Here is a 288,358-nt window from a genome sequence, read left to right as displayed (position 1 = left end):
AAGCCAGAGGGCCTGAGTTCAAACTCCAGGTCCCATTTGGCAAAAGGAGAGATCCAGCTCTTCCTACAGGTTATCCAATGGCTGCTTACTGTGGCACGCGCACACACACACACACACACACACACACCAAGGAGGGAGAATAATGCAATAAAATTTTAACATATAAATACTACAAAATTATAACAATGAAGTGGCAAATATTCCTTTAAAGTAATTATCAAATATTGATTGGGATAAGTTGGAGGCTGCCCAAATAATAATATTTCTTTTCTTTACCTCTTTTTGTTTTGTTTTGTTTTCAAAACAGGGTTTCTCTGTGTAGCCCTGCCTATCCTGGAACTTCTTCTGTAGACCAGGCTGGCCTTGAACTTAGAGATCCATCTGCCTCTGCCTCCTGAGTGTTTATAAATATTTATTTTTTAAAAAAAGATTTCATTTATTTAATATAGATGAGTACACTGTAGCTGTCTTCAGACATACCAGAAAAGGGCATCGGATCCCATTATAGATGGTTGTAAGCCACAGCCATGTGGTTGCTGGGAATTGAACTCAGGACCTCTGGAAGAGCAGTCAGTGCTTTTATATTTTTTTTTAGATTTATTTATTATTATACATAAGTACACTGTAGTTGACTTCAGATGTACCAGAAGAGGGCGTCAGATCTCATTACAGGTGGTTGTGAGCCACCATGTGGTTGCTGAGATTTGAACTCAGGGCCTTTGGAAGAGTAGTCAGTGCTCTTACCCGCTGAGCCATCTCGCCAGCCCCAGTCAGTGCTCTTAACCATTGAGCCATCTCCCCAGCCCCAACTTATAAATAATTCTAATTTACTTATTGACTCAGTCATCAGATAAGTGAGGTGTAGCCCAGTGATAAAGCATTCCCCTAAAATGAATAAAGTACCCAGGTACCAGACAAAGGGTATCCTAACTGCACTACATTATCATTAAATTATAGCAGTTCTGAATGTACTTCATCTTTGTAGAAGCTGCTACAGCCCTGATTGGATATTTCAGGAGAGTAAACTGAAGTATGGGAAAGCCAAATGGGTCATCTGAGACCCCATCACTGGGAAGTGCAAAATCCCTGATTTCCACTAGGCATGATGGCTAACATCTGTGATCCTCATACCTGAGAGCCTGGCTGGAGGGAGCAGGGCGGGGAGACAAGGGTCACAGAAATTTCCAAAGCCCATGCCAGGCTCAGTCTGACTCTCTATCTCATGCCTGTGGCTCAGATGTAAACACTCAGCTTCCTCCCCAGTGCCATGCTGCCTGCCCACCCGCCCGCCCGCCCGCCTGCCTGCCTGCCTGCCTGCCTGCCTGCCTGCCACCTCCCTCCCTCCAAAATTGTTAAATGAATTAAATGTTCTTTCCAATAGGTTGCCTTGGTCTTGGTTTCTCTTCACAGCAGTAGAAAACAAACCAAGACATAGTCCAAAGCCAGCATAGACTACAAGAGTAAGAACCTGTCTGGAAAGAGAGAGGGGGGAAGGGAGAGAGGAAGAAAGAAAGAGAAAAAGGAGGGGAAAGGAAGAGAGAGAGAAAGAGAGAGGGAGGGAGAGAGAAAAGGAGAGGGAGAGAGGGAGAGAGAGAGAAGGAGAGGGAGAGAGGGAGAGAGGGAGAGAAAGAGAGAAAGAGAGAGAAGAGAGGAAAACTCAGGACTTCTAACTCCCAAACCCATTCTTTTTTATTCTTTTTATTTTTCTGTCGCTGCACCATATTTCTGGAAATTGAAATGTGGCCCAGGCATCTGTGGCTTGCTTTTATAGAATTTGGTTTTCTTTTTAGTTTTTTTCATATATATATGTCTCTACACTTTTTTTTTTTTTTAAAGACAGGGTCTCCCTATGTAACCCTCGCAGATCTAGAGTTAGATGGGTAGTGAGACTGGCCTCCACCTTGTGGTGAGCCTCCTGCCTCTGTAGATTACCCAGTACCAGAACTCGGCCTTAGCTGTCCTGGACTCACTTTGTAGGCCAGGCTGGCCTTGAACTCATAGAGATCCACCTTACCTCTGACTCCCCAGTGCTGGAATTAAAGACATCTGCCACCTTGCCCGGCCTAGTTAAGTTATTTTTATTTTACTTTAAAACTTATTATTTAATAGCTGGGCATGGTGATACTTGTCTTTAATCTCAGACTTGGGAGATCTCTGAGTTCAAGGCCAGCCTGATCTACAGAACAAGTATTTTAATCTGTGTATGTATGTGTATGTGTGTGTGTGTATATGTGTGTGCATTTGTGTGTCTGTCTGTCTGTCTGTCTGTCTGTCTGTCTGAGTAGGTGCTTTTATCTGCTGAACAGTCTCACTGGCCCCACTGCTGGTTTTCTTAAACTATGGAAGTTGGTGTTTGTTTGTTTGTTTGTTTTGTTTTTTGTAGTTTGAAACAAACAAACAAACAAACACCCAGCTAGTCTCTAAATGGCTCAAAGCATTTCTGCAGCAAGAAAGCAAATACTAGGGCTGGCAAGATTGTTCAGCTGGTAAAAGCACTGACTGCTGAAGACAGCTACAGTGTACTTATGTATAATAGTAAATAAATCTTTGGGCCTGAGCGAGCAGGGCTGACCAGAGCGAGCGGGGTTGACCGGAGTGAGCAGAGGTCCTAAAATTTCAATTCCCAACAACCACATGAAGGCTCACACTGTACAGCTACAATGAACTCATATACATTAAATAAATAAATAAATAAATAAATAAATAAATAAATAAATCTTAAGAAAGAAAGGAAGAAAGAAAGAAAGAAAGAAAGAAAGAAAGAAGGAAGGAAGGAAGGAAGGAAGGAAGGAAGGAAGGAAAGGAAGGAAGGAAGGAAGCAAACACTATTACCCTTGATCAGTCCTTAGGTTGCACTTTCAGAAGACCCACATTTATTCCCAGCACCCACATGGTGACTTATAACCATCCGTAACTCTGCTTCAAGAGGATCCAGAGTCTCCTGATTTTGAGGTAAAAAAAAATAATGTGGTGGTGGCGCACGCCTTTAATCCCAGCACTTGGGAGGCAGAGGCAGGTGGATTTCTGAGTTCAAGGCCAGCCTGGTCCACAAAGTGAGTTCCAGGACAGCCAGGGCTACACAGAGAAACCCTGTCTCGGGAAAAAAAAAAAATGTGGTTTTCTATCTCAGAATCAGTCTCACTGTCTGTGTCTCCACCGTCTGTGTTGGTAAGCGGCCTGAATCACCATTATACTCCACTTTCGTCATTCCAAGCCTTTCTAGCCTGCTTCTCCAAACCTTGTCAGAATCCTCCCCACAAGCAGTTCTAAAAAACTTCTGAACTCCATGCTCAGATATAGTCACAGTAGACATCCTACTTTTTCTTCTTTTCTTTCTCTTTCTTCCTCTCTTTCTTTCTTTCTTTCTTTCTTTCTTTCTTTCTTTCTTTCTTTCTTTCTTTCTTTCTTTCTTTCCTTCTTTCCTTCTTTCCTTCTTTCTTTAATTTTAATTAAAGGTCTCACTGCATAGCCTCGACTGGCCTGGAACTGCTATGTAGACCAGACTGGTCTCAAACTCACAGAGCTCTGCCTGCTTTTGGTTTCCTCATACTGCAATTGAAGACATGTGCCACCACCCACAGCCATGACCTTCCTTCTTGGTGCAGATTTTCTATGTAGTTATTTTTTTTCTTTTTTTTTTCTTTTTCTTTTTTTTTTTTTTTTTGTGGTCACTGTAATGAAACATCTGAGCAAAGCAATTCAACAGAGGAAAGATTTATTTTCTTTTAATAGTATGGGATAGTGTAGGATGGGATTGGTGTTATTTACAGGCGATTCCACTAGGCTCCTCCCAGGGCTCTAGCAATAGCTATGTCACCACCAGCAGCGCCTCTACCTCATCTTCAGGTCCTCACCCTTCTCCCTTCCCCAAATACCAGATCTGTTGTATGGCTTAATTTCTCAGGAGACACCTTGGCATGGGCCTGCCAGGTACCCCCTCACCGCACTGTATTTCTTAACAGTTGGTATGTGCAGGTGCTAGTGGAAGTCAGAAGAGGGTGTTAAATCCCCTGAAGATGGAGTTACCGGCAGTTGTCAACCACCCAGCTTCGGTTCTAGAAACTCAAGCCCTCTGCGTGAGCAGTACACACTTAAGAAGTTATTTATTTTTATTTTATATTATGAGTGTTCACCTGCATGTATGCATGTGTACCACATGCATGCCCGGTACCCTAGGAGGCCAGAAAAGGGTGTGGATCTCCTGCAGCTGAAGTTAGAGATGGTTGTGAGCTCACTATGTACACATTGAAAATTAGACCTGGGCTGGTGAAATGGCTCAGTGGGTAAGAGCACCCGACTGCTCTTCCGAAGGTCTGGAGTTCAAATCCCAGCAACCACATGGTGGCTCACAACCATCCGTAACGAGATCTGACTCCCTCTTCTGGAGTGTCTGAAGACAGCTACAGTGTACTTACATATAATAAGTAAATAAATCTTAAAAAAAAAAATTTAAAAAAAAGTTTAAAAAAAAATTAGACCTGGGTCCACTGCAAGAACAGCAACTGCTCTTAACTACTGGGAAATTTCTCCAGCCCCAGAAAGACATATTTTGACTCATAGATATCAATCTATGGAGAGGTGCCTCCATTGCTTCTGAGCCTCTGGAGTGAGGAAGCAGAATTCCTGGATAAGCAACATGGCAGGGAGCAAGCTGACCCACTTTATGGTGGACAGGACTCAGAGAGAGAAGAAAACAGAGAGTAGACACACCCTCCAAACTGTGCATTCAGTGAGCCGCACCCTCCTAGTGACCCATTCAACTGTGAAGTCACAGACATGGTGGCACATTGACAAGCCCAGTGACCTTACAACTCCACCACACGATAGCTCCCACAAATGCCCAATCTAAACTCTAACACTGCTGTTTACTCCCTATCCCACAAAGAGTGACCTGGAAGCAGACTAGGGAAACAGAGATGAAGGAAAAGGTACTCATCAGGATGAACACTTATAAGATCATCAGCAAGTTCTGCTGATCATACCAAAAGACTCACCATACCAAATCCTGGCAAATGTAGAGTAACCAGGATGCTCCTGTGCTGCTGAGAGGAACACAAGATAAGACGACTACTTAGATAAACTGTTAAGTAGTTCTAATGAACTTAAATGTTTTCTTACCCAGTAACTTAGCAGCCACCCTCCCAGGAAATATGAACACACTCCTCTGTCTTAGTTAGGGTTTTATTGCTGTGAACAGACACCATGACCATGGCAACTCTTATAAAGGCAAACATTTAATTAGACTCAGCTTACAGTTTCAGAGCTTCAGTTCATTATCATCACGGTAGGAAGCATGGCAGCGTGCAGGCAGACATGGTGCTGGAGAAGCCAAGAGTTCTACATCTTGATCCAAAGGCAACCAGGAGAGACTCTGTTCTGCAGGCAGCTAGGAGGAGGCTCTCTTCTGAACTAGGTGGAGCTTGAACACTAAGAGCCCTCAAAGTCTGCCTACACAGTGACACACTTCCTCCAACAAGGCCACACCTCCTTATGGTGCCACTTCCCATGGGCCAAACATATTCAAACCACCACACCCTCACAATGTTGAATGATGTTCATATTTCTTTACCATACTTAGGACATGGATAAACATATTCACACAACGAAACACTACTCACCCTGAAAAGAAACTATGATCTCTTGCAAATGCACACTAGTCAAAAAGCCATGCTGGGTGAGGGCAGCATGAAGAAGACTGGCTCGGCAGGATTCCATTGTCATGACACTCAAAAGGGTACAACTGATCAGAAGTCAGAGCAGCTATTTTCTGGGAGGTAGAGAGGGTGGGTATATAAGTGGGGTAAAGCAGGAGGTCAAACTTAGGTGACATTCCTCAAGAGCAGTCTACCATGGGTTTTTTGTTTCTTATTTATTTATTTATTTATTTATTTAACATGTGTGTATTGCAAGAACACTGATGATCCTCCCAAGTTCTAGGTTTACTGGCGTATACCACCGGTGTATACCAGTGCAGCTGGAATTGAACCCAGGGCCTGATGCTAAGCAGGCCCCCCTCTCTTTGTCCCCAGCCCTCCACTATTCTGAGAACAGTTTAATGTAGAATACCAATTATATCAATTAGGGTTATGTATTAGCTAATTTATTGCTGTGGAAGAAATTGCTCCCCAATGTGAGGTGCATTAAAACAATCGCTGGTATTTATTTTACTTCATACCTCCTGTAGCTTGGGGTATTAGATGAGTCACACAGCTACAATGGCTTATCCCTGCTCCATGCTGCTTGGGAAGGCTGGGGCCTGGAACCACCTCAGGGTTCCTTCACTTATATCTCTTGACTTACTGCGGCTGTCAGCTGAGACCTTACCCAGGACTATTGGTGATACCCTCTGCACGTGTCCTTGTCAAACAGTTTCCTGACAATATGAGTTGAGTTTTGGTGGCAGTGGCCCCCAAGTGATAGGATAGTGAAGGAACCTAGGCCTTTTTACGCCTTAGCCTCTGAAGCCTCAGAGGGTCAAATACTACACTGGTTACAGCAACCTGGGGCCTGACTTACTTAAGAGGTGTGACCACACTCACCTATTGAGGAGGAGCGTATCAGTGGAACCACAAGAAGGTCATGTGGAACGGTAAATAAATTGGTAGCGCCATCTTTTGACAGGCGCAGTAAATCTATAGATCCTGTTGTTTCATGCTACAGAAAACCCAACCTAAATTAGCTTCATTAGAGGAAATGTATGAGCTCACACACATAGAAACCCAGTGGCAGTGCCAACTCCAGAGAAGGCTCAAATGACTCAAACTATGTCATTAGAACAATTTCCTTTCATCTGTGGCTTCCACTTTCTTTATGCTGCATCGGGCCTCAGGAGAGAACCTCAAGGAGCCAAGAGGTGCCATTGCTCTAGCCATATACCATGTATTGATCAACTTTCACAGGAAAAGAGACTTGTTCTTCTCTTTCCAGGGCACAGATGTTTTGCAGAGTGGATTTCTTGAGCTCTAGTTGTCCTGACTCACCTCTTGGGCTTAATACTGAAAAGATCACTGTCCTTAATGGAGTGTTCTAAGTGAACTAGCTTAGGCCCTCCTTAGTCACGTGCCCATCTCTAAAACCAGGAACAAGGTTAGCCAGTATCGCTGTAAACCACAAGTCTTCTGTAACAGAGATGACTGTGAGCTACAGGAACACCATACTTGTCAGGAGCTGCCAGCAGAAGGTTGTTTTTCCTCTTATGTCCAGATCCACACAGTTCCAAGTGTTAATCCGGCATCTGAAGAACTGACTCTCTTGATCTTTTCACCTCTCTCGTGGATGGATGCCCAGTCTACTGAGTCATGGTGTGTGCTTTGTGCTGTGTAACTCTTTGCCACTGCTTGTTTTAAGGTGGCTGGGATAGTGAGGGTGGGTGGGGCAGGCAAATGGGGAAGAGAGTCAGGAGCTGGGTGCTCAGCCCACATCAGTCACGCTTGTGGAAATGTGTCAGCTAAACCGTGCAATGCCAGTGTCTCTTCAATAGCAAAACGGGGTGGGGGCACTTACTGTATCTTTTCATTCTCAAGAGTTCTTTTTCTCCTGCAGGAAGTTAGTGATGAGAGGAAACCAAACCCCACTGTCTTCTTAGAAGTAATTGCCAGGTTCTGTAGAAATTTAATTCTTTTAGTTTTTTTCCCTTGAGATAGGGTATCATGTAGCCCAGGCTAGCCTTGAACTCCTGATCTTTCTGCCCCCACCTCCCAAGTGCTGGTGTCACAGGTATGCCCCACCACACCAGACTTTCAGCCATTTTCTTGTTGGGTTTGTACTTTGTCATCACAGTTTTGATTGTGGTCTTCCTTCGTTCCTTCATTGACTCTCTGGCTATTCAAACTCTGTTTAGCCCTTGTGACTCAGAGCCCTCTTTCAGGACTCTTCACATCTCATCTGAGATGCCATACGCCTCCCTCACCTTATGGCCCTTATCATGCTCCTGCTGGTCCCTAGTCTTCTGGTTTGATTTCTCCTACATGTGTATGCATGCCTTCAGTGTATGTGGAAGCCAGAGGACAGCTTTGTAGACTTGGTTTTTCTCCCTCCATTGTTTATGTGGGTTCTGGAGTTTGAACTCAGGTCACCACCTTTACCCTCTGACCTCTGAGCCATCTCTCTGGCCCAACACCCTTACGTTTCTCATGTTTCTTAAATTAGTCCCTCCTTCTTACATCTATTATTATTTTTAATTAATTTTTATTTTATGTACATTGATGTTTTGATTGCATGTATGTCTGTGTGACGATGTCGGATCCCCACTGGAACAGGAGTTGCAGACAGTTGTGAGCTGCCATGTGGGTACTGGGGGAGTCGGGGGGAATTGAGCCTGGGTCATCTGGAATTCAGCCAGTGCTCTTAATCCCTGAGTCATCTCTCCAGGCCCTCACATTTATAATTTTGTGGGGCACGGGGCATGCCGAAGCTATTGTGGAGATCAGAGACAACTTAACTTGCGGGGGATTGATCAGCTTTACCATCCCACCGTGTGGGTTCTGAGGTCAAAATCCAGGTTGTCAGACTTAGCAGCTAATGTTCTTACATGCTGAGCCATCTCACCAGCCTCCCCACTACCACCACTACCCATTTTTGGAAGCAAGGTGCATTGTGGTCTAAGATGGCCTCCAGATTGCTATAAAGCTGAGAATAACCTTAGACTTTTGCTCCTCTAGCTGCCTCTTTCTCAGTATTGAGCTTACAGGCTGTGCCACTGGCACACAGTTTATTCAGCAGCCAGTGATGGAGCCCAGGGCTTCATGCTTCCTGGGAAAGTACTTTGCCAAATGAACTATATCCCAGCCCCATTTTTGTTTATATTATAAGAGTCTGTGCATAGTTGAACATGCCTGTGACTCCAGCCCTTGGAAATGGTGGAGCAGAAAGAACAGGGATTCAAAAGCAGTCTGGGCTGTGTGACAATTTTGACCACCATAGGCTATATGAGCTCTCTGCAAAGAAGAGAAAGAGGAGGAGGAGGAGGAGGGGGGGAGGAGGAGGAGGAAGGAGAGGAGGAGGAGTGGGGAAGAGGAGGAAAAGATGAGAAGGAGAAAGAAAAAGAAGGGGGCTGGAGAGATGGCTCAGCAGTTAAGAGCACTGACTGCTCTTCCAAAGACCCTGAGTTCAAATCCCAGCAACCACATGGTAGCTCACAACTATCCTTAACGAGATCTGACTCCCTCTTCTGGAGTGTCTGAAGACAGCTACAGTGTACTTACATATAATAAATAAATAAATCTTTTTTTTTTAAGAGGAAGAGAAAAAGAAGGAAGGAAGGAAAAAGAAGAGCACAGATTGCCACTTTTCTTGTAAATTTGGCCCATCCCTGTGTTGTTCAGTAGTGGTTTTCTTTAGGTAAATAGCTAAATAGACATGTCTTGCCTCAGATTTGTTTTGCAGTATGAATAATGCATGTTCTGCGTTCCTGTGGCTCGCATTTGCCTGTTGTCTCTTCCTAAAGGTTATGTTTTCTGTTTCTGCTCACTCATATGTTGCATACACTCGACTCAAACACACACTTGACTTCCGTCTAGTGCATGCATGGACTCTCTTGATGCACCGTGCTTATTAGTTTAAATGCCACTGGTTGAGCACGCCAGGATTTCTAAGGTTGAGTTCCGTGACAGAAAGCCCTGTAGAGGTCCTTGATGTGCCTCATGAAGGAGACATGGAGAGGCACTGACGTAGCTAGCAACTGACTTCAGGCTCGAAGCCCCCATCGCCCACAGGGAGTACCCAGTTTATTAAGCACAGTGTCTCACATCCTGCACTCATTCTCCTTGGCTAGACACCGTTCCTTCTAAGTGCTGGAAGGTCAGTAGGTCAATAGGTCAGTAGGTCATGATGAACATGGCACTTGGTTTCAAGCTACACATGCTAGGATTGCCTAGAACTTCACATTTGGCTTACCATCTTCTTTTCCTGTCACTTTCTAACATGCACCCCAAATTCTGCTGCACATAGGCCTGGTTCACCAGACTCTAATGTCTGTATAACCTTTATTATGTTCATTTTCTCTTTCTTGAAGTCTGTGTTGTGCTTTGTGTATGTGTATGTGTAGTTGTTTGTTTTCTAGGACTACTGGTGGAACCCAGGGGCTCAGTTATTCTAGGTAAGCACTCTACCATAGAACTGTAATCACAATGCTAGTAAATTTTTTTTATCCAAAGTACAGGATAGCTCTTGGCAATACATCCCTGACCCTGACTTGGGTCCAGGCAATTCTTGATCTCACACAGCATTTACAGTTTAAAAAGACACACCAGAATATTCATTACATCCATGAGGGCTTATGTCAGAGGAAAAGAGAAAGAGGAGAGTGTCAAGCCCCATATGAGCCATGTCTCCTTCCAGACTCAACAGTTACCTAAGCCACTGTTCCATTAATACATGAACCAGGCATGGTGGCGCACACCTTTAATCCCAGCACTCAGAAGGCAGAGGCAGGCGAATTTCTGAGTTCGAGACCAGCCTGGTCAACAAAGTGAGTTCCAGGACAACCAGGGCTACACAGAGAAACCCTGTCTCGAGCCCCTCCCCCCCAAAAACCCAAACAAACAAACAAACAAACAAAAAAGAATACATGAAACCCTGGACAGTAAGGTTCTGTGCTTAGCAAGGTCTCTAAGATACTTTCCTCTGCCCTCATTACGGTCAGGAATTCCTCTGAACTAAAACGTGCACTCTAATGTTAAAAACACCTCTGTGCCTGGGGACAGCATCTTTTCAGAATCCTGTGGGACTGAGAAAGGATGAATTGAGACACACGCCCATGCCAGATGCGGCTGCCCCCAGAGTGAGTGAGAGGTCATCAGAAAGTGACAGAATGTCACGGATGAGTTTGGAGCCGGCTGAAACCAGCCTTTGGTTCAGCATCACCTGCCATCATTTCCTCTGAGAGTCCTTGTGGCTTTTTGTTGTTGTTGTTGTTGTTGTTGATGTTTTGGTTTTGGTGGTGGTGAGGGGCATGTTTATTTTATGTATGTGTTTATGTGTACCCATATCTATGGGTGGGTGGGGTGCATACAGATGTGGAAGTCAGAAGACAACTTCTGGAATTATTCTGCAGGCAACACCCATCTTATTCCTTTTGAGACAGTATTTCTCAGTGGGGTTGCTCTTACCAGCTCTGCTAGGCTGGCTAGCCAGCATGCCCTAGAGATCTGCCTGGCTACAGTTTCCCAGCATGGGGAATACAACTGAGCACCACACCACCCAACTTTTGGACTTGAGTATGGGGATAAAATCTCAGGCTGGCGAGATGGCTCAGCGGGTAAGAGCACTGATTGCTTTTCCGAAGGTCCCGAGTTCAAATCCCAGCAACCACATAGTGGCTCACAACCATCTGTACAGCTATGGTGTACTCACATACATTAAATAAATACATAAATAAATAATAAATCTTAAAAAAAACCCTCAGGTCCTTGTGCTTGCAATGCACACATTTACTCCTGTCTGTCTGTCTGTCTATGTATAAGCCACAGTACTCATGTGCAAGTCACAGGATAACTTATAGGAATTGGTCCTCTCCTTAGACCACATGAGCCTCAGGGATCAAACTCAGACCATTCAGCTTAGCAGCAAACACTTTTACCTGCTGTGCCATCTTGCTGGTCCCTGGGTGGGTGGGTGGGTGGGTGGGGCATGTTTTGTTTTGTCTGCCTATGTCATTCAATTCTGCCTCAAAAGTGAGATTCTCTTATCTCAGCCTCCTGAGTGTGGGATTATAAGAGTGCTACCACACCTGGTTTTATATTTTATGTGGTACTGGGAATTGAACCCAAGCCTTCATGCGTACCAGGTAAAAATACTTTACCAACTGAACTACATCCTCAGTCCATGGTTATACTCTTCTTTTTTTTTTTTTCCATTTTTTATTAGGTATTTAGCTCATTTACATTTCCAATGCTATACCAAAAGTCCCCCATACCCACCCACCCCCACTCCCCTACCCACCCACTCCCCCTTTTTGGCCCTGGCGTTATCCTGTACTGGGGCATACAAAGTTTGCAAGTCCAATGGGCCTCTCTTTGCAGTGATGGCCGACTAGGCCATCTTTTGATACATATGCAGCTAGAGTCAAGAGCTCCGGGGTACTGGTTAGTTCATAATGTTGTTCCACCTATAGGGTTGCAGATCCCTTTAGCTCCTTGGGTACTTTCTCTAGCTCCTCCATTGGGAGCCCTGTGATCCATCCATTAGCTGACTGTGAGCATCCACTTCTGTGTTTGCTAGGCCCCGGCATAGTCTCACAAGAGACAGCTACATTTGGGTCCTTTCGATAAAATCTTGCTAGTGTATGCAATGGTGTCAGCGTTTGGATGCTGATTATGGAGTGGATCCCTGGATATGGCAGTCTCTACATGGACCATCCTTTCATCTCAGCTCCAAACTTTGTCTCTGTAACTCCTTCCCAGGGTGTTTTGTTCCCACTTCTAAGGAGGGGCATAGTGTCCACACTTCAGTCTTCATTTTTCTTGAGTTTCATGTGTTTAGGAAATTTTATCTTATATCTTGGGTATCCTAGGTTTTGGGCTAATATCCACTTATCAGTGAGTACATATTGTGTGAGTTCCTTTGTGAATGTGTTACCTCACTCAGGATGATGCCCTCCAGGTCCATCCATTTGGCTAGGAATTTCATAAATTCATTCTTTTTAATAGCTGAGTAGTACTCCATTGTGTAGATGTACCACATTTTCTGTATCCATTCCTCTGTTGAGGGGCATCTGGGTTCTTTCCAGCTTCTGGCTATTATAAATAAGGCTGCTATGAATATAGTGGAGCATGGGTTATACTCTTCTTATTGTTATATAAAAACAAAAGGAAACAAACAAAAAACCTGATAAAGGCAGACTAAGAAAGGTAATGGGCTGTGGCGATATGGTTCAGTGGGTGCAGGTAACCAGCGCGAAGCCTGAGAACCGGAGTTCAATCCTCAGTACCCACGCGGTGGAAAAGGAGAACGGCCTCCTGAAAATTGTTCCCCAGCCTCCACAGGAGTGCTGCGGCTCATATCCTCTCCTGCACATACACACACAGATGCAAAATAAATAAACGATGTGAAAATAAATAAATACTAACAGAGGAAGGAGGAAGGGCTCATTTTGGCTCATAGTTTAAAGGGACAACGAGAAAGGCATGGCAACAGGAGACTGAGGTCACACTGCATCCACAGTCAGGAAGCAGACAGATGGAGACTGGCCCTCAGCTCCTTTCTCAGTAAGGGGGCCCAGTCCATGGTAATAAATCCAAATGTTATAAAATACGAGGCAGTGGGTGGGGTGGGGCAGGGGAGGGGAGGTTGTACTGACAGGCTCATGCCAATATAATCACGTTATGCAACAGATTAGGTAAAAGGAGGTTTATTGGGGATAGGAGGGGCATGAGGACCTGAGGAAGGGGGAGAGGCAGACAGATAGACACGTAGACAGACAGACAGACAGACAGACAGAGGGAAGCAAAGCCATAAGGGAAGAGGGTAGAGCATACAGAAGAACAGAAACGGGGGGAGAGAGAGAGAAAGAGAAAACATGGGAACAGAGAGAAAGAGAGAGCGCTGGAGTAGCAGGCAGCCCTTTTATACACAGCTCACACCTGGCACACTTGGTGCCAGCGGCAGGTGATGATATAACCAGTTGCTAGGTCCCTGGGAGGAACCCTAGTGGAATCGACTGTAAGCTAACACCAAGCACATCCAAGATGGGGCTTCCCTCCTTGGGAAATACCCTCACAGACAATTTGAACTCACTATGTATCTGAAAATAACCTTGAATTCCTGACCCTCCTCCCTCTCCCTCCAAATACTGAGATTACAAATCTGAGCCACCATGCCTGGCTGCCTGGCTCTAATGGACTTTGTAGACTTTGATCAACCCATCTCAAATGATATGAACTCTCTGCTGGAGTACTTGACAATGATCAAAGGATTCCCGTGTTTTCTCAGAATTCATTCCGCAAATATTAATGATTGAGATAAGGATAAAAGAAGAAAACATTGAATGCTAGCATTTCAGATTCGTCTTTCTGCTTCCTGCACCTGCTCTCTAACCAGGAAAATAAAATATTAAGGGTAGAAACTGGTGTGGTGCTGCCGACCTGGAGTCCTAGCCCTAGGAAGGTGAGGCAGGAGGATCAGAAATTCAAGGTCATTTTTGCTTACATAATGGTTAAATTCAAGACTAGCCTGGATCTCATTAGACCCTATCTCAATAAATAAATAAATAAATAAATAAATAAATAAATAAATAAATAAATAAATACACACCTTTTGTTTTGTTTTTCGAGACAGGGTTTCTTGTAGCCCTGGCTGTCCTGGAACTCACTCTGTAGACCAGGCTGGCCTCAAACTCAGAAATCCACCTGCCTCTGCCTCCCAAGTGCTGGGATTAAAGGCATGCACCACCACGCCTGGCATAAAAGTCAGGCATGCCCTGTGTGCATGTTCTCCATGTTCCCCAGCACAGGGGCACAAAGACATTCGGATCCTGGGGGCTTAGTGGCCAGCTATTCTAGCCAAAATGGCGATCTCCTGATTCAGTGAGAGACCCTATCTCAGAAATATAAGGTAGAGAAATGATTGAAGATATCCAAATGTCAATCTCTGGCCTCCACACATATGAACAAAGGTGAACTCCCTTACATACGCAAGCACAGGCATGTATCACACACACACACACACACACACACACACACACACACACGCTGAAGCTATAAGTAGGCCTGAAGTGTTTCATGAAGAGGGAGGAAAAGTAAAAGTATGGCAGAGTACATCGTAATCTTAGCACTGGGGAGACTGAGGCAGGAAGAGCGTGAGTTCAAGGCTAGCCTGAGCCACACAGGAGACCCTGTCGTAAAATATGGGAGCTGGGGTTAAGAAATAAAAGACTTCAACTAAGGGAGTTGGGGTGGGGGGAGGGAAAGAAACTCTAGAGAAATAGCTTTGCCCTGAAAACTCTTATAAAATGATTGCATGCTTAGTGGGAGGGGTGAGACAAGGTCTCTCTGTGTAGCCCTGGCTGTCCTGGAACTCACTATGTAGACCAAGCTGGCCTTGAGCTTGCAGAGATCTTCTGTCTCCTGTCTCTACGTCCCTAGTGTTGGGATTAAAAGCTTGTGCTACCACTCTCACTGTCTTAGTTAAGGTTTCTATTGCTATGAAGAGACACCATGTCCCCAGCAACTCTTATAAAGGAAACTCTTATGAAGGCAACTCTTATAATTGGGGCTGGCTTACAGCTTCAGAGGTTTAGTCCATTATCATCATGGAGAGAAACGTGGCAGTGTGCAGGCAGACGTGGTGGTGGAGCTAAGAGTTCTACATCTTGATTCACAGGCACCAGGAGAGGACTCTGAGCAACACTGGACTTAGCTTGAGAGTATGAGACTTCAAAGCCTTTCCCAACAGTGACACACTTCCCCCAAAAGGCCACATTTCCTAATAATGCCATTCCTCATGGGCCAAGCATTCAAACCCATGAGTCTATGGGGGGGGGGGGTCATTCTTGTTCAAACCACCACACATGCTTGGTTCTTTTTGATTCTCTTTTACTCCCAACCAGCATAGTTTAATTGTTTGACCCCCAGGCCAACGAGAGTTCCTTTCTCAAAAATCAAAACAAAGTGGATGAAACCTAAGAAACAACTCTTAGTTACTGTTCTATTGCAATGATAAGACAGCATGACCAAGGCAACTTATATGTGAAAACATTTAATTTGGGGCTCATAGTTTCAAGGGTCAGAGTCCTTAACTACTGTGGCAGGGAGCATGGAAGTAGGCAAACAGACATGGTGCTGGAGCAATAGCTGAGAACTTACAACTCCAAACAATCAGGAGGCAGATTGAGCTAACTAAGAATGGTGTGTAAGGTAGTTAGAAAGGAATGGCCCCTGTAGGTGCATATATTTGGAGACTTGGTCATTAGGGAATGGTGTTACTTAACAAGGATTAGGAGGTATATAGCCTTGTTGGTGTAGCTGTGGCCTGGTTGGAGGAAGTGTGTCACTGGGGGTGGGGGGGGGCTTACAGATGCTCAAGCCAGGCCCAGTGTGCCACCCCCACCCCCAGTGATGCCTGCCAGTCCAGAGATAGAACTCTCAGCTCCTTGTCCAGCACCATGTCTGCCTGCGTGCCACCATGTTTTCCACCATGATTATAATGAACTAAATCTCTGAACCTGTAAGCCAGCCCCAATTAAATGTTTCCTTTTATAATAGTTGCCACAGTCATGATGTCTCTTTACAGCAACAGAATATTGACTAAGACAGTGTGGGCTTTTGAAACCTCAAAGCTCACCCTCAGTGACACATCTCCTCCAGCAAGGACAAACCTCTTAATCATTTTCCTGCAGTTTCATCCACTGGGGACCAAGTATTCAAATACATGAGCCTGTGGAGGCCGTTCTCATTCAAACCACCACACACTCTAAAGGTTGACCTCTGGCCCTCACACAAATGCACATGCTTGTACACACAAACACCACACACACACACACACACACACACACACACACACATACACACACAAACACACACACACAAACACACACACACACACACACGCACATGCACACGCACACGCACGCGTGCCACAAAAAACCCTGGGGAAACAGAGACAGAAAGACCAGGAATAAGGAGCAAAGCAAGACTCTTATTTCAGAAAACTAGAAGAAAGAAGGGCTGGAGAGCTAGCATGGTGGCTCACAATGACCCATAGTGAGATCCGACAACCTCTTCTGGTGCGTCTGAAGACAGCTACAGTGTACTTATTACAGTACAGTGAATAAATCTTTGAGCCAGAGTGAGCAGGGACTGAGCAAGCAGAGTTGACCAGAGCAAGCAGGGTTGACGCGAGCAAGCAGAAGTCCTAAAATTCAATTCCCAACAACCACATGAAGGCTCACAGTATGTATATGTGTACTCATATACATAAAATAAATATTTAAAAAAGAAAGAAAGAAAAAACTAGGTTCTGGATATGATACTATCATAAAGAAAAGTTCTGAACTCTGAGCACATGGCTCAATTGATAGAGTGCTTGCCTAGTATGTGTGAGGTCCCGGGTTTGATGCCCAATACCACATAAAACAGATGTGTTGTTCATGCTTGTAATCTCAGCATTTGGGAGGCAGAGACAGGCAAATCAGTTCAGTTATTCTTAAGGCCACATTCTTAAGGCTACAAGAGACCCAATCTCCAAGTAAAACAAAACTCCCTAGTCCCAAATTCTTTCTCTCTCTCCTCTCTCTCCTCTCTCTCTCTCTCTCTCTCTCTCTGAGATAGGGTCTCACTGTTATGTAGCCCTGTGCCCTGTCTGTCCTGGAATTTGCTCTGTAGACCAGGCTAGCTGTGAACTCACAGAGATCTGCCTGCCTTGGTCTCCCAAGTATGTGCACCTGGCTCTTTTATTTCATAATATAAAATTATATTCTTCTCCTGCCTTCATCCGCAGATAGGAAAACAAGCACCTCAGACTGTAGTGCAAGCCTGCTCTGGGCGGTACTAATAGGAGGGGTGCCCTAGGGAAAGGCCCCACCTAGCTAAGCTCTGGACTAGTAGAATGGAGCCTAAGGGCTCTTCTACTTGAGAAAGCTATACCATACCAAAGTTTCTGCTCATGGTCAAAGGGGCGAGGTGCGATCCCAAGCCCACAGTTGAATTTGGCTGTGTCCTCTATGCATTAGTCACTTAGGGGCATGAAAGATGCAAGAGCAAGGGCTTGTGGGTTCTTCCTCTGTGGTTTCAGAGAGTTACTGAGGCCAACCAATGTGTACCAGTGCTAGGGTTGCTGTAAGCAGAAGGCCCTGAGCGAGCAGCCATTGTGTAAAGCTGTGAAAAGAAAGTCTGTACTGCAGGATGTGGGAGAAATCAGAACCCTAAGTCGTCTGCTACAGAGAGCTGTACACAGGAAGTGGAGGTGGCCCGAGGCAGAGATGTAGGCTGAAGGCAGCAGTGCTGGAGGGGCTGAGCTAAATTCACTGACATCAGACCTGGAGTTTGTCCTGATGAGTTTTGCTTTGGGCCAGTATTTCCCCCACTATACCCCAACACGTCCCTCTTGGAATGCTAATATATATTTCGTACCATTGAATGTTGGAAGTATGGAATTTATTGTTTTTGTTTTGTTTTGTTTTACAGGAAGTGACAGTCAAGAGATTACCTTATATCTCAGAAGAAACTTTGGACTTTTGAATCATGTTGAGTCTGTTAAAGACTGTGGAGATTTTAGAAGTTGAACTCGATGCATTTTTTTTTAATTGTGATTTGGTTATGACTAAGGAGGCCCAGGAGTGATGCAGAGGTTTGACTGAGAATGTCCCCTCATAGGCTCAGACATTTGAGTCCTTGGTCCCCGGGTGGTGCCTGGGGAGGTGTCAGTGTGTGTGTGTGTGTGTGTGTGTGTGTGTGTGTGTGTGTAGCCTTACTGGAAGAAATAGAGCATGGGGTGGGCTTTGAGGGTTCACAGCCTTCCCCCACTTCTACCTCACACACTCTCTCTGCTTTGTGCTTGGGGTTGAAGATGTGCTTCTTTCTGTTTCCCGTATCAGCCATCAGCGCCCATGCCTCCAGGGCTGTTAGGACTCATCCTCTGAATAAACTCTTCCCTCTATAAGGGGGGTCAGCCATGGTGTTTAGTCACAACAGCAGAGAAGTAACTAACACAGATGTCTGTATAACCTGGACTACACACTGAGGCGTTCTTGTAAATTGCTAATAATGAATTTAAGACAATACAATAAGGGATGGAGTGGGAGTTAGCTCAGTGAGTAGAGTGCTCTTTGGGCGTGCATGAAGATCAGAGTTTGGATCTCCTAGTTTAAAAATTGGGTGTGGTGGCACACACCTGTAATCTCAGCACTGGGAGGCAGAGACAGGAGGATTCCAAGGATTGTCAACTGGTGAAGATCAGATTCCATAAATGACCCTGCTTCAAAAAGGGGAAAGGGGAGGAAGACACCTGACTTCAACCTCTGGTTTCACCATGCACACACATGGTCAAGCACCTCCCGCCACACCTACACACAGATAAATAGCTAAATAGAAATGAACCATCTTGGCGATTTTCCAGGATACGAAGCATTGTTAACTTCAGGCCCCTATTATACAACACTTGTTAAGACTTGCATCCTTAGTCCCAGGGGGGACATTTGGACCACAGAATACATTTCAAATGTGGCCTCCAAATCATCTGTCAAATATATAAAAACAGGGAGTCTCGTCCCCCATTGTTATCCCTTTTCCAGGCTAACTGTCCCCTGGATTTCACTCTTCCCTCAAAGGTCATGGTTCCAAGTCCTAGATTTAGGCTCAGGCTTGTGTACCCCAGAGCTACCACGCATGCCCAACTCCAGAGCTACCACGCATGCCCCGCGGGTTGGTTCTGTGGGAGGAACTGGGAATAAAATGATTATAACACAGCGCTGAACTCCAGAGGGTTGTGAGCCGCTGGCAATGACACACCGAGAAGCTCATAACCTGTCACTCCAGTCCCGCAAGACGGTCATGGACATCACAGAAGTCCAACAAGGAGATGGTCAGCTCCATCCGGGAGCTTGGTGGGGACATGGGACTTGCCTCCCGGCGGCCACGCGGAAGTCCCTCTGTCACTGACTTCATTCAGGGATTTTACCTCCTTCTGCTTTCTTTTCTTGGCATTTCTCTGACACATCCTGTTAGAGTGTTATGTTTCAGGGAGAAAAATTTAAATATATTCATCTGCCACCTTAGACATGTTTTCATAAGAAGAGAAGCTAGCAGCTTGTAGCAAGAATGACTGTTTCGGCACACGAAGCCTGAAATCATTTCAGTAATCTCCTTCTTCCTATAGCCCCTCCCACCTGGCTTTCTCTTTTGTTCTCTCTCTCCCTCTCCCTCTTCCCTTTCCCTCTCCCTTCCCTCCCTCCTTTCTCCATCTTCCATTCCACTCGCCTTCCAAAACTTCTTGACAGTCAAAGTGATCGCTCACAGCCAAGTTTTTTCATACACTCAGAGGGGCACCGTGGAGCAGCAGAGGCCGGAAGCTTCCTGACAGGACCTCGTGATTGTCACCTGAGACTATAAAAGAGGTCACAGGGGCTGGGCGTGGTGGCGCACATCTTTAATCCCAGCACTTGGGAGGCAGAGGCAGGCGGATTTCTGAGTTGGAGGCCAGCCTGGTCTACAGAGTGAGTTCCAGGACAGCCAGGGCTATACAGAAAGAAAGAAAGAAAGAAAGAAAGAAAGAAAGAAAGAAAGAAAGAAAGAAAGAAAGAAAGAAAGAAAGGAAGGAAGGAAGGAAGGAAGGAAGGAAGGAAGGAAGAAAGAAAGAAAGAAAGAAAGGAAGAAAGAAAGAAAGAAAGAAAGAAAGAAAAAAAGAGGTCACAGGGTAGCTCTGTGACCCTTTGCTAATCGACGAGTATACATTTGAACGTGGGGTCGTTTCCATCACACTTCCAAATGCAGGCCTGACTTGTCTATCTAACAGCCTTTGGCTCCCACTCAATAAAGTATTCACCTCTGACTGCGTTTAGTGCGGGTCTGCTCAGTATGCCGAATGTCTGATCACACGTTCACATTACATGATGTCTTCTCATCAGGGCCTGAGCAGCTACACTGGTTAAAGTCCACTTTACCTTGGGAGGACAAAGCATAACTAACACAATTGTTTGGGACTCTTTGTACTAACTGTTAAATAATAGTTGTAATAATAGTCACCATCATCATCATTGGGGGGTGCGCACACACACACACACACACAAAAAAAAAAACTTGCAAGTTGGTTCTCGTCTCCCATTGTGTGGGTTCCTGTGGGCTGCAGAGGAACAGTCTTAGAATTCAGTCTCTGCACATCAGACTTGACAATCAACATCTTAACTTGGGACCCATCTCACCTGCACTCCTTTCTTCTCTTTTCTTTCTTTCACTTTCCTCTTTCCTTCTCTTTTTAAAAATAGGGTTTCGTGTATCTCAGACCATCCTTAAGCTTGTTGTGGCGGAGGATGACTAACTCCTGAGCCTTTGCATCATTTCCCAAGTAATGGGATTACAGGCTGCACCGGTACACTCCACTACAGGCTGCTCTGATACTCCACTTGGGATCAAACCCAGGCCTTTCTGCATGCTAACCAAGCACCCTACAATCTAAGCTACTTACATGGCCCTAAAGAAAACTTTACTAACTTAATTAATTTAATATGTAGGTGTATGTATGCTATATTTGTGCTCATGTGGGACTGTGCCAGTGTGTAAGTGCACGCACACTAGTGTGGCTATGAGTGTGGAGGCCAGAATTAACGTGGGGTATCCTCCTAATAATCGCCTATCCTTAGCGTTGAGATAGGATCACTTCACTGAACCTGGGTGTGTGGATTAGCTAGACTGGATAGCTAGTGAGCTCTGCAAGTTCTGCCCTGCCCCAGCTCTGGGATTAGATAGCTGTGCTGCTTCCCCATACCCTGGCTTTTACAAACCTACTGGGAATCAGAACTCACGTGTTCATACTGTAACAGCAAGCACTTTTCACACTGAGCCACCTCCTCAGCGCCAGGATGGGATCCCACATGATATCATTACATCAGTGGTACTGAGAGGTAACCTTTTTTTTTTTTTAAAGTGCTGCACTGGCCCGGCATGCTGGCGCATGCCTTTAATCCCAGCACTCTGGAGAGCACTCAGGAGAGCACTCGGGAGGCAGAGGCAGGCGGATTTCTGAGTTCAAGGCCAGCCTGGTCTACAGAGTGAGTTCCAGGATAGACAGGGCTACTCAGAGAAACCCTGTCTCAAAAAACAAAAATCAAACAAACAAACAAAAAACAAAACAAAAAAAAGAAAGAAGGAAAGAAAGAAAGAAGGGAAGAAAGAAAGAAAGAAAGAGAGAGAGAGAGAGAGAGAGAGAGAGAGAGAGAGAGGAAGGAAGGAAGGAAGGAAGGAAGGAAGGAAGGAAGGAAGGAAGGAAGGAAGGAAGGAAGGAAGAGAAAGAAACAAGAAAGTACTGTACTGCAAAGCCCTGGCTGGCCTGGAAATCATTGTGTAGACCAGGCAGGCTGGACTCTAACTCACAGATCACAGAGATCCTTCTGTCTCCTGAGCTCTGGGATTAAGGCTGTGTGCCTGGCCAAAACTCTTATTTTAAATATTTGTTTTATTTTATATGTATGTGCACTTAGGCATGCCTGGTGCCCAAGGAGGTCAGACCCTGTAAGACTGGAATTCTCGGCAGTTGTGAACTGTTGAATACTGGGACTTAAACCCAGGTCCTCTTCAAGACCTGCCAACTTAACCTCTGAGCAATCTCTCCAAATCCAAAGGATTAGTGATCACTTTTTGGTATCCTTCTCTACAAAACCAGTTTGGACTGGTAGGATGGTTCAGTGAGTAGGGGTACTCACCAGCAAGCTAGGTGACTGGAGTTTGATCCCCAGGATCCACACAGAGAGAAAGTTGTCCTCTTGCCTCCACACACATACAAGTATGCTCACATACCATACATATACACAAAGTAATTTAAAAAGGAAAAGAAAAAATCAATGCTTATTGTGTCTCTTATATATTTTTAAAATTTTGTTTTATGCATAGGGGTGTTTTGTCTGTGTGTGTGTGTGTGTGTGTGTGTGTGTGTGTGTGCGTGCACTATGTGTGTCTGATGCCTGAGGAAGCCAGAACAAATCACCAGATTCCTGGAATTGGAGTTACAGAAGGTTGTGAGTCACCATGTGGATGCTGGGAATTGAACACAGGTCCTCTGGAAGAACAGTAAGTGCTCTTCACTGCAGCCATTTCTCCAGCCCCTATGTTTCCTAAATATTTAGACAAATGGGAAGTTACTGTCATTCGGCTGGGAATGTAGCTCAGTTGGTAAAAGGATTACTTTGTCAACACAGAGGCTTGGGTTTCATCCCTAGCACCTAGGTATTGTAAGACACACTTGTAATCCTAGCACTTGAGAGGCAGAGGCAGAAGGATCTGGAGTTTAAGATCATCCTCCAAACTATACTGAAGCTGAGGTAGCCTGAGCTACGTGAAACCCTACCTTAAAAAAAAAAAAAAAAGCTGGGGGCTGGAGTTGCCAGCACTCATAGTAAAAGCTGTCCACATTCCATAACTCTAGACCCAGGCCATTCAACACACTCTTCTGGGCTCTGTGGGCACCTCCATGCCAAAAGCATGTAACACACACACACACACACACACACACACACACACACACACACACAAAGACAGGGAAAGCCTCAAAAACATGTTCACTACAATTAAAGCAACGACCTGGGAAAGGTCTCTAGGACCTACAACTCAGCTATGTTGTTGCTGTATGTGGACACCAGAGTCCAGCCAGGGACACACAGCAGTCAGTGCCAGCATTGAGGCACAGGCTTCCGACCTCCCCGTGTGCTTCCTATTCTCCAGTATTTCTTAGCTCCATTATCTCTTCCTGCTAACAGGCAAGATCTCAGGCTACAACCAAGCAGTGACTGCACACGTGACCTTGAGACAGAGGAAGCCTGCAGGCCTGGGCTTATCAGCTTATTCTAGACAGTGCAAGGAACTTTTTGTTTTGTTTACATGTTTATTTCAGGCAAAGTTTTTGTTTGTTTTGAGAAACAGCTCTCTGTAGTCCTAGATATCCTGGCACTCACTCTGTAGATCAGGCTGGCCTTAAACTCAGAGATTTGCCTGACTTTGCCTCCAGAGCTCAGACAAAGTTTTGCTTTGTAGCCCAGGCTGGCCTTGGATTCATGGGCATCTTTCTTGCTTCTGCCTCTTAAATGCTGGAATTATGGGCATGCATCTAAGTGCAGGACTAAGATAAGCTTTTAGGATACAGACACTTTTTTATTTTAATTTTTTTAAAAATATATATTCGAGTGTATGTGCAACTGAAAGAACCTAGTGGGGAAACCCCCACTCAATTTCTGTTCGGCGCGCACCCAAGAATCACGAACAGACGACCACCTTGATGTAAAAGCATGAGGTAGTTTAATGACGGAGCTCCGGGCCGACACATATCTCCCGCAGGAGACAGAGGTGTCGACCACATGGTGGAGCCATAATGGTGGAGCTCCGGTTCGAAATGTATCTCACGCAGGAGACAGTGGTTTCAACCCCGAGGCTTGGAAGCTAGGGGTTTTTATAGAAAAGGGGTGGGGCTGGGGGAGGAATTGGCGCGGTTTTACATGATTGGTCCATTTAAACATCAACAGACTGTCAGAAGGGCGGGAGATAGGGAGGTACTAGGCCAGTCAGGACATGTGACGATGGGCCTGCCCGGGCCTGCCCGGGCATGTCCCGGCCTGTTCTACTATTTTCTCAGCCCCAGGTTTTAAAGCTCACAAACAACTCTTTGGGCTATTTGACATAAATTACATGAATCACAGGTCTCAAGGTTTATTTCCTTTCACAACATGTGTGTATGTATGTGGGAGTGTGTGTGTGTGTTCAGAGGATGACAGCCGTAATATGGTTTGCCAGCTACTGCAAGTTCATGTGACAGACTGAGAAGGGAGGAGTTTCTTTGGTTTTGATTGTTTGTTTTTTGCTTCTGGGTATAGAAAACAAGATCAGGCAAGTCTTCTAAGATAAAGTGCATGAGGGCAAGAAGGCAAAGTCCTGCTTCAGATCACTGTAGAAAGTTGTTTCTTGAGACTGGCGAGATGACTCAGCGGGTCAGAGCGCTGATTGCTCTTCTGAAGGTCCTGAGTTCAAATCCCAGCAACCACACGGTGGCTCACAAACACCCATAATGAGATCTGATGCCCTCTTCTGGTGTGTCTGAAGACAGCGACAGTGTACTTGTACTTATTTATAATAATAAATAAATCTTTGGGCTGGAGCGAGTGAGCAGAGCTGACGGGAGTGAGCAGGGTTGGCTGGGGTGAGCAGAGGTCCTAAAAATTCAATTCCCAACAACCACATGAAGGCTCACAACCATCTGTACAGCTACAGTGTATTCATATACATAAAATGAATAAATAAATCTTGAAAGTAAGAAAGAAAGAAAGAAAGAAAGAAAGAAAGAAAGAAAGAAAGAAAGAAAGGAAGAAAGAAAGAAAGAGAGAAAGAGAGAAAGAAAGAAAGAAAGAAGGAAGTTCTTTGTTCCTTGTCTCAGTAGTTTTAGGGTCATGACCTCTCCCTTCTGACGAGATATGAAGGAAAGCGTCAGGAAAGCAGCCACCCCTACACAGAAATCGCTGCCTGGCTGAGTGTGGAGAGGTTGGAATGTCACAGATCCAGAGCCCTCTTACAGTTATTTGAGGCTACCTCTAAACTCTCCCCCTTTCTGAGAAAAGGTCCCTATGTAGCTCTGGCTGTTTTGGAAGTAACTATGTAAACCAGGCTGGTCTCAGACCTACAGACATCTATCTGCCTGTCCCTACCTCCCAGGGCTAGGACTAAAAGTGTGTTGTCACCACACCTGACTCTCTAACCCAGTTAACAGCCACTCCTTGCCCACCTCTGGCTCATCTAACATCTTTGTGACTAGCAGGTGAAACCTTTTGGAATGTACTGACTCAACAGACCAGGAGCTTCTAACAACCAAAATGCTAAAAATGTCTCAGATAGCATCTGAGGCCTTAGCAGAGACCGCCTGACTTTGCTGTAACCCCTTGCAGATGTCCCCAACAGTGTACTGAAAAGTGCCTTTGTGACTTTCTTTGTTCTGTTGCTACAGAACTTCATGGACCTGTTAGCATGTGGAAACATGGAACCTGGAGTAACCTGAATCGGTGTTCTCAGACTATGGTCGATACTGTCTCAAAATAAACTATTTTACATGAGGTGAGACTTGTGTTTTTTGTTTCCATAAGAATAAATTCTGTCGCCGGGCAGTGGTGGTGCACACCTTTAATCCCAGCACTTGGGAGGCAGAGGCAGGCGGATTTTTGAGTTCGAGGCCAGCCTGGTCTACAGAGTGAGTTCCAGGACAGCCAGGGCTATATAGAGAAACCCTGTCTCGAAAAACCAAAAAAAGGAAAAAAAAATTCTATGAAAGCCAAGTCTGAAACCTTCATAGTTCATCTACAGGGTCTGGGGACAGGAGAGAAAAGATAGGGACAGAAGGAGGAAGATAGGCTGAGGCCCCCCCACTTTGTTCCTCAACAGGTGACTTTTGGTTCATGTGAGGAGATTTATCTCACTGTTTCTGTTCCCTGTCTTACTTGAAAACTAATGCATTTTGAATGGCTGTGCAGCACCTTCCTGCAATCCCAGTCAGGAGGTAGGAGGATGGTCCCAAGCTGGAACCCAGTCTGGTCTATGCAGGGAATATTTTTTTCATTAGTAGACATTGTGTGCAGACCTTTTTCTAACCTTTTTACTACAGTTAAGACCATTTTACAATTTCTGTTAGGTAAGTTTGCTCTATTGTGTATAAATGTAGCTCTTTGAATTATTCAAATATGATGCTAATTATTGTACATTTTCATCAACTGACTCATTTGTTCAAAAATACTTCTGCACCCCTACTATGTGTTAGGAGCCATTCTAGGTAATGTTGAGAATTCACTGATGAGCAAGATAAGTCTTATGACTGCCAAATATTCAAAGGCTATTTTGGGAGACAGATGGGTGAATATGAATAGACCCTTGACATTTCTTAATCATTATTCATTGTCTCAGCTATTCACAAACAGCCTCAAAAAATCCATGTCATGAATTTAATTGCAATGAAAACAATGATATTGTGGGCTGCTTGGAGTATTAACTGGGATAATGCATTTTAAAGCACCTAGCATGAATTTGAAACAAGTTCTACATAAGAATCTTTTGAGGAGGGAACCACTGGCTTGGAGAAGCAAACGTAAGGGAGTTATGAGAAAAACACTCTGCCCTCCAGACTTCATAGGGAGGAGAGCACTTCTTGTACCCAGTACAGATGTGGAAATCATTTTGAAATATGTGAAATTACCTATGTGAACTCTAAAGCAGAAGTCACTGTACAAATCCTTCAATGGAACAACATTTTTTAAAGTATTTATTTATTGTATGCATATGAGTCCACTGTCGCTGTATTCAGGCACATCAGAAGAGGGCTTCTGATCCCATTACAGATGGTTGTGAGCCACCATGTGGTTCCTGGGAATTGAACTCCGGACCTCTGGAAGAGCAGTCGCTGCTCTTAACCTCTGAGCCATCTCTCCAGCCCATGTCAAGGCATTTTAAAAACACAACAGTGGAAGGCTGATGAGATGGCTCTGTGGGCAAGGTACTTGCTGCCAACCCTGACAACCTGAGTTTGATCTCCAGGTCCTCTGACCTCCACATATATGACCACATACACAAACACGTACGCAGACAAAATAAATAAGTACAGTATAATAAAAACACATTGGTGAAAAGATCAGGTTGTCAGGTTGCAGCAAAGTGGGGGAATCTCTTCAGGAGGACTTAGACGCTGTCTAGTGACATTCTTTGATCTTCGGTTGTGGAAGCTGGTGGTCTGCCCATGGTGGACACTCAGTGGCTTGGCCTCTTGCTCTCCGGGATTGCTCCTGACCTCTCACATCCCCTTCTCTTACTATCTCCTTTTCCCTTCATGGTCTCGTTCAGTCTGGATCCTTCCAGATGCTTCTGGTTGAATTCTCCCTCATAGCTACAAGAAACCTCCCCCTCAGTCATACTGAGGGCCGTGTTAACCACACTGAGAACACAGAGGACCACATCCTCCTTTTTTCACTAATTCAGCGTCACAAAATTCCAATCAGTCAACCTAGTAAAATCTTTACCCTAGTTGCTGCTTCCTTCTGAGGACTTGAGTTCACCTACTTACTCTTACCATTTAGTTTCTATTACCATAGACTCCTCAACATAATAATTTGCTTCATTATAAATATTTCATGTTTCTCCTTCTTCCTAAACAATAGTAACCATAGTCTCCTGTCTTTTTGATGCTCTCTCTCTCTCTCTCTCTCTCTGTTTATCTGTGTGGCGTTTGTGTGTCTGTGTGTGTGTGTGCCAATGAGATTACTTAGAGTCACCTACAGGAGCATGGGCAACTTGACAGTGGATATGTCACTGAAGAAAATGTCTTTCCCTCCCTTAAAACCATCATCTGCTTGTAGAACCTCAAGGAGGTGTGGGGCTTTGTAAACCAACTTCTCCTCCTCCCACTTTTCTCTTCTTCCCCTTCCCTCTCCTCCCCTTCCTCCTCTTCTTCCTTCTCTCCATTCTCTTTTCCTTCTTTCTTCTTCTTCTCTGCTTTCCCTTTCCTTCCTACCCTCCCCACCCCTCTTTTTAAAGATATTTCCCTATAGGCCAGTCTGGCCTCAATTTCACAGTGTATATAAAGATGCCTTTGATTGACAAACCCCTGCTTCCATCTCCAAAATGCTGGAATTAGATGTGGACCACCACACCTGGCTCGTGTCTGTCTTCCTTGATTCTGATGCCATTCTTTGGGGAAAATTTTCATTTGTTGTTTTTCTTCCCTGGCCTCCTCTCAATGGCTGTTCTCTGGCAGCCTCTGTCTCTCTGTCTCTGTGTCTCTCTCTGTCTCTCTGTCTCTCTCTCGCTGCCTTCATTCTTTATTCACATGCTTACCTTTCCCTTGCCTGCTCAGGATTCCTTAGTGAGGTTCGTAGAGTGTAATTGTTGCCTCTGTGATAAGAAAACATCTATGTCACAGAACCCATTGAAAGTTCAGGACCGCGGACAGCAACACACCCGCCCTCCTCTTTCAATGCTTTCTTGGCGTTAGCCACACCCATGCTGCAAACAGTGCACTGGAATTAAAAACGTGGGTGAGAGACCCGGCACAAACTCGGTGTGATACGCGTTATCCTGGCAGATAAGCAAACTGCTGCTGGAGAACCAAAGAACTCCAGAGAGACTGGGTCCTCCTAACATGTCTGGGGGAAGTTGCATGCAGATGACATCACCCAGGAGATAACCAGAACTCTCTAGGTATTCACAATAAAAATCCCAAGTCCCATTTTACATTATTAACTTTTCTCTTAATAACAAAAAACATTTCTCTTAGTGTGTCATATTTGAATTGGTTGCAAAAAAATTAAATAATTAACAAAAATAAAGTTGAATATTGTTTTTTAATGTTAAAAAAAAAGTCTAGAGGTGACTTCTAGTGTGGTCCAGTGATAGAGCACTTGCCCAGAACATAGAAAGCCTTGGTTTGAATCCCAGAATCACACAAAAAAGGGGAGAGTGGCTGAGAGGTGGTGACACAGGCCTTTAATCCCAGCACTCAGGAGGCAGAGGCAGGCGGATCTCTGTGAGTTAGAGGCCAGCCTGGTCTACAGAGTGAGTTCTAAGGCAGCCAGGGCTACAAAAACAAAAAACAAAATAACAAGCCGGGCGTTGTGGTGCACGCCTTTAAGCTCAGCACTCGGGAGGCAGAGGCAGAGGCAGGCAAATTTTCTGAGTTCAAGGCCAGCCTGGTCTACAGAGTGAGTTTCAGGATAGCCAGGGCTACACAGAGAAATCCTGTCTCAAAAAACAAAAACAAAAGCAAAAACAAAAAACAAACAAAACAAAACAAAAACAAACAAACAAACAAACAAAACAAACACCCAGTCTCAAAAAGAAAAGGGGAGGGGGGGAGATGGGGTCAGATATGGTAAACCAAGAGCTGATGTAATGGGGACACCAGAGTTAATAGAACCCCAAGGGCCTTGGGTCATTAGTGGCCTTCATTTTGAAAGGAATTTCATTGTTCAAGCTGTTAACTAAAACTTCAGCCATTGTGGCAAGGGAGATAGATCGCTCTGTAGGTCATAGAGCTCGCTATGTAAGCGTGAGAACCCGAGCTCTACCCCCTGCACCTGCATTTAAGAAGCCAGACATGGAGCTGGAGAAATGGCTCATGGCTAAGTGTCCACTTCTTTTTCAGAGGACCCAGGGTCAGTTCACAGAACCCACATTCAATGGCTCACAATTGCCTGTAACTCCAACTCCAGGGGATCTGATACCCCCTTGTAGCCTCTGAGAGCACCTGCACACAGATGTAGGTCAGTCTCTCTCTCTCTCTCTCTCTCTCACACACACACACACACAGAGAGAGAGAGAGAGAGAGAGAGAGAGAGGGAGAGAGAGAGAGAGAGAGAGAGAGAGAGAGAGAGAGAGAGAGAGAGAGGGAGAGGGAGAGAGGGAGAGGGAGAGGGAGAGGGAGAGAGGGAGAGGGAGAGAGGGAGAGACTGTTTGAATATTTAGCCATTGCTTTTCTGAGTACTGGTATTAGCACTGCTCTTTGAGAACTGGGATCTGTCTCTCTTTCCCAAAGTTCAGCCCAGGGAATTAGTAATAACTGGATGCACAGGTCCTGATGGCGGGAAAGCCATATGGTCTCTGATGCTTTGTGATTTTCTTCATGCGCTACTTCCCAGAATTTCCACTCAGCCACCATTGTCCCATCTGGAGTCATCTTGAGCAATTTAGGATTTTTTTTTTTCAGTACATGCCAGGCAAGTCCCCTACTACTAACCTCCAACCCAGGCCTGAATCTGCCTTTTCCTCAGAATTCCGACTGTGTATTGACTCCTCTCAAACTCTGTTCTTGGTCATGGATGCTTGCTTCTTCAGGAAAATGGCCTCTATCTTTTCAACCATTCCTTGTAAGAGATGACTCATGAGCTTCTCCATTTATTGATTTGCTTGCTTATTTATGAAGTCAAGGTCTGGCTATCATAGCCCAGGTTGGCCTCACACTCACAAACTCACAGCTATCCTCTTGCTTTTGTATCCAAAATTCTGGGATTACAGGTATATGCACCACAAGGCTTGGCGTTCTGATGTTCTTTCTTCCTTCCTTCCTTCCTTCCTTCCTTCCTTCCTTCCTTCCTTCTGAAACAGGGTCTTACATAGTCCAGATTGTCCTCAGGTTTACTATGTAACCAAGCATGAACTTGAACTTTTGGCTCTCCTGCCACCACCTCTAAGTGGTGTGAGTATGTGTTTGCTCTATTATTAAATGTTTGGTGCCAGGGGATCAAACCCAGGGCTGGGTACAAGTTAAATGAGCACTTTATCAACAGAGCTATATCCCAATCTGTTATGTGGTCTTAAGAAAGTTTTTTGGGGGTCTGGAGAAACAGTTCAGTGGTTAAGAATACTTGATGCTCTAACAGAAGACTCAAGTTCAGTTCCTGGCACTTACATCAGATGTTTGACAAACCAGCTCCTGGGCGTCTTCTGGACTCCAGGGACACTGTGTGCACAAATCCACACACAGACACACAGATAATTAAAAAATAAAACGTAAAAACAAATCTTTTAGAAAAGTTGTTTTTTGTCTAGTATGAACACTCTAATGAGAGCAAGACTTAATCCTAGATGCTCTTTCGGCTCTAAACTGCACGCTGTTTTATTCAGTTGCTTTGCTTATTTTTGAGATAGGATCTTGCTATGATGCACTGGCTGACCTAGAACTTCCTTCCTTCTTGCTTTGACTTCTTGAAAGTCCCATGCATCACTAGGGATGCTTTCTTGCATTTAAACTTTATACTGGGGCCAGGTGGAGGACTCGGTGGATAAAATGCTTATTGCACAAGGGTGAGGATGAGAGTTCAGATCCCCTAAATCCATATCAAACTGAGTAGACATGGGAGCTACCTCTAATGGCAACATTTAGGCAGTAGAGACAGGATTCCTAGCATGAGTTGGCTGTCTTGCTTACTTTACCATTGCTGCACTAAATCACCATAGCCAAGGCAATTTATAAAAGAAAGGATTTATTTGGCTTAGGGTTCCAAAAAGTATGAGAGCCCATGATAGTGGAGCAGAGGCAGCAAACTGGAGCTGCAGCTGAGAGTTCAAGTCTCCAAATGCAGGCAAGAAGCAGAGAAAGCCTCCTGGAAACAGGGCAAGGCTTTTGAAATTTCACAGCTAGTGAGCTGTGGCTTGCTTCCACTGGCAAGGCCAAGCCTCTTAAACTTACCCAAACAGCACCACCAACTGGAGACCAAGTATTCTGATGCATGAAAATATGGGGGCATCTCTGTTGGGAGCCGCCCTCACATTTGCCATTATAAGATGGCGCTGACAGCTGTGTTCTAAGTGGTAAACATAATCTGCACACGTGCAGGGGCAGTTTTCCCGCCATGTGTTCTGCCTTTCTCGTGATGACAACTGGGCCGATGGGCTGCAGCCAATCAGGGAGTAATACATCCTAGGCGGAGGATAATTCTCCTTAAAAGGGACGGGGTTTTGCCATGCTTTCTCTCTCTCTTGTTCTTGCTTTTTCTCTCTCTTCTCTTGCTTTATTGTTCTTGTTCTTTCTCTTGCTCTGGCTCTTGCTTCTCTCTCTTGCACTCTTGCTCTCTTGCTCTCTGGCTCCTGAAAATGTAAGCAATAAAGCTTTGCCGCAGAAGATTCCGGTTTGCTGTGTTCTTCCTGGCCGGTCGTGAGAACGCGGGTAAGACATCTCATCTAACCCACCATATTGGCTATACAGACTAGCAGGAATAGACTCTTACCCTCTACTCTGCAGGCCAGTATGAGCTTTTCATAAAAGTGTGGTCTGTAGTTCGAGACCTCAAATCTCAACTGAATACCTTACCCTATCTTCATTGTGTATAAACTGCCAGCATGAGGTTGCCTTTAAATATCTTTCAAAATATATATCCTTCTATGTACCCGATCAAGACATAGACTTTTTTTCGGGGGGAGACAGGGTCACTAGCTCAGGCTGGTTCAAACTTACTATATAGCCAAGGAGACTATTTGAACTTGAATTCTTTTCTTGCCTCCTCCTCCTCCTCCTCCTCCTCCTCCTCCTCCTCCTTCTTCTTCTCCTTCTCTTTCTCCTTCTCTTTCTCCTCCTTCTTCCTCTTCCTCTCCTTCTTCTTCCTCCTGCTCTTCCTCTTCTTCTTGTTTCTTTTTGTTTTTTTGAGTCAGGATCTCTATATATAGCCCTGTCTGTCCTGGAATTCACTATGTAAACCAGGCTGGCCTCAAATTCACAAAGATCCTTCTGCTTCTGGCTCTCAAGTGCTGAGATTAAGGGTGGGCACCACCATGCCAGGCTAACCTTCTGATCCTCCGGAGTCTACTTCCAGAGTGCTAGGAGATACTTCATGCCACCGTGCCCATTTTGTGTGGTGCAGAGGATCTTTAAATCCAGATCTTTATACATAGTAGCCAGGTGCTCTACCATCTAAGCTGTATCCTCAACCCAAAATTCGGAATATTTATAGCTTGCTAAAGAGATCTTTTCTGCCTCTAGCCAACACCCTCAGGATAGCCACTATTTGGGTCAGTTTTGACTGTGCTTGAACCTTGGATAAGTGGAATTATTCAGAGTAAATTCATTTGTGTCTGGCTTCTTTCCTTCATTACCATCTGAGAGACTCATCTATGTTGTGTGCACTAGTCATTCTTTTTCATTGCCCTGTCTCTAGTCCCAGTGATTGAATATCATTTCAATGTCAGATCAACATGGGGCCATTGCGGAGAACCATGGCCCCAGGGTTAGACACAAAAGGGCTGGATCCCATCTTCAGAACCACTTGACCAGGATCACCACTGAATGTCCACTATCAACTTGCCTTTAAATTCAACTAGGCATTCAACTCCACTCAAATATCCTCAGCCTCGGTTGGCATCATATTAATTCAGAAGGGTCTAAGATGAGAAGCACTTTACCAAGGAGCCATCACTTAAAGGGTTGGGCTTTGGGACACTCTTGTAGTGACCCAGTGACTAGACTTCTTGAAGCTCCCCATCCACCGTGAATGGGCAAGGAGGTATGATCAGAAGGTGTGTCATTAATCTTAATTTGGAGATTCCCTGTCCCAAACAGGAATTAAAATCTTGTGTCTTGTGGCCATACCTTTCAGGAGGCTCATAACCAATCAACCGTGTTCTGTGAATCACTTTAGAGCCAGGAACAGGGCTCACTGGCAGACCACTCTTCGTTAGTCAGGGTTCTCTAAAAGAGCAGAGCTGACAGAGTGAATATGTACTTAAAGGGGATCTGCTAGAGTGGCTCAAAGGCTGTTGTTCAAGCCACAAGGCCAAATGTCTCAGCCGGTCTTCAATCTACGTTGGAATCACAAAGAAGTTAAGTTCTAATTCCAGCTGCTGGACATATAAACACACCAGTGAGACTGAGAGCAACACCCCACCCCACCCCACCCAAAAAAAAAAAAAAAACCCAAGAAAGTGTTGTTTTATGTCCTTTCTTGAGCTGCCACCAGAAGCTGCAACCCAGGTATACAGTGGGTCTTCCCACCTCAGATGACCCAGTCAAGAACATCCCTCATCAGCCTGCCCAGATGCTTGGGTTTTAGATGACTCCAGACGACCAAGATTAGCCTTCATAGTTGCTTAGCAACCTCAAGGCCCTGGGTTCAACATTTAGTACCACAAACCAAAGAAGGAACAAATAAGAGTCGCTCCAGTTGGAAAAACTAAAGCCACACTTCCTCTGGACACTTATAGGCCCTGTCCCCGGGCACCTGAGCGGTCAGGAGTGATTTTCAGCATGAGTAACACTGATGTAGAAATCTGAAGTGAAACCCCACAGGCCCATGCTTTGAATACTCACTCTTCAGCGGATGGCACTGTTTTAGGAGGTGGGGCTTTGCTGGCAGAAGTAGGTCATTGGGGAAGACTTTTGAAAATGGTAGCCCAACCAGAGGCTCAAGCCTTTGGATCTATTTCCGGTCCTCTGTGATGTGAGCAGCATCAGCCACAGACACCTGGGCTGTTCCACCATGCTTTCCCGGTCTTGATGGACTGAAGCACTGTGAACTCGAGAGCCAAAATAAGTCTCTCTTCTCCTAATCGATTCTGTCCGGTATTGTGATTTCACTGAGACAGAGAGTTACCAAGCCTTGATCTGAGTCTGTACTTGGTATCGCTAGGCTGCTAGGAGAGAGCTAGGATGTTAACCCAGGTTTGTCCTAAGACAAGAAGAGAGGGCAGGACTGGCTAGATGGCTCAGCGGTTGGAGGTAACTGCTGCTGTGCCTGATGGCTTAGGTTTGATTGGGGTAGAAAGCGAGAACCAAACTCCTGAAACTCCACATGCATGTCTTACCACTCAAGTGCCCACCCCACCCCAGATAAATATAATTAAAAACAGGAAAAAAGAGAGAGAAAGGGGAAACCCATGCTCTCTTTAGTGGATGCATCAACATTTCTAGACTAGTTAAACATGATTACTGACTTCTTGAGCCAAAATTAGTATTCAGTATCTCAAGACAAAGACATAAAGATGCAAAACAAATGATAATATATATGCAAATCAGTGACAACCAACATGAAAAGGTTATATTCAAATTAAAACCAAACTAAACAAACTGTGGTGTGTCTTACCTTTGGTAAGTGGGTTTTTTGTTGTTGTTGTTTGTTTTTGTTTTTGTTTTTAAGACAGAGTCATGTTATGTAGCAATGACTAGTCTGATCTGAAACTTCCTATAGTCCAGGCTGGCCTCAAACTCACAGAGATCCACCTGCCTCTGCCTCAGTAGTACTGGAACTAAATGCATGCACACCACCATGCCTGGAACCTTTGACAAAGTCTAATCTCTCTAAATCCCTGCCAGCTGTTCTGGGAATTTTGAATAATAAAAGCTCCCGTCTCACTGGAATAAAGATTAAATAAGGCACTGTCTATAAAAGACCCAATCACAAAGTGCACTGTATTGCTGTCACTAGAGACCTGGAGGAGATCTAGAGATAGAAGGCGGGTGGGGGGTTGTAAAGGCTAGTGGTGGCAGAACTGTCCTGGTCTCCTGTCACAAACCCCAGTGTCCTTTCCATGGTCACGTGACTTCATCCTACATGTTGTTTCACCCGGTTAATGTTTAGGAATTTGGAAATCGCAATCTTACACTAACCAGGACTTTTGGTCCCAGGGTGGGGGGTGGGGGGAGGAGAGAGAGAGAGAGAGAGAGAGAGAGAGAGAATGCATCTCTATGATGTCCCCAGCTCCTCTAGCCTTCAGAGGACAGGGTACTTACCAGGTCACTCCTCCCGGTGTTAAAGAGGAAAAGCACGTTTTTTTTCTCAAGGACATGCAACCAAGTGAAGACGACATTCTCAGCTTGCAGCTGATTAGGCGACAGAGCAAACAACCCAAAGGGCTCTTCCTCTTAGAAGTCTCTGAATTCCTGTCCCGCAGCCACTGCAGGGGGAGGGGGTGGTGCTGCTGGTGAGGGTGGGGGTGGGGAAGGTGGGGGTGTAAACACACTACGATCAGAATTTAATGAGTCAAATACCATTGTTAAAAAAAAAAAAAAAAAAAAAAAAAGAAGCCATCATGGACAGAGGCTCCCCAATCAGAGGCTTCCCTCTGGGCTCTCTAAATCCATTTCTCAAACTGTTAGAAACATTGTTAAAATAAACCTGCCATCTTGTGAGCACGGGGAGGAAGGTTACTCTCCTTCTTCCACCATCTGCAGGACTAGCTTAGCTCCCGTCTTTCTTAGGATGCACACCCCCACTTCCACCCCCAGCCTGTTCCTTTATTACATATCAGAGTGGGGTTGATCCTAGTTTCTTTCTCTAACTTAGGAAGATTCAGTCCCAATGAGCGTCTGAAGTACATCAAGGAGACACTTTTGCGATGGATTCTTGGCACATTTTATTGCAATTTTACATTTCCTAATAATTTTGGACAGTGCGCTTGGCCCTTTTGTGTTTTCTGTAAGGAGTTCAGATTAGGTCAACTTAAATCACCATCTAAAAGAAGGGCGTTCAGTCTTGCGACTTGTGGAGGTCCGAGGCTGGAATTGGGGGCGGGGTCACGCTGTGATTAGGACTCAGTGTGTGGTGGGCTAAGAGGACAGCTAAGAGTCACATCAGGGCTTAGTCTCTGCTGGAAACAGGTCTCACCTGAGGCAGAGACTGGATTTGTTTGTGATGCATGCTGGGATTTGATCAGGGGTTGGGGTCAGGGAAGGATAGGGTTCTGTCCCAGGAAGGAAAATGCGGAAAGAGTGGTTAGGCATTCAGATGCACTGTGGTGTGTGTGTGTGTGTGTGTGTGTGTCTCGGGGGTGGGGTGTGCTTTCATAACAGAGGACTGAGCAGATGGGGACCATGGAACCAAGGGGTCACAGCAAAGTCAGTAAGCCCCACAGTGGCTGAAATGAAAGGGTCTGATGGTGTGGAGGGTTTGCAGCTGGGAAGCAAGGAGAACTTTCTTACGAGTGGACAGCTGCCTGACAGGATCCTTATAGCTAAATATGTGTATACCCTGTGACTCAGCACTTCCAGTCTGGTAAAGACCAAACAACTGCTATGCACCCCAACATGGGTAGGTTATGGCAACAGACAGTAGAGAGACACTGTGTGTCTCACTAGTATGTTACCCCAAAGAGGTGACCGTCCATCTCTGATGCTAGGAATCAGATAAGGGCTGCCTTCAAAGAGTAGCTAGGGCTGGAGAGGCGAGGGAAGAAGAACATCTCCAGAGAGATGGCACAGCTATATTTTGATCTGGGCGTCTGTTACACAAGTAGGACATACATAAAAATTCACCAGAGTGAGAGCTGGCAGTGGTGACTCACACCTATAATCTTAGCACTTGAAGGGCTGAGACAGGAGGATTGCTTTAAGTTTGAGGCCAGCCTGAGATGCATATGGGTTCCAGGCAAGTCTGGGCTGTACAGAGCGACACCTTGCCTCAAAACAACAACCAGGGATGCTGAGCTGCTTAGATGCCGAAGCTCACAACCTGAGTTCAGTCCCTGGGGCCCACATGGCAGAGAGATAACCAACTCCTGCAGGTTGTCCCCTGACCTCCATACAAGTGCTGAGGCACATGCTTGCGTGTAAACACACACACACACACACACCAAGCAAATAAATGTAAAAATAAAAACAATAATAACACAATTCATTGAGCCAAATTTAATTATTGTGCACTTTTGTTGTTGTTGTTTTTATATGTGTACACTGTCACTGTCTTCAGACACACCAGAAGAGGGCATCAGACCTCAGTACAGATGGTTGTGAGCCACCATGTGGTTGCTGGGAATTGAACTCAGGACCTTGGGAAGAGCAGTCAGTGCTCTTAACCGCTGAGCCATCTCTCCAGCCCATGCACTTTTTTTGAGAAAGGATTATGCTCTTTTTTTTTTAACAAGTAAATTATATTTTAAGGAAAAAAAAAAACAGCAGAGTATGGTAAAACTATACAGAATGTGTGCTAAATAGATACAGTGATAAAACATCATTAAAAGTCAATTTTTGACCTTTTTTTTTGTTTTGTTTTGTTTTGGTTTTTTTGGTTCAGTTAAAGATAGGTTGGTAAGTTCATTCCAGTCTTGTTGATCCTGAAGCTGGGTCTAGGGGGAGGCCCTCAACTTGAATGTAAGCACTCTGTGTTAGTAGCCAACCCAGTAGGAATAACTGGTATGCAATATCAGGCCGAAGGTGGGGTACAAATTATTCACTGGTAATTATAAACCACTGAAGCTTTTAATAATATTCTTTCAACTTATTTGAATTTATAATGCATGCACTTGGTTGAAAACAAATTAAACCTTATAAAAGGATACAGCGAGAAGTCCATTTTTTTTTCTGTCCTTCCCTGCAAACAACAGTCCCGCAGACTTCCTCTCTAGAGGCAAGCACTGCCTGCCGTCAGCTTCTTAAATATCTTTCCAGAGGTAATCTATACATATTCATGAATGATTTCCTTGAAGAAAATCAGAGCAGACTCAAGGTCTGCCTATAATGTTGCTTGAATACCAAATGCTTTCATGATAAAAATAATACACACGCTTTGAAAAAAATGGTATAAAAGCGCTTGTCGGCCATCATCCACCCTCAGTTTCTGAGTTTACCACTGTTAACAGTTTCATACGCAGCCTTTCCTGACAACCGCATGCACATGTAAATAGACGTGTGCTAAATAAACATAGTAATACAGGATTACTATGAATAGTAAATTTGCAATTGGATTTTTTCACCCACAATATATCAGAGCTATTTCCCCCCATCAATTATACATAACTCCTCTTACCCTCCTTAACAGCTACATAGCATTAACTGCTTTCCAGTAGGAGGAATCGGATAAAGATATGGCAGGGCTGCGCTTGGGAGCGTTCCACCCGAAAGCATCATCTGTCATGTGTCCCAGAAGAAAAGTTGGGAGCCACCAATGGAGTCCACCTGGGTCTCAGTTTCTTGTCTGCAAAATGGAGACAATGACAGCCCTCCCTGTCTCGTGAGATTGTCCTGAAGATGACATAAAGACAGGGGACTGGATGAGAAAGAGCCTGGAAACCTGGCAAGCGCTTTGCCACTGTGAGCAATGGCTGTTCCAGGCGGGGCAGGGCGGGGCGGGGCGGGGCGGGGCGGGGCAGGGAAGGGCGGGAGTCCCAGGGTTTGCAGTCTGACATGCTGCACTGGTGAGGGCTTCTCCTGCACTCCTTTGCCCAGTGAGCCATTTGCTTTTGCTTAATGATTGCAATCCTTTACTGAGTTATCTGTCAGGCATTTGTATTTTACTTCTGTTTTGTTTGTTTGGGTTGAACAAGATTTTACTACGTAGACAGCCAGGGTTAGCCTGGAACTCTAGATTCTCCTGCCTCTGCTTCCTGAGTGCTTACACTCTAATTTCTTCGTTTAACATCTCTCTGTCTGTCTCCTCTCCCTCCCTCTCCATGCACGTGCTCACATGTACACACACACACACAATTCTTCTGTCAACTCTACAAAAAGACACTCATGGTAACCTTATTCCGTTGATGAGGTTGAGACAGTCAGTAAGTGACAGTCTCACTTTTGGATCACCCCCAAATCTTTGCTAGGGTGTTTGTTTGTTTGTTTGTTTGTTTGCCATGATCCATTACGTGGCTGTGTTCTGACTTAGTGGGACAGCAGAGGCATACACGCTGGAGACAGAAGGCTCACTCCACCCTAAGCCCTACAAAGCATCTGATGACAAACTGAGTCGTGTCGCCTGACACACTGCTGGCTATGTGACAAACTGAGTCGTGTCGCCTGACACACTGCTGTCTGTGCTCTGCTGCACTAAATAAGGTCAAAGGTAGATGTGATGGTGCATGCCTGTAATCCCAGCTCTTGGGAGGAAGAGGCAGGAAAATTACAAGCTCAGGGCTAGCCTGAGTTATAGGAGACATGTATCAATAAGTAAGTAAGTAAATAAATAAATAATCATCAAAATCCTCATCCTAGGCTCACCCAGGAGTTTCTTTTCTGTGTAATTTATTGTTTTATTTTATGTTCATTGGTGTTCTGCCTGCATATATGCCTGTGTGAGGTTGTCAGAAGCTGTCGTGTGGGTGTTGGGAATTAAACTTCAGTCTTCTGGAAGAGCATCTCTCCATTTCCTCATGTAAAAGTTACTTACGGGTTATAGCATGTCCCACTTCAAAGTCCAGCATCTCAGGATGTGACCTTGTTTAAAACCACGGTCAGTGGAGCTGTAACTAGCTACTGTAAAATCAGAGGTGGGTATATAGCTCAGTTGGTGTAGTTGCTTGCTTGCTATAGCTTGGGACCTTGGATTCAATTCACAATACAAAAATAAGAAAAGAGAGAAAAAAGAAAGAGAGAAAAGAAGAGACAGAGGGAGGATGGGTGGAAAAAAAATGACACTAATAGGCTGAGCTTGGTAGGACTTGCCTATAATGCCAGCAATCAGGAGGTGGGGGCAGAAAGATCAGGAGTTCAAGGACATCATCTGCTGCAGAGTGAGTTTGAAGCCACCTGTCTCAAAAATGTATTCCCGGGCTGGAGAGATGGCTCAGAGCGTAAGAGCACTGACTGCTCTTCAAGAGGTTCTGAGTTCAATTCCCAGCAACAACATGGTGGCTCACAACCATCTGTAACAGGTTCTGATGCCCTCTTCTGGTGTGTCTGAAGGAAGCAATGGTGGTGTACTCATATGCCTAACATAAATAAATAAATCTTTTTTAAAAATGTACTCCCAAAAGAAAATAAACAAATAGGACCATCTTACTGGAGCAAGGTAGGTTGGACCCGAGTAGCGTCCTTAGCAGAAAGCCTTGTAGAATCAAATGGAGAATTCCACAGATTTCCAGAGTAGTAACTAGTTACTTAGCCATAAGCAAAGGAATGCGAAGGACTGCCAGCACACCATGGGAATTGGTAAAAGCAAAGATGAATCCCACTATAGGTTTCAGAGATTTTGGACTTCTGGACCTTAGGACTTAAGCAATCCATTTCAGTTGTTTTAAGCACCCAGTTTGTGGTATTTGTTATGACAGCCCTAGAAACAAACACCAAGGTTCAACCATTAAACCCAGGCCTACAGATCTTACCCCAAGATACACAAGAGGCCTTCTTTCTCTGTCCCATTTCTATTTCTTTAATAGGTTGCTGGTATCCTTGGCCATTTGCTTGCTCAACACACAGACAATCACACCCACGACATTCCCCCATCCCCCTCATGACAGGCAGCACACCCGACAGTCTGTTTATTTCCCAACATGCTCTGCTCAGGGCCAGTCAGGTCCCCTGCCCCCTGCCTCTTCCTGGCTCTGGGCCAGCCCATCTCCTCTGGGGAGACAGTAGATTGAAGCCCCCTTCTGGGTTGCCAAGGCGACAGTGCCGATTGAGTGCCCTCGAGCCAAGCAGCTGTGGCTGCAGGGAAGCAAGGGCCAGGGGAAGCTAAGTTCAGGGAGGAGGATGGGGAAGGACCCTAGAAGAACCCCCCAAAGTGGCACTGACAGAAGCCCAAAAGGAGCTGGCTCAGTCTCACTAGTGCTAAAAAACAATGAGCAGGGCCGACCAAATACCGCCTCGGGAGATGCTTTAAGGAGCGCAGCTCTCTAGGTCTTTGCATCCAAACCCTAATGGAGCCTATGCTTTGACGCACAAAAGATCAAAAGATGACAAGATTTAGGCAAATGAAGACTGATGTCCTGCGCTCGACGAAAGTCTTTCCCATAAAATTCAGTGAAGTGCACAGTGGCCGGAGAGGAAAATGCAAATTTCTCATTTATACTAAGTCCGAGCAATGCCTGCTCCGTACAGGAAAATACGCTGGGACTTGGTTACTGAGAGAAGGGGACAGAGAAGAACCTGCTAGAATTGCCCTCAGGCAGCAGATGGCTCTGCCTTCCCCAGCAACCATTACCTCAGAAGTGGACTTCTCTTGTAGGAGGCGGCAATGCTCCAAGGCACTGTTTTTTCTTCTCCTCCTCCTCCTCTTCTTCCTCTTCCTCCTCCTCTTCCTCTTTCTCCTCCTCTTCCTCCTCTCCTCCTCCTCCTCCTCTCCTCCTCCTCTTCTCCTCCTCTTCTTCCTCCTCCTCCTCTTCTCCTCCTCTTCCTCCTCCTCCTCTTCTTCTTCTTTTTTTTTTTAATATTTATTTATTTATTATATGTCAGTACACTGTAGCTGTCTTAGACACTCCAGAAGAGGCATCCAATCTTGTTACGGATGGTTGTGAGCCACCATGTGGTTGCTGGGATTTGAACTCAGGACCTTTGGAAGAACAGCCGGTGCTCTTAACCCCTGAGCCATCTCACTAGCCCCCCCACCCCCTTCTTCTTTTTGAGACAGGGTTTCTCTGTGTAGCCCTGGCTGTCCTGGAACTCACTCTTGTAGACCAGGCTGACCTCGAACTCAGAAATCCGATTGCCTCTGCCTCCCCAGTGCTGGGATTAAAGGCTTGTGCTAGCACTGTCTGGATAGGTACTTCTTTTCAGTCTGCTGGGTTAGGTAGGGCCTCGGGGAGGGAGGGAACTCATTCCTAAGTCAACCAGTTTGTTCCTGTTGTCCTGGCCACAGGTCAGCACAAGGGTGGTATATACTCAATGTTAGTCAACAGAGAGTAGTGCTAGACTTTGCTCGGGTCACTGAGAAGGACTCACATCCTCTCTTCTGTGTCAGCAGCTGCAGTGCCAATCTTGTCATCATATGAAGTCTAACAGCATGTCAACATACAATGGAGGAAGACTGGAAATGGACAACATTCAACCCTGGAGTAGCCAACTGTACTAGCCAACTGTACCAGCCAATACACTCTGTGTTTCAAGAAATGGCTATGCTACTTCCCACCAAGAGCTTCAAGAAAAGACACAGCAGACAGCAGGCAAGATAGCTCAGAGAGTAAAGGTCATTGCTGCCATGGCTTACCATTGAAGTTAGACCCTTGGAAATTACGTGGTGGAGAGAACAGATTCCAACAAGTTGCCCTTGTGTACACACACACACACACACACAGGCACACAGACACACACAGGTGCACACACAGAGGCACAGGCACAGGCACACATACAGGCACACAGACATACACAGGCACACAGACACACACAGGCACATAGACACACACAGGCACATAGGAACACAGACACACACACACAGACACACACACTCATTTAGAAGATGTTTTTAAGGGGCTGGAGAGATGGCTCAGTTGCTACTTCCTAGCAACCATGTTGGGCAGCTCTGAACTGTCTTAACTCTAGCTAGAGATATTCCACACTCTTTTCTAACCTTCTCTTATACAAGTGTCATCTACTCACACACACACACATACAACACGCACACACAACACATACACACACAGAGAATCAGTATTTTTAAGGTTACTAAGAAACCTAAAAGAAAAAAATAGAAAAAGATATTAGGATAATTTTAGCTTGGTATGGGGACACAAATCTGCAATCCACTGCTTAGAAAGCTAAGTTGAAAGAATTTCAAACTCAAGGCCAGCTTGGGCTGTAGAAGGAAATCCTGTCTCAAAATATCAAATGGGAAGACATAAACCCTTTTAATTCTATAACTCTCTACCGAGATTAACCAATTCTCTCGATGCTTACTTAAAATGTGCTAAGAACACCCATGTATACATTCACACACACTAGGCTGGTTAGTACTTACCGATCTATTGGTTGGGAGAAAATTTTATTCCCAATCTTGCTTATAATGATTGTATTTACTACTGAAATTCTGTGATTTAAATAAATAATAATTAAACTTCAAAATTACAAACACAAGAAGAGGGGCTGGCGAGATGGCTCAGTGGCTAAGAGCACTGACTGCTCTTCAGAACAAATCCCAGCAACCACATGGTGGTTCACAACTACTCGTAATGAGATCTGACACCCTCTTCTGGTACGTCTGAAATAAGCTACTATTATATTATGTATAGTAGCAAATCAATCTTAAAAAACAAAAACAAACATAAGAAGAGGCAATTTCTGGGCATGTGAAAACGAAACTGTTTTTTAAAAAGCTTGGTAAAAAATGTTCACGTTTTCTTTTGCATTAGATATGGTTAAATACACCATTGAAAAATGAAACAGGAATCATTGTTTAAACAGCACAAATGGAAACAAAAAGCTGGGCTTAGTGATGCTGGTGTGCAATCTCAACTTCTTGGCAGGCTGAAGTGGGATAATTAAAAGTTCAAGGACAGCCTGGGCTACAGAGTGAGTTCAAAGTCAGCCATTGGGAAGTTTAGTGAAAGCCATTTTCAAAGCAGAAAGAAGGATGGAAAAGCAGCTGTGAGGCAGAGTTCCTGAGTGTGTAAGGCCCTGGATTCGATCCCCAGGGCAAAGAAAGAGATAGACAGACAGATAGATGGATGGATGGATGGATGGATGGATGGATAGATAGATAGATAGATAGATAGATAGATAGATAGATAGATAAGAGATGGAGGGAGGGAAGAAGGAAGAAAAGGAAAGAGAAGGGAGAAAAAGAAAGAGAAGCAAAGTGAAAGAAAAAGGCCAAGTCACAGGCCTGTCTGGAGCCCCAGCCATTCTATACACTGAGGCAGGAGGATCAGTTGAGAGTAGGTATTGAAGACCGGGCTTGTTAACATAGTGAGATTCTACCTGAAAACATGAGTGGAATTTATATTCACTGTTGGGTTTTTAGAGTCCTTTATTTGGCCAGGAACAGTGGTATATGACTGTCATCCCAGCATTGAGGAAGTAGAGGTAGGGAGGTCAGGAGTTCAAGGGCAGCTTTGCCACTTGGTGAGTTTGGAATCTGCCTAGAATATATGAGAACCTGTCTCAAAACAAACAAACAAACAAACAAAACTAAAACAAGAAACAAACAAACAAAGCACAATGCTGGAACTAACTAGTAGGAGATGCACATTTATATACTGAATGGGAAATAAAATAAATAAAATAGTATAAATTGTCTCCTAAGAAGATAGAGTTTGCTCAATGGTTAAGATCACTTGTTGCTCTTTCAGAGGACCCAAGTTCAATCCCAGCGTTCACATGGCAGCTCATAACGATCTGTAATGCCAGTTCCAGGGAATCTGATGCCTTCTTCTGACCTCTGTGGTCACTAGGTATGCATGTGGTGCACACACATACATACAGATAAATATTTACACACATAAAATAAGAAGTCTACCTACCCTGGATTCACATTGCTGTAAGACAGCCAAACCCAGCTACGTGGGTGATGCACTGCTCATACCCAGCTGTTTTAGCCATTCTAGGGAAGGAGGTTCAGAAGAAAAAAAATTTTTTTTTTCTGAGACATGGTCTCAGAAGGTCTACTGTGTAGACCAGGCTGTCCCAGAACTCACAGTGAACTGCCTATCTCTGCCTCCTGAGTGCTAGGATGTGCCCAGGTTGACATGGCCATCGTGAGCCCACCCAAGCTTTCAGATGGATCCAGCCCCAGCTATTCTTCAGAGTTTGATCTACAGCAAGAGTCCTGAGACATGAAAATTTGTTTAAGCCCCTAAATGTAAGAGGAGTTTGCTGTGCAACTGATAACCCATCTTTTCAGGATGAAAGAAGACAGTTTCAAGAAAAGGAAGTGCCCGTTCCTGTCAAAGACTATGAAGAGATCTTGGAAGATGAGACCCGAGAAAAGGCCATTGTACTTAGCAATTGAGAAGTCACCACTGTCTTTCACGAGGGTAGAGAGGAAATTGGAAATGTTTGTAGGGAAAGTAAGCGGTGGGAAATTGATCATTTTTTCTTTCTTTTGAAACAGATTAACAATTCCAGATGATCCTTCCCCGAGTCAATTATCTTGCTGGAGACTGTAAAATGGTGATTTTTTTTCTAATTCTATCAATTCTACTACACAAGTTAGCTGATGTTTTTCTGGAAAGAATGGTTTCCCCTCATCGACAGGGAAGAATCTCATTTATTCCTCAATGGTAGGGTAAATGGTTTGTTCTTTCTCTTTAATGACTCAGTTGCTGACAAAGGAGTTGATAGCACAGTATTTTCTTAAAAAAAAAAAAGTCTTGAGATAGATACTCTCACTATGTAGCCTTCGTTATCCTAGAACTTCTCTTTAGACCAGGCTAGCCTCATTCTCGCAGATAGCTACTTCCCTCTGCCTCCTGAGCGCTGGCATTAAAGACTAGAATTTCACATTCAATGCTATATATTTTTGGTGCTGGCAAATGTCTTTTTTTCCCTCTCTAAGTCTCTGTCTCGTTCTCTCTGAATCTCGTTGTGACTCGTGTGGCACATCTATTCAACGTATTACAATCAATTACAGACCAAATTGTTCTTTAGAAGAAGCACTGAGACGAGCATCCATGGCTGGGTGTGGCTCACTGGGTAGAATGTTCATCTAGCATGTCTGCAGCCCTGGTTTAATCTCCAGCTCTTAGAAGGTAGAGGAAGAGGCATTTGAGGTTATCTTTGCCTACATATTGATGGTTTGAGTTCAGCTTGAACTATGTGTGACCTTTTCTCAAGACAGACAGACAGACAGACAGAAAGACAAAAAGACTAAATGAAAACACAAGCCTGCACCTACCAGTAAATGAAAAAATAAAAATTAAGCTGGTGTGGTGGCTCATACCTGCAATCCCAGGGGTGGGGGCTGGGGGGGGAGGATGACATAGTCTCCTACTGTATTTATGATACAACGAATTTACATCACAGCTCCTGTGATAGGGTGTAAAGACATCATGACATTACTTTTGTGATCTCTCTCTCTCTCTCTCTCTCTCGACAGGATTTTGCTATATATTCCTGGCCTATATGAGATTCACTATGCAGAGCAAGCTGGCCTTGAACTTGGGGCAATCTTCCTGCCTCTGAGTACTGGCATTAGAGGCCTGTGCTATCTCATTTGTTCTGCAGCCCTGTTTTGGGCTGTAGAGAGTTGGAGGCAGTTTGGGCCTGCTTTACGGAAAAATTCAGAGTATTCCACACAGTATTGCTAGCAGCACAATAGGGCTTACTTATTCATCTATTCTTTTGATAAAGTCTCATAGAGCCCTAGCTGACCTTGAAGTATCTTCTGCAGCTAAGGCTGTCCTTGAACTCCTGATCTTCCTGCCTCTACCTTTCATGCAGTAGAATTATATATGTGTGCCACCTTGACAGGCTAACAGAGCACAATTTAAAAAGACGTTACTGCTAGTGTGGTTCAGTAACTCTACCTCCCTTAACAAGTGGAGGGCTGGAGAGTTGGCTCAGCGGCTAAGAGCACTGGCTGCTTTCCCAGAGGTCCCGATCAGGTTCAATTTCCAGCAACCACATGGTGACTCACAAGTGTCTATCACTGTAGTCCTATAGGATCCATTGCCTGCTTCTGGGGTGCAGATGTCCCCGCAGATGAAACATTTATATACATAGGATAAGGTTTAAAAAAAAAAAAAGAAAGAAAGAAAAGAGAGGGAACATGTGGGGGCTATCCGGATGGCTCATTGTGCAACAGTGTTTGATACCGAGCCCAAAGACCTGAGTTCATTTTTTTGGGACTGATATGGTGGAAGGAGACAGCTGACTCCTACAAAGTGTCCTCTGAGCTTCAGACACATATTACAGCACATGCAGACAGGCACCCCCCCCCCCCCCCACACACACAGGATAGATAGATAGATAGATAGATAGCATACTTTAGTGAGGAAGAAGAAACAAGAAGGAAAATAGTATGATTCTGTTGAGGTTTGGTCTTTTGTTAGGTATTGTAATGCCTCCAAGGCCTGGTTGCCCCCCAGGAATGAAAGAATCCACACATACAATGTGACCTTGCTCCTTAATTTAAAACATTAAATAAAGATGCTAACAGGGGCTGGCAAGATGGCTCAGCAGGTAAGAGCACTAACAGCTCTTCCAAAGGTCCTGAGTTCAAATCCCAGCAACCATATGGTGGCTCACAACCACCTGTAATTAGATCTGACGCCTTCTGCACTCTTCTGGTATGTCTGAAGTCAGCTACAGTGTATTTATGTATAAAAATAAATAAACCTTTGGGCAAGAGCAACCAGGAACTGTGTGAGCGAAATTAACAGGAGCAAGCAGAGGTCCTAAAATTTCAATTCCCAACAACCACATGAAGGCTCACAACCAGCTACAGTGTATTTACATACATAAAATAATAAATAAACAAATCTTTAAAAAAAAAAAAAGGATGCGGGGCATGGTGGTACACGCCTTTAATCCCAGCACTTGGGAGGCAGAGGCAGGCAGATTTCTGAGTTCGAGGCCAGCCTGGTCTACAGAGTGAATTCCAGGACAGCCAGGGCTACACAGAGAAACCCTGTCTTGAAAAACCAAAACCAAAACCAAACAAAACAAAAAAGGATGCTAACAGCCAACAGTTGGCCAGAAAAGACATAGGTGGGGCTTGGGGTTCCTGGACTTGGGGGTCTGAGAAGAACCAGAGGGAGGGGAGAGAGAAAAGGTGGAGAGAACATTTGCTATGGGGTAAGAATTTTCAGAACATGGCCATAAGTACTGGCCAATTGGCGTTAAGAGCAGCCCAGATGGAACATAGCAAGCTATAACTTGGGGTTATTGGTACGGAAGTAGACATAATAGCACGGTGGGTAGGTAACCGCCCAGCTCTAGTGCTCTAGGGCTTATTTTAATAATCAAAGTTGTGTGTCTTTTATCCAGGATTGAATGACCAAAGGCAGGATAGAAACCCTGGATTGAGATTAAACAATTTCTACAACACAGTTACATTTATCTAAGTAGAAGATATAAGTATTTAAAACAATAATATATATTACACAAACATCTACAAGCCTGAAGTACACTGGAATGATGGCCTTCAGGGGAGAAAAGGAGTAAGATTGGAGAAAGCCTGTGTGTGTGTGTGTGTGTGTGTGTGTGTGTGTGTGTGTGTGGTGTGTATGACAGTAATCATAGCACTTGGGAGGTGGAGGAAGGAAGATCATGGTTATCTTTAGCTACATAATGAGTTTTGAGTTTGAGGCCAGTCTGGACTGCAGGAGACTGTCAAAAAAAAAAAAAAAAAAAAATAGTAGGGGGCCGTGGTGAGTGATGAGAAAAAGGGAACAATGATAAACAAACAAAACAAGAGTGGCTTTCAGGTGAGAAATAATAAAAGTCAATTTCCTGATTTTAAGTAAAAATAATCAAATGACTAGAGAAATAAATGAACTAAATAGCCACAGTCTTTCTGGAAAGTAAAACCATTAAAAAAAAAAATTGAGGCAAGCCAGGTGTGATAGTGCCCATCATTAATCCCATCACTTGGGAAGTGGAGGCAGGGGGACCAGAAGTTTGACAGCCAGCCTGGACTACAGGAGGCCTTATGGTTAAAAAAAAAAAGAAAAAAAAAAAAGACAGGGGTAGCAGTCATAGTGAAGAAGAGAGTCTCGTCTAAGGAAATCAGACTGGGGATATGGCTCAGTGGGAAAACACTTGTCTAGTACAAAAGATGCCAGGGTATAATCCCCAATACCATCCAGAAAGGAAAAGAATATAAAGCGAGAGACACACGCATCAGTTTCACAGTGGTAAGGAAAAATGGTCAGCATTCTCAAGTAAATCGGAGCGGTCTGTGTGGAGTCCCGCATGTGTCTGCACTGATGAGCAAGAGATACCGTGCAGCATGGATGGTCAAGCTCGGTCATCTCCTTGCTGGACGTGGTGGCACACTGTATCTGTAGTTCTCAAACTTAGAGGTAGAAAAGGCAGAAGCATCAAGCATTCAAGGTCAGCCTGGCATATGAGACCCAGCTTTAAAAAAAAAAAAAAAATCAGCCAACTAGCAAAACCCTAAGCCCCTAGATTAAAACCACCACCACTAACTACAACAATGACAGCAACAACAACAGACCTCATCTCCTGCTTCAGCCTCTCCATTCTATTCATTAGGCTTGGTTGTTCTACAGTGTTGCCAGGAACAGTGATAATTTTCATTGAGCTCAGTTTATCCTGAGTTCTTTCATTAGTAAGCAACAAAAAGCACTATTTGATAATACTTGTGTGACTATTTTACTCTTTTTTTTTTTCCTTAACTTTACATATGGTTACAGGTCTGTTGTTCTATAGTTTTACATGAAATAGCTCCTTCAGAGTTTGGGGTAAGCACACAGTGGAGCCTTCTCTTAGCATTCATTCTTCTCAGTGGTTAAAAGCACTAGCTGTTCTGCCCTTCCAGAGGACCTGAGGTTCAATTCCCAGCACCGACCTGGCAGCTCACAACTGTCTGTAACTCCTGTTCCAGGGCATCTGACACCTTTACACAGACACACATGCAGTCAAGACACCAATGAACATAAAAGAAAAATAAGTCAATTTTAAAAAGAAGAAAAATAACCCAGAAATTCTATATTCCCAAGTGATGTAATTCAAAATATTACTGAATTGCTGAAGCATATTCAAAATAATTGAAAGGAGGGATTCAAGCACAGTCCTCAAAAGGTGGAAGCAGCCTAAGCGTCCACGGACAGATGACAGGATGACCAAATGTGCTGAGTACATAAGAGAATATTATTCAGCCTTAAAAAAGATGATTTCAATGTGTGCTACCTCTCGGATGAATCTTGAAAACATGCAATTAAATAAAATGATTTAGACAGACCCCCCCCCCCCCCCGCCAAAGACAAATATTTGGGATTCAGCTTGCACGAGAATCCCAGAGTACCTAAATTCACAGAGACAGAAAGTATTGCTTAGCGCAAGCCAGATCCTTGGTTCTATTTCTTTGTTGTTTTTTTGTTTTTTGTTTTTTTGAGACAGGGTTTCTCTGTGTAGCCCTGGCTGTCCTGGAACTCATTTTGTAGACCAGGCTGGCCTTGAACTCAGAAATCTTCCTGCCTGTCAGTTTGAGGGCAACCTGGTCTGCACTTCTGGAACAGCAGGAACTTCATAGTGAGACCCTGTCTCAAATGCGAACAAACAAAAAATATTCATCATTCGTGACTTTCTTCTACTTCAACACTATGTCCTGTGTTTTTAAAAATATTTTTATTTTACTTTATCCATGTGGGTTTTTGCTTGCATGTATGTCTGTGTAACACACGTGTACCTGGTGCTTGTGCAGGTTGGCTGAGACTGAAGTTGAGGTTGGCTGTGAGCTGTCATGTAAGTGTTGCAAATTGAAACCAGGTCTTCTGAGAGAGCGGACAGTGCCAAGTGAGATGGCTTAGCAGATAAAGACCTGCCACCAACCATAACCACTTGGGTTAGATCCCTGAGAGTCCACATGGTAGGAAAGAATTGACCCCAGCGAGTCATCCCCTGGCTTATACACACACACACACACACACACACACACACACACACACACACACGTGAATGCATACACACATGTGAATGCATACACACACAGAAGAAAGAAAGAAAGAGGGAAAGAGAGAGAGAGAGAGAGAAAGGAAGGAAGGAAAAAAGAAAGAAAGAAGGAAAAAGAGAGAAAGAAAGAAAGAAAGAAAGAGAGAGAAAGAAAGAACAGACAGTGCTTGTAACCACCGAGCCACCTCTCTGGCCCCAGCTGCCTTTGACTCTACACCGTCATGGCTTCTATTCCTACCACTGTGCCTTAGTTTGGATCTTTCTCACCCTTTGCCTAAGAGCTTTGTAGCCCGTTTTCTGGTGTCATGCTTTCTTCTGACCCACCTCCTATGTAACACTCATCCAGAGTGTTTCCAAAGTGTGTCCTGATCATGGTGTTTCCTCAGTGACTCCAGCGAGCCCCTTCACTCACCACATAAGTAGCTCTGATGCCCCTCAACATGGCGTTCAAGACTGTATAATTTAGCCTTATCTTTTAGACACATATTACACATAGTAATAGGATTCGGTATGATACAGATACATATGTATACAATTTAGCACAAGTAAAATCCAACCACCTATTTCCCACCCTTCCCAATGTTCCGTAATCACTATCCTACTTGCCTGTTGATTTTTAACATAAATTTTCATTTATATATTTCCAAATTTTAATTTATTTATTTGTGCATGAAATACAGGTTCACATCTGCATTCCCCCTGCCTCTGCTTTCCAGTGTAGGATTATAGGCATGTGTGACCATGTGTATCTCTCTCTCTTTTTTTTTTTTTTTTTTTGGTTTTTCGAATCAGGGTTTCTCTGTATAGCCCTGGCTGTCCTGGAACTCACTTTGTAGATCAGGCTGGCCTCGAACTCAGAAATCTGCCTGCCTCTGCCTCTCAAGTGCTGAGATTAAAGGCCTGTCCCACCACCGCTGGGCTACATTTTTTATTACAAAATTATTACATTTAAGTGTTTGTGTGGGTGGGTAGGTTGGGGGGTGGCGTGAGTGCACGCTATGAAGGCTGTGTGGAAGTCAGAGGACAACTTGCTGGAGCCAATTCTGTCCTTTCACATGGGTCCTCGGAGAATGGTGCTTTGGGTGTGGGGTTTGTCATCTCCACAGCCTATGGGGTTTATGTTGTAAAACGTTTCGCACGTGAGAGGAGCATGTAGTACTTGTCTCAACATGATGTCTTCCAGATCCACTTCTTTAGCTGCACATGGTGAGCTTCTGTTGTTCTTTACAGATGAATAATGCTGCACTGTGTACATATCCAGCATTTCAACTCCCCAGTTTGGGGGTTGGGGGTTTAGCTAGGTGGTAGAGAGCTAGCATAGCAAACGCAAGGTCATGGGTTCAGTCCTCAGCGCTGAAAAATAAAACAAAAATAAACAAACAAACAAAAAACCCCAAAATAACCAAAAGATCAACTTCCCAGTTTGATCTCCTCACAATCTTTTCTTCCTTCTGACCTCTGCAGCACCTCCTTAGTGATCAACCCTATTGATCTCTTACACCTGCGGGTTTTCTACACCCATAGATTTAGTCTCTCTCACTAATCACCAATGGAGAATGGCCAGTGGGCCACAGCAGGCAGGAGGGCCCAGGCTTTCATGATGTCTTAGGGGGTGTGGCGATGACTCAGGGCTTTTGGGCCCTCTCTCATTTCTTCCTGGTCTCAAGGCATCCTTTGATGGGTTCTTTGGGCTGACTAGACTACACTGCTAGTCTGTTCTTTCTCTTTAGGGTGGTCACTTAAGACATTTGCTCTAGCTTGGAGCTGTAAGAGATGACTCTGGGGTGTTGACTGTGGGGATAAAAAGAGACTAACCTGGCTGGGTGGTGGTGGCTCACGCCTTTAAGTCACAGCACTCAGGATACAGAGGCAGACAGATGAGTTCAAGGCCAGCCTGGTCTACAGCCTGAGTTCCAGGTCAGCCAGGGCTACACAGAGGAAACCCTGTTTTGAAAAACAAACAAAACAACAATAACAACAAAAACAGGGTAAACAATGCTCAAGATGGCTGCGATTCATGAAAGGGACGATGCCTCTGGACAGTAGTTTACAGATGTTCTTCAGTGGCCTTATTAGGATGGAGGCCCTGGCCTGAAAATACATTATCTGACTCTCCTGTGACAAGAAACTCAGGGATGAAATGCAGGAAAATTTAGGTCCTTTGGTCAAAGATAATCTCACTGTGTTTCAGTACAGCTTCCCCGAGCTGTCCTTCTTGGTGAACTACTCATCCTTAAGATCTTTTTTATTTTATTTTATTTTATTTTGGTTTTTCGAGACAGGGTTTCTCTGTATAGCCCTGGCTGTCCTGGAGCTCATTTTGTAGACCAGGCTGGCCTCGAACTCAGAAATCCGCCTGCCTCTGCCTCCTGAGTGCTGGGATTAAAGGCGTGTGCCACCACGTCCGGCTCTTAAGATCTTTAAAAGGTTTGTTGTTGTTGTGTGTGTGTGTGTGTGGTTTTTTTTTGTTTTGTTTTGTTTTTGTTTTTTGAGATAGGTTCTGTGTAGCTCAGAAATTTGACTACAAATATCTCAAGTGACCAAGAATGATCTTCTCTGATGCAATTATCATCCATAACTTCTAAGACTCTCTGACCTCCAAGGAGATTGCAAGCTCTCTGAAGGCCTGGACAATATCGTTATTATCGTCGTAGCTTCATTTCTGAGCACCGCTAATGACCGGATAGATGAAAGACAATGCATCATCTAGTGTCAACTGCGGACTTGGAAATGTCTGTTGCCAAAGATCGTCTGCTTTGCCCTCCCAGTCTTTCTTTGCATGGTGCAGGGAAAAAGCTGAGGCTAATTTTTATTAAAACAATCTAGCCAGCAGCTTAGCTGCACCCTTACCCACATGCCTGTACTTAGAGACTCTACTCAGCACATGGTTGGGTTTATTTTGCTCTTCCATGGATAACGCCGAGAGCCAGAGAATGATGGGAAGATAATCGGTTCAGCCGCCAACATCGCATTTGAGAAAAGAGGGCAGACCGGGGGGAGGGGGAATGATGGTGTTTTGAATCCTCAGAAATCTTCCCCAAATAATAGGAAAGCCTTCAGTACAGCTCCGAATGTTTCCTCACTTCGAAGCCTCTTCCTCTTCTGAGATTAGGCCCAGTTGCCTGGACGGCTTCCTGTCAGGGCTTTCCCGACAAGGGTATTTAAAGTGAGAAAGAGGAAGAGAAAGTCGGAGACAGGGGCGAGGACCACCGCTGAGTCGGACTGGCTTCTGCTGGGAATTCAAGATGGGTCTCCAGGACTCAGGGAAGGGCGCTCGTTCATCTCCAACTCTTGCGTCTCCGCCTCTGCGGTTCTCTAGGGCTCCGCGGAGACTGATCTATCACCAATCAGCCTCAGAAGCGAAGAGAGAGTTTCTTTCCTAAGTGTCTCAAAAGCACAAACTTTGAGGAGACAACCGGGAGGGAGGACCGACGTGCAGGGGGCAGAGGCAGGAAGCAAGCAGGCAGGCAGGCGCAGGGAAGGCAGAGGAACGCCCGGCAGGCTGAGGCTAACCGGGGCGGACCGGGGTACACTCCCCAGCGCAGACACCGCCCGAGGCAGCAGAGCGGCAGGGCCTGCGCAGCGGTCGGCCTGGCCTCCGAGGCCCGCGGCCGCGCCCCGGAGGCGGGCCGGGGGCGGGGCAGCACCGGGCTGGGGCGCAGATGCCGAGAGCTTTGGCCCGGGCCTCCCCGCTTGGGCGGGCCGCGGCTGCTGAGGATCCCCCTAGACGCCGCCCGGGAGCCACGGCCCGGAGCCCAGCGCTCATTGGCGGCGCGGCGCGGTCTCCCCGCCCCCCGGCGTCCCCGCCCCCTCCGCCGCCGCCGCCGCCGCGGCTCGGCTCCGCCTCCTGGCCCGCCGGGAGCCGCCTCCGTCGCCGCCACAGCCTCCTTCGCCGCCGGTCCGGGCCCAGCCAGCGCCCGCCGCGCCGGAGTCGAGTCGCAGTCCGAGCCGCTGCCCGCGGCCCCGCCATGAGCGGAAGCGCCGCCGCCGCGGTCGCGGTCGCCGCCGCCGCCGCCGCCTCAGCCGCCGCCGCCGCGCACTTCCAGCCTCGGTCGTCGTCTCCCAGGCCGGGGCCCGCCGAGCTCGGGCCCCCCCGCCGCCCGCGCCCCCCGCCGCCCCCGCCGCCGCCCCGGCCCGAGCCCATCACCGCCGGCCGCCTTAGCCCTCCGGGCCACGGGCCTCTTCGGAGCGGGGCGCAGGGTGTCGGTGCCTGCGGCAGAGCGCCCGGAGCAGGTACGGGGTCTGCCGGCGAGGCGGGGCGGGGCGGGGCGGGCTGTGCGGGGAGGGGTGAGGGTCAGTCCGGGGCAAGGGGTCCCGCGGAGAGGGAGGAGCCTTGCCCGCCACAGCTTTGTCCAGCCCGGGAGACCCCGGGAGCCCTGCTCCTCCGCCGGGCAGAGCGCCTCACAAAGCGTTTTCGCACCCGCTGGGCAGCCCCTTCCTGCGGGGTGGGCAGGGCAGGACCTCGTGAGGAATCGGCTCTGCCGGGGAGGAAACTGAGGCTTACCGGGGGAAGTGACTTGCCCAAGGTCACAAAGCCAGCTAGAGTCGTGTCTTGGCTGAGAACCAGGGCCACCCTGGAGCTGGCGCGGGCCGTCAGCCGAGGGGGCTGGGAGGAGGAGGCAGAGTCCCCAGCCCCTGAGTCTGGAGTGGTAGGAAGAAGGGGGTTGGGGCCTGCGCCCTGGCACACCCACCAGGGTAGCTAACCTATGCTAAGCTGACCAGGACAGGTAGGAAGGAGAAACAGGAGCTGCCTCGGGAGCTTAGTGCCCTGGGGAGCCGATTTTGGGAGCTGGAGCGAGCAGGACTCCTGCCGGGGGCGGGGAGGGGGATGTGCTCCGAGAGGGTTTTATTGAGGTAGTGGAGTAGAGCTTTGGAAACTTGACTCGGGGACCGTTTGGCCCTCTCCAGGTCAGCCTTCTCACTACTGCATAGGCTAAGCCAGCCCAGCGGGAATGAAAGGGAAGGAGGCCTGTTTATACAGTGTCTTTTTCCAGGAAATTGCCCGAGTTTTGTTTATGCCCGGAACAGAAATACATAACTGGTCCTGGTAAAAGCATGCATGCGACAGAAGGCCATCCGAGCCTTTTCTAGATGGTCTGGACTTAACACACTTGGAGAATTCTCTGAGGAAGAGCAGCTGTCCTAGAAGGGGGAAGGAAGTTGGGAGGGTTAGGACAACTCACCCTCCTGCCTGCTTTACAATTCAGGAGGAATCCATTCTTACTTGGGGTGATTAGGCGAGTTGCTTTTACTCTGCGTGCATCTTAGAAAAGGCGAGGGGATAATAATTATTTCCAGAGGAGAAAGCAATGGAAGGATAGCAGGCAATGAGGAAAGATCAGTAGAAGCTGTGGAATGGGGAAAAAGAGAGGGTATGTAGTTATTGTGGGGGAAGGGAGATAAAGGGATTGCTGAAGGGGAGGGAGGAGAGCAGATAGCTTAGAGAAAAAGACTGGGATGCTTCCAAAAGGCAAGCAAAGCAAATAGGGTAAGTTTGAAGTGAGCCTCTTCAAGCTGAGCGCTGTCTACAATATAGAGTTTTCCTATGGGTCTGACATAATTTTGTGTGTGGTTTTTTTTTTTTTTTTTTTTTTTGGTTTTGTTTTGGTAAGGACAGTTGTAATATGTTATAGACTCATGCTGCCCTTAACTTCACCTACTTTCTTCATTCTCATCCCTAAGGATACAGACCCTAGAGTGCCTAAGGTATTGTCTTGAAAGTAAGGCTTGACAAAAGAAGGAAGAGAAAGACTAATTAGCAAGTGAATTAATTAAGGCCTTTTCTCCAGATTGATTCCTTAAAGTCAGCTGTTTCTTTACTGTCCTGCACTGTACCTGAGCTTTCTGTCTTGGGTGCTGTTGGAAGGCTGCTTTGGGGTTGTGGTCCCAGCACTAGGAAGACTGAGGGATTAAGAGTTTCAGGCCAGCTGGTCACCGCAGCAAGTGGGAAGCCTGGTCAATTTAGGAAAAATCCTAGGATTTTGTTACAGATTTGCATGTGTGTATGTGTGTGTGTGTGTGTGTGTGTGTGTGTATGTATGTATGTATGTATGTGTTTAAAGATTTATTTATTTATCTATTTATCTACTTATTTGTGTGTTTTCAAGATAGGGTTTTTCTAAGCCTTCCCTAGCTGTCCTGGACTTGCATTGTAGACTAGGCTGGCATCGAACTCACAGATCCACCTACCTCTGCCTCCTGAGTGGAAGGACTAAAAAGACTTGTGCTGCCACACCTGGTTAATAGGTTTATTTTGCATGTGTGAGCGTTTTGTCTGCAGGTGTTTATGTATGTGCATCACATGAAGGCCAGATTAGAGTGTCAGAAACTCTGGAAGTCCAGTTACAGGCTGTTGTGAGCCTTCATTTGGGTGCTAGGGTCTGAGCCTCGGCCCTTTTCAAGTGTAGCCAGTGATCATAACTGCTGAGCCTCAAAATCCTGTTTTGAAATGTAATAGAAGGGAGAGTGCTTGTCTAGTACCTTTCAGGCCCTGGGTTTTATTCCTAATAGTACAAACAAACTGTGACTATAAGAAACACATTTAGCATGTATTTCCACCTATATGTATATGTGTGTGTGTGTGTGTGTGTGTGTGTATGAACATTTATTTGTCAAAGACTTGTAATCAGACAAATGTAAATTGAACAGCAATATATGCTATTTCATTCCTGTCAGCCAGGCAGAACTTAAATGTTCTGGTGAGCATTAGTAAGATTGTAGAGAAATAATAAACTTCTGTTGCTTTGTTGTTGTGCTAAGGGTAGGACCCAGCCTCCTATATGCTAAGCAAGTCCTCTGTCACAGAACTATAGCTCTAGCCCTGTGGGAGATGGGAAATACTTTTAAAAACAGGGCCCCACTGTGTAGTCTTGGCTGTCCTGGAACTTGCTATGTAGACCAAGTTGGCCTTGAACTCACAGAGATGCACCTTCCCTAATTCCTGACTTGACTGCTAGGATTAATAAACTGTACTTTTATATACTGTTAATGGGAACGGAACTGTGTGCAACCACCTTGGAGAGTAGTAGTAGTGTAACAAATAGCTAGTTAAAAGCTGGTTGACGTACCTATCTATCTAAAATGGGTAAAGACAATAATAAATACAAGAGAAGTACAAGAATCTTATTCCAGGGGCTGGAGAAAAGGGTCAGTGAGTAAGAACACTGTTCTTCCAGAGGCCCTGGGTTCAAATCCCAGCACCCACATGGCAGCTCACAACTGTGTGTAACTTCAGGATCTGACACCCTCACACAGACATATATACAGACAAAACATCAATGCATATAAAATAAAATATATATATATATATATATATATATAATTCCAGCTCATATATGGCACCAGTAGGGCCATATAAACTTTTAGAAAGACCCTTGCACAGTCTGAAGAGATATCTTACTAGGTGAAGTGCTTTCTATGAAAGCATGAAGACCCAAAGCCAGCTGTGGCAGTGTTTGCCTTCAACCCTCGTCTTGCGAGGTAGTGTGGAGGCAGCTGCACCCTGTAGATTTAATAGCTACAGTCAGTGAGAGACTCAGCCTCAAGAAAATAAGGTGAATAGCGGTAGAGAAAGATGCCTAAACTGCCTCTCGCATCCACATGAGCAGGTGTGTGCAGGAGTACCTGTGAACACTGCAATCATTGAACAGTGAACGCACACGCCCAGGGCCCCCACACAGCTGAATATTACAGCTCTTCGAGGACATAAATAAAAGCATCAATGGTGTCACATACCTGTAATTCTAATAGTTTGGAGGTGGAACAAGTTCAAGGCCAGCATGGGCAACTAAAAAACTTATCTCAACCTGCCACCTCAGTAAATTATAGCTAATGTATCACAAATGGATGTATATTAAAAACCTGATATGTTTTGGGGGAGCAACTCCCAGAAGAATTTTTACAGAAATTTTCCACTTGTGTATTTTGAAAACTCAAAACTATTTGTGGTTATATACATACATAGTAATGTAAACACATGTGTCGGGACTGCAAAAATTCACAAGTAGTACTTATCTCTGGGTAGAGAAGGTGGAGCATGGGATAAGACTGGTATGCAAAGGGCTCTGATTGTACTTAATATTACTTAAATTCAGATCAGGAAATTGCAAATTAAGATTTGTTAGTGTTGGATGTGAGTTATAGAGATTAAATATATTATTCATATATTATTCTAAATATTTTTCAGATGTCTGAAATATTTCTCAGATGTCTGAAATATTTCTCAGATGTCTCTCATTTTCTTGTTTATAGAACATAAAGTTTTGTCCTATAGTGCTGGATCTGTAACTACAGCATCTACTCCAGCGTAGTCTGTTAGGCCCCGGGCCCTGGCCTCCAGGCCCCGGGCTTCTTTTTTTACTTTTTCTGACCTGTAACCTAGTTTTGCTGTGAGTAAAGAGAAAAAAGTTTGTTATTATTTTTAATTAAAAAAATATAAGTATGGGTGTTTTGTCTGCATGAATGACTGTATAGCATAGCATATCTGGTGTCTAGGGCTAGAAGAGGGCATTGCATCCCCTGGAACTGTAGTTTCATTGTAAGGAGCTACGTGAGTTCTGGAAAGCATGGATAAGTTCTCAACTGCTGAACCTTTTTTCTAGCCATGGGTAATTTCTATTTTGGAATTTATTTTATTCTGGAGAACATAGAGGATTCTCTAAATTTTCTAGAGGACCTAGATCAGCAGTTGGAGCTTTGTCAAAGATGACACTGCTCCGGCACGTTCTGACTTACCAGGTAGACAATAGGCCCAGCCACCCGAGTCACGGGCTCACTTGCTAGAGTTTGAGGCCCTGTTTCAGATTTGCCAGAGCCCAGCCTCTAGGCCCTTCCCCAGGCTGTGCTTTGTTCCTGCTCCATGACTGGGTATGATTTGAACCATGTGATATTTATCACTTTGAGACCGGGTCCTTTCAGTTCAGGCCAGCCTTCTTCTCCATGTCCATGCCGCCAGCTTCTGAGTACAGGCATAGGCCATCAAAATACTTCCTTCCTTTGTGGAGCATAAAGGAATGACATAGGAGCTGCTTGGGAAATGGCTTATGGGTAAAGTGCTTGCCGAGCAAGCCTGGAGACCACAGTTCAGATCCTTTGCACCAGGTAAATGACAGGCAGCTGCCTATAATCCCAGTGCTTGGGAGTTAGAGAGAGAGAGGATGCCCCAAATAAGCTGGCTAGCTAGACTAGCCAAATTGTCAAGCTTTAGGTTCAAGTGAGAGACCCAAAGTGGAGAGTGATGTAAGAAGACACACAGTGCCAACCTCTGTCTGCCATATGAATGTATTCACACTTGGACATACCTGCATTCCCGCCATTGGAACATGTATATGTGGGCATGCATACCACACACACACACAATACTCATTATAGTGGTGGCTCACACCTTTATTCCCAGCACTTGGGAGGCAGAGGCAGGTGGCTCTATGTGAGTTTGAAGCCAGCCTGGTCTACAGAATGAGTTCCAGGTCAGCCAGGGCAGAGGAAAAAAAAAAAAAGGAAATAAATAAAGAAAAGAAAACTGCTAAAGGTAGGATTGAATGTCATTAACCATAGCCTGTTCTTTAACTCACTTTCTTCTAGAGGTAGTCTCACGTGTTTCGGGCTAGCACTGAACTGGTTTTGCAGCTGAGGATGACCTTGAACTTCTAGTCTTTTTGCTTACACCTTAATGGTGGGAGTGCTGGGATTCTAGGCCTGCACCAAATCCATTTTATGCTGTGTTGGTGCTTGGTGCATGTAGGCGGATACTTAACCAAATAAGCTATGTCCCCAATATTCTTGCTATTTTTTTGTGTGTGACAGGGTCTCATGTAGCTCAGGTTGGCTTCCAGTTTTCTTTGTAGCCGAGGCTGGTCATGAACTACAGGTTTTCTTGCTTCAATTCCCTAGTGCTAGGATTTTAGGTATGCATACCTGATTGGCCATGCCCATCTTAATCCAGTTGGCCAGTTCCTCTTACTTCAGGGCAGGTGGATAAGGGGCTCACAAGAGGACTTTTTATCAAAATATACAGGCTTCTACCTCATTGTCAGCTCTGTCTTTTTATAGTTGGGAGAAGAATAACAAGAGGGCTAACAGAAAGCAAGCCTCAAATGGTAAATGTGTGTAGTTTAGGAGGGCCTGGGGGGTTGGTCTCAGCCCTGCCCATGCTAATAAGCATGCACTCTGTCACTGGCTGCACTCCAGCCCTCAGGCCCCCTTTTCTTTTCACATTTATTTATTTACTTTGTGTGTGAGGTGGATGTAGGTCCCAGGGGTTCCACGGGGGTTACCACAGTACCTTTACCTGATGAGCGGCTCTCAAGTCTCCCTCACGCCTTTCTTAAGAGCACATTGGTTTATCCTCTGCAGATAATGGAGGTTCCTGTAGTGTTTTGGCTTATTATCTGCATTTGAGCTTCAGTGTTTGAAACCATGAGAGAAGTTTTGGGTATTAGGAAATGATTGCTTACCCCTTGACTTAGAAGTTTCCTCTCTCAAATTTACTAATTTTCCTTAGATGGTAGACTTTTAGTCTTGATTCATTTAAGGATTTTATATTAAAGGTGAGAATTTCTGATGTTGAATTCTGTGAAATGCCTGTTTTTGTTGAGGTGCTTTCTGATGGGTTCGTTTTAGAAGTGCAGCATGGCTCCGGGAGGTTCTAATTTTTTTTTTTTTTTAGTTAATTTTAAGCAAGACTGCTATATAGGGCTACATACATGATCTCCAGAACAGACCAGCTATTTCAGGTAGAGCTGAGGGTGGAACCTTTTGTCAGGATGAGCAACTAAGGGCTGGCACAGTGGCTCAGTGGATGGCGTTGTTTGACATCACGTCCAGTGGCCTTAGTTTGATCCCTGAGACCCACATGGTAGAAGGAGAGAACCAACGCCTGCAGGTTCTTCTCTGGCTTCCACAGGCAAAACAACAAATTAAAAAAAAAAAAAAGACACTCTATACCCTCAGAAGGGGCCATGTTTCTCAGTCTCACACTAGAGTATTAACTAGCCTGGCCTGCCAGCTCTGGGCCCCTAGGTCCAGCAGTGACTGTCCTCCACACTGTGTCCTCCACACTTAACTCTGAGTCTGGATTGAAGGCCGGCTTGGTGTTGGGCTTGAGGCTCTAGAAGAATTTGCTGTGTGAGTTTTTCTTGTTTGCAGTTTTGAGCCAGGGTTTCACGTTTCTCAGGTTTGTCTCAGAGTTGCTGTTTGGTCTGGTCTGGCCTTGAGCTTCTGATCGCCCTGTGCCACCTGAGTGCTGGAATTATAGTTCTGCTTTCACTTGTGCTGGGCATCAGGTATAGGGCTTTGTGTATGCTTGGCAGGTGTTCTGCCAATTTAGTTATATCCCCAGTCCTCGGTTTGGTAGTTCCAAGAGTTGAACCTAAAGTCTCAATAAACTGTAAGTTTACCACTGACACACATTCCTAGCTCTCCACATGAACTTATCCTTAAAAGGATTTCAGTCCTGCCTTTTTAACACTACATTAATCCTAATCAAAGATTCCAGCTTTATGTGATAAACTTTATTATGAGACTGGAGAAATAATACAGAATAAGCAGGAAATGGTTTATGGAAAAACATAATGAGAGAAATCTGTAAGAAAGACAGCAGCATTGGTAAACAAAGGTGAGAACGTAGCCTCATCCCATGCTTGCTCTTAGGTTCTTGCAGCGGTCACTTTGGGACATAGAATGTTATTTTTCTATCTCAGTTTTTCATTCATACTAGCGTAGCATTCCTGAATTTCTGAGACCAGAGGCTTTTTAGCCAATTTAAAAAGTATTTACCCATTTATTTTCCATTAAGTTACTGTTCGTGCTTTCTGCTGTTTCATTTTTTTTCTTGGGGAGAGAAAGGAGTACTATGTACCAAGGATAGACTGACTGCCTTTGCAAATGATGGCAGAGTGCTTTCCAGGACAGTTGTCATGGTCAAGTGATACTCCTGCGGCTGGAGGGAGAGCTGCATGTGAAGTGGGCTCTGTTGTCCTTTTTATTATTTTGAAACATGAATGAGGTGGCGGAGAGAGAAGCCCATTGTGTATTTGTTGATGTCTGCAAGGAAAATTTGAAGAAATTATATGTAAATAGTAATGTTTAATGAACATAAAATGGCCTCATGCCCACACAAGGAGGATCTACAGATCTTACTGTAGACCTCATCCAAAGTGATGGGACTGTTTCCTTTCTTGTTTCCTTCACTGGATAGGAGTGCCATTTGGGGTAGAATGGAGACTGAGGTGATGAGGGGCAGGTGTAGGGTGATGGGGCTTCACTGTGTTCTGTTTAGGGCAAGCTAGAACGCAGAGGACTGTTTCTGCATTTTCTGCTTTTGTGGTAAAATATGTGTAGAAATAAAGGAGCGAAAATGCGTGTGTGTTGGATTTTGTTGAGACAAATGGGGAAAAGTGGTAAGAGGAAGATACGTATGTGTGTATGAAAGGAAGAGTAGCCAGGTGGCGGGGTGTGTTCTGCGTGGGCTTTGTGTGTTCCTAGAGTTGAAGAAGAGATGGTTCCTGTCTCATTCTGCTTTAGTGCCTTTTAGCGTCAAGGGTGGGTAGGCTGAAGTAAAACACGTTTCGTTTCAGAGTTGCCTTCACTAATTTGAGATGCTCGTGATTAACAAAAACCTATTTTTGTTTGTCTCTTTGTTTGGCTTTTGGGTTATCTTGATTAAAATAAAAACTAAGTTTGTGTCCTCCCTAAATTCTCACGCTGCTTCCATACATATGTGGGCATCTCTCAGTAGTGATGGTAAAGTCCAGGCTGAGCGAGCACCAATTCCCTGGAGTGAGGGCCTTGGCTGCCAGCTGTTGCTGAGGTTCCAGAGGGGCCAGGAGTGCATTACACGGCAGACTCGACTGCTGTCCCCCTTCTCTAGTCTCTCTGCTCCTGGCCACTCTGGGCTTAGTGCCTGTGTCAGGATTGACTCTGCCCTCCCTTATTCCCATGCAGGGAGTATAGAGGCCGAGCAGGGAGGCAAACCCCAAAGGCTGAGTGTGGCTGAGTAAGACAGGAGGATTGCTGGGAGCTACCTAGCAAGAGTTTCTCTCAAAAAGGAAAAGAGCCCGGCAGTGGTGGCACACACCTTTAATCCCAGTACTTGGGAGGCAGAGGCAGGCGGATTTCTGAGTTCAAGGCCAGCCTGGTCTACAGAGTGAGTTCCAGGACAGCCAGGGCTACACAGAGAAACCCTGTCTCGAAAAAACAAAACAAAACAAAAACCAACAACAACAATAACAAAACAAAACAAAACAAAACAAAACAAAAGAAAGAGAGAAAGGGCTGTGGGACACAGAAGAGAAAACCCCTAGGAGCAGGACCAGGCCAAACTGAGCCCACCACAGCAGCCGCAGTTCTCCTTCCTCACACTGCCACTCCTCCTCCTCCTCCTGAAAGCCGGGAGCACACCCTTCCCGAAACCCTACAAAGAGGCTTTGTGCTGTGCGGATGTTCTGAGAGGCGGGACCACTGTAATTATAGTTCCCTAAGCACAAGCAAGTAACGGGGCAGGCAGGGTAAAGATGGTATCCAAGCTCTTGTTGGTAAGGAAAAGTCAGGCGGGGATTAAAAATTATCTGGAGACAGCATCCAAAAGTGGATAATGGAGCGTTGTTGTAATGCTGACGAGAGTGTGTTTCAGACTTTTAAATTTACTACTTGCAAAGTACTTGAAGCTTTAAAAAGCACAAGACTGTGCCTGGGACATTTTTTTTTCCTAATCTGAAATTATAATCGAAAATTACTTTAGAAGGTGTGTAGGTAGTTGTTTGTTTACCTCCATGTTTGTATTGCTAGGATGACTGTTCTAGAAAGTCAAATACATATTCTGCCTGTTTTGTAGAGATGCTCCACTAATTTAGTTTTTTCAAAACTGTTTCTTTTTCTGTATGTGTGTATGAATGTATCACACCTGTGAGCTGTGCATGGATGCTGAGAGAGTGTTGGGTCTCTTGGACTTGGAGTTCTCTGGTGGTCAGTTGGCTGTGAGCTGCCTAGGAGCAGAGCCTGCGTCCTCTGCAAGAGCAAGAGCAGCACGTGCTCCTAACCACTGAGCCATCTGGAGCTCCTCTAGTGGAGGTGTGTTTGCTTTGTCGGGAATGGTCTCAAGGTGTCACTCAGACAGCCTTGGAACTTGTGGGCATTCTGCCTCAGCGCCTTGACTGTTAGGATTACAGACCTGTGTTAACCAGCCTGGCTTTCAGGACTTTTTTTTTTTTTTTTTTTTTTTGGAAGCAGTGAAGTTAATTTGTAACAGTAGGAAAAAAAAACAAAAACAAAAGCAAAAAACCAAAACCTCCTCTCAGATATGTGGTAATAAGTTGCTTTAAAGTAATCAATCAGGTATTTTCTTTAAAAAATTTTTTTGAAATAGAGACTTGTATAGCCTAGGCTTGCCTCAAACTTGCTATGTAGAATGACTTTAAACTTCTTTTTTTTAATGTATTTTTAAAAAGATTTTATTTATTTATTTTATATATATATGACGAGTACACTGTAGCTGTCTTCAGAGACACCAGAAGAAGGCATCAGATCCCATTACAGATGGTTGTGAGCCACCATGTGGTTGCTGGGAATTGAACTCAGGACCTCTGGAAGAGCAGTCAATGCTCTTACCGCTGAGCCATCTCTCCAGCCCCGACTTTGAACTTCTAATCATTCTGTCTCCACATTCTCAGTGCCGAGATCATGTGCTGAGATCGGTGGGTGTTACCATGCTCAATTTAGGGCCTCATATATACTAGGCAAGCACTTTACTAACAGAGCTAGCTACATCGCTTAGCCTGTTTTTTGTTTGTTTTAAACTTTTTTTTTTAAAATATTGTGTATGTGTGTGCACATAAATGTGGCTATCAGATGATAACTCAGAAGTTGGTTTTTTTTACCATATGGATGAGTCCTCAGGCTTGGTGACAAATGCCTTTTAACCCATAGAGCCATCTCACCTGTCCCCAGGTATAAACTCTTAATATCCACTACTCAATTTTATGATGTGCTTCTAAGCTTTGTTGTTAGACTTTTAGTGAAAATGATCTTTCTTTCTTTCTTTCTTTCTTTCTTTCTTTCTTTCTTTCTTTCTTTCTCTTCCTTCCTTCCTTCCTTCCTTTCTTTCTTTCTTTCTTTCTTTCTTTCTTTCTTTCTTTCTTTCTTTCTTTCTTTCTTTCTTTCTTGCCTATCTGCTTTTCCTTTTTGCTTGTTTGTTTGAGACAAGGTTTCTCTGTGTAGGCCTGGGTGTCCTGTGTGGGGCCGTGGGCGCCAGGGGAATAAAGGGGAGTGGGAGAAAACCCGTGTCCCACCAGAGTTCTGGTGCTCTGGGCGGGTGGACGTGGGAGACTGCCGTACGCTTTCCATGGGGTCCCGGGTGGGTGTCTGGCTGTGGGAAGCCATGGAATCCCAGCTCGGCAGGGGGAGGGGGTGGACAAGGGGCAGTCCTAGGCACCAGGTTTCCAGCCTCCAGCATCCCACGCTGGATACAGCTGCGGAAGAGCTGAGAACAGAATGGAGGCCCCTGGGCGGCACTGAGCCCCGGAGCTGAAGAGAGAAGAGGGCAGGGGGAAAGGGCGCTTGATGGTTCCCACGCTGGCGAGAGTCCCCTGGCTAGAGCACAAGAAGACCTTCCAGCGGGAAGTTAGAAGGGCTCTTTAGGTGAAAGTATCCCATCGTTCAAGCATGGTGGACTTTGATGATCAGAGACAGTCTGTGGTTTTAGAGCTTTATTGTAGAAAAGTGGGGGGAAAGAGAAAAGGTAGAAAGAGAGAGGGACACAGATGTACATGCAGACACACCACTCAAATGCATAAAATAAATCAATCCAAAAAACAAGAGAGAGAAACAGTGAGGGAAGGAGGGAGGGAGGAAGGGAAGGAGGAAGGGAGACAGAGACAGAGACAACATAAAATACACCAAACAATTGTTTGTAGAGGTGAACTCAGTTGGAATGCCTGCCTAACATGTATGAGACCTTAGGTTCTGTTCTCAGCACCCTGTAAACTTAAGAGGAGGAGTTCAAGGTCATCCTTGAATATAGAGTTGAGGGTAGCTCGGGCAACAAGGGGATTCCGCTGCTCAAAACAAAACAAACTTGCTTGGTTAAGCAACCTCAAAACAAACAGCAATAGTGGCCTGGAGTCTTTTTAGTGTGTGGATAAAGGACTGTCCATAATTCATATCGCTGTGTGTTCTGTATAAGTTGATAGCTATGAGCTGGCCCATCTTCCTGGGAGCCAAATTCACAGTTTGACTTTGATTCTTGCTTTTTGCATGATTCTATCCTTGTTTAAGGAAATCTGGACATAAACCTATTTCTGCACAAATACTGCTGGCAGCCTCATTATAAAGAGCATGTCCAGGTCGGGTGGTAGTAGTGCATGCCTTTAACCCAGCACTCTGACTGTTGGAGGCAGTGGAATTTCTGAGTTAAAGGCCAGCCTGGTCTACAGATTGAATTCCAGGACAGCCAGGGCTACACAGAGAAACCTTGTCCAGAAAAACCAAACCAAACCAAGCAAGCAAACAAACAAAAACACTCGAGCAACAACAACAGCAACAACCCGAGAGCCTATCTAGGGCCTAGGTCTGTAGCTCAGTTGGCAGAGTACTTCCTCAATGTGCCTGAGGCTATAGGTTCAATTCCCAGTAAGACTGTCCAAATAATCATGAGTGCACACCAGAAGAGGGCATGGGATCCCACTGCAGATGGTTGTGAGCCACCATGTGGTTGCTGGGACTGAACTCCAGACCTCTGAAAGAGAGTCCAGTGCTCTTAACTGCTTAGCCATCTCTCTACCCCTTTTAAGACTTTAAAATAAGGGTATTACTAATTTGAAAGCTAAATTTATGAGACTAAAAATTACATATTACATTAGGAGAGGCTAGAGAGATGGCATAGTAGTTAAGCACTTCTCTTGCAGAGGACCAGGCTTCAGTTCTAGAGGATCTAGTGTTTTCTTCTCACCTCCACAGGCACCAGGCACCCATGGCCCACATACGTATGTGCAGGTAAAACATTCACACATACATTTTAAAAAATTACACACGTATCTGTGCTTACTAGTTGTTTTTTTTTTTAAATAGAAACTCTGTGTGTGTGTGTGTGTGTGTGTGTGTGTGTGTGTGTATCTGTACACATACCTGTGCTGTAGCATGCAGTGGAAGTCAGAGGACAACTTATGGCAGTTGATTCTCTTTCTACCATGAGAATTTTGGGAATCAGACTCAGATTGCCAGGCTTGCTTGCAGGTTCCTTAATCAATAATCAATTTTACTGGCTCTATTTTTATCAGTTTTTAGTGGAAGATGTAAGTTTTTATTCTCCTCTCCTCTCCTCTCCTCTCCTCTCCTCTCCTCTCCTCTCCTCTCCTCTCCTCTCCTCTCCTCTCCTTTTCTTTCTTTTTCAAGACAGGGTTTCTCTGTGTAGCCCTGGCTGTCTTGGAACCCACTTTGTAGACCAGGTTGGACTGGAACTCACAAAACCTACCTGAGTTCCTCCCAAGTGAGCCATCACTGTCTGACCATAACATTTTCTAGAGTGGTAGTGCATGCTTGTAATTCTAATGTGACTGGTGAAGTAGAAGTAGCAGCTTTAGGCCAGCCTGGGCTACATACACCAGCTCCTAAAACCAAAATAATAGTTCCTCTTTTAATCTAGTGTGTTGATCAGGAGTTGTTTTATTTTAGCTTAAATTGTGTACTATCACCTGGACTGTTTCATTTATAAATATATGTTTCTTCTGGACAAATAGCTCTTGACTATTCCCTGCAGTCTGGTAGCCACTAAAATTAGTGACTGGGTAAACCTGTCTACAGTGTACTAGGCATAGTTAGGATTTGAGAGATGATGCAGACATGCAATAGCACCTCATTGAAGGGGTATGACAATGGGCTAGCATCAGAACAAAGGGATTAGGGAGTCTTTTTTTTTTAAGATTTACTTATTATTATATCTAAATAGACTGTAGCTGTCTTCAGACACACTAGAAGAGGGCATCAGATCTCATTACGGATGGTTGTGACCTACCATGTGGTTGCTGGGATTTGAACTCAGGACCTCTGGAAGAGCAGTCGGTTCTCTTAACTGCTGAGCCATCTCGCCAGCCCCCAGGGATTCTTGGCCCTTAACGAGTACAGAGAACAAAAATGAGACTAGCCGGGTGTGATGGCGCACGCCTTTAATCCCAGCACTTGGGAGGCAGAGGCAGGCGGATGTCTGAGTTCGAGGCCAGCCTGGTCTACAAAGTGAGTTCCAGGACAGCCAGGGCTACACAGAGAAACCCTGTCTCGGAAAAAAAAAAAAAAAAAAGAGACTAATGGTAGTGATATGACTAGCTATCATTCCTGTGGTCCCAACGCCTGAGGGGTGGAGGCAGGTGAAACAGGCTATCATTATATGTGGACTCTTAGGCCATTCTGAACTACAGGAGTCCCTGGTTAAAAAACAAACAAAAATGGGTACAATATGATGACCCTGATAATTAATCCTTTAAAGCACAGACTCAAGCCACCAGAGATGGTTCAGTGGTTAAAGAACTTCCCACACAGCACTGGGAGCTCTGACTTCTATACATGCAGTTAGGTACCCCACGCCCCCACGTAAAAATAGAAGTTTTTGAGACAGCTTACATTTTTTGTTTAATATTTAAGATCAGTATAATTAATTGGGTCTTCTTTGTTCTTCTTCTGTTTGTTTGTTTGTTTCGAGACAGGGTTTCTCTGTGTAGTCCTGGCTGTCCTGGAACTCACTTTGTAGACCAGGCTGGCCTCGAACTCAGAAATCTGCCTGCCTCTGCCTCCCGAGTGCTGGGATTAAAGGCGTGTGCCACCACTACTATTCATGCTTCAATTTGACATGTATCTTTTCTGTCAGCTGATTTCCCCAGTCATCCCTCCTTCCCAACCCTTCCAACACATGTAGACCAGAGGTGAGCCTTGGGTATCATTCCTTAGGCCCCGTCCATGTTGATATTTGAGGCAAGATGTCTCCTTGGTCTTGGTCTTACCGCTTGGCCAGGCTGGCTGTACCTGCCTTTCAAGCGCTTGGATTATAAAGCAGTCTTGCCTCTGCCTCCTGCGTGCTGGAATCACAGACAGGAGTCATCAAGCCCATCTAGAGCTCCACATAACATTGGCCCGTTAAAGTGTGCTTATTTTGTGAGGCTCTATTGTAAGTAACTTACGTGGATTAATTAATTAATCCTCACTGTAGTCCTCTAAGGTATATACTCCTGTCATACTTACTGTACAGATGAAGAAACTGGAGCATGGAGAGGTTAAATAGTTTATGTGTAGACACATACAGCTTCTAGTGATGCTACCTGTGGAACTGGGGATATAGCTGAGTGGTAGAGTGTTTGCCTAGTATGCACAAGGCCCTGGCTCGCATGCAGCACTGCCTCTATAAAAGGGTCACCTGGGATAGGACTGAGGTGGCCATACTTCTAGGATCTCCTATCTGGTGTGCTTCACTGCATCTCACTGATAGATGGAGAGGCCTTTCTTAACTCAGCAGTTAGTTACAAAATCCTGAAGATGAATGTGAGTCAGGGATCCTTCAGTTTCTGACCCCTAAGTGAAATTACAGCTTTGCACTACTAAACCTAGCAAGAATATGAAGTCTTTGTCCCTCCTGAAAAATACCTGTTTTTAAAGTTCTAAATTACTCATGTTGAGATTTATGATTTTTCATTTCTCTCCTCCCTTTTCTCCCTACCCCCTTCTCCTTCACTTCCTCCTCCTCCTTCCAGATAGGGTTTGTGTAACTTAGGGTCACAGGTTGTCTTGAACTCTTAGTCTTCTGGTGTACAGGTGTGAGCCCAACTTCATTATTTACTTCTTCATTTTAGAAGTGGGAACTGTGTATGTGTCCTTGAGTAAAGTCAACTTGAATTAGGCTTATTAAAATTGCTTTTTAAAAAAAGTCCTAGGAATTGAACTCAGAGTTTTGGACATGCCGTATCATAAGTCCTGGAATCTTTTTATAGAACCTCTCATATTCTGTAGTCCTAAAATCTTTTTGTTTTGTTATTTTGTTTTTTCGAGACAGGGTTTTTCTGTGTAGCCCTGGCTGTCCTTGAACTCACTGAGATCTGCCTACCTCTGCCTCCTAAGTGCTGGGATTAAAGGTGTGCACTGCCTACTACTGCCTGTTCTAGAATCTTAACCAAATGCTTGTTTGGCTGTGTATGCAAACTTGTTAAAGAAAAATGTGACTGTGCTTGTAGGACCTTCCGAATGTGTGTGTGTGTGTGTGTGTGTGTGTGTGTGTGTGTGTGTGTGTTTACTGTACCATACTCTAGTCCTCCCATCCCCAAATCAGTGTAAGAATAGATATTTTTGTGTGGGGATTTTAGCCTTAATTTCTTTCAGTCTTGTGAAGTGGCTCAATGGGTAAAAGTGTTTGGCATGCAAGATTCCTGGAACTCACATAAAAACCTGGACCCGGCCTCGTGTGCCTGTGACTTCTGTGGCAGGATAGAGGTGCGCAGGTCGCCTAGCCTGGAGTGTACTGAAGGGCGACAGGAAAGGGAAACAGGAAAAAAAGAGAGGCCTTGCCTCAGAACAGAGTGGTGGGTGAGACCTTTGCTCTCTCTGCCTTAGATGTGTACACACTGTTGATGGCTAAAGTTCTGTGACTCTAAAGAACCCTGACTCATTTATACACCACCTGAATTTCTGGTTAATTCTGTTTTGCTGTATGCTAAAGTACAAGCATATTTCCTAATTCAGCAGGATAAGACTCTGAACACCCCAAGCATTAGGGGGCCTGGAGTTAGTTGTGTTGATGTTTGAGACAGATAATCGGCATAGCGATCCCCAAGTGAACTGCCCCAGACTGCTCTCAGGGCTCGCTGTTCCTGTCAGTAGTCAGGTCATGAGTGGCCTCGAGTGGGAGCCTCAGGGAATAATCTCCCCCTAAGTAGTTACAGGTTGTGTTCTGAGTAAGTTCCTGGGCTGCGTTGTTCTAGGAAACTAGAAAATGTTCTGTGGAAAAGTAGATTTTAAGGTCCAGAGTTAAGTGTCATACTTATTGCCTTTAGAAAAATGGCCTGCTTTTGAGTTCTGAATTACCAACTCAATCTCTTTGCCCTAGTTAACTTGTGGATACTTAGAAAAAAAAAATGAATTCTGTCTTTCAAAATTACTGAACAACATAGAATTAATTCATAGAAGGAAGGTCTTTCTCTGGATAGGTGGAGTGAGGACCGGTTAACGCGGGCAGTTGAGAAGAGTTGTCTGAGAATGCAGACTCACACTGGCTTGAGTTTCTTAACAGATCTAGCTTCAGAATGGAACTATAGCAGTGGTTCTCAGCCTGTGGGTTGGGGGGGTGAGCCTGTGGGTTGGGGGGGTGAAGACCCTTTCACAGGAATCTCCTAGTAGAAAATGTAGGTATTTACATTAGAAGTCACAACAGTAGCAAATTACAGTTATGAAGTAACATATTGGGGTCATCACAATATGAGGGACTGTATTACAGGGCCGCAGCATTAGGGAGGTTGAGAGCCACTGAGTTGGGGTATGCTGTTCTCAGGTTCTTAGTGAAGATGCTGTTAACTGTGTTAATAGCAAGGACACGAGCTAAGAACTTCTCTGACCTCATGGCTTCTCTAAAACTGCATGTACTGTTGGGAGCAGTTAGGAATTGCTACTGTCGCTGGACGTGGTGGCGCATGCCTTTAGTCCCAGCACTCCGGAGGCAGAGGCAGGCGGATTTCTGAGTTCGAGGCCAGCCTGGTTTACAGAGTAAGTTCCAGGACAGCCAGGGCTATACAGAGAAACCCTGTCTCGGGGGAAAAAAAAAGGCATTGCTACTGTCAGTAATGATGTCTTTAAGACTTAGCTAAGGGGCTGGAGAGATAGCTCAGCAGTTAAGAGCACTGACTGCTCTTCCCGAGGTCCTGAGTTCAAATGTCAGCAACCACATGGTGGCTCACAACCATCTGTAATAGGATCCGATGCTCTCTTCTGGGGTGTCTGAAGACAGCAACAGTGTACACATATAAATAAAATGGTCTTTAAAAGATTAAAAAAAAAAGACTTAGCTAGAAGCTGCTGTTAACAAAGAAAGAGAAACCTATGTCTAAGACCAGCATAGAACAAATCAAGATAACAACTTCTTAAAACAATTTCTGTAACTCTGTTAAGTTGCGGTTGAGATAAAAACAGAGGTGAACTTGGACAATAGTGGTGGAGCTTTTGGCTAGCATGTGCAAGTCCTTACCCCAAACAGCAGCAACCTCTGAAGTCAGACTTGAACATTGATTGGCCTGGAATGCTCAGGGAATGCTGTATGCATTTTGAATGTAAGTTTTGATAAAACAGAAAATGTAGAAATGGATTCTGTACCAATGTGGTGGCACATTCTGTGATCCCAGCTCCTGGGAGGGAGGAAAGCAGGATGACTAGAAGTTCAAAGACTGCTTTGGTTACATATCAGGTGTGAGTGCAGACTAGACAACATGAGACTGTTTCCTTCTGATCACCCTCCTGGCTAACCCCCAGCAAAACCCCCCCCCAAAAAAACAAAAAACCAAAAAACCAGAATTTTGGTTTTAGCTTATTTGACAGAACTGGTCGTACACACACTCCAAACACTCATCTGTGTGGAGGCAGGGGGCTGACACTGGGTCTTCCTCTGTCACTCCTTGTTCTGAGACAGGCTTCTGCTCTCCCAGGGCTGATGTTGTTTGCAGCTGTCCTTGCATCTGCCTATTTATGTGGCTGCTAGGGATCTAACTTTGGGTCCTTATGCTCGCTCGCACAGGGAGCTCTTTACCCATTCCTCAACCCTGAGCCATTCCCTCAACCCCGATTTTGTTGTTTTTGAGATAAAGTTTTGCTAGGTAGTCCAGGCCTGCTTTACCTCCCTGTGGTGGGTTTATAGGTTATCTTACCACTTCTTCCTGCTAACAGTACTATCTTTAAATTTTATTTATTTATTTATTTATTTATTTATGTTATTTCTGTTTTTAGAGTAGGGCCAGCAGGATACTAGTAGGTAAAGGCACTGACTACTAGCCCTGATGACAAGAGTTTGATCTGGGAACCCACAGGGTAAAGAGACAGAATCAACTCCTGCAAGCTGTCCTCTGACCCTACATGAGAGCCTACACACATATAGAAATAAATAAAGAGGAGCAATAATAATTTTAGAATCTATTATTATTATTAATTTGTGTTTATATGTCTCTGTGTGTGTGTGTGTGTGTGTGTGTGTGTGACTCTATGAGCAAATGTGCCACAGTGAGTATGTGTTCAGAAGATAGCTGCGTGCATTCTGTTCTCGGCTGCCACCTCTACATGGGTCTGGGACTAGAGCTCTCAGGTTACCTGCTAAGCTATTTCATCCATCCCAGAAGTCATCTTAGCAGTTTTGGAGCTGTTGGAAAAGTTTAAAGGGGGAAGACATGGGTAGAAATGAACTACCATACCAGAATATTTTTATTTTTGTTTTCATCTGTCTGTCTGTCTGTCTGTCTATCTGGGTGTATGTGTGTGCATCTGAGTTAGAAGACAGCCTATATCATGTAGGTCCCAAAGATCAAACACTCAGGTTGCTAGGCTTGGTGGCAAGTGCCTTTATCTGGTGAGCCACCTCACCAGCCTCATACCAAAATCATTTAAAAGCACATTTGAGATATAAAGATGTTTCCTTTTGAGATAAAGTTAGTTGGTAGATTGCTATTATTTTTCTTAATATTATGTAATTAAAAACCCAAGGCCCAAATTGATTTTAAGACTATTAAACTCCCTTGTTTTATAGGAAAGAAAGATTTAGAGATTTTAATTTCTAAGAGTGTTTAAAAAAATCAAATTGGGCCTGGGCCCCACAAATTTACCACAGTACTGCCTGTGCTTGGGAAGCAGAGATTGGGGGGGGGGCTGTGCTGCATTGGGGTAGGGCAGGCCTGCGGGGGTGGGGTTAGACGTGAATGTCAAGCTTCAGACAGCAGCAGGTCAGGCTGTTGTGAGTGAAGCTGGACTGCATGCAGAGGTGGTACATTCAGTGCCCCCTCTCAATCACAGATGCGGATGCAGCTCACCCAGTCTCCTCAGGAAGTGCTCTGCATAGAGCGTACCTAAGATTCCCAGGAGGAAAATGTGGGAGGCAAAAGGAAAGATGGAGAGAGAGAGAGAGAGAGAGAGAGAGAGAGAGAGAGAATGAATATGAATGAATGAATATGAATGAATATGTAGGGGGGGGATGGCTAAGGATGCAGGTTTTGAGATGGCAAGAAATAAGAGGGGCTGGAGAGATGGCTCAGTGGTTAAGAGCACTGACTGTTCTTCTAGAGGTCCTGAGTTCAGTTCCCAGCAACCACGTGGTGGCTCACAGCCATCTGTAATGGGATCCGATGCTCTCTTCTGGTGTGTCTGAAGACAGCTACAGTGTACTTACATATAATAAATAAATCTTTAAAAAAAAAAAGAAGTTAAAGGTAGAATGTGGTAGATATTTTTCCCTGCCCCTAAAAGGGTGGACAGTGTTGGTATACTTTGGAAAAGTAAGCTTCCAGCAAAGAGGTTCTATCTTCATTGTTCATTTTAATAATTTGTTTTTATATTATAGGCATTGATGTTTTGCCTGCTTCACATATGTATGTCTGTGTGACGGTGTCAGACCTTGGAATTACAGACAGTTGTGAGCTGCCATGTGGGTGCTGAGAATTGAACTCAGGTCCCCTGGAAGAACATTCAGTGCTCTTAACTGCCAGGCCCTCTCTCCAGCTCTCTACCTCCATTGTTTAAGATGATGGATTCCCAGTACAAAATGAGCTCTTCTTGTTAGTTTTGTTATATTTGGAGTGAAAGTCAAATTCTTTTATTTTAAAAGAAAAATTACTTCTGATATAATGCTGACTACCAAGAGGAGTCTGTGCATTTCCAAGGAGGGGCTGCCTGGTACTGGGTGTTGTCTGTCATGGGCACCACTATCATGCTCTAACTAGGGCATGTAGGACTGCTGCCTTTCCCACAGGACTGCTCAGAGATCCGCTCACAGTTAGAGATTACAGACAGCTCTCGTTGCTGGCCTCACCTTTGCTCATCCAGAGAAGCCTCTCATGAGCACTGTGTGGAAGGTGGAGGTAATAGGGATGCTGTTAGAGGTTATGTCTGAGTTAGGCAGCACCTCTCAGCTTTACCTCCTCAGTGTGAAGAACTGGTGAACAGGACCCCAGGCTCAGTGGTTAAGAACACTTCCTGCTCTTTCAAAAGACAAAGTTTGATTTCCAGAGCTTACATGTCAGCTCACAACTGTCAGTAACTCCATTCCAGGGAATAGACATCCTTTTCTGGCCTCCTCAGGCACTGCACACAAGTGGTACAAAGACATACATGCATGCAAAACACCCATACACATATAAAAAAAGAAAAAGAAAATAAATGCAAAGACCCAGTTGATGCTGGAGTATGTTTGAGTATCCAGAGGTATAGCGGTGGTTTTTAACTTAGTGCTTCACATGGTCACAGGGCAGGGTGGGGCTCAGTGGGTGCTGCGCCTTAGCTTTGTATTTACCTTTTTTAGATGAGACCTGATAATTTGCCAATTGTTTTTTTTTTTAAGATTTATTTATTATTATATCTAAGTACACTGTAGCTATCTTCAGATGCACCAGAAGAGGGCGTCAGATCTCATTACAGATGGTTGTGAGCCACCATGTGGCTGCTGGGATTTGAACTCAGGACCTTCGGAAGAGCAGTCGGTGCTCTTAACTGCTGAGCCATCTCTCTAGCCCCCAATTGGTTTGTTTTTAACACCAGGCTCTTCTGTGTCCCAGGCTAGCTTCAAACTTACTGTTTAGGGGGTAACTTTAAACTTCGGATCCTCCTACCTCCAACTCTTAAGTGTGTCAATTTGTCTGGTTTTGTGCCACGCTGAGATGGAGCCTAGGGCTTTTGCATGCTAGGCAGTCATTCTTCTAGTTAAGCCGCACTTCCAGTCCTGATGATTTGCCTTTGAAGCCAATTCCTAGATGATGTTAAACTGAGGTGGGGGTGGGGGGCGAAATTTCTAGAGCCATTGAGGTTGGGAGCAAATGACCCTGAGCAGAATCACACTCTCCATCTTGGCCCCTCTCTCCCTTCCTCCCTGCCTGTCTTCCTCCCCCATTTCTTCTTTAATTACCTCTCCCTTCAATGTAGAGGATCTCTTGAACTGAGTCCCAGCTCCTTTTAAATTTGAGGTAGGATTTGAGTAAGTTACACAGTCTGGCTGTTATGGTTTGTGTATGCTCAGCTCAGGGAGTGGCACTATTAGAAGGTATGACCCTGTTGGAATAAGTTTGTCACTGTGGGTGTGGGCTTTAAGACCCTCATCCTAGCTGCCTGGAAGTCAGCATTTTGCTAGCAGCCCTCAGATGAAGATGTAGAACTCTCAGCTCCTCCTGCACCATGCCTGCTTGGATGTTGCCATGCTCCCACCTTGATGATAGTGGACTGAAACTCTGAACCTGTAAGCCAGCCCCAATTAAATGTTGTCCTTTATAAGACTTGCCTTGGTCATGGTGTCTGCTCACAGCAATGGAAACCCTAACTCAGACACTGGCATAGCCTTACTCTGCATCCCAGCCAAGCTGTTTTGAATTCAGTCTCCGCTTCAGCCTCTCAAGTACAGGCTTGTGCCACCAGGCCTAGATTGCCTTATTTTAAAATTGGAGCCTATACCCACACTTGAGTACTGTCTTACTTTCTGTGGCCCTTTCTTTGAGAAGCCTGCAGCCATATTTGCTAGTGTGCCTTACTTTCTTAAGGTATCTTTAATGAATCAACAAATTTGCTTCATTAGAAAGGAAGGAAGGAAGGGAGGAAGGGAGGGAGGGAGGGAGGGAGGGAGGAAGGAAAGAAGGAAGGAAGGAAGGAAGGAAGGAAGGAAGGAAGGAAGGAAGGAAGGAAAGAAGGAAGAAAAAGTTAAAACTGGGTAGGGTCTCAGACACCTAAAGTCGGGAGCTCAAGACTGGCTTAAGCGCTCTACCTTGAGAAGGGTCAGTAACTCTATCAAGTGGGTTCAGACCAGGTCTTATACTGTCGTCCAGCTGGACTGCTCTCACTGTGTAGCCTAGGCTAGACTTGAACTCATGTCAGTTTTTCTGCCTCAGACATTTCAGTGCTGGGATTACAGGTGTCAGCTATTGTCCCTGACTCAGAGCTAGGGTTATTTAGGGTGGGACTTTAGTCCATCCGTCTGTCCATCCATCCAGGACAGGGTCCTCCGCATCCCAGACTGTCCTGAACTCCACAAACAGCTGAAGATGACCTTGAGATTCTGACACGATTGCCTTCACCTGAGATCATGTCTTACACCACATTGGTTTTTGGTGCTGGGAATCAGACCCGGCTTTGTGCATGCTAGCAAGCTCTGTACTAGCACAGCCGCCTCCCTACCCCAGCCTCCTGTGTAACACTTTGCTTTTGCTTGCTTGCTTACTTGGTCTCACTTTTCATCCCCACCTTTCAGTCAGTCCAGAGCCAGTGTGCCAGGCAAGCTGTCCACTCCACCATGGAGACTCTCCCAGCCCTGGTACTGGTTTATTGTCTGTATTTACTGGTCTTTGTGGTGTGTCCATGTGCACAGACATGCCACACAACACGTGGCGCTCAGAGGGCAACGAGCAGGATTTTGTCTTCCTCCACATGGACCCTGCGGATTGAACTTGGGGTGTCATTGGCTTATGGCCAAACCTTTACCCACAGCTTGTCCTCTGCTTCCACATGCCTGCTGCAGCATGCACCTCCTCACCCCAGAGAAGAGTACTCAGACTCACTTAGCTGAATTAGTATGATGTGCCGATCCCCCTGCCTCCACTTCCCAAGCTCTGGGATTACGGATGTGTATCTACCATGCCTGCTTTATACAGCGCTGAGGATCCAGCCCAGGCCCTTCTCAATGCCAGGCAGGGATTTTGGTAACTAAGCTATATTCTCAGACCATTGTAAGAAATGGTTAACATTTCCATTTTCACCTTACTGAGCCTTTTGTTTAGTGCCTTGATTTCTTTCTACCTTTTTAATGTGCCATAGTGTATCAGTGAAGTTTTGCAGTTTTGATTCACATTTGCTAAATTTATAATAGGTTGTTTTTTCGAGACATGGTTTCTCTGTATAGGGCTCACTGTCATGGAACTCACTCTGTAGACCAGGTTAGCATCAAACTCAGAGACCTGCCTCTGCCTCCTGTGTGCTAGGATTAAAGGCAACTGCTACCACCACCTAGCTGCTGATCGTATAATACTTTTTATTTGGCTTTTGACAAGAACTTTTCATCATGTCTTTTGAATTATACTGTTAGAAAAAGATGTTGATTTTTGTAATTGAACTAATTAAAAAAAAAAATGAATGTGTGTAGTTCAGGCTGGCCTCAGGGTCCAGGGCTAGGTTATAGATGAGGACTGTACTCCTGGCTCTGAATTGACTTGATAACCTGAATTTCTTGGGATGTTTTGTTTAATTTTCTTTTTTTGATAGAGTTTTAAGTTTTCCAGTTAGACAACTTTCTTATAGACAGACACTGTGAATTTAGACTCCTTTTACTATTTTCCTCTGTTTCATATTTTTCTTTCCTATTGCAGTTAAACTATAACTTTAGGCTTTTGAGGTGTTGCTTGTTGGATTGCCTGTGGCTGAGGCCTGATGAGTGAAGGCAGTTTTAGTCACGCAGAGCTTTTCTCTCAGATCTGTGCCACGTGCTTTCCACTCCCCACCTCACTGCTCTGTCCTGGGTTTTATTCTCAGTATGGTATTGCCGCTAATTTTTGGAATAAGTCTTACCATTCTGGATTTACTTATTGGTATTTGGGGCTCTGATATGTATTCATGAGAGAGAATGCCTTTTATATTTTTTCCTATGCTAATTAGGATATTTGATAGGAAAATATTTGGTGGTAAGAGGTAATACCCATCTCTATTTTGTTTTCCTTTAAGTCAATTTCTTTCTTTTTGTTTTCTTTTTTCATTTTTAAGACAGATGTCTCAGGGTCTCACAATATAACCCTGGCTGGCCTAGAACTTGAACTCACAGAGATCTACCTGCCTCTACCTGTCTCTGCCTTCTGAGTTCTGGGATTAAATATGTATGCCTTGTAGAAGAGAGAGTCATACCCAGTGAAGCTAGATTTGCAAGTCTAAGTTAGCTGCCTGATGTGGGTGCTGGAAACAGAACTGGCACCCCTCTGCAAGAGGATCTCTCCAGTCCACTTTTGAGGCAAGTCTCAGGCAGGTGGAGTAGTGCAAAGCAGGCAGTTCTGAGTTCCAGGCCAGTCTGGTCTGCATATTTGAGTTCCAGCATAGCCAGGACCACTCAGAGAGACCCTACCTCAAAGAATAAAATGAAACAAAAGAGAAAACAAACAAGACTTAAGGCAGTCCTCCTGCCCCAGCCTCCAGGTACTGAGATTCCAGACCAGCCCTGAGACTGTCATTACTTCTCTCGATGTCTACCATAAGATACGCTGTGAGCATCTAGAGAGTCTCATGATGGGGAGGGTCTGACAGTGTAGAACAGCTCATATCTTACAGCTTGGCAGCAGTGCAGAATCCTATTATTTTTGTTTAAGTAATTACTTTTACTTATTTTTTTAAAGATTTATTTATGTATTTTATGTATCTGAGTCTACTGTATCTGTACAGATGGCTGTTAGCCTTCATGTGGTTGTTGGGAATTGAATTTTTAGGACCTCTGCTCCATCCAGTCCACCCTGTTTGCTCCGGTCAACTCCCCTCACTCAGTCCCTTCTTGTTCGGGCCCAAAGATTTATTTATTATTATACATAAGTACATTGTAGCTGACTTCAGATGCACCAGAAGAGGTCATCAGATTTCATTATGGGTGGTTGTGAGCCACCATATGGTTGCTGGGATTTGAACTCAGAACCTTTGGCCCAGCCGCTCTTACCCGCTGAGCCATCTTGCCAGCCCCAATTTTTTTTTTTTTAATTATTTTATGGGTCTGGAGAGATGGCTCAGCAGTTCAGCACTGAATGCTCTTCCAGAGGACATGGGTTCAGTTCCCAGCAACCATGTGGCAGCTCAGAATCATCTGTAACTCCAAGATCTGACACCCTCACACATTCATACATGCAGACAAAATACCAACGCACATTAGAAAACCCACTAACTAGGTGTGTTTTTGTATATCCTTGTGCCTATGATTGCCATGGTGTAGAGGTCAGAGTGGACTTGTAGGACTGGGTTCTCTTACTGTTTGTGTCCTAGAGATCAAACTCAGGTCACCAAGCTTGGTGGGAAGTCCCTGGATCCAGTGAGCTGTCTTGCCAGCCCCTATGACTGTCTTTAAAGCATTTATTCTTAACTGACTGGTGGTACACTCTTTTAATCCCAACACTGGGGAGGCAGAGGCAGGTGGATCTCTGAGTTTGAGGGTAGGCAGGTCTACAGAGTTAGTTTTAGGATAGCTAGGCCTATGCAGAGAAATCATATCTCAAAACAAACAAGCAAACAGGCAAAAGGTATACATTCATTGCCTCTGGTTACCAAAATAAATATTGTGAAAAATGTAGACATTTGTAACTGGGGAAACAAAAGGCTCTGTATCTGAGTTCTGTGGTGATGAGTGAAAGCAGTCATGTGAGTCCTGTAGTGCTGGTGTGTAAGCTGCTCAGCGGCTGCAGGTTCACTAACTGTACTGAGGATTTGCTCAGAGCTTTCTGTATACTAAATATGCACCATACCACTGAGCCTAGCCTCCTGTGTGTGTGTGTGTGTGTGTGTGTGTGTGTGTGTATACATATAAAACAAAACCTTTTTTCAAGTTAATCTAGTTATTTATCTGGTTCTTAAATGTTGCGTTTGGTTGCATGGATAATACACACTTAGAAACATTGACATTTTGCAAGTTTGCAGCCCAGTAAGTCACCACAATGAGTAGCCAAGCAAATAAACAAATGGAGGATTAAAAGTGCCTTAGAAGCTGCCATGGTGCCCACCGTCTCACTCCCTTAAAACATCTAACACTTTGGCTGAGTAAGGCCTGTCTCAAAAACACAAGACAGAACGCCAAATCTGCACACGGTACACTCAAGATTGCGCTCTAGATCCCCACATGACATGGTTCACTTACATAGAGTAAGCTCAGTTTCTGTATCTCTCACTCCTGTCTAAGGTAGAACACATTTTCACTGCTCAAAGACAGCCCTGACCCAGCAGCAGTCACTTATAGACAGCCTTAGGCTGTCCTTAGATTTGCCTGTTCTAGAGTATTTATGTAAATGGAATTAGAAAAATTTGCATTTTATGAACAATGTCCACGCTTTATTCCTTTTTTTTATGACCAAACAATATTCATTATATGTATAGATCACATTTTATCCAGCCAGCATTAAGTAATGGATGTAGCAGCTATCCTTCTTAATTTAGGAGGTTATGGAATAATTTGAATTTCCATTATTTTAGATCCATTAACAAAATATATAGCCTATCCTTCTCAGCCACTGGACTCTCATGAATGATGGAAGGTTTACATGAGTATATGTTTCATTTTCCACTGTGCCTATAAACCTGCCTTGGAGCAAAATTACTGGGTCACAGGTAATTGTATTTAACCCCAAGAAGGTCCCAAACTCTTCCAGTATATCTGTATCATTGTTACTTCCTGCAGTGACACTTGAATCTTCTATTTTCTCATCTCTGTCAATATTTGTTGCTGTATTTTAGTGGGTACAAAGTGGTGTGTCTTGCTTTCTTTTGTATTTGGTGACTAATGATGTTGAGGGTCTTACTTGCATTGTTGGTTCACTTAGATGAAGGCTTTCTCACTGTCAGGAACAGAGTTAAAAGTAGTATCTTTACTCCCATAACTTAAAGACAAGTGTTTTAGTGCCTCTATATTTCTCTATTGTCTTTATTTTTGTAAATATCATTTGGAATTTTTGTTTTCTTTCTTTCTTTTTTTTTATGTTACATGCTTTTTTGAAGATGATTTAAAAAAAAAAAAAAAAGCCTCGTGCCATTATGTAGCCAGACTTACATGTGCTTGGATTCAAATGTGTTTTAACTTGTTTTCATATTTCCTGTCTCTGTCTCTCTTCGTTTCCCCACCAACCCACTTCTTTTTGGAGACAGGGTTTCTCTGTGTAGCCCTGACTGTCCTAGAACTGGTTCTTTAGACCAGACTGGCCTTAGAGTCAGAGATCCACCTGCCTCTGCCTCCAGGGTGCTGGAATTAAAGGGGCATCCCCCCCCCCAAGATACAGTCAGTGCAAATTAGTCCATTTGGTAAGTGTTGCAGGCTCCCACAGAGTCTGCGTTGTAGATGACCTGAATGATGATCTGTATGGCACATAACCCAGTGCGAACAAGATCTCTAAGGCATGACTAAGATTTGTATTTCAGTCGGGTGTGATGGTGCCTGACTTTAATCCTAGCTCTCAGGAGTTAGAGGCAGGTGAATCTCTGAGTTTGAGGCCAGCCTGGCCTTCACATTGAGTTCCAGGACAGCTACGGGTGCATAGCAAGACCCTATCTAAACAAACAAAAAGGTTTTGTTTCAGTGACATAATCGAACGCATTCTTTTCTCATGACTTGTCTGGCATTCCATGCAAGATAACATCTTTTGTATGGTTACCTTTGGAAGAACTGACAGAGACGGGCCTTTTGTAGAGAATGAACGGCGTTTCTTGGTGATTCCAGGGGGAGCATGGTTATATGGTTTGGGAGAACATCAGCACATTTACCCTTGTTCCGATGTGATCTGAATAAACCAGGGCTAGGGATGGAGTGCTGCCAGAGCGAGTGTTTTGCCTAGCTATGCTCTGGATGGAGGGTGAGGATTGGCAGAGCAGGATCAAGGTGGAGTTGTCTACCTGCTTCCTGGCTGAAGCTGAGTCAGAAACAGGCTTCTGGTGAAGCTCTCACCACCTTCAGCCCCTTCAGCTCGATCCTTTCTCCCCATCTCGGAAGCTGCTCTTTGCTGTCATCAGTGAGTGACTTACCAACGGAGGGACCCCAGGCCACTTCTCGCTGGGTCTTTAACAGAGTTTTTACCTTCCCAGGTATTCCAGTCTCTTAGCTTCTGTAACTGACAGACTTTTCCTTCCTTCTTGCTCTGTAACCTAGGCTGTCATTGAACTCGAGGTCCTGTTGGCTCAGTCTCTCAAGTGCTAGAAATATGTTTGTTGTACCACTGATGTACAGTTTTGAGACAGGCTCTCATGAACCCCAACTGATCTTAAACTTACTGTGTACCCAAAGAGATGAGGGCACAGACCCAGGTCCTATGGATGAGGAAGAGGCTCATCTTTAAGTTCTTCTGTTTTTCTTTTTTATATTTATTTGTGAGTTTATTTATTAGTATATATATGTATGTATTTCTCTAATGCTATCATTTATCTGTTTTTGGTTTTGTTTTGTTGTTGAGACAGGATTTCTCTGTGCAGTCCTGACTTGTCACTCTGCATAGTCCTGGCTGGCCTTGAACTCACAGAGATCCCAAGTGCTTCCCAAGTGCTGGGACTAAAACTGTGTGCCACCACTGCCCAGCTTGTATAAACTTTTTGGTGGGTCTCTTTTCCCTATCACTTCCTTATCCTTAGGACTTGGGCCTGTGTCCTCATCTCTTTTCTTCTTTTCTATGTTCTTTTTCTAGATGACAGCATTTGTTGCCAGAGATATAAATACCACTAACATGATGAGAATTCTCAGATTTGTATTTTACAAGAAATTCATACTTTACATGTCCCAAACTATCATTATCCAGGCAGACTACCTCCTTCCTAGTAGCTTTCATCAGAAAATGGCACTCAGCTGCTTAAGCTGGGAAATCTGGGAATTGTTCAGCAACTGCAATTTTCTTGTATATCTCTCTCCACCACATCATTCTCCAAGTTCTTCTTTCTTTTCTCTTCCTCTCTTTTTCTCCCTCTATCTCTGTCTCTCTGTCTGTCTCTGTCTCTCTGCCTCTGTGTCTGTCTGTCTGTCTGTCTGTCTCTCTCTCTCTCTCTCTCTCTGTGTGTGTGTGTGTGTGTGTGTGTGTGTGTGTGTATAGCCCTGGCTGCCCTGGAACTAGCTCTGTAGACCAAGATAGCCTCAAACTCAGAGATCCTCCTGCTTTTGTCTCCAGAATGCTAGGAATAAAGGCACTCGCCACCAACCCTCTGGCTTCCAAGTCCTTTCCATTTTCATTCCACCTCCAAAATGTGCCTCATAAGTGGGTAATTGTTTTGTCCCTAAGCCTGATAGCTTGTTTGATATGTGGAACCCATATGGTAAAAGGAGAGGAGAGACCTGACTGCCAACAAGTTGTCTTCAGACCTCTACATGTGGCACACAAAGAATATAAACACACCGCTTTGGTGCCTTACACTGTAAGTGCAGCTCTGAGAATGCAGAGGGAGCCAGGACCCTAGAGACACAAAGCTGGCTTGCATTTTTCCATTTCTTCCTGTTGGAGCCACACCTGCCCTCCCATTACCACATTTGAACTTACCCGATGTCTTTTCAGTTTCTTACTTTCTCTGACTTGAGACTATAGCTCCTGCTCGGCTTTGAGAACTCACCCATCATCCCAAGCCTCCTTTCTTACTGCCCTCTTCCCTTCTCCATTTTCCCTTTTCCAACTTCTTGTGGTTCTGAGGGTTGATTCCATAGCTTTTGCTTGCTAGGCTAGGCCTACCACTGGTCTATGCTCCTAGCCCTCATTTTCCCCTTTCTCTTTTTGGAGTAGCAGTACCTGGGAAAGTAATATATACTCTTAAGTACAGAGCCGTTTCTCCAGTCCCTGGTTTTGTTCATATTTGTAGCTGTTGGATGACAATAACAGGTTTTGTTTATCAGCATAAATACAAATCTTAGTTTCCTTTCCTGTTTCTGTGATTTAAAAACAAACAGGGCTGGAGAGATGTCAGCTGTTAAGAGCAGTGACTGCTGTTTCAGAGGTCCTGAGTTCAATTCCCAACTCACTCTAATCACAGTGGCTAGTCTAAAGAATACAAATTCAAGCCAAACATGATGGCTCTGGCTGGAGCATAATAATTCCATGAGTTCAAGACTAGCCTGGGTTATAAAGAGTGTTAGGTGTGTTCACCTGTGCCTATAATCTTTGCAATTGGGAGACTAAAGACATTTTTTTTTTGTGAGTTTTTTTGTTTCATGAATCAGGGTCTAGTTATAGCCCAGGTTGGCTTTGAACTTTCAATCCTCCAGCTTTACCAGGGCTGTAATTCTATATTTGTGCCATCATGCCCCGTTCTCAATGAAGGTTTTGAGTCAGAATCTCATCTATCTCTGTCCTTGAATGCTGGCCCTCTTGCTTCTGCCTTCATAGTGCTGCTATGAAGTGCATGCATTTACTATTGTGCCCCAGTTTATATGCTGGGGTTCAAACACAGGGCATTGTACAACTAGTCAAGCACACTACCAATTTAGCTACATCTCCAACCTTCAGCATGCAAATTTCCCTATGACTAGAGATGTTGAACATTTTTTTTTGCTTTTATGAACTAATTGTCTGTCTGTCTGTCTGTCTATCTATCTATCTATCTATCTATCTATCTATCTATCTATCTAATCTACCTATCTGTATATCTATGTCAAGAGACAGGGTTTCTCTTTGTAGCTTTGGCTGTCCTGGAACTCACTTTGTAGATCAGTCTAGTCTAGAATGCCTGCCTCTACTTCCTGAGTGCTGGGATTAAAGCTATGCCCAGCTAAGGACTATTTGTGTTTCTTTTGAGAAATTTCTGTTTATTTATTACTTATATTATTTGTTCTTTTGTACCAGAGTTTTTTGAGTTTTTCATGTAGTTTGTATATTAATTCCCTGATGGATGAGCAGCTGGTAAATTTCTTCTCTCCGTCTGCAGTCTGTCTGTTCACTCTTGATTGTTGAGCAGTTTAATTTGTTGCAGTCCCCATTTCTCAATTCCTGTTATTATTTCCTGAGCCATTGGAGTTGTATTCAGAAAATCATTGTCTGTGCCTCCACTCTGAAACGTTTTCCTGACTTTGATAATTTCCATTGGTGTTTATGTAGAGTGAGAGATAGGAATCTAATTTCAGTTTTCTTCATATCTGGCTTTCTCAGCACTGTTTGTTGAAAAGGCTGCCTTTACTGCAGGGTATGTCTTGTCCCTTTTGTGGAGAATCCAGGTAGCTTTAGTTGCATGGTTCATTTCTGTTCCTTACTCTGTGGGTCACGCTCCATGCCTGTGCCTTGCCTGCTGTGTTTGTTCCTACAGTTCTGGGACAGACTTCTGAGTAAGACATTCTCTTTCCTCTAGCATTGCTGTTTCTGCTCATAGCTGTTTGGCTGTTTGGAACATGTGTGCTAATATATGAATTTAAAGCCAAAGATCTTTCCCATGAAATGGATCTAGATAAATAATTTTCTTGCTAAAAAATACTTTGGAATTGGACATTTTTTTATTCCAGCTTTTAGGAGGCTGAGTCAGGAGGATCTTGAATTTGAGGCCAGTGTGGGGCCTGTAGCAATAGCCTATCTCAATAGGAATGATGGTGTGCACCTATAATTTGGGGAAGAAAAAGCAGAACGGTCAAGTTCAGGGCCAGCCACCCAGTATCCTACCCCAAAGAAAACAAAGCAAAACAAACAAGCAAAAAGCAAAGATGGAAGGCCTCAGTGGTGGATGAGTGTTTGCTAATCGAACACACTGTTCACCGTGGAATCAGTCCCCAGTTAACTGTCCCCCTTCCTACTCCCCAAAAAATTGGGAATTATTTGGTATCGGATTAAAACTTTTAATTTTGAAACTTTGCAAGGTAAAGTGATGATTAAGTCAGTGACACAGTCACTAACTTAGAGTCCTTTTCTTTTCCTTGTTTTTGTTTTTGTTTGTTTTGTTTATTTTGACAGGATTTCTTTGTGTAGTCCTGGCTGTTCTAGAACTCTCTTTGTAGACTATACTCAGAGGTAAGCCTGCCTCTGTCTCCTGAGTGCTCTAACTAAAGGTGTATCCTTCCACCACCAGCCTTCCTTTTCTCCACTTTAAACATTCTCTTCTTCTTTTTAAAAACTATTTATTTGTTATATGTAAGTACACTGCAGCTGTCTTCAGACACACCAGAATAGGGCATCAGATCTCATTTCAAATGGTTGTGAACCACCATGTGGTTGCTGGGACTTGAACTCAGGACCTCTGGAAGAGCAGTCAGTGCTCTTAACTGCTGAGCCACCTCTCCAGCCTCATGTTAAACATTTTCCCTAACTTCATTTATTTAAAGTTTGTATGAGTTTAGTTACTAAAGGTCTATTTTCTATGGTACTTGTTGGTACTGAACCACATACTAAATAGTAACTCTACCACCAATCCATACTTTAGCTTCTCAGTATGTTCCCTTAATTTGAGGGAATAGAAGTTTCATTATTGGGGCTAGAAAAATGGTTACAAGCACTGGCTGCTCTTCCAGAGGACCTAGGTTCAATTCCCAGCACCTACTGGCAGCTCTCAACTCTCTGTAGCTCCAGGTATAGGAGATCTGACATTCTCACACCAACATACATGCAGGCGAAACATCAATGCATGTAAAAAATTATACAAGCAAGTATAAGAAATAGTGAATTTAAAGTTTCATTGTATAGATGGTATTACTATTCTAAGTTTTTGTGATGCTAAAAGTTAGTCTTTGCCTCCCTTCCATAGCCATAACATGCTCTTGCCACCTGGTGGCAGCATATTGTAACTTGAAAGTTAAGTCCTTTGAAGCTGTATGGTTTTTAAAAAGGACATGGTGAGAAGTTATTGACTGATACAGATTTTTTTTTCTTTTTTTTTTTGGTTTGAGATAATGAAAATGCTTTGAAAATAGCAGCTGTTCACACACATGAATATAATTAATACCCCTGTATTATGCATTTTCAGTAGTTAAATGATAAAGTTGATGTTATAGGATATTAGTTTAAAAGCAGGGACAGGACAGTGTATGATGGCATGTAAGTACATGAGCGGGCTGGATAGTGTAAATCGCTCTTAGCAATAATGAACCGTCCATCACTACATACTCTCTAGGGAAGAAAACAGACCAGGCTTTTTAAGTCAGTAACCTTCACAATTACATCAAACAGAAGAACTGTTTGACAGTATTAGAATTCCATGGACACAATGAGAAGTGGAGAACTTCATTAGCTGAGTGACCTGTGTCGTTGTAAACGTTCTCTAAAGTTTTAAGCCATTTGTAGTTGCAGCAGCAGCAGCAGGTACAGCCATTCCTCTGTTTTGCCTTTTCCTCCTCTTCCACATTACTTAAAAATATATACTATTTCATTATTTTATGTGTAGTGTTTTGCCTGCACATATGCCTATGCATACTAAATATTCATATTCTTGGCATATTAAAGCTAAATTCATCAAAGAAAATTTTTAGTAACGTAAAGTACTCATTCAAACTACCTACACACAGAGGGAATGTTCTTTGGACTGTTGAGTGTTTGCTGGTGTGCCTGACCAGAAGCGTGTAGTAGGACAACCACAAATGTTCCTAGGATGTAGCCCAGTGTATGCTAATGGGCTGGGTCATAAATCACATCTCTCTAAACAAATGCTTAAAAATAATTTTCAAGAGCTGGAAGCAGCTCATCAGGTAGGGCATCGGCCACTGAGCCTGAAGAGCGACTCTAACCCCAGGACCACGTGGGATGGAGAGAAGAGACTCCAGGTTATCTAACTCTGACCAACACTTGTGCAATATGGTGTGTGTGTACACGTGCGCAAATGCACATGCGCACATACACATAATTTCCAATGCTTCATTTATATTTCTATTTGAAAATTAATACAGAAATTATATAATATTTTTCTTCACTAAAAATTAATGGCACAAAAAGCCAGGTTACTGGGAGTTTTTTTGTACACTAATAAACTTTTTCTTTTTCTTTTTTTTTTTTTTTAAATAGTTTTTTTTTAAGATTTATTCATTTATTTATTTATTTATTTATTATATGTAAGTACACTGTAGCTGTCTTCAGATGCACCAGAAGAGGGCATCAGACCTCATTACAGATGGTTGTGAGCCACCATGTGGTTGCTGGGATTTGAACTTCGGACCTTCGGAAGAGCAGTCGGGTGCTCTTACCCACTGAGCCATCTCACCAGCCCCTAATAAACTTTTTCTTAATTTGCCTTACTCGTTAGTGGAATATCCTTGCTTGATAAGGCATTCCTAATTTGTACCAGTTTCTGCTTGGGATAAGTTTGCTTATTAATGGTGCTATGGGAAAAAAAATTGCCCCCAATATCCATTATTAACTAGTTACAAGTATCTATAGAATTAATCCAGTTATTGAGGTTTTTTTTGTTTGTTTGGTTTTTTTTTTTTTTTTTGACACTGGGTTTTTCCTGTGTAGCTTTGGCTATCGTGGAACTCTGTAGACCAGGCTGGCCTTGAACTTCCTGCCTCTGCTTGGATTAAAGGCTGTGCCATCACATTTAGCTCTGAGTTCAAAAATCACCCTGGTCGACAAGAGAGCTTCAGGACAGCCAAGGTTGAATAGAGAGATGTTGTCTCAAAACCAAACAAACCAACAAGCCCGCAAAAAGAGTTAACCAATAGGTTTGGGCTTGTTTTTTATTTGGATTTAGTTTTTTATTTATGATACCCATTGTCAAGATAAAACTTAATGGCCGGGCGTGGTGGCGCACGCCTTTAATCCCAGCACTCAGGAGGCAGAGGTAGGTAGATTTCTGAGTTCGAGGCTGGCCTGATCTACAGAGTGAGTTCCAGGACAACCAGGGCTATACTGAGAAACCCTGTCTCAAAAAAACAAAAACAAAAAAAACCTTAATGATTTTCTGAATTTTGTTGGTATCTTTGTAGAAGCACTCCTTTTATCTTTAATTTTACTAATCTTTGCCTTTTGATTAGACTGGTAAGGGTTTGTCAATCATACTTTTCAAAGTACCAACTTTTTGTTTCATTAATTCTTTCTGTTATTATCTTTGTTCCCATTTAATTAATTTATGCCCTGATCTTGATTTCTTTTTATCTACTGACTTGGGATTTGGCTTAATTTTCCATTTTGAGGGCTCTAAGATGTAACCATTATTTATTTGAGCTTTCTCTGCCTTTTTCTTTTTATTTATTTCTTTGTTTTTTTTTGTGTGTGTTTTTTTGTTTTTTTTTTTTTGTTTTTTTTTTTGCTTGTTTTTGTTGTTATTGTTTTGAGACCAGAAGGTTTTTCTGTGTGAGCCTGGCTGTCCTGGAACTCACTGAGCTCTGACTCTCTGTTGGAATTAAAGGCTTGTGCTACTTGTCTGGCTTCTTAAACTTCCCTCTTAGGACTCCTGTCATGATGTCCTGCTGTTCTGTGTTTTTATTTCTATTTGATTGAAGGTGGTTTTTTGTTTTGTTTTCCTTTCCTTTTTGATTTATTCCAGGACCATTTGCTATCCAGGAAGGTGTTGTTTAGCCTTCCTGAGGTTGTGTGTGTTCTAGGGGTTCTCTTGTTGATTTGCAGTCTTATTCCACTGTGGTGAGGTAGGCTGCAGGCAAGTGCTTCTTGTATTTGTCGAGGCTTGCTTTGTCTCAGAATATGTGGTCTCCTTGGATACTTTATCTAGCTCCTCCATTGGGGGCCCTGTGATCCATCCAATAGTTAACTGTGAGCATCCACTTCTGTGTTTGCTAGGCCCCGGCCTAGTCTCACAAGAGACAGCTATATCATGGTCCTTGCAACAAAGGCTTGCTAGTGTATGCAATGGTGTCATCGTTTGGAGGCTAACCCTATCTATCGGTGGAACAACATTATGAACTAACCAGTACCCCGGAGCTCTTGACTCTAGCTGCATATGTATCAAAAGATGGCATAGTCGACCATCACTGGAAAGATAGGCCCATTGGACACGCAAACTTTATATGCCCCAGTACAGGGGAATGCCAGGGCCAAAAAATGGAAATGGGTGGGTAGGGGAGCGGGGGTGGGGTGGGGGGGACTTTTGGGATAGCATTGGAAATGTAATTGAGGAAAATATGTAATAAAAAAAAAAGAGTATGTGGTCTCTTCTGAGGAAAGCTCTATGGGCTGCTGGGAATACTGTGTTTTCTGTGGAGTTTGGATGGAATGGTCTATAGTTGTCATTTGTTAGAGCGATGTGTGGATTAGTTGGATATTGAAGTCAGCCACTACTGCTATGCTGGAGTTACTCTGGCTTCACATCTAATCTTAGCTGTTGTGACATCAGGTGCACCTGTGCTGGCACGCATGCTAGAGTAGTGATGTCCGCTGTGTTCCCTTACTCAGTGTGACGGGACCGTCTGTATGTTTTCTCACTAGTTCTGCTGTTGTCAGATACTGGAACAGTAATTCCTCCTTGTTTCCTAGGTCCATTTACTTGGAATATTTTCCACTTTTGCACCCTAGGTGACATCTGCCTTTTGTAGTGACATCTGTTTCTTGGAGGCAGCAAATAAATGGTTCCTATTTTTTGATCCAATCTGCCAGTCTTTGCCCTTCTTTAATTTTAATTGTGTGTCTGCTCATGCCTATGTGTAGGTTTGTGCATGGGACTACAGATAGCAGAGTAGTGCAGTGGTGCGGGCTCCCTGTCCTTTGGTTGGGGAGTTGAGACCATTAATCCTCAGTTATTGTTGAGAAGTGAGCATTATTTCTGCCATTTGTTGATTTTGTAGTGGTTTCTTTCCCCTCTCTTGGTTAACTGTTATTTTAGTGTGGTTTGTTCTTTCCTGTGGGCTTGTGGATGGATTTGTTTTTCAGTCAAAAAGATTGCTATAAGTATATTCTGTGGAGCTGGCTTAGTGGCCATGCATTCCTTTAGCCTATTTTTATCATGGAAAGTTTTTATTTTTCTTTTAGTTACAACAGACAGCTTTGCTGGAGATAATGGTCTGGGTCGGCAGTCCAGTCAGAACTTGAAATACATCAGTCTGGGCCCCCATGACCTTTAATGTTTCAGTTGAATTATCTGCTGTTAACCTGCCAGGTCTGCCTTATAAGGTACCTGTGTTTCTTGCTGCTGTCCAGATGCTGTCTTTGTTCTGTGTGTTTAGTGTTGTAATTGTAATGAGGGGACAGTGCTTTTCTGTTTCTTGGTGTCCTAAAACACATCATAACTGAATTGGCACCTCTTTTTTCAATGTTGAGAAATTTTGTTATAATTTTTTAAAAGATTCATTTATTTATTTTATGTATGTGAATACATATATGCTACTTTCAGACACACCAGAAGAGGGCATTGGATCCCATTACAGATGGCTGTGAGCCACCATGTGGTTGCTGGGTATTGAACTCAGGACCTCTGGAAGAGCAGTCAGTGCTTTAAATCACTTTGTTTACAATAATGATAACATCTCTCCAGCCTTTGTTTTGTTTTCTTGAGACTTGGTTTCTCTGTAGCCCTGGCTAGCTTGCTTTGTAGACCAGGCTGGCCTCAGACTCAGGATCCACCTCCCTCTGCCTTCCATGTGCAGGGATTAAAGGAGTGAGCCACCATTGACTAGCTGTTAATGATTTTTTAAAAAAGTTTACATGTTTTAATACTTGATTCTTCACACCTTTAATCTCAGCATCCAGAGGCAAAGGTAAACAGGTTTCTGTGAGTTCAAGGCCAGCCAGGTCTATAAATGGAATTCCAGAATAGCAAGGGCTACACAGAGAAACCTTGGGCTCCCCCCAAGCCCCTCAGAACTTGATTCTTCTCCTTCTATGCTATGCACTGTAAGAGTGGACTGTGTCCTAGAGTCCCTCTGACACCTTGTCTTGTTTGATTGAATACAGTTAACTGTATTCAGTTTCTTAGCCATGTTTATATTTTCCCACAAAGCATTTTATGATTCACTTTATTCTGTATGTCTTTTCCTCCCTTTTCTTTGCTTCTGATTTGTACTATTTTATTGCTGACCTACGTTTTCATCTTCTGACATTTAGAATGGAAAATCATGATGTAACATACTTTTTACTAATAGTGGGCTGGTTCATTCTGGTACGAGGAGCCATGCCCAGGCCCTTGTACATGCTAGGCAAAGGCTCCACCACTAGACCCCAGCCTGTGGATTTCCAACCCTAGTGGGGTCCTGTGTGCTCTGCCTGAGATTATTCTCTTTTTTCTTCTGTATAGTGTTGGGAATTGAACCCAGGATTTCATGTATGATACATATGTACTTTATAACTGAGCTATATTCCCACCATAGCCTAGGAAATCTTAAGCATTTGTATTTATACAGGAGTTTTTGGGGTCCTGGGATGATAATGGCTGAACCAGTAACCTCCAGAAATGGCTATGAAGAGAAAGAAAAATAGTTTTTTTTTTTTTTTTAAAGATTTTAAAATTTTTATTTATATGAGTACACTGTCCCTGTCTTCAGATACACCAGAAGAGGGCATCCCATTCCATTACAAATGGTTATGAGCCACCATGTGGTTGTTGGGAATTGAACTTAGGACCTCTGGAAGAGCAGTCAGTGCTCTTAACTGCTGAGCCATTTCTCTGTAAAAATGGTTCTTTTAAAGGCATTTTTTTTTGTTTCTTTTGTTTTGTTTTGTTTTGTTTTGTTTTGTTTTGTTTTGAGACAGGGTTTCTCTGTGCAGTCCTGGCTGTCCTGGAACTCACTCTGTAGACCAGGTTGGCCTTGAACTCAGAAATCCACCTGCCTCTGCCTCCCAAGTGCTGGGATTAAAGGCATGCGCCACCACTGCCTGGCTTAAAGGCATTTTTATTTGTATTTATGAGTATATGTATGTCTGTATGAGTGTATGCCATGTGTGTGGAGGTACCCACAGAGACCAGAGAACATAAGATTCCCTGGAGCATAGGCAATTGTATGCTGGGAACTGAACTTGTATCCTTTGAAAGAGTAGCAAGTATTCTTAACTGCTCAGTCATCTCTCCAGTCTTCACTATTTAAAACTCATTTTCATTTTGCATTCATTGTTTTTGTTTGTTTGTTTGTTTTGGGTTTTTTTTTTGTTTTTGTTTTTCAAGACAGGGTTTCTCCCTGGCTGTCCTGGAACTCACTCTGTAGACCAGGCTGGCCTCGAACTCAGACATCCGCCTGCCTCTGCCTCCCGAGTGCTGGGATTAAAGGCGTGCGCCACCATGCCCGGCAGCATATCATTCTTATAATTCACTTAAATTACATTTCAAAAATATGGTATTTAAAGTTAGTGGTTAAACATCTATATCATCTATATGGTGGGTTTTTAGGTTTTTAGTCCCCTTTGGTGGTGGTGGTTGTTTTGTTTTGTTTCATTTCTTTTTTTTTTTTTTTTGATAGGATCTTGCCATGTAGCTAGCTGGTTAGAACTTGATGTGTAACCCAGGCCAGCCAGTAGTTAGGAATACTTGCTGCTGTTCCAGAGGGCCAGAGGGCCATTCCCAGCACCTGCATTAGGTCCCATATAGCTACTTGTATCTCCAGCTACAGGGAATCCAACACCTTCTGGACTTAGAGGGTGCCCAGACACGTTTACATACATACAGACAAACATGCGTACATGAATCTTTAAAAAGAAGTCTCCTACCTGTGCCTCCTGAGTGCTATGAGCACAGCCTGTGCTACCACATCTGAGCCTTTGGCCAAGTTTCTAGTACTAGGAGTATGTAGTTGTATGAGTAAGGAAGTATCTGGTGAAATAACATGAGATGAGACAGAGAGTTTGGCAGTTAATTTGAGGTGAGGTAATCAATACTGAAAAAATAATACTTGAACAGGTAAAATGCCTGTGAAATGAAGTGATTGACATCTTATGTATCAGCCGATTTTCACAGGAAGCTGGGCTGTGCTGCACTTAGAGAGTTGAGGTCACAGTAGATATCTTCGAGGTTGAGCAGGATCATTTTATAACCACAGCGGTGTCTGACATCACAGAGAAGGGCATGCTTTTCCCTTCCCCGTATCCCCGTGCAGCCAGGTCCCTGGGCACCTAGGCGAGTATCCGCCCGTCATAGCGCTGTGCCTGCCTTTACTCTTTTTTTCTACTTTAGCCCTCTGGGGGCTGTACTCCCTTATCTAGTTACTATGCCTTGGCTGCCAGATTCAAAAGGCAGTCAGACCATGAGGTATTTAAGGGGAAGGTTAAATCAGTATCTAAGGTTGCATAAGTGTAATTATGTAACTAGTTTTTGGTTTTTCCAGACAGGGTTTCTCTGCATAGCCCTGGCTGTCCTGGAGCTCACTTTGTAGACCAGGCTGGCCTTGAATTCAGAAATCTGCCTGCCTCTGCCTCCCGAGTGCTGGGATTAAAGGCGTGTACCACCACGCCCGGTTTTTTTAACTAGTATTTAAGGTTGAATAATATCTCTTTAATTATATAAGTAATAATATTTTGTTATCTCTCTCTGTCTCTCTCTGTTCCTCTGGCTTTGGTTGTGGTTGTGCCATGGCATGGGTGTGGAGGGCATCCTTAAGCACTTGCCCTCACCTTCCACCTTGTTTGAGGCAGCATCTTTCCGTTGTGTTACTGCCCTGCTGCCTACACTAGGCTGGTTGGCCTAAGCTTCCAGGTCAGTTCCCGTCATCAGATGTGCCCTTAAGTGCTTTTACCCACCGAGAGATCTCCTCCATCCTTCTTTGATAATTACAGGGGTCAAGCTTATCCTTACAGAAAAGGAAAATAATACAAAGACATGTCGCTGTCCCATTATCTTTTTCAAGAGTCTCTGAATAGTTTGTGTCTATTTTTAATTTTTATTATTTTTTTCCCCCAAGATGGGGTCTCTCTGTGTAGTCTTGGCTGTCTTGGACCTTACTGTTTAAACTAGGATGGTTTCAAACTCATAGAGATCCTTTTGCCTCTGCCTCTGTCCCTCTGCTCCTCTGCCCCTCTGCCTCTGCCTCCCAGTACTAAGATTAAAAGCATACCCAGTTTGATTGTTTTTATAGATAAGAACTTAGTATATTTATTGTTTTGAAGTTTGCATTTTTGTTTCTTTAAAATTTTGGTGGTTTTTCTACATCAGTAGTTTTCAGGAGAGCTCAAATAGTCCATAAGAAGGAATAGAATTCTATTCAACCATCTCTTCTATTGATGACACCAGATAGCTTTCCCTATAACAACTATGACAGTTTTGGAAGATGTAGAGAAAGGAAGTTGGCACTGTTAACTTTTTCTGTTGATACAGGAGTAACAACTTGGGGCAGGGAGATGGCTCAATGAGTAGGAATGCTTTGCTCTGTAAACATGAAGGTCTAATTTCAGATCCTCAGGGGAAAAAGAAATCCCCAATAAAAAGTCTGGTGTGTACCTGTAACCCCAGTGCTTGTGGGTGTAGACAGGGGGCTTGCTGGTCACCAGACAGAGCGTGATAAATAGGCCATGTGCATGGTTTGCATGGGTGCATGGGTATGAACACTGGCACCCCAGCCCCCAGAATTACAATTTGACCATTTCTGTGCTAAACAGTCCTAAATTCTCACCTGTAACAACCCATGTTCAGGTAACATACCTTTTGTAGGTATGTTGTATTGCTTATGCACATGCCCTGCATGTGTTACTAGCTTTTTCATTTGCTTAATCTTAACTCTCGGAAGCACTCTGTGACTTCCATATAAGCCCATCATATTACTCTAGTTTTCCAGTGAGAGAGGCATGGGATTTGTAGAGTGACAGTCAGCAAATCTCTAACCTGCAATTCGATAGGACTCCAAAGTGGGCTTTACTCCAAGAACAACTGAAAATATCCTCCTGTATTTTGCTGGGATTATAAAAGGATGCAGTGACTTTGAAAACAGTTTGATAGTTCCTCATAAGGTTGGATAGAGGTGCCACGTGACAATTTTAAGGAGGAGAGAGAACTGTATCAACTGGACACTACCAGTAGGTGAAGAAAGATGCACGCTCAGAATTGACCAGTAGGTTTTTTTTTTTTTTTTTTTTAAGATTTATTTATTTATTATATGTAAGTACACTGTAGCTGTCTTCAGACACTCCAGAAGAGGGAGTCAGATCTTGTTACGGATGGTTGTGAGCCACCATGTGGTTGCTGGGATTTGAACTCTGGACCTTCGGAAGAGCAGTCGGGTGCTCTAACCCACTGAGCCATCTCACCAGCCCGACCAGTAGGTTTTGTACTCAGCAGTCTCTATGAACATGATGGATAATGTCTTCTGATTGCGAATTGGGAGTTTGTATATTTGTTCCTTCGATAATTGTGTGAAATATAATTCTAAGAGAATATTCTTTTGTTTGTTTGTTTGGTTGGTTGGCTTTTGTGTTTTTTTTTGAGACAGAGTTTTTCTGTGTAGTCTTGGCTGTCTTGGAACTCACTTTTAGACCATGCTGGCCTTGAACTCAGAAATCCGCCTGCCCCTGCCTCTCACTCTCAAGTACTGGGATTAAAGGCGTGTGCCATCACCGCTCGGCTGAGATTATTCATTTTAAAATGAGTACTTAAGGGCTGGGAGAAATGCTCAGAGGGTTAAGAATGCTTGCCCTATATGTATGAGTGCCTATATTTGAATCCTTAGCATCTATATAAAGAGTCAGACATATAGCTTCATGGGTCTGTAACCCCAGCACTGTGAGGCAGAGGTAGGACATTTGTGGCAGTCAGAGTAGCAGAAACTGAGACTTCTAGTTCAGCAACAGTCTCAGATTTAAGGCGATAATGTTGGGGGGTGAGAGGGGAAGATGCTAGGAATCCTGCTGTGGCCTCCACATGGCGACGTATCTCTCTGAGAGAGATGAGAGAGAGACAGAGACAGAGAGAGAGAGAGAGAGAGAGAGAGAGAGAGAGAGAGAGAGAGAGAGACATTGCCCATACCGGTGTGTTTGGAGCCATGAGAGCAATGTTGGGTGTCTTCTTAATTGTTCTCTCTCTACCTCGTTTTTTGAGACAGAGTCTGATTTGATTGCCCTGGAGCTCAGCCTTCCTGCTGCAGACAGAGAGCATCCGTTTCTGTCCCTCAGTGCTAGGGTTACGGGTGTGTGGTACTTTGCATGGCTTTTATGTGGATGCTGGGGATCTGAACTGTGATCTTCATGTTTGTGAACCAAGATCTTTACCCACTGAGCCTTTTCCTGGCCTCATAGAACATTCATTCATCCACAGTGAATTAGTACTTCTGTGACACGTATAAGTAAGGTTTTTGTTCAGATTTGTTTTTACTTATTTTTGCATGTAAATGTCTGTTTGCATGCTTGCTTTTTTCAGTGCTGTGGAGCCAAACTATGGCCTCACACATGCTAAGCGAGTACTTTAGCACTTAGCTGTAGTCTCTACCCTAATTTCATTTCATTTTATAGGATAGGCTCTTACTAACTTGGCCAGGGTGGCCACAAACGTGTAGGTTCAAGTGATTCTCTTACTCAACATTTGGAGTAGTTAGGACCATATGCATGTATGTATTCCTACATCTGACTTGTTTGTCTGTTCATTCATGTTTGTTTTAATATTGTAAGCTGTGTAGCCCAGGCTAACCTTTAACTTTGTGTCAGTGTGTGGTTGTAGGCACAGATGTCTATGAAGTTCAGAGTGTAATCTCCGCTTCAGTCCTTGCCTTCCACCTTGAGATAGGCTCTCTCTCTTTTTCCTCTTGATACATCAGGCCAGCTGGCCTGTGAGCCTCTGGGAGTGCTGGGATTACAGAAGCCAGTGTTCCATAGCTGGTTTTATGTGGGTGCTGGGGATTTTAATTCAGCTCCTCATGCTTGAGTGACTTTTGCCTACTGTCTTAGTTAGGGTTTCACTGCTGTGAACAGACACCATGACCAAGGCAACTCTTATAAGGACAGCATTTAATTGGGGCTGGCTTTCAGATTTAGAGGCTCAGTCCATTATCATCAAGGTGGGAGCAAGACACCATCCAGGCAGGCATGGTGCAGGGAGAGCTGAGAGTTCTATATCTTCATCTTCAGGCTGCTAGGAGAATACTGACTTCTAGGCAGCTAGGGTGAGGGTCTTATAGCCCACATCCACAGTGACACACCTACTCCAGCAGGGCCACACCTTCTAACAGTGCTACTCCCTGGGCCGAACATATACAAACCATGACACCTACTAAACCATTTCCCTATCCCCGACCTTTAACTTTCAATACTCCTGTCTTACCCTCCTAACTACTACAACTCAGATGCTGCCTGTGGCCTAGTTAGGGGAGATTTTCTAAATCACTTGTGTGGGGTTTTTATTTTCTCCAGGACTGGTGGAGATGGGTTGCATTATGGACCCAACCACAGTCAATACACAGTGCTTCCTTGTGGGGCTTCCAGCCACATTTGATCTTTGTCAGGTGACTAATGGGAACAAATAGGTTAAGTACGTGAGTTTTATGTGAGAACGAATTATTGTCTGTTTGGTTTTCTTTTGAAATGACTTGGTGTGTACTCCTGTCCATTCTTATAGTTCTTTTTGCAAGTCCACCAGCCTCCAATATCTGTATTATATGAAACTAGTAATAGGAATATAACTTAATAGTATACTTTTATTTACACTTATTTATTTGGTGTGGGGATACGTGAGGCTGTTGGTGCATGTGGGGTCAGAGGATAGCTCTCAGGAGTCCTTTCTCTCCTTCCATTGTAGGGGTGCCTGACTCAAGATTGTCAGGCAGCAAGTAGCTTTACTATTTACTACCGAACTACCTCACTAACCCAATTTTACTTAATTTTATTCTTACAAGTGAGAGTGTTTTCTTATTTTACTTTTGACTCACTGCAGTCTGGCTGGCCTGGGGCTCAATGTATAGACTATGCTGGTCTTGAAATCACAGAGATCTGCCTGGTTCTATCTCAGAAGTGCTGGAATTAAAGTTGTAAGCCACCAACCACACCCGACTGTTTATTACGATACTGTTTTCTAAATCTATAATCAATACCATATAAAATAGATGGGGTGGTTATTGCACTGGGTAGATTAGGAAGCTCTTGCGTGTCTGAAAAGTTAATGGGTAAATCTGTTACAGTGATTTTGCTTTATCCTTTGTAGTTTAAAGTACTTTTAAAAATAATTTTGTCTCATGTTAATTTATGTGTGTGTGTGGGTGATGTTGGGTGTGTGTATGGAAGCAAGAGAATAACCTCTGGGTGTCTGTTGGCTCGTTGCCTGCGAATCTGAGTCTGTGTTTTTCTTGTGTGGAGAAGCTCCGAATAGGGCCCATAGAGTGCCTGACAGCCTGCTCTGTCCCTAGGTGCCACACATTAGAAGGAGAACCAGTTTCTGTAGCTTGTTGTCTGACCCCCACGCACTCATGTGCATACACATCTAACTTTTGAAAATCCACCAATAATCTTGCTGCTGCTTTACAAGCGTGTCTGAGGATTAGCTGGGATAATGGACATTACGCGCGTCTCTTTAATTGCGGAAGCGGTTTGCTGCAAGGGATTACTGCTGCTTAACTCTCCTTCCTTTTTCTCGTAGGTAGTGTTGGTGCTTCTTTTCAGTGCCAGTCCATCCATCACGACCACATTTGTCATGATGACAGTGACAAGGTGAGGTCCTTGTTGATGTCTGCCACCGTGGAAATGCATGCCACCCTTATTGTACTGCTGGAATCACCTGTGTAACTCGGGACCAAGCCACTGGGTGACTTGAGGGTATAATGTTGATATGCACAGTACAGGGCAGGGGGTCTTAACTAGTTTCTTTATCAGATTATTGGACTTCTCCAGAAAGCCTGCAGCCTAGGCCCCAGAAGAGGTGACCTAGGCTCCTACCTAGTCCTCCAATCCCCCGTTTGTGTCTCTGTCCTTCCTCTTTCTCTGCATAGTCTGGACATAAGGCTTATTTTAACATATGAACATGTGCTCTCTCAGCAGCAAAGCAGTTCATGTGTTTCTAGTTGGAATAACCCAGTTATTCCATATTTGTTTCACTCATAGTTTTGATTATTGTACTGTCATCATTTCCTTTTTATAAATGTGATGGTGTGTGTGTGTGTATGTGTGTGTGTGTGGGGGTATTGCATGCCACTGTGAGTGTGTGAAGGTTGTAGGAAACCTGGGGTCTTGGTCTTCACTATCCACTGTATTTGAAGCAGGATTTCTTGTTGCCACTGTCTGTGCTTCCATGACCATTTCAGCTTCCATCTTGCTGGAGGAAAGCTAAGATTGGAGATGAGTGTCTCTGTCGAGCCTTCGGTGGTTCTGCAGACCCAACCCTGGCCTTACTCTTAAGGCATAGCAAGTGCTTTAGCTACAGAGCCATCTCTTCAACCCTTGAGTTTGTTTCTCCAATTCAGGGTCAAACCTTTCCAGAAAGTGCAGCAGGCTCCTTGTCCTCTCAAGCTTTGACAGGGTTGTGTGCCCTGTCACCTGCTTTCTTCTTACACTTTTCCCTGATTTTACTTATTTTTATTATATGGTTTACTTTGTTCCCAGAGCCTAAAATAAACCTTGGTTATTGAGAATGTAACCTATCTGATTCTTTGGGATGGTGTGTGTGTGTGTGTGTGTTACTTTGGGCCCAAGTTGTTTCATTCTTAAATCATGCCCAAGCTAATAGTGGATTTGATTTGTGGTTGGTTGGTGTTTGTTTTTGCAGGCTGAGACTAGCCTTAACCTGGGACTTGCTGTGTAAGACCAGGGATGGCCTTGAATTTAAACATCTGCCTGTCCCCACTTCCCAAATTCTGGGATTAAAGGAGTGAGCCACCATGCCTGGCCATTGTGTTGTTTTTGCTTGTGTGTGGTTTTTGTTTTGTTTTGTTTTTGTTTTTGGTGTTTTTTTTTTTTTTTTTTTTTCCCTCTAACAAACCTGCTTTTAGCTTGGCATGGTTGGTGGTCCTCTGTAATCTTAGCACTTAGGAGGTAGCAACAGGAGGAGGAGTCAAGCGCTTCTCCACCTCATAGCAAGTTCCAACCAATCTGGGCTGTGGGAAGACCTTTTTAATATCAAAAATAAAGGGGGGGGGAACCTGAGAAACTTGCCTTGGGGGTCTTTCTAGTGCTCCCTTCCAGTAGACTCCTGAGGTCTGGATGTGTTGACTATGTGGCTCTGATCTGGATGAAATTAAATTTAGTTTTTCACTCCTTTCGTGAATGATAGCTGTGAGTACAGACCAACCCAAGCCATCTTTTCCCTTATTTTGATCAAGAATTTGCTCTTGCTGTTGGAGATGAGAAGTTAGTTAATTGCTGAGACTTTCCAAATGTTGAGCTGTAATTGTTCTCTTGTTGGCCTCACTGTCTTTGTCAGCTCTGTTCATAGCCTTCCAGAGTCTTTTCATGTTATAGTCACCCAGAGGCATGGGTTTCATTTTTAATTTTCATAGGGAGAACATGGAAAGTGACTTCCTAAAATTTAATATGCCACAGTTTAAAAATGAGCATGTGAGAATGAGATGAATAGATACAGAAGATGTGACATCATGCTGTCAGGAATTGCAGAGTGGGAAACTACTTGAGGTTCAGCTTCCATTTCTGCCCCTCTTTGTTTATGTATAGAAACCAAAATGAGTTGCCTGGCCGTACAGTCTGGAGATGAGATTCTGTCTCTCTCATTTTTCCATCTCCCTCAAAGCGGTTCTCATTTTTCAATTTTTAAAAAAGATTTATTTATATTATATACATAAATATGTATTTATGTATATAAATATATGAGTACACTGTAGCTGTTCAGAAGGTTGTGAGCCTTCATGTGGTTGTTGGGAATTGAATTTAGGACCTCTGCTCGCTCTGGTCAACCCTACTCTCTCTGGTCCGGCCCAAAGATTTACTTATTATTATAAATAAGTACACTGTAGCTGTCTTCAGACACACCAGAAGAGGCATCAGATCTCATTACAGATGGTTGTGAGCCACCATGTGGTTCCTGGGAATTGAACTCAGGATCTTTGGAAGAGGAGCCAGTGCTCTTACCCACTGAGCCATCTCGCCAGCCCCATTTTTCAACTTTTATATGACTAATTTTTGTGTGTGTTTTATGCAATTAGAATACCCCTACCATACAGGGAGAGGAGAAGAGACTTTTAAAGGGTTATGTTTTGTCAACGTACCAAAGGGCATCTGGACTGACCTCCCATGGTCCCTGCCTCCTGTGTGTGTACACCGTTTCTCAGAGTGGAATGAGAGAATTTTCTTGACTATGCACTTGTAACTTATTCTGTTGATTTGAGCCAGCAAGTAGTATTTGATTGGTAGCTATGTGGTGAGTCATTTAGAGAATATATCAGGATGCAAGATAGATAGAAATTTCTGTTTATTTTTTCTTCATGATTTTACAGTATAACTTGACGAAACAGTTAATAAAAAATAAATGTCAATTATATAATGTTACAATAAGATACAATAAGAACTAGTTAAAAGAAAAGGTGGGGCTGACTATTATGGCGCAGCCTTTATCCCAGCACTTATGAGGTATAGGCCAGCTGGTGGATCTCTGAGTTCCAGGCCAGCCTGACTGACATAGCAAGTTTCAGGCCAGCCAGGGATACATAGTGGGATCCTGTCTCAATTTTAAAAAAGTTGAAGCCGGGCGGTGGTGGCGCACGCCTTTAATCCCAGCACTCGGGAGGCTCGGGAGGCAGAGGTAGAAGCAGGCAGATTTCTGAGTTTGAGGCCAGCCTGGCCTATAAAGTGAGTTCCAGGACAGCTGGGCTATACAGAGAAACCCTGTCTCAAAAAACCAAAAAAAAAAAAAAAAAAAGTTGATCATGGTAGGTGGAATGGTGTCCATCAAGAGGTGGATGATACAGATGGCAACTTTTATTTTTTATTTTAGTATTGTATCATTCTTATCTTTCAATTCCTTTTTATTGGGGGAAGTGTATGTGGAATTGGGGCTTTCCAACCTTTCCATGAGTTGCAGGGATCAGGCTGGTGTGGCAAGTGTCCTTATCTGCTCTGCCATCTTGCTGATTTTGTCTGGCTTCATCTTATCTCTCTTACATGTTTGAGACTAGGACTCTGACCCCAGTGTTATGTGACAAAACTTTTCCTGGGGAGATGAAACACCTCAGACAGGGAACCGTGGCAGACAAAAGCAATAGCAATCATTTGTAATGTTTGGAGAGTCTCTTGGACACCCTTGCTCAAAACCCAGAGGGTGTCTCATGCCTGGTGTTGGGGTTTTGTTAAATTGTATGGCTGTGGGAGGGAACATTGTCAGCCCAGAAGAGAACATTTCATTTAAACTATATATGTATATTTATACAGACTGTATATTACAGTTTTAAGGGCAGATGGTTAATAGTATGAATCTTTATGATTTTTTAAAACATCCTTACTATTATTTTATTCTCCCCTCCCCCCGTTTGCCCTCCCTCATTAGTCCCCACCCCCATCCCTCCATTTTCCCCTCAGATCACTTGCACTGTGCTACTCTAATGCTCCACTAACCCCCTTCCCCGGCAGTGGCCCCTTCTTGCTTTCCTGGTTTCTGCAGTTGTTCCTGGATTTGTACTCACAGCTGATGTGGAGCTGGGAGTCTGAGATGAAAGAATGCTTGCTGTTCATCGTTCTGTGTCTGTGTGGCCTCGCTCAGTGTGAACTTTTCCAGTTCTGACCATTTATTTCCCTGCAGAGGTCAGGGTTTTGCTTTACAGCAGAGTAATGGCCCCTGGTGTATGTGTACACATTTTTATTACCTATTTGTTGGTTGAAGAACTCTGGGTTGTTTCCATTTCCTAGCTGTTGTGAACAGATCAACAATGAACATGGCTGAGTGATACCTGTGGAATTGAGTGGTGAGTCCTTTGGACATTGCCAAGGAGTGGTTTAGCTGTATAGTCATGTAGCAGATTTATTTTATGAGAGCTCTCCACCCTGGTTTCTAGAGTGACTGGCCAGTTTATGCATGAGGTCCCTCCGCACACTCCTCTCATTGTCACTTGTCCTGTTGTCTTTACCATTCAGATTCTGGTGAGATGAAATTTCAAGAGTTGTTTCCACTTGCATTTTCCTAATTGCATATTTGGGAATTTTGAGATATTTCTTAGCTATTTTTTCTTCTTTTGAGAACACCTTGTTCTCAAAAATACTTAGTATAATACTTAAATGTAGCTATTCTTGTGTTTATTCAAAACAGTATGATGTGTGAACTCATTAAATGAACTGGTTCATATATTCCATTTTAACTACCAATAGTATACATTTTTTCACTTTCTTCTTCTCTCCCTTTGTCACCCCCACATGCATCCTTCCCCCCACTCCCATCACCCATCCTCTGCCCCCCCCCCCCCAACTTTTGAAAAAGACAAGTGAACTCAGTGTGTGGTTGGACAGCTGTGAACCCGCCTCCCACACGGCTTGACTTCCCCATTGTTGTGTGTTTAGTTTCTTTACTGTGCTTGGTCAGCTTATGCCACTTGTATTTTTCAAAAAGCTGTTACTTGTCTAATACACTAGAAAACAGGACCTGTAGAACCAAGTATGACTTCCGGTGCCAGGCATGCAGTGGTTTGGCAGAAGTGTGTGTGTGTGTCTGTCTATGTGTGTGTGTGTCGGTATCTATGTGTGTGTATGTATGTATTTGTCTGTGTGTGTGTGTGTGTGTATAGGTAGGTAGGTAATAAGGGCTCTTGAGCTAGGACAGTAATAGATTTGTTGCCTGTAGGGTTTAGTATTTCCCTCTTAGTTATCAGGATCCATACTTACTGTCTCTTCTGAGAGTCAAGGGCTTGTGTCCTGCTGTGCTGTCACCCCTCCTCAGGGCTTCACAGTCTCCCCATGAGGCACCAACATAGAACTGCCTTAAAGATTCAGCTTACCCTATTTTTTACACCTGAAGCTTAGAATTGTGCCCCACTGCCCTTCACTCTTTACCTGCTTCTCCAGGGAAATCCCTTGGTCTGACCGGTGCAAATTCCACACACTCCAGAGTCCCAGTTTGAGTCACTCACAGACTCCTGACTGGAGTGACCAAAGAATGAAGGGATACTCACACAGACAGATGTGGTGGGCACTGTGTGAACATGTAAGACACCAATTGATTATGCAACAACCAGGCACTTTAGTTAGTACTTGTACTAAGTACAACTCAAGGGAGGGGTTATCTAATCTCAGTAGGTCCCTGCAGAGGAGCAGTCTTAGGTCGCAGTCCTCTAGGAGGAAGAAGCTGCAGCTGATTACACACACTGGTGGATCATCCTAAATGCACTTGGACCAGAGGAAGGCTTTGCCATCCCCTGAGCCTCAACCGGGGAGGACAGTCATTCCCATGGTTCCAAGGCTTTGGAGTCCTTGATGTGGCTGTGGCCATGCCAGGCACGCATATTAACTCACAGTTCCATCTGGATTCCCTCAGAGTGCCTCACCCCTCCTTACACTCTCACCCGGGCTTCCCAACGTGCTCTACATCATCTTGGCAGATAGCATTTTTTTCATTGCTAATTAATAAATACACCCTCAGGAATGTTTTTATTAACATGGCTTTTAAGGTACTCATAGGTTGATAGTGAGAAAACCTATTTGTGTTGATGGCATCTGGAGTTTTCTCTAGGTGTAGCCGTTCTAAATGGAAGGTGGGGGCTGATGGTGCCTAGACTGTCAGCCTACAAGTAGGCAGGAGAGGGCTAGTTAAGGAACCAATTTCAGCACCCCCAAAATTGTATTAAGGCAGCTTCTTAAGGACGTGTGCTGGTCATGTATCTTGAAGCCCCTTGATTATACCTTAATAGAGAAAGCTTGATTAGCTTAAAACATCAATTTGAAAAAATTTGAGCAGTATTGATCCATTAAAAAAAAATAGCAGTTAAAAGTAAGATGGATCCCTTGTCTGAAATGATTAGGACTGGAAATGACTCAGACTTTAGAATATTTCACAGATTTCCTTCTTGGACATAGTTAATCTGAAATTAGAACACTCTAAATGTTGTTTACCTTTTATTTTTAGTGTGTGTGTACATGTATGTGTGTGTGCATGCGCACCCAGATGTCTTTATCAAGTAAGCAATTTTGCTTTCAGCCCCTCTAAAAGTTTTGAGTACCTCAGAGCCCGGCCCTTGGGAAGCTAAGGCAGGAGGACTGGGAACTGGGCAGACAGCCTGTGCTAGTGAGCCTGTGCCTCAGGAAGCTAAGCAAAGAGGGTGTAACGTGGGCGTGAGCACAGAGAAAGGGAAGGGCCCCCCTCTATTGGACAGAGTCTCATGTGACCTAGGTTGGTGGTCAGTTCCTGAGCATTCTCAAGTCAGCCTCTCAAGTGCACGAATTAAAGAGTGTCTCCTGCTACCCAAATAGAGGCTACACTTTTAGTAGAATTAGTATCATAAATTATTAATCTGTTCTAAAGCGTCAAAGGGAATAATGTATAGTTAATATAGGACCATGAGCCAAAACATGTTTGCTATTATGGTACGTGCTTTGTGTTAATGGTTAGCGGCTCATAACTAACTCCCCAAGGCATGTCATAGGAAATTCTAATTTTGTCTCTGACTTCGAGCTGGCCATAAAGGAGAGTTTTGACCTACTTTATTGATACAAGTGGCAAGGGCCTTCATTCTCCAAATCTACGAGGAAGAGCATCCTTAAGAATTTGGAGAAAGTTTTCAACTAGCAGTAGTTCTCCAGATATACTTCACTGGCTACAGCATTGCTGCTGTGCAAATTAAGACGACTAGAGATCTGAGCAACCAGACGTAGACCTAATGATGTTAGGGTATGGTTGCCCATGCTTCAGTCATCCCACACAGTGATATCGATGAGAGAATCCAGTGGCCAGGCTTGGAGTACTTCCAAACAGAACATTTTTGTAGAGAGTTCACCCAGAGAGGGTAGGGAAGCTCTGTGTCCCTTGCCTCAGCCTATCATCTCTTTGTCCATATTCTTTGAAATATTCTTTATGATTCGAAGCTAAGCATGTTCTCTGAGTTCTGTAAGCCAATCAAGCAAAAGTGATCATACCTGGGAGTGGGTTGTGGGCAACACATTGTGTAGCTTGGTATTGAGAAGCACAGGTCTCAAGTTGAGGCTCGTGCCAGCCAGCATCTGACGTGGGAAGTTGTGCAAACCTAAGGCCAGCCTGCTTTACAGAGTGCAGTCTGTGCCAGCCAGGGCTGCATAATAAACTCTGTTTCAAAACAAGTCAGAGAGCTCTTCAAGTGCCAAACAAATAACAAGCTGTGTGAGGAAGGGTTCCAGGTTGGGGCTGAGCCCTAAGCCCGTGCGTGGGATCTGGCACTGTCCAGGGAGACAGAGAGAGCTGAGGTGAAGTACCGGTGGGCTGCCACAGCATGGCTTATTTGTTGGTAGGGAAAGAGCCTGAACTTTTCTGTGATTCTGAGATTGGAGAAAAACAAGTACCTTGCCCCCTTACTCAGCCGCAATATTTAAGCCAAAAACTGTTAAAACAGTAAAAAGGAAATGATAAAAGCCCAGGGAAAAAGTGTACTGATGCTGTAGGAGGGTTACCACTGCAGGCTAGTGTGCTGGCCAGCAGTATAGTCTGTTAAATACATTGCCTCAGAGGCTTTTTATAATAAGTTCTATTATTCCTTACAATGTTGCTACAATGGCTAAACAGTCTTCTCAGGTCACACTCAGTCTCTCACAAGGTCACACCCGCTGCTCCGTCCTCATTAGGAATCCTGATCAAGTAGGATGGGCTTTTTCCATGTCCATGCAAGGTGTTGGCGAAATTCATTCCCTCAGCTTGCGACTGAGGATCTGACTGACCTCTTACACTCATCCAGCCAGCAATGCTGTCATGTGATCACAGTGTGCCTCTCTGCTAACCAGAAGACCCTCTCTAGACAGCTCAGAGGAGTATTATATAATTTAACATAGTTGTAGGAATGAATGACATCACCTCATTTTTACCATGTTCTTCTAGCTAGAAGTTAGTCACAGGTTCCTAGTGTACTCCAGTAGGAGGGGATTCCACAAGAGCGGGGACTAGTTAGTGACCACCTCAGGGTATGCACGTAGTTGAAGGGGGAAAAATGAGATGGAGAATTTGAATAATACAGTTAGCAAGCTGATATTAATTAGTACCTATAATGTTTAACATGTTTTAAAATTTTAGCAACAACTTTATTGAGAGGTAATTCATGTGGCATAAAACATAACACTTTAAAATATATGTATGTGTGTGTTTAGTGTCTTTGTTTTGAATTACACTTATCATTTTTCCATGTGTGTGTGTACATGTACACATACCATGATGGAGGTCAGATGACAACTTTCAGGCATAAATTATCTCGTTTTATCACGTGGGTCCAAGAACCAAACTAAGATTGTCAGACTTGCTGGTAAGTCCTTTACCCACAGAGTCATCGAGCTGGCCTGCTTTTTAGGATTTTCAAAACAGTGTACAACTAGATCTTCACCATCTAATTTTAGAACATCCTCAAACTCTAACACATCCCCTCCCCGCCCTCCCCTCCATCCATTAACAAACAAACAAACTTAGGGTCTTAGTTAGGGTTTTACTGCTGTGAACAGACACCATGACTAAGGCAAGACAACATTTTCATTGGAGCTGGCTTACAGGTTCAGAGGTTCAGTTCATTATCATCAAGGTGGGAGCATGGCAGCATCCAGGCAGGCATGGTGCAGGAGGAGCTGAGAGTTCTACATCTTCATCTGAAGGCTGCTAGCAGAACACTGGCTTTCAGGCAGCTAGGATTCAAGTCTTAAAGCCAACACCCACGGTGACACACCTATTCCAACAGGGCCACACCTTCTAATTGTGCCACTTCCTGGGCTAAGCATATACAAACCATCACAAAACCCAAATCCATGATCTGTAGCAGTTACCTGTTATTCATTTCCTCAGTTCCTAGCAACTCTGCAGGGAAGTGTTTTGTTTTCTGGGGTCCTGTGGATAGAAGCCAGGCTTATGTGAATACTAGCCAAGCCTCTTTCAGTATTACATGGATTTTATATAGTATGTAACCTTTTATGTCTGGCTTTTCTCACTCGCATGATCCTTTCAAGATGCAGACTGCAGCATAAATGAGTACTGTATATTGTTTAATGGGCGAATAATATTTGCTTGCACAGATATAATGCATTTTATTTGCTCATCAGTTGGTAGACATTAGGATTGTTTCAATTTTGTAATTATTATGATAATGATGCTGTGAACATTTGCATGTATTTGTTTCTTGGTCACATGATAGATTTTGTTTAACCTTTTCAGGAACTAACATTTTTCCAAAGGGCTATATCCTTTATATTCCCACCAGCAGTGTATGAGGGTTCACATTTTCCTACTTTCACGACACATGTTTAGATTGTGGTTTTGTTTTTGTTTTTGTTTTTGTTTTGTTTTGTTTTGTTTTGTTTTTTTTTTGAGACAGGGTTTTTTAGGCTAGCCTGAAATTCACTATTAAGACCAGGCTAACCTGAACTAAGAGATTGCCTGCCACTGCAGTAAAGTGCTGGCATTAAAGGTACATGTTATCACCGCCCGACTTCGATTGTGTTTTAAGTTCTAGTCATTCTAGTGGTTAAGAAGCAGCATCATTAGTTTTATTGTATCGCCAGTGGTGAATGATGGTGAACGTTTTTCTGCTTTTTCTGTCACTGTGGTAGAATACCTTGACAGAAACAACTTAAGGGAGAAAGGATTTTTATTTTGTCCCACAGTTGGAGTATATCTGTTATGGTAGAGAGGTCACAGCTGCAGGAACATATGATACCTGGTCATATTGTATCCATAGTTAAGAACCAATGAGGTATGAATGACCTGCTCAACTAATCTTTTAACTTTGTATGCAGCCAAGGGAATAGTGCCACCCACAGTGGGCTGATCTTTCACCTGTTAATCTAATCAAGATAATTCCACACAGGTATGCCCAGAAACTCATCTCCCAAGTGATTCTAAATCTTATCAAGTTGTTATTTTTTTCTGATAGAGATGTGTGTGCTATAGTGCACATGTGCAGATCAGAGATCAGTTCTCAGGAGTTAGTTCTCTCCTTCCACCATATGAGTCCTTAGACTCAAACCCAGCTTGTCAGATTTGGCAACTTAACATTATATTAATTATACATAATCTTTCCTGGTCAACCTGGAATTTACATGAAATTTATTTGATATTTGACATCATGCACGTGGGTGTTTTGTTTAAACATAGATTATCACCTTGTTTTACTGTAAAATAGCTGAGGTAATTGGAAGTACGATATAGCAATAGATAGCTTAAGGTTATTGTTGGCATTTTTGTTGGCTTTTAAACTATTGTTTGTTACATGACATATTTATTATCTTATTTATAAGACTGTTGGGACAAGAAATCAGAAAGAAATAGCCCCTTAGGGTTTTTATTGTTGTGATATAACATCATAAACAAAAACAATTTGAGGAGGGAAGGATTTTATTGTTAAGTTATAGAGGATCTATTTGTGTATCTAACAAGTCTCAGGAACTGAGAATTGTTTCTCAGTCTGTTCTGTACATTTCTCTTTCAAAATTGATTCTTCTCTCATACAATACATCCCAATGGTATCCTTCTCCCCTCATAGAAACCTTATAGTTTGTAGTCCATCATCCAACTCAGTGCAGGAATTCAAGACAGAAAATTGGAGACAGGAACTGAAGCAGAAGCCAGAGAGTAAAGACCTACTGGCTTGCTCCTCATGGCTTGCCCAAGACCAACAGCCCAAGGGTGGTACAGTCTACAAAGGGCTGGGCCCTTCTCACATTATTCAAAAAGCAAGGAAAATGTACAACAGGCTTACCTAGAGGTCAGTTTGGTGGTACATTTTGTCAATTGAGGTTCCTTCTTCCAAAATGACTCTAGTTTGTGTCATAAAACTAGCTAGAACACATGTTTTTTTTCTATCAAAGTAAAACTCAATTGTTAGGAAAAACAGCAACACTAGCTAGAATAGGGGGACCGATTTTTAAAATACTTTTATTTACCCCATTAAAACACTGTACTATTTTAAGCATTTTTATTTAAGATTTTGATTTGTGGTAATTATAATTCTGCTTAGGCAACATTTCCTGAGGTGAAACCTGGAAAGGTCTGTGGAGTGTAGCATAGACAGGAAGCAGCAGGCTTGTGAATATGGACCGACTATCACAGATGTCCATATAGTCACTCAGGGTTGGCTGCATTATAAAACTGTATCAGTGGCAGGAGCTACTGTGGCTCACTGAGCAGGTTACATGTCCTGTGTGTGATACAGGACCCCCTGCAGTGTTGTGATGATGCTGACACATGAGGTGCACTAGGATCCCCAGGGAAAGAAAGCTTGTTTCTTCTCAGACACCATGCAGTAACAAGGTGTTCAAGTGGGCCAGTCCACCAAGAACATGCCCTATGCCTTGTATCTAAAACCCTTCCAGGACCTCATCCCCGTGTTTCGGTGATTACCCCTGAAATGAAGGAGCTGCCTGCCGTCCGTGCTGCTCTGCTCCTTAGTTTCTCCTTAGACACACTTTTTATTATTTTGAAGCATATTTGTAAGTAAATTCATTTCACTCCCTATTTTACTGACTTCGATTACATTTTTCCTTAATGTCTTGCTGCTTCTGGCTAGTTTTATCAATCTCTCCTCCTCAGGTATATCTGGAACTCTGCCCTGAGGATTGTCTTTCCAGCAGGTCCTGTAACTGGGCTCTTTTGCTCACTAGCTTTTACAGCAAGTTGCTATTCACATTGGCCCCCCTGAGTCCTTTTCGCTTAAGCATGGACCCAGCTCCTAGGTTACTACAGTTCATATAAACCATAGTAAAGCCACTGGGCTTTAACAGACGGGCATTGTGACAGAGAGAACTTATCATTTGTGTATGAAGTGTGGCTGTTGGAAAAGTAAGCCGGGCTGAGCTCAGCTTCGAGGCTCTTCTTTCCTTGCTGTCCGGCTTGGCTTGCTGTGGTCCCTGGCATTATCATGTCTTTCCATGAGAGGACCCTTGAATGAACACTGCCCTTTTCTACTACACGCCAAATGCTATGCATTTACTCATGGTCCCAGGGAAAAAATTGGCACAGTCTTTTAGGAGGCAATATAGATTATATCTAGGAAAAAAAAAACCGTGAAGACACATTCTTTGAACATGCAACTCCACTGCTACAAATTTGCTTTTACAGATATATTTTCTTTCTTCTTTTTTAAAAAATTTATCATTAGATATATCACACTCAAAGGGACACCCACTTACCCACCACTGTTGTGTGTTTTAAAAAATATTTATTTTATGTATATGAGTACACTGTAACTGTACAGTTGGATGTGAGCCATCATGTGGTTGCTGGGAATTGAATTTAAGACCTCTGCTCGCTCCAGTCAACTCCACTCACCCCTGTCAGCCCCGCTCGCTCTGGCCCAAAGATTTTATTTATTATTATAAATAAGTACACTGTAGCTGTCTTCAGACACACCAGAAGAGGCAGTCAGATCTCATTAAGGATGGCTGTGAGCCACCATGTGGTTGCTGGGAATTGAACTCAGGACCTTCGGAAGAGCAGTCAGTGCTCTTAACCGCTGAGCCATCCCTCTAGCACCAGTGGATATATTTTCAAATGAATGCCAAACTAAACACTTTACAAAACTTTTCATGTTATCTTTCTGTTGATGTACTTTTTTGGTGCTACTTCATTGGGTTCATATCTATCTATCTATCTATCTATCTATCTATCCCTTCCAACCCTTACTTCACCCTAATCCCCTCCAACACCACAACATTGGGTAGGAGAGAAAGAAGGTTAGAAGGGATGGGGGTGTAGACCTCTTTAGACTACTTCCTGATGATGAGGGGTATCCCAAGTTCCTTGGAGAAACCCAAAGTCTCTTTGCTCACAACCACGTGCAGGAGCCAGCAGCAGCTTCCTCAGAGTGTGCCAGGACCCTCTCAGCATTTATACCCTCTGAAAGTTCCCAGAATTCCAAGCGTAAACTGTCTGCAGCTGGGCAAAAGTCACACCCCTCCTAGTACAGGAGACAAATCATAGACACTGGGATTAAAGCAAAAACATACAGTGAGTTTTTAGAGAAATTGGACTTCTTACTGCATGCATAGTGGGACACTAAAATGAAAATGAGTACTTTTAGTGTTCTGCTATCATAAACATTAGAAAAGTTAAACAGAATAACAATCTGTCGTTAGTTTCTTCCTATGTATACATTGCATATCTGTAACCTCTATGCTCTAGTGGGGAAAATGGAAGGAGACAGGAGAGCCCCTAGAAGCTTTTGGACCAATCCTCCCCAGTCAGTACTCAACATGTGTGCTGTGCTCACATACAGTTGAATGCACACAGATATACATACACAGAAAGGTATTTTTAAAAGTACAGGCAACTCGTGCAGGGTCTGCTTCGGGGTCAGTTACTGCCTGCACATCCTGCCCTAGGAAAGAATGTGCTTCCCCATGCATGCACATGTCTCTCTGCTCTTCCATCTCAGATGCTGTCAGTCTTAATTTTCTGTCCTGTTGGTCCTGGGCATGCAGATTGAGTCTTTTTGGGGGTGGGGAGGGGGCTAATAGCTTTTCAGCCTGAGTTTTCTTTCACACACACACACACACACACACACACACACACACACACACACACCATCTTCACTGGCATAAATTTTTTCTTCATTATGCCAGTGTCTGGGGTCCTACTTCTGCAGTCTCTCACTTGCACAGTTGCAACAGCCACAGCCTGATAGGTCACTGGTTGCTAAGACTTTGAGTGGGTTTGGATTTGGATGGGCCTTTGCTGCCCCCTTCTGGTTTTTTTTAAGAAGCTCGAATGGAAAGTTGCTGCTTATTAGGTTTTCCTGTGGACAGGTGTTAACATTTCTGGGTCAAACTGTACATGTGAATTGTTTTGCAGTAGATCCAGTCTTGGCCTGCTTGTAGATCCTCTAGGCTGTTCTGTTCAGCCATTACAAGCTTTTATCTTACCAGTTTCTTTCATTTGATTTTAGTGGAAAAATACTTAAAGAAAGGAGAATGAGCAAAACAAGCTTTATTAAAAGTTTTGAAGTATTTTGTTGGTGTGTGTGTGTGGTGGGGGGTCTTGTTTTCCCCTTAGTTTTTTAGGAGCTTGCCTGTTGAGAAAATGGAATCACCTCTTCAGTGAGATATTTACTTATCAATTAGAATATTGACTACATGTGGCATGTAGTTCTTGTGATCTCTTGCCAGATTCCATTAAGACTGAGTTGGCTTTAGGAAGTTTACTGTGTGGGCGGATCCATGACTGCAAGGCAGAATGGTTAATTCATTAGAACACAGTGGGAAGGCCACCAGCTCAGGACCAGAGGCCGGGCCGGTTGGATAGGGCTTGCTATCAGGGCATCTGCCGCAGTGGGTGTGAAGATGACAGCTTAATTCCTGACAGTGTGACCATCAGAATTCAGAGGCTTCCAGTAACGATGCCTGATCTTGCATATCTACTTGGGTAGTTTTCTCCATATGAATTTCTTCAGTATTAGGACAAATGATTTTCTTGTTTTAAATTTTTGAGACAGGCTCTCAATATGCAACCCTGACTGGCCTGGAACTCACTGTGACTGTGTAATCAGACTCACCTTGATTTCGTGGAGCTTCCTAAGTGCTGGTATTAAAGATGTGTGGCATTGTGCCTGTTTAGACAAGTGGTCCTTCAAGGGCATTTTAAAATCGTGTTTTTAATGTCTTAAAATAGGAAGTGACCTTTTCCAGCTTTGAATTTTTTTTTTTTTGCCATCCAGCATACCTCCAACATGGGTACCTGTGACAACAAGTAGAAATAAGAATGTCCTTCAAGGGGCTTCCAGTTCAATGAAGGAAATGAGATGTTTAATAAAGTTGCATTATTTTTGTTATAGAAGTATTTAAACAGATAAGTACTATAGCCACAGTCTGCTTTTTTTAAAGAACAATTTTTCAGATAACCATTATTGTGATAACCTTTAGTATAAAGTAAAGCAAATTGATCTGAAAAACAAATTTTACATTTGCCATTTGATAGCACTAAGTAGCACTTCTACAAGCTTGTAATTATTGTTTATATACTGTGCTTAAAGATATATTTATAATGTTTTCCAAATTCACATAGTTGGAATGTAGTTTTTCCAAAAGCAAATTGTGAGATCTTCATGTCTTTGTGTCTGTGTGTCTATCTATCCTAATATTACAGTTGTTTTCTTCTTCATTAAAAATAAAGGCTAAGAGCCGGGCGTTGGTAGTGCACTCCTTTAATCCCAGCACTCAGGAGGCAGAGGCAGGTGATTTCTGAGTTCGAGGCCAGCCTGGTCTACAGAGTGAGTTCCAGGACAGCCAGGGCTACACAGAGAAACCCTGTTTCAAAAAACCTAAATAAATAAATAAAGGCTAAGAATCTAAAAAATTTTAATTCCATGAATAGGTTGCTAGTCAATGAATTTTTTCAAATGTTTGAAGAAAGTGTAACAGCGGTCCTACAGTCCTTCATTTGTTTCTAGAGCACAGGAGAGTGTGGGAGAGATTGATATTTTCTAAGACTAACAGAAATATTTGTAATAAAACCTGATGTAGGCATTAAATGGGAAATTATACAAGGACAAAAAATAAATGTACTAAAGAATATAAGTAGACCAAACCCATCAGTATTTAAAAAGAACAATCATAAGACCTGAATGGACTTAATGGTTCAATAGCCAAAATCTAACTAATACAGTTTATATGTTAACTAAAAAATATGATAGGAAAAGAAAATTTTGGTACAATTAAACCACCAAGTTATTTCTAACTTTCAGCAAGTTAGAAATAGAAGACTCTCCTTAAATTATTTCACTCCCTGGAAATACCCGAAAAATGCCCTGAACACTCCATACTCAAATGACCACAGTTGTCTAGTGGAGATTTGATAGGAAAAACAAGGTTGTCCCGTGGCTGTCTCCCTCTGACTGGGATGTACTTACCAGGTGGTGCAGAAGGACAGTTAAGTGGCAAGAATATGTTGGCAAGAAAAAAAAATAGTTTTGTTATTTTCAGCTGAATATAAAGAATTTAAACAGGACTTTTTATTTTTAAAAGCCTGAAGGGTTGAGATTAACTATTACAACTGAGTTAGAAAAGTCAATTGGAACAAACTTAAGAACTGAGATGTAAGATAATTACAGAACATTGTGAAGCATGATTTAAAAAAAAAAAAATTAGAGCAAATCAAAGGCTTTACCCTGCTCGGGTGCTGGAGGACTTGGCATTATCCGACTAACACTGCCTTCTCATCTCCAGGTTCAGCGAAGTCCCAATTTAAATCCCAGTTGTTCTTCTTTACAGTTACTAAAACTTTTTTATTGAAATTCAAAAGACAAGAGTGGACAAGATTTCTGAACCCAAAAATAAAATCTGTGAAGGTGATAAAGAGCGTTTTTCTTTTTGAAACTGTCTTGTACACAACCCAGGCTTGACCAGAATCCTTAATCTGCCTGCCCTTAGCATCTCAAATGCTGGGATCAGAGACGTGCTACTACACAGCTGCCAAGAAAGCCAGTTTGATGACTACCTCACCAAATCATATTCTAGCACAAGTGCTAGAAATATCTCTTAGACAAATTCCTTAATGATCTCTGTAAAGAAGTAGATAGGCAGGTATTGGAGATCCAGCTCAAGGCCTTAACATGTTAGACGTGTGTTCCAGCGCTGAGTTTCACGTAACTTAGATAACAACAGATGAACACCAAACCTGTAGCTATACTTAAAAACTTCAAGGTGGAGAAAATTAACGGTGTGTTTGTAATGTCCCAATAAAGATAGAAAAACTTGATGGCATAAGGAGGAGAATAGTTAGAGCCAAATCCTTGAGAAAATGAAACCGGATACAGAATTGGAGTGCTGTGAATTTTCATTGCGGTCAGATCTGAGCTTCTTTATGGTTCCTGTGAGGTGCTGGGTGTCTACTTTAGTGGAGGTTTGTGATGACTGCTCTTCCTCCTTTGTATTAGAAGGGTAGGGCCCCTGGGCTGAGCTCAGTTACAACTACCAGATACATTTGAAGTCCACTTCCACACGTCCCCATTTCATAGGCAGTGATCTGATAAAGGACTTCAAGAAGACAGTCACAGTTTTCACCTGACAAGAAAACCACTTCTAAAGGACAGCCTTGAAGTCCTCAAAAAGCTCTTGCCACAGCAACTTTTCTTTCAGGTGCTGGATATGCAGCTTTAAAAATGTTAGTTCACTAGTATGTACTAATTACATACATTTCCAGTGCTATACCACATGGATACTTTCTGGTATCCATGGTATAGCTCTGATACCTTCTGGGCTGTGCAGATGTAGAAAATTCTCATTACAGAAAGTGTGTGTGTGTGTGTGTGTGTGTGTGTGTGTGTGTGCGCGCGCGTGTGTGTGTGCGCGCGCTTAAAACTCTTCAACAGGGCTTTCTGCCATTGTGGAAAAAGACAGCAAGCAAAGCTTTAGCTGAAACTACTGTTGAACAACTAAGACATAATTTCTGCCCCACCACATTAGATTGTCAGTTGTCTTATGAAAAGCATGCCCCGTCACTGTGTTTTTATCTGTATCAGACTTGTGGGCTAAGAAAGCATTTAGAAGTTGGGTGTAATGGTACATGCCTTTAATCCCAGCACACTAGAGAAAGGGGCAAATGGATCTCTGTGAGTTCAAGGCCAGCCTGGTCTAAGAGTGAGTTGGGGTGGGGAGGCAAAGAAAAGAGAAGGAAACATAATGGGGGTGAAGAACTGGGGTGAGGGAATACTTCTCTTTCCAGCTTCCCTTTGTATTAGAATTATGCAAGAATTGCTAGAACTTTGCTTCAACAGTTGCTAAGCACCTGAAATAGTGAGCCTTGGAGTTAGTCACAATAGAGCAGTGGTGCTCTGGTACTGGTTGACAGATGTACATAATTATCATATGGTGTTGTTCCTAAACAATGTATATGATCCAAGAAGATCCTGAAACATTTTAGTGTTGATTTTCTTACCCGAGGCCACTGAGACTCAGAGAAGGAAGAAGGGAAGGGTTAAGCCCTCTAGAGGTTTGATTGCTTTCCCTTTTCTGCCCTTTTACCCCACCCCCTCCTGTTTATTCTTAGCCTCCTCCTACACCCACCTTCTTTCTTCGACTCTAGGTTTTAGACCGGATTTTGATACAGTAGACCAGGCGGACCTAAAGCTCCTATTCGTCCTCTTTCTCAGCTTTCCCAGGGTTTGAGCCCGCCATGCCCAGCTCAGTCTGAGTTTTCTGTTCACCGATCCTTTAACTTTTAATAAACTTTTAAAGAAACTTCTAATTTCTACTTAAAAAGCCTACTTTTCCATAATTTCCAATGGTATTGAACAATTCTTTTCCTTGTATTTACTGAGCCAATATAGGGTTTATGTTCTCTATTGGATCTTCACCCCAATAGTGAGCTGAGGCTTCATTTAGTATTCGAACTTAACTTCCTATCTCAGCAAAGTCACAGAATCTGTCACCGTCGTCCTGAGGGTTGGACAAGTTAGATACAAGCCTGCTTGTTTTGTTTTGAAACCACGTGTCTACATCAGTAAAAGTTCCTGCATCTTAGGTCATGTAAATACATACTATATTGTGAGGTTTACTGCTCTACTGCTGACTTTTAGAGTTGCTGGCGGGAGCGAGAGCTGCCGCCGGGCTAGGCACTCCCTGCGTTGGGAGACGCTGCCCCACCTCCCCACCTTCGCCGCCCGAGCAAGCCGAGCGAGTGAGCTTGGGCGGGGCTGCGCAGGGGCGCTGCGCACCGGCTCTGTTGCCGGAACTGGCCCGAGCGGCCTGGACGTGCGCGGCCCCGCCCCCGCGGGTGGAAACAAAGGGGGCTCGGCGCGGGGGAAGAGGCGGAGCTACCCGGCGATCCTGCGCTTGGCTGGCTAGGTTTGTGCGGGCAAGGGGAGGGGAGGGGAGGGGAGGGGAGGGGAGGGGAGGGGAGGGGAGGGGAGGGGAGGGGAGGGGAGGGGAGGGGAGGGGAGGGGAGGGGAGGGGAGGGGAGGGGAGGGGAGGGGCGGGCGTCCGGAACTCCGAGGTGGGAGGCTGTCGAGTTCTGCGGTTCGAAGCGTAGCGCTTGGGGTATCGCCTGCGCGCGCAGCGCAATTCACTGCGCCGGCGCGGCCCGCGCGGGTCCGCGAGCGCTGACAAGGGGTGCAGTGGGGTGGGCTGGGGCGGGGCCCCTCGTGCGGCTGGCGGGCGTGCCTCCGGAGGCCGGGGCGGTTGGGACGGCGGGCAGAAAAGATGGGGCTTCCCAGGCGCTAGTCGGCTCCTTCGGCGCAGGGCGTGGAGCCGTGGGTTTCTGGAGAGGCGCGTGTGATGGTGCCAAGAGGAAGGAAGCGCCGTGACAGCGCCTCAGTCGGAACCCGGGTTCCGAGGGCAAGGACGATCGGGGACGGCGGCCCTGGCGAGCTGGCCGCCGGCGGGGCGAGCAGTCACAATAGGAGGCGGCGGCCCGGCCGGGAGCGGTGGGAGCAGCCCCGCAGGGCGGAGCCTCCCCTCGCAGGTACTGGCGGCGACGGCCGTTGGCTCCCGCGCGAGGGCGGTACTGGCCGCGGGAGGTTGGGAGCCGGCGGGCCGCGCTCGGCGGACGTTTCCCGGCAGCCTGGCGCTCTTTGTTCCCGCGGCGGCGGGGAGCCGGCCCGCCCCTGCCTGGACGAGACGCAGGTGAAGTGATGATGTCACTTGGGAGAACTCAGAACCCGGTTGGAGGGGTCCTCTCTCGCGGCCTTCTACCTCCGCGGGTTTCTGGACGGGCTCCGTTTTGTTCTCAGTGGATGGAAGTTCTTCCTTTCAGGGCTGAAGAATGAGAGAGGTTGGTTTTTGAAACAGGAGTTTTTCGGGTTACCGAAAGCCAACGAGAACTAAGTTGTTGGTTTTTTTTCCCCTATATATGATCCAACGAGGACAACGCTTTTGTGTTAGAGGCCATTCAGTAAAAGTTGAACGTGCTAATTCTTTTACCATAGAGTTGAATACTTAAATATAATCGTTGGATAGCGATTTCTTTCCTTATACGAGGTGGATATTGAAATGTATTCAGCGCTCATACATGACTCTTGGAATTCTTAAGTCTGCCGAATACTGCCTGTTTTGCAGATACTATTGTAGTAACATTTACTTAACGAAGTTTCTTTAACTAGCATGCAACTTTGTAACCAGGATTTAAGGAATTCCAATTACATTTGAATCATAGTCGAAAAATAAACTTGTGGTTCATTTTGGGGAACACACTGTCTAATGGCGAAATCCAACTTACTTGAAAAATGACAAGATCAAACGTGTTGGGTTTCTTGCGGAAATAAGTAACACTCAAAGATGACAATTTTGAGTGGGAATTGTCCTCTTGAGATAGTTCCTTTTACTTTAGAAACATACTAGTATATATGTATTTTGCCTTTAGAAAACCTGCTTATCCTAAGCCTGTTGATTATAAGGTTCTACTTTAAAGTCAATTCTTTAGTTTTATGTAGGAGTAAGTACTACTTTTTCTACAAGCTCTGGAGGACTCAAAGGATAGTATTAGGTTCTGCTCTAAGAGATCTTGGCCTCACATTCTCTGTAAGTTAAGAAAGAATTGTATTTAAACCCTCTGATCCTTCCACCAGTGGTGTATTACATTCCAAAAGGTAGTTGGCTGTGTTTCTACGCTTGTTAAAGTTTATGCCCATCTTGATTCTTTTAAAAATGTTTTTAACAATAAATATGTTTGGACAACTTGCCCTATTTGGTTGGGTGCCTCTGCCTCATGTGTTCTGGAGGTTGATAAGTCTCCAGCTTTGCTGCAAGCACCTTCACCTGCTGAGCCATTTCATCGGGCCTTATCCTTAACTAAGTTGGTAAATATTAATCTACGTATGTATAAATTCTTTTCTTTACTAGAGCAGTCTGATTTTTGACAAAGATTGGAACAAATCTACTAAGGGAGTCTGTAAGCATTAGATAGATCTATTGTCTCTCTTTGCCCCAGCATTGGATAAGTCTTAGTTAACACTGCCAGGCACTGTGATTATATTTTTATTTAGCTTAATGTGGGTGAGAAGCCTTTAAAATAAAAATCTCCAAAATGGTTAGATCCTTGAGCAGTGTAGAAAGACTGTTAGTCAAGATGTTTATCTTTAGTTCTATCTGTTTTGTATTTTGTGCTGCCATTAGTTTGGAGCACTGTTTTGTAATCTCTCTTACTGGAAAGGTAGGTAGTTCTTGATTAGTCTTGATTGTTGCATGGTGTCTCTGGTGCTGTTTACAAATTTTCTGCTTGTTTTTCAGTTAGGTGCATATATGAATATAACTGCTTCATTTCATAGATTGCTTTCAGTTTTCTCTGCAGGGAACATAAGCATTGCAGTATTAATTTGTACATACAGTTCTGGTTCTATCCCATCTATCAGAAGATATTAAATACCTATTATGACATTGGCTAAAGGAACAAAATGATTGAATTCTTTGTAGTAAATGAAAGAGAAATTTAAACAAATGAAGTACAGGGGTGATGTACACATTCTCATTTCCTCCCAGTTTGTCTGTCTATACTATACTACTTAGTTGTGTCTTAGTTGTGTCTTACCATTGTGCTATGGAACTCTGGACTGGGAAAAGGAGAGGGAGCAAGTAGTCTTTAGTTGTTTTTTACCAACCTTGGTTTTGAGTGATTCCCAAAAGACATAGATCTACTTAGTTTGTCTTAAATCAAGAATGGGAATAAGTTTTACTTAGCACCCCCATGTTTACCCCAATTAGTGTCTAGTGGCTTCTCAAAAATGGCACACACAGATAGTGCTGAGAGGTCAGAGGACAGCCTTAGGTATTCATTCATACCTACTGTCTTGAGACAGGCGCTCTTGCCCACTGCTGTATACACCAGGCTAACTGGCTGGTGAATTTCATGGAGTCTCCTGTCTGTTGCTCAGTTTACCACAGGAGCACTGGGATGCATTACTATTCTTCCTGACTTTATATGGATTCTGGGGATTGGACCTCAAGTCCTCATGCTTGTGAGCCAAGCAAATTATCCTGAGCCATCTCTCCAGCACTCCAAGTTTTATTAGCCTGTTTAATTGTGAGCAGATTTATAATAAACTTGTGACATAATCCAGCAAAGCTGACTGTTGTATCATTCGATTAGTTTGGGAGATTTATTCTCTCAATGAGTAGAGTATATTACACTTCTAGGTAATCGCAACAGCACTAAACACAGATTATGGTTTTTGAACTAAAATTTATCTCAGCTTTATGGCACATGTTTAGTCATACTTTTGTTCTAAACTTGTTTATTGAGACAAGATCTCTTACAGACCAGATTGGCCTCATTTCCGGTGTAGCTGAGGTTGACTTTGAATTTCTGGCTCTCCAGAGTTCTAGAATTACAGTTTTGTGCTGCCATACTACAACTGTGTTGGAACATTTACGGGTTTACAGGATTTTGACCTCTTTTGCTGCAGAGCACATATTTTAGATTCAATGGCTTTGTGATTTTGCTTTTTATCGACCAATTTATTACATTTATTTCCAATTTGGTGGGACTGGGGAACCACTGTGTTAAATTAAGTCAGACAAATATCACATGCTTTCTCTGATGAGAGACAAGGAACAAAGAGTGGGGGACATGTAAGACAGGAAGGCGGGCATAAAGGATAACATACATGTATAGAAGAAATGTCACAATTGATTATATCAATTTATAATAAAGAAATTTGTTGACAGGATTTCAGAAAAATCCACCAAGGAATAAAAAGTGATTAAGCAAAGAAATTACTGATAAAAATTGTAAATTTAAACATTTACATTTATCTTATGTGTTTGCCTCACCTGTGCCAGGGGTACATGTGGATCCTAGGGATTGAAGTCAGGTTTCAGGCAACATAATTTGTAAAAAGTACATTATTGAGTACTATCCTGGAAGTTGTGGTGTACATCCTTAATACCTAGGAGTCTGAGGCAGGATGCTTGGGAGTTTAAGGTCATCCTCTGTCTTAAAAACAGACAAAAAAGCTGGCACAGAAGACTGTTAAATCTCTCCATTTTTATGAAAAAAAAAAAAACAAAAACTGAATATAGTAGAAAGCTGCCATTAGAAACCATTTTAGAAGGAACAGTGTTTCCTTAAATCCTATTAGCACAATAGTGCAACTGTGCTAATCTCTAAGACAAGGATTAAATTGTTATTGATGTTATTAGCTGCCCAAAGTATCATAAACTACTAATGCCCTGATGCTTGAAAGGCATATGTAAACGTTAGTCTTACTTTCCAGCTACACCGGGTGAGTTTGCCATCTAGTTACCTGTAAACAAACACTAAAAAAGAAGTTAAGAGGTTGCAGATTTCCTCTCGGCTGTGCTGCTGTGGCAGTTAGAAGCTGCATCCTGAGCTAGGCTGCAGTTACCAAGTATCCCTAGTGCTCAACATTTGCAGGCTAGAGACTCACACAGTGTATCAGCTTAGGAGTGTGGTAAAACCTTAGCCTAATCAAGGAAGAATCAGTGAAATTATGCCTAACAGTTTTTTACAAGGTAACAAGTTTATTTTTAATTAACTGGAAGCATGCTTACATTTTGAATTACAGACTAATGGTGGTCAAACTAAGTGGTAAAGAACAGTGTTACTTTTAAAACTGTTTAAACTCCAAGGTGAACTAAGATTTAAGGTCCTCCTTGGTCTTTCTGAAGTGCATGCCTTTTTAATCAGTTCAATTAAACCTGTACAGTGTGTGCAGATCAGAGAGACTGTCCTGGTTTGCTTCCTGTTGGTGTGACAAACAGTTACCAAAAGCAACCTCGGGAAAAAGAGTTTATGTCACTTATATATAGCTCAGAATCCATCCTAAAGGGAAGTTAGGCCAGGAGCAGAAGTAGAGACTGTGGTACTTACACTGCTTAGACTGTCTTGCCCAACCTGCTTTCTAATGCAGTCCAGGACCACTTGCCCAGGGATGGCCTGCTTGCTCCATGGGCCTGGCCCTTCCACATCAGTCATTAATCAAGAAAATGCCTTATAGGTAGGTGTAGGTGTAGGTGTGTGTGCATGTGTGTGTTTATATAATTTGTTTTATTTATTTGAAATGGGGTCTCGCTGTGTAGCTCTGACTAGGCCTGGAACTCACTATGTAGATGGAGCATGCTAGTCTTGAACACTAAGAGATCTTCCTACTGGGAATAAAAGTGTGTGCCACCATGCCCTGCCTATATGCCAGTTTGAGGGTACATTTTAAATTTTCTCTACTGAGATTCCCTCCCTAGATGAGACCAGGAGCTTGTATCAGGTTGACAGAACTAATCAACACAGGGTTCAGTTCATCTCCTGACATGAAATTAGCCATTATCAGTTGAGATTTTGTTTCAATTTTTAAAAAAATTGTGGGGAGGGGGTTCTGAGAATTCAAATGCAAGGGCTTGTGCATGCTAGATAAGTGCCCTACCATTGAGTGATATCCAAGCCCTATAAAAATATCTTAGTTTATGCTTCCGTAAGGAAAGTTTGAGTCCCGAACATTTCATTTTAGTTGTGTAAATTTAGATGTAGTATGTTACATTAGCTTTCTGTTGTATTTATCTGATTACCTGGAATTTAAACAACCACCTATTATCTTAAAATTTATGTGTGGTGCAGGACTTAAATCCCAGCTTCTGCGAGGCAGAGACAAACAGATCTCTTGAGTTCCAAGGCCAGCCTAAGTTATATATATAGTAAGACCCTCGTCAAGAAAACCAACCAGCCAAAAACCTTGTATGAGAAGCTCTGGTATAAGCTATTGGGTCTTCTGCTCATATCTTTCTTACCTGGCCGGAGTTCACACTCTTTCCTTGGTTGTTTTCTTTTAAAATCATTGGTTGACAGATTATGGTAACTGCTCTGGCCTGGTGCCTAGGGCCGCTGTCCCCAGTTCCCTGCTCTGTGGCTCCCTTTTCTCACCTGACAGCGCTGTACCTTAGTTTGGAAGGCTGATAGCTTCTCAAGAAAGGCTCAGTTGTGTTTTTTAGGACTGCCTCTGATTAAGTCAGGTTCTCCTAGGGTGCTCTCTCCTGATTAACTTAGATCAGCTGTTGGAATCTTGATCCCCCTGAGATGCATTCCTACTTTGCTCCCCCTCCCCCACATCAGTGGGATCTGCTCCAAGTATAATAAGGGAGGATTATACACAAATGATGAGAGTTTATGGTGACATGTTATATAGGAAGTCAGCTTATCATATATTCCACACAAATAAATCTATGAACTTACCGTGAGGGTCAGTGCTAGCTTCAGTCAAGCCCAGTGGTGATGCATTATAGATACGGTAGGACTTGAATATAATTTCTTCCACCATATTATTTGTCTTTAGAGATAAATGGAGTTTCTGACAGAAGAAAACTATTGTGGATAGAAAAGATATACTTAAAAGCTCCTAGTGTGACAAGAGCCAAGGGTGCCAGGGGTTTGTTGTTTGTTTTTACTTGTGATGATGGAACATTTTCCAAAGGATCAAAGAGTGAAGAATAAAGCGGACTCTGATTTCTGTTCTGCTAGCCAGGTGCTTGTACTTGAGATTTGTAAAACCGACCACGATTGTTGATGGTAAATGACTTGCTTAAAACACAGACGGGGCCAGAGAGAGCGCTCAGCAGTTAAGAACACTGGCTGCATCTAATCAGTTCAGGGTAGACCACGCCCTCTCTGGCCTCCAGGGGCACCTGGCGCACATGTGGTGCACGATACAAAGAATCCATTTACTTTAAAAAGTGAAAATCACTACAGGTTTCACTTATGTGAACATAAAAAACCGCCCAAGAGAATTGCAGGTAGAGTACTAATTAGAAGAAGGAACAGCTCATTTGGAGAGAGGTTTTTGTGACATTCCTTGCTGAATGAAGATCAAGAATGGCAAATATACGTCTTATCTCTTTTGGGTTGGTTTTATTGTTTTGAGAAAGGACTTACTATGTGAGGCTGGCCTAGAGTTCTTAGCAGTCCTCTGCTTAGGAGGGCTCTGGTCAGAGGCACAAGCCACTTGCACGGCTGTGCTGTGCTGGGAATCAAATCTACCTTTTATTTTCTTATTAATTCAGTTATGTTCCAGTATTTCCTGCTTTATAGTGCGTGAATATCATACTGTTGGTTGCTTGCATCCATTCTGTCCTCCCCTTTTCACGCTTATTTAATAGGGTGGCACACATTTAAACCATGACATGTGGAGGTCATAAGACAAACTTTGGGGAGTAAATTCTCTTTCTCTACCCACTATGTGGGTTTCAGGAATCTAATCCAGGCCATCAGAGTTGGTGGCAAGCCCTTTTACCTACTGAGCCATCTTGTTGACCGTCGCTTTTTAATTAAAATAAGGTCTTTGGGATTTTTATTTTTTAATCCTTATAGCTTAGTTCCTTAACATGTATATATCTCTTAGCTTTTAGAAAACAGTAAATATTCTTCACTGTTCTTCACATACTCATAAGTGTAAAGAGTGCACATTATGTTTGCAATACAGAGATAAACTATAGTTTATATCCAAAATATACTGTGTAGTAAACTAACAAATATTCCTCTTTATTAACCTCTGAGGGGTGGTAGTAGGTCTTTGGCAGTATTTTTGTTCTTACCATGTTTATGAGGTTTATGCCACATTGACAACAAAGTTACAGATGGGTCAGAGATGATCAAAGCATGGCAGTACTACAGCATTCACTTTATGATGTCCTTAAATTCCTCTCTAGCATCTCTTTTACTATCTGCCATTCTGAGAGCTGTGTTTTCTTTTTTTTTTTTTAAGATTTATTTATTATTATATGTAAGTACACCGTAGCTGTCTTCAGACACACCAGAAGAGGGAGTCAGATCTTGTTATGGATGGTTGTGAGCCACCACGTGGTTGCTGAGATTTGAACTCTGGACCTTCGGAAGAGCAGTCGGGTGCTCTTACCCACTGAGCCATCTCACCAGCCCCGAGCTGTGTTTTCTTACTCTCCTGCTCCCGTCCGGCTCTCAGAGCAGAGCACTCCGTGTCAGTGTCATCAGAAACTTACTTAACAGCGATTGATTTGGTTCTTTTTCTTTCCTTTCCACCTTCCCCTCCTTTTTTTGCTAGCATATGCCTGTTAGAAGGTAGGAAACCACGCCCTTTTTTTGTTTAGTGCCTGTTACCAAGGAGACCCTTAGATCTAAGACTGAGGGAAAAAACTGTAAAAGCACACGGTGTTAAGCACGTTTTATTTTATCTTATTTTTTTTGTATGTGTGAGCATAAACAAGTCTTTAAACTTGGAGTCCCCAAGGAAAATTTCACTGTCACAACATAGTGAAGAGTGTTGTTCATGGTTTTAAATTGCTACAGACTTACACAAATGTAAGGAGATTTAAACTACAGTCCAGATTTTTACGTTACAGTTGTTTACTTTCAGACTTAGGAGTTTGTCTTCATTTCCTTAGCAGAGCCTTTAGTTTTGTGTTGTTTCCTTTATTTGGCCTTTTGTTACTGTTTGAGGATTTTCATTTGCTTTTCTTTTTTTTTTTTTTTTTTTTAAATCTTGAGACAAGATCATGATTTCTAGCCCAGGTTAGCTTAGAACTTGGGATGTTCTTGCCTCAGCCTCCCTAGTACTGAATAGATGTAGCTAAAGTTTATTGGATAGACTGGACAGGCCATCCTCAGTTAAACGTAACATTTGTACATGAAGTACACACAGTCTTTCAGCTGATAGTATAGAACTTTTACCATAAGTATTGTCAAGTCTTTTTTCACCAAGGTCACTAAAAGTACATTGAGAAAAAAATACAGTGTAGGTAAACATTCATCACTCCACTTAAGTGTTTTACCTCAGGTCTTAGCCTGAAGTCTGGTCTTTAGAGGTTACTATTCCTAGGTATTTGGGGAACAGGGACTTGAGCTCCCCAAGCTGTGATATTTTTTATCTCAAACCTTTTTGTATGAGAAGCTCCATTGCTAGAGACCGTTCGTGCAGCCTGTATTTTGTGTTTAAAGTTCCTCTTGCCCTGCCCCGTCTGCTGACAGAACTATCACACTCGAAACCTCAGCTCTCCTTCATAGGCTTGTTCTCCATGTCAGTATGGCCAGCATGAACTATCCTTTTCTTCTCCCTCTTTTTCCCAGATATCTCCCGGGGCCAATTCAGCACCTCTACCTGGCCATCCTAACAAGGTGATTTGTGAAAGGGTGAGACTTCAGAGCCTGTTCCCTCTTCTCCCAAGTGATCAGAACACTACCATTCAAGAGGATGCTCACTTCAAAGCTTTCTTCCAGGTTCTTATATGTTTACCCTTTCCCTACACAGGGCTGAAAGTCACAGATACATTCTAGCTTGTTTCTAGGAAGGCTTAAACAAGCTTGTGAGTATCCTCTTACTTTCTGTTGTATGTGGAAATTAGTACTCTTCTCAGAGACTTCTTGAAGGTAACTCTGAGCTTTTCTGAAGAATCTTCTCTTGAGCTACTGTTCATTATTTTGCCACTTAATACTCTGTTTTTTAAAAAAAAAAATCTTTTATGTCTTAATCATTTGTTCTAACCATTCAGTTTCTGTAGGAAGATAAAAGTAAAATATGTAGGGTGTAGGAAAGGATAAATGAAAGCGTCTGTTTTAAGCCATCACTGCTTGCGTAGTGCCCAGAACATATGGTGTTTCCTTTCTGTACCTCCTAGCACCTATACATAAAAACTTGATTTAAAGAAATTATATATAAGATGAAAATGAGTACTGATACACTAAAACCATCTTTGGGTTATTAAAAGATTGCTCAGATTTGCTCATACAAATCGCTGGCTGTTGAACTTTGACTATTTAAAGAGAAATGCTTAAGGTTGGCATGTGCTGTGCATACCTGCAGGTGATCCAGGACTCTTTAGTCTGGTATTCCTTTTAGAATTTGCGCTGGATTCTCTGTTATGTGTGTATTGTGTTACTGTTTTTAAATCTCAGAGTAAGCTAGGCATCTTGTTTTAAGTAAGGAAATAGGCTTTAAAAAGTTCAAAGTACACACATCCATCCAATTATTTGTAGAGCAAGGGCCTCATCTGATTTTAGCTGTGTTGTGTTTACTATATCACACTACCTTTAGATATTCATATTTCTGTAAATATATTTGTAAGTATTTAGCACAACATAACTTTTAGGAGGCATAGTTGTTTGTAAATTGTGTGGCACATTGACTACTGGATTGTTGTTTGTTTGTTTGTTTTTTGTTTTTTTGTTTTTTGTTTTTTTTTTTCCTGAGACAGGGTTTCTCTGTGTAGCCCTGGCTGTCCTGGAACTCACTCTGTAGACCAGGCTGGCCACAAACTCAGAAATCCACCTGCCTCTGCCTCCCGAATGCTGGGATAAAAGGCTTGCGCCACCACTGTCCAGCTGACTACTGGTTTTGATTACAGCATTGAGTGCACATAGAAGCTCAATATAGTTAGGTGACTGATGCTTAAGAAATTTAAAGCCAGGGTTAGCAAGTGCCTCTAATTCCAGCACTCCTGCGCCTGAAGGAGGCAGATCTCTGCAAGTTCAAGATCAACCTGTTCTACATATTGTTCTGGAACTGCCAAGGCTGTGTGTGTGTGTGTGTGTGTGTGTGTGTGTGTGTATGTGTATATGTGTATATATATATATATGTATATATATATATACACGTATGTATGTATGTATGTATGTATGTATGTATATAGCTTTATCCCAAAAACAAAACAAAACAAAACAAAGAAACAAAACTGGAAGGAAAGAAAGGAAGGACAAGAAAGAAACTTTAAGGCTGGATATGATGTCATGCACCTTTAACCCCAGTTTGGGAGGCAGAGACAGGCAGATCTATTGAGTTTAAGGCCAGCCTGGTCTACATAGTGAGTTTCAGGCCAGCCAGAGCTATCCTGTATCTAAAAAATAAATAAAATAATTTTTTAAATTGCTAAACAATACATTTAACGACAGACACTAATAAATACTTCTCATTTTCCGTGTTCTCCATATTCTTTTGAAGGTTTCAGGAATGAATATTAACTTTTAACTTAGTAATTACAAGTGCAATAGATTGAAACCCTTGTTTTAAAAATAAAGTTAAAAGTTAGATCTAACTGTACTTGGCGTTTTCCTATTTTGCTTTTTTTTTTTCCAAAGCTGTTGGCAGTTGAATTGAGATTTTTGCCCATGTTAGTCATGTGCTACACCCTCTAACTAGTCATGTTATACCCTCTAACTAGTCATATCGTATACTCTAATCCCTGGGGTTTATTGAAAAGTAAGAAGTATTTTAATTTTGTTTATAGTGTTAGTCTTACTCTACTTTAGAACAAGGCGTTCTACTGTATTCTTTAGGGGAGAACCAGAGAGTTTTCTCTACTCATTTACTGCCCGGGATAAGAAGCAGGTGGATCTTAAGAAGTCCTGAGAAATACTGATACACCGGCTCATTCTCTGTCAGAAAGAGCATCATTTGTTAGCTTCAGCTGTGCCTCTCCTCTTAGAAACCCTGCTGTGATGTAGACATTACTCAGCATCGCTCAGTGGTAAACAGCACTTCCTGTTCTTACCACGAAGAGTGGAGTTTGCATCCCAGTTCCCACTAAGACAGCTCACAAATGTTTGTAATTCCAGCTGTAAGGAATCTGAAATCCACAGACACATGTAATGAATAAAAATAAAACCTTATTACTACACGAGAAGGAGATTTCCAGAAAGCCATCCCCTTAGTCTAGTCTCCTGACTGGCTTTCCATAGATACCTTTTACTTTGCCTTCTTTCTAAATATTTTTAAATGATTGTGTGCATGTGTGTGGGCATGTATATGTGTGTGGGCATGTATATGTGTGTGCCCACCCCTGGAGCTAGAACATGGGCAATAGACCCTGAGAGCCACCTATATGAATAATGGGCTCCAAGAGCAGTATGTGCTCTTAAATGCCAAGCCATCTCTCCAGCCATTTATTCATTTAATTTGCTTACAAATTAACTTACTGATTTGTTGGGTTTTTTTTTTTAATAATAATTTGTTAAAATTTTGAGCCAAGGACTTGCTATGTTCAGCTGGTATAACAGGTCTCTGCTGCCAGGCTCAACCTTTTTGTTTTTTTCTCCTTTCTCAAAACACCCTCTGTTTCCTAGGTGAGGTTTCCATTTTCCAAGAACTCCGCTCCCCGTAGCTTTCCTTTAGGCATAAAGTAACTATTTATATTGTTAACGTTTACATATGGAGTTTGACATATGGCTCATTGTTAGGACAGTCGTAGCAGAGAAAGTATTGTTCTTTATCCTTACTCTTGTTTCTGATAGTTTTCACTAGCGTGGAGACAAGGCAGCTAGGTTGGCAGGGCCCCCCAAAGATCCACCTGCCTTTGCCCTCCTAACACAACCATACCTCCCTGCCTAAAGTGATTCTGGGGCTCAGACCCAGCTCCTAAGCTTGTAAGGCAAACACTTTACTATATATATTGGGCTATATCTAATTAGTAAATAGATTCTTCCCAATGTTGTGACCCTTAATTTCACTGCTACTTCTTAACTGTAATTTTGCTATTGTTAGGAATCATAATGTAAATATCTGGTAGCCAACCCTGTGAATGGTTGATAGACCCCCACAGGTTGAGAACCTCTGCCCTAGCCTATCACCAGTGTTAGTGAACAAAAGCTTTTGTCATTTATGAACTTTGGTGACCAGTTGTGTCACTCTGTTAAGTATCTGTGCTTTGTTCTTGTTTTCCTTGTGTTGGTGCAGAGGTCAACCTTCTTGTACCTTGTCTTTTGAGATAGGGTCTTACTGGCCTAGATCTTCTCATAGTAGATTACACTGGCTGGCCAGACACCCTGCTGTCTGTCTGTCCCCCAATGCTGGGATTAGCTTTGCTTTTTTTATGTGCTTTTTGTGGAGAGAGCTCTGTAGACTCCCATTTTGAGTTATGGTTCATCATGGCAGTGGGGATGGGAGGCAATGGGGTCTCACCATGCCATCTCCTCCCTACCCCTCCCATTTAAAAAAGCAGAGTTGCTCAGCTTCTTTCTTTGGTTCAGTCCAAAACCCCAGGCATTGTATTAAGACTTGATCTTCTTGCCTCAGTTAACCTTATCTAGAAACTTCTCAGACATGCTCATGGGCGTGGCTCTATCCCATCGTGTTAGTTTAGATGAACCTTTACACCTCTCAACATAAGCCAGTTCCTTCCTTCTTTGGGAATGTAGTCCTCAAAACGTTCAGTGGTTTCTAAAGCCAGGCACGTTTTAGTCATCAGATAGAAGCTGGAACCTGCTACACACCTTCCTGCCTCCTTTCCACCCTTGATTCCCAGGCTGCACCACTCTGGATAGTAGAGGTAGTAGCTGTAGGTTTTAACATTTTACACACTTAAATTGTCAACATCTGGTAGGTTGAAAACTTAGCCCAACGTTATAGAAAAGAATTACCCCCTGAGAATTCAAAACAAATTTTTTCGAAAAGACAGGCCCATCTAATAATTCAGTCGTTTTCTGAGTTTGGTTCTAGTAGCACCAAGTGTCACTGGGAATCTTACATCAGAAGTAGCAATTCATATTAGGTAGGTGGGGCACACCTTTTTAATTCCAGTGTTTAGAAGGTAGAAGTGGGTAGATCTCTGAATTCAAGGCCGGCCTGGGCTACTGTCTTCAAAAACAAAAAAGTATGTAATAGAATACAACATAAACATGCCTGTAATCCCACACTCAGAACAAGGAAGGAGGAGGATTAGAAGTTCAAAGTTATTCTTCCCTATAGAACAAGTTGAAGGCTTGTCTGGGCTACTTGGAAGTAATTTTCTTGCTTTTCTGCATGTACATGATATATGTACATACGTGTGCATGCGTGCATGTGTGCTGGTGCTCTTAAAGTTTGGGGAATCTCATTATAAAGCCGGGCTTTCTTATTAAAGGAGTTAAAAACAAGTATATTTAAATAATACCATTAAGAGAATATAGGTTAGGTCATATTTTGCTAAATCATTTTGAAATATCAAATGTAACCATTTAGGTTTTTGTTTTTTTGTTTTTTGTTTGTTTGTTGGTTTGGTTTGGTTTGGTTTGGTTTGTTTTCTCTGTATAGCCCTGGCTGTCCTGGAACTCACTCTGTAGACCAGGCTGGCCTCTGAACTCAGAAATCCGCCTGCCTCTGCCTCCCGAGTGCTGGGATTAAGCCACTGCCCGGCTTTTTTTTTTTTTTTTTTTTTTTTTTAAATTTAAGAGACCGGGTCTCATGTAGCATAAGCTGGCCTTGAACTCACTATGTTAACCAAGGATGACCTCAGATTACCAATCTTCTGGCCTTTCTCTCCCAAGTTCTGGAATTACACTCTAGGTTCAGCTCCATTTATCGGTTTGCTTTGTTCCTAAAATCAGTTGTTTTCTGTGCTTGTCTTCTTAAAAATAGGACATTGTTGGTGCTAGTACGGCGGCTTACCTGGTCAAAGTACTTGGTGGGTTTGCATTGGACTGAGGTTCGGGTTCTAGCCCGCTGTATGGCTGATAACCATTTGTAACTCTAGTTCCAGAGGATCTGATATCCTCCTAGTCTTCAGAGGCGTTGGAGACACATGGTGCACAGACATGCAAGCATAACACCAAGCATAAAATAAAAATAAATGTAAACTTATTGTGTGTGTTCACAACAAATATCAATTATTTTGTAAATCAATTAAAAGTATTCTAATGACTAATAATTAAAACTTGGGGGTGTAGATTAGATAGTGTAGAAATAGGAACAGTCTTTCCAACAAAGTGTAACCTGTCAGATTTTCAGTTAATTTGGGATTTTTGCAGTTTTGATGAGATTTAATTGGAAATGAAATTGGTTGGGGAAATCCTGGAGTTAATAGCAGTTACATGGTTGCATAAATTTTCTAGCTATGAAGCTTATGTCGTGACCTTTGGAGATTGGGTGATACTCCCGAAGTGCTGTGACACTCAGAAAAGAATTGTCGGCTTCACTTTATATAAGATTTATTCTGTCAGTGTAACCATCACTGAAGAAATAACTGCCCAGACGACAAGAATGGTAGAGTTGTGTGGTTAGCATCCAAGGTCAGGGCCTACTCAGGAAAAGGAGGGCCTCTTCCTAACCAAACTATCTAAAGGATGAGCGGATAGCTTATAGCATAGTGGCAGTTGTCAGGTGGGTTAGGATTTCTAGAAGGTCAGGTACTATATATGAGTTAGCTGTTTGGTGGTTTTTTTTTTTTTTTAAAGATAAATTTTATGTATATGAGTACACTGTAGCTGTCTTCAGACAGACCAGAAGAGGGCCTCAGGTCCCTTTACAGATGGTTGTGAGTCACCATGTGGTTGCTGGGAATTGAACTCAGGACCTCTGGAAGAACAGTCAGTGCTCTTCACCGCTGAGCCATCTCTCCAGCCGCCCCATTTGTTTCTTATATGTTGTCATCTAATGTGGTTTTTCCAAACAGTTCAATTTTAATATATATATTTACTGTCCAACCCCCTTTTCTCTACCCCTGCCCCTACATTTCTCAATTTAGGATTTTAAGTTTGGATTGTTAGTACAATGTATATCCTTTGTTTTTTTAATGAGAAATGCATTTTTTACCTATTGCATATGAAGTAATGTAAAATCCTTACGGGTTTATTCAGTTGATCCTTTTTGTTGCATTGGCAGAGTGAAGATAGTCCAAGTCCTAAGAGACAGCGCCTCTCTCATTCAGTCTTTGATTATACATCAGCATCACCAGCTCCCTCACCACCAATGCGACCATGGGAGATGACATCAAATAGGCAGCCCCCTTCAGTTCGACCAAATCAACATCACTTCTCAGGGGAACGCTGTAACACACCTGCACGCAACAGAAGAAGGTTAGTTGGTCACTGTTTATTTCTTTTCTTCCACTGGTGGGTTTGTGAATAGTTTTTAGTGTCAGAAAGCATATTTCTGTGGATATTTGATAAATATGTCAGTACCTGCACATTATGTATATTCATGCATAAAAATTACAAGTTATTTAGGTTTCTATCTTAGGTTATAAGGAATTGATTAAGCTCCTTATTAATAAGTGAAGAAACTGAAAGAGACTAAGTGAATCTTGGCCATTATATATAAATTCAGCTGCCTTATGATTTAGAATGGATTATGAAGCTGGGATATATCTTAAAGGTAGATTATTTGCCTCATATCCATAAAGTCCTGTGTGGGCATAATGTTACTGTACACTGTTGTAATTATCCTTGCATTATTAAGTGCTGACTTTTCTGCCCCCAACTTTGGTTGCAGTCAGGACGAGTCATCGAAATGCTTATTCTAAGACTCCCTGGCTCACTGTTGTGTGAACACTGCTCCCTACTTAGTCTCTGATTTGTCAATAAAAGCTGATCAACCAGTGTCTGAGCAGGGGAGAGAACAGAGCTGGACTTCTGATGGGGGGGGGGGGGGGCATTTCATGTCAAGGAAGGTTGGGGAGACACATCTGAGGCAGTACTAAAATGCAAGGATCGTGGAGGTTTTGGCTGGGAGGTAGCAAGGTTGGCTAGAGCATTAGAATAGATTAATAACTGCTCAGATATTATGCTGTAAAGCTTGGTTAAATAGATCTTACAGTCTCTGTCTCATTTATTTGGGAGCTAGCTGAGATAAAGAAAAATAGTTCAGTTTTCAAATTTTTATAACAGTCCTGTGTTCAGTATCCCCAACATGCCCCTCTTCTTATGGGCTAGTCTACAGTCCTGACAATTGAAAAATGTGTTCTATACCTTATAACTATCAGAACGTATTAAAGCTTAGAGATGACCTCCATCTGCCCTTCCAGCCTTTTCATCCGTTAAGAGCTGCATTTCTGACAAAGCTGGTGTAAAGTTCATCTTGTGGAAGGAGTGTGGTACTTGCCTTTCCTTCCTAGAGTTCATCTCTTCCTCCGTTCATTGTCCAGAGATCACTTTATTTCAAGAAAATCAGTATGAGTTGAGGTACCTATTTCCATGTACACAATAATAGTAATCAGAAGAAAGAATAAATAAGTTAGGGAATTTTTGGACTAAATGGTTTTGCGCCTCTACACAAAGAACTCATGTAGTGAAGCTTTAACTTCCATCATGATTATCATTGGAGGTGGGACTTCTAAGGAAGTTGTTGAGTTTGAGTAAGGGTGTAAGGACGGGGCCCTTGTCTAATAGAATTTGTGTTTCTGTAAGTAGGGACATCAGAGAGCCCACTCTGCCATATACAGATGTGATGGTAATGCAGAGTATCTGCAAACCAGGAACAGAGCTCTCATCAGAACTCTTAGGTCAGTTACACCTTGATCAGAGACTGGTAGCCCTAGACCTTGGAGAGAATAAGGTCCTATTTAAGACATTCCGGCTATAATGTTTTGTTACAGCATTCTGAGAAGATTGGATATGGTCTTAAAAACCACCATTGATATCCCAAGTTAGCCAAAAAAAATCTCTTTAGACACTTAATGCCTAGTACTATATATAAATATATTAGGCAACTATATGGAAATGTTTGAGTAATTTGTGACTGCTAGTATGTGGACATAGGATTTTTAAAATAAAAGTTGTATCTTAAATATCTGGTTGTTAATAGTCTTTTCCTGTTGTATGGTGAACTGGTGTGCATTCAGAACATGTGAGACAAATGGATAATCAGAAGGATAACATGGTACCACCTCCTAGGTTAAATCTGGCCTCATACAACAAAGATGAGCGCGCATGCACCAGCCCATCCCTTCTTCCTTCCAAGGGAGCAGACTTGGGGTTTATGGATCCCCTGTTCATTGTGGTTTTGAATGCCTATATATATATTCGTAAACAGAACAGTTTGGGATTTTGTTTTCATTTAAATGTTTTCTTTGTTTTTTAAGCAGTCTGTTTACTGTTGATGGAAATAGATCATTTATTTATTTTTGAAATTTATTTACTTTTCTTTTATGTGCATTGGTGTTTTGCCTCCATGTATGTTGGTATGAAGTGTCAGGTCCCATGGAACTGGAGTTACAGACAGTTGTGAGTCCCCATGTGGGTGCTGGGAATTGAACCCTGGTCTTCTAGAAGAATAGTGTTCTTAATCACTGTGCCATCTATCCAGCCCAGCAATTATTTTTACTGTGATCTTACATTAAAGTATGACAATTTATTCACCTGCTTTTGGTTAATAGTCATGTCCAGGTTGTTAGTACTACTAGGAACCTTTGCACACACACCTTATTTAAATGTACAGAAGTTGCACTAGGTATAAGCCTAAAATAGGAAATGGATGGCAGGTTGTGTTTACAGATGAGATAGAAACTAACTTTTGTTTCTAAATCTGCAAAAAGAATCATACTCTTCACTCATGGCAGAACAAAGAAGGAGCAGGGGATACTTAGCACTCACAAAACAGTAGTGGGAATCACAAAGCAACAGATATCTACCCATGATTCCATACAAGTGGTCAACAACTAAGTGACTAGAGGAGAAGAAAGCGCTCACTTGGGCTGGCGAGGTAGCTCAACGTGTAAGAGTGTTTGGATCCCCAGGACTCACGCAGTAAAAGGAAAGAGGGAACTCTGCACGTTGGCCTCGGATCTGCACAGATACACGCATGTTGTGCATCGCACACACACACACACCTCTTCCCCCCACCCCCAGTTTTTTTTTATAAAAGGAGTGGTAAATTTTCCTTATGAAACAATTCTATTAATTAGTGTAGAAATGAGGATAGTAGAAAATCCCTATCAGAGTAACATAGTATCCTTGCAAATCCAAGCTTGTTAAAACTTACTGGTAAGTCACATATTTAAATGAGTTGCTTTTTTTTTTTTTACAGTTAATTTGGAACCATAGCAATTATTTATTATTTGTACTTACCTTAGCATGTGTGCGTGTGCTTGCATGTGTGCTCTTTCATACACACACAATAGATAATAAGAATCCTGATGAATCATACTAGTTAGTAAGCATTATAGTAATGACCTTCTTTTTGGCATTTACCCTATTATAGTCCTCCTGTTAGGCGTCAGCGAGGAAGAAGGGAACGTCTGTCTCGACATAATTCCATTAGTCAAGATGAAAACTATCACCATCTCCCTTATGCACAGCAGCAAGCAATAGAGGAACCTCGAGCCTTCCACCCTCCGAATGTATCTCCCCGTCTGTTACATCCAGCTGCCCATCCCCCCCAGCAGAATGCAGTCATGGTTGACATACATGATCAGGTACAGTAGCAGAGTGTCCTGGAAATACAAGTGGTAAAAGTTAACGGTGGCTTATTAGGATCTATTGATTTGTTGTTCTTGTTGCAGGTTTCTCTAATTCCTGAAATGTAACTTGCTTGAGTTCTCCATTCCTTTTAGTAATGGAAATTTAGCCAGGTCTGTGGCACATAACTTGGACATTGTCTCAATGAATGAATGAGAGAAAATAAAGGAACATGAAACGAGTTAGTGTTATTTTGAAGAGTACTTCAAAGAATTGTATAAGGAAAATTATAAAGTATTGTTGAGGAAATTTAAGAAAACCTGTGTAAAAGATGAGCAGTTGGCTTGAAAGATCCAGTTTTGTAAAACCTGACAGTTCTTAAGTAAATAACTAGTGTAGAATTAATACACTATGCAGAATTAATGTAGTCCCAAATAAAGTTAGAGTGGATTTGAAAAGTCGATCCTGATTTCTATGGCAATATGTTTTTTGAACCTATAATTGAAAGCAAGCTGTTGCTAGTTGTTTTTGTAAAGTTTTATTCTTACTCATCCATCTGCAGCAACTTTATTCAGCACTCAGGGTCTAGCTTACAAACCTAAAGGACTACCTTGCCTTTTAAGAAAAAAATCATGGACTTAATCCTTGGTGTAAAGCCTCAAGCAAATGCTTCTCTCATGATTTTTTCCCTTTTTAATGTGTGGTGTTTTACCTTCATGTCCTTCTGTATACTATGTACATGTCTGGTGCCCAGTGGAGGGCAGGAAAAGGTGTCCAGTCTCCTGAACCTGAAGTCACAGCTGGACAGCTGTGAGCCACCATGTGGGTGCCAGAATCAAACCGGGGTCCTCTTCAGTAGCTCCTAACCACTGAACCATCTCTCTACCCTCTGCAAATCATTTTTATTGGCTGAGTAGAAACAGCAGCATCATTTTAAGAATGCCAGTTCAGAGTCCCTGAGATGGATCAGTAGTGAAAAGTCTTTGCTGAGTTCAGTCACCAGGACTTACACAGCGGTAGGAAAGAATCAACCCCAACAGGTTGTCTTTTTATCCACACACAGACATGCAAGCTGCTACTTTTAAATGCCAATTCAGAGTGTATAGTAGACTTACTGAATCAGACCCAGCAATATAGGTTAATAGGCTTTCTAGGTAGTTGAAGTATGTACTTCAGTTAGCCACTGTTGTATAGTCCTGAGGAAAAAGAACACGAGCAGAAGTAGCAATTCAACTTTCCCTCAGGACTGGAGAGTGAAGGCCCAAGTCTTGAATAAAACCAAGGGTTTTTGTACTTAAGACAAACATCTAACCACTGAGCTAAGCAACATTTCCAGTTTTACTTTCAATTTTTAGGACTATGCCATAGTCAGGCTAATGAAACAGATTATAAAGCTTAGAAATAAGAAGACACATGTGAATATTTTGTATTTGATATATGGCGATAGTTGAATTTGGAAGACAACCGAGTCTTTAATAAATGATGATAAAACAATTAGGTAGTTTATGAATAGTTTCATTCCCTTCAGGAAGAAGGGCTTTCTTAAATAAGAGCACGTAAAAAGTAAGCAAAACTAGTGGTACATGTATATAATTAAAACTTTTTAATTTTATTGCTCTTTGTCAGACATATAATTGCTTGGTTTGCCAAAATAATTGGTAAGAGAGGAAGGAAGGTGTTGAGCGCTGATGCAGTAATGACCCAGTATCCATGTGAATGAGTTTGAACTCTGGCTCCATCTCATCCACAGAAGTTAGATCAAGTTCAGTTGGGATGTACCTCAGCTGTGTTGCCTAGCTACAAGGTGTGATCTCCAGTACTCAACCAGATGTGTGGTGCACCTGCAGTTTTATTACCCAGGACGTGGTGACTGGTGTATCAACAGTTCAAGGTTGTCCTACTTCATAGAGTTCAGGGCTATCCTGAACTAGAGACTCAAAGCAAAAAGTTCAAGTTAGAGTTTAGATACGTCTGAGAAAGGTAATATTATTAGTGAAAGTGATTATTTTTTTAAGTAGGAAATACTTTTTAGTTTTAATTTTTAAAAATTTTAGATTTTTTTTGAGTGGTTTTGCCTATGCATATGTACAGCACATGTATACCTAGTGCCTGCCGAGGTCAGAAGAGGGTGAAGGATCTTCTGGAACTAGAGTTACAGATGGTTGTGAACCAGGTGGGTGGTGGGAAGTGAACCCGGGTCTTCTGCTAAAGCAGCAAGTGCTTTAAACTATTCAGCTTTCTCTCAGTCCCAGCAAAGATTTCTCAATCTATGTGTATAAGAAGTAGCCACATTGACAAAAGTGGACTTCATTAAGATAAAAATTAAATGGCTTTCAAGGTGACTCAGCAGGTAAAGACACATGGCCACCTAAGGTCAGTCCCTAGAGCCCACATAGTGCGAGGAAGAAAACCAGGTCCTGCAAGTTGTCCTCTTGGTTTCTGAGTGCACCCTGCACATGTATGCTTACAAATATAGACGATGGTGACGGTGGTGGAGGGAGGAGGAGGAGGAGAAGGAGATGGCTCAGTAGACTCTGGGCCTGCCTCACAACTCTGAGGAGTGGGTTCAGATGCTCATCAGTTATGTAGGATGTCCATAAGAATCAGTTGAGCAGAGTGGACTGCCTTTTTAGCCCTTGAGGTGGAGATAGCAGATAGCTGGGACAAGCTAAATCAAGCTGAAACAGAGGGCCCCTGCTCAGCAAACATGGTTTTGACAGAGTAGAAGATGGGCCATGAGCAAACAGTAGAGGCTATGGAAAGAAAGGCTACCCAAATTCTCTAGGTAGAGAAATGCAAATGTAAATCACACATGCTGTATATACCATTTCTCACTGATTGATTGGCAAGCATGTTAGTAACACGGATCTTTGAGGAGAGATGCTAGAAATTGGGTCCTTTTACATCACTTTTGGAGTTTGATCTACTTCAGGTGATTAGATGATACCCCTAAAAATGTGAACATGAGGATGAAGAGATGGCAGAGGCATTCTTGCAGAGGCTTGAGTTTTGTTCTTAAGCACCTGCTTTGGAAGGTTCAAAACTGACATGAGCCCCAGTTGCAGGGCCGTCACATAAACTCACACAGACACACACATTACACGTTCATTCAAATGATAAATAAATCTCTTTTGTTTTGTTTTTAAGATCTATTTAATTTATATGAGGACACTGTTGCTGTCTTCAGACACAACAGAAGAGGACATTGGATCCCGTTACAGATGGCTATGAGCCACCATGTGGTTGCTGGGAATTGAACTCAGACCTCTGGAAGAACAGTCAGTGCTCTTAAAGATGCTGAGCCGTCTCTCCAGCCTCAATTTCTCTGTTTTTAAAATCTGTTTACCCAGTATGCTTTGAGATAAATAGCTACTATTAATATAAAACAGCAAGGTGTGTTTGTAGTTGCAAAAGAGTAGTGACAGTTGTTGTTGTGTACCTAGTACAAGTATGCTTGAAATATCCAGTTAACCTCAAAGAAAGGAGGGGAAGGCATAGCTACAGTGTTAGGTGGAAAAAGGAGGTTTGGTCTTCCTTACATTTTTATGCTGGGTGCTGGTAATGGAACCCAGGGCTTTGAGCAAGCACACTTACACTGGGTTCTGGATCCCTAACCCAGATTAATATTAAATGCCACTTCCATTGTCTTCACCTGCTGCAACTGAACAAACACATGCTTTGGGCTAGAGAAAGGGCTTAGCAGCCGAGAGGATTCAGATTCAGTTCCCAGCATCCAAATGACAGCTAACAATCATCTGTAACCACTTGTAGGGGTAACTGTTGCCCTTTCGTGGCTTCCATGGGCACTCTGATTACATGATCTACAGGCAGGGGGAAAAAAACACCGTACACATAAAAATCAGAATACGTGTTTTAAAAAACCACGAGTTTAATTTTTACAAGAGATGTTTTAGGAGTATTGCTCTACAAAGCAGGCTGAAAGAGTTAACATAGCACTAAGTTTTTCTAAAAGATTAATTCATTGTGAGTTTCACATTGTACTCCAGTTCCACTCCTTTCTCCGGCTCTCCATATCCACTTCTGCACGTGCACTCTCCCCCTCACCCCACAGAGTACAAAAACAAAAAAATCATCTCATGGAAGCTGCAGTGTGCCACTGTCACACGGTACGTCCTTTTGCCCGAATAGCTTCATTTGCTAATGTTCATTGCAGTGAATTATTGGTCGGGTTAGAAGCCTCTGACTTCTGCCACACTTTCAAAACTGCATCTTCTCTGGGACTCCTCTTAGATATGCTGTTACTGCCCAGTCATGAAGGTGCAGCAGCTTTGGTTCTGTAGGACTGGCCCCTTTCAGAAGTTTATAGATGGGGTAGATGTTGGTGGGCCTGAGTAATGGATAGGTTGGTCTGCCGCCAGCTCTTCTGCACCAGCACCCCCAGGGTGAGCTCTCCCACTCTGCGCAGGTGAGGGGCAGGACTCATACCATCTGGGCTAGCTATAAAACCTTTCTATTGACACTACTAGAGAAAGCAAGGAAAGGTGTCACAGGCCTAATTGTAGCACTTGGGAGGAAGCAGAGGGTCAGGAACTCAAGGCCATTCTTGGCTACGTGATGAGTTAGAGGCTAACCTGAACTAGGTAAGACTGTTTTAAAACAGAAAAAGAAATATGGCGAAAGTGCAATGTGAGTGTGAATAGCAAATAAGGGAATCAATAAATTTGTTTGATAAGAGTCTCATTTATACAAAGTGAGTTCCAGGATAGCCAGGGCTATATAGAGAAGCCCTGTCTCGAAAAACCAAAAAAAGAGTCTCATTTAGCTCAGGCGTTTAATACACTATATAAATAAAATAAAATTTCTGATGCTTTTGGTTCCACCTCCCAGTGCCAAGGTTACATTTTTGCACCACTATGCCTGGTTTATATGGTGCTGGGGTCACACCCAGGACCTCGTAAAGATAAAGTACCCCGTCTTAGTCAGGGTTTCTATTCCTGCACAAACATCATGACCAAGAAGCAAGCTGGGGAGGAAAGGGTTTATTCAGCTTACACTTCCACATTGCTGTTCATCACCAAAGGAAGTCAGGACTGGAACTCAAGCAGGTCAGGAAGCAGGAGCTGATGCAGAAGCTATGGAGGGATGTTCTTTACTGGCTTGCTTCCCCTGGCTTCCTCAGCCTACTCTCTTATAGAACCCAAGACTGCCAGCCCAGAGATGGCACCACCCACAAGGGGGCCTTTCCCCCTTGATCACTAATTGAGAAAATGCCTTACAGCTGGATCTCAAAGAGGTACTTCCCCAACTTAAGCTCCTTTCTCTGTGATCACTCCAGCCTGTGTCGAGCTGACACAAAACTAGGCAGTACATACCCTACTACTTGAGCTACCTCCCCCGGCCCTCAAATGTTAACTTTAAAAAATAGGTAACATTTTCTCAAAAGTTGTACTTTTCTTCCCTAAAAGCTCCATCAAGGAACAGTTCCTGTCTCCTACACGGTAACTACGGTGGCACCCCATGGGCTTCCACTCTGCACTGGCCAGCACATCCCTGCTTGCAGTACACAGCAGGTCCCAGGATGCTCGGTGGTTTTCAGTGGACAACACCTCCCCGTCTGTAGTGTGCCTCCTCCAGTAAGTCCATGTCTTTATTCTCATTTGATTTTAACTAGTTAAAAGTGTGCCAACCTGGTTTTGTTTATGACATAAGGCTCTTCAGTCCTCACTTAGGATAGCTAACAAAGTTTAAGAACTGTCTTTGTAGCTTCACTTCCAACTGAAAGATTAAGTTTACTATAAGAAAAAGCTCAGCATAAGTATTGTGACTACTAGGTAAAGTTAGCTTTAAAATAGGATACATTTTATTTAGAATGATTAAAATATATACATTTAAGTGTCTTAAATCATATTTCTTCCTATTAAACAGTTTGTAATTAAACTTTAATAAAGGTTTGCATCATACTTAGTAATGTAGCATTCAATAGATAACGATCTTAGCCCTTACTGGGGCTTCATTTGGGTCTCTTGAGTGACAGTCTAGAAACTTGATCTGGAAGGTAAAATTACTTGCTTAATGCTGTAGAGACATTGAGACTCATACAACATATTTTTCCCTCTAGAGCTTATGTTTTAGCTTGTAATATTCTGACCCATAGTTTTTCTTAACAACGAAGTGGTTGAGGTCCAGAGGGTCTCAGTAACTTATCTTATTCAAGGGGAAAGCACTTGGAAAAAATCTTAAGTTCAACCAAACCCTGGTCTACCTGTGAGGTTAAAATAAACATCTATGTATCAATGTATTCATTAAATGACCCAGGCAGGTCTCCGAGGAGGAGAGTAAAGCATTGTGTGGTGTTCCCAGCTGTGGCAGTGAGAGGGCAGTGAGGAGGAGGAGGAGATGCTTCCACACAGCTCCCTCTCCTCAGAGGACAGACGAAAGCCATTTCTTACTCGTGGGTAGGAAAATATTATACTACTTAAATGTTAGCTACTTTATATGATATGTTAGCTATTTTACATGAATTAGGGGAGATGTGGCAATTTGATTCATAACTTTTTCAAGAAAATTTTATATTCTGGCATTTTTTACTTAAAAGTAATGAATTTTTTCTTACAGATGCTTCAGGCATGTTCAGTTCAGCACTTACCAGTACCATATGCTGCGTTCCCGCCCCTCATTTCTAGCGATCCGTTTCTTATACATCCTCCTCATCTTTCTCCCCATCATCCTCCCCACTTGCCACCACCAGGCCAATTTGTCCCTTTCCAAACACAGCAGTCACGATCGGTAGGTATTTCTCTTCGTGCTTCTAGTTTTTCCAGAATGCTTAGGTTAGGCTAATTAGTTTAGTAAATGTAAATAATTTCCATGTAAGCATATAACATTGGTATTCTTATGGCTCTTGAAGGAATTAAAGGAACTTACAGATAGATAACTTAGTTTAAACACACTTTAGAGCTAACTTATTTTAAAATTTTCCTTGTTATTTTAGTATTACTTACCTTAAGTGTATTTTTATTATTTCATATCTGCAGTCTTTCAGGCAGGTAGAAGCAAAGGGAACGTCTTCTCTAATTGGTACTAGGGTTTTTTCTATTCTATGTATTCTAATGATTTTTAAGTCTGTTCTTCCGTGTGTGCATTCTGTAGTTGGGAGGGGGAGGGGTGCATGGTATATGGAAGTCAGAGCACAATTTGGTGGGGTTGGTCTTCTTCTACCTTCTGTGTACTTCAAGAGCTGGAACTCGGATTGCCAGGACCACTCAGCAGGCACCGTCTGAGCCATTTCAGTGCCTCATTCATGCATTTCTAAATTGAAAAGTTGGAAACCTTTTACTTGTCTGTCCTTAATCTTTTAAAGATGGGAAGGGGGAGAGAGAGTGAGTGTATACACATGTGTCGCCATATGTGCAGGTGTCTATGGAGATGAGATGAGGGCTGGAATTTCAGTCTGTTGTGAGCCACCTTAGACGGGTGCTGGGAACTGAATTCTGCCTGGCAGAGCAACAACCTCCTAGTTATCTCTGCAGCTAGGCCTGTTCTTCCTCCTCTTCCTCTCCCTCCCTCCTCCTTTTCTCATTTCTTTTCTCCTCTTCCTCCTTTTATTGGTTAGTAAAGTTTTTTGAAACAGTCTCCTTTAACCCAGGTTCATGAGACATTATTGTACAAAAGAAGCTTAGAGTGAGTCTACCTATTATATCATTTATTATATATTATTTATGTTATTTATACTATATATGTTATTTATTAACACACTGCATGCTACGAAGTGCAATGTGCTTTATAAATTGGTGCTCACAGTACATGAGGTTGGATTCTCCTTGTGTGTTGTATTGGCTAGTTTTTGTGTCAACTTGACACAGCTGGAGTTATCACAGAGAAAGGAGCTTCAGTTGAGGAAATGCCTCCATGAGATCCAACTGTAAGGCATTTTCTCAATTAGTGATCAAGGGGGCAAGGCCCCTTGTGGGTGGGACCATCTCTGGGCTGGTTGTCTTGGGTTCTATAAGAGAGCAGGCTAAGCAAGCCAGAAAAGAACATCCCTCCATGGCCTCTGCATCAGCTCCTGCTCCCTGACCTGCTTGAGTTCCAGTCCTGACTTCCTTTGGTGATGAACAGCAGCATGGAAGTGTAAGCCGAATAAACCCTTTCCTCCCCAACTTGCTTCTTGGTCATGATGTTTGTGCAGGAATAGAAACCCTGACTAAGACAAATTGGTACCAGCAGAGTGGGGTATTCCTGTGACAACCTGACCATGTTTTGGGGAGGTCTGTGGAAGGACTTTGGAACTTTGGTCTTGAAGATCCATTCGTTGTTAAGAGCTCTGTGGGATGTTGTGTAGGAGCTTGGAAGATAATGTTGAGAACAGTGTAGAAGATGGAGGCCTGGCTTGTGAAATTTCAGAGGGAAAATTAAAGACTCTTTTCAGGGCCATTGCTGTTTTGATTGTGAAGATTCTGTAGTTCTGGTTAGCTGGGGCTGAAGAATCAGCTGTGATTAACAAGATACCAGAACTACCAAAGCAAAAACTTTGCATTACTGGGACTATTGATGCTGGTTAGCTGGAGCTAAGAAATTAGCGGTGATTAAGAAGAGACCAGCATCATTGAGGTGACATCTTCTGGGAAGTGTTTTCTGAGAGCACAGTGGCTGTGTTCCAGATATAGCCAAAGTTGTACCTTGTGCTGTGGCTGGACTTGGTAATGTGTAAGGGTCACCCAGGTGGTACTGGTTTGAAGGCATGAAGGAGTTGAGTAGAGCAGCTGAGGCTTGGCACTGTGAGAGGCCATGGAAGGCCATTGGTGAAAGTCCAGCCTCAGTTGCAATTAATGGCCCAGGACTGAAGGGGTCATGCAGTGTTTTGGAGATGCCAGTACCATGAGATGACCACCAAGAGCAGCAGCAGCAGTGGAGTAGAGGCATCTGGAGCCTAGAGGATGATGCGTGTGCTACAAAGGGCATGGCTGGAGAAGTGACCCAAGCCCTTGGAGGAGCCCAGAAGATTGTGAGTTGGATCCCAGACATTGGACGGTTGGAGATTGACTTTTACTTTTGATTGTGACTGTGCCCTGATATTTTCCCTCTTGAAGGAAGAAACTGTTTCAGTGATGCCCACAGTTAAGAGACTTTTAATTTAAAAAGACTTTGGATTTTTAAAAGAGATGGATATTTTAAAGAGATTGAAATTTTAAGAATATGTAAAGACTGTGGGACATTTAAAGTTATTTAGACCTTGGGGATGAATAAGAATGTAAGGGTTGAGGCTTACTAGTGATGTGTTTGTGTGTCAAGTTGACAAGGGGTCAGTTGTATTGGCTAGTTTTTGTGTCAACTTGACACAGCTGGAGTTATCACAGAGAAAGGAGCTTCAGTTGAGGAAATGCCTCCATGAGATCCAACTGTAAGGCATTTTCTCAATTAGTGATCAAGGGGGCAAGGCCCCTTGTGGGTGGGACCATCTCTGGGCTGGTTGTCTTGGGTTCTATAAGAGAGCAGGCTAAGCAAGCCAGAAAAGAACATCCCTCCATAGCCTCTGCATCAGCTCCTGCTCCCTGACCTGCTTGAGTTCCAGTCCTGACTTCCTTTGGTGATGAACAGCAGCATGGAAGTGTAAGCCGAATAAACCCTTTCCTCCCCAACTTGCTTCTTGGTCATGATGTTTGTGCAGGAATAGAAACCCTGACTAAGACATGTGTCTCAGGCTGTCCTCAAACAGTCTTCCTGCCTTCACCTCAAGTGTTAAAATTATAAGTATATTATAGGTATATGCTAGCATGCCCAGACATAGTACACTTTTGAAGTAAGCTAAAAATATGTCAGTTTTGTAAGTAAGAATACTGAGAATTTGTCTAAAAGTCACATACTGATCGACACTACAGCCTGTGATTTTGTACTAGAGTGAAACTTGTACTGTACTGTGCCCCCTGGTTCTACTTCTGACTTACACACATACTATATGTTAGTTCTTCAGGGAGGCTCAGTGTCTGGAAATCTCTGTTGATCAGGGTATTATGACAACTCACACTTTTAATTTCCTATTTTGAGAGTTTGGGTATTAAAGGACATGTATACTGTACTAGATGATGCAAATGTTTAATGTGTAAATAAGACAAAATATAATTAAAGACAGGAAATCTTGGGTCCATTTATATATTTTTTCAGTTTGATATATCAACAATGACCTGGTAATATTAAGAGAAATAATTTTTTAAAGCATTAGGAGTATGCTGATTTCTTTTCCCCTCCACAGCCTCTGCAGAGGATAGAAAATGAAGTGGAGCTCTTAGGAGAACATCTTCAAGTAGGCAGTTTTACTTATCCCCCTTCAGCCCATCCCCCAACATTACCTCCGTCAGCTCCTTTGCAGTTCCTGACACATGACCCTTTGCATCAGGAGGTGTCCTTTGGAGTAGTAAGTCTTCATTCATTGTTAATACTCATTTAATTGTTTGACAACTTATTTTGAGTTTTCAGTATAATTCTGGAAATGTTCAGAATTCATGTATTCTTAAAGTCCACTTGCATGTGTGTTTAATCCTGATTGTTGTATCAACATTAAAGAACTAGTTAATGCCACTTGAACAGTAAGTTTTTTAAAAACCAGGTGTCAGCTGAGCATGGTAGCACAGGCCTGTAATCCCAGCACTGGGAAGGTAGAAGCACAGAGAATTACTTAACTTAGAAAGGCCTGGTTGGTCTAAAAAGCAAGGTTCTGGCTGATCTAGGCTAGATAGGAAGACCTTGTCTTAAAAAGAAAGCAGGTTGGCTAGGCTGGAGAGATGGCTCAACAGTTAAGAGCACTGACTGCTCTTCTAGAGGTTTGAGTTCAAATTCCCACATGGTGACTCACAACCAGCTGTAAATGGGATCTGATGCCCTCTTCTGGTGTGTCTGAAGATATATATGTATGTGTATGTATGTATATACATGCTCATATATAAGTAAATAAATCTTTAAAGGGTGGGGGAAGCAAGTTGTATTTTATTCTAGCATTGAGGCAGAAGCAGAGGCAGATGGAGCTCTGAGTTGGACACTAGCCTGGTCTACAGAGTGACATCCAGCACAGCTAAGGCTATATACTATATAGAAAGACATAACAAACAACCAACAAAAACTAAGTTGGGGCCAGCAAGGGAGACTCAGAGGGTAAGGTGCTCGCCATGGAAGCCTGGTAACTTGAGTTCCATCCCAGAGCTCGCTCACAGGGTACTAGGAGAGAGGAGCAGCTCCCTAGCCTTGCCCTCTGACCCTCACGTGCATGCCGTAACAGGTGCACCTGCCTAAACCCATGCACACACACACAACGGTTTGGTTTCTTTTTGTTTTTCTTTTTCTTTTTTTTTTTTAGTTTAAAAAAAGTATATTATTTGACACTGATTTTAAACATAGAATGTTCATTTTCAACCTTTCCTTCCTACAGCCTTACCCACCATTTATGCCTCGGAGACTCACAGGACGTAGTAGATACCGATCCCAGCAGCCAATGCCCCCTCCTCCTTACCATCCCAGCTTACTACCATACGTGCTGTAAGTTCCTTCTTTTACTGACCTCTCTGGAGAGGCTTTGCTTTATGAGTGCCCTCGCTGTGGCCTGTGACTTACTATGTGTTACGATACTGCTTTTGCTTGATGTTAAGTTGGACTTGAGAGCCAGTCATTAAGGAAGAAGATGAGAAGGTAAAAACTCTAATTTTCTATCAAAATGCAAAATGGAAAAATTTAAAGTATTGCCACTTAACACAGTTGAATTAGTTTTTTTTGTTTTGGTTTGTTTGGGTTTTTTTAGATTTAATTTTGTGTGAGTCTTGCCTGCAAGTATATATATGTATATCGTGTGCATACAGTACCTATGGAGGCCAGATGAGAACATTGGATCTCTGGACCTGGAGTTACAGATGGTTGTGAGCCACTATTGATGATGGGAACTGAACCCAAGTCCCCTGCAAGAACGCAAGTGCTCTTAACTGCTGAACCATTTTTTCAGCTCCTAGAGTCCTAAATCAACAACTGTTTTTACACTTCTGTGGCTGGGGAGCACATACATGCCACAGTTTGTATGTGAAGGTCAGAGGACACCTTGGGGATGTCTGTTCTCTTTACTCTGAATTTCGGGGATCAGACTCAGATCTAAGGCTTGCAGGGAGCAACCTTACTGAGCATTTCTTAGGCCCTAGAAGAATCAAACACAAGAAGTCATTTTTACATCTTAGAACTAACCAGTCTGTTAGGATTAAGTTTATCTGTAATGAACATCATCGGTTAAACATGGTAGTTTTTTATTTCTTACATAATGAAGGCCACATCCGGGGTAGTTTGTTCCCCTTGTGTCTGTGGGAGTGGATTCTTCTGCCCTCAAACTTGGGCCGTGATAGTACAGTAGTTATAGAAGTGGGTGGGAAGCTGGGTGTGCTAGCATAGTTAGAGTCCCAGCAGTCAAGAGGGCGTACCAAGCCAGGTGTGGTTAAATAGCAAGACCCAGCCTCATAGAAAAGAAAGAAACTAAAGTAGGTGTGTCTGCTTACCTCTTCTCCTGACATTTCCCAGGATGGAGCATACTGCCGCTGTTGATCCTTCGTTGACTGGGACTCAGTCACATGTCTATAATTACTTTCTAAGACAAGTATGAAATGTCATCTTTAAACTACAGGTTATTTTTCCTGATAATCTTAGCTCCCCCTCTTTTCCCTTACCGCACACCGTTCTCTCCTATTTTGTCTTAAAATAAGGTAACATAACAGTCCAACTTAGAGCTCAAAAATGTTTCTATTTAATCTTCTATATCTCCATGTAAACTTTAAAATTAGCATTCATTTGTACTACAAGCTATAAAAGTAACTTTATTCTCCTCCTTTTAAGTAATTAATTAGCACCTTGGAGGCTTTGCTGCCTCTGTCTGTAAACCTAGGCCTAGTCCTGGAAGCTTCCAGCCTCCGTACAATCTTCTCTAGGCCTAGACAGTTTCCAGCCTCCGAAACTCGCTGCTGAAGAAGGTCATCCTTTCTAGCTCTCTCGGAGTCTGGCTGGCTGCTCAGCTCAGCTGTCCTGGCTCAGACTCCTCTCCAAGCTGGCTGAGTCAAACTGGCTTCTCTCTCAGCCTCTTAATTGCTCTGCTTGGCCTCATACTAACTTTGGCAGTCTGTTCCAATCCTCCTGGCTCCTTCTCATTCTCTGGCTCATTTCTATTATCACCTGTGTCTAGCTTGTTCTTTCTCTGTAATTTGTCTCTATACAACTGTCCCAGTAAAACTTTCTCTTCCTTTGTCTGCACTGCCCATCAGGTAGCGTCCCTCCTCTCTGTTCTCCTGAGAGTTTCTCTCTGAGTCATCACTTTGTCTGCCACTCAGTTAGACTTAATCCCTTTCAAACATGGGTGCTTTCTCTACAAAGTAGCTTTAGACTTTCATTGTTTGGAATTAAAGATGTGTACTAAGAGTGAGTCTGTATTCCAGCCAGAGAGATTAAGTGTATACTAAGGGCTGAGTCACACTACAACTAGAAAGCAGATTTTTCTAGTAAACAACACAGTCTTACGGTTCATAATGTGATCACATATCCCGCAACAAAAAGACATAAAACTCAGTAGAATTTTATGTTAAATCCATAGATCAATATGGAGGAATAGTGATAACTAGTCATTTTTCTAGTCTTACTTATATATTAACTGTTTAGCAGTTTTTATTGTATAGTTCTTGCGTATACCTTATTAAGTCTATTCCTACATTTAAATTCTTCATTACCTTCATTATTCAGCATGAGTACATGCACACACACAGTGGCTGTGTGCATGTGCGTACTTTGGCCCACTTGTGGAAATTAAGACAACTTGTGAGAGTTGGGTTCTCTCATCATCACACAGGTTCTAGGCATGGAGTTGAGCCCATCATCAGGCTTGACGGCTCTCCCCTGCCTGCTGAGCTGTGTCTGCCTTCATGGTTAGCTTGTTATGCTATTGCAGGTGGCATGCATGCTTAGTAAAGTCAATGCCTTTAATTAATGCCTCTGAAGCACTGGCCACTCTTCGTCCATGTGATCTGTCCTTTGTCCTTCTGCCGTTACCTGTGTTGTTGTACATCCATACTAATGCTTCCTTGCTGGTTTTCTCTGTAGATCAATGCTTCCAGTACCACCTGCAGTGGGCCCAACCTTCAGCTTTGAATTAGATGTAGAAGACGGAGAAGTTGAAAATTATGAGGTTAGTAGATGAGCTATGAATTAATTTGGGGAGTGTTATATGTATTGTCCTGTACTTTCACATAAATATTTATGAGGTTAACTTTGCATTTTAAGATTCAAATAATTCATAAAAATATTAAGCCTCCCGAGGATTTTTGGATATTTGCTACATGCATACCTATTTCAGTAGGTAGACTTGTTATACAAACTGAGAAAGTGGTAAGTTTTGATTAGGTGTTTAAAAAAGAATTGTGGAAGCAAAGATGTTTAAGCTGAATCTTGAAAGGGGGCTATTACTATTGATTTTTGCATATGGTTGAGAGAGGAAAGTGTTAGCACACTGTGGAGTATAGCATATGACCTGTGACCTGTGTGGTGATACATGCCTGTGGTGCCAACACTTAAGAGCTGAAGCAGAGGATAACACATTTAAAGTAAGTTTGAACTACATAGTAAGACCTTGTCTTAAAAATGGGAGAAAATGGAGATTTGAGGCATTATATTGGGATTGATGCAGGAGGGTGTTGAGTTTATCAGCTTGAGCTAGCAAGATACTTAATCTTTATTTAAAAAGGCAGCCTAATTATAGGTTGAAGCACATAAATAATGAACCATTAAAAATTAAGGAAGAATGAGGTACTAGTGTAAAATCGATAAACACAATAAGATACATCAAGTGTTTTAAAATATGAGTTCATGGTAAACACTTTAAAAACCCAATATATTGGTCTTTTTTACAATTTGGTGTAGATAAGTTACCCATTATAAGAATATTTCTTTAATAATGATGAAATTAGAGTACAGCATAGTTACAGCCTAAGTACATAGTTTTTCTATGTAAAATAAAGAGTTGTAAGTCCTAGCACTTGAGAGACTGAAGCAACAGCCTAGTCTACAAAATGATACTTGTCCCCTCCCCAAACAAAAGTAGAAGTTACTCCAGTGGCTGGCCAAAGGGCTCTTGTTCAATCTCTGGAATTCGTTTGGTGTAAAGATTACCACTTCCTCACATAGATTGTCTTCTGACCTCTGCATGTGCACCATGGTGCCACATGTGTGTATTCAGGTGCACACACAAGAAATTAAACTATTGTGATAGCACTCCAATAGAAAAGGTAAAGATGAAAATCTGTCTCCTTGTCTTTAGGCCCTGTTAAACTTGGCGGAGAGACTGGGAGAGGCGAAACCTCGGGGACTGACTAAAGCAGATATTGAACAGCTTCCTTCGTACAGGTTCAATCCTAGCAACCACCAGTCAGAGCAGACTTTGTAAGTATGTTTCTGTGACACTTCTACCTTTAGGAGGTAAAAGTTTGAGTGCCTGAGAGAATATGAAGGTGGGTGGTTAGCATAGACCCTGACCAGGTCCTTGCTACCAGTGAGGGAGTCGTTAGTCAAATGGACAAACTTTTTTTTAGTTCATTTTTGTTTGTTTGTTTGTTTGTTTTTATTATGTATACAGTGTTATGTCTACATATATGCCTGCAGGCCAGAAGAGGTCACAGGATCTCATTACAGATGGTTATGAGCCACTGTGTGGTTTGCTGGGAATTGAACTCTGTTCTTACCTCTGAGCCACCTCTCCAGCCCCCGTATAGACTATTTCCCAATGTTACAATAGCAAGTGACTGATACAAAGTTTAAGAACAGGTTTGAATACAGAATGAGCTGAAATTCATATCATAAAGTTCACTGCATTTAAGAGTTTGGGTTTTGTGGGGGGGGGGCAGGTTAGGGTATTTGTAAAGTTGTGCAGCTATCACCACAGGTTTAGACCATTTCATCACTCAAAAAAATGGTTTTCTCTTAACCTATTAGCAGCCACTCCCCCAGTCTTCTCAGCCTTGTTTTCTCTCTCTCTCTCTCTCTCTCTCTCTCTCTCTCTCTCTCTCTCTCTCTCTCTCTCTCTCTTTCTCTTTCTTTCCTTCCTTCCTTCCTTTCTTTCTTCCTTTCTTCCTTTCTTTCCTGAGACAGAATTTGTCTGTGTAGCCCCACCTGTAATAGAACTTGCTTTGTAGAACTCAGCAGAGATCTGCTTGCATTTGCCCCCTGAATGCTGAGATTAAAGGCGTGAGCCACCACTGCCTGCCTGCCTGCCTATCAGCCTCTTAATGCCTTATCTCCTCTGTCTGTATTGCACATATCTGGAACCCTGTAACATAGTGCTCCTCATACTTATGTGTTTGTGGTATATATGCAGGTGTATATGTTTGTGTGCACATAGACATCAGAAGTTGATATCAGGTGTCTTTCCAACCATTCTCCAGTTCTCAAAGTCAGGGTCTCACTGAACCTCACTGGTTGTCTAGCCAGATTGTCCCAGGAATGCCAGCTTTTTTTATGTGAACTCTGGTCCTTACATTTATACAACAGACTTTATCCACCAAGCCACCTCCCCATTCGTAATTAATTTCGTATATGGTGTAAGATTATGGCGTCTTCTACATTTGCTCTTTTTCATGATAATATCCTACTATTATTCCAGTACTCTTTTGGGGGGAGGGGTACAGGGAGAAGAACAGGACCTCACTATGTAGCTGTGGCTCTCCTGTAACTCAATAGACTAGGCAGGCCTCAGACTCACAGAGATCCTCCTGCCTCTGTTTCAAGCACTAAGAGTAAAGGTGTACACCACCATGCTCAACCTTATTCCAGTACTTGTAAGGGTAATACAGTGGTCTAGTATCTCTAGTTTTCAGACCGACTGGGATGTTAATTAGAAGAAATGTCCCTTTTTGTCACTTGTTTTTATTCTTTCTGGTGAATGTGTAGCAAGTTGGAGTGTAGTTGTGTGGTGCCTGCATGTGAATGGCACATGAGCCTGTGCATGCACAGAACACTGGGTGTCTTCCTCTGTTGCTTTCCACCTTTGTCTTGAAATAGGATGCCTTACTAAGCTAGTTTGCTTTTTCCTCCTAGATAGGCCAGCCAGGAACCCTCAGACTTCCCCTACCTCCTAGTGCTGGGGTTACAAGCACACACAGCCATGCCCAGCTTTGTACGCGGATGCTGGGGCTTTAGACTTGGGTCTTAATACTTCCTAGCACTGTTAACCCCTTAGCCACCTCTCCTGCTCCTTAACCAGAAACTTTTGATAATGTGTCGTCAGTAAATCAGAGAACCTTCAGAAAGTCCCTTAGCATCATCATGTTTAGGAAAGTGGTAATTTTTTTAAAGTGATATTTTGATAACTGAGAATAGCCTTGCAAACATAATAGTCATAACAAAATAGAAAACCGAAAATGATTTCTTTGCTCTTTTCCAGGTGTGTAGTATGCATGTGTGATTTTGAGTCAAGGCAGCTTCTTAGAGTCTTACCTTGTAACCACGAGTTCCATGCCAAGTGTGTTGATAAATGGCTTAAGGTAAAGTGATCACAAGCGTACAGAGAATAACCATGTTCTGTATTTCTGTTGATTATAAGTTCACCTGCGTAAGCCCATGGTTTGGAGGCTGAGGGTACAGGAGATGAACTGGAAGCATAGTGTTTAGAGGAAGCCCTCTGTGAGAAGTCCAGATAAGATCAGCTGTAGAGACTGGGCTGCAGATAGACCAACCTGCCCTGCGTGGGCTTAGCATGGGTGACTTCTGTATACAGTTGTTGCAGCATTGTTTTTTTGGGTTTTTTGGTTTTTTGGGTTTTTTTAAAATAGAAGGTAATTGTTGCCATCAACAGGGTGGCAGTTTCACACGGGCAGGGAGCAAGCACTCATTTGTCCCTATTATCTGTGTGTTTGGGCTCCAGACCTGGGCTCCTGAGAAATCTTTTTTAATTAAATCAGAGTCAGGATGGGAATTTGCTAGGGCTTTTTTGCCAGAGATTTTTCTGGAGAATAAGCTTTTTTACTAAACTCTGATCAGTTCTTCTCCTATGCATATAGAAACCCCCAAAGATTCAGAATAGCAGTGGTCTGTCAGGATGGCTGCTGAGGCTTCTTGTCTTCCTTTTTAAGCATTTCTCTGCATCGGTTTAATTATGTGAATAAAATATAAATAAAATGACAAAGTCATTTAAATAGTCAGTTTTGAGTTTTTTTTAGTAGAATGTGCTCATTAGGCAACTTTGTAGTCTAATAGGGAAATCAGTTAAGGTAGAGTTGCTGTGCTGGTACATACCTGTGATCCTCTCACTCCAGGGGAGGCTAAGCCAGGAAAGTCTTGCCCTGAAGGCCATGCTAGACTATGTAGTAAGACCTGTCTACTAAGTTCTGAAAATGAAGAGTCTGAACTTTGTAGAAAAAAAACAAAGCAAAGCATGGCTTGTGTGTGAGGGGTGGTGCACAAGGGAGGGCCTGGTTATTGAGAAGTCATTCTGAAGCATGGAGGAGCTCATGCTTGATTCTGAAAAGGGCGCTACCTACCGCAGCTGTTTTACAAACCTCCCTGGCCACAGTGTAGCGAATGAGACAGGAAATACGTTCCTCAGAAAGGAATGGAATAGGATGAGGGTGAGCCAGGCATACTGAGTAGTAACAAGGAGCCAAGAAGACTAACTTCTCTGATAGCCATCCATCGTAATGTGGGAATTAGAGTGTTTGCTGAATAGTGGCCGTAGCAGCTAAGAGAGTAAGTGATGCCTTTGATAGGAGTCAGGTAAGAAGTAAGTGGGAACCATGGATGGTATGACCTCACTCTGTTCATATCAGCACTCGGGAAGCAGGGCGGGTTTGAGGTCAGCCTGATCTACACAACAGAGACCTTGCAAAAACTAACAGTAGTGAAGGCTGGAGCCAGGCTCTTGGCATGCACTTATCGTCCTAGCACTGTGAAGAGGCAGGGACAGGAGAAGGAAGAGTGTTCAGTGCTCCATCCTAAACACTAGAGTGTGTGACATCCTGGATTTAATTCCCGCCCCAGCCCTGTTATCCCCCCTCCAAACCCCCCCCCCAAAAAAAAACAAACAAAAAAAGCCAAGATCTTGATTTTCAGTTGTTTTTTGCCAAACTAGTGATAGCAAGTCATGTTTATGAATTTAAACAAAGAACAAAGTTTATTAAAAGTTACTAGTGGGTTGTCTTGCTTTGTTTTGTTTTTGCATTTTTGTTTTGAAGCAAGTTCTCACGTACCTGAGGCTTGCTTGACTCAGGACTCTCCTGCCTCTGAGAGTTGGATTACGGCATACACCACCATTCTGGTTTAGGATGTGTTCGTAAAGAACTAGAATGCAAAGACCATCTGGGAGGAACAGGAGAACTGGGCGCTTCACTGCATGAGACATGGCTTCAGTGAGCGTCTTCCCTCTTGTCTTTCAGGGAAACCGTACCTGCCCAATTTGCCGAGCTGATGCTTCAGAAGTGCATCGCGATTCAGAGTGACCAGCCTAAGAGCACAAATTTAGTTTGGGTGTTCCTCATCACATGTATATATGGACTATCCATCGAACTTAACCTGTGTGGCTTCCAGCCCTCCCTTTACCAAAAGGGTCAATGGACCTTTCTTTGCACTGTGTGACTTAATCAACTATAAAAGCTTACAATTAGTCTTCACAATTATGGGATTGTTATACTAACTGTGTGATTGGAACTCCAAAGACCTTTTCTTTAGCTTAATTTTGTGTGTGCACTAACATTCCCTGGTTTTTGTGTGATCATTCCGAGTGTTGCTGCAAGATTACAGTGGACGTGATCTTTTAGCATGTGCTTTTATAAAAAGTGGTAGCTCCAGATGATATAGCAATCTACCTTATATAGAGCCTTCAGAAACTGTGAGTGGAAGTGAGTGAAGCGTATGACTGCTGGTGATCAGTGAATCTGTGAGAGAATGTGTGCAACTACATGTGTGGGGGCATGGTAGCTACTGTGTGTGTGAGATCCTATATACCAGCATGTACCAAGAATGTGTGTGTAGTTTTAATTATGCTGCAATGTATAATCTGGTGTGTTATTTAAACAGCACTAGTACTGTACACTGGTTTTCCCTTGTGTTTGCTGTTGCACACTGATTGCTAAGGGTGCATCCATTCTAAGCATTGAATACTCCATCCCCTTCCCGCCCAGTGAATGGAATGAGAAAAGCCTTCTTCCTTTGCTTCAGGCAGCTGTCCCCTTCTCTTCCTTGGTGATCCTGAGTGGGTCACTTAAGGAAAAAGTATCAGATTCTCACTCCATGACCTGATTTTTTTTGTTGTTGTTTTTTTGTTTTGTAATTTTCAATTCTATTGTAAAAGAAACTTAAGTCTCCAACTTGCTGTTTCCAAAAAGAAGGTGCAATATCATATACATCATTAGCAATATTAGCATTTCAATCAGCGATCTGAGTGTTAGTTGTTTTTCCTTTACATTTCTAGTAGTTTCCTTACAGAAAGGACCTGCATTTTTATTAATGTGTAGATTTATGGTCTGATCTGAAGATGTTTGAGTAATATATTTTTAAGAACACCACTGGTCCTGTAAGTCTTGCCTCCTTGGCTTCTACTAGAGCAAAATCTGCTGCCAAGTCAGCCTGGTTTCTGGTTGTGTTCTTCACTCAGGCCTCCATGGGCAACAATGGTTTCAGGAGAACTGTTTGTTTCTGTGTGAATTGAGTTGACACACTCCAGTCCTGAGCTGCTCTGCTGCCGCTTCCCTCAGTTAACCTTCTCACCGAAACCTTAGTTCAGGATGGATCAAGTGCTGTGACAGTGACAGCTCATTTCTCAGGCCTGGTTTGCTTTGATGTATTACTCTTCTTCTTTTAATTTATGTTAGAACGAGAAAAGCTTAATACAACAGGTGCCCAGAATACTTGCAGTGTAAATGAAGATTGGATTTTTGTATAAAAAGATAATGCTGTCAAACGGGAACTGACCTTTATTGAATCTGAAATGATACATAGCTGTGTGTGTATATATATTTTTTAAAAATAGGTTCATTGAACATAAATCAGATTGTTTGAGGTCATTTTTCAGCAACATTGGATTCCTTTCTCCTCGGTGTGCTCAGCCTTCTCTGCAGCCTCTGTGAGTTTTCAGCACGTGTGCAGCCACACAGGCTGCAACCTTCCACTCGCAGCCGCTGCTGACACCTGGCTGCCGACCTCACTCAGCTCACAGTGGGCTCCAGGCCCGTTTTTACTCAGACAGGGACAGTGTTCACCTACTTGATACTGCCGTGTTTCTTACCCTCCCTTGAAGTTTCTCTAAGCTCATCACAGCCTAGAGTTCAGGAAAGTTAATCCACACAGAAGCACAATTTTGTCCTCTTCCAGACACTGTTGCCTCTACCTAGTTAGACAAATAGGATTTGACCTACATTCTGTTGCCCCTAGGTTTGTGTTAGTGTCAGAAATACTTAAACAGTGGTAAATGCACATGTTACTTTTAAATCATTAGGATAACTCCTGTCTGGTTCCTAATGAATAAAAGGTGTGTTAAATACCAAGATTATTGACGTATATACTAATCAGCTCCAAATCACATACAGTTTAATCTTTATTTTTTTAATTTAAAGAAATCATGTTTAAAATGATAAAACTCCATCTTATATATAGACTTTTGTATAGCTTCAAGAACTTTATACCTGTACAGCTCTAACATGACACTGCTCCACTCAGTATTCATCCTGTTGACGCACACAGGTGAGCACTTTCCTAACTACTGCAGACAGACTGACTGCCAAGGCACACTGTGCTCACGACTGGAAAGTAGCCTTTTTCTTCTATCAATGTTTACCATAAAGTTCCTTTCTCAGTAGATTTTTCTTTCTTTTTTAAAAGAGGTGGTTGGCAATTTAGGATTCATCTGGGTCTGTCCTGGTAAAGTCCTGCTGTGCAGATGACTGCTGTCTCCTGGGAAGGTCTCGGCACGGAGCTCTCGAGGCTGTGCAGACCTGCTCGTGGAGGGCTTAGGCTGTCTTAGGTGCACACTTGCACGGTCTCCATGGCCTCCGTGAGCATCTTTGTAGCTAGCAATGAGGAAGTGCAGGTGTCTACAGGCCATCACGTGGGGAGGCGCACCAGGCGACAGAGGATGTGGTGGCCTTCCTCCTAGGACTGATTGGCGTCGCCGTCCTAACCCAGCTGTGGAGTTTTTGTATGATTTGATTTGGGGTTTTGCTGTATTTTTGTTTGGTTTGGTTTGGTTTGGTTTGGTATGGTTTGTTTGGGGTTTTTTTGTTGTTGTTGGTTTTTGTTTTTGTTTTCGTTTTTGCATGAATCGCGATATTTTGTACTTTTAAAAACTCCAACTTCCACAAAACAACTCAAGGCCTCCAAGTATCAAGATGTCCTGAAATTTTTTTTTTTTTAGCAGAATCTGAAATTAGATTTTGTACACTCCCTGGAATGTAATTGTTAACATTCTTACATTTGGGCCTCTTCACACACCGTCTGCCTGCCTGCTTCCTTCTGAGAATATTTTCCCAGTATCTCCAGGCCTTCCTTAGTCTGTCCCACCGTGCATCTGCTTACCTCATGGCGCTGTTTGTTTCAGATTTTGAAAGCTCACAGGTGTTTGTTGGAATCATTTGCCGAGTCATTTCCTCAAATCATATTCCATTGTGTCAGTTAACATAGAGTTTTAAATGTATGTATTATAAATACCTGTAACCAAAATCATTTGAAGGCTTGATAAATTTTTAACAAAGTTTGTACATTTTTTATGAAAGTTACTAGTAATGCTTTACTAAGTAGTGCAATGAATTTTTATTTTTAATCCCTGTGCCCAATTTTGGAGTTTGAGAGGGTTGTTGGTAATAAATGTATGATGTACACTTCAAACCTAAGTCGTGTTTCATGTAAGGCGTGTTTTTGGAATCTGTTTGCAGAGGGGAGGGGTGAGGGACACAGCACAGAGACAGGCTGCAGTGAGATGTTGACCACCAGGCTTAACCTCTGACGGTAAACAACCCAGACTCACAGAAGGAGCACTGGGACATGGAGTACTTGAGCATTCGGCAGAAAATGTAGCCACGCATGGGTATGTGCATATCTAATGGAGCTACAAGTGTAGGAAACTAAATGTACCATCATTTCCCACCTCCTCCCATGAACCGTGAAATACAGGAAACATCCCAGGTAACCGGAAAAGGAAGTATGCATTAAGGTCAGTTTATATCCAAGTTACTGTCAACAAGGCAAAAGGACCCTCTCCTTATTGTCATACTTGATTGCATCATGGGTCTCCTTTAACTCCAGATGTAAGCAATATGCTGACCTGGTAACTTGAGCAAATTCATCCAGAAACCCTAATTATGAACCATTACCTGGAAAAGAGCTGTTGTGAAAAGTCATCGCACCCTCAGCAAGTGTTCTTCCCGGGAACGCTCACACCCCCCCCACCCCCTTAAGATTTGTTTATTGTATGTATGTATGTGAGGACACTGTCACTGTCTTCAGACACCACAAGAGGGCATCAGACCCCATTACAGATGGTTGTGAGCCACCATGTGGTTGCTGGGACTTGAACTCAGGACCTTCAGAAGAGCAGTCAGCGCAGAATTGATCGTGTAGAGTGCTTCAGGTGGAAAAGCAGTCCAGTCCATCTCCCCTCAGTGTAAGATGAGCTCTCCTCGGGGAAGTGGCCGTCATGGTAGCTGATGGCTCAGGTCTGGACTGCTGTGCTGCATAATCCGCTCCCTAAGAAGCTGCGCTGTAACTGTGGTAATTATATTAATTATGTCTATAATCCTGACACATGATAGTTGAAAGCTTAAAGTCACTGTGCTATATTGAGGGAGATCCTCTTTAAATGGAACTTACTCTCCAACACTCAAGTTTTGCGTGTGCAGAGGGTGACAACTGTGTTACTCAGGAGTTTTAAGATTTATTATTATACACAGGTACACTGTAACTGACTTCAGACGTACCAGAAGAGGGCATTAGATCTCATTATGGGTGGTTGTGAGCCACCATGTGGTTGCTGGGATTTGAACTGGGGACCTTTGGAAGAGCAGTCAGTGCTCTTACCTGCTGAACCATCTTGCCAGCCCTACTCAGGAGTTTCTTTTGTTCTTTGAGACAGGGCCTCTCTCTGTCCTGGAGCTCACCAAGCAGGCTAGCTGACCATTGAGCCCCAGAGATTGTGTCGTCTCCACCACCCCAGCACTAGCACCACAATACTTCCATCCTCAGCTCTTGGTTGCTTTGCTTTAATGTGGGTTCTGGGAATCACAGTTGGGTCCTTTTCACCATAACAAGTTGTATTAGTTATTCAGAGTAAAGTGATTTTTAACCTGACTACAGTTTAAGGCATAGAATGATAAAAAGTTGGAGTCTGCACAATTTCCCAGGAGCTCAGGACCATGTGAAAGAGAACGAATGTAGCAAGAGTACTGTGAACTGCTGTCTTCCCGACAGCACATGCCAACTCTCACTGCAGCTGCAGTTATTTGTACCAAAAAAAAAAAAAAAAAGCTAAGACATCGCAGCAAGTAATTGGACTCCGTGAGTGCACCAGTCACGGTTCTCCAGAGGAAAAGAACTTGTGGAATATGTAAGAAAAAAAATACATAATGGCTGTCTACTAATGGCAGACAAGGAGTCCAGTGGTTTGTTCATGACACAAGGTTGGATGTCTTCAGTATAAGCTGGAATCTCGAAATAGGCTTTAATGCCAATGAAGGAATGGATTTGCCATAGAGTGAGAGCAAGCTTCCTCCTTCTGTTTCCTTTATAGACCACCAGCAAAAGGTGTGGTCTGGATTACAGGTTTATCTTCCCACCTCAAGAGATACAGATTAAAAGTTGTTCAAATTATTTTTTTTTTTTGTTGTTGTTGTTAGAACAACTCAGCAAAATAAAATTCCGGTTTATTGTTGGACATTTGTTTCACACATCAAACAGGCCAAAAAAATAAATAAACAACTTCATAGAAAGAAAAAGAAAAAAAAATCTTTTTATCTTTGGCCTTTTTAATCATCTCATACAAACCAACTACTTATAGTACAGCTAGGTACATATACAAAAGTTACTGGAGTGCTCGGAATAAGATTGTTTTGTTGTTGTTGTTTTTGCTTTTTTTACAAGGTTTTTTTTTTTCTCCTTTGAGATTATAATGAACATGATCACACCACAAGTAAAGTCTGAAGTAGGACAGAAAACGCTCTGAAGGCTGGTTTGGTCACCCGTTATTATTAAAAATGGCTGACCCCTAACAATATGTACAAAAATATAAAATGTAAAAAATACAAACAAATTTTCCTTTTAAAGTATTTTTAAGAAAAAAAGCAGGGCCTGGGAAGTTCTGGTTCTTTTTTCCTCCCATGTTGCCAATTCATGTTGTAGTTTTGGTGGGGTGGTGGAGAGCACATGTCATATCTGTGGGTGGCATTGCCCGCTGTGGGTGGGCGGGGTCTGCTTCTCTACTCTAAGGTGACCACGTTTAAATTCTGAGACGGGAAGTGGAGGGTGAATAGGTCACGGTGCTTAAGGGTACTTTTCCTTTTGCTGTCTAGTCGTCCTCCTCGGTCTTCTGCTTCTTGGTGTCGACGTCGTCATCCTCATCATCCTCAGCTACCCGCTTGCCCGTAGGAGCCTCAGCTTCCTCATCTTCATCTCCATCCTCTTCCTCACCATCACCTTCTTCCTCTTCTTCATCTACCTCATTGCCAGCCTCCTGCTCCCCATTTTCCTCATTTTGAGCGTTCCCATTGGCAGGTGCATCTCTTCCACTCTCTGCCTCCTCCACAACTTCCTCCTTCTCGTTCAAGTCCTTGGTGGTGATCTCAGAGCTGGTGTCCACTGCCTCGTCTGACATGGTGGGTGGGGCACGACGGTGGTCCGATGCCGCGAGTGAGGGAATTAAAGTCGAGTTCGAGGACTCTGGCCTAGCACAACCGACTCCATGATGGAACTACTATTCGGGCCATAAAACTCAGCACATAGCACCACATGATAAAATGAAAACAAAAATAATTCATTAAAAGTCCAGACTTCTGGGGATGTCTCCAAATGTATCCACCATGCTTTTTGGTTTCTGTAGTTTTGCCTCTGGCTAACTGTTCTTGTTAAATGAAGTATGTCAACCCAGAACATGTTGTTTATGCTTAGAAACTCACCCTGAGAAAGGCTCGGGGTACACTGGGATCCTGACCACCCAGTGTAGTAACCAGGCCACTGATCAAGACTGTCTATTGCTTAAATCCATGTCTGAGCAGTTTTCTCTGGTTGATACCCCACAACACAAACCACCTACTGCAGCCATGCCTCCTCTCCTGCCCCCCCCCCACCCGATCACATAGATCTTCTCTTTCAGCCTTTCTTCTCCCCCATTTATTGCTTTATCCCATTGCAAGCTTTCTCTGGAACCCTCAAGCCAAGCCTGCCAGTGAAGTAGGTCAGTGAAGTGGGTAGGCAAGCTTTAGATCATCACACTTGCTCCTCTTCTACAAATTGACTCCCTGGTCTCATCCCCGATTCTGTAATAGGCTACCTATTGCATCCTCTCCTCGTGCTCTGCCTCCATTCCCAGGGCACTAAGCAGACCCCGGTGAACACCCTGCTTCCCTCCCACCTGTGGACTCCTCACCCTGCCCCAGCCCATCCCCACTCCCAAGTGTCAGCTCCTGATACCCAGAAACACATTTTACCCGGAGCCCCCAGTGCCCACACCCATTGGGACCCCAGAAGAATTTTCTATCAGGCAACACACAGCAACTGCACTCTCCTGAGAGCCAAGGGGATGACAGAAACCAAGGAACAACACATGGACCCAACAAAGACCCGACCAGATACCAGCACCTAAAATTACAACTTTCCCAATCCCAGATGCCTAGATGTCAGTGTAAAAATACAATGATATGTTTACACTAGAGCCCAGCATCCCTGCTATAGTAGGCTCCAAGGAAAACATAGCTAAAACACAGGACAAAACCTTGAAGTAGCCTTTATGAAAATGATGGAGGTCTTCCTTAATGAGGAAACAGAGAAATCCCTTGAAGAATCTGTGACAACACAAACCGTGGAAGTGACTAAAACAGTTTCAGACCTGAAAGTAGAAAAAGAATAAAGAAAACCCAAATGGAGGGAAATCTGCAAGTGAGAAATTTAGGGACTAGAATAGGGATGCCTGTCGAGGAACAGGAAGCATACAGAACACCAACTAGATTAGACCAGAAAAGAAAATCCCCTTGGCACATAATAATCAAAACACTGCATATACAGAAAAGAAAGGGAATGTTCAAGGCTGCAAGGGGAAAAGTCAGGTTTATCATATTAACACCTGACTTCCCAGGAGAGACTAAAAGCCAGAAGAGTCTGAATAGATGCTCTACAGACTATGAGACCACAGATGCCAGCCCAGACTGCTACACCCAACAAAACTTAGAATCACAATAGATGGAGGGGGGAAAAAAGAGACATTCCATGATAAAAACCAAATTTCAGCAGTGTCCATCTACAAATCCAGCCTCACAGAAGGTGCTGGAAGGAAAACTCCAACCTAAAGAGGGTAACCACACCCAAGGAAACACAAGGAATTATCAGAGACCACCAAATCAGGGGTGGGGGACATCACCACAACAAAATAATGGGAATCAACAAATACTGCTCTCTGATGGTTCTCAGCATCAATGGCCTCGACACCCCAATAACAAGACACAGACTAAGAGAATGGGCACAGAAAGACGGTCCGTCCTTCTGCATCCAGGACACACACCTTCACATCAAAGGCAGACAGCACCTCAAAATAAAAGGATAGAAGAGTTATCCCAGACATTTTAATATCTGACAAAATCGACTTTAAGCCAAAGCTAATCAGAAGATATCGGGAAGAACTTATCAAAGCAAAGACTTACCAAGGACATTTCAGTTCTTAATCTCTATGCACCGAATACAAGGTCATCCAAGTTCGTTAAAGAAACATTAGTACAGCTTAAATCACACCTTGACCCTCACACACTGATAGTGGGAGACTTCAGCGCCCCACTCTCACCAATAGACAGGTCATCCAGACAAAAACTGAACAGAGAAATGCTGGAGCTGACAGACATTATAAACCGAATGGACCTACCAGGCTTCTAGAGAACAGTCCACCCAGACACAGAAGAACGCACCTCCTTCTCGGCAGATCATAGAACAACCTTTAAAATTGACCACATATTTGGACACAAAGCAAGTTTCAACAGACACAAGATAATTGAAATACCACCCTCCATCCTATCTGACCACCACACACTAAAGCTGGATCTCACCAACAACAGGAAGCTTGCAAACCCACAGAAATGGAGCAGCTCACTGTTCGGTGGAAAGACGGGTCAAAAGAAAGAAATCAAGGACGTTCTAGAATTAAATTATAATAAAATAAAAAAACCAAACTCATGGGACTCAATGAAGGTGATTCTAAGAGGCAACTAATGTCTACACAGAACAACAAACCCTGGAGATCTTGTTCTAGTAAATTAGCAGCACAGAAAGCTCTAGAACAAAAAGAAGAAATCACAGCCAAAGGAGTAGATGGCAAACAAAAGTCTAAACAGGGCTGGAATCCAGGTGAGTGTTTTATGGGATTCCTGAATGGGGGGCGAGCGTCTCTGCTTCTTGTGCCTTCCCTTGGGCTCTTTTCCTTATTCTCGTTTGTTTGTTTGTTTTGCCAACTTCCGTTGTGTTCGATTTTGTTTTATCTCATTACATTTTGTTTTATTAACTCTTGCATGCCTGTTTTCTAATGAGAGGCAGAAGAGGGGGGTTTATCTGGATGGGAGAGGGGCAGGGGGGAAACTGGGAGGAGTAGAGGGAGCTGTAATAGTGATCGGGATATGTTATGTGAGAAAAAAATCTATTTTCAATAGGAGAAAAATATTACTATTAGCCCCTCACCCTAGTCCAGTTAGTGCTGACTGTGTGTGAACGGATGGGGGCCATCCCCGGGCATGAACAGCTTACCTGTGGCCACATCCACAGGGCATAGTGACCCTCCCTCCCTCAGCAGCCATCAGTTAGCTGTCAGGACCTCCTCAGTCAGAGGCCGGGCCTTGGATGAGTGTTTCTCAACCCATGTTAAATTCTGACTGGCTAGCTCCATGCCATGCAGCCCTGCTGCAGAAGCCAAGGCTCGTAAGCATCTGCTACATCATCGTGGTTGGAAGACAGGACTTGACAGCTCTCATCCCCAGCCTATGGGAGAGCTCAGGGACAACCCATCTGAAGTTGAGCACTAGCGGTCACCTATTGTCACAATGGATTGGTGTGATACACCTGATGTCCTTTAATGTTCACCAATTTAAAATATCTATATTTTATTTTAAAGGGTTTCTTTTAAATTCTATAAATAACAACAAAGATCTGAATAAACTAATGTGAAAATGGAGAAGGAAAAGAAAAGAAAAAAAGAGAACAGATGACCAGGCTAATGAAAAAATACTAATTCATAAATTTTCCACCAGGGGGCGCTATCACACACTTCCAAGTACTGAGAATAAGCTGTTCACAGGTCAGATTGGTGTGATTTTAAAAGTCTAAGTGTCCACACGTTAGTCTTTGTTCTTGAGTTTCATGCGTTTAGCAAATTGTATCTTATATCTTGGGTATCCTAAGTTTCTGGGCTAATATCCACTTATCAGTGAGTACATATTGTGTGAGTTCCTTTGTGATTGGGTTACCTCACTCAGGATGATGCCCTCCAGGTCCATCCATTTGCCTAGGAATTTCATAAATTCATTATTTTTAATAGCTAAGTAGTACTTCATTGTGTAAATGTACCACATTTTCTGTATCCATTCCTCTGTTGAGGGGCATCTGGGTTCTTTCCAGCTTCTGGCTATTATAAATAAAGCTGCTATGAACATAGTGGAGCATGTGTCCTTCTTACCGGTTGGAACATCTTCTGGATATATGCCCAGGAGAGGTATTTCCGGATCCTCCAGTAGTACTATATCCAATTTTCTGAGGAACCGCCAGACTGATTTCCAGAGTGGTTGTACAAGCTTGCAATCCCACCAACAATGGAGGAGTGTTCCTCTTTCTCCACATCCTCGCCAACATCTGCTGTCACCTGAATTTTTGATCTTAGCCATTCTGACTGGTGTGAGGTGGAATCTCAGGGTTGTTTTGATTTGCATTTCCCTGATGATTAAGGATGTTGAACATTTTTTCAGGTGCTTCTCTGCCATTCGGTATTCCTCAGGTGAGAATTCTTTGTTCAGCTCTGAGCCCCATTTTTTTTTAAAGATTTATTTATTTATTTATTTATTATATGTAAGTACACTGTAGCTGTCTTCAGAGGGCATCAGATCTCATTACGGGTGGTTGTGAGCCACCATGTGGTTGCTGGGATTTGAACTTCGGACCTTCGGAAGAGCAGTCGGGTGCTCTTACCCACTGAGCCATCTCACCAGCCCTGAGCCCCATTTTTTAATGGGGTTATTTGATTTTCTGGAGTCCACCTTCTTGAGTTCTTTATATATATTGGATATTAGTCCCCTATCTGATTTAGGATAGGTAAAGATCCTTTCCCAATCTGTTGGTGGTCTTTTTGTCTTATTGACGGTGTCTTTTGCCTTGCAGAAGCTTTGCAACTTTATGAGGTCCCATTTATCGATTCTCGATCTTACAGCACAAGCCATTGCTGTTCTATTCAGGAACATTTCCTCTGTACCCATATCTTCAAGGCTTTTCCCCACTTTCTCCTCTATAAGTTTCAGTGTCTCTGATTTTATGTGGAGTTCCTTAATCCACTTAGATTTGACCTTAGTACAAGGAGACCCCGGAGCTCTTGACTCTAGCTGCATATGTATCAAAAGATGGCCTAGTCGGCCATCACTGGAAAGAAAGGCCCATTGGACTTGCAAACTTTATATGCCCCAGTACAGGGGAATGCCAGGGCCAAAAAGTGGGAGTGGGTAGGTAGGGGAGTCGGGGGGAGGGTATGGGGGACTTTTGGGATAGCATTGGAAATGTAAATGAGGAAAATACCTAATAAAAATATTTTAAAAAGAAATAGTTTGAACTTGAAAAAAAAGAAAATGTAAAAGTGAAAATATTAATTAAAAGTAGAAATGGATTTTAAAAAAAAGTCTAAGTGGAATGGTACGTTGTGGGGTACACCTGTAATACTGACATTTGGGAGGCAGAGGCAGGAAGATCACAGGTTTGAAGCCGGCTTGGGTTACATGGTGTGACCTGATGTTCCCAGAAAAAAAGCCACACCTATGTTAAAGTTGTTGATTGTTGGTTGGTTGCTCTTGGTTGCGGTTTGTTAAGGAGTCATGCGTAAAGAAGAGACAACACGAAGAAATTAGATATCCTGACAGTGAAAATCAAACTCGTCCTGTGGAACTTGATTCCCCTAATCAGCAGAAAGTAGTCTAAGGATAATGTCACCCTCTTTCTGACCCGACTTTATTCAGGAATCTCTTTCCTTTCCCCTCTCTTCTTTTTATCTCCTGTCTCACGCTACGAGGTTGAAAGGGTAGGAAAAGGATTGAAGTAGAAACTCACTCTGTGTGAATATGAATGCTTCCATTGCCAGCCTACCTCACACTCCACTCCCCAGGCAGATGAACATCTTCCTAGGCCTGCTCATTTTTTTTTTTAAACCTTTGTTTACTCTGCATATGTATGTGTGCGCGTGTGTGTGTGTGTGTACTCGCGCACGCGCGCGCGCACTTGAGGTAGGTAAAAGAGGGCACTGACAGGAGCTGGGCCCTAAGGAGCAAACTCAGGCCATCTGTCTGCTGAGCCATCTCACTAGCCTTCCACCTTGTTTGTTTGTGTGTTTGTTTGTTTGTTTGTTTGTTTGTTTTTGAGACAGGGTCTTACCTAGCCCAGGCTAGCCTGGAACTTACTATGTAGCCCAGGTTGGCCTCAATGATCCGGCAAAGTGCTGGGGTTGCAGGCATGTGTCATCACCCCGGGTGATGGGCCTTTGAGTACCCTTCTTCCACAGACTTCCACTGACTTCTAGGCTGTCAAGATTCCACTTCCCTACTTTTCTCTTGAGACAGGGTTCACTGTGTAGCCTGGGCTAGCCTAGAAAACTTCAAGTAGAGCAGGCTGACCTAAAATAAAGATAACTCCTGCTGCCTCCCAAGTGCTTGGATTAAAAATGTGTGCCACCATACCTGAGTGTCTCTGTACTCTCACAGCCAAGCCCTTCACAGCCTCCAAGAGAAGCCGTTCTGACTAGGGTTGCCTTCAACCCAAACACAAGTCCTTACCGTCTCCCTACCTCCTACAGGACAAAGTCCCATCACCTCAGATGACCTCTCCCTGTCCAAGTGTCTAACCTCTATCACTGCCGCAGCTTCAGTTCTGCTGAGCCTCACAGCACCTGTGGCCTGGATGTGACTCAGCAGCCTTGGCCTGCTGGGGGCACTTTATCGATTTCTTCTCAGAACCCAACCTCTCTGGTCACCTCTTCCCAAAAGCCTTTCCTGACCTCTGCCAGTCAGCCACGCCAGCCACGCCAGCCCTTCTGACTGAAAAGCCCTTCCTGATCTCGGCTTCTCTCTGGGAGTCCCCTTGAGCCTGCTCACACCTCTACCTTTAGGGCTTGGCAGTAGGGCCCAACAAGGTGCGACTTGAGTAGATGATTCTTGGATGAAGAGGTGAGGAGTAACCCCTAGGTTGGAGCGGCTAAGCTTGCAGCACCTGAGGAGTGCACATGAGAGGTGGAGCGGGCTTTGACTCACAAGGAAAGGGAAGGGGGCTAAGAATGAATTCTGGCCTGCACTCCGGTATGTGTGGGGCTGCTCCACCTATTGTACAGCCCATCCTTGGCTTGGCCTACAATTGTGATCCTCCTGCCTCAGTCTTCCAAGTGCTGGGATGATAGACACTGCCACGCTCATCTTCTGCAGACAGTTTGAATGACTGGTGAAGCTTGAGAGAGGAATGGGCACTGCGCACCGGGAACAGCCTCACTGTGGCAGCCAGGCCGACACAGAGGGTCTCCTTTATATCCCAGCTCCCCTACTCCTTTCCTGCAGAAAGAAATTCCTTCTGCAAGTTGGAGCCCAGGTCAAGGGTTCTTCAGAGAGGCCCTCGGGGCTGCAGATGCGTTCCTGGGAGAAAGATGGCTGGCTTAAGGCCTGGGGCGGCCATGCTTTCTGTAGGAACTGGAGTGCGCTGTTCTTAATGAGACTTCCTGGCTCTGGATGGGCCTGTGCCTGAGAGAAAGTCAGCAAACACGGCTCAGGTCCATGGGAGAGAGGATGCGGCTACAACAGTGCTCCAGGATCTGTGGGGCCAGCAGTTAGGTCTGGGTTAGTGTTCATCCAGGTAGGGCAGTGTGAGGGCCACACCCATACGCTCAGACCAATCACAGAGGCACTAAACTAAGGCAGGGGCCAGTGTCGCCTATGCACAGAGCAGCAATGCCATCTAAGCTGGCCCACAGCCTGGGCTCTAACAGAGGCCATTACCCCCAGAGGCCTTGTCTGTCCCACCCCACCCCCAACACCATCACTGGCTTCTTGTGGCTCTTCCTAGGAATATGTCACCCAGGTCGCAGCCAGAATCAGATCCCATAGCCACGCCGGAGAAAACACCCAAAATTGTCTTACGAAGATGGAGGGGAAGCGCGGGCCTCAAATAGCTACTTCATCTCCTTCCTGGGAGCCAAATTGCTGGAAGTAGGCAAACGAGCTCACGCAGCGTTGTTCCCTGCAGCCGGCCGTGGGAGCCAGTGCTCTCAAGAGTGACCACTCAATCCATGATACCCGTTGAGAATGGGGCCAGGGCAGCATCCACACACTCAGGCACTCGTGGCTAACAGGTGTCTTCTACAGAATGTGGAAGTCAGGAAGGAGACGACCATGGCTTCCGTGACTGTTTTCTTACACAACGCAGAAAAGCCTGCCTGTGAGAGAAAGAGGCAGAAACAAGAAGAGTAAGTAGGTAGACTCGCCTGCCTTGCAGGAATGTCTGGTTTCAACCCCAGCGTCAAAAACCATTTGGAAAGGCCTTTTCTGGCTGTTTAGTGGTGCTTGGTGGCTCGGAGTGTCATCCTAGGACTGGGGAGGTAAATCTAGGAGGATCGGGAGTTCAAGGCTCACTTCAGTACAGAGAGAGGTCAAGGCCAGGTGGGGCTGCATGGAAGCCTCTGGGACAGGCAAAGTGGGGATGGGGAGCAAGAGGAGGTAAAGGCTTGGCCTCAGCCCAGTTCCTGTCCAATCCGCATCTCTATCCTGGAGCTTCCTGGATTCCCAGCACATTTAGCTACAGCTCAAGGATCCTAATTAATCCTGTTGCTTAGCAATTGCCTGTATGAATTCACTGAACTTCTCTAGGTGGGATGTCCTCAAGGTTCTGTACAGCATGGTAGGACCCAAATTAAATTGTCTGGTGCAAATGACAGCACCCCTATAGCAAGTGCTGACACACATCTGCCATTAGATAGTCCCTAAGAGGACAGAGGTAATCCCTGGAGGTCTGGGGAGAAGATGCTGGAATCACAGATCGACGGTTGAAGTGAATGAAAAAAATCACTTTCCCTGTCCCTACATATGACTAGAGCATTTGGCTTCTTCTGAAGCTAAGATGACATGGGTCTGAAGACATAGCTCGGTTGGTAATATGTTTGCCTAGATGTGCGAAGCCCTGGGTTTGATCCCTAGCGCCTCCTGACACCAGGTGTGGTGGAGCACACCTGTAAATCTAGAACTCAAAAGGTGGCGGCAGGAGGGCCAGGGCAGCTTCAACAGTACAAGGAATTTGAGGTCAACCTTGGTTACATGAGACCCTGTCTCTAAGATAATTAATAAAGAAGCAACATTTTCTTAGGCTTGTGGCTCTAGAGTTTACCTGGTGAACTCTTCATTGCCTATCAGGTATCCACTCCCTGCTCCCCTCTTCCTAAGAGTCCTCGGGCACTTCGCCCGCGTACCAAATGACAGGAACGCACCCAAAGCCTGGCACAGTCAGGCGTGTTAACCTAAGACAAGGAGGAACATCCATTGCCTCGGGCACAGCCAGGACTTGGAGGCAGCCCTACGCAGGGCAAATGAATCTTTTGAGATTCACTTAGAATGTTGACACACCTGTGCGCCATCTGACCCCGTGGTGGGAGGCAGCAGAGCACCTGCACCGCTCTTCCTGTCCCGCCTGGTTTGCTTTAACAAGCAGAACGAAACATCATGTAATCATATAAACGTCTCTGGAGGGCGGTGCTTTCAAAAGCAGAAGCTATTTGGTTAAATACTGCCCAGTAGGACGGCAAAAAAAAAGCCTATCCTATTATGCATTTAGACCAGCCTAGGCTGCACAGTAAGATCCTGTCTTAAAACAACGACAGAAGCGACAGAAGCGTGTGTTGAACAGAGCAGCTGCTCTGGTAGGAAGGAACACTGGCTCAGGGCTGGAATGAAACCCTGTTGCAGAGTGCTTGCCTGGCATACTGGTGACCTGGGTTAAGTCCCAGCACAGCTTAAACCAAGGGTGGTAGTGCGTGCCTAATTCTAGAGCCTGGGAGGTAAAGGCAGGAGGAACCTCAGTTCAGCAGGGCATCCTTGGCTAATAGTGAGTTTGTGGTCTGTCTGAGAGCTACATGAGACACTGCCTCAGGAGGGTGAGAGGGAGGAAGGAAAGAAGGAATGAAAAGGGGTGGGTAAGACGGCTTAGTGAGTAGCTAAGGCATGGGACATGCAGTAACAGGGCAGCTGTTGTTCTTTTAGAAAGCACAGGCAGACAGACAGACAGCTTACAATCCAGGTCTGATCCCCTGGATCCACACAGTGAATGAAGAGAACCAACTTCTTCATGCTGTTCCCCCCCCCCCCCGTCCCATCCCCCCCCCCCTCTACTGCACCCTGCAGCACACACAGATACACACTGGATTAACTAACAAGCAAGCAAGCAAGCAAACAAACAAATAAATAGAATCAAGTCCTTTCCTAAGCAGGGGTTTCTCAGCCAGAGTCCTCTCTGCAAGGTGACTCCCCTAAACATTTGACTTTAGCTCTTGCTGATAGGTCAACAATACGGAGTCTCCCTGTGTCTGAGCCTCTGGGCAGAGGTGAGTGCCTCCTGGCTGGGCATGCTGGGACCTGCACTCTCACTTGTCTTCCTGCTCTCAGTAGCTCAGTGCTCAATCCCCACCCACAGCCCTTGCTGAACCGCTCAAGTCTCCTGACACTTCTTTTCTTCCGTTGGCCTTGTGTTAAACCTCCCCAGAATGAAATCCTGTTGGCAACTGTTGTTCTTTTTTAAAAATAGTTGGATGTCATGGAGGCTGTGGCTCCTGGATTTGCTCCAAGATAATGTTTTTTTAAGAGAAGACAACCAGGGAGGGAGTCCAAGAGAAAGGCTACGAGTGTCCTGGTTACACGTCCTAAGCAAGAGCCCTGTGATAAGACAGAGATTCATGATCTTGGTGCAGAACAAATTACCACAAACTTACAATCAACAGCCCATCACACAGTGTCTGAGGGTCAGAGCTCTGGGGGTGGCTGGAGTGGGTCGTTCTGTACAGGGTCTCTCGGGAGCATCTGCTCAGGCCATCATCAGCTGGGCTTCGTGTTTCCAAGATCGGTTCCTCTTGTAGGGTTTCCTGCCTCGCCTGTCCATTCATTCCCCTAAAGCAAGTTATCAAAAACGAAAGAAACACACACATACAACACATAACACACACACACACACACACACACACACACACACACCCCAGGTTTGGCCAGGCTCAAATCTTTTATCTACTAACTCTTGACCTAATCTGGGAAATGGTGTGCTGCAGTTCAAAACTATTGTTTGAATACTTGTCTCTCCTGGTTTATGTGCTGAAATTTTAGTCTCCAAAGTCATATGTTAATGGCATTTGCAGATGGGGGCAGGGTCCAGGGAGAAAATGGGGTTCAGAAAACGTCATGGGAGTGGGACCCCACAAAGGTATTAGTAGCTTTATGAAAGAGGAAGAAAGGCCCAAGATGGCACACTTGATGTGCTTGCCCTCTGCCATGTTATGATGTAGTGAAAAACTCTCCCCAGAGCCTGGCAAGGCCATGCCATGCCTTCAGAACCCTGCACTAAGTATCCCCCCTCCCCCTCCCCCCCTCCCACCCCCTCCCCCATTTACCAAGCACCCTCTTTCTGCTATTTGCCGAAGCAGCAGTGGAACAGCAGAAATACATCTTTTTGGCAAATTTTGTTGGTCACACAGACTATCCCTGGAACAAGCCAGGGTATGGACACCAGAGGACCAGGACCACGGGGCCATCTTGGAGGCTGGCTGCCACATCTTAAGATGGCCTATCAAAGCATCCCTGAGAGCACTGGAGAATGGCATGACATCAATAGGGACCAAAGAGGGACATGTGTGACCAGCGTGGCAGCCAGAAATGAAGAAAAAGCAGACAAACCCAAGGGCGAGTGCATCCAGGAACAGACTTTTCGACAGCTTCCAACCACTGTAAGAGATCGGAGGCTCAGTGAAGATCCTATTTGAACAGGCAGTGACAAGCAGGAGGCTAGCTCCAGCCTAGTGTGGTGAGACGATCAGAACATTGTTGCTGCAGCAGCCGGAAAGGGCAGACTGTGGTACCCTTCAATGGCTCAGCACTGGCTTCTCTTCCATCCACAGAGGCAAAAAAGGTAACAGAGTATTTGACCTGAACGAATGAGACCCTTCCCTTCCAGGTTTGAAAGCTGCTTCCTGATTGGTTCCATCTACACCTCGACTGTATGTACACACAGCCAATCAGGGCCTGCCTCTATATATATATAACAGGTTGCCCGAGGGCTTTTACCCTTCAGGTGGCTAAGGGTTGGGGCAAGGTTGCTAAAGGTACTCTCTGGAAGGAAGAACGCAGGAGATTTGTTAGAGGGGCTTAGCAGTTAAGACTGCTGAGTTAAGGCTGCTTTCCAGCGGACCTGGGCTCAGTTTCCAGCGCACCTGTGTCAGCTCACAACCATTTGTAATTCTAGTCCTAGAGGCTCTGGCATCTGAGGGCACCAGGCATGCATTTGGTGCACAGACATACATGCAGTCACATAAAACAAGTAAATGAACGATGTGCTGGAGACTCTCCAGAGAAGGGTCTCATGGAGACGTGAAGATGTGCAGCTTCCACGGCAAGATGGAAGGATTGCCCCAGCCTTTGAGACCTGTCAGCGATTGGGAGACTTACAACCCTGCCTGCCGTCTGCAGATCTGTACACCTGCTCCTGGGGGCTGTCCTCAGTGGGAGCCATAACCTTTGTCGCCTCTTGGCTGGGCATCTTGAAGCCTGCTGAGGTCACTACCAACCTCTCTTGATTGGTTGACACCTACTTTCCTGTTTAAATTGCTCCCGTGTGGCAACAATTTAAAGGTTCTTTTGTTTGTCTTCTCTTTACTGCCAGCCCACTCCCTTTATTGGAGTGAAGGCCAGGACAAGAACCTGACTGGAGAACCAGCTGTCTCAACGTGGCAGTTAAGATGGTGTAGGAGGGGCCCCTAACAACAGCCCCAGAAGAAAGCAAGAAAACCTGTGGCTGGTTAGGAACAGGTGCAAGAACCCCGTAGGTACACTGTTTTCTCCCGTGCTTCTAACAGCCAAGTGCCCACATCCACAAAACCATTGATGTGTCTGAGGGCCCACCCCAGTTATGAAGGGCTTTCACTCTCCCTTCTGGGGCCAATAGGCTCTCTCCTGAGTGGTCCTTATTCTTCACCTCACTTGCAAACGCACACCTAACCATCCAGAGCCCCCAGAACTTATATAAACCTGTAGGCAGAGCAAGTACGTTGTTATTCTGACTCTTGGCCAGGCTCAGGCTTCAGCCTGAGAGGAGACAGTGTCTCTTGCTTTTCAGAGTCAGACTCTGTTGGCCTTCTCAGTGGATGGGGAAGAGGGGAAAGATGGCTGCTTTTGAGACTGTCTGGAAACAGATCTTTCTGAGACCTGGCACTCCTGCTGCAGATAGGGGACTCCCTCCTGCTTTGGGAATGGCCCCTTCAGCTCCTGCCTTCCCTCTGATTCTGAGCCTCACTGACAGCCTGCTCCCCACAGACTTGCTCTTCAAGGTGTTCCCAGTAGCACGCCCAGGTCAACACAACAGAGAGCTCAGAACCATTGCACTGCCCCATCCTCAGCATCCCAAGGCTTCCGAGAGCTTGAACCTTCTTCTCTTCCACTCGACTTGTTCGTCCCACATGGTGACCTGCTTTCCCATTTGAATTGTTCTCTCCTCCTGTGAATGAAGCCCTCCACGTTTTCTCACCCTTTACTCTTAACCTACTTTAATTCTTTAAAAATTTTTTAAATTTATTTTATGTTTATGTGTACACTGTAGCTGTATTGATGGTTGTGTGCAAGTTGGCCCCACTTGCACCAGTCCAAAGATTTATTTATTATATGTAAGTACACTGTAGCTGTCTTCAGACACACCAGAAGAGGGCATCAGGGGCTGGTGAGATGGCTCAGTGGGTTAGAGCACCCGACTGCTCTTCCGATGGTCCAGAGTTCAAATCCCAGCAACCACATGGTGGCTCACAACCATCCGTAACAAGATCTGACTCCCTCTTCTGGAGTGTCTGAAGACAGCTACAGTGTACTTACATATAATAAATAAATAAATCTTTAAAAAAAAAAAAAAAAAAAAAGAGGGCATCAGATCTCATTATGGATGGTTGTGAGCCACCATGTGGTTGCTGGGATTTGAACTCAGGACCTTCAGAAGAGCAGTCAGGGCTCTTAATCACTGAGCCATCTCTCCAGCCCCAAACCTGCTTTATTCTTTTTATTTTATATCATTTATTCAGGAAATCAAGTCTGTAAAACTTTTTTTTTAATTGCATTTGAAGACGTTTCCAGTAAATGTTTGAAGCCTTGGCCTAGTAACCCATCGAGGGCAAGACAAGAACCCAACCAGAAACATGATATTCAAGAGCCTATAGCCTGGGGGTCTGGCATCAAAGATCCTGAGTTTGTTGGCTCCTGGTCTATCCTCTTGAACTCAGTGATTAACAATAGCTACATTATCCCTTTCTCCAAAACCATAAAGCAAATGTGACACTCTCATAGCGTGACTGTCATACATACATTGAGCTGTCCAGGGGCAAGCTTCTCCCAGTTTGATAAATGGGGCTAGGGACTCAGTTCAGGGATAAGTCAGATGATCCTGGGAGGTCAAAGTGATGGCTGTTTTGAAGAGTCAGCAGCTGAAGTAGTGACTTTCCAAGACAAGGAATGGCTTGTTTGTATGCGGCTGGACTTTCTTGTAGGAGTCCATTTTAGCCGAGACCTCAGGTGTGAGATGATACTAAGCTCCCAAAGAAGGGGCTGGGCTACATTTGCAGGATATGCTAAGGTGTATGAAGTCAGACCTGCTGTCATTAATGTTCATCCCCGCCCCCTATGAAACAGCAGGCTGATAGAGAGCGGAGGCTGACTGGCTGGAAGTGCCGCCGCCGCTGACCCAGTGCTCTGAAGCTGTTACCTGGGGCGTGGAAACATTGTATCCTTGGATAAACTCATAAGGCAGGCAGCTACAGAAATCTCCAGGACTTGGATGCTGTAGGAGCTTACTAAGTTCAAGAGATTTCAAATGCTGCAAGATCCTCAGGGCCTCTCCCAAGGAGAGCAGCAGGGCAGTGGGGACTGCCTCTAAACCCTGCAGGGAGGAGACTATAGACCAGGCTAGCCTCCAACTTGGCAATCCACTTGTCTCTGCCTCCCAAGTGCTGGGAAGTTGGATGTAAGCACATGCCACCCCTTTCAGCTTTCAGATCTCTTACATTTTCCATTTTACTTTCAGAAGCAGAGAAGTCGATGCGACAGCACTTTAGTAATGGGCTAACACTATCATAGAACCAGCTTCCCACTCCCCTCTTCCTAAGACTTCATCCCCACATAGACCTCTGACTAGGCCCACAGCCTCCAAGTCCTCTCCCCTGCTATGGACACTTCTCTATACAGGAGAAAGTCTTGTTACCCTTGGCTCCCCCCACCCACCTGCCAAATGTGTGACACACTCAAGTGAAAAAACAAAGGAATTTAAACTCACAAAATCTAGTGAGAAGGCAGGGAATGTGAAGAAATCTATTCCTTAACCTGAGTGAGCTTGTCTTACCTCTGGTGGAAAGTGAGTTTAGGAGTCCTGCCCACGGGTGTGTGTGTGTGATTGTGTGTGCGAGTGCGCGCGTGCGTGCATGTGTGTGTGTGTGTGTGTGTGTGTGTGTGGTTTAACGGGATGAATGCCTGTTCACCTGTCATCATCACGTGACTATTCTGCTATGGTGGCCGCTTTGAAATGCCACTGGGTAATGGGGTAATGTAGAGAGCGGGTGTAACATTTTGAACTCCTCCATCGGCAACATGCTTGCTCTTCAGCAAGTAAATGGCTTTTTTTGTTCTTTTACAACACTAGATCTAGGGAAACATGAAGCCCATACGTCCTCCCCACCATGCCCCTGTGTAAACGTCAGCTTGAGGCCCCTTCACACTGCAGCTATCTCCCTACAGCTCCTCCTTCAGGTCATCTTGGGGTTACTTGGCAAAAGTACCCGGTGCAGGAAATCTGGCAACAGAGCCCTTGAGCTTAAGTCTTACATTCTAAATACTCAGGGCTAAGCCAAGCAAGCCAGCTCGAAGCCTCTGCTCTGCCCCAGCCACACCCCTTCCTGTTGGCTCACTCAGGACCCACTGGAAAATTTGGGGTTGTCCTAAGAGTCAACGTGGCAAGACTCCACAATAGCCCTTTTGTTATTGAGTACAGAATCCCATGGACAACCGACCAGGCTAGCCTCGAGCTTGCTATGCAGCTGAGGATGACCCAGAACCACTGCTCTTCCTCTGCCTCTCGAAATCCTGGTATTATATGCAAGGGTCACCATACCAAGTTCATAAAAGCCTTCTTTTCTGCTGTGTGTGTTTGTGGCATGTGTATGGTGGATGCACATGTGTCTATGGGGTTGCTTTTGTCCTTTGAAGCTAGAGGAGGATAGGAGTGTTCTCTTCTGACACTCTTGGCTTTATTTCCTTGAGGGAGGGTTTCTCCCTGACTCTGGAGCTAGGTCAGAGGCCAGCAAGTCCCAACAACACTCCAGGCTTCACTCATCCCAGTACTAGCCAACAGGATGCAGGAACACTTAGCTTTTTTACATAGGTGCTGGGGATTTGAACTCAGGACCTAATCCCGGTGCAGCAAGCACTCTTACCCACACAGGCATCTTGTCGCTCACCACAAGATCCTTCTTAACGAAGCAGGGAAACTGTGATGTTCAAGTGGGCGTGGGATGCTAAAACTTGGCTTACACAGAGATGAAATCCTGGTGCGGTCATATCATCAGATGAAGACTGGCAAAACTCATCTTTACCATTTGAAGGGTAGCTCTCTGCAGGAGATGGAAGGGTCTGAGGTTGGAAAATACCACAGGGACCAGCGCTCCCTTACCCTCGCGGGTCCAGGCGGCAGAGGATGGCGCACATGCGTTGTATGTTGGGGGCTGGGGCAGCAACAGCACCGCTCTTAGGCATTCCTCTCTCCTCAGCTTCAGCCTACTCTCTGTTGGCTCTTGATCAAATCTTGAGGGCAATAGAGATGAGAAACAAAAGGCTTTGTGTCCTCTAAGAAGGATGTGGAACCGGAACTTCAGATCTCCTGTTTTCAGACCCTCCCCTTAAGCAGCTGCTGGCTCGGCTCTTAACCCTCCGCCTGCCGCGAACTCCGTCCTTCCACGGGCTTTTGAGGCATCGAGTAAGCAGGAGGGAGAAGGCCAACGATGTTGAAACACTGTTATCCAAATATAAATATCTGTGGTGTGGAGAAGAAATAGCGATTCACTAGTGCATTCAAAGGCAAGAGCTAGCAATAGGTCTAACAGCAGGTTCTAAAGAAATGAGTGTCGGAGATATTTTGAGGTTATGGAACACACAGAGAGGATGCGAAAGACTGAGCTGTGGCAAAGTTGCAGGTGCCTCTAACAGGCACTTGCCTATACCTGCTTTTGTTCCTTTGGCTTTTTTGTCTTTGTTTGGGTCCTGGCTGTGCTGGAATTCATTATGTATTCCAGGCTGGCCTCCAACTCATAGAGGCAGAGATATGCCTGTCTCTGCTTCCTAAGCGCTGGGATTAAGGCATGGGTCCCTATGCTCAGCAGTTGGTTGATTTTTTTGAGACAAGCTCTCACTATGTGGCTCCCACTGGCCTGACCATGTTAACCTTCAACTCACAGAGATCCACCTGCCTTTGCCTCCTGAGTGCTGGGATTAAGGAGACTCCCATGCCCAGCCTGTTTTCTGTTTTTTGGTTTTTTGGTTTTTTTGGTTTGTTTTTGAGACACCAGTCTCACTTGACATAGGCTAGCCTTTCTGTGTAGGTTAGGATGACCTTGATCTTGCTCTTCTGGTTTCCATAGAATGCTGCACCAGCTGCCCACAGCTTTTTCCTTTAACACATGTATGTGTGTGTGTGTGTGTGTGTGTGTGTGTGTGTGTAAGTACATATGTGTGCATGTGTGTTGTATAGGCCTGGGGCAGATATAAAGAGTCTTCCTTGAATACTCCTTACCTTATTCATTGAGTCAGGGTGAACCCAGGGCTCAATAAAGCCAGCCAGTTTGCTTTGAGAATCCTATCTTTACCTATGGAATGGAATTAAAGGTGAGCTATCAATCCCAGCCAGAGTTTACATGGACTCAGGGACTCCATAAGGCCTCAGTTTGTAAGCTGTGAGCCCTGGGTGGATAACACTGGGCTGGGGGAGGGACTACAGGCCTAAGAGAGGTGACAAACACTTTACCAACTAAGTCTTCTCCCCAGCCCCAGATGCCCACATTCTCAACGGAAGGAAAAAGCTGTCTGTCACCTTGTGTGTGCGCCGTGACAGAGGGATTTCACAGAGGCATTTGGCGATGATTTAATGCTGCTGTTGGGGCTCAGAAGAGAATCTCCTCAACTATGAAAATGTCTCTCTGGGTACTTAATCTCCTTCGAGAGCTTCCCTGTGCATTCACAACGTGGCTGTTCAGACGAAGAGGGCAAGCTTCTGCCACATCTCAGCCTTTGGCCCGCCTTCCTCACTGAGATTAATCAAGTCTGGATTTTGAAAATGTAGGAAACACAACTACTCACCTAAGTACTCAGAGGTTGTTGTTGGGCTGTTATCCAGCTACTTTCAATATTCTATGGGTATTTTAATTTTCTTGTCACTGTGACCAGATACCTGGCAAGTACCACTCTGAGGAGGGAGACTGAGTCCGGCTCATGCTACGGATCACATGGGAGGGAGGCATGGAGCCTGGGGGTGGGGGTGGGGCTCTCCTGGTTGTGACAGCAGGGACAGGAGGCTATTTGACACCTAGCTGGAACAGGAAGCAGAGAATAGACAGGAAATGAGACTGAGCTAAAAGCCTAAAGGCTTTCCTCCCTCTCCCCAGCACAGGAGTGCTGCTTCCCAAAGTTTCCACTACTTCCTGCTGGCTGGGGACCAAATGTTCAAACACACGAGCCTCTGGGGGAGATTTAACTCTTTACACATCCTAGGGAATAGGGACCCTGGGGAGAGGGTAGCCGAGCTGGATGTGGGACAATCAGAATAGACAACCCCCAGGGCGGTTATGGTAGCAACACTAATTAATCCACCACAGCCTACCTGATGACAAAGTTTGAAATACTATGCAGGTTCCCAGAAGGTGACACAGGGACATAAAGTTGGCAAATAGCACCGATCAAAGCAGGATTGCCACAAACCTTTGATGTGCAGAATGCACTACAGGTCAGTGAACCACAGCTCTATGCAGTGGGTGGGCAATGTGCAGGAAAGACAGATCCACGCAGATAGAAAGTGCCTGGTGGTTCTAGGCAGAAGGGAGCAGGGAGGGCAGTCAGCGTTGGGGGAAGAAGGAATGAGGGCACTGGATAGGTTTCTTTCTAAACAAAACTGTCCTGTCTTGTATTCCAAGGCTCTGCTTTCTTAGAATCAATTGGAAGGAGACAAAACTGGGGCTAGTGTTCAGGAGCACGAGATGTGCAGGCACTTGGGATGTCCTCAGCTGCCTGTAGGACTCAGGAGGCAGATCTTCATCAGGACCCCCAGGGGGCAGGTAATAAATTCGCTTCTGCAGTTGAAGTCCACACCGGCTCACCACATTGAAGTCCACACTGGCGCATCAACCGCATCCACTCGTTCTTCCCATCAAGCTTCACTACACTGTCTATAGGCAAGATCTAACCTGGAGCCCCAGACAGCTTTTGCCACACCAAAGGACCCAGAATGGCACTGAGAAGCCAAGCAGCCAATCCAGCTCACAGTGGAACAGCTCACAGCTGTGGGCCCGCCTTGTTTAAGGTCACACAGTCTGCAGGTGATGACTGCCAGGCACACAGAACCATCTTTGTGAATTCTAGGAGCTTGCGCAAACCGGCTCACGGGTTATTTATTTGACTTCCACCCAGTACACAAACACACCCAAGATGATGTATGAGGTAAAGATCCTGGAGCACAGGATTGGTGCCAAATATCACTCTTCAGACCAAGCAGACACCTGGGAGTGCAAGAGTCAGAGAGTTGGTGGTTTTTAAAGATTCCGTATACCATGAGCAAAATGCCTGACGCTGGGTTTTTTGAGACAGTGTCTCATTCTGTAGCCTCAGCTGGCCTCCAATTCGCAGAACCTTCCCGCTTCAGTCTGCTAAGTGCCGGGATTACAGACATGAGGCACCATGTCTGGTTATGTCATCTATATCTATATCTACATCTGTATCTATATCTCAGAATATAAAATGTCAACAAAATGTACACAGTTTTGTTGACTGTATTGAACACTCTTCTCAGGCTGTGTATGTATCAGCTTTTTAATCCTTGTAAACACTTTATGGTGTGAATAATACCCACCCCCATTTGATATTAGAAAATCAGGCACGGATGATTTAGCAGCACAGAGCAATAGAAAGAATTTTCTCTCTGCCTTGCTTTGTTCTTGGCCACAAGGGATCTCCAATGACAAAAGACAGTCAGTCAACCAGAGAAAAAGAACCGTGATTAATAACACAAACGGCTCATGTACAAGTGGACGATACCCAGATGTGGGTAAATCTTAAAGGTGGCCTTGGAGTTAGATTTAAGTACCATCTTTGAATACACGGAGAAGGAAGGTGGAACAGGCTGGTAAGAGGGAGGTGACTGGGAGTGCACAGTGAGGTCTGTGGTGTCGACCTGCGACTGCCACTTTATAGATGGGAGTTCTCTTTCTCTTCACTGCACAGACAGGAAAATGCCTTACAAATGTAGATCTCTTCTGCAGATTAAACTTCCCTTTTACCTCCTCTGCAGAGCCTCTCTCCTGAGTGTTTTTAAAAAACAATCATCTAGAAGGAAGGACCATCCAGGACCACCCAGGGATCCATCCCATAAACAACCACCAAACTCAGACACTATTGCATATGCCAGCAAGATTTTGCTGACAGGACCCTGATATAGTTATCTCTTGTGAGGCTATGCCAGTGCCTGGCAAACACAGAAGTGGATGCTCACAGTCATCTATTGGATGGAACCCAGGGCCTCAATGGAGGAGCTAGAGAAAGTACCCAAGGAGCTGAAGGGGACTGCAACCCTATAGGAGGAACAACAATATGAACTAACCAGTACCCCCAGAGCTCGTGTCTCTAGCTGCATATGTAGCAGAAGATGGCCTAGTCGGCCATCATTGGGAAGAGAGGTCCTTGGTCTTTCGAAGATTATATGCCCCAGTACAGGGGAATGCCAGGGCCAGGAAGCAGGAGTGGGTGGGTTGGGGAGCAGGGCAGGGGGAGGGGAGGGTATAGGGGACTTTTGGGATAGCATTTGAAATGTAAATGAAGAACATATCTAATAAAAAAGTGAAAACAAACAAACAAACAAACAAACAAGCATCTCAAAGTAGTCCTTGTGCCAAACAGGCAGATTTGGGGTGACATATTCTGATCTTCAAAAGTGACTTGCTGAAGATCACAGAATAAGTACGTGAATTCAAGAAGCACACATCAGTAACAGCTCACTGGAACTGTCCAAATGGCCAATCCTGTGGTAGTATCTTAGGACATTTGTGTGTGTGTGTACGCGCATGTGCACGTGTGTGCATACATGTTTGTCTGTCTGTCTCCGTGTCTGTGTCTATGCTATGGAGCTCCTGCAGCTAGATAGGAGTCTCTTTTCTCCTTCCTCCATGTGGGACCTGGGAATTGAACTTAGGTCATTAAGTTCAGCAGCCTGTAACTTTAATTTTTTTCAAACTTTATTTTTAATGATGGTTCTTAAAGACTTTAACCTTCCTTGTAGCTTAGCTGGTAGAGAACCTGCCTCATATGTGTGAACAGAACAAACGGTTGGCATGGAGAAATGGCTCAGCAGTTAAGAGCACTGACTGCTCTTCTGAAGGTCGTGAGTTCAAATCCCAGCAACCACATGATGGCTCACAACCATCTGCAATGAGACCTGATGCCCTCTTCTGGGGTGCCTGAAGACAGCTACAGTGTACTTACATATAATAAATAAATAAATCTTTAAAAAAAAAAGAGCCGGGCATGGTGGCGCACGCCTTTAATCCCAGCACTCAGGAGGCAGAGGCAGGTGGATTTCTGAGTTCGAGGCCAGCCTGGTCTACAGAGTGAGTTCCAGGACAGCCAGGGCTATACAGAGAACGAAAAACCAAGAAAAAAAAAAAGAAAAAGAAAAAGAAACAGCACTAGAGCAGGTGAAGCAAACGGCCAGTGCTGGTTAGAAGAGTGGATATCGATATCGTTCTGCACGTCTGTATTGGGTCTGGTAGAAGGTAGAGGACAGCAAGGGGAACCTGAGCTCTCACTGGTAAATTATATTCCTCTAAAGGCAGGCAGAAAGAAAGTACTCTATCCCAACACCCTCTAGGTAATCAGCTTTTTTTTTTTTTTCTTTGAGACTCTATCTCATGTAGCCCAGGTTGGCCTTGAAATCACCATTCTCTTGTCCCCCACTTTCTAAGTGCTGGGTGGGACTGCAGGCCTATGACACCATACCCACTTTAAAGGTGCTGAGGATTAAACCCAGGGTTTCATGCATATGAGGCAGGCACTCTACCAGCCAAGCTGCATGCCCAATGGGCTCTTACGTCCCCCACCCCACAGAGTCTACGTCATCCTGAGCAGCCTTCAAACTCGGTACAGAGCCAAGGATCACCTTGGATTTCTTTCATTTTTAAAATTGTGTGTCTCTGGGTAGGTTTGTGTATGTGAATGAAAGCCTCCGCAGAGTCCAGACAGAGGCACTGGATCCCCCTAGAGCTGGAGTTCTAAGCAGAGTTCTAAGCTGCCTGATGTGGATGTTGGGAACCGAACTCAGGTCTTCCGCTCTTAACGACCAAGCTATCTCTCCGTGAATTTCTGATCCTCCTGCTCTGCTTCACAAGCGCTGGGATCACAGATTTCTGTCATCAAGCCTGCTTTTATTAAATGTCTTTTACCAGCCATGTCAGTTGTTGGAAGAGGGAAACGGTTCCTGCTACCAAAGAAGTCCATCTTAATCAAAGGCATAAGGCATGAGGAAACATTGTAACTGTTTCAGATGAGCTGAAAGCTATGATACAAGAGACAGCCTGAGGCAGGGCATTATTACAATAACCCCAGTGGTTTGCAAATTGAAGGTTACTATGACTTTCTTTTTCTGGTTCCTGCTGAGGGCTGGCAAGGGTGAAAGGTTAAGAGTTTGCAAGGGAGACAGATGTCAGCATAGCCAGTTGTGGCAATTTCTGGTGGAAGGCTTTAAATCATGGACAGCTCGCCCCTGGGCTGCCTCAATACAAGAATGAAACAGCTAATGCCCAGATGGCTACCTAAGTACTTTCTTTAATCCCCACAATGTGCCAATGAGGGAAGGACCCCTATAATCAGTGAGTGTCAGTAATAAAGAAACCAGGACCGAAGCCAGGCTGTCTGGATCCAGGTAGCCACCAGACTAGCTTTATGGTCCACAAGCAGTACTTCACTATCAGGAGAAATTGTCCAAAACATGGAAATGGGCAGAAGAGGTGATAAGAGTTCCCAGTATCCATAGGAAACACAGTCTAAGACTCCTGGTGGCGGCCAGAAACCACAGATAGTAGTGAATTCAATGTATTCACTCCACACACCTATGACCAAGTTTAACGTGCAAGCTATGCACCATTAGAACTAACTGAAGTCTTGCTTCGAAAGGTGTAGTGGTTTGAGCAGGTATGGCCTCCATAGACTCCTGTGGCCCTGTTGGCGAAAGTGTGTCACTGTGGAGGCAGGCTTTGAGGTCTCCTAGACTCAAGCTACACTCAGTGGGATGGTCTCCTTCTACTGCCTGTGGATCAAGATGTAGAACTCTCAGCTCTTTCTTATGCACTGTGTTTCCTGCCATGATGCTAATAGACTAAACCACTGAAACTGTAAGCCAGCCCCAATCAAATGTTTTTCATTGTAAGAGTTGCTGTGGCCATGGTGTCTGCTCACAGCAATACAATCCTAACTAAGACAAAAGGCATCCTTCTTAATCAAGTTGGTCAACTTAGAAATGTGGAAGGAACAGCAGCAGCAGACTCGGGATCTCCACCATCAGCAGATCCATCCTCTCCATCAGCAGACCCAACCTCTCCATCAGCAGATCCAATCTGTCCAGTGGTGTTCAGTCTCCACTAATTTCAAAATATGTCCCACTTTTCCTTACTTATATTAAATGTTTGGCTTTGCACCCAAGGGATTCCTTGTAGAGTTTGTCTTTGTCTAGGCTCAATGCTTTTGGGTGTAAGTTTTAAAATAATTATTTGTTCTGGCTTGGTTTGAGGAAAGGATCTGTGCAGGTCATGTTTGGTCTCAAATTCACTATTTTCTTGTCTCAGCCTCCCCAAATGCTAAGATTACAGGTATGAGCCAAAATAACTTATTATAAAATCCTGCTATAACTATGAATTACTGTTGTTAATCTTCTATTGTGAGACTGGGAGGATGGTTCAGTGGTTAAGAGTTCTTATTGCTAGTTCCTAGTGCCCACACTGGGTAACTGACAATCACCTATAACTCCAGCTCCAGGGGATCTGGCCTACTCTCTGGCCTCTGTAGGCATCTATACTCCTGTGCACATACCCACATGGAGACACACATACACATAATTAAAAATAGATAGGATGTGGTGTGCTGGTACACATGTTTAATCCCAATACTTGGGAGGTAGAGGCAGGAGGATCTCTATGAGTTCAAGGCCAGGTTGGTTTACATAGTAAATTCCAGGCTTGCCAGCACTACACAGTGACACCCTGTATGTGCGTGTGTGTGTAAGTATGAAGGAGTGTGCACATCCATGTGTGTGGATTCAGACACATTCCTGTGGAGGTGAGAAGATAACCTTTCACCTTGTCTGAGTCAGAGTCTCTTAGCTGGTCTTCTGCTGCATGTTCCAGGCTTGCTGGTCTGAGAGGTTTGGGGGATTTTCCTGTCCACACCTTCCACCTCCGGATAGGAGAGGTGGGATTACAGGTGCCCACACTACTGCGTCTGGCGTTTATGTCAGTTATGCAGATCCGAATACACCTCCCATTTGTACTGCAAGTGTTTTTAACCCATAAATAATCTCCCAGTCATTTTTTAAGGGTTTTAGTATCCCTGGCTGGCCTGAAGCTCTTGCTTCAGTGATTCCTACCATCCCAGCTTCCCCAGGCTGGGACACAGACAGCAGACACCTACCATGCTTAGTTTCTCAGGAAAAAGCTTGAATCAGATACTGCCCTAATCTTACTAATGGATAGGGAGGCACGGATCATCTTGTGAGTGGAAACCTCGAGTGCTCGACAGCGGTTTAAGAGAGTCCTGGAGACAGAGTATAAACGAGATGTGAGTGAAGGGACAGTCAGCTGATTAACATCATAAACAAGAAAAACCAGAGCTGAAGTCTGGGCGGTGCTCTTGATTGCTTTCTTTAGAGATCCTGTTTCCAGAGCCCTCCGTTCCTAGTAGAGAGCTTCCCCCCACCACACACACCGCTGTCCACCCCCTTTCCTAACCAAAAGAGCAAGCTTAGAGTCCACGTCAGCAGCGCCTCTCCTCCTCAAGACCAGCAGCAGTGTGCTCTGAGGTCAGAATGCAGCTCCAGGGCCAAAGCCAACTGAAGCAAAGAGCCCCCCTTTGAAACAAGAGATCTGTGCCCTCAGATGTCTTCTTTCTAAACCACAAGAGCTAGTGCAAGATCCCATGAGGTTTAACTTCAAAAGCTGGCCTGTCTTCCTTTCAATGCCTGTCTCTGTATGTAACAGATTTCACCAACAGTAAGTGTATTGATTGTGCCAGGCACAATGGCACATGCCTGCGTACCAGACTACCTGGGAGGAGCTGAAGGTCAAGAGTTCAAGGTCAGAGCCTGTGGGATATCTCAGTGGATCAGAGCACTTGTTGCTCTTACAGAGGACCTGGGTTCAGTTCCCAGCACTCACATGCCACAAATGCTCTGTAGCTCCAGTTTCGAGAGATCCACTAGGCTCACACATACCAGGCACAGGAAAAATATTCATACACAAAAGGTCAAGTAAATACATATAAAAAGTCTTTTGAAGAATAAGTTTAGTCTATGCAAGGCAGCAAGACTGTAAATTCAAAATAAATTTAAAATAAATGGGTAAGTAGGGAGAAAAGGAAGGAGGGAGGGTGGGGAAGAGGGAGGGAGTAAAAGAGGGAAGAAAAAAGGGAAGAGAAGGAATAAGAAAGGGAGGGAGGGGGAAAGGAAGGGAAAGAAAAGGAAAGAGAAAAAGAAAAAACGTTTATTAAGATGAAGAAAATGGGACATGTAGGGAATGCTAACTCTCTTGCTTTGGCATTGACCTTCTCTATAGCAGAAGAGAGAGGAGAGCAGGCAGGACATGGGTAGGATTTCCAGTGGCTTCTGCTCCTCCCAGACCCCAAGTGCTAGGACGCATTTTGGCGCAGCTAAGGAAGGGACCCCTTACCGGGTCTCCATGCCCTTTGCCCTAGTTTGCTGCATGATAGAACAAGGAACTGTGCACTAGTAGCAGCCAGGACCCATCAGGGCTGAAAACAAGCCATGCAGATCCAAAGGGACATGCAAGGCCTTCAGGTCTCCACAGACATGGGTGAGCAAGGTCCTCAGGTCTCCACAGACATGGGTGAGCAAGGCTACTTCCTTTCCCTGAGGAGTCTGGGCCAGTCTGACCATCACAGTGCCCTGGAGACCTTCCTTTCCAGAAGTCCCACCCATGATGCTTCAGGAAAGAGATGTATTCCCTCCTCCTGCCACGGGTGTCTTTGTCTAGAGGGCTACTATGCTAGCTTTTGGTTGACACAGCTCTCAACCCCAGGGGCCTCCGGTCAGGGGCCTCCTGACCAGCTGACTACACCAGCAGGAGGCAATGTGGTGGCTCCGAAATGTCCGTCTCTCCAACATCTCTTTGTTCTTCTGAGACACTGGCTCCACAATCACACTTCTTGCTGAAGACCTAAAGTGCTCTCCCTGACTTACCCAGAAGCCTCATCATGAGGATTGCCATATATCTATCTAGTCTGAGCTCTGGACTCCGAGAGGGGATGGAGATGAATCATGTCACTGTGCCTCTACCGAGAAGACAGGTGACAGTCACACTGCTGAGACACAGGACAGCACACGTGGGCTTCTCTGAGACTCGATGATAGGAAAGAAGGCCAGAGGACACGGCCTCATGACCTCACAAGGGCAGAGAGAGAAGACACGTCCGGAACAGCCTTGGAGAGAGTAGGATAAACTATCTGGGGCCACAGCTAAAGGAGGGTCAGAGGGTAACAAGCTACAGAGGTAGACGAGGCCATAGTCTGGACAGCTCAGACTGGAAAACTTCAGGACTGAGGAGCTAGCTGGCAAGTGCTGAGCCTGAGGGAGCTGCTCGCCATATGGGCACTGGGAGGGGAGGGAAAGAGATGGTGCCCACAAGGGGGAAGAAGGGTAGTTGGCATGGTGGAGAGAACTGGTTTGGGTTGGTGGACTTGTTTTTTGCCACAGGAGGCCATGCTAGCACACAGAAGGAAGGCCTTGAGAGAAAAGCCTTGACTATGTAAAGAACAAAGAAAGGGACAGCTGGACAGTGGTGGCCTTTAGTCCCAGCACCTGGGAGGGAGAGGCAGGTGGATTTCTGAGTTCGAGGCCAGCCTTCTCTACAGAGTGAGTTCCAGGACAGCCAGGGCTATACAGAGAAACCCTGTCTCAACCCCCTCCCACACCTATCCCCCAAGAAAGGGACAGACAGAGGTAAGTCCCAGCTAGGAGGAGGCTTGGGAACTCATACCAAATGCGGAGCGGAGCCGTTCTGTTAGTTAAAGTAGAGCGTGGGGTTACGGGATTTGATAGTGCTGCAGGCCCATCAAAGTGTAATCCAAAGGTGGTGTAGTAGTGACTTTTCCTGTCCCTGAGAGGAAACCCCTAGCTAACGCAACTGGTTCGCAGTTTGAGAGCGTGGTCCATTACAGTTAAAGCGTCAGGCAGCTGGGCACACTGTGTCTGCAGACAGGTGGGAGGGAGAGGCGAATGGTAGGGCCCAGCTTGCTTTCTCCTTTGTTTCAGTTCGAGACCCCGGCCCTCAGAATGGCACCACCAGCAGCCAGTGGGGATCTTCCGACCTGGACTGAGCTAACCTAGAAACGCCCTCGCAGACATGCTCAGAGGGCTGCCTCCATAGTGACTCTGAATCCCATCAACTTGACAACTGAAATAAACCATTGTAGTTGTCCTTGCGGTCGCTGCTACCTCCAAGTGCTTTGAAGACTCGTACATGAGCCTAGACGCCCGTGACAGTGTTAAGAGGGGCAAGGTGTGAGGAATAAAACAGTGGTCAAGGTGACTAGCTTGCCAGCCCTTCCAAGAACTGAATCAGTGAGCTGCATGGAAAAAGGACCTGAAGGGACAGAAAGAACATACACACACACACACACACACACACACACACACACACACACGGAGGGGGAGATGTATGTGCATTCACATGCACACACGCATCCATGCAGGGGGTGGGGGTTATTCAGAGGGCTCAAATGTATTTCATCTTAGATGAAGAAGCAAGAAGAGATGATTGATTTAATATTAGTTATGCTACTGCATAGGCCCCACTTGGCCTAGCCCCTCTAACTTCATTGCTCCCTTCTATATGGAGGCAAAGAGGAAAGCAGAGTTCCAGCCCAAAATGGAGGAACCCTCTCATGGCTCCCTCAGCTGCCAGTCTTCTTTTCTGTAGGAATACAGGGGCTTGGAGCTTAGCCTGGGTGCTAAGGGGCTTCTAACAAGCTAAGCATGGTGGTATGTACTTGCAAGGTAGGGGCATCATGAATCAATGCCAGCCCAGGCTATATAGCAAGTTTCTCACCTGTCTGGGCTACACAGAGAACCTGACTCACACTGGACTACACAGAGAGAACCTGACTCACAAAACAAAACAAGTAAAACAAACAGAACTTAAAGCCAGTCTGCTGACTAACACAAGGGGCATGCTGGGGCTGCAGATGGCCCAGCAGTGAAGGCACTTGCCACACAAGTCTGACAACTTGAGCTCAGTATCTGCACCTCACAATGGAAGGAGAGAAGTGGCCCTTCAGGGTCATCCTCTGGCCTCCACGTGTGTGTCACGGCCTATGTGTGTCTGCAAGCGAGCATGCAGATCTCTCTCACACGTAAAATACAATTATAAAAAACAATCATTGGCTGGAGAGATGGCTCAGCGGTTAAGAGCACTGGCTGCTCTTCCAGAGGTCCTGAGTTCAATTCCCAGCAACCACGTGGTGGCTCACAACCATCTGCTCTCTTCTGGGGTGTCTGAAGACAGCTACAGTGTACTCATATACATAAAATAAATCTTAAAAAAAAACCCAAACAATCATGCCGCATATACGCTGGATGGCTATCAATATATTTGTTATAATTTTTCTAGGAAAAACGTGCATAACTAACCTTTTGATCTCTCTAAGCACAGACATTTTCTGTCTTGAATGAGTAGCCAAATGAATCTACTCTTGACTGGAAAATTATCATATTAAACATGATTTCATAAACGTTATTGGGTAGAACTAAGTTTTTAAAAAAAGATGTATTTATTTATTTATTTATTTATTTATTTATTTATTTATTTATTTATTATATGTAAGTACACGGTAGCTGTCTTCAGATACACCAGAACAGGGCGTCAGATCTCATTATGGGTGGTTGTGAGCCACCATGTGGTTCCTGGGATTTGAATTCAGGACCACTGACTGCTTTTAACCACTGAGCCATCTCTCCAGCCCTAGAACTAAGTTTTAAAATGTTTAATTACAGTTTTATGTGTGTGTGTGTGTATGTGTGTGTGTGTCTGTGGGCACACACATGCCGTGGTACATACGTGGGGGTCAGAGGACAATATTTTCTTTGTCAGTCATTTTTCTTTCAGAAAGAGTTAGATGAATAAGAACAGAGGATTAGGGGGCTGGTGAGATGGCTCAGTGGGTAAGAGCACCCGACTGCTCTTCCGAAGGTCCGAAGTTCAAATCCCAGCAACCACATGGTGGCTCACAACCACCGGAGATCCTGATGCCCTCCTCTGGTGTGTCTGAAGACAGCTACAGTGTACTTACATATAATAAATAAATAAATTAATTAAAAAAAAAAGAACAGAGGATTATTTTAATATTAGTTATAATACTGCACGGGTCCCGCTTGGCTCCTCTAATGCCTCTGCTCCTTCCACATGGAGGCAAACAAGCCGCAGAGCAGAGTTCCAGCCTCGAGTGGGGGATTGGCTGTACCTTCTGACATGGGGGGTCCCAGGAGCTGAATTCAGGTCATCAGGTTTGGCAGCAACGTCTTTACTTAATGAGCCATTTTGCTAGGCCAGTTTGTTTGTTTGTTTTTGATATAAGGGCTGGAGACACAGCTCAATTGGTAGGGTGTTTTCATGCATGGAGAGTCGGGTTTCAACTACATAAAACTGGGCTGGTGGCATGTTCACCTCTGAAGGAGGCAGAACCTGGGAGCAGGAAGCCTGAAAACCTTCATGCAACAGCCAACTTTATTCAGAGCCCTTGTCCTGTTTCCTTGGTGTTTTCTCATGAGCACTCACAATTCTCTTCACACCACTCCATTCTTGGACTGTGTTCTGCCAGTGGCAACCCTCTACAGTATCACAGCACAGGGGAGGGAACATGAAGAGAGCCAGAAAGTCAAGGCCAGCCTTGGCTACATAGTGAGTTCCAAGTCAGCCTAGGCTACCTGAGAAGGCATCTCAATAGAAAAGAAATAAATAGATAAATAAACAAATAAACAAATAAATAAAATACAGATAGAAGAACTGATCTGAGATGGATTTCAAGAGAGAGATAAGAAACATTAAAACTCACAGATAATGTTTAGTACAGGCAGATAGGAAGGCCCGGATCACCATCATCCGTCTGTCTGTGTGGAAAGGAAGGGAACTCAAGCGCCGAGCCTGGGAATACACTCTGCATAGGTTCAGTCTGTGGACCCGGGGTGTGTGTGTGTGTGTGTGTGTGTGTGTGTGTGTGTGTGTGTGCCGACATGAGGATGCTGTGCTCCCCGAAGGGAAGGAGGGAGGTGGGGCTTCCGTGCAAGCTTCTTAGCTCAGTGATGTCAGCCGTGAGTCTGTCTGATAAGCCACTGTGGGGCTTTGATAAAGGAGTCTTCCCATGGAAGCTTTCCCTCTGATAGACAACACGAAGAATTAAAGCTCTGGCAACAAACAAACAAACAAACAAACAAAAAACAACAGAGGCCCCCGGAGATGGCCACAGCCTTGGTTGTTCAGGACACACAAAAAGGCTTATCCTAAGGAGTTGATCATAGTGACTGTTGAACCTGAAGCCTGACGGGTGAAGGTGGCAGGCCATTTAGATTCCAGAAAAACTTGTAGTTCAAATTCAAAGGCAATTAGGTCAGAGATTCAGGAAGTGTTCACATTGTAGATGAATATGAAATGTTCTGACAGATTCCTTCCTGCGTGGGAAAGGTCAGAATTTCCTTGTATTCAGGCCTGGACTGACTGCGCAATCTACTGTAAGTGCCCATCCCTTTAAATGTAAATGTCATCCCCAAACACTCTCAGGAAACCACCTAGAATAACATCTGAGCAAATATTATGAGTTAGGGTTTGTCTCAATAATACAATAGATGTCTAGAAAGTCTACAACCCTGAGTTCGGTCCCTAGTAGCCCCCAGATTACAACATTTTGGGTATGGTAGTCCAGTCAAACTAACATATTAAATTTCCACACTTACCAACAGACATGTCTATAAATACTCAGAGGAGTATTGTATAATCTGTAAAAAAAAATGTTCACGGACTAGACAGAGCATGGGATTAGCCCCCATTTATTGCAGTGGTGAATACCAACTGTCAACCTATCAGGACCTAGCATCACCTAGGAGATAAGTTTTGAGCTTACCCATGAAGGTTTCTAGACTGGGTTGGGATGGGAAGATCCATTCTAACTACAGACAGTGTTATTCCATGGGTTGGAGACTCAGACTCAATAACTCAGGCAAGAATGAGCAGAGGACCAGCATTTACCTCGCTTCCCATTGCAGATGCAACATGACCAGCTACCTCAAACTCCTGCTGCCATGGCTCCCCCACCACGATGAACTGTGAACCAGGGCAAACGCTTCTTCGCTTCTTCGCTTCTTCGCATTGCTCTAAGTGGTCAGGTGTTTGTCACCGCAGTGAGAAAAGGGACAAATCTAACTACCTACATGGTTCCTAAATCCAGTACTAGTGCCCTCATAAGAGCCACACAGAGGCCCATATCAAAGAGAAGAAAGCTTTTAGGGTGCCCAGGTGAGGCTGGAGAGACATGGGCATGTCACATAAGCCAAAGAAGGTCTACGGCGGCCACCAGAAGCTAGAAGAGCCAAACAGAAGGTGTCCCCTAGACTCTGCAAAGGGAGCACAGATCTGTTGACATTTTAGTTTGGGGCTTTGGAGATCAGGAGTGTGAGAATAAGCTTTTGTTCTACTTTTTGGTTGAATAATGTTACAGAGGAAGCTGACACACCTGGGAGACACCAGTGGCTCATCTTCTTCACCACCCTACCCTGGCTAGTCACACCCTGGGCTTGTGTGGGCGTATGACACATGCATATATGTCAAGGGCAGGAGGGGTCACTTCTGAACACCTCACCTCTAGTCTGTCACCTCCTGCCCAAATCCTGCTCTGCCAAAGGAGCCCGGGTCCTGCCCGCCAGCGTTGGCCAGCATTTCTCACTTGTTAGCACCCCAGTTCTGGCTTCTCTATTATTCTAGCTGCAGGTCTTCAAAGATGAGCCCCAATTCTGTCTTCTGGGCCCGTGAAGCCATAAGCTGGCTCAGACACACTCATAAGCCGGACACACTGTGGTGGTTTAAATATGCTTGGTCTATTAGGAGGTGTTGCCTTTTTGGAAGAAGTGTGTCACTGTGAGGGTGGGCAATGAGACCCTTCTCCTAACCATGTGGGAGCCAGTCTTCTCCTAGCTGCCTTCAGAACAAGGGAGAACTCTCAGCAATTCCAGCGCCATGCCTGCCTGGATGCTGCCATGCTTCCTGCTGTAATGATAATTAACTGAACCTCTGAACCTGTAAGCAAGCTGCAATTAAATGCTGTCCTTTGTAAAAGAGTTGCTATGGTCATGGTGTCTCTTCACAGCAATGAAAACCTAATTAAGACACTCACTGTCACTGTCTTCCAAGTCAGAGAGCATTTGTTGAGCATTTACCCAAGTCAGCACTCTGCAGTATGGAAGCACCTAGAAATCCAAGCTCACTGTCAGCTCAGAGATTTCCTGTCCTCTTGCCTCTTTGAAAGCATGATGTGCCCCAGGGCTCTAGAAGTCTGCTTAGTATCTGTTTCTTCTTGCAGAGTACAAGATGCACACTCCCTTAGGCTATTAGAATCAGAGCCAATTGCAAAGCCCCTTTCCAAAGTGCAATTTCAGTTGCTGAATTTTACTGTGGAAAACACAAGTCACTGAGAGCAAGGCCAGGGCTAACCCTGCCCGTGGAAGTACAAATGTTATTTTATTTGTATTATGTTATTTTATTGACAGAAGAAGCTTAGGCCTATTCTTTGTGTTTTGTTTTAAGACAGTCACAGCCGGGCGTGATGGCGTACATCTTTAATCCCAGCACTTGGGAGGCAGAGGCAGGCGGATTTCTGAGTTCGAGGCCAGCCTGGTCTACAAAGTGAGTTCCAGGACAGCCAGGGGGACACAGAGAAACCCTGTCTCGAAAAACAAAAACAAAAACAACAAAAAAGACAGTCACACTACATATGCCTTGTATCATGCCTCGTATCCCTTGCTTGTCTGGAACTCACTATATAGACCAGATTGGCCCTGGATGAGCCTCTGATCAGGCATGTGCTACCATGCCTGGCTGAGGTATACCTTTGTTTGTATAAGAAAAGATACAGAACGATGAAGTTGGGTTTCCTAATCTAGAGTAAAGTTTACCTAAACATTGATTTCAACAGAAAAGTCTGATTTAAAATGCTTCTTTCTTCCTTTCTTCCTTTCTTTCTTTCTTCCTTTCTTTCTTTCTTTCTTTCTTTCTTTCTTTCTTTCTTTCTTTCTTTATATTAGATATTTTCTTCATTTACATTTCAAATGCTATCCCAAAAGTCCCCTATACCCTCCCCTGGCCCTGCTCCCCAACTCACCCACTCCTGTTTCCTGGCCCTGGCATTCCCCTGTACTGGGGCATATGATCTTCGAAAGACCAAGAGCCTCTCCTCCCAATGATGGCCAACTAGCCATCCTCTGCTACATATGCAACTAGAGACACAGCTCTGGGGGGTACTGGTTAGTTCATATTGTTGTTTCTCCTATAGGATTACAGACCCCTTTAGCTCCTTGGGTACTTTCTCTAACTCCTTTATTAGGGGCCCTTTGTTCCATCTAATAGATGACTGTGAGCATCCACTTCTATATTTGCCAGGCAGTTGTTCATTCTTTAAAGCTGGGCAGGGCCTTTGAGAATCACCTATGTTGTTATGTTTCCACAAATGTGATGTAGATTCCAATAGTTTTTCTTATTGAATTAAGATTGGGATTTTTGTTCGTTGTATGCTTTTAAAATCAGATATACATTTTCAAAAGTTAACTAACTTAGTTTTTGTTGTTGTTGTTGTTGTTGATACAATAGATAGTATAAAGAGGTTTTCTAAAATGGACATCCTGATGGTTGAGCAATAGAGATCACTTGACCATCGGGGATTATTCTTAAGATACATTGCTGGGACTCCAGAGAACCTGCTGGCTAGGGAAGCAGGTAGGCTGTCTTCAGACCCCCATTCTCCTTTCTCTGCTCCAAATCCAATCCCACAGCCTCCCCTCAGCTCTGTAGAAGGCCACCTGCTCTGGCTTCCCTTTCTTCTCTACCCCCAGCTCCTGAGAGGACCATGGCATCTTCCTCCAGCCTCCTCAACACCCCATCCCTTTGCCTTCAACTCCCACAAGCATCCCAGGGGAACCTGTGGGCCACAGTAGCCTGGGAAGCAGGTGAGCCAGTTTTCAGACCCTTAACTCTACTCCCTCTCCATCAGATCCAATCTCCTAGCATCTTCCCGGCTTAATAGCAGACTTCAGACTGTAGTCTTCCTCCCTCTCTGCCCCCATTCCCAAGGAAATTAGTAGATCCTGGAGGTATACTCTGTTCAACTCCCCCCCATGAACCCTGTGCACTCCCTTCTAGACCATTACCCCAAAGTGTCAGCTCCCAGTACCAAGAATCATCTTTTAAAAAAAGCTCCAGTGGCAATACCTGACAGATCTGAGCATCACTCCCTACCAGGCAACCCACATCAGCCACACACCTAAAAACCAGAGAGGGCAACAGAAGCCAAAGAATGAACACTGATCCTAGAAGGACAAGACCAGATATCAGCACTCAGAATTACAATCATCCCAAACCCAGATGCCTAAATGCCAGCATAAAAACACCACCAATAACAGCCAGGGCAATATGTCTACACCAGAGCCCAGCAACGCTACTACAGTAGACCCTGAGAAATATCACACAGCTGAAGCACAGCACAAAGCCTTGAAATCAGCCTTTAAGAAAATGATGGAGGCCCTTAAAGAGGAAATGAATACATTCCTTAAAGAAATCTGTGAAGACACAAACCGTGGAAGGAAATGAATAAAACAGTTCTGGACTTGAAAGTAGAAATAGAATAAAAACAAAAACAAAAATAAACTGAGGGAAATCTGGAAATAAAAAAATGTAAATGTCAGAAGCAAGCCTCATCATCAGAATACAAGAGATGCAAGAGAGAATCTCAGGCATAGAAGACACGATAGAAGAAATGGATACCTTGGTCAAAGAATATGTTAACTTTATCTAAAGGAATCCAGGCAGGGCCATGCGGTGGTGGTGCAACCCTTTAATCCCAGGGCTCTCGGGAGGCAGAGGCAGGGGGATCTTTGTGAGCTGGAGGCCAGCCTGGTCTATAGAGTAAGTTCCAGGTCAGCCAGGGCTACACAGAGAAACCCTGACTCAAAAACAAACAAAGGAGTTACAGAGACAAAGTGTAGAGTGGAGATTGAAGAAATGACCATCTAGAGACTGACTCACCTGGGGATCCATCCCATTTATAATCACCAAACCCAGACACTTGTGGATGCCAACAAGCGCTTGCTGACAGAAGCCTGATATAGCTGCCTCCTGAGAGGCTCTGCCTGTGCCTCACACATACAGAAGTAGATGCTCACAGTCATCCATTGGACTGAGCACGGGGTCCCCAACAAAGGAACTCGAGAAATGACCTAAGGAGCTGAAAGTGTTTGCAGCTCCATAGGAGGAACAACAATATGAACTAACCAGTACCCCCAGAGCTCCCAGGGACTAAACTACCAACCAAAGAGTACACATGGTGGTACTCATGGCTCCAGCTGCATATGCAGCAGAGGATGGCCTAGTCGGGCATCAATGGGAGGAGAGGCCCTTTGTCCTGTGAAGGCTCTGTGCCCCAGTGTGGGAGAATGCCAGGGCCAGGAAGCAGGAGTGGGTGGGTTGGTGAGCGAGGGGTGGGGGGAGAGGATAGGTGGAGGGTGTTTTTCAGAGGGGAAACCAGGAAAGGGGATAACATTTGAAATGTAAATAAAGAAAATATCTAATAAAAACAAAAACAAACAAAAATTTCTGGCACAAAACACCCAGGAAATCTATAAAAAGGCCAATTATACAAATAACAGGAATAGAAGGAAAAAAAAAATCCAGGTCAAAGGCACAGAAACTATTTTCAACAGAATCACAGACAAGCATTTCTTAGCCTTCTAAGGACATGCCTGTCAAGGTACAGGAAGCACACAGAACACCAAATTAAATGGACCAGAAAAGAAACTCCTCTCAGCACATAATAATCAAAACACTAGACATTTAGAGCAAAGGAGGAATAGTAAAGGATTCAAGGAAAAGACCAAACACATAAAGGGCAGAGCCATTCTGCTAACACCTGACTTTGCAATGGAGAGCCTAAAAGCCAGAAGGGCCTGGACAGATGTTCTACAGACTCTAAGAGACCACACGGATTGCTATACCCAACAAAACTTGCAGTCACAATAAATGGAGAAAATAAGACACTTCATGATAAAACCAAATTTAAGTAGTATCTAATTACAAATTCAGCCCCACGGAAGGAAAACTCCAACCCCCTCAAAACCACAAGGAATAATCACAGACCACCAAATTGGGGGTAGGGGACATCACCACAACAAAATAATGGAAATCAACTAACACTGTTCATTGAGAATTCTCAACATCAATGGTCTCGATTCCCCAATAAAAAAAACACAGACTAACAAAAGGATCCATCCTTCTGCTGCATCCAAGAAATACCTTAACATCAAGGAGAGACATAACCCTGGGGGTGAAAGGATTTAAAAAAAACAATATTCAAATCAGAAAGACATACTAAACAGCTGGTGTAGCCACTTTAATGTCTGACAAAATAGGCTTCAAACCAAAACTAATCAGAAGAGACAGGGAAGGAGACGACATACTCAGCAAAGGAAAAAGCCACCAAGATGACACTTCCATTCTTAACATCTATGCTGTATCAAATACAAGGGCAACTGATTTCTAAAAAGAAACATTAATACAGCTTAAATCACAAATTGAACTTCACACACTGATAGTGGGAGACTTTACCCCACTCTCACCAATAGACAGGTCATCCAGACAAAAACTAAGAAGAAAAATGCTGTTGCTAACAGACGTTATAAACCAAATGGGCCTAACAGGTGTCTACAAAACATCCCACCCAAACACAGAATATACCTTCTCAGAACCTTTCTCCAAAACTGACCACGTACTTGGTTACAGAACAAGTCTCAACAGATAACAAGAAAATTGGAATAACACCCAGCATCCCATCTGACCACCACAAACTGAAGCTGGATCTCACCAACAACAGAAAGCTTACAATCTCATGGAAATGGAACAATTCACTAATGGATAAAAAAGGGGGTTAAGACAAATTAGGAAAGAAATGAAAGACTTTGGGGAAGCGAGTGAAAATGAATACACATCATACAGAAACTTATGGGACAAGGGTGAGTCAGAGGCAAGCTGAGAGCACAAAGGCTTGCACTTAAGTGTGTGTGTGTGGGGGGGGGGGGACCCTCATACTAGCAACTTAATAGCATACCTGAAAGTTCCAGAACAAAAAGAAGAAATAACACTCAAAAGGAGTAAAAGGCAAGAAACAATCAAACTCAGGGCTGAACAGTAAAACCAACCAACCAACCAAAGAAACAAACAAACAAAACCCAAACAAATTTACGAAAAAAAAACAAAACAAAACAAAACAAATCATTAAGTTGACAAATCCTTAGCCAGATTAACTAAAAGGTGGAGTGAGAAAACTCCAAATTTAAGTTGGAGATGAAAAAGGGAGCATAAGGGCTGGGGAGATGGCTCAGAGGTTAAGAGCATCCGCGTTCGATTCCCAGCAACCACATGGTGGCTCACAACCATCTGTAATGAGATCTGGCGCCCTCTTCTGGTGTGTCTGAGGACAGCTGCAGTGTACTCACATAAATAAATAAATCTGAAGGAGGAGGAGAAAAAGAAAAGAAAAATAGAAAGGAAAAAAAAAAAGAGGGGGGCATAAAACAACAGGCACTGAGGAAGTCCAGAGAATCACAAGGGAAACCATTTTCTCCACTGGGGTTTCCTCCTATCAGAAGACTCTCGCCTAGGTAAGGTTGACATAAAATTAGCCGGCTCAGACTGATTCCAGGATAACCTGGAGCTCAAGGTCCACTTCCCACCGTGGAATGCTGAGAGACTACTGGGTGCTACTGCACCCAGCAAGGCACTTACATTTAGTTATAAATCGCCTCCAGTGGGGCATAAGGCTGAGCATGCGCAGTAGGAGACCGTGGAGATGATCCCTCACCACTGAAACAGAGGGTTGTATTTATAACAAGCAGATCGTTAGCTGGGATCCCTTTGGGGGTCCCCGGACACTGAAAACATAAAAGTGCATTCTTTGTCAGCGGAAGCATATTTTCTGTCCTAACAGCTTAGATGAGTGTGATTTGATTTTCCTGCAGTCTAATGAAGCTGAGGTTTCTAAACACGGAGAAGTTTGTGGTTGCTAAGGACTCCCACTAAGTCTTCCCGTCTTCGTTGCTTTGTTCAGAGGACTGTATCAGCAGACGTTCTGAAATTACCTGTGTGAAAACAGAAAGGCAGTGGAGACTCTCGTTGTAGAATCTGTCCGGTGAGCATTCAGAGACTCAGAAACTTTTTTTTATTGAAAAGAAAATCACCCAGTTCAGTCATCTATCGAGAACAGGGAAGTGGCCCTCAGGTGCCAGCTGTCCTCCTACTTAAAAACTAATGTCCAGGCACACAGGAAGAATTCGGAGCCACTCTCCCTCCCTTTCAAAGAGGCGGGGCTTGAGAGTTAGTCTGGACCGCAGGTGCTTGCTAATGACCACTTCGTGGCAGCTAAACCAGAGGCCAGACGGCAGCTCGGGGAGTCCGACCACACCTCAGGAAACAGCTGTGCCACAGGATGGAAACACACGCGCATCTCCACAGGGAGCAGAGCTACGCAGGACCTCATGTGAGTAACCCCTAGGTCCCCTAGAGCACTGTGCCTTTGCTGTCAGAAACAAAGGTCATCAAAAGCAGGAAGGGAGCTTAGTTTTAAATCTGTCCCATCTACTATTTCTTAAAAGTCTTTCCTCTTGCTCACTCTGGCTCATCGTTGTATGGTTAGTCACTGTACAGCTTTGGGTAGCCTCGATGTCATCATCCTGAGTTCTTCTGAGTTTCCAAACGGAGAGGTAAAAACTAACTCTTTCCTCTCCTATTCTTTGGCTCTCGTCAGATGAGAAGGGGGTTTGGTTTTGCTTTTTGAATTCTTCACTTCATAAATACCATTTCTTTCTAAAAGGTACAGTGTCTATCTGCTGTAACTTCATTTTGCTTTTGGAACATGACACATGTTCCAAAACCTGCCTTAATTGATACCCGCCTCAGCTGAGTTAGTGAATGATCATATTGGTGGAGGGGGGCTATTTCTCTGTGTTAATTAGTATCTAAGTCAAAATTGCCATGTTTATCAATATTTAGATCAACACACCATATAGTATGTTAATATGTGGTATACTTAAACTAAACTTTGATTGAAGTATACCAGCAGCTCTATGCTCCAGGGCACACTTAAATCGGATGTTTCAGTGTGACTGCCGATCACCCATAGTTAAGGAACACTTCCAAGAATTTGTCAGGGGAAGGCAAGAGACAGGCAGGAACAGGGGGAAGAGGAAGGAAGAGGGTGTGGGAGGGGTAGGCCAGCTGGAAAGAGTGGTCTTTATGAAGCTTGTTACTCTGCCTAAGAATAGGTGCCAGTTCTGTTTTGTTTTGTTTAAGTAAAGAAATCAGAAAAAAAGTTTTTCAAAAGAACTTCTTTAGTTAGGTGGTGCGGTTTATTCCAGTACTGTTTAGGTCAGTGGTGAGCGCAGCTGCCTCCCCTCCCAGTCTACAGCTGGCTGTATCACCGAGGCCCAATTTCTATTTGCCTTCAGTGAAAATGTATTTTTTGGTTATTTTTTTTGTTTTGTTTTGTTTTTTGTTTTTTGTTTTTTGAGACAAGGTTTCTCTGTATAGCCCTGGCTGTCCTGGAACTCACTCTGTAGACCAGGCTGGCCTCGAACTCAGAAATCCGTCTGCCTCTGCCTCCCAAGTGCTGGGATTAAAGGCGTGTGCCACCACCGCCCAGCGGTGAAAATGTATTATTTTTACTGTTTAGCAGTTAAATTCAAGTTTAGACTTTTTGAGCTTCTGGCTAAAACTAAGCTATTGGATTTTTCCCCCCTCGGGGCGTCTGTGAGATCTAGCGTGTGGAAGTTATTGTACTTACGAGGACAAAGTCACTCTGAGCAATTGCGCTGCATATTTTTAAGTCCCCTAAAGTTTTATGGCTTACAGAATATGAGGGATAAAGGGCAGAGAGGAACCGAATGTGTCCCTCAGGTTACTGGATAGACTATAATGCTGTCCACCGGGAGCTGTGGTTGAGGTGAACACCCAGGTTTATGAGGTCAAAGAGATCTTTATTTGGGCCCGTCTGACTTGAGGTGTCTGGGACAAAGGGAGCTGTCGTGTAAACATCTGGTTAGCGAGTGAACCTGGAGGAGCCTGGAGAAGCCTGGAGGAGGAAGCCCCAGATCAACTTTCAGATTTGGAATCATTTTAAATGATGGCTAAGCCACTGGCGCAGATGAGATCAAGCCTGAATAGGAAATTGACATGTCTAGGGAACTGGATGCGTAATCCTGGGAGCCGACTTTTGCCCAGGATTTGAGGCAGTGTAGTGGCCAGAGATTGGAGAGAGAGATGGGAAGGCAAGGGTCCTGGAAGTCCAGGAAGTGGAATGTTTCCAGAGTGAGGCAGAGGCTTGGGTGCTGTGGTCGCAGTCCCCAGCTCTTAGGAGGTAGAGGCAGGAGGACTGGCGTTTAAGTCATCCTTGACTCCGTAGTGAGTTTCAGGCCTGTATGGCACTCTGTCTCAAAAAGGAAAAAAAAAAAAAGTTCCATAAACTGCAATGTAAAGAAAATGTCAAATGAAGAGACACTAGAGGGAAGAGAAAGCAGGTGTTTGGGCTGGCGGAAGGAGCCAGCTAGAGTTAGAAAGAGGCTCGCCTAACGCGGAAGGAGCGAATGTGGGTTAGAAAGAGGCTCACATCCAGAAAAGCTTCACAGAGTGAGGCACTAATTTCCACAGAACTTTCCACCTTATTTAATTCAATTTCGTAATGTTTGAGTCTAGTTGTCTGAGGCCCAGGCAGTAAAATATATAACAAACAGCAACAGTCAACCTTTGGTATCCACAGGGGGATTGGTTCCAGAAAGCCTCAAAGGTATCAAAAACCTGTGGATATTCAAGTCCCTTTCAGAAAACGAGGGTGTTTTTACATAGCGATAACCTTCACACATTTCCTGTATAATTGAATCTCCTCTAAGTCACTCGCAAAACTCAACGGAAACACCATGTAATTGTTATGTTATCTAACAAATAACAACAAGGAAAGAAGCCATGCGATTTAGTACAAACACATCTGCTCTGAATATTCCTACTGATAACTCTTTACATCCATGGATGTGGAACTTACAAGTATAGAAACCTATTTTATAAAAAGAGTTGGCCACAAGTAACACTAACTAGGAGTCAGGAGAAAGAACAGGGATAGGATAAAGTATAGTGGGACATTTACCCCGCAGGGGAGATGCCGTGGTGGTGAAGACGGCTTTCCCAGACCGAGGTTTGCTCATTGCACCCCAAGATTTCCCCAAATGTGGGAAACTCCACAGACTTATCAAATCCAAAGTTAGAGCACCCACCATGTTCCCATCTACAGTTCCTCCTGTCCGTCTCTCCTCCGGTTCGGGTATTGAAGCAGGAACTTTGGTCCCTCACTTTGGTTTCTACCATTTGCTTCTATCTGTTCTGTCTCCACATTCTCTTGATTCCATTGTCAGGATTCACCTTTTCCTCTCTCTTCTCTTTTCTTCCCACTTCCTCTCTCCTCTCCTGAGTCAGGATCTCACCCTATACTGGAACTCATCACAGTCTTCCAGTTTCTCAAGGGCTGGCATCACGTCTAGCAGGATTCTCTTTCTTAATTCCTGATACCATCACTTGGAAGTATTATTTTGCTCTAGTCCCTCCTGTTCCCAACCCACCACCCATAACTCCAAATGCCATCTCAAATACAGAGAGGAGCATGTCCAACTTTCTTAGTGTGATACCATGCATGGCCCTTGCTGACCTGGCCTTTTATGCATACACCAAAGTTACCTATCTTATAGCAACACTGCATTCCTCCTTGTTCTTCCAGCTTATTACTATTTTTCATACTTGATCATTATAAAAGCTCAGTAATGAAGAGCATTGTGGGGTCAGCTAGATGGCTTAGTGGGCAAAAGTACTTGCTGTATAAGCCTAACAACCTGAGTTTGATTCTCCAGATCTCTCAAATTCTCAAATCAATTTGATCAATTAAATCGATTCCCAAAACTGTCCTCTGACTTCCACATGTGTGTCATAGCATGTGTGAGTGCACACATACAGATGCACACACCATGACAATAATTTTTATTTTTTAGGACAGGATATGTAAACCTAGGTGATGGCGGATGACCAACGAGAAGGGTTGATTACAGAGTGATGTGGACCGTGAGGGAAACCAGGGATGGCCAGGACCACCCATAACTGACACAGTCTTTACTGCCCATATTTCTTACATAAGTACTGGTTCAGGGAACTATCAGAGAGAAGCACACAGAGCTAACGTAAAGGAATTTAAAATCTGATTAAAGAACTATGTCATAGGTTCACAGAATGTTAACCGTAATGTTTGCCATTATAAACGTATCCATTGGGTCCCCAATGAAGGAGCTAGAGAAAGAACCCAAGGAGCTGAAGGGGTCTGCAGCCCTATAGGAGGAACAACAATATGAACCAACCAGTACCCCCAGAGCTCCCTGGGACTAAACCACCAGACAAAGAAATCACATGGTGGGTGTCTCTAGCTGCATATGTACCAGAGAATGGTCTAGTCTTGCAAATGTTCAACACAAACATGGGAAGCAATGAAGAAAGTGTTCAGGGCAGAGAAACTGAGGCTGGGCATGGAGCTCAGTTGGTAGAGTGCTTGTCTAGCATTCACAAAGGCCCGCTCAGTCCCCAGCACCACATTAACCTGAGCATGGGGAAGCACCCCTATAATTCCCAGTGCTGGGGAGGTGAGGCAGGGGGGTTACATTTTCAGTTGTCCTCTGTTATCAGGTGAGCATGAGGCTAGCCTGGGATCCATGGAATGCTAGAGAGAGGAAGAGGCAGGGGAGAGAAGAGGAGGGGAGGGGAGGGGAGGGGAGAGGAGAGGAGAGGAAAGGAAGGAAGGGGAGGGGAGGGGAGGGGAAAGAAGGGGAGGGGAGGGGAGGGGAAAGAAGGGGAGGGGAAAGAAGGGGAGGGGAGGGGAGAGGAGAGGAGGGGAGAAGAGCAGAGGAAAGAAGGGGGAGAGAAGGGAAGAGAAGAGAAAAGGAGAGGAGAGGGGAGGGGAGGGGAGGGGAGGGGAGGGGAGGGGAGAGGATGCTGTATACAGGCGTTATCTACATGGAACTGAAAATGGAAAGCTTAAGAATAAAAGCAGTTCTGAAGACATAGCTTAGAGAAGACCATGAAGAGTGGAGGCACAATCACCACAGTGCTCACAATCACTCAGGCCCAGGACTAGAGGCAAAGAGGAAGAAGAAAAGAGATGAAAGAATGATTGGAAGTACAGAATTGATGCTATGGGGGGGGCATGGAAGACACAGAAGAGTGAGGTTGAGGCCTATGTTCATGCCAAGGCTTTAGGGATGTTAGCTGTGCATATTGGATATGACTTAAGCTTTCACGCAGCGTTGTTTCATTTGAGATGGAGTCTTAACGATATGGCCCGGGTGAGTCTCCTGGACTCAGGGGTTCCTCCAGGAACGAGCCACTATATCCAGTTTCGTGCAGATATTAAACAGCCCACTTGAACCACTAGGCACGGTATCACATTCTTGTGATCACAGCATCCAGGAACAGAGGTGAAAGGGCTGCAAGTTCGATGGCGATTTGGGTAACAGAGTTGAGGTCAACCAGGACTATACAGCAAGACCCATAGAGCCGCTCCTTCATCCTTAGCTGTATGCTTACTAACAAATATGGCTTGGATGCTCTAGACGCACAATGGATTAACACGTGGCATTTATACAACAAACACAGCGACTCCTCGACCAGGAGTTGTGGACCAACAGCAGATTATTTCCACAGGCTCTGTCAGGAACTCATGAAGTTTCTCTGAAGGTTCGTTGCTGGTTGAGTGTTGACTGTAGCTAAGTACCAGGAAGTTCAATGGAGCAAACTTGTAGAACTTTCAGTGAGACATTATTTTAGAGAACAATTATGTTGACCCAAGTTTTTTATTGCAGAGTCAAAGTTAAAGGCAAACTAGTGCCCCCCCACTCCACCCCCAACACACACACACTTTTCCAGAAATTGTGCCAGTTCCTGAACTTTTATTAGCCAGGGGTGGCTGAGTACTTCCTGGCTTACATTATTTCTCTAACTTCTAGATGATAAAACAGTTTGTGTTCCTAGTCCACGGTGAAAGCAACATTGTAAAACCCCAGTAAAGGAGACTACTCTACAGAAAGGACACAGCAGCATTGCCCTGTGCGTGTCTTCTGTGTTATGGGTGTCTCTCCTGTAGTTGGCAGTACTAGCATACAGCCACCTTGTCATCACAGACCACTGAAGAGCATGCTGACTAGTAACTGCAGCTATGAGGGATCATTCAATGGCTCTGAAACATGGATTTTAAAAAGGCTCCCCTTGCATTTAGTACCTTAACCAGTCTTTTGTCAACCTAGCTTTTAACCTTAAACTGAAGTTCACTCGAACACTTTTGGATGGTTCTGAATTCTTTCAGCCAATCTTGTGTGTGTGTGTGTGTGTGTGTGTGTGTGTGTGTGTGTGTGTGTGTGTGTGCGCGTGTGTATAACTGTGTCTAGAGGTCAGAGGCCACTCTCAACTGCTGTTCACGTTGTTCCACTTTGTTTTAGGCAACCTCTGACTAATCTGGAACTCTCCAGAGAAGGCTACATGGTCAGACAATGCAATCTCAATCCTTATGGTTTTCCTAGGGCAAAAAAAAACTTGCTTCCCTGTGTAAGGCAGCCACATAAGGCAGACATAGTGCGGTAGGAGCCATTCTGTGTTCGGAGCGCTGCAGGAACCTTTCTAGAACAAGCACTCTGACAGCAGTGAGAGCAGAAGAGAGGAGGTGTCATGGTGGACTGAAGCCAGGGCAGCTCCTGAAAGGGCCAGGACTGGCTTCTGCTTGTGTTCTCAGTTTCTACTTGAACACCACAAGCTGAGGTGAGCGAGCAAGACTGGTCAGGTGAAGAGCAACTGACCCATTGTTCCAGGTCACAAGTGTCGCCATGCTTGGTGATAGGCTGTACAAGCAGTGCTGTAAGTGCTTCTCTAAATACATCACAAATCAGCGTCTACTCTTTGGTCTTTTTTTATCTTAGTCTACTTCATGAGGAGGTTAGAAGCAACAGAGTGTAGAACATGCTTTTCCCTACACACTCTAGACTCCCTGTCAATCAACAGCATTATGAGTGAGAACAACTCAATAAAGAATGCTTACTGTGTGTGAGCATCCAGATGGATATAGTAATTGGTTGCTCTCTGTAGCCCAGGCTGGCCCCAAACCCATGTTGATTCTTCCTGAGGGCTGGGATTCCAGATAGGCCTAAGCCACTATGTCCAGCTGATTTGATTCATATTCCCTCTCCCTCTCCCTCTCCCTCTCCCTCTCCCTCTCCCTCTCCCTCTCCCTCTCCCTCTCCCTCTCCCTCTCCCTCTCCCTCTCCCTCTCCCTCCCCTCCCCCTCCCCCCTCCCCCCTCCCCCTCTCTCCTTGATTGTCTTTTTGTCTTTTTCATGACTCTAAGCAGAGACAGAGAATATATATGCTGCCATCTCTGGCTCTCTTTGGGCCCCTTCTGTCAACACACAAATGTTCTTTCCAATCTCATTTGTATTCAGTCCTGGGTCACGGTCAACATAGTTTTCCAGGCAGCCATCCGCAGTGATTTGGAGTTGGGGACCAACATGATGAATTTGGGGGTTCTTCCTGACTTTCAGCTTTGTTGTATGTTCTGGTTGCACGGTAGCAAGGGAAAGGCATCTGAAGAAAAAGAGGATTTATTGTAATGATAAAAATGGATTGACAGCAGAGCCAAGACAATGGTATAGTGGCAGAGGACTAGCATTGCAAAAAAACACCCAGAAAAGGGGGGAAATAAATCCAACTTCTAAGTAGACTAAAGCCAGAAAGCTGTTCAGGATCCTAGAGAAGCCAGACACTGGATTCTCTCCTCATGCCCCACCTGCCCCGTCTCTGATGTAATGTCTGTGTCTGTGGGTATTTTATTTGTGGCTATTGTGAAGGGTGGTGTTTCCCTGATTTCCTACTCAGCCCATTTATCATTTTTATGAAGGAGGGCTACTGATTTTTTAAAGCTAATTTTGTATCCAGCCACTTTGCTGAGGGTGCTTATCAGCTGTAGGAGTTCGGTAGAATCTTGGGGGTCACTTATACCATCATACCACCTGCAAGTAGTGATGCCTTGATTTCTTCTTTTCTAATTTGTATCCCCTAGATCTCCTTCATTTTTCCTGTTGTTGCTCTGGCTAGAACTTCAAGTACTGTATTGTGTAGACATGGAGAAAGTAGACAGCCTTATCTTATTCCTGATTTTAGTGGAGTTGCTTTTAATTTCTCTTCATTTAATGTGATCTTGCCTATTTGCTTGCTGTAAATTGCCTTTATTATGTTTAGGTACGTCCCTTTTATCCCTAATCTCTTTAAGCCTTTTTTTCATTAAGTTGTGTTGGATTTTGTAGAAGGCGTCTTCAGTATCTAATGAGAGGATCATGAGGTTTGGTTTTTTTTCTTTCAGTTTGTTTGTGTGATGGATTGCATGGACAGATTTTTGCATGAAACAGTCCTTGCATCTCTAGGATAAAATCTACTTGATCATGGTGGATAATCTTTTCTATGTGTTCTTGGATTCTATTTGCAAGTAGTTTATTGAGTACTTGTGTATCAATGTTCATGAGAAAAATTTGTCTCTAATTCTCTTTGTTGAATTTTTGTGTGGTTTTGATATCAGGTGATTGTGGCCTCATACAATGAATGTGGCAATGTTTCTTCTGTTTCTATTTTGTGGAGTAATTTGAGGAGTATTGGTGTTAGCTCTTTTTGGAAAAATCTAGTAGAATTCTGCACTAAAACCATCTGGCCCTGGTCATTTTTTTGGTTGGAAGATTTTGAATGACTACTTCTACTTTACTAGTTGTTATAGGTCTATTTAAATTGTTTGTGTGATCTTGATTTAACTTTGAGAAGTGGTATCTATAGAGAAAATTATCCATTTCTTTCAGATTTTTCAATTTTGTGGAGTAAAGTAATTTTTTAAAGTATGACCTAATGATTCTTTGGATGCCCTTAGTGTCTGTTGTTTTGCCCCCCTTTTTATTTTTGATTTTTATTTTTAGATTTTGTGATAAATAAAAATAAAAATTAAATATTTTATCCTAAACAATTTTAGTATATTTTATTTATGTGTGTTCACATGTGAACATGTGTCACAGTGTTCAGAGAACGACCTTGGGAATCAGTCTTTTCACAACCATGTGGGGCCTAGGGATCAGATCAGGTTTGGTTGCAAGTGCCTTTACTTACCTGCTTAGCCACCTTGCCTGTCAAATACTGGGTGTGTGTGTGTGTGTGTGTGTGTGTGTGTGTGGTCTGTGTGCATGTGAGGTGTGTGTGGCTTGTGTGTATATGTGTGCTACTTCGTTTTGTCTTTTTCATGAGACAAGGTCTCTCTATATAAACCCAGACTAACTTCAAACATGACACTCAGCCTGCCTCAGCCTCTCAAGGCTCAGCTAAACATTGTTCTTGAAGTTAGTTTGTCTTAACTTTCTTTCCACACTGCCTATGTAATGATGTAGCATGTAACTTTAAAAGCCAGATACCTTTCTTGACCATCTTCCATGACTCTATACCCCTCATGGCAGGCTGAATAAATGGCTTTTTGAAATATCCATACCCCTTCTTTTGGAGACAGATTGTGCAGATGTGATCAAGTATTTTGTGCCCGGAAGATTATCCTGTGCTACTAGTTAGGCACAAATTTAATATTCTAAGGGTCTCTGTAGGTAAAAGGAAGGCAGGAGAGGCACAGCCAGGAAGTCTTGCTGTGAGAATATTCACAAGCCAAGGAGTGTCGTCAGTCTCCACGAGGAAAGGGTGAGGAAATGACTTCTCTCCTTCAGCCTCCAAAGAGCAGATACCCTGCTACTGCCTGTATGTTGGTTCCCCCAAATTCTGGGCTCACCCCAACCTCTGGAAGCGTAAGATATGGAAGATAAAAGAGTACTAGCACTTTGTTATCAGTGCTAGGAAGCTATAAATATAGCCATTCTTTATTTCTAACTCATAACCCGTCAATAATAAGTCTCATGAGTTTTACATCCAGATGAATTGCATATCTATTTCAGTGGAATTTTCACTGGAACCAACTCTTGACTCTCAACAAATCCATTCAAATCCATTCTCTACCCAACAGCTCAGATGGTATTTAGAAAAAAAAAGTATGATGTGAAATGTGTTGGAAATTGACGTGTTATCAGAGCATTCATGAATGGTGACCTGGTCAACTTACAAATCGATGGTTGCTGATCTCAGACAGAAAGGTAGACAATGTCACCTCAGTGTACAAAACCACTCATTGTCTGTCCTTTCATGATGGGATGACCCTTGCAGGATCCAACATGGCTACACTAATACCATGCAAACCAGAGCTTCATCCTTGACTGAGATAGACCACAAGCTGTAAAAGTCTGATGGGGTCCACATTTAGCTTATAGCAAGAACCCCCAATGGAAGCTGAGGCAGGAGGACTGACGTGGCTTGAGACCAGTCTGGGCTACACAGTCAATCCCGTGCCAGTTTCAGCTAGGTACAGTGTAAGATCCTGTCTCAAAAAAAAAAAAAAAAAAACAACCTAAAAAAGTAGATCTGAAAGTTTCACTTGTGACTTTTTGTTGTTGTTTGAGACACAGGTGCAGCTGTGCTGTTCAGAATACTGTCTAGCTTCTCATTCTCTTGCACCTAGCTGTGGGAAATGTCACCCATGTCAGGAGGTTCACCACGATCTCTAACTTCAGCTCCAGGGTATCTGTTACCCTCTTCTGGACTTTGACATGTGCACTCTAATGTGTACACATCCTCTGCCCCACCCCCCTACCCCATATACATGATAAAAATAAGCTAAAATAAAATCTTAAAAACAAAACAAAACCAACCTTCATCAGGAGCTAGCAGCACAGGCCGCTCCCCACCTTCCTGGGTCTTGGATCTGCAATTAGTCTAGCAGATATTCTTGAGATGTCTGTGTACCTCAATCTATCAGACTATTGAAACTATGGCCTCAAAAAACCCTGAAATTTTCCCCAAGAATCTCATACTCAGAGAAGGAAAAGACCGAATGCTGGTGCTGAAAAGAGACTTCACACGGGACTGACAATTTGTGACTGCCACTTTGCTGGGGAAGTTAGAGTCCAGACAGTGACAGGTGGGCTACAGCTTGCCCTGGACCTCTTAGATGTGCACATCTCGAACTCTATATATTTTAACCTAAAATCTGAGGTCCCAAAATGGATCCAGGGGATATGTCTTTGGATATCTTTGTCCCTCTTCCCAACATGGCCACATTGAATTAACCTCCGTTTTTTTGCTTTTTTTTTTTTTTTTTACTAGTAACTCTGTTCTCATTAACTTATGGAGAACAGGTGACAGAATTTGGCTTCAAGGGGAAAAACTGTGAGGCCCAAATTTGGTAATAGAATTGCCTAGATCCCTGGAGTGACAGATAACTCAGAGCTGACTAGCATGTGTATTGTCACGCTGCACTCAGCCAGAGCCTCGTGGCAGGGGTGGCAAAGCTTAAATTCCAGGGTGCACTCTAGGACTACCGACACTGAGTTGCCTTGGAGTTTGGTCCACGAGATGGCACTCAGCTTGGGTGCAAAGCTAAAACAACCATCTCGTGGGAGAACTCGGGCTTAACTGTGGGCTCTGCCAGAGGAGAGAACACCCTCAGGCGAGAATAAGGGTCAGCAAACCGAGTGGATGCCACTACCAGAGGCGACACGACAGCGGAAGGTGCGCCACACGACTGACCAACAGAAATACGCCAAGGAGGGGCTGGGACCCGGTGCAGGCGGAGCCGGAGCGATCGACCGTTCGGCGCTCCGCGGGAGCCGGGGTGTGCGTTGCGAATGCAGGAGCAATGGCTGGGGCTGGGTCGAGCGCCGAGTCGTCGAGCGGCGCCGGGTAGCGGAAGCCACCGGGTGCGCTTGCCGGGGCCTGCCCTGTGGACCCGCTGGACGCGAGCCTGCCAAGTGCCGAGGTGGCGCCGGAGGGAACTAACCCGGCGGAGGCCACGAGTCAGTCGGTGACTCACGAGCATCGTGCCAGGCTCCGGCACCTCTGCTGCAGCTGTGGGCCTCGCGCTGGGCGTCCGGGTTCTACGCAGCAGGGCGCCTCTCCCGCCCGGTGCGTTGCTCCGGCGTGGGATCCCGGAGCTGTCAGACTCAGCGTGCGGGTGAATGGGGACCGGGGCTTGCAGAGGTAGGCCTGGCCAGGGTCCAGCCCATCCGTGCACGCAGCAGGCGGCACGGCCCTGGGTCCCTGGGCAGAGACGTGAGATAGCTGCGGGGGCCCAGCACTGCCTAGGTGGGGAGAGGGTTTGCACCGAGGGACTTCTTGGAGGCTTGCCCAACTCTGACTGTCTGGACACTCGGTGTCCTTGGAAATTTGATAGACGTTTATATCCGTCCTTGAACAGGCTTGTAAAATTGTTAGAGGAAAGAATAGATCGGCTTTGCACCTCGATAGGAGGGGTGTGGCGGCGGGGAATGGTTTCACAGTAAAGATAATGGTTTAGCCCGACTGTAGGGGCTCTGGAAGGAACATCAAACTGAATTATTATAGCTGGGCAGCAGGGTTCTGAGAACTCTGTACAGCCCTTCCCTTTTTATTGCGGTGAGTTCCATCCGCTCTGAGTGAAAGAAAGGAGTGTCTCAAGTTCTCCGGAAAGGTTTGCACCCGTGGATGTTTGTGGAATATACACACAAGGTAGAGGGTGTGTGCGGCAGTGACCTGCGTGTAGGAAGGTCATCTAGACTTGGCTTTGAATTGAAGTTCTATCAGTCATTAACTAACTGTGATTTAGATCAAGTGGATTTTTTTTTCTACACCTCAGTGTCCCTGTCTGTATAGTAGAGAAAATGAGGATGGAATAACGTGTCTAACGCCGTGTTAGCCCACTGCTGGAGGAAGCACTTAGCAAACGTTTACTTTACTGTTGTTTCTCTGCTGGTGACTGCTTGCACAAGTGTGCTTATACTTTCTCGTGGTTGGGACATTCACTTATCCTTTTGCAGCATTTATAAAAGCACAATTGAGTTGAATGTAGTTTGTGAGCATTGCCATTTCTCGGAGCCAGGGAGATTGCTGCTGCTGCTGCTGCTGCTGCTGCTGGTGTAACGCTTCAAACTTGACTTGAGTTTGGGTGCTCCAAACCCAGTAAAACCGGTCCTATAATTCGAGCAGCTGTAATAACAGCAATCCGGAAGCCTTGGGTTTTTTTGTTTTTTGTTTTTGTTTTGTTTTGTTTGTTTTTGTTTTTGTTTTTAGAGAGCCTGTCTCCAACAAGGTGAAAGAAACGTAGGGGAGAGCTGGTGAGGTTGTTCTGTGTGTGAGACAGGCATAGAATTGATAGATGACTCAAAGGCAGAGAAAGTGAAGTAAAAAGCTCTATTGAAGCAAGCTGACAGCTCCTGGTGGGATGGGATGGGCCCCCGGACTTGGAAGTTCTGGCAGGTGGACTCTGGGTTGGGCATTTTATAAGACCCCATTTCCCTAATTGTCTGGTCCTCCGGCCCAAGGGTGGCCTTTCCTTTCTGCTTGTTTTTGTTTGTTTGGGTGTTTGCTGTTGTGTTCCTGTCACTCATACCAGATCTTACAGAAGCGTGCCCCTGTGCTCCTTGTCTGTCTGAACCCCATTCCTGACTCTCCAGTGGCCTGATGCTGGAACTTGCCCTCTGGCCTCCGCTTTTACCCATGCAGCCAGCCATTTCACTGGCTCCCGTGTTATTCGTTTGCATTTTGCAATGTTTGGGACCTCAGACTTTTGTATGGGGATACACAGTATCCACTGGCAAATATAGATACAGTTGATCAATTTTCATTTTTGGTTAACATTCCACTAGGTAAAGAAGCAAGTTTTATCTTGCTTTGCCTTGTGCTTTATGAAACCTAAATTTCCTTCAAATGGTTTAAGTCCACTTTGTCACATTCCGCATCTGATAGTGACCGTGAAGATGCTGCTCACTATCTGCACCATAAAATGTGTCTTTAGTTGTTCAAGTCTTTAATCCCTGCACTCAGGAAGCAGAGGCAGGCAGATCACAGTGAGTTTGAGGCCAGCATGGTCTGTGGGAAAAAAAAAAATCCCAGGACAGCTAAGACTATGTAGAGAGACCCTGTCTCAAAAAATACAAAACAAAACAAAAGTCCCTTTAGGACTATTTCACGCAGAACAGATAACAATTTGGTCAAGTTTCTGATTTTTGTTGCTCCTGTTTGTGAAAGCACAATGGTTGGGGTCTGTGTGTCTTAGGCCCTCTTCCCCAGTGTCAGTTCCTAAGTCAAGAGTCTCCGTGCCTGTCTCCGTTTTCTGTGCAGAGCCCCACGCAGCCGAAGACTCAGGAAGTACTGTTCACTCAGGATTTCGCTTCCATGGCTCTCATAGCCCTTCACTTATCATAAAACTGATATTGTACCTTTGGTTTGATATTTCCATTGCCTTTAAATTTTTCAATGTTCCTATTTAATTCAGAAACATAATATTTAAAAAATAAAGAATGTAGCAACAGTTTGTAAAATGTTTTCAATTGCATAATATACATTACACACACATATATATTTATAAATAAATATGTATATATAGGAAGATGGTGCATTCCTGTAATTCCTGCATTCTGGAGGCTTAGACGAGAGGATTGTCGAGTTGGGTTGTTATGTAATGAGTGTCAGGCTAGGCCAGCCAGGGAGGGCTACAAAGAACTCAAAAAGCAAAACAAAACAGAAGAACAAAACCAAAAACCCATAAATAAGCCCAAATAACAAATGGTGAGGATAAGGAGAGGAGAGAAAATGGAAAAGAAAAGAAAGTAAAGGGAACCAAACTGGTGCTGCGAGCCACTAGGAAGAGCCGCGTGGCTGACAGGAGCTACTAGGAAGAGCCACGTGGCTGAGAGCTCAGCTGGCACACTCTGTTCTTAGGTGTGTGGTGACTTCTTCATCTGCTTATTTATTTACTGGAACATGGTCTTTCTACAGGACTCTGGCTGGCCTGGAACTTGCATGTAGACCAGGCTGGTCTGGAACTCCTAGAGATCTGCCTGCCTCTGCCTCCTAAGTGCTGGGATTAAAGGTGTGCCACACCATATCTAGTTTGAAATAATTAGTTGTGTGTGTATATTTTTATTTTGTAAATGTTTTTATTCTCTCAGACATTACATTCCAGGGGCAGTTTTCCCTTCCTCTTCCCCCAGATCCACCCTCTTCTCCCTCTGAAATAACTAGTTTTTAAAATTCAAGAAATACTCCTCTTAGCGGGGAGGAGGTATGGGATGTGGAGTGGTCTGGGAGGGGTATAAAGTCTGAACTGTAAAAAAAGGATTAAATAATAAAAATAAATATTTTTTAAAAAGAGAAGTACTTCTCCTTAAAAGGTTCTAAGATTTATTTATTTTCCTAAAAAGCTTTGACTTAAAAAAATTAAAAAGGACACTTGTGTTTTTATAGTTTATACCGCTGACTTACTTGGGTTAGTTAGAACAGTTCAGCATAACCCGGCAAACACAAACCACCAGCAGAGAGAAAGTTCATTGTTGTGTAAAATAAATAGAAACCGACCAGCTGCCAATCATTTGCTTTGCCTCACCCAGTGAATTAAACGTCACCAACAGTTCAGTCAGCCCACAGTTGGTCAGCGGAGGGAGGATTCTGTGCAAGAGCACTTAAGACAGCTGATATGGAAGAATAGTTTTGTTTTTAAAGCGAGAGGAGTGCTTTGGCCTCTTTGCAGGATACTCATTTGGCAATGGAGCCTTTCATTGGGCAGAATCGGCCTTTACTGGTATTGCGCTTCATGCTGGGAGTTTGCATGGTCGGGGAGCTCCACACTGAAGGACAGGAGCAGTTGCTTTAGATGAGGCACTCACTGCAGAAGTCTCCCGAAGGGCTTCTCTAGTGAGCCTCAGAAGACAGGACGACTCCTATCACAGTCTCACCAAGGCTGTCTGGATTCTTAATTCAAGTTCCAAATATTGATGGACTCCCTCAAACCTAAGCACTAAGCTCAGAGTCCATGAGAAAAAACTTAGCATCACTAATGGGAAGTTTAAAGTGTTCCATAGAACAAGTCTCTCCCCTCCCCTCCCCTCCCCTCCCCTCCCCTCCCCTCCCCTCCCCTCCCCTCCCCTCCCCTCCCCTCCCCTCTCCTCTCCTCTCTGCCCCTTCCTCATGTCATGCCTCACTAGACTGGCTGTCAACTCAAGAGCTTCAGAGCCTTCTGCCCAGCCTTCTGAGTCCTGGGATTACATGACATGTGACAAGTAGAGACAAATTCCATAAAGCAAGCATCTCTCGTTCTAATTTTTGACTTTGCGGATGAAGGGTGTGGCACGAGGGTGGACAGGAAGATAGGTGAGCAGAGGAGTTACACTAAAGGGTTTTTGTGTATGTGGTAGGGCCTCAGTGCCAAGAGGAAGGTGGCATCTGTAAGGGATGGGGTGAGAAGGACCTGGGGTTTCTGTGAATCCTTTCCAGAAGAGGTGACACTTGGCTGATTTTTGGAGCCTGAGTAGGAGTCTGGGCAAGAGGGGAAGGAAGTTTTCGGCAGAGGTGCTTAGATCTATGGATGGCATAGAGCCACTAGTGAGTCCACAGGCTTTCTCATATGCCGAAGCTTTGACAGTTGGTAAAGGTAGGAGAGAGAGAGAGAGAGGTGGTTTAAAAGACTGGGTGAGGTCCAGGTTAGCAGTTTGGATTCTATCCCATTAGTGAGGCATGCTGGTTGGTGTGACAATCAGATCTGTGAAGTTGGGAGCGTTCCTTTAAAAGTCTGTGGGAGAAGGCAGCACTAGAGGCAGACCCACCACTGACCACGGTCTCAGACTCAAGACGAGAGACTGCTCTAAGGGAAAGGCTGGTGGGGGTCAGAGGAGGAGACAGACTGAGCGCTCAAGGGTGATTAACAGGGCTTAGGGGGACTGGTGAGGGATGGAAGCAGCAAGGTATCAGGGCGTTTGGATGAGTGGTCCCTAACTGAGTTAGAGAACAAATGGAAAAACAGGTTTGCAGCAGAAAATCAGATCAGGTTGGGAAGTTGGCTTTCAGGTGGCTTGGGGATGCCTAGCAGAGCCATATGTGGGCATTTGGAGTCGACCTCGAGGCCCAGCATGCTGGTACAGGTGGGGTCTTAGAGGTCGACTTTCCTCCTAAGCATCCTTATCTTCCCAAGGGACTGGGAAGTGTGAGGGCAAAGACATGTTCTTTAAAGATGTGAACTTGGGGGTTGGGCGGGAGGCAGTGGTGGGGCACGCCTTTAATCCCAGCACTTGGGAGGCATCTACCCAGGCTTTCTAACAGTCAACTTTGTTGGGCTCACTTGTGAGTATACTAAGTATTTTTTTTAAATTTCTAGCACACAGTTTTAAGCTAATAATCAAAGAGCTGATATTTATTTATCCTTTGAAAGAACATTGTGTTTTGGTGTGCCAGTGAGAGAAAGGGGTGGAGCTAGGTCAGCCTGCTGGAATTTCATCATCACACACCAACAAGAGTGTTATGCCGAGCGGCACAGGGGAGCAAAGGTTACAAGCCAAGCAACTGAAAACGCCGCTTTCCTACCTAGTGGTAATTCCAGTTACAAACAAGAACTTACTTTTTGTATCATTAGGAACTCTATTTTAAGAAACTCTCAAGTAAAAAGAAGCAAGTCATGGAGAAGAACGGGAACAACCGAAAGCTCCGGGTTTGCGTTGCCACCTGCAACCGAGCTGACTACTCCAAACTGGCCCCGATCATGTTCGGCATCAAGACAGAGCCCGCGTTCTTTGAGTTGGACGTGGTGGTGCTCGGCTCCCACCTGATTGACGACTATGGGTGAGCTGAGTGCTTCCTTGCTTCCCCCCCCACTCCCACCCCCGACGGTGTGCCCTGGGGAGCTTGGGTCTGGTAGGCTTGTGGACCTCCTGTCAGGTAGTTCCTCCCTAGTCTCTGTGTACCTCGGAGAACTTGGGAAGCATCCCAGAGTTGGCGTCTTCAGTTACAAAATTGGGTGAAACCAACATGGCAGTGAAGCCTGTCACAGTGATGCTGTTTAGTAGATACTTGATAACCAACAGCTGGAAACATTACTGCACTCAGAAGAAATACCATAAATATGTGTGTGTGTGTGTGTGTGTGTGTGTGTGTGTATATAAAAGTTGGACTATAATAACATGGCTTCAAGGCATAATTTTGGGGTTGGGGTTTGAGCCCAGAGCCTCAAGCATGCTAAACACATGCTTTACCGCTGGCATGCTTTCCTTCACCCCAATGTGTCCTGTGAGTTTTGAGGGCAATGAGCGTAGTGGTGCATGTCTACTTGAGAAGCAGAGGCAGGAGGATTGCTTTGAGTTTGAGGCCTGCCCAAACTACTTAGTGAGTTTTAGTCTAGTAAAGAGCTGCACAGTAAGACCCTGTCTCCAAACAAACAAACAAACAACAACAGAAACCAACACTGGTTTACAGGTTAATTGCATGTAAAGTAGTATAAATGAAACAAGATATACAAAAATCTAACCTATTTTGAGGCAAATTAAAATGTCCTGTTACCAAGATCATTGGTATTATGTGTGTGACATTAAGGTTTGCACCATATGCAGGGTATATTTGAAAACTGAAAGGTATTCTGAGAGAGCCCTGCATGGAGAAACCAGAAAGGAGCCTTGGCTCTGCCCTCGGTGTGCATCTAGCGCACCCTTGTGGTGTGAAATGGCCTTGCAGCCTCCAAAGACTGCTGGAGCCGCATGGCCGCACATGGAGAACAGTAAGCAGACCTCCGCCTGTCTCCAGTCTCCACGTGTCAGCCTGCTGTGAGAGGACAGTGAGGAGCAGGGAGCAAGCTTATGGGACCTCCCGTGGATAGTCTTCTTTTTCACTTGAAATGAATTCTGGCTTCCTAAGACAGTGCACTTGATTGGTAGGACGTAGTGCGAGCTGGAGGTGAAAGTCTCAGTAGGTTTTGTGTGACAAAGCTTGGGCAGGAAGGCTGGCAGGAAGGAGGCGCTCCAGGAAGTGGAAGCAGCCACAGCCCCTGAGGTCGAAAGGTAATATTTGCTGGTGAGACTGTTGAGTAGGAAACCCAGCTAGTACTAAGGGGAAGTGCGTGCGTGCGTGCTTGGGTACCTTCTAACGTGAGGAGCTGAGTAACGTGCAGACAAGACTGTGAGGGACTTCACATAACCTTCTTGTACCTTCTCAGGTTTAAACTATGAGAATACATTTTACAGATTTTATTTTATTTTTTATAGTTTTTGTTTTAGGGAGATTTTTGTTTCAATTTGTGAGACGGTTTCTTTTAGCCCAGACAGGCATCAAACTCTGTATGTAGCCAAGAATAACCTTGTTCTGAAATTACAGACATGTGTCACCATGCCTAGCTCATTTTTGTCTAATAAATAAATTAATTAATTTATACACAGTGTACTGGGCTAGTTTTGTGTCAACTTGACACAGCTGGGGTTATCACAGAGAAAGGAGCTTCAGTTGAGGAAATGCCTCCTTGAGATCCAACTCTAAGGCATTTTCTCAATTAGTGATCAAGGGGGAAAGGCCCCTTGTGGGTGGGACGATCTCTGGGCTGGTAGTCTTGGTTCTATAAGAGAGCAGGCTGAGCAAGCCAGGGGAAGCAAGCCAGTAAAGAACATCCCTCCATGGCCTCTGCATCAGCTCCTGCTCCCTGACCTGCTTGAGTTCCAGTCCTGACTTCCTTTGGTGATGAACAGCAGCATGGAAGTGTAAGCCGAATAAACCCTTTCCTCCCCAACTTGCTTCTTGGTCATGATGTTTGTGCAGGAATAGAAACCCTGACTAAGACAAATTGGTACCAGCAGAGTGGGGTATTCCTGTGACAACCTGACCATGTTTTGGGGAGGTCTGTGGAAGGACTTTGGAACTTTGGTCTTGAAGATCCATTCGTTGTTAAGAGCTCTGTGGGATGTTGTGTAGGAGCTTGGAAGATAATGTTGAGAACAGTGTAGAAGATGGAGGCCTGGCTTGTGAAATTTCAGAGGGAAAATTAAAGACTCTTTTCAGGGCCATTGCTGTTTTGATTGTGAAGATTCTGTAGTTCTGGTTAGCTGGGGCTGAAGAATCAGCTGTGATTAACAAGATACCAGAACTACCAAAGCAAAAACTTTGCATTACTGGGACTATTGATGCTGGTTAGCTGGAGCTAAGAAATTAGCGGTGATTAAGAAGAGACCAGCATCATTGAGGTGACATCTTCTGGGAAGTGTTTTCTGAGAGCACAGTGGCTGTGTTCCAGATATAGCCAAAGTTGTACCTTGTGCTGTGGCTGGACTTGGTAATGTGTAAGGGTCACCCAGGTGGTACTGGTTTGAAGGCATGAAGGAGTTGAGTAGAGCAGCTGAGGCTTGGCACTGTGAGAGGCCATGGAAGGCCATTGGTGAAAGTCCAGCCTCAGTTGCAATTAATGGCCCAGGACTGAAGGGGTCATGCAGTGTTTTGGAGATGCCAGTACCATGAGATGACCACCAAGAGCAGCAGCAGCAGTGGAGTACAGGCATCTGGAGCCTAGAGGATGACTCGTGTGCTACAAAGGGCATGGCTGGAGAAGTGACCCAAGCCCTTGGAGGAGCCCAGAAGATCGTAAGTTGGATCCCAGACATTGGACGGTTGGAGATTGACTTTTGCTTTTGATTGTGGCTGTGCCCTGATATTTTCCCTCTTGAAGGAAGAAACTGTTTTAGTGGAGCCCACAGTTAAGAGACTTTTAATTGTAAAAAGACTTTGGATTTTAAAAGAGATGGATATTTTAAAGAGATTGAAAATTTAAGAATATGTAAAGACTGTGGGACTTTTAAAGTTGTTTAGATCTTGGGGATGAATAAGAATGTAAGGGTTGAGGCTTACTAGTGATGTGTTTGTGTGTCAAGTTGACAAGGGGTCAATTGTACTGGCTAGTTTTGTGTCAACTTGACACAGCTGGGGTTATCACAGAGAAAGGAGCTTCAGTTGAGGAAATGCCTCCATGAGATCCAACTCTAAGGCATTTTCTCAATTAGTGATCAAGGGGGAAAGGCCCCTTGTGGGTGGGACGATCTCTGGGCTGGTAGTCTTGGTTCTATAAGAGCAGGCTGAGCAAGCCAGGGGAGGCAAGCCAGTAAAGAACATCCCTCCATGGCCTCTGCATCAGCTCCTGCTCCCTGACCTACTTGAGTTCCAGTCCTGACTTCCTTTGGTGATGAACAGCAGCATGGAAGTGTAAGCCGAATAAACCCTTTCCTCCCCAACTTGCTTCTTGGTCATGATGTTTGTGCAGGAATAGAAACCCTGACTAAGACACACAGAATCTATCTATGTAGCCTAGGCTAACCTGGAAATTAATAGGTAGCCCAGGCTAAACTTGAACTTGTGGTGATCCTCTTGCCTCTGCCTCCCAAGTAGGGGGATGCATCACCATGCTGGCCTTTTGTTTTCCTCAGGTTTTGTTGCTGACTGATTCCCAAGTCTAGGACTTAACTGCCGTCTGCCTCCGTTCCCAAGTAGGTGGGACTTAGGTACACATTCCTATGCCTGCTTTGTATAACTTACTTTCACAAGACACTGGAAAGTGTGGGCTGGCTGGGGAGACGGCTCCTCAAAAGCCTGATTGATGTCCTGAGTTTGACTCCTGGGGCCTACACAGAGTGGGAGGGGGCAGTTCCTGAAAGCTGTCCTCAGTGCAACACAGCATGTGCGCCCACGTGCGCGCGCACACACACACACACACACACACACGTGCGCGCGCGGTGCCTGTACCACTCACGGGATAACATCTTTAAAAGGACAAAAAATCAGCCACAAAAATAAGCTGCTTTCTATTTCAACTTGCACAGTCCCAGATTTATGTTGGTTCAGTTTAAGGATATTTTAGCTTTATTATAAGTAAGCTGAAGGGATAGGAATTCAGTAGACACTGTGCGTTAGAGATTGAATTTGGATTTTTCCTGGGCTAGAAGTATGCAGTAAGAACTCAGGGTGCTGAGGCACACCCAGCTCACCTGACCATTCTGCCATTCTGACCATTCTACCGCGGTGTCTGGTAGAATAGGCGTATAGACTGCAGTTTCTTTTTGCTGTGTCTGTTTGTCTTGAGATGCTCATTATGTAGCAAGCCTGGCTTAAAGCTGGTGTGGACCAGGCCTGTCCGAGCTCACAGCAGGCCTCCTGCCTCTGCTTTCCAAACGCTGTGATAGCAGGCAGGTGTGGACTTCTAAAAGTGCCTGAATGCAGTTTCAGTTTGTGACATTTTTGATTTACAGTGGAATTATAAGGACTTCCTCTCAGGGTTGTTTTCAGTTGGCGTTCTTACACTCTCTAGGACTTGAATGGGGGGCTGGCGCCATGACTCAGCAGTTAGGAGCGCTTGTCGCCCTTGGAGAGAACCCAGACTCAGGCAGAAGACTCACACACGTGAAAGAAAATTAGCAAATCTAAAAACATTTTCCAGAGTTGAATGTGAGAGTAAATGAAGCGAATGAAGCCCCTGCCAGCACGGAACCTAGTGCTAGTGTGGAAACTGACCTATGGATAAGTCATAACACACATAACAGACTACAGAGCTGAGGGGATGCTCTGTGGGTCACTTTCTCCCTTCATAAGAAGTAAGTTTACGGCCTGTAGTGCTGTCATCACTAGGAGATATTAGGAGTAAATATTCAACTCAAACTAGAAAAACAAGTGCAGTTTGTAGGAGTGTCAGAAGAGCTCGTATGAGCGTATTTCTCCCAGTTACCCCTTAAAAGCTCTATAAAAGTAATTTTAAATACTGGATGAGTGGAGTGCTGCAGGCCTATAACCCCGCCGACTCTCAAGGTTTACGTAGGAGGATGTTAAGTTCAGGCTTGCTTAGACATCTTAGTGAGACCTTATCTCAAAATGAAAAATAAAACTAGAGCTCACGATATAGTGTGGTACTTACTTAGCATTGGTACTTACTTAGCATTGGTACTTACTTAGCATGCAGGAGGCCCTGGGCGCTCTCTCTCTCTCTCTCTCTCTCTCTCTCTCTCTCTCTCTCTCACACACACACACACACACACACACACGGGTGGGGGGGACATGGGAAACTAGCCCTCACTCAATCACAGAAAGGCAAGTAGAAATGTTTGCCGCTGTACTTCTCAAAGGAATCTGGTCAGCACATTACAGGCTCGTGCATACCCACCCCTGCTTATCATAGCACACATGTACACACGGTACACAACAGCCAAGGTGTGGAGCCAGCCTGGGTGCTGACCAGCAGAGGGATAGCTGAAGGAAATGCGGCTCAGATACACAGTGTCATTTTATCCAGCCATAAAAAATGAAGTTATGGGCTGGTGAGATGGCTCAGTGGGTAAGAGCACCCGACTGCTCTTCCGAAGGTCCGAAGTTCAAATCCCAGCAACCACATGGGGGCTCACAACCATCCGTAATGAGATCTGACTCCCTCTTCTGGAGGGTCTGAAGACAGCTACAGTGTACTTACATGTAATAAATAAATAAATAAATAAATCTTTAAAAAAAAATGAAGTTATGACTCAGTAAAATGGAGGGAACTGTCGAGAATTACATAGAGTAAAATAAGCCAGGTTTGGAAAGACAGGTGGCCTGTTTGCTTTCTCATATAGAACATAGATTTGAATTAATATATAAGTATGTATTTGTTATATGCACAGATATGAGAGTAGACAGTAGGCCGAAGAGAGGGGACAGGAGAGGGCCGTAGACTCCGTGTGATGTGAAAGCAGAAGGGACTACGAAGGAGTGGGGGCGGGGGGAGCGAGCGTAAGAACACAGTATAATGATGTTGTGTGTAAAGTGTCATGATGACCCCATTGTTTTCTTGCATACTAACTAAAGAAATCATTTTAAAAGTTAAAAGAAATGTATAGTATACTGCCATGCCAGGCATCCTGGTACCCTGCTTCTTGTTTTATTAATTAATTAATTGTTAAAAAACAAAACAAAACAAAAACCCTGTGTTTTGGAAACTTTCCCCCCTATTAAAATGCCAATTGATTCTTGGAAAAAAAAAGCAGATGAGTAATAAAAAAGTAAAAGGCCTGACCATTATTAAAAGTCAAACTTTGTTCTGCCCTCAAAGAAAATTCCCCCCTCCTGGTGCTGCCCCGGAGCCACACAGCTGAGCGTTCCAGGGAAGGCTTTCTCTTGATCCGAGCGACAGCCACTGGCTTTTTATGTGACAATGTGAATCCTGAATAAATGCAGTTATGGTCTTTGCTCACTATTTACAGCTTATACTTCAAAGTAATTACTTGTTTTAGCAAGAAAAAAGTAAGCAAGTATCTCACTTCAGGGCTAGCATTGTTGCCTTCTTATATAAGAACACGGTGTCCCGTCTTGTTGCTCCTGTTTAGAAACACATACCGCATGATTGAGCAAGATGACTTTGACATTAACACCAGGCTCCACACGATTGTTAGAGGGGAAGATGAAGCGGCCATGGTAGAGTCGGTAGGCCTAGCGCTCGTGAAGCTACCGGACGTCCTCAATCGCCTGAAGCCCGACATCATGATTGTTCACGGAGACCGATTTGACGCCCTTGCTCTGGCTACGTCTGCTGCCTTGATGAACATCCGCATCCTTCACATTGAAGGAGGCGAGGTCAGCGGGACCATTGATGACTCTATCAGACACGCCATAACAAAACTGGCTCACTACCATGTGTGCTGCACTAGAAGTGCAGAGCAGCACCTGATCTCTATGTGCGAGGACCACGACCGCATCCTGTTGGCAGGCTGCCCTTCCTATGACAAACTGCTCTCCGCCAAGAACAAAGACTATATGAGCATCATTCGGATGTGGCTAGGTATGTATTCAAACTTTATTCAGGTTAATGGTTGTTTTGCCACAAAGTATTGGGCATATTTCAATCTCTCTGGAAACACATGGACACAGTATTCTATTAGCAGCCAGAGAGCTAAGACTTTTGCGGCATAGTTCTTGCCTTGCATTGTATATTTACCTCCAAGTTTATCTATAAAGTAGACATGCTGGATTGAATTTTAAAATGTTGTACATGGAGTGCTTTTACTCCTTAGGTATTTTAAATACTTTAGTATTTTAGTAAATGATATTCATACGGGTAGTTCTTAAAAATTAATTTTATTATTGTGTGTGCATTTGCACATGTGTATGTGTTTAAATCATGATGTGCATATATAGAGTCTAAGGACAGCCCTAAGTCAGTGTGTTCTTCCACAGTGTGACCTAGGGGTTGAACTCGGGTCAGCAGACATGAACACTTAACCCGATGGCCTTCTGCTGGTTTTGTCTGTTTGTTTTTCTTTTCTTTCCTTAATTAATTAATTATTTTAATATATATGACTACACTGTCATTATCTTCAGACACACCAGAAATGGGCATCAGATCCCATTACAGATGGTTGTGAGCCACTGTGTGGTTGCTGGGAATTGAACTCAGGACATCTGGAAGAGCTGTCAGAGCTCTTAACTGCTGTGCCATCTCTCCAGCCCTCCCCCACCATCAACATCTTTTTTTCCCTCCTGCATCTACTTCCTTAGTGCTAGGATTGCACACACATGATAGATACCATACCTGTCCGTGGGCACAGCTCTTACTTTGTCAACAAATGGGAAAAAGGACAAGGAGATGGCTCACTGGGTCAGAGGTTTGGCTTACAAGCATGAAGACCTGAGTCGGATCCCTAAGAACGCACATAAAAAAGCCAGCTGTGGTGCTGCACCCTTGTCCTGGCCATCCTGCTTAATTGGTAAGCTTCTGATTTGGTAGGAGAGACTGTCTCAGGAGGAAGGTGGAGTACAGTTGAAGAAGACAGCCAGTGTTGCCCCCTGACCTCCACATGTACACAGGCGTGCACATGTGTACACAGGCGTATAGGTTGGGAGTAAGCTATAACATTGTATAATATGATGTCATTTCTGTACCAGCTAGAAAGTATGTAAACCTAGTTCCTTATATATTCTTTTCCAATGTGAGGTTAGGGTACCTTGACGTTTTCTGCCTTTGATTTTTTATTATAATGGACACTTGTTGTTCTCCCTGTGTGTGTGTGCATGTGATATATGTTCACACAAGTGTGCACGTGTGTGTGGAGGCCAGAGGTTATACTCAGTGTTTTTCTCTATTGCTTATGATTTGAAACATGGACTCTCTCACTGAAACTGCAGCTGCTGATTTGGCCAAACTGGCTGGGCAACCGGCCCCTGAGAGTTTCTTGTCTTCCCACATGCTGCAGCTGCGATAATGGGCAAACACTACCTGCTTTTTTAGTTTTGGGTTTTTCAGGCTTTGGTTGTTTTTGTTTTTGTTTTGTTTTTGAGGCAGGGTTTCCTGTGTAGCCCTACCTGGCCTGGAATTTGCTATATAAACTAGGCCAGCCTTGAACTCACAGACATCCTCCTTCCCCTGCTTCCTTTCCAAGTCCTAGGATGAAAGGTGTGTGCCACCATGCCTGATTCAAACCTGCGGGGTTTTGTTTGTTTTTTGTTGTTTTCGTTTTTGTTTTAAATATGGGTCCATGCTTATACCAAGCAGTTTAAGGGGTGTTGGTTATTAAACAGTGGCAGGTGTGGTACTGTTTTCTGTGGTCTTCATAAATAAGCCTTCAAGTCTGAAAAGTTACTTAATAGTAAGAATGCTAACCCTGCCGGACAGTGGTGGCTCACACCTTTAATATCAGCACACGGTCTCTGAGTCCGAGGCCAGGCCTGGTCTACAGAGTGAGTTCCAGGACAGCAAGTGCTATACAGTGAAAACAAAACAAAGCAGAAAACCAAATCTACAGTGAAAGTACTGTGTTGGGAGGTAAGGAATAATGGTCTATTTAGAACTTTTTATGGGAAACAGACCCGTTGAATAATGAAGTTAAAGAATGGAAATTGGTAATTGCATAATCAAAGAAATAAAGTGTTACTTTTATCTATTTTTAAGCTTATTTTGTGTGTGTCTATGTGCGTGTGTGCCACAGTATACTGAGAGGTCAGAGGACACTGTGGGAGTCAGCCCCCTCACCTTGTGGGCCCGGAGCTCAGGCTCCAGTCGTCAGGGCCAGCAGAGGCACTTTCTCCACTGAGCCTCTTGACAGGCCCAAATTAGCTCTGTTCTTAATGTAGGCATACTAAAGCAGGAAAGGGTTGGGCTGTCTCATGGTTAAGCTAATCCCTTCTTACACGCCTCTCCTTGGGTAGGTGATAGTGCTGGTGGGCCACATGTGTCTCTCCTCTCCGTCTCACGGGGTTTGAGGACATATTCCTCACTCCACCCTGGTGACGCCATCAGCTTTTGCGCTATTATAAAAATACACCACTGAAAAACAGCAAAGTGTAAAAGAGTAAAAAGTGACCGTTAGAAAGTGAGAGTTGCTGGCCAGCAAGAGAGCAAGCTCAGTGGTAAAGGCTGTGGCCTCCTGACAGAGCCGTCCTGACAGCCCATATAAAGCTGGGAAGAGAACGGAGTCCACACAATTGACCTCTGACCCCCATGTGTATGCAGTACATGCACACCACCCCACATCATGCCCACAAAAGAATGCTAATTTTTTAAATGAAGAAACAGTGCATTAAGATTGTAATTCAGACTTTGAGCCCTATTTGACCATTATAGAAAGAGCAAAACCTGGATTTCTAGTTTTTATATTTATTTATTTTTAGACAGAGCTTTGCTCTATAGCTCTGGCTATCCTTGCGTTCACTGCACGGCCTAGGCTAGTCTTGAACTTGCGGCATTTCTGCCCCATCTTCACACGTGTGGGGCTTACAAGTGTGCACACGACACCCAGCCCCTTGATTTGTTTTTTAAACCAGGGAAGAAGAAAACACAAGACAGTGAACAGAATTGTCAATCTGGTAACAATGCATTTTGTACAAATACCACGTTTGGCTTCTCCGCTAACGGCTTCTCTTGTTTTCACTGTGCTTATAGGAAAATAAGTTGAACGGGTCACTTACAACATACAGCTTTATAACCTGAACATTAATATGATCCCAATGAAATATTAGCAAGGTCAAAAAGATAGATTAAACTCTGAAAAGTGACAGACATCACACAGTAAATATCAGACTTCAATGCCAGGAATAGATAGTTTTGTTTCAGCGGCTTGAGCTTTCTTTCTCAGAAGAAAGAGGACTTTCTTTGAAAGGGAAATGTGTTCCAGGTCAGCCACCACTACATAGTGAGACCCTGCCTCAAAAACAAATTGACAACAAACAAACAAACAGCACCTAGTCAGGGACAGTGCCACATGCCTGCAATCCTAGCACTTGGGAGGAGTACAAGGTTCTCTTTGGCTATTGAGTGCAAAGCTAGCCTGCACACAGGAGACCCCGTGTCAAAACAAAACCAAACAGTCCAGGGTGGTGAGATGGCTTAGCTGGTAAGACACCTGACCCAAGCCTGAGTTTGGTTTTTAGGACCTAAACGGTGGAAGGGAACTAACTGAAAGTCACCCTGTGCATGCCATAGCATGCCCACAACCTCTCACTAGTAATAATAACAAATAAAGTTTTAAAAATTACACTCAAAGTAGAAGGTCTATGAGAAGTAGAGACCTCTCATGGAGGGGACTGCTGAAGTCCTTCCCGAGTCGTCTGCTTACTCCCTCCCTCCCCATCCATGTGTCCAAAGCTCCTTTGCACGGGACTGTAGAGGTCCTTAGCATCCCAGCCCTCAGGGCTAGCGTAGCCGACTACCTGATTAGTGAGCGCTGGCTTTAGTTCCCAGACTCCTAGGGTGAGGTGACCCTCTCCCTTTCAAAGAACGCCCTCTGAGAAGAGATTGGAGTCTTGCTTTCTGTATGCTTTCAAGGTATAGGTAGACAAAATAATGAAGGGGTGAAGAGACTCTGAGAGGAGCTGGTATCCTTTGGAGCATATCATCTGCATAGACATCGGTGCCCTGGATTCCACTGTGAGGACGGTTACCAGTACCTTGGCCACCATGGTGAAGGCTGACAGCATTCCTCTGTTTACCAGCCAGGAATGAGCTTATTCACATCACAGCACCACGTGTCGTGACTGTGGGTTGGGAGAACTGTACTTGGTCTTTCCCTATCGATTATGGTACCAGTAGTGAGGTTACCTGGTAACACTTCTGCTAACCATATGAGAGAAGCTGGCTCCCTCTTCACCTTTGAAAATGGGTTCCAGGCCAGCCACACTAGATAGTGAGACTCCACCTCAAAAACGAACAGCAGCACCAACACGAGTCTTGACTAACGAAGCACTGTGGTTCCTTTCTTTCAACAGGCGATGATGTAAAATGTAAGGATTACATCGTTGCCCTGCAGCATCCCGTGACCACTGACATTAAGCATTCCATAAAGATGTTTGAGCTAACACTGGATGCCCTGATCTCGTTTAACAAGAGGACCCTAGTTCTGTTTCCAAATATCGATGCAGGTAATGGAGCCTGAAGATGAGATTACACCCTCTACCTTTTCAAACCTTAATCTCTGCCACCTCTTTTCTTGCCTGTCACCTTTCCTTGGATCTTATTATTAAAGGCTCTTGGGAAATGCGTTCTAGTCAAAGGTCACCTATCTTGCTGTAGATCAAGATGTTTGATATTTTTGTCAAGTCCAGCGGAAACAGTAGGAAATAAATACTTTTTAAAGGATCTCGCCGGGTGCAGTTTGCTCTCGTATTTAGTCTTTTCCCTCCTGTGTCCACTGAGAAGAAACTGAGGCCTGTGAGACGTAAACCTTAGAAGTCAGGGTGAAGAGTGTCTTTTGGCAAGTATTGATGCCACTGGCTTCAGTAAGATGACTTTGTTATTAATTGTTTTCTTTCCTATTTACGTCAGCTATGCTTCAAAGAGTGATGCTCAGCTTAGGTAGTTTGGATCTGGAGTCCCCAGCCAGTCCATGTTCAGGCCTGCTGTGCGTGATCGCATACCTGAGAGCCATGAACTTTGGGGCTAATCGAGATCGTAGGCAAGTTGATGGGGGTCTGACATATAAAAGACGGAGGTGAAATCAGGGCCTGACACTAAGGGATTTTCAGATACTGGTGTGAACACTACTCTCTGCAGAACTCTGGGTTCTTTTCATAACACAAGTTAGACCTTTTCTTTGAAATGCTAAGACATCACCTTCTACTCCAGAAGAATCTTTTCTTTCCTTTTTTAAAGATCTATTTATTTATTTTATGCATGTGAGTATACCATTGATACCTTCAGACACACCAGAAGAGGTCAGAGAGATAGATCCCATTACAGATGGTTGTGAGCCATCATGTGGTTGGCTGGGAATTGAACTCAAGACCTTTGGAAGAGTAGTCAGTGCTCTTAACTGTTGAGCCATCTCTCCAGCCCCAGAAGAATCTTTTGTGCTTGAAGAAACAAGACTCAAGCCAGGTTTTGATCAGGCAATATAACAGTATTTCAAAACCTTTATGTTTCTTTTGGACCCTTTAAGTTCTAAGTAATTATAATCTATCCGCTTAGCTCCAAATGATGTGTTCTGTTGTAGTGACTTTCCTGAATGTGTTCACTTTAGAATTAGAGATAATTTCCTTCTGTTAAAAATAAAATGGACCCTGAGATAGTGTGGTGTGACTCTGTAGTCACAGCTACTTAGGAGGCTGAGGGGGAAGGCGCCCATGGGACACTGACTCAAAGAAAAAAGCATTCCAATTTAAAGGAAAATTACTTAGGTCAGGTCCCCACCCGTGCCTCTGCTGTCTATGAAGCAACAGAGACCTTTGTTAGTATCTGGCTTAGTGCCCAAGCATGCCTGCAGTTTGCCCGTGGTGGGTTGTGGGGGAGAACTAGATTAGTGCCTGTGGCTTAGGCTTGACACCAAAGCGGAGCCTTGGAATATCAGGACCTCCTGGAGTGCCATGTTCTCCAATAATTGCAGGTGGGGGTTGGTATGTTAGGAAAGTGGCCTGCCATCTTGCAGGGCATTGGACCCTGAGCCCATTTGCCTGTCTTGCCACATAGAGTTTAAAAGAAGAAGAGACACATGCACAGCTTCTGGTGGGTGATGGCTTCTATCCACTGGTGAACATTGCACTAGTGTCAGTGTCTCGTCTTCCAGTCAGATGACCAATGGGCATTGTGTGTGGTCACTCACAAGAGTGGAAAAAGAAAAAGACAAGGGAGTGGAGATCATTAAGTATTGTTTGTTTTTTTTCTCATAGCTTTAAAGTGTTTTAAAGTGATGCGTTTTATAAAAAAATACCAGTTGTGGTACTGGACCCTATCCATATTGCCTTGGAGTTTAGTTGACCAAGGTGGGGGTCTGGGAAAATGTGAGCAAAGTCAGGCAAAGCCACTCTAACCAGCTTCTGTATGGAGCCTATGCCCTGCCTGCTTAGAAACTGCTGGCTTGTTTTAGCCTCTTAATTGTGCGGAAAGTTTATACAGAGGTATTAACAAAATATGCTTACTTGCTAAGTTCTAATTGAAACCCCCACCTGCTACTGTATCAGCTCTTGGATGAGATGCAGAGAGCTGCTCATGAAAATCCCAGCACAAGACAGGGGAAGATGAATGGCCACGTGACTACTTTCCTAGTAACTGGTAGGAGGATTAGGGCTGCACTCATCACTAAGAAGTACGTCTTTGTCTCGTTGATTAAACGGTTGTGTTTCATCATGCGATGTGATCACTTCACAGGCAGCAAGGAGATGGTTCGAGTGATGCGGAAGAAGGGCATCGAGCATCACCCCAATTTCCGTGCAGTCAAGCACGTCCCGTTTGACCAGTTCATACAGCTGGTCGCCCACGCTGGCTGCATGATTGGGAATAGCAGCTGCGGCGTGCGAGAGGTTGGCGCTTTCGGAACACCCGTGATCAACCTGGGCACAAGGCAGATAGGAAGAGAAACCGGTACCTACCTTTGCCTGTATCTTAGCCGACCAGCTTTGCTCTCTCTGGGATGGGCCGACACTGGCCACATTCTTTATGTTTACTGGGTTTTTTTGTTTTGTTTTGTTTTTCATTTTTTTGAGAACTTCATATGTGAGTAATGTATTTACATTTACACATGTCTACTCCTCCTCCCTCTCCAACTCCTGTTTCCCCCAACTCCTTCTCAAATGCATGACTTCTTATTGCTACACACACACACACACACACACCCCTACTGAATCCATTTCTGTTGCTTGTTGCACATGTGTTTGGGGTGGACCACTTGGGCTAGGATAATCTGCAGGGGACCTGCTCATCCCCTCACTAAGCACTGATGGCTTGTGTGTCTCCCGTTTGGGGTGAGGCCTTGAGTAGTCCCCATCCACACTGTTGTGTCAGCTGGTCATGTTTAGGCAGCCATATTGTTGAGATTCCGTGGGTGCTACTTCCCTGCCAAGTCTAGAAGACACTGTTTAAAAGTAGGGGTCCTGGTCCTCTGCCTCTTCAAATCTTTCTACACCCATGACTGTGATTTTTCCCTGAGCCTTGAGTGTAGGGTTGTTTTAGAGATGTACTTCAGTCCCTGCATGTGGAGCAGGTATGAATCTCTGTAATAGATGAATGGAAAGAGGAGGTTCTTTAACGAGGGGTGAGAGCTGCACGTTTCTGTGGGTGTAAGGGTAATCACTGAGAGTGTAGCTAGAAGTTATACTGGTTAGGGAAAATGGTGGTAGTAAGTTCTCCCGTAGGTTCTGTGACCTCTCCAGCTACAGCTAGCTGACTTAGTTTACGGACATAGCTAGTACTGGCTAGCTATGAATCCATCCTGGTGAGTGGCCTGAAGTCCAGTTGCACAACTTCTGGTTACCCCAAGAAAAATGCCACTATTGCACCCCTGGGATAACTTGCCAGGCAGTCACTGTGGTCTGTGGGCCTCACAGCCGGGTAGGACTGCTGACTGCTTTTCTCCCTTGGCCGCTTGCACGGCACCTTCTGATACTTTGAGAACTGGTCCTCAGGGAGGGGCTCCTAGGTCAGCTCCAGCTCACGCCAAGTCCAGTGTCCTGTGTGCTGCGTTCCAGCTCTAGAACACAACCAGGGACAATGGCAATGGCCTATATTGTTTAGGGATCCTTTGAAGCCCCTGACCAACAATTCAAAGGAAGGTCCCTCCCCCTTTTTAAGATTGATTGATTGATTTTATGCATGTGAGTACACATACGCTATCGCTGTCTTCAGACACATCAGAAGAGGGCATCGGATCCCATTACAGATGGTTGTGAGCCACCATGTGGTTGCTGGGAGTTGAACTCAGGACCTTTGGGAAAGCAGCCAGTGCTCTTAATCTGGTTACCCATTCTTGGCACTGGGGGTTTGGTTAGATAGTCTGTGCCCTTTGTGTGTGTGTGTGTGTGTGTGTGTGTGTGTGTGTGTGTGTGTGTGTAGGGGTGGGGGGAGGCAGACAACATTATTATCACCTCATGTGCCATAATTCTACTTAAAGTAATCTCATACAATTATGCATTTTCCTGGGGTTTCCCCAAACATCCTTGATGTTATTTATCTCTGCTTCTTCCCTCTCCCTCTGTATTACTTTCCCTCCAGACCTCTAAAGCCCCCCCCATCTCCCTTTCCCCCCCCACAGAACCTGGGTCATACCACCTCCCTCTCCCCTAGGCCCTTTCTACTTTCCTGGCTTCTGTGCTTATTCCAAGTTATACAGTAAATCCGCAAATCAGAGAGCACACAGCGTTTCTGCCTTTACGTGTGAGTTACCTCATTTGGTGTTTTCCAGTCCCTTCTGTCTCCCTGCACATTTCATGATTTATCCATTCATCAGTCAGAGGACTTGTAGGTTGTGTCCATGTCCTACCTGTTGTGACTAGAGCATCAGGGAGCATGGGTGAGCAGGCGTCTGTCATAGGATGTTAAGGTCTGTAGGTACGTCTGGCCACATGCTTTTGTGAATGACAAGTTGTAGCATAATATCCACAGTAACGCACATGATCACCACTTTTATAGATCTACTAGCATTTTTATTGCTTTGTAAAATGAATTAGAGCTAAGTGGTTAGTTAGTTTGTTTGTTTTTGAGACAGGGTTTCTCTGTGTAATAGCCCTGGCTGTCCTGGACTTGCTCTGTAGACCAGGCTGGTAAAGGTGTGCTCCACCATGCCTGGCCTGAGCTAAATGGCCCTTAATTATGGATGTTAGCCTTACTTACAACAGACTGGGTGACTGTGTCTTGCGTGTTTGCTAGTCTGTCTTCTGAGCTTGCATGGTGTGCTTCAGTCAGTCCTTAGAGTATGTCAGTCCTGCATAATGAAAGTGTAAGTGGGATTGTTAATGCACATACCAACTGAGCTGTGCACACTATTAGTATTAGTCAAGTTCTAAATGCTGGGTGCATGCAAGTGTGCGTCTGTAGTCAATGGGAAAACGCATGTTATTAATGGAGATTAGCCCCAACCCGGCCGCCACAGCCCAGCAGCCCTTCCTCCCACCCCTCTCTTCGCTGCTCTGTTTCTTTCATCTTTGCATCATTACTTTGCTTCCTGTTTTCTAGGGAAAATAGAAGCCCAAGATGGAAATTCTTTCAGATTTGTTGTTTAAAAATGGAGTAAACACTTACCATGTGTGCAGCCCTGGGATATGGCAGTGCCAAACTAAGGAGCTCAGGACATAGGGCAGCTGGTGGTGCTTACCCAGCATGCCTGGTGCTTACCCAGAATGCCTGAAGCCCCGCCCTCAGTCCCCAGCACTGAGGCATGATGGTGCACATCTGAAATCCTAGCACTAGGGACATAAAGGCAGAAGGGTCAGAAGTTCAAGGCTGTCCTTGGCTATATAGCAAGCTCAGGGCCAGCCCGTGCTATGTGATCTCGTGCCTTGAGGAAGAAAACGAAAGATCACTCAGAGCCTCGAGGTGGGAGGAATGCTTTAGAAGTAAGGGAGTAAGGAAGCCCAAATTACCAGGGGAAAAAAGTGTGCTGTGGCTCTGTTAGCATCCCAAAGAAAGGAGGGAAGAAACAGAAAAGACGGAAAAGGGAACATGATGGCTTTCTGAATCAGAACTCAGAAAGATGAGCAGACCCAACAGAACTTCATGATAGTTTGTAGGAACTGCCAAGTGCTGAGGTCTTATATAACTGACATTTTAGTGGTGAAGGGAAGATAAATACACAGCCCAAAAGGAAACTACTAGGATTTCTAGGTACCATGTGGACTGTAATGCGAGGTAATGGGATGGGCTACATTAAAGGAAGGCCTCTTTGAAAGTTGACACTTTAAGCTGTGGTCAGTTTAAATGGGAATCTGACTGAAGCAGACGAACAGCCCAGGTCAAGCGTGAAAGGCGAGAACGGTCCTGTTATTGAGGAAACAGAATGGTCAGCCTGACTATAAACAAGAGCTGGGTGTGGCGGTGCACACCTTTAATGCCAGCACTCAGGAGGTAGAGGCAGGAGGATCTCCATGAGCTGAGACCAGCCTAGGCTATATAGCAAGCTCCAGGACAGCCAACACTACATGGAGAGACCCTCTTTCTCCCTCTAGGTCTCTTTATGTAGCCCTGGCTTTTAGGAACTTGCTAAGTAGACCAGCCTGGCCTCAGATTCAGTAACCCACTTGCTTCTGTCTCCCAAGTGCTGCAATTAAAGGCATGCACCACCATACACAACCGAGACAGACTTTTATGAGCTAAAATATTGATGTCCTAGTTCGTTTTCTTTTGCTGTGGCAAACACTTGGGAAGGGAAGGGTTCATTTCCTCTTACAGCTTATAGTTCATCATCAAGCGATCTGGAGGCAAGAACTGAAGCAGAGGCTGTGGAGGCAAACTACCGACTGGCTTGCTCCTTATGGATTGATCAGTTTGCACACACACACACACACACACACACACACACACACACCGGACCACTTGCCCAAGGATGGCACCACCCACAGTGGGCTGGGCCCTTCCACATCAATCATCAATCAAGAAAATGTTCCCCAGACTTGCCCATAGGTTAATCTATAAAGGCAGATCCTCAGCTGAGGCCACCTCTACCCAGGTAAATGTCAGCTTAAGTTACATTGACCAAACTAACCAAATAAATAAGTAATAAAATAAAACAAATCCAACCAATCAGAACTTGCAAGTATATGGGAAGCCGTTTAAGGGAGGGGATGACACCGTATGACTTGCATTTGGAAAAATTGCTCCAGGAGCTTATGGGGAAGGTAGGTAGGTGTGATGTGGAGGAAGGGGACAGTTTCGTGTCCTCTGCGCAGAGGAACAGCGACAGCGGCTTAGGCTGAGTAACTGTGCTGGAGAGTTTTATGTCAGCGTTGGTACACACTAAAGTCATGAGAGAAGTAAGAAATTTTCTTAATTTCTTAGTTTTCTCAACTAAGAAAATGTCTCCATCAGATCAGGCTGGCCTGCAGAGCATTTTCTTAATTAGAGATTGATAGGGGAGGCCCATCCCTGGGCTCTTGGTCCTGGATTCCATAAGAAAGGCTGAGCAAGCCATGATGAGAAAGCCAGTTAGCAGCACCCCTTCATGGCCTCTGCATCAGCTCCTGCCTCCAGGTTCCTGCCCTGTTTGAGTCCCTGTCCTGACTTTCTTTGATGATGGATAGTGATGTGGAAGCATAAGCAAGACAAACCCTTCCCTCACAGCAAGAGTAACCCACACTAACACAGTGGTGTGTTAAAGACAGAAGAGTTAGATTTGGGTTTGTTACTGGGCTCACTGGTGCATGTGAACTGCAGAGGGAGGAGAGGATAAAGGGCCACACTTGTGTTTGTACTGAGAGTGGGGTGTACTTCCATGACATGGGGACACTGGGGAAGGCACAGATGGGGAAGGAGCAGAATTAAGGGTTTCCTTGTGGCCATCGTCACTTGATGCCAATTAGATCATCGAAGCAGAGAAGACAAGGGCCTAGGCTGTACTAGGGCCATCTAGAGTTGGAGATAAAACTGAGAACTGGTGGTTAAAGCTGATGTAGTAGAAATCCGTTCACTTGCTGAGACAGAGACCCCCTACAGCAGGAAGTTGGATTTTTTCCCTCCCAGTGTGGCAGCTCCACAACCAGAATCAGCCTATGTTCTTAGTGGGTATTTTAGCCTTTTTTGTTTCGTCTATATTTATCCATTTGGAGGAAGGAAAGGAAGGGGCAATTGCCTTAAAAGTTGTAAATATTTCCTCCCACATCCATCAGAACCTAGTCATCACAGGTGCATCTAGCTGCAAGGGAAGCTGAAGAATAGTTCTTCGGGAGAACACAGATTCCTAGATAAAACTTCCATCAGGATAAAAAAGTGTATTAAGGATAATGACCCTATGCTATAGATGCTATTTAAAACCAAGGAACCAATGACATTACCCATTAAGAATGTCTTAATAGGGCAGAAAATGCAGCCCAGACCAACCTTGAAACTCTTCAACATTTAGTGACATACAAGGACAGAAAGAAAACCAAAAAGAAACTGCCAGTGATGTCATAGGAAAACCAGGAGACTGTGGTATATCATTAGAGTCCAGAAGGAAGCAGTTTCCAGGACATGGTGCTGAGGGCAGCTGTGAGACCAACTAAGAGGTGAAGGGAGCTGGGTATGGTGGTTCCGACCTGGTCGCACACACCTGCAGTCCCAGCACCCTGGAGGTGGGTTTGACAGCGTGGTCTTTGTAGTTCCTGTCAGCGTACTTACATACATGTACTACATGTACGTGCCCCATCGAGTCCCCTTGCCTTCTAATCTGCTCTCAGTGGGGCCAGGGTCTCAGAGACAAATGTGTTTCCTGCATATCTTCTGCTCAGCTTCTTAACTACACTCAAAATCCCTACCCCTCCTACCTCTCACGGGGCCTACCTGCCCATCAGTTAACCTTTCTCTTCCATGTGTGCTTAACTTAACCATTTGAACGTGCTTAGGCTCTCCTGTTTTGGAAAACAAAACCACGCTCTTCTTCGGCCCCTTGTTTCTCTCCAGCCACTCCTCTTCTACCCCTCCTGTTGAAAACCTGGCTGTGATGTTTACTCTCTCATGGCTGAGAGATGGAGAGAGAGAAAGTGCCTGCCTTCCAGCTGACTGGCCAGCCCTGACTGCCGACTGACTGACTGACTGACTGACTGACTGACTGACTGACTGACTGGCTAGTCTGGCTAGTTGAGAATAGACTTGGGAGATATCTAGGCGAACAGTTTGCCAGTGTTGGATTAACTCACCCTAACCGGACATGGTGGTGCGTGTTATCTCACGAATCTGAGATAGGAAGGTCCTAAGTTTGAGGCCAACCTAGGCTGTAGAGCAAGACTTCCAAAAAACAAAACAAACCCAAACCCCAAAACAACAAAACAAGCCTATGATCTTAGCGCATAGGGAGAAACATGGGAGAGCCACAAGTTAGAAGCCAGCCAGGTCTACATAGTAAGACCTTGTCTCTAAGCCAAAATCAAACACACATTGATCTATCTGATCTCATTAAATGAACAAAGCTGTGGTTTGTTTTCTTTGAGGATAAAGATCTTGTCCGCTGCAGGGCAGTCTTACCAAGAGTGTTTTGTTATCTGCTGGGTTTACGAGTGAGTCGAATCCGGCACACTACTGTTTGTGTGAACACAGCACTCTGCTGTTTGTGTGAACACAGCACTCTGCTGTTGGTGTGAACACAGCACTCTGCTGTTGGTGTGAACACAGCACTCTGCTGTTGGTCTTTCTCTGGACAGTCAAACTACAAGTCACTGTAATGTCCCTGTTTTTATTTAGGGGAGAATGTTCTTCATGTCAGGGATGCTGACACCCAAGATAAAATATTGCAAGCACTACACCTCCAGTTCGGCAAACAGTACCCTTGGTGAGTACAGAGCCTTTCATTTTGGAGTAATTAAAGGGGGAACTGCCCCAGGCACCAACTGAAGCTATGGTCCATCACCGTTTAACCATCTTAACAGACCTTTCCTTCTTCGTTAGCACACCCTAGCAGCTGGAAAGACAGATGTCCAGCTCCAGGTCTCTGCTCAGGTTCCAGTGGAGAACTTTTACAATTTGACTCTGCTAATTACAATAGTACTACCCTACAGTGGGTTTCGCTGGTACAATTTGACTACATACTAGAAAATAATGTATCTGATTTCCTTTCATTTTGGCTGCCCTCCTTTTTATTTCAATATGGTAATTTCTCAGAAATGTAAAGATTAAAACTTCTAAAATAGCAAAAACCCAAATCAAGGCAGAAAGCCCCAAATTCAGGTACTAAATTACAATGTTGTCAAAGGCCCAGCTGTTTCTGGATTTAGCTCTGTGTTGTTAGGATTTGCAGACTTGTTTTCTTTTTATCTTTGTGTTTTGAGACAGGGTCTCTCTCTTATGCAGCACTGGCTGTCCTAGAACTTACTATGTAAGAAGCTAGGCTGGCCTCAGACTCTGAGAGGCCTTCTGCCTCTACCACCCAAGTGCTGGAATTAAAGGTGTGTGTCACCATGCCAGCTCTAGTTTATGTTTTAATTGACAGAAAATAAGTTCATGGAGTGACTTATCATATGTATCACATTTTAAAACACACACACACACACACACATTGTGGGGATATTGTTTTATTGCTTTGTGATGCAACAGACTGAACTTGGGGCCTGCCAGGGAAGTGCTATACCACTAGGTAGTTCCCCAGCCCAGAGGGGTTATTTTAAAAGAGCAAATTATTTCTCCCTGAAAACTGCGATTTCAATGACCTTGGTATCGCCTGAGTGACAAAACCATTCCACTGAACTGACTTCTTTGGATATTGCAGCTCAAAGATATATGGGGATGGGAATGCTGTTCCAAGGATTTTAAAGTTTCTCAAATCCATTGACCTTCAAGAGCCACTACAGAAGAAATTCTGCTTCCCCCCTGTAAAGGAGAACATCTCTCAAGACATTGACCACATCCTGGAAACTCTGAGTGCCTTGGCTGTTGATCTTGGCGGGACAAACCTGAGGGTGGCAATAGTTAGCATGAAGGTAAGCTCACTGCACGACACTCAACTTTTCATCTCTCCTGAGTGGCTGATCCTTAAAATGTGTGCGTGGAAGGCAGAAGGAGGAAGCGCACTGGCATGTGCCGGCATTTGCCCATGGTGCTGTCAGACCCCTCACAACGTGCATCTTGTGCATTTCGTGCAGTCTACCAATTGGTAACATTTCAAGCTGGTGAGGTAGCCAATGCCTATAATCCCAGGACTTAGGAAGCTGAGGCAGCAGGATTCCCGAAAGGTTGAGGGCAGCCTGGGCCACAGTGTGAGACCTTGTATCAAAAAAACCAAAAACACAAGATAAACATTTTGAAGAAGTAAACTGTTAGGGAACCCAAAGCAGTCAATCTTGAGTTGGCAGTGGGGAGGCCCCTTTAAGAGAGGGCTTTGCCACTGCAGGACTGAGTTGAAGACACCTTGATGTGAAGTCCAGTGAGCACTTGCCCACCTGGCTGGGAATCCCCACAGCTGAAGAAACATGCTGCTTCCAGGGAGTGGTCAGCTAGACAGGTCTCCGGTTCATGGTTTCATAGCCTGATCTTGTACCACAAAGGGCCGGGCTCTGGCAGCCTGAGAGCCCCGTCATGAAAACAGCAGACTGTGTTACGGTGATCTCTTACTGACTTAATGAGAAGCAAACCTCCCAGGAAAATCTATTTGCACTATCATAGACATGTAAAATATCAACAACCCTTGAGAAATAGCAAAGAATTTAAACATAAATCATTAGAAATTTAATAATATTAAGTCAATTAATGAAAAGCAAAGCGGAACATACCATGGCTATCTCAAGAGAAGCAAAAGAAACCTTCCTATACTTTAAGAAAAAGTAATAAATTATTCTCCTAACATAGGGTTTTTATTAGTGACCAACAGTGTGGTTTTGCTTATTCTTAGGACTCTGGGTTGTTCTGAATTGTTAGCCTTGTCCCTTCATAGTCTTTTGTATTAATGGACTTTTACATATCAAATATAAGTGACCTTTTTTAGAGGCGAAATTTCAATTGAAATAAAGAGTGGCTTCTGTCCTGTAAGGAATAAAGCAAGGGAAGCAAAATTGGAGATTATACATAGCAAACAATATTATTTATGAGTCATGTGAAGAAATGAACTGGATTGTAGAGTTAGGGGGATCCAGTAAATGGCTGGATATTATGATTAATATGTATCAGAAATTTTCTGGATAATGATTTAAATGAATTTGTGACAAGGATCTTGGGACCCTTTATGTGAATGTCCGTCAATGACTAATGTATCTGTCAAACATTAATATCACTCAGGTGTTGTAAGACTCCAGGTGTCTACCACTGGTAGACTCCTTAGTTTGATGCTGGGGACACTATAGTTATGCTAAGCCACCTCTCTAGCATAATAAAGGCTGGGAAGCACTCCTGTAGAGTTTTTTTTCCTTCTTTTTTTTTTTTTTTTTTTTTTTTTATTCCAAGACAAGGTTTCTCTGTGTAGCCCTGGCTGTCCAGGAACTCATTTTGTAGACCAGGCTGGCCTCGAACTCAGAAATCTGCCTGCCACTGCCTCCTGAGTGCTGGGATTAAAGGCGTGCGCCACCACGCCTGGCGTAGATTTAATTTTAATGATAAACAGCTTTAATTCTTGCATTTGATATGTAAAAATCCATTAATACAAAAGAACATGAAGGGAAAAGTCTACCAATTCGGGAACAACCCAGATTCCTAAGAATAATCAAAACCATAAAACTGTGACTTACATAAATAAAATTCTGAAATTGTGCCAAAGGCCTGAGAAAGCATCCTTGCTGAAAAGGCTGAGTATTTTCTAAATGTCAGTATCTCACAGATTGGCTTATAGATTTAACATAATTATGGTCAACATTTCAATTGGATCTTACAGTTTCATAAAATTATCATACATTATTGAGGTGAAAAAAACAAAAAAACAAAAACCAAACCAAAGCCCTGGAACACCAGGACTAGTTAAGAGGGGCTGTCTCTGCTTTGTGTTAAATCAGGACGAAACTCTGTAAGACGTGGCCATGTGCCAGTCCACAGGGAAATTTGTCCCGAGTTGTGTATGCATACCGTTAATGGCCTCCAGTAGATGACTAAGTGCAAACATTAGGGTAACTATTTATTGCCTCAGTAGTAAAATTTGATAATTGTATCAACCTGGAAAGAGGACTTAGGACCTTTTAATGAACTAGGTGTAGATTGCCTGCCATCGACCAGAAGCCTAAGAGAGTCTTCCCCAATGGCTATGGAGCAGCCATTGTCTCAGCAGCCTTGTATTGAGATGGGTTCCCAGGAAATTACTTAGGCTCATCTCAGGGAAAGGCCCTCCACACGCAGTCACTTCTGTCTCAGCACCTTCTCCTCAAGGGTTGATTGTCACCAGAAAGGCTAATATTCACAGGAGTATGCTCCTTAGCTCGGCCACCAAGACAGACCTGCGTTTTGTCTCTTCTCTCTCGCTCTTCTAGGGTGAAATCGTTAAGAAGTACACTCAGTTCAACCCTAAAACCTATGAAGAAAGGATTAGTTTAATCCTGCAGATGTGTGTGGAAGCTGCCGCGGAAGCTGTGAAACTCAATTGCAGAATTCTGGGAGTAGGTGAGACTTTAAACTACAGATCCAGGAAACCTCGGGCCAGAGTCTGCCTGTGGCTGGGTTCCATGTTCTCTGTGGACCCCACGCATGCCTCAGATGGCAACGAGCATTGGGGAGAAGCTGGGATGGTCTGTGGGTCCTCGGGCACTGTGGATTTCACTCAGAACTGTCTGATTCCTTGCAGTTCTTGGTAACGTTCAAGATGGATGAATTCATGTATGTTGGCAGGTGTTCCTAAAATGGGTAATCAAAACTGTTTTCCTGTCTGGGGTGGAGCTCAGGCATCTCCACAGGTGGCCGCGTGAATCCCCAGGAAGGAGTTGTGCTGCATTCAACCAAGCTGATCCAGGAATGGAACTCCGTGGACCTCAGGACACCCCTCTCCGACACCCTGCATCTCCCCGTGTGGGTGGACAATGACGGCAACTGTGCCGCCATGGCAGAGAGGAAGTTCGGCCAAGGAAAAGGACAGGAGAACTTCGTGACGCTCATCACGGGGACAGGTGAGGTGGGAAGAAGAGGTTCTTCAGGGTGTACCAGAACTGGACCAGCTCTCAGTGAGGCACTGACAGCTGTGCCTTAGCCTTCACCTGCCCTACACTAGACCGTGGAGGTGATGGACCACCACAGGTCACGTCCACACAGCCCTTTTCCAAGCAGATAGGTCAATGGTAGGAGCTTGTGCCCACCACATGTGAAGCCCTGAGCTCCACCCCCAGTGTCACCAAGAAGAGAAAGAAAAAAGAATTTGGCCAGGCATGGTGGCTCATGCCTGAATCCCAGCACTAGAGAAGCAGAGGCAGGAGGATTGCCAGGTCAGCCAGGCTACATAGCTCTGCCATTTTGTATTATTCCATCGTCCTTCAGTGGCTCCTGAGCATCTGTAACTCCAGTCCCAGGGCATCCAGTACACTCTTCTAGCCTCTAACCAGGCACATGTTGTTCTTAGATACATACAGAAAAACTCTCATACACATAAAATTGAAAGTTAAAAATAATAGATGGCTCTTAACAATGGGAGTTTCTAAGGTAAAATGCCCTTTAACTCCTTAATGAGAGGGTTAATGCATTCGTACTCCACGTAAGACAGCTGCTTGTCTTTGTTTAGAATGATAGAATTTCAGACATGGCCCCAGGGTCATAGTCCATGTTCTGGGCTTCCGGAATCAGGCACTATAACACAATTAGACAGGTTGTCTTACCTGGCCTTCCTTGAAGCAGAGCCTGCACTTGTCTTGTGCAGGTGGTCCTAAGAAGCTGGAGGGAGGGGGCGGGGAGGCAGAGTGAGTGGAGCCACCAAAGGGTGTGACATCCAAGTCCCAAGTAAGGGCCACAGTCTCCCAGGACCTGGGGAAGCTTCCCACGGCACTGTCTGGAGTGGCGTGATCCCTGCTAGCTTCTGTCCCACTGTACCAGTCTGCTAGCTGGGGACATCTCCCTCCAGTGCATAGAGCAGGCAGTGTGTGTGTGTGTGTGTGTGTGTGTGAAGGACCGTCTGTCTGCCAACACCAAGTGTGCCACTTGAAGTCCTAGTGAACCAGCTGATGGGAAGCGAGACCTCAGAAGATGTGCTTCAAACACTGCCTTCCCGAGTGGCATCAATACAGGTTCAGTGCGCAGTGAGCCTCAGCCATCTAGAGAAGCGGGCACTTCCTGAGCAGATGGCACTGCCGCAGCCTGGGGTCCTGTTTCAGTGGTGCTGTGCCCTCAGTGCCTCATCTCCCCGCAGGGATCGGTGGGGGGATCATCCACCAGCACGAACTGATCCACGGCAGCTCCTTCTGCGCGGCGGAGCTCGGCCATCTCGTGGTGTCCCTGGACGGTCCTGACTGCTCCTGTGGAAGCCATGGGTGCATCGAAGCGTACGCCTCTGGAATGGCCTTGCAGAGGGAAGCAAAGAAACTCCATGATGGTTGGTATCTGTCACCTATGGAAGTCACTAACCGAATGGCAGACAAGGACACGGGAGTAGAAATTTCGGAGAGCTGACATAGAAGCCATGGTTTTGAACTCTTCATTTCCCTCATTCTGATGCTTAGGGCATCTTTGGCCCTGATCCAGATTTAAACTTGTCCTTGCCTGGGGGAGGTGCACGGGGCCTACCACCCACGACAGCAGAGAAGTTCTTTCAGTATTATTTGTCAGCCATCAGTGTGCACACAACCCAGACTCCGTGTCCGTCCATCTTAGTGAAGAAATAAACAGTGAACACCTTCTGTCTCAGTGTGCCACATGCACGGAGAGCAGTGGTCAAGGCAGTGCAGACCCGTGCAGGGGACACTAGAGTTCCCTCCCTGCCCTCCATACAGGGAAAGGAGGGAGTGTCGGGCATCACCCTGGGGCTGAGCTTCAGGGAGTGTGTGAATTAGGAAAGAAGCGAGATGGCAAAGGAGTTCTTCCAGGAAAGAGACAGTAGTGTCCACCGTTGGGACTGGGGAGATGGCTCAGTCTGTAAAGTGCTTGCCTCTTAAGCATGAGGGCTTTGTTAAGTACCACACCCGGTAGTTGGTGCACATCTGCAATCCCAGCAGGAGGGTCCCTGGGGTTTGCAGGGACTGGTGACTTCTAGGTTCCATTAGAGACCCCTGCCTCTACTGTTTATTTAGCACTTAGTAGTGCCAGCTTTGTACATAATCCATGTCCACTATCTAATTCCTTAAATAATTCTAGTTTTTACTATCCCAGTCTTGTAGAAAAGAAAACCTTACAGAATGGGCAGGCCTGTGCAGCTAGCAGTGACTGCTGGGACAGATGTGAGTGGGAGCTGGCCAGGCTGTCACCCTAGCCTTGAGCCTTACTGTGGTAGACCACCTCAGAGCTGGGGCAGAGCAGGAAGATGGGGTGAGAGGGGGGCGCATAACAAGAGCAGGTAGGGAGCTGTCCTCAGCTTCCACGTAGCTAAGATCAGAAGTGCTGGCAAGAGGGCAGCAGAGGCTTGGGCAATGCGCGGGTATCGTCACATGACAAATGGCTCTGTCACTGTGAGGAGGCCTCGATGCTTCGAGCTGCTGCCAGTGGGCACAGGTGTGTGGCCGAGGCCCCTCAGGGCTGCTCAGGCCCCTCGGGGCTGCTCATTCCTGACCGTTCTTCCTGTTTGCTCAGAGGACCTGCTCTTGGTGGAAGGGATGTCAGTACCAAAAGACGAAGCTGTGGGTGCCCTCCATCTCATCCAGGCTGCCAAGCTGGGCAACGTGAAGGCCCAGAGCATCTTACGAACAGGTGAGCCTGCGGTCCCAGATGCCCAGGGCTGCTGGAGAGCCTCAGTTTCCCTCAGGCGCAGACACTTTTCCTGCCGCCGAGTGGGGAAGTGTTGATGCTTACAAGCACTGCCTGTAAATGTGTTGTAATCCTTGTTTTATAATAAAATAGTACGAGTTTACAGATAGCATTTAGAGAAACATAGGACAGGAGGAAGAAAACTACCGAGTTTTCCCACTCAGTCGCCAACTGTTAGGATGTCCTTCTAGCTTCTCATAAGGTCACATAATTAAGGTCATACCTTACGGTGTATACAAAGTTTTGTTTATTTTCGCAGTGCTCAGAATAAACGCAGAGCCTTGTGCAATCTGGGAAGCACTCCGCCACTGCCACTAAGCTAGACTCCCATTCCCCTTTTCTCTTGGATGGGGTGTCCTTTGTTGCCTGTGCTGACACCGAGAAAGAAATGGGAAAGAAAGATATGGTAGCTGAGAGGCCTAGCGAAGACAGAACATCAGCTCTAGAAATCTAGGTAGCAGCTTGCGTGATTAGGTGAGTTCAAGACCAGGCTAGGCTACGGAATGAGAACTGTCTCCAGCAGGAGAATAAGTCAGGACACTCTCACACAGGATACTCTCTCTCACACAGGACACTCTCACAGGACTCTCTCACACAGAACACTCTCACACAGAACACTCTCACACAGGACACTCTCACAGGACACTCTCACACAGGACACTCACACAGGACACTCTCTCTCACACAGGACACTCTCACACAGGACACTCTCTTTCACACAGGACACTCACTCTCACACAGGACACTCTCTCTCACAGAGGACACTCACACAGGACACTCTCTCTCACACAGGACACTCTCTCTCACACAGGACAGTCTCACACAGGACACTCTCTCTCACACAGGACACTCTCACACAGGACATTCTCACACAGGACATTCTCACACAGGACACTCACACACAGGACACTCTCTCTCACACAGGACACTCTCTCACACAGGACACTCTCTCTCACACAGGACACTCTCTCTCACACAGGACACTCTCTCTCACACAGGACACTCTCTCTCACACAGGACACTCTCTCACACAGGACACTCTCTCTCACACAGGCTTCTCAGGAGGCTGAGGCAGAATTCCAGTAATTCTGAGCCCTGTCATAAGACTCCTGTCTCAAAGCAAAGCAAAAAGCCAGCTAAGACCTTATAGGCAAGACGAGGAACGCTGAATTGGAGGCCTACCTGGATCACACAGTAAGAGTCTGTCTCAAGCTGGGCAGTGGTGGCGCACGCCTTTAACCCCAGCACTTGGGAGGCAGAGGCAGGCGGATTTCTGAGTTTGAGGCCAGCCTGGTCTACAGAGTGAGTTCCAGGACAGCCAGAGCTATACAGAGAAACCCTGTCTCAAAAAAACAAAAACAAAAACCAAAAAACAAACAAACAAACAACAACAAAAGAGATCTACCTACCTGTCTCTTGAGGACTAAAGTTGGGGGCTATCTCACCTGGCCTTCACAAACAGCTTTTTAAATGTAGCACTTCCTGGAGTTTGATGTAAAGTTTCCTGGAAATGTCTCTGCTTTTACCCTCCTGCAGCTGGAACTGCTTTGGGACTTGGGGTTGTGAACATCCTCCACACTATGAATCCTTCCCTGGTGATCCTGTCTGGAGTCCTGGCCAGTCACTACATCCACATCGTGAAGGACGTCATCCGCCAGCAAGCCTTGTCCTCCGTGCAGGATGTGGACGTGGTGGTCTCAGACTTGGTGGACCCGGCCCTGCTTGGCGCAGCCAGCATGGTTCTGGACTACACAACGCGCAGGATCCACTAGGTCTCCCGGGAACGGACACGGACAGAGACTCGGGAGCTGCTTAGAGTGGAACCATGCTCTTCTAGATCAGTGTTTCTGCGAAGGCAAATTTGGGGGGAGGGCTGCTGAGACAGCTCAGTGGTTAAGAGCCTGCCCTGCTCCTGCCAGTCCCCAGCACCCATGTCAGGCAGCTCAGCTGCCTGGAAGCCAAGCTCCAGGGGACCCAATGCCTCTCTGCCGGGGGCAGCTGCACTCAGATGTACATACCCCTCTCCACACACATACAAATAAAGCTTATTTTTCAAAAGGCAAACTTGATATCTGGTCCCAGAAATACCAGAATCTCTCTATAAAAGGGATTATCAGAATGGCTCACAGGCTGTGGTTCAGCTAGTCCAACAGTGGCTGTCTTGCAAGGGACAGCCCAAGAGTCCTGTTCAGTGCCTAGGGCTGGATGTCTCAGCTGGTCTTCAGTACACGTCAGACTCGTGCAGCAGGCTTTAATAACCGTGAATGGAAAGCAAGGGCCACCAGGCAATAGCAATTGCTTCCTTCTTCCTTGTACTTTACAGAAGCTGTCACCGAAAGGTGTGGCCCCGATTAAAGGTGGATTTTCCCACCTCAAAAGATGTGGATCAAAAGTGGACCTTCCTACTTCAAAGGATTTAATTAAAAATCTCTCCCAGGTGTACCCAGCCTCTTAGGCTTTAGTTAATTCCAGATGTAATCAAGTTGACAACCAAGAATAGTATCACACCTTTCAAATCCACTTTCCCCATGAGCTTTCGCCAAGGCTGCTCTGATAGGGTCATCTCACTGCAAACCCTGCTGTGGGTTCCAGGGACACTTCCTGCACCAAAAGGAGCAATAGCACCTGACCCAGAAGACTTAGGACTCCTCATAGACCTCGGGATGCTAGCTAGCATCATGGGAAGGCTTAGTTTACTAGTCCTTCCTCAGACCACAGAGAGAGCCTGTCACACAACAGAAGACAAGCTCACCAGAAATGCCCACTCACTTTGATTTTTTTAGCAACATAATACATTTCACAACTTTTCAAGAAGGCATACTCCTGTTAAGTAGCCACCACCAGCCAAGGGATTGGACAGATGTGTCACCGCACCCCGGGACAGGACAGATGTGTCACCGCACCCCTGTGTCTGCTGAGAGATGCTTTACTTGAGGAGTTTGTGAGATACTTTAGACTGGGGTCCAAGTTATGACGGCCTTAGTGGCTGTCCTTATCTTCCCAGAGATTGCAGGCAGGCAGGCCGGCCTCAGAGCTTCTGGAAAGAAAGCCTTTCACTGCTCTCTGTGTCCCAGAATGTCAGCATACACATTTACGTGTACTTTGTGACACCTAAAGCCCAGAGCCATGGATCTGGATTTGGACTACATTATTGTCTTTTTGATGTGTTTGTTTTCGAGACAGAATCTCGCTTGTCTCTGTAATCTCGCTTGGTTCATCTTAAACTTACAGCAATCCTCCTGCCCCCGCTTCCAGAGTACTGGGATTATAAACAATCAATCACCACACCCAGCTTAACATCTGCTTTTTCTTGGATGACAAAATATAAAAGTCCTCAGTTCTGCCTACCGACTGTACCCTGGAGTAAGCACCCACACGTGCCAGTGTATCAGTTACCTTCTGCTGCTGTGATGGAAGTGACCAAGGCAACTTACAGAAGGGAGAGTTTCATTAGCTTACAGTTCTAGAGGATTCATAAAGGCAGGGAAGGCACAGGAACAGGAAGCCAGGGCAGGGAGCTTGAGAAACCACATCTTCAACGACAAGCCAACAGCAGCAGAAGTGAATGCAAATAGGGCAGGCCACGGACTCACCCAGACTGCACCAGCAAACAGCACCACTGAGGAGCACGTACCGACATACCTGAGCCTACAGAGACATTCCCATTCAAACTGCATCCACTCCTGACTCCCATAAACTCATGGACGTACCGCCATGCAAAGCAGTCAGTCAGTCCACCATTCAAGTCCCCGGAGCCTAACAGTCTCCATACTAAGCACTACGTTTCTTCTGAGACGTAAGGGGACCTCTCAACGACGACGTCCTGGTAAACCCACAATGGCAGAGTATACATTTTGCTTCCAAAGAGAGCAGTGGAAGCATGGGAATAGGGGCATGAAGAATGGGGCACGGAAGGAATTAGGGACACAGTGGGAAAGAGGCAGGGAGAACTCAGCAGGACAAACTCCAACCCTGCAGCTTCATACCTATCGGGGCCATGAGTGTCAAAGGGCTTAGAGGTTCAGCCCTCCAGCTTTGCTGTCTGTCGCCTACATACTTGCCGGTCTTGGGCTGGTTCTATGCAGCCCTTTAACCAGTGGTTCTCAGCCTCCCTAATGCTATAATCCTTTACTATAGTTCCACGTATTTATTAATACAACTCATGTTGTGGTGACCCACAACCAGAAAATTACTTTGCTGCTATTTTGCTAACTGTACTTCTACTGTAATGAATCATAATGTACATATGTGATATGCAGGATATGATATATGCCCATGAAAAGGATCTTCCGACCCCACAAAGGGGCAACGACCCACAGGATGAGAACTGCTGCCGTCAATCATCACCTGGGTCTGGTTATTATCCAGGCCTGGAGCAAAGGATGCCCACGAAGCGGTCATCACTCACCAGTGGGTCACCCTGTAATCACTGCAACCAAACAACTGCACTGTTACCACGCTGTGAGCCATGTATTTGAAAGGATAATACCAAACTGAAAACCAAATCCTGGTTTTAATCAACTCTGTGGAAAGTGTAATATATTCTGACAAAATATATATGGTGAAACTGTCTCAATTTGAATAAATATTTTTATTGCAATTCTGAACCAATTTTAAAAGAAAAGATACACTTCCTTGTCCAAGTCTTACAGTGTGCTTACCATCACCTCTGCCAAAATCATAAAATCATTTCTTTTCCCAAAAGAGCTCTGTATTTGTGGCCCTGCTTTATCATTATCTAATTTATGTTATCAAGTGCCACTGCTTTCTGAACCAAGGGAAAAGGAGCTATTATAAAGGACCATTATTAAACTAGTATTTTTGTTTTGTTTTTTTGAGACAGGGTTTCTCTGTATAGCCCTGGCTGTCCTGGAACTCACTCTGTAAACCAGGCTGGCCTCGAACTTGAAAGTCCACCTGCCTCTGCCTCCCAAGTGCTAGGATTACAGGCGTGTGCCTCCACTGCCAGGCTAGCATTTAGTATTTGACACAGAGAAAAGGTAGGCCCAAGAAGGAAGCTCAAAACTAAATGTTGAACACCCACTAAGCCAATGACTACTTCCTCTTTTTTAAAGGCAGGGTCTCACTGTGCAGCCTTGGTGGTCTTGAAACTCACTCTGTAGACCAGGCTGGCTTCAAACTCAAGAGATCCACTTGCCTCTGCTTCACCAGTCCTGGGATGAAAGGTGTGCGCCATCGTGGCCACCCTCTTCCCTCATTCTGTCACCTCATGAAGCTACATGTGGCTAAGCAAGAATTGTCAATGCTGCACAACAAAAGACACGAAGGATTCTAAACATCAGCAACCCTATCCATGACGTCTGAGTCACAAGTGGGAGAGCCTTTACTCCTAGCATTGCGCACTTCCTAGAGCTGACACGAAGGTCTCTCAGGCGGTCTCTGGGCGAGCTTGCGTTTCCTTGATACACGGTGGCTTCAGAGCAGAAGAGCTTCTTGAAAAGTGGCTCGGGGTTACAGGCAGAGATGTAACACGCCAGCGGGGTTACAGGCAGAGCTGAAACACGCCAGCGGGGTTACAGGTAGTGATGTAACATGCCAGCTGTGCTGCCCTTTATGATCTAGCCTTGGAACTCACAGCCATCACTTTGTCCTCTAGTTTATTTCATCTGGATAATATCAAAATTTAAAACTGTCACATATCCAAGCAAACCCCAGAAACGGCATGTAGCCAGTACCAAAACCAAGGGCCATGTTCTGGGGCCACGGAGGTTCGTGGGGAGGAGTAAGGCCTTATGGAGAGGCCTTTAACCTGGTTCTTAAATTTGACCCCTATTTCAGAAGGTAAAGAGAGTGGCTGATAGGCTAATAGCAGGTTCCATGCATGGCACCCAAGACCCTAGACTCACTCTCTAGTATCTCAACCCCCAAACACCAGACATATGGAGTTACTATAGTTTAGAACGGTGGACACTCAGTGGCTGTGTCTTCTCAGCCCCAGAAATCAATGAGAATCACTCACCCCTTTAAACCTGTCCCCCAAGCTGCAAGACCATTTTCAGATCAATTAAAGATGCTTCATGTATACATTGTTTGAAACAGAAATTTATTCTCAGAATAATGCACAAAAGCACAGGTTGAGGCTACTGTCGGGAGCTCCTCTCCCTTCCTCTTCCTCTCTCGTCTCTGAATGCCAGGGAGAACACAGTTGAAGGAAACATGCAATCACAAACAATGATCAACTCTAAAGACAAAAGGTTTGGTCCAAAAGAACTCAACATAATTAATCCAATTACGTGAACAGCTTCACTGAGTAGGATTAAGATATTGTAGACGTAGTGTTTCCACAGGGTGGCTCTTCAGTGCACCAGGGGGGCCTGCTTCAGGGAGATGAGGACTGAGCGCATGCGAGAGACATCTTTGGCCTGTTTGCTGGACTTGGGGTTAAAGTCACACAGGCGGGCCACCCGCTCCCACTCAGTGCCTGGGGATGACTCGTCAATGTCGTTTACAAAGGCTTCTTCTGCTGCCCTGGAAGCAATAACACAATATGTTGGTTTAATGTAAAAAAAAAAAAAAACAAACAAAAAAACCCTTTGAGCAATCTGGTGGCTGTCTTGCTATAACTTGCTACAAAGTAAGTGACTTTTGACTTAGTGGCATTCTGGTTTTCCAGAGAGTATTGGCCCCTAGCTCAGGCCACAAGCAAGGGCAGATGTGCCCAGCTCTCCTAGATACAGGTACCCAGGCTGCTCTGTGAAATGGCGGAGTACAGGTTTGGTTCAGGGCTTGGTCTGTCTCTATGGCTGGCTTTGCTCATCAGAGCATGAAAAATCAACTCCTTGGCCAACTACAAACTGCTTTTCTGAACAAGAACTAAGCAGCAGGCTGATCAAGGGCTTGCAGAGTAGCTTGTGCTGGGCCATACTGAGGTTCAAGGGAATTAAGACTTCTAAAAAGCCCTCGGGTCACTGCATCATAGCCTCAAACTCACTCCTAAGGCTGGAGAGAAACAGGGCAGAGCAGAAGGTATTCAAGACCAAGCACCCATGCTAGCAGGCACCACACTGAAGCCATTCTGGAAGGGGTTGTTAGGACATTCACCAGCTCAGCCAACAGTCTGCCATTTTCTCTCCAGTCAGGTATCTGGTGCCACTCAGGGAAGATCCTGGCAGGAGAGCTAATGTGAGCTGCTTTTTGGCAGGATGCCACTCCAACACTCTTTCACATGGGGATCAGCCTGCCCTGTGGGAACTAACTGGCTGGAGCAACAGCCCAAAGGCACGTGGGAGAAGTGGGAAAGACACGATGGACTTCAGCTACTCCAACAAGCATCACGGGCAAAGCAAAAGCAATGGAGATGACCGGTCTGTGGGGACAGAGGGTGGCACTATCACAGGGATGGCCGTGGCAAACACTGCTGAAGCCCAGAGCCACTACAACACTGCGACTTCATGGCACACACAGTTAGGGGCAGTGAGAAAGGTTTACTTAACTGTTCTAGGCTGTAGCAAGGATGGTTTATGTTTGTGCTTAAAGGTGAAGAGAAGAAAAGAAACAAGGAGAAACTTTAGGTCAGATATAGAAAATGAGAATGGCTCAATGCAGATGGTCAGTAAGCTAGACATGCCCTTGCCGGTCTTTCTTGGCCTGGGAGCGTGCAGCTGCCTTTGGCGGGCCACCCTGCTGTCCAGCAAACCCAGACTCAACTTTTCCAGTCTCCATTTCTCTACTCCAGAGAATGTGTAAAAGTCAAAGCCAACACCACCTGTAAGTCCAGCATTTCACAAGTTTCACTGCAAACTCACCCGGGGCCCAGGAAACCCAGTTCTGCCGTCTAATGAGGTGGCCATCCCAGGGTCATGGGCCCCAAGAGACTCTGTCTACCACCTTCCCCAAGTAGTTGTTCTTTTTCCTTCCTAGTTCTGTCATAAAAAGGAAGCAGGACTATTTCCAAGTCCTCAGCAATACTAAGGTCACTAACAAGGATCTTTATTAAAAACAAAAAAGCTTTGCTAGAAAAGGTAGTTTTCTGGGGGAGAAAACTGCGGCAGTTTACTGGACAGTTTTGAGTATCTTGACTTCACAACTAGGGAGGCTCTGTGCTGGGGAAGAGGGCAGGGCACCAGAAGCTAGCCACTAAAATAGCAATTTCTGCTATCTAAGACCAGGGAAACAGTGTCAGATACCCACACTGCCTGACTGAATGACACTTCATGTTCTTTAAGGATCAGGAATTGGCAAGGCAGAGCCTCCACCTCCTGCTCCCCGGCTCTGACTCTGGTAATATTGTGCTGCAGACCATGGCCCCAACATCTTAGGTCACCGCAGGCTCCGCAGGGGCAGACAGGCAGGCAGCAGGGCCTGGAAGCTGGCAGCACCAGCAAGTGGTCAGACCCAACTAAGCCCAAAAAAACCCTTCCCAGAGAGACCATTGAAGCTTGCTTCCCTCCAGGACCTCCAGTATGCAAATGGCCACAGGGAGAGCAGGGAGTGACAGTTGTGCAAGATTAGCAACAGTCATATCTAGCTTATCAACTCTCAAGCAGCCCCACAGAGCCAATGTGAAAGATTTAAAAAGCAAAGCAACTTGTGACAAAAAGGAGCATTAACTCTAAACAGAAAGAATCAAAACAAGAAAAGGAATTAGTTTTGCAACATACACATAACCAATCAGGTCAGCGAAGGGTTGTTTGTAGAAAGCTTCGTCTGCCACCCTAGACAGCAAGAAGTCCAAAGGCAGGCAAGCAGGCAGGAAAAAAGAGAGAACATTGAGAAGCAGAAAACATCTAAACCCCACAGTATTGCACCTGACAGTCCCCAGGGAACTGCTCCCCGGGCTCCGTCTGACCCAGGGCCTTCCAGCGGTGGGCACTCCAGTGCACAGAGAGGGGCATCTTGGAAACTGGCCTTCCTGGTGCCCGCCACAGGAGAGCACTGCAGCGTCAGCTTTGGGCTTCACCGGCGACAGCCTTTAGTAAGCACTCTGTTATGGGCTACATGCCATTCCACACACGGCAACCGTTAGTCAGCACCGTTGCTGACGGTGTCCTCGCCTTCCTCCCAGGCAAGGTGACTGAGGCTCAGCGATGAAGACTTGGTCAGCCGGTGGCAGTGTGGATCGCAGTGCACGTGTTTTCCTCACTACACACTAACGTTTGCCAGCTCAGGGTGCCATGCTGACTTTCTGTCAGCCTCAGGAATTATCACTGGGTATGACCACTGCCAGCCAACAGATGGGCACAGCCCCAAAGATTTAATCCCAAATCTTGGACCCAACCATTGCTTTCCCACACTTGCTTGGTGGAACAAAAAACCTGTGGCTGTTGCACAGTGCGCCTTAGACGTAGAAGAGGCTGGGGTAAGTGCTCTGGGGAAATGGAAGCTAGTTTGGGCCCCAGGGTTCCGTGTCTGCTCAGGAAGCCAGGGCAGTTTCTAAACACATGCCAGTCTGGGCTTTTGACAAAGTGTAGCTTAAAATCCTGACCTCACCAAGTCCTTATATACTCGAGGGCGGGAGGCAGGTGGGGTGGGAATGTGCAGGACCCAACTAACCAGGGCACAGGCACACTGGGAATGACCCTGCCAAACCTCAGCTTGTTCTTTGCTATATTGTTTTAGGATTTAAACAAACAAACAAACAAACAGGAAAATTTTGTTTTGTGAGATAGGATCTCACTTTGTAGTCCTGGCCTCCCAAAATTGAGGCGGCAGACATTGGCTGGAAGGCCATTTAAAGGACAATCAGGTCACTCATCAGTTTACACACACATTTATCTGAAAGCAAATTCTAGTAACATATATTCCAGTTTCTATTTATTTCATTTTGATACGGGGCCTCATGTAGCCCAGGCTAGCCTTAAACTTGACAGGTAACCGAGGATGCCCTTGATGTTCTAGGTCTCCTACTCTCGTTCCCAATCTTAGGAATGCGGGGATGGCGAGGATCCCCTTCAGGCAGTGCTGCGGACCAAGCCCAGGGCCTCACACAGGCCATGCAATCACGACTAACTGACCTAGACCTCCGGCGGTTTTAGTTTACTTTTAAAATACACACATACCCTTCATTCTTTCCTAATTCTCTACACAGAGGATATCTGTGGAAACGGAAAGAAAGCAAAAGGAGCAGCCTGGTTGTAACTCAGGGAAACAAGCTGCGGGTGAGTCAGTCAGGCGAGTGGGAGGCACAGAAGGGCAGGCAGCTCTACACCCTAATCCCTTTAGTTTACAGAAGGCTTAGCCTAATCCATTTATGCTGCTTTGCTCTCACTGGGGGAGAAGAAAGGTCTGCAGCCTCCCCTCAGGGCATCACTCACAACAAAGGCCTTGGTGAGGCCCTGCCTCTTCACTACTAGCCCCAAGAATAAAGAGCTTGTCTCTAAGACAAGCAGGGCCTCTGACAGACAAAATTAGAGACACTAGCGCACAGGCGCCCCACCTGTCTGCTCTCCTCCCAGGGTAAGGCCGACCTGGAATCAGCACCTGTCAGGGCTTAGGGAAGCCTGAAACGGGGAGAGGAATGCCTGACCAAAGGCCTAAAATAACAATTCAGAACTCCATTCTATAAATAGCTCTACAGTGGGCATGGAAAAAGAAGTCTACCACTGCTAAGAATAGTGGATTTAATTCCTCAAGTGGTTTTGGTTAGAGCTGAAAGTCCTAACACAAGAGACCTCTAACAAGGGGAATGTTTCTCTTCTTGCTTGGGAAGGGAGATGCTGCAGAGTTGTCCCCCAAGCATGAACTGCAGGAGACTTCCACTGTTCTGAGTCTCTGAAAAGGGAATTCTTTCTCATAGGCCACAACTGAATGATTCACTCTCTGGTGCAACAACAGGTAGGCCCTAACTTGGGGTAAAAGATAAGGTTTGGCATAGACAACACAGTACCGGCTACATAGGAACCAAACACCACCACCGCGTTGCCCCCACCCTTCTGCTGACTCCTCCTCACCTCACTCAGGAAGACCTGGCCTGGATGTGCTCCCAAGTGGTGAAGGGTTTTGTTTTATTTCAGAATAGGTCTCTATGTTCCAGGTTAGCCTCCTTTCTGTCTCAGCCTTCAGAGTATCCAATTATAGTAGTGTGGTACCACCAATGGCTTGGCTGATACCCCTCCTTCCCTATGTCATTTTGAGGATTTAACACAAAGTCCTGCATCACAGAACTTCATTCCTAGCACCTCAAATGATTTATAAATTCTCCTAACCACCATCCTCTAAAGAAATCACTCGAAGACAGGCAGTGGTAGTACAGGCCTTTAATTCCAGCACTTGGGAGGCAGAGGCAGGAGGATCTCTCTGAGTTTGATGCCAGCCACCAGGATTACACAGAAAAGACTGTATCAAAATAAAACAACAAAAACAAAAAACAAAATCTACAGGATTAAAGAGTAGAAAACGTATCTTCTGTCCTAGGATGTGGGGATGGTGGTTAGCATACCCTAACCTTATGCACTCAGACCTGAGCTGTGAGCAGCTTTTATAAGGCAGACTCAGCTGGTTTCCGACATCGACGTGTTAACACTCCATAAGAAATCTCTTCTCTGTGAAACTAGGGAGGTCGGGCAGTTGTGGCGCACACCTTTAACCCCAGCACCTGGGAGGCAGAGGCAGGCCAGCCTGGTCTACAGAGTGAGTTCCAGGACTATACAGAGTAACCCTGTCTCAACCCCCCCCCCAAAAAAAATCAGAAACTAGGGAGGATCAGGCAACTCAACATTCTACAATTCCGAGTAAACTAAAGTACTGCAATCTGACTACATGCTCAGAACCTCACCCTCTAAGGTTAAGTTCCTCTAATAGACGTGGGGTATTCCTTTAAATAAAGGGAATAAGCACAAACTTGTGCAATAGAAAGCCTGTTCCCAATGTCTTCATTATTAAGCTTGAAGGTCTATTTGTCAAGTTGCTGAAGCCATGGGACTCGATGTTAGTGGACTTGCCCCAGGGCCTCCAGAGTGGAGCGGTGCTGAGGCACTTTTGCTGGGGTGTACTCCCCACTGCAACATCGTTCTTTACTGCAGAGCCACACCTGATCCTGGAGGGGAATCGTCTTGAGGTGGCAAGAGCAGAGGAGCCTGACATTTCACACTTCACATCAGCACAGAGGCTCTGGGCGGCCGGATGGCAACTGACCCTGACCAAAGTCCTTCCCACCTTACTCAAATGGAACCTGAAAGGCACTGTCTTAGAGTACACCCCTCAGAGACATGTCCAGGTTGAGAGGCCTAGGCTTGGCATCAAAGGACAATGTCAAAGATGATCAAGAAACACGGGGAGTTTTAAAGGACTGTCTTAATAAGAGCCCACTTATTCTGTCATAGTTGCTTCACAATGGCATCAGCTGGCTATATTTTCTGAAAGATTTCCTTCTAAGAGCTGCCCCCGAAATGCCAGACCCAGCCCACAGCGAATAACCTAAGGCCCAGTCTGCCTTGGGATCTGTTTTTGTCCTTTTTTTTTTTTTTTTTTTTAAAAAAACAATGAAATGAGTGGCATGCCTCCTACTTGGTAAAAGGTGGGTGGCTCTGAATCCAGCAGAAAGTTAATCTGCCTGTGGCAGGGAGCTATACTCTGAGCATCTCCCTAGGCTACCTCCAAGAAGTAAGGGCCCCTACGAAATGAGTGCATACCACAGCTACTGTTTGGTAATGATAGGGGACGGAGTGTTTTCTCTCCCCACAGTATTAACTTTCAGTAAGTGTAATGTGTGTGTGTGTGTGTGTGTGTGTGTGTGTGTGTAAGAGCACACTGCAGCTACCTTCAGACACACCAGAAGAGGGCATTGGATTGCATCACAGAAGGTTATGAGCCATCATGTGGTTGCTGGGAATTGAACCCAAGACCTCAGGAAGAGCAGTCAGTGCTCTTAACCGCTGAGCCATCTCTCCAGCCCCTCTTTTAAAAGCATGTTCATGAGCCCAGAGCTTCCTAAGCACAGGCAGTCGTCGGTGAAGCCTCAATCCTGCAGTCCATGCTGGGACATCCTGAACGACCTAATTACAGAGCACGTCCGTGCTAAGGACGGACTTCAGAAAGCCTCTTTAGGAGGGCAAGGCTACATTTAGGGGATCTGTATACTTAGTCTGTAATTCTCTCCAAAGTAACGAGACTCTGCAGCTGACCTTTCATCTCAGGGCTCCAGGGCCTACCTTTCCCAGATCTTGCCATTACAGTTGATGAAACCAGGCCCAGTTTAAGAGCCAAACTCAATCCAAGTTGAATTTTGCTCACAAGACCCAGGAGACTTGTAGCCTCTGTTTCTAGCAGTTTCTTCCAGATCCCCAAGGCCTTTCTAAGAAGGCAGGCACAGCCAGGAACCTGGACTGGGTTCTCGAATGGATCTGACTCAGTCTCAGAGAAAGGACCAACCTGTTGTTTGCCTTTGTCTTCTGTAGCTGCTCGTCCTGCCTCGCATACCACTCTTCCAGCTCCTTTATCGCCTTTTCTTTCCACTCCGCTTCTTGCTTCCGAGAATTGGCATCTTGTAAGAGAGAGAGAGAGAGAGAGGAATACAACTGAGGGAAAGCAGAAGTAAGTTCATTTCAACGTGTAACGTTTTGGTCCTACTGAATGTACAGAGCTATCGGAATGTCTGAGCATATACATATATGCCAGGGAAAAAAGTGATGGGAGGTGGCTCATGAGTTAAGAGCAGTGGCTACTCTTTCAGAGGGCCAGGGTTCCATCCCCAGCACCCACATCCCATGGGAGCTTACAACCATCATTAACTCCAGTTCCAGGGGATCCAATACCCTCTTCTGGCCTCTATAGGTACTTCAAACATATGGTGCACAGGCATGCATACAACTTTTTCCTTTTTTTGAGCCAGTGTTTCATGTAGCCCAGGATGACCCTAAACCTATGACACTGGTGAAAACCTTGAACCCCTGCCTCTTGCTTCCCCCTCTGAATGCTGGTCTACAGAAATAAATGACTATGCCCCGGTTTGTATTGCTGGAGACTGACTTCAGGACTGTGTGCATGCTGGGCAAGTACTCTCCCAATTAATCAACAGATGCGTCTAACTCTCCAGAAATGAACACAGTCCACACCCCTAATGTAACCACTCATATTCTTAAACAACACAAAGTTACTCCCCTAACTATAAATATGGTGGAAACTCTTGTGCGAGGCAGGAAACGCACAGTAAAATTAGCAGAGGTAGAAGTGACTCACAAATCAGAGCTAATGGAAAGAAAACAGGGATGGAGGGAGCTGCAGGGGCCAAGGACACAGGATCACTGTTTAACAATCACCGAAAGGCTCAAGACTGCAGGTTCAGAAAAGTCATATATGTAGGTTTGCTAGCCTGGATTCTCAAACATTTCTCCTTTGGAAACTATTTATTCGGAGTGTGTGCATACACTCATACACAATCAGGCACATATGCAGGTGCCCAGAGGCCAGAGGACCCGTGAGATGGAGTTACAGACAGTTGTGAGCTGCCCTGTGGGTGCTGGGAACTCAGCCTGGGTCCTCTGCAGGAGCAGCCAGTGCTCTTAACCTCCAAGCCATCTTTCCAACTCCCATGTGAAGTTTTCAGATTAAATGTAGTTTTGCACAATGTCTGGTTGAAGATCACCCGTCACAAAGGGAGGGATGCATGATCATGCTAGGGGCACCGTGACTCACTCGAACAGTCAGACATGCTCGCAGGGACATCCTCTGTGGCCTGTGACTTACATGTATCTCAATCTTTACAATACTCCCAAGAAGACACATTTTAGGTTCATTTTCAGCAGTGAGGGAGGGAAAAAAAACCCAAAAAAACCTCAAAAAGTCGAGTGAGCTTGCCATGGATAAGGGAGAACAAAGACTGGTCTGCTCGCAAGCTTACACTTGACTTCCTTCAGTAGGCCAGCCTGAAAATAACCACAGGATTATATAACCATCAAGGCCACCAGGAATGCAGAGGCAGCCCACCCTGTAATTATCATCTTGCAGAAGGAGAGTGAAAGCGGGGTGGCATCAAGTAAAGACTGGTCTGAAGAAGCAAGAGCGTTCCTGGGCATCCGTGGGAGTCACCTCCAAGTGTCCTGATGTTACAGACTCTCCTCTGTTGTTTAACTCACCAGAAACGGCCTGGCGCGCACATGAGACCCGTCTACTTGGGGTCCCGCTAAAGCCTCTGACACACTGGCAGGATTTCTGATGGTCCTGTCCATGACACACACGGGGCAGAGGATAAACCAATGGATTCTCAAAGTTGAGGAGGCCACATGAGCTTCAATGAAATAAAACCTACCACCAAACCCAAATCCAAGTGGACTACCCCCCAATTACTGCCCTTCTGTGGCTGGCAAGATGGCCCTGGGGTAGAAGCACTTGCCATGCAAGCCTCATGACCCAAGCCCAATCCTGGGTTCCACAGTGGAACCTTGAAATGTTTAAAACTTTAATTGCCTTTTGATTGGACTATATTCTATGCATTCTAACAATCATTAAAGTTATTTTTTGTTAGGGCTAGGCATGACAGCACACACCTTTAGTCCCAGTACTAGTAGGCAGAGGCAGATGGTTCTCTGTAAATTTGAGGCAGTCTGATCTAAGTATCAAGTTCCAGGACAGCCAGAGAAACAAGAGATACACAATAGAGAGACCGTGGTTTTTTTTGTTTTTGTTTTTTTAAAAAGTCTTTCTTTTCTCAAGTTTCATTGCATGGCCCAAAATGGATTTGCTGTATAGCTCAAACTGGCCTCAAACTTGTATGTTTCTCAATTACTAGGATTAGAGGGGGTATCACCATAGCCAGCGTACGTATTTTTCATTAAATGTTAGGATCAGTCTAACTGAAGTAAGATGGGCAGTCATCTGTAAGTAACAGTGTGTGCAGTATAAAACCCAGGCTGCCTGTCTGTCTGCTGGCTTACAGATTCACTGTGTGCTAGCACAAGTAACTGAGAGTCCTTACTGTTCAGCCTGATGGGACACAGCTCTAACAGCACGAGCTGGCGCGGGAAGGAAGGAGCCTCCTGAGAGCGAGGCACGCTGACGGGAACCTTCCTCCCCAGCCAGCCTCACCACTCCTTATAGGAGCCATTTGAGACCACGGCCACCGGCTCCGCTTCAACACCGTGCTTTCTCAGTTCTTACAGAAAAAAAGGGTGAAACCACAGAAACCCCCTGCCAACAAACATTGACTGCAATACAAGACCAAATGTTCGACTTTCCCTGAAGTGGCCATCTTGAGTTGGGACTGGGGATGCGCACCTGTAATCCCCGTGCCCAGGAAGCTCCTAAGTTTAAAGCCAGTTTGGTATGCACAACAAATCTCAGGCCAAATAGGGCTACACTATGAGACTCTGTGGTGGAGCTGGATGAAGGAGCCCCAGCTAAGAAAATTCTTCAAAGAGTTGCTCAAAACCCAAACTTGGTGGTTAGAAAAAAGAAAGAAGACATTTCCTACCACCAAAATGTACTTCCTGTGAGACAAACTCTGCCTCCAAGCCGTCACTAAAGACAGACAACGAGCAAGCAAACAACCACAGCTGCTAAGCCCTGTCATCCTGTTTGCAAGTCCCTTAACAACGCTCTCCAACACAGGAGCTTCCAGCCACACATGGCCACTGGAGTGTAAGCTTACTAAACATAAGTAAAGTTTAAAACTGAGTTTCTGAATCAGTTACAAGGACTTGAATACCCACATATGGTCAGGGCTACGATACTGTGTATTATCACAAACAAACTGGCCAGAGGCATAGATACCAAGTATCTCTACCTAGGAAAAGCCATTTAGTTACTGCTATTCAGGGTCACTCTGTTTTGAAAGCTTTGAAACTAGGGATAAAAGGTCTGGCACTGACTGGTTAGGCTATTTGGACAAGGTCTCTCCCTACTTCTAGGAGTCAGTTACCCCATCTGAAACCTAGGGAGCCATGTTTCATTAGGTAGAGTCTGGGAGAATACTGGCATAAGTACATGAAGACTTCGCCACTTCTAGGAGTCGCCCGTATGATAGAGCTGACCGGCCAATCAGAAGGAGTATGTGCACATCTCTCTATAAACCACACAGGGGTGATGGAGAGGCCCCAGCAGTTAGGAGCATTTGTTGCTCTTACAGAGCATCCAGGTTAGGTTCTTAGCACCCACACGGTGGCTCTCAACCATCTATCTTGGTTCCAAGGCATCCCAAACCCTCTTCTGGCCTCTGAAGGCACCAGGCACCACTGGTGTGTGTATGTAAACAAAACACTAAGGCACACAAAATATAATAAACAAATCTAAAAATAAATGAAGCCCACACATAGAGAGGCACACTCTTAACTAAATGAAAGCCATTAAGAGCTGGCATTGTAGCGTACGCCTTTACTCTCGGCACTCAGCAGCCCAACCCCGTCTACACAGCGAGCCCCAGGACAGGCAGGGCTACAAAGAGATGCTATTGGTCACCTCCTCACACTGTCACAGCAGGCTTCCCTCATCTTGAAGGAATAGGTGACATTAAGGTATACAATTCTACCAGAAGCTGATGCCAAGGCAGGGCCTGGCCTGCCCGGCGAGATGGCCATGCACACAGACGCACTTAGGAAGCAGTGTGGCTGGTGGGATGGATGTGGATCCCGAAGCACAGCAGACAAACTCACATTTGTTTTTACCACTTCTTAGCTGTGTGCTTCAAACAATCCACTTATAATCCTCAATACCTTTACTCATAAAAATGCAAAAGGGAGCTGGAGAGATGGCTCAGCAGCTAGGAGCTCTGGCTGCTCTTCCAGAGGACCTGGGTTCAATTCCCAATACCCACATGGCAGCTCACAACTGTCTGTAACTCCTGTCCCAGGGGATCTGACACCCTCACACAGACATACATGCAGTCAAAACCACCAATGCACATAAAGTAAAAATAAATATTTTTTTTAATGCAAAAAGACCCCTTACCTTATAGGAACAATTAGGCTAAGAAAAGAAGTCCAGGCTCCCTGTTATGATTTGGAAACGATAGGCTAGGACCCCCTAAGAGACTCATGTAGGGAGCTTGAGAGACGATTCAGGACTTTAGAAGACCAGCATCCACATAATGGCTCACAACCATCCATACCTCCATGTGCAGGGGATCCTACACCCTCTTCTGACCTCTGCAGGTACCAGACACATGACAGACATACATGCTGCTAAAACATTCATACACACAAATTCAACTATAAACCTTAAAAAAAAAAAGGCTCACGGTGCTATTTGTTGGGAAGTGACTGGACTACAAGAGATCCAACCTAATTGATGGGTGGATCCATGGCTGATTCACAACAGAATGGACCACTGGGAGATGTGGTAACAAAGGGGAGCCTGGATGAAGTGGTGGCTGCTGAGAGTCCTTCTGAAGGTAAATAACGTCCTTAGCCCCTGGCTCCTCTGTTTCCCATCTGCCTTGAGGTAACAATGTCCTCTGTCTGTTCTGCCAGGATGTTTCTATCTTGTCAGACCTAAAAAATCATAGAGCCAGGAGCCCTTTTCTGAAACGATGAGCCAAATCAAACCCTTTTCCCTAAGCTGAGTCTCTCCACTCTGATGTCACAGCAATGGAAAGTTACGAACACATTTCCTAACATTAGGTTCATCTTTCAAATGACAAATGAACCATCCGTGTAGCTCAAATGAACAGTACTTCAAGTTCCCATATACCCTTATGAACAGCTCTAGGTCAGTAACTGACTTCCTCCAGGCGCCCCCCTAGTCAGCAAATCTTGAACTGAGCCTTTCACCTCAAATCCAGGGCTCTCCCTGGGAGGACGCCTCCCTATGCTCCTGTGTTCTCATGCAATAGCCTGTGATGAGGTATAGCCTTGTCAGTGGCCTTGCGACCTTTAGTCTGAAAAATAAAACTTCCTCAAGACCGATCAGAAACACTAGGGCTGATGCAAGCTTCCGAGGGACAAGAATGCAGTCCAGGTCAGCTACTCTACTGAAAACAGACACCCGAAGGCAAAAAGGGCTTCCTTACCGAGGGCTTCCAGGCGCTCTGTCTGCTCTTCTCTCCACTTACGGATACTTTCAGGCTCTGACTGCAATCGATCCACTTCTGAAATGGCTGCGTAACTGTCTGTTGGACCATTGCTCTCCTTAACACAAAACAATCACACACTCTATCAGTACCCCATCCTTCCTAAGAGTAGAACAGGTCACATAGCGAGGCTGTGTAAAATGTTAAAGGATGACTTAACGCAACAGGAGAGCCCTACAAGCCACCAGCACTCCCTGCATTACAGCATTACCGAGCTGGGTCCTTGCACTCTCAGAAGGGAGGCAAACTAGTTGTTATCTGTTAAAAAGTGGGGCACGAGTAGGTGACAGGAAAGCTGAGGCTGGATGCATAAGGGACACATTAGGACTGTGATCAGTCTCTCTCCTCACTCGACAGAGAGATATGCGCTAACCTTCAAAGCAACAAAGCCAAGCTTAGAGCCTAATTAGGGCTTCAAATGACACTGTACCATGCAGGAGACAGTCACTGAATGCCATCTAACCAAACGGTAAATTTTAAGAAAGAATTCAAAAGAAAATGCATAGCAACTATAGTCAAATCAGGGAAGGATCAAAAACTGCAGACGACTATGAGTCAGAAGGCAGGGGTGCTTTTCTGTAGTGGGTAAAGACTTGAGACCTAATAACACATTGACAAAACCTCAGAGCTGCAAACTGATTTGAGAATTATATGATGTGGCCACCTGGGGTTCATTACCAGCTTGACCGTATTAGACTCTAACAACGAGAAAGAGCGTTAAAGTTCTAGTGAATGCCAGGCTTAGTGGTGGATCCCAGCTCTCAGGAGGCAGAGGCAAGTTAAACTGTGAGGCAGCCTAGCCTGGTCTCCTTAGTGAATCCCAGGACAGCCAGGCCCACATTGTTCCCAGTGACTTCTATAGTACTGGATATGGCATAGGGCACATAGTGCTTAAATTGAGGATGATGATCATCGTTTCAAATTCTATTTTTTTTTTTTCCAAAAAGCTCTTACTGCCACTGCCACTGTCTACTCTGGCAGACAGGGCACCAGCACTGGGGTCTCTTTTAGGTCAGTCAGTTCAAATCACAGTTAAGGCTCTAGTTTAGTGTTATTTAATATAGTTAAGAGCACTCTGTACCTGGTAGTATTCACCATTCATCACTCCGTCAACAGCATCTGTAAGACATAAGATTTCAGCAAGTCAGTCAGGGCCACTTAAGGATTAAGGATTATATACGAGAATACAATATTGTGTGCTGCAGCAACTAGAAGCTACTGAATAGCCTGTAAGAAGTGACAGCGGGGCTAGAGCATAGCTCAATGGCAAGAGAGCCTGCCTAGCCTGCATGCCTCAGAGAGGCCCTAGGATCAAAAGGCAAAATACTTCGGTGGGGGAAGGGAGCCGGAAAGATGGCACAGTGTAAGAGCACTGGAGGCCCTCTGAGAATGCAGGTTTGATTCCCAGCACCCACAGGGCAGCTTAAAACCATCTGTAACTCCAGTTCCAGGAGATCCAATGGTCTCCTTGTGTCTTCATGGGTACCAGGCACCCTAATGGTGTAGAAACATGCACACAGGCAAAACGCTCATATACCCAATTTAAAAAAAAAATTGCCTGACACCCTGAGTCCACTCCCTGTGACCCAAACAGTAGAAGAACAGGACTCCTGCAAGCTTGCCTCTGACCTGCACGCACACAGGGGCCAGGGTGTGGATATGAACTATCCGTGTTCATACACGCCTGTAGTGCCAGCACTCAGAAGCTGAGGCAGGAGATCAAGGGTTGTGAGACCAGCCTGGGCAAATTCCAGGTGAGCGTCAACCATACAGAAAGAAACTAAAGGTAGGTGGCATATAGCCTAATAATTCTAACAAAGGTTCCTAACAGTGAATAGAAGTATTTGGCTGGTGTAGTCCTTTGATGAATTTCTTGTTGAAGAATTGCCAGGCCACAGGGTATGTATTACTGTGAAGGTTCCTATTCTGAGGTAACGAGGTATCTGACATCTGACTTTCTTCTTTATTCAACTGTCTGAGATCTGCCTGTTTTTACTGTCTTCTGATCTCGAAATTCTCTTTATTAATAAATCTATAATACTGCAAGTATTTCCCCCATTTTGTTCACCTCCCTCCCCAGGCGCCTCTCTGTGCACCTGTGCATGCATGTGGAACTCAGGGGTTCTCATTGGATATCTTCCCCCAAGTGACTTCAACCTTATTTTTAAAGACATGGTCTGCTGGTTGGCCAGCAAGCACCAGGGATCCTGTCTCCTCCCAACTCTGGGCTTGCAGGCATCTACCACAGCAGTCAGATTTCACATGAGTACTTGGGATCTAACTCAGAGTCTCGCTTGTGCAGGATTTGAGCCATCTCCTATGTTCATCATTTGCACGTGCGCGCGTGTTTAATTGACACAGGCTTTTACTGTAGCCCAGACTGTCTTCAAACATCATGGAAAAACATCATGTTGGTGAGAATGACCTTAAACTTCGAATACTCTGCCTCCCTTCCCAAGTGCTGGGAATACAGGCCTACACCACTGTATAAGTCAGGTTATACGGTACTGGGAATTGAACCCAGGGCTTCATGCATATTAAGCAAGCACTCTACCAACTGAGCTACATCCCAACACCCCATATTGTTTTTCAACTTGGTTTATGACATTTAATCCTGAGAGTTTCAATTCAATTTGTCAGCAAATGTTACCAACTATTACTCTGTGGCTTCTGCAAGGGCTATCCCATAATAACATTTTTTTTTCTTTTATATAACTAATCACACTTTATTTAAGCCATCAGGTTTGACAGCGGGGGCCTTTCGCCCACTGAGCCATCTCACTGGTGTTTCTGCCGGTACTTTAAAGAATGTCTGTCTCACCTGGAATCTGTTTTTGTGTAAGGTAGAAGAGTGAGATACTCTTCGACCCCTGAGCCTCCGATGGCTAGCCCGACCAGTCCTACAGTATGGTTAATAGATTACAGCGAGCACTGTTAATACGGTTCAGCCTAGGGACAGCGCCAAAAGACGACTTTGGCCACTACTCTAATAAAACCAGAGCATTGCACACTCATACTCCTAAACTACTGGCAGCCTGCCCTTTGGGTCTGAGGAATCATCCTGGCCCGGCACATGCTTTGAGCTCTTTACTAGATATTACTTTATTCTTCTGACATTCTAAAGACTTATGTATGCGTATGGGTGCTTTGCCTGTATGTATATGCAGGCCACTGTGTATACAATGCCGGCAAAGACAAGAAGAGGTAATCAGATCCCCAGAAACTGCAGTTCCAGCTACCATGTGATGCTAGGAACTGCAGCTCGTAACCCCTGAGCCATCTCGATAGTCTTCTCATTCTTACATCAATCAGATGACCCAAGTCAAAGAACAGTCTACAGAAACAAAGGAATTATATCTATGGACTTTGATTTAAGACAACTCCACTAACACCAATGATGCAGAAAACTTTCTCAGGCATCTTAAGAAGTCCAGAAAGAAGGCAGGCAGAGTGGGGCACACCTTTAATCCCAGCCCTTGGGAGGCAGAGGTGGGCAGATCTCTGTGAGTTATAGACCAGCCTGATCTTCAGAGTGAGTTCCAGTACAGCCAGGGCTACACAGAGAAACTCTCTCAAAAAAACCAATAAAGGGAAGTCCAGAAAGCCACAGAGGCCACTCAAGCAGAGCAGCCCACGCTTTAGCCCCAGAACCTCGGGGACAGAAGCAGGTGATTCGAGTTCTGCCAGCCTTATTTATAGCAAGTTCCAGAACTACAGGAACAGACCCTGACTCAAACCACCACCCCATCCCCGCAAGAAGAAAATAACCAAGGGCAGAGTAAAGTTTCCATGGAGCAAGGCAACTTTAACCTTATGTTTATGTCAGCAAGTGAAGTCAGGCAGACCTAGGGCTGCATCCTAGCTGAGCCGAGGATTAGCTTGTACCTTAGAGCACAGCTTAGCTTGCACAGTAACCAGGTCTCATCCGAAACCTGCGACACCGCAGCCTCGCTGGCGGATGCTGCATGGATCCAGAGGCATGCGGAGTGTTTGGATGCAGTAAATGCACAGCATATTTAAATATCATGTGTAACACTCTTTAATTTCTTTCTTCCATTTCTACCAATAAAATTAATCTCCCTCCAGAAAAACAACCTTTAATTCATCTCTCTTGGCTTGTCAGAAACACCGTGCCTGTGACCACACGCTCTGTCGTCCACCAATAAATACTTTCTATATCCTCTCCTCCAGCCCCCACCACTGAGGGATATTTTTCAATATCTGACTTGCCCCACCTCCTTCCTAACCATCTGTTCTTCATGACTACCCCAGCCACTTCACCGGGTTGGTTACCTATCCCTAAACATATGTCTTGGCCCAGCCTTCTGTTTAACCTGTGGGCATCTCCCATGGGCATTTTCCCTGCAGAGGGAGCAAGTTTACGTCTTTTTTTTTTTTTTTAATCTGTCCCTCTGGAAAGTACATGAAGCAGAGCTCCCACCTACTCTTTCAATTTACTCGGTATACCCCAAAGCCTTCAAGCCTTTTTTTTTTTTAAAGACTTATTTATTATATGTAAGTACACTGTAGCTGTCTTCCGACACACCAGAAGAGAGCACCAGATCTCATTACAGATGGTTGTGAGCCACCATGTGGTTGCTGGGATTTGAACTCAGGACCTTTAGAAGAGCAGTTGGTGCTCTTAACCGCTGAGCCATTTCTCCAGTCTGCCTTCAAACCTTTTAACGCCTCTTCCTACTTCCAGAAAAACAGTAGCTAAAATTCACTGACTGCTTACTACACACCAGTAAGCAATCACAGACAAATTGATGTGATTCTAAAACACCTTGTGGTATATATTATGTACCTTAACAGAGAAGAAAGCAGGCTAAGCCGTGACAGTCGTTACATAAATCGCCTAAACTCGCCCTCAAGCAGCAGGATAGCCTGAATCCCAGCCACTACTGTGTTGAGTATGAAAGTTGTCAACTCCCAAGAGGAAGTGCTGAGATTACACTATTACTGCCCTCAACACACTGTCAGGAGCTGGCATTAAGTCGTTAAATGCTTAGTTCATAAAAACGTCTTTCCCAGGAACTAAGTCAGCAACCACCTCTTTCCTTCCCTTTGCTGAAAAAAAAAAAAAGCACAACTGTGCAGCCTCTCCGTTTTATCCTCCCAACTGCCTAGCAGGGCTCTTTCTGCCTACCTATTTGTCAAACACATGAGCACCTACTATAGACCAGACACTTACACGATCGATCCAAATGTGACACTGAACACATACAACACTGCCCGTAGAATGATAGACTCTTCTATGGATGCTACTTCTCCCAATTCTTGCCTTCCCGACACACCCACAAAGCCTTTCTTCCGTCCAAGCACACCCTGCTAAAACATCTGCAACAGAACGAGGTATACACAGTCTGAGGGAGGGGAGAGTCGGGGCTGTTTTCTTCACCAAGTCATGACTCTCTAGGACTCAGTTTTCTATTAAATGAAGGAAGGACTCTATAGGACTAAAAAGCAAATTTCAGGCGTTCTCATGCAAATGCAAAAGCCCACTCAAAGAAAACAGGCTCTGCCGTCAGTTCTAGGTTATGGCCCAGGTCTGTCCAAGCAGCTTGCTGCAAACTGCAAACCTGGGGTACAGTACAGGCTCCCATAGAAGCTCTGGCTGGGGCATGATTTGTCTAGGAGTTAGCATAATGTCCTGCTTTTTTTTGTTTTTTTTGGGGGGGGTTGGTTTTGTTAAATAAACAAACCCAGAGGCTGCAAAGTAGGAGCAAGTCTGTCCCAAAATATTCTGCCTGCTTAAAATGGCCATTTGTGATCTCTGGCCTCAAATACACTCAAAGCATTACTGTGGTGCATGGGAGCCTAAGGCTGCACCACTCACTGTCACCATGCCGTTTGCTTTCATTGGTCACCTGCCTCACAGTCGCAGAGTTTAGAGGGTAGATATTCTTACTAGCCCGGAGATTGCCATTTAATATTTTTAAGTTGCATTTTTGGGTGAAGGGTTCCCCCTATGTTACTCAGGCTGGTGGTGAACCTCTGGCACCAATGTCCCAAATACCTAAGTGCATGATGGTCCACAGTGCCAAGCTTTTTTCCTTGTAAATGGAAAGCCATTGTCTCTCTCTCTCTCTAGCTATATCCTACTTCCTTCACTACTGAATAGGCCTTTTCCACGCCATCTTTCCTCCCACACCACAATCCTGAGCATCAAACAAGGAAGCCATCCAAAGGCCAAACTGTCATCCTATCCCGTCTCTGTTGCTTGAGCTCTGCTGTGGAAAGGCCCACACTGCACTCCACATTCATCTTTCCCTCCTCCCCCTCCTTAGATTGGTCCGGACTATCCCTGCCTTTTCCTGAGGCAATTAATTCCTTCCAAAGCTGTTTCCAAAGAATAGCGCCAGGAGTCCTAGCCTCAACAATGTATGCAATGCTTGTAATGTAACACCTATCCTTCTGGGTCAGTTTCTTTCTCCGCAGCCGGCCCATCTTTATGAACTCCTTATCTTCCTCCCCACAATCCAAAGTTTTGCGTATCTTTAACTGCTAAACTACGTTGACATTTTTGTTTGCACGTGTGTCCCAAAGTTTATACTACTCTCACTTTTTCCTAATAAGCAATTATTTCCGAGTGGACTCAGCCATGTCTCTAAGTCTGGCCAAACTGCGCCAATGCGGCAGCTTCAGAGACCAGGCTTCAGGCACAGCAAGGGCTTGGTGAAAAGTTGGACAGAACGGACCCGGATCCTGACAGTCGGTGCATCTGCGCTCCCCTCCGCCCCGGCCCAGCAGCACTCAGAAGCCGGCAGTCTGCAGCAGCGGAGGTCCGTGCAATGACCCAGACGGGGTCTCACTTCCTCTTTGCGCTTCTAAAGCTTCAGCCAGAAGCCCAAGTTCCGCGTAAGAGCACCGACCCGAGTGTGCCCACAAGTCCTCCCGCCCGAACGCCGCTGCCCTCTCACCCGGACCTCCCGGCGGCTCGCCGTGTGGCTGCGGCCCGGGGGCGCCGCCGTCCAGGATGGCGAAGGCCTCATCGTTCTCGATGCCCGCAATCTCACTCTCTTGCTGCGCCAAGAAGGCCGCGGCCGGGTCTTCTTCGCCGGCGCCCGCCACCCCGTTTCCTAGAGCGGGGCCACCGGGCGCACCGGCGGGAGCGCCGAATGGATCCAACTCGGCCATGACAGCCCAACTCAACCGCAGAGACGCCGAAGCCGAAACCAACCGACCGATCCGCCGACACCCCGCCCAGCAGCCGACACTGTGCTGGCGGCTGCTACCGGAGGACGAGCGAGAAGAGGGAGAAGGTGGAAGCGGAAACCCTGCTTCTATATCCGGTTGGGTTGGTGAGCCACAAAAAGAACAGCCAATCAGAAGACGGGAGCTGCCCAATCAGCTGGCAAAGGGGAGGAGCCCTGGGGACAACTCGTGACTGGGAGCAGAAGGAAGAGCCAGCGGAAGTGCCACCCTAGGGGAAGCTGGGAGTCGCCGAGCATCGGGAGCTGGAGTGATCAGGAACAGCCATTTGTGGGCATCAGGGACGTGAGCTCTTCCCGACTACTCAACACACAACCACTGGGTGTTTCTGAACCTCAGTGTCCTCGCTTGGAAAGCTGGTAGAAGAATCTTGCATTGCCTCCCTCCTGGATGATTGAAAAATTTTATGGGTGCATAGACCAAGAGAAGTGCAGTTACCATTTAATGTTACCACCCTAAAAAGAAAGAAAGAAACAAAAAACAAAGGTCACTTTACTACTTGAACCTAGTAGTTTGAGGCCAGCTTGGGCATCAAGTAGAAAGCCCCGTTAAGCAACCAACCAACCAACCAACCAACCTTTGGGTCAAAGATGCCTTCACAAATAGAAAGGACAGGAAAAATGTGAGTTCTATTTTTTCTTTTAGTTATAGTTAGTTAAAATGTGTGTGTAGATCAGAGGCCAACTTGCTGGGAGGCAGTTCTACCATGTGAGTCCCTTAGGTGGAACTCGAGTAACCAGGCATGGTGACGGCACCTTTATCCAGCCATCTTGCCAGTCCTGTGTGATTTAATACACATATCTTTGGTTGGTTTTGTTTTTTTTTTTTGTTTGTTACTTTTTTTTTTTTTTAAGATTTATTTATTTATTTATTACATGTAAGTACACTGTAGCTGTCTTCAGACCCTCCAGAAGAGGGAGTCAGATCTCATTACGGATGGTTGTGAGCCACCATGTGGTTGCTGGGACTTGAACTTCGGACCTTCGGAAGAGCAGTCGGGTACTCTTACCCACTGAGCCATCTCACCAGCCCCATTTGTTACTTTTTAAGTAACTACATAAACTACTTTTATTTTGCTGAATGGGGACAGAAGGCAAAGCTCTCTACCAGTGAACTCCACGGGCCTTGTAAAAACCATCCTAAGCACGGACTGTTTAGAAGAAGTTTAGAAGGCTGGCAACATGGCTTAGCAGGTAAAAGTGTTGTTTGCAGGCCTGATGACCTGAGTTGGCTACCATGGCATAATCAAATATGCCGTTGCACACATAGACAACACAGTACACACAAGATGAGTGTAAAAACAATTTATAGAAAAGTTTGGGGAAAGTTAGTGCACATTTGTAAAGCCAGCAGTCTGGAGGCAGAAGCAGGTGCATGCTCGCTAGTCTTTTTCTCTCAACTTGACATGAGCTAGAGTTACCCGAAAGGGGGGAACCACAATTGAGAAAATGCCTTCATAAGATCCTGCTGTAAGGCATTTTCTTAATAAGTGATTGATGGGGGAGGGCCTGTCAGCTGGTGGTCCTGGATTCTATTATAAAGCAGGCTGAACAAGCCAGGGGAAGCGAGCCCAGCAAGCAGCATCCCTACCATGCCTACCCCCATGGCTTCTGCATCAGCTCCTGCCTCCAGGATTCTGCAGCGTTTGAGTTCCTGTCCTGACTTCCTTCAGTGATAAACAGCAATATGGAAGCATAAGCCAGATAAACCCTTTCCACCCCAACTTGCTTTTTGGTCATGGTGTTTCATCTCAGCAATAGAAACCCTAACTAGGACAAACCCTAAAAAAAAAAATAAATAAATTAACAAACCAAGACATGAGTTTGAGGCCAGTGTGGTCTACTTAGCAAAGGCAGATACTGGGGCAGATGATGTCCAAAAAACAAAACAAAGAAGGTATGATGTATGAAGATTTTCCTCAGTCATCTCTGGAACGTCCCTGTGAAACTAGTAGAGACCTCCATGAGAAGGCCCCAGGAAGAGACGACTCTGGCTGCTGTGCTGACGCATTTTATATCAGCTTGACACAAGCTAGAGTCATTTGGAGACAGAAAATGCTTCTGTTAGGTAAATCTGTAATGCACCCCCCTTTCTACATTTTTAATCAAATATAGTTATCTTCATACTATTTCAATTATGGTTCTCTTTCCTCATCTCCCAGTTCTTCCCCACCTCCCCACCCTTCAAACTCCACTCCTTTCTCACTCTCTTAAAAAAAAACAAATAGGATGGGCCTGGGGAGATGGCTCAGTGGTTAAGAGCACTGGCTGTCCTTCCAGATGTCCTGAGTTCAAATTCCAGCAACCACAAGGTGGCTCACTCACAACCATCTGTAATGTGAGATTTGGTTCCCTCTTCTGGAGTGTAGGCAAAACACTGTGTGCATAGTAAGTAAGTCTAAAAAAAAAAAAAACCTGGAAAATGAAGATAAACAAGAATAAAATGAAATGAACAGATTAATAAAATTTAAGAGCACAAGAAAAACAGAGAGCGAGAGAGAGAGAACCCATAAAAACTCAAAATTGGAAACCTTACTATACAAGCAAAAGACAAGTAAGGTTAAAAAAAGAATATAAGAAAACAAACAAAACCCAAAGCATAACCAAACAAAGCAGTATAAGAAAAAAAAAATCTCCAAAGACATAGAACTCTCAACTCATTCCCCAATACCACTTTCTGGATGCCGCCATGCTTCCCAGACTTATCTTCGGAAACTGTAAGCGAATCCCAGTGAGATGTTTTCCTTTATAAGAGCTGCCTTGGTCATGCTGTCTCTTCACAGCAATGGAAACGTTGACTAAGAAGTTGGTACCGGGGACTAGGGTGTGGCTGTGATAGGCCTGACTATGCTATTGTTTGGAGGAGTGTGGATTTTGGAAAGCAGCGGCTTTAAGCGGGGCTTCTTGGGCGAGTCTAGTAGAAGCATGAAGACGGGGTGCTGAGGATGACTTGAACTGTGGGGGTCTGGCTGAAGAGGTTCCAGTGGAGAAGAATTTTAATATGGGGCCTAGAGATTGTTCTTGTGATGTTTTGGTGAAGACTGTAGCTGCTTTTTGCCCTTGTCTGCAGAGTCTGCCTGACACTAAGGTAAAAAGATTCAGATTAATTGCATTGACAAAGGAAGTCTCAAAAAAGCCTGCTATAAACTCTGCCCTGTGGTTCCCTCTTTTTTTTTTTTAATTAGGTATTTTCCTTGTTTACATTTTCAATGCTATCCCAAAGGTCCCCCATACCCACCCACCCCCAACCCCCTACCCACCCACTCCCCCTTTTGCCCTGGCGTTCCCCTGTACTGGGGCATATAAAGTTTGCAAGTCCAATGGGCCTCTCTTTACAGTGATGACCGACTAGGCCATCTTTTGATACATATGCAGCTAAAGACAAGAGCTCCCGGGTACTGGTTAGTTCATATTGTTCCACCTATAGGGTTGCAGTTCCCTTTAGCTCCTTGGGTACTTTCTCTAGCTCCTCCATAAGGGGCCGTGTGACCCATCCAATAGCTGACTGTGATCATCCACTTCTGTGTTTGCTAGGCCCCGGCATAGTCCCACAAGAAAGAGCTATATCTGGGTCCTTTCAGCAAAATCTTGCTAGTGTATGCAATGGTGTCAGCATTTGGAAGCTGATTATGGGATGGATCCCTGCATATGGCAATCACTAGATGGTCCATTGGTTCCCTCTTATGAAGAGCATTTTGATCAAGTGTAGCAAACTTAGAAAGGGAAAATACAAAATGTATGATTCAAGGATTAAAGGAGTGGAATGGAGCTAAATCTTTGTGTTCAAGAAGATAAACAAATTAAAGATACTAAGTGAAATTAAGAGAGTGGTGACTTTGGGGCAAGATCCCATCCTGCTAAGCTTCCATCTTGTGAAAAGAATGTTGAAAAAGGGACATTGCCACCTAATCTAAATTTACTATGCATTCACATTGAATGAGGGAGTTATATCATGTTAGGTATCATTATAACCTGATTATTGTTTTCACTTGGACATAAGGAGATATGATGGTGTGTCAAGTTGACAAGGGATAGATTGTGATGGGTATTCCCAATTATCAACTTGACTATATCTGGAATGAACTCCAGTCTAGAAATGGAGGGTGCACCTGCAATCCAGATCTTCAAGCAGGAAGACAACATGCCTTGATCCGGATATTGAGATGAGATGACACACAATTTTGATCCAGATCAACACATTTAACCCACTATTTGGGATCAGTAGGTGCCAATGGTGAAGATGTAGACTCAGTGGCAGTTGAAGGCCCAGGACTGAAGGAGTCATGCAAAGAAGTAGAGGCTTCAGCACCATGAAGAGAACCTATGAGGAGCTATTAGTGAAAGTGCAGCCTAGTTGCAGTGGAAGAACCCAGCATATATGAAGACCCCAATACCATGGGATGATTATCAAGAATAGCAGCAGCAGTAAAGTGGATCAACCTGAGCCTAGACTTCTACAGAGGGCAGAACTGGAGAAGTGACCCAAGCCCTTTGCAGGGCTCCAGAAGAGCATGTGTGGATTCCAGACATTAGAACGAGAAGCTGTGAAACTGAAGTTGCCTTGGAGACCCCAAGTTGTTTGAGATGCCAAAGCCATGGGATATCTGCTGAGGAAAGTTGTTAAGAAGGAGTAGAACGAGCCCAAGAGAAAGAATTGTGTTGCAGTCAACAAAGCTGAAAGGAGTTGGATATCAGACATGGAGATGCAAAGTTTGGGGTTTACTCAGATGGTCTTGTTTTAGTACAGTATTTCCTCATTATGATGTTTTGGCATGGTAATGTATATCCTGTAATGTTGGAAGTGGGTGATCTGCTTTTTTATTTTAATTTTATAGGGGACTACAGCTAAGAGATTGCATGAATCTCAGAAGAGACTTTGAACTTTTAGAGATTATGATAGACTATGGGTTCTTTCTCATGGCGTGGGCCTTAGATGCAATTGACTGGTGGTTGATTACTCCAAAAACATCTATGCCACTGTTGTACCAGTGTACCATGCAGGAGAGTCACCAATGTAGGTAAAGGGTTTGTAGCTGAGTTAGTGATTACCTTTCCTCTGGTAGGGTATAGAGTACCTTCCAGTACAATGAACGCTATTTCAGAAGCATCTACTATAATAGGTTTCCATGACCCATTCAAATGGCCTACTGTTAGTTCTCCCTCCCTATACTTCCTTCCTTACCCAATCTTCCTCCTCTCTCCACTTAATCCTTCTGTTCCAGCCTCCTCTCCGCCGTTTTTCTCTATGTATTCTATTTCCCCCTCCTTGGGGACTACTTCCCTCCCCTCTAGTTCCTCACTGCATATTAACCTCCATAGTTGTTCATATAGTAACCTGCCTATTAAAAGGCTTAGCAGTAATATCCACATATAAAGGAATGCACACCTGTTTAGTTACTGTTCTATTGCTGTGAAGAGGCACCATGACCAAGGTGACTTTTACAAAAAGAATCATTTAGTTAGAGGCTTGCTTACAGTTTCAGAGGGTTAGTTCATATTTACCATAGACAAGAAGCAGACTGGCGTGGCACTGGAGCAGTAGCTGGGAGCTTCACGTCCTGATCCACACACAGGCAGCAGACAGACAAGGAGAGAGGCACTAGGCCTGGTGTACGCTTCTGAAACCTCAAAGTCCATCCCCAGTTACACACTTTCTACAAGGAGGCCACACCTCCTACTCCTTCCCAAACGATTCATCAGCTGGGAACTAAACATACAAACAGAGGAGCCCTCGGGGTTTTGCTCACTCAAAGCATCTCAATACTATATTTGATTTTTGAATTTTCCATTTCCTCACTCAGGATGATTTTTTTCTACTTCTATCCATTCACCTGAAAAATCTCATGATTTCAACAACTGAATAATATGCCATTGTGTAAATATACCACATTTTCCTGATCCATTCATGTATTGATGGGTATCGTGGTAGTTTGAAAATGGCCCCACAGACGTAGTACTACCTGAAGACCCACCTATAACACTCCTGGGCATATACCCAGAAGATGTTCCAACATGTAATAAGGATGCATGCTCCACTATGTTCATTGCCACCATATTTATAATAGCCAGAAGGCGGAGTCAACTCAGATGTCCCTCAACAGATTAATGGATACAGAAAATGTGTTACATTTACACAATGGAATACTACTCAGCTATTAAAAATGACTTCATGGGGCTGGTGAGATGGCTCAGCGGGTAAGAACACTGACTGCTCGCTCTTCCAAAGGTCCTGAGTTCAAATCCCAGCAACCACATGGTGGCTCAAAACCATCCATAAAGAGATCTGACTCCCTCTTCTGGAGTGTCTGAAGACAGCTACAGTGTACTTACATATAATTAATAAATAAATAAATAAATAAATAAATAAATGAATAAATGACTTCATGAAATTCTCAGGCAAATAGATGGAACTAGAAAATATCATCCTGAGTGAGGTAACTCAGTCATAAAAGAACAAACACGGTATGCACTCACTGATAAGTGGATATTAGCCCAAAAGTTTGGAATATCCAAGATTCAATTCACAGACCACATGAAGCCTAAGAAGGAAGACCAAAATGTGGATGCTTCAGTGCTTTTTAGAAGGGTGAACAAAATACTCACAGGAGGAAATATGGAGACAAAGTGTGGAGCAGAGACTGAAAGAAAGGGCATCCAGAGACTGCCCCACCTGGGGACCCATCTCATATACAGCCACCAAACCCGGACTTTATTGTGGATGCTGGGAAGTGCTTGCGGATGGAAGCCTGATATGGCTGTCTCCTGAGAGGTTCTGCTAGTGCTTGACAAAGACAGAGGCAGAAACTCAAAGCCAACCATTGGACTGAGCTCGGGGTCCCGGATGGAGGAGTTGGAGAAAGGACTGAAGAAGCTGAGGGGTTTTGCAGCCTCATGGAGGGAGCAACAGTGTCAACAGGCCAGACCCCACTGGAGCTCCCGGGGACTGAACCACCAACCAATGAATACACATGGAGCAACCCATGGTGCTGGCCACCTATGTGGCAGAAGATGGCCTTGTTGGACATCAGTGGGAGGAGAGGCCCTTGGGCCCAAGGGTGTTCGATGTCCAAGTGTAGGGAAATGCCAGGGCGGAGGACCTTCATAGAGGCAGGGAAGAGGGGGTGGGGAGGTCTGAAGGGGAGACCTGGAAAGGGGGAAACATTTGAAATGTAAATAAAGAAAATATCCAATCCAAAAACAAAAAGATTGGAAACCTCTCAAGAGAGAGAAAGAAAAAGAGAGAGAAAGAAAGAGAGAGGGAGGGAGGGAGAAAAGGAAGGAAGGAAGGAAGGAAGAGAAAATAAATGGCCCCATAGGCTCCTAGGGACTGGGCCTATTAAGAGGTGTAACGCCTTGTTGGAGTAAGTGTGGCATTTTCAGAGGAAGTGATTAACTGAGGGGGCAGGCTTTGAAGTCTCAGAAGCTCAAGCCAGGCTTAGTGGCTCATTGTCTCTTCCTGCTGCCTTTGCATCCAGATGTAGAACACTCAGCCAGCTCTCCAGCACCATGCCTGCCTGTGTGCCGCCATGCTTCTCACTATGATGATAATGGACTAAACCTCTGAACTGTAAGGCAGCCCCAATTAAACATTTTTTTTTTAATAAGAATTGCCCTGGCCATGGTGTCTCTTCACAGCAATAGAAAGCCCGACTAACACAGGCATCAAGGGTGTTTCCAATTTCTGGCTTGTAATAATTATCTTTTTAAATTTACTTAATATTTATACCCATAAAAACACTGGAGGCAGGAGCTGTGGTAAAACCCCACTAGCTCAGCAAGGTAACTTTACTTTCTTAACTACAAAAGATCTATTTACAAGCCTGATTCTACAATAAACTGCTAGCTCCTTAGAAATCTTTCTAGCTGTGTCATTGTACTGAGCTAATCTACCTTTCTCTTGAGCTCCTCCAAACCCAAGAGGGCTCCTTAGTTCTTTCCTAGAATCCTGTTTCTCCTATGTCCTGCCCACTGGTTCTCTGAGGTTCCTGCTAGCCCAAAGAACAAATCCCTACCTTACCTGGATCTCCTTCTATGAAGCCAAGCCAAAAAGAGAGAGAGCCCAAAAGTCCAAGTGAGCAGAGCTCTCTCAAAGGTCCATTGCTATAAAAGAAGTCTCTAGCTCCTCCTTACACCCTGGCCAGGCTGAGCAGAGTCACGGACATGGTGGTGGTGGTGACTCCAAGCCAAGTCAGTGGGGGCCAAACCATTTCACCTGTACAGTGGAACAGCTCAAGGCCATCCAGCTGACTTTGCTTCAGGTCATAGAGCAAAGACCACAGACCTCCTCCAAGCAATGTGCCTTGAAATGGGCGGGAACTTTCAATTCTTTAGCATTCTTATCTATCTAGGCCTGTAGAGGCACACCCAAACTGCATCTCTTCCAGACACAACTGCCTCTCACAGACACTGTATCTTTGTGGGCTTTCCTGTTTTGCCAACACACAGGATGTCAATGTACAATCACCAACTACCCAGTGATACCGGCTATCATGAGTAGGACAGCAATGAACACGGCTGAGCAAGTGCCTCTGTGGGTTAGTGGTCCTCAACTTTGCTAATTCTGCGACTCTTTAATACAGTTCCTCACGCTGTGGTACACCCAACCGTAAAGTTCTTTTCATTGCCACTTCGTAGATGTAATTTTGATCCTGTTATGAATTGTAATATAAATATTTGCATTTTCTGATGATCTTAGGCAACTCCTGTAAAAGGGTCATTCAACAACCTCAAGAGGGTTGCGACCCACAGGCATTATAGTTGGGTGCCTCCCAACTACCTTGTCTAACTTAAATTAGCCTGTTTATTCTATCTACATCTGTCACGTGGCCATTACCTCTCACTCGGACCCAGCACGTAATCCTTCCAACTCTGCAACACACAGATCCTCCCGCACATGAGTCTTCCCACAGTCCCTTTCTCTCTACCAGGAAGTCCTGCCTTCTACTTCCTGCCCAGCTATTGGCTCTCAGATCTTTATTAAAGCCAATCAGAGACTGCTTTAGGCAAGTGAAAGAGGACAGAAACACACCTTCACACAGTATACAAAAAAATTCCAACGCTCACCATCAGTAGGTGAGAGTTTCCCTTACCCAATATCCTCACCGCTGTGAGCTGTCATTTGCTTTATTGATCTTGGCTATTCTTACTGGTGTGAGATGAAATCTCAAAGTAGTTTTGATTTGCATTTCCCAGATGACTAAGAATGTTGAATATTTAATTCTAAAGAAATTAAAGATGCTATTTATGTTTCATCTTTTGGAGACTGTATTTATTCTGTGCCCCGTTTTTAATTGGGTTATTTGTTGTCTTGATTTTCAGGAAGAGGTTGTTGTGTTTGGGGGTAGAAATTGGTTTAATTCTTTACATATTTTGGTTTTAGCCCTCTGTCAGATGCGTAACTGGTAAAGATCTTTTTTCATTCTGTGCCTAATTCTTTGTCCAAATGACAGTGTCCTCTGCCTTACAGAAGCTTTCCGTTTCATAAGGTTCCATTCATCAATTGTTGATCTCAACGCCTGTGTTAATGGTGTTCCTGCTCAGGAAGTCTTTTCCTGTGCCAGTGAGTTCAATAGAGTTTCCCATTTTGTCTTCTATCAAGTTCAGGGTATCTGGCCTTGTGTTGAGATCCTTGATGATAGACATGACACAAATCACTTTGCATTCTTCTACATGCAGACATCCAGTTTAACCAGCACCTTTTGTTGAAGATGCTGTCTTTTTTCCAGTGAGTATTTCTGGGTCTGTTAAAAATCAGGTGTTCAATGGGTCTGTACCTTTGGGTCTGGGTCTTTAGTTTGATTCCACTGTTCATCATGCTTGGTTTTGTGCCCACACCGCTTTGTTTGTACTACCATAGTGCTGTAGTCCAACGTGAGACTGAGGATGCTGCGGCCTCCAGCAGTTCTTCCATCATCCAAGATTATATTAACCATCCTGTGTATTTTTGTGTTCCCATATGAAGCTGAAAATCATCCTGTGAAAAGTTGTCTGTGAAGAATTGTGTTGGACTATTGGTGAGAATTGCATTAAATCTGTAGGTTGCTTTTGATAGGATGACCATTTTCACTATATTAATCCTACCAATCCATGACATGGGACATCTTTCTATCTTCTGATATCCTTTTCAATTCCTTTTTTCAATGTCTTAAAGTTTTTGTTACACAAGTCTTTCATTTGCTTGGTTAGAGTTGCCCTAAAATATATATATTTTTTAATTATTGAGAAAGATTCTGTTTCCCTGGTCTCTTTCTCAGTCCATTTGACTTTTGTATATAGGAAAGATATTGGGTTTTGCATGTAAATTTTGTATTCTGCTACTTTGCTGAAAGTGTTCTTCAGCTGTAGACATTTCGTAGTAGAATTTTTAGGTACAATTCAAAGATACTTTGGCTTCTTCCTTTCCTAATTGTATCCCCTGATCTCTTTCAGTTGTCTTATTGTTTTAGCTGTAAATACTTCAAGTACTATATTAAATAGGTATGGCGAGAACAGATGACCTTGTCTTGTTCCTAATTTTAGGAGAAATGCTTTGAGTCTATTTCAACTTAAGTTAATGCTGGCTACAGGCTTGCTGTAAATCACCTCTATTATGTTAAGGTATGTCTCTTTGATCCCTAATCTCGAGAACTTTTATCGTGGAAAGATATTGGATTTTGTCATAGGCCTTCCCTGCAATGAGGTTTTTTTCTTTAGTCTGTTTATATGGTGGGTTTTATTTATTTTGTACAAATGTTGAATAATCCCTTCACCTCTTGCATGAAGCCTACTTGATCATGGTGGATGAAATTTTTGATGTGTTCTTGAATTTTGTTTGCAAGTATTCTATTGAGAACTTTGCCTGTATGTTCATCAGGGAAATTAGTTTGTAATTTTCTTTGTGGTTGGTTCTTTATGTGTTTTAGGGAAATTGGTTTGTATTTTTTTTTTTTGGTTGGGTCTTTGTGTGGTTTAGGTATCAGGGTAATTATGCCTCATTAAAAAATTAGGTAGTGTTTCTTCTGTCTTTCTTTTGCGACATACTTTGGGAAGTATTGACATTAATCATTTCTTGAGGTGCTGGTAGAATTTTGCACTGAGTCCATCTGGCCCTGAATTTTTTATTTTGTTTTATTTTTTGTTGCTGTTCTTTGGGAGACTTTTAGTTACTGCTTCTATTTTCCTGGGATTGTGTGTCTGTTTAGATTGCTTATCTGATCTGGACTTAACTTTTTTTTTTTAAAGATTTATTTATTACATGTAAGTACACTGTAGCTGTCTTCAGACACACCAGAAGAGGGCGTCAGATCTCATTACAGATGGTTGTGAGCCACCATGTGGTTGCTGGGATTTGAACTCTGGACCTTCAGAAGAGCAGTCGGGTGCTCTTACCCACTGAGCCATCTCACCAGCCCTGGACATAACTTTTGTAGGTGATATATATCAAGAAAATTATCCATTTCTTTTAGGTTTTCTAGTTTGGTGGAATACAGATTTTTAAAGTATGTTTTTATGATTCTCTGGATTTCCTCTGTCCTCTTCTTGTTTCTAATTTTATTAATTTGAATCTTTTTTCTCTATCTTTTAGTTAGTTTGGCTGAAGGTTTATAAGTATTACTGATTTTCTAAAATAATCAACTCTTGCCAGGCGTGGTGGTGTACGCCTTTAATCCCAGCACTTGGGAGGCAGAGGCAGGCGGATTTCTGAGTTCGAGGCCAGCCTGCTCTACAAAGTGAGTTCCAGGACAGCCAGGGCTATACAGAGAAACCCTGTCTCGGAAAAAAAAAAAAATCAACTCTTATTTCATTGAGTCTATGTAAAAAAAAATTTTGTTTGTTTTTATTTTATTGATTTCAGCCTAGAGTTCTATCATTTTTTACCATCTACTGGGTGTTATTTATTCGTTTTGTTCTAGGACTTTCAGGTGTGACATTATGTTGTTACTATAGAGATCTCTTAATTTTCTTTATGTA

The 288,358-nt window shown here is 44.5% G+C and overlaps 3 protein-coding genes, 1 non-coding gene and 2 pseudogenes across 41 annotated transcripts; 4 read left to right on the top strand and 2 right to left on the bottom strand.

Annotated features, from left to right (window-relative positions):
* Positions 1–55,221: 55,221 nt before the first annotated feature.
* Positions 55,222–162,917, top strand: Rnf38 (ring finger protein 38). Of its 18 annotated transcripts, none has more exons than XM_011250115.3 (13): positions 55,265–55,584; positions 101,608–101,678; positions 130,075–130,224; positions 136,574–136,767; positions 139,889–140,102; positions 145,512–145,679; positions 146,662–146,832; positions 150,296–150,457; positions 151,466–151,572; positions 154,153–154,237; positions 155,366–155,487; positions 157,484–157,583; positions 159,471–162,917. In XM_011250115.3, the coding sequence occupies exons 1-13, from the start codon at positions 55,320–55,322 to the stop codon at positions 159,531–159,533; spliced, it is 1,872 nt and encodes a 623-aa protein (XP_011248417.2). In that variant the 5' UTR covers positions 55,265–55,319; the 3' UTR covers positions 159,534–162,917. The 18 variants fall into 18 exon arrangements, with proteins under 18 accessions (NP_001366509.1, NP_001366503.1, XP_011248417.2 ...); XM_011250117.3 differs by having other exon boundaries at positions 55,483–55,584; positions 130,075–130,122; XM_011250116.3 differs by having other exon boundaries at positions 55,483–55,584; positions 130,075–130,137.
* Positions 67,860–67,932, top strand: Mir5106 (microRNA 5106). Its single transcript, NR_039565.1, has one exon. It is a non-coding gene; the product is annotated as a microRNA 5106 (primary transcript).
* A 2,086-nt stretch (positions 162,918–165,003) lies between the features above and the next one.
* Ptma-ps2 (prothymosin alpha, pseudogene 2) lies at positions 165,004–167,234 on the top strand (annotated as a pseudogene). The gene has a single exon (NR_040414.2). The product of NR_040414.2 is annotated as a prothymosin alpha, pseudogene 2 (transcript).
* LOC115489981 lies at positions 165,132–182,791 on the bottom strand (annotated as a pseudogene). 3 transcript variants are annotated; one of them, XR_003955384.1, is made up of 2 exons: positions 182,201–182,791; positions 165,132–173,929 (listed from the first exon to the last, which is right to left on the bottom strand). The product of XR_003955384.1 is annotated as a prothymosin alpha pseudogene, transcript variant X1 (transcript). The 3 variants fall into 3 exon arrangements; XR_003955385.1 differs by having other exon boundaries at positions 182,437–182,670; XR_003955386.1 differs by lacking the exon at positions 182,201–182,791 and adding an exon at positions 176,468–177,100 and having other exon boundaries at positions 166,429–173,929.
* A 22,158-nt stretch (positions 182,792–204,949) lies between these two features.
* Gne (glucosamine (UDP-N-acetyl)-2-epimerase/N-acetylmannosamine kinase) lies at positions 204,950–255,052 on the top strand. Of its 5 annotated transcripts, XM_030253655.1 has the most exons (13): positions 216,381–216,765; positions 222,167–222,372; positions 225,981–226,040; positions 228,900–229,351; positions 233,770–233,922; positions 236,144–236,356; positions 243,137–243,224; positions 244,158–244,368; positions 246,835–246,964; positions 247,243–247,464; positions 248,691–248,873; positions 250,064–250,180; positions 251,774–254,844. In XM_030253655.1, the coding sequence occupies exons 4-13, from the start codon at positions 228,913–228,915 to the stop codon at positions 252,007–252,009; spliced, it is 1,992 nt and encodes a 663-aa protein (XP_030109515.1). In that variant the 5' UTR covers positions 216,381–216,765; positions 222,167–222,372; positions 225,981–226,040; positions 228,900–228,912; the 3' UTR covers positions 252,010–254,844. The 5 variants fall into 5 exon arrangements, with proteins under 5 accessions (NP_056643.3, XP_006538136.1, XP_030109515.1 ...); NM_015828.3 differs by lacking the exons at positions 216,381–216,765; positions 225,981–226,040 and adding an exon at positions 204,950–205,079 and having other exon boundaries at positions 251,774–255,052; XM_006538073.4 differs by lacking the exons at positions 216,381–216,765; positions 225,981–226,040 and adding an exon at positions 216,114–216,297.
* A 1,228-nt stretch (positions 255,053–256,280) lies between these two features.
* On the bottom strand, positions 256,281–285,311 carry Clta (clathrin, light polypeptide (Lca)). Of its 13 annotated transcripts, none has more exons than XM_006537587.2 (8): positions 285,243–285,311; positions 276,119–276,865; positions 270,277–270,314; positions 269,136–269,253; positions 263,567–263,678; positions 258,859–258,912; positions 257,692–257,727; positions 256,281–256,726 (listed from the first exon to the last, which is right to left on the bottom strand). In XM_006537587.2, the coding sequence occupies exons 2-8, from the start codon at positions 276,333–276,335 to the stop codon at positions 256,555–256,557; spliced, it is 747 nt and encodes a 248-aa protein (XP_006537650.1). In that variant the 5' UTR covers positions 276,336–276,865; positions 285,243–285,311; the 3' UTR covers positions 256,281–256,554. The 13 variants fall into 13 exon arrangements, with proteins under 13 accessions (XP_006537650.1, XP_030109003.1, XP_030109005.1 ...); XM_030253143.1 differs by lacking the exon at positions 285,243–285,311 and adding an exon at positions 284,427–284,670; XM_030253145.1 differs by lacking the exons at positions 257,692–257,727; positions 285,243–285,311 and adding an exon at positions 284,427–284,670.
* Between the last annotated feature and the right edge of the window lie 3,047 nt (positions 285,312–288,358).

This window comes from Mus musculus, chromosome 4 (genome assembly GCF_000001635.26).
Source record: "Mus musculus strain C57BL/6J chromosome 4, GRCm38.p6 C57BL/6J".
Lineage (NCBI taxonomy): Eukaryota > Metazoa > Chordata > Mammalia > Rodentia > Muridae > Mus > Mus musculus.
This window is presented reverse-complemented; position numbering and strand designations above follow the sequence as displayed.

Bases quoted from the DNA above. Each gene is read 5' to 3' on its own strand.
- Gne (NM_015828.3), top strand. From the start codon at position 205,029: ATGGAAACACACGCGCATCTCCACAGGGAGCAGAGCTACGCAGGACCT. The intron at 222,373-228,899 runs GTGAGCTGAGTG...GCTCCTGTTTAG, and splicing joins CACCTGATTGACGACTATGG to AAACACATACCGCATGATTG. The intron at 247,465-248,690 runs GTGAGGTGGGAA...ATCTCCCCGCAG, and splicing joins GACGCTCATCACGGGGACAG to GGATCGGTGGGGGGATCATC.
- Rnf38 (XM_011250115.3), top strand. From the start codon at position 55,320: ATGAGCGGAAGCGCCGCCGCCGCGGTCGCGGTCGCCGCCGCCGCCGCC. The intron at 136,768-139,888 runs GTTAGTTGGTCA...ACCCTATTATAG, and splicing joins CCTGCACGCAACAGAAGAAG to TCCTCCTGTTAGGCGTCAGC. The intron at 150,458-151,465 runs GTAAGTCTTCAT...TCCTTCCTACAG, and splicing joins AGGAGGTGTCCTTTGGAGTA to CCTTACCCACCATTTATGCC.
- Clta (XM_006537587.2), bottom strand. From the start codon at position 276,335: ATGGCCGAGTTGGATCCATTCGGCGCTCCCGCCGGTGCGCCCGGTGGC. The intron at 270,315-276,118 runs GTGAGAGGGCAG...TATGTCTTACAG, and splicing joins CGAGCCGCCGGGAGGTCCGG to ATGCTGTTGACGGAGTGATG. The intron at 258,913-263,566 runs GTTGGTCCTTTC...CTTGCTGTCTAG, and splicing joins AAGACAAAGGCAAACAACAG to GGTGGCAGACGAAGCTTTCT.